Source organism: Nuphar pumila, chromosome 3 (assembly GCF_984573655.1).
Source record: "Nuphar pumila chromosome 3, dmNupPumi1.hap1.1, whole genome shotgun sequence".
Classification (NCBI taxonomy): domain Eukaryota; kingdom Viridiplantae; phylum Streptophyta; class Magnoliopsida; order Nymphaeales; family Nymphaeaceae; genus Nuphar; species Nuphar pumila.
The window spans coordinates 58295817-58584174 of record NC_143251.1 but is presented as its reverse complement, the minus strand read 5'-3'; the positions used below and the strand labels follow the sequence as shown (position 1 = coordinate 58584174).

General features: G+C 37.8%; 1 protein-coding gene, 1 long non-coding RNA gene and 2 pseudogenes across 4 annotated transcripts; 1 reads left to right on the top strand and 3 right to left on the bottom strand.

The window, feature by feature from the left end:
* Positions 1 to 72878: 72878 nt before the first annotated feature.
* LOC149842947 (uncharacterized) lies at positions 72879 to 73294 on the bottom strand. The gene is made up of 2 exons (XR_016430837.1): positions 73261 to 73294; positions 72879 to 73183 (listed from the first exon to the last, which is right to left on the bottom strand). It is a non-coding gene; the product is annotated as an uncharacterized LOC149842947 (long non-coding RNA).
* Positions 73295 to 78881: 5587 nt separating this feature from the next.
* On the bottom strand, positions 78882 to 262655 carry HEMG2 (Flavin containing amine oxidoreductase family). 3 transcript variants are annotated; one of them, XM_089999520.1, is made up of 18 exons: positions 262432 to 262651; positions 260228 to 260267; positions 258835 to 259039; positions 258490 to 258555; positions 230731 to 230781; positions 230543 to 230599; positions 224562 to 224650; positions 223762 to 223798; positions 223546 to 223611; positions 210387 to 210427; positions 141646 to 141778; positions 116743 to 116931; positions 115908 to 115982; positions 81564 to 81687; positions 81296 to 81404; positions 81110 to 81184; positions 80908 to 81014; positions 78882 to 79229 (listed from the first exon to the last, which is right to left on the bottom strand). In XM_089999520.1, exons 3-18 carry the CDS (start codon positions 258979 to 258981, stop codon positions 79102 to 79104), a joined length of 1494 nt encoding a protein of 497 aa, XP_089855646.1. In that variant the 5' UTR covers positions 258982 to 259039; positions 260228 to 260267; positions 262432 to 262651; the 3' UTR covers positions 78882 to 79101. The 3 variants fall into 3 exon arrangements, with proteins under 3 accessions (XP_089855646.1, XP_089855644.1, XP_089855647.1); XM_089999518.1 differs by having other exon boundaries at positions 258835 to 258970; XM_089999521.1 differs by lacking the exon at positions 78882 to 79229 and adding an exon at positions 79386 to 79521 and having other exon boundaries at positions 258835 to 258970; positions 262432 to 262655.
* On the top strand, positions 108590 to 111797 carry LOC149842946 (uncharacterized; annotated as a pseudogene).
* On the bottom strand, positions 155555 to 158486 carry LOC149842945 (uncharacterized; annotated as a pseudogene).
* Positions 262656 to 288358: the final 25703 nt, after the last annotated feature.

Genomic DNA, 288358 nt, shown 5'->3' with positions numbered 1-288358 from the left:
GGTTCGGGTTGTGTCCCACCACTTTTGAGCATCTTCCGTCAAGCGATAGGTACCAAAGTTCGTTTGTTTATTCTCGAGAACAGGCAAAACCCGAAATGCTCGCTCTGTTTCTGCAATCCAATTCTCGACTACTTCTGGATCAGCCTTTTCTGAAAACGTTGGCGGATTTAATTTCAGCAATTTCTCATATGTGATCGTGTTGGTATTTTGACTCCTGCTTATGGCCGCAGCTAGCTCCGTCTGGTGGCGCGTTTGAGTGTCCATTGCCTGAGCCAGATTACCGAGAGTTTCCATCACGAAACCCCTTTGCTTCTGCCATTCATTGGTTGTGCTCGAACTGGCTTGGGATCGGCGATACATCTATTAACCATTCTAATACACAATTTTACTATTTTTGAATTGTAGTGTTTCAAAAATCATTACATGTATATATTTATACTTATATAGGAGAAACAATGTAATTATCATGCCTAATAAAAAAAATAAAAATATACTCACAGAGCGATCTCAGGATGTGGCATGACCGTGATCTTTGATTTATTGTTCCCAGGCTCTGATACCATAACTGTAACGCCCCGAAATTTTTAACCCAGATTTTTGAGGATTTTTTTTTTGAAGCGGAAACAACAAATGATTCCAGGGTTAAGCATTTCAGAATGATACAGGAAGGTAAAAGCAAACCACACCATTTATTTTTATTTCAATAATAATAGAATCCAACATCAGAGTTTATTACATTATGAGTCTCAAGACAAAAATTTCAATCTGAAGGAAATTAGGACCGTCACGGAACAAATAGATCAAGTCTTGGTCAGCGCCTCATCCCGCATTGCTCATAGAACTACTCTGTGCCTGAAAATGATAAAAATTATAGGAATTAGACTACCACGTCTAAGTAGGAAAACTATAATTTTTCTAGCAAGTAGATCATGTGTCAAGTATGTGATGTGGGTGTCGTGTGTGAATTTCAGCCTATACAAAAGCACATAAAGAAGTCGATGCAATAACAATAACAGACATATAACTAAGTAGAGAAGTGGATTATGCAACAATTATAAATAAGCAAGAAAAACATTTTATGCAATTACTATAATTAAGCAAGTCAGGTATTAAGCAATTAAAGCATATTCTGTAACAACACTAACAGGAACGTGCAAAACAACTATGTAATATCCACAGTATGTATTCAATTATCTCATATCTGCACATTTTAGGATGTTGTTTCATCACAAGCACTGAATATAAAGTATGCTGAAAAATATGCAAATGTCTCTTTAATGACTCCATCACAGTGATACCTAACTGTTCTAATTGATGTTTATCTTTTCTTATCCAACGGGTACACACGGGCCAAGGCAACCATCTCAGAAGAAAACGTTCGGGGGTTTATTATTCAAGGGTATTTTATTAACCCGAACATTCTAACTGAGACTGAAATCCCAAGGGAGCGGCCAGTGACAAAGAGAAACTCTCAAAGGCTGAGACCAAAACAGGATGCATCCCTAACTTTTGCAGAAGAACAAAGAGCTACCACCTAGGACATATTGGTAGTCTGGGTCCTCCAACTCTAAGGACTGGGACCAATGAGTCGCTTTACGCTCGAAACCAAAACACGTGTCCCCAGAGTTTTGTACCACCTACCCTCTCTAAGGTAAGCCCAAAACTGAGTGAGTTGGTTTCATTATTTGATTTTCTTCCCGAAGTACAAGGCATTTCCCCAACTTTCTTCTACTGCCTTAGCAGTAGATCCCAACCTTAGTCATTTTTCCAAGGTAAATAAACCATCCAAATCTTTTTTTCCATATTGATTGCTTAATTTCACTCAGAGTGCTCTGGTGCCATTAAATCCGTCAAGCACACAAGCCTCGGTACCTTTAAACCAGTCAGGCCATAGAAATTAAATTTAAGTTTCTCATTAGTGTTATGGTTGTTATTCATAATGCTTTGGTACCTTTAAACTAGTCAGGCAAAATTCTTTATATCTGTTCATTTTGAATTTTCACATGTATTCCTCTTATGATTTCAAGGTTAGTGTGTGACCCACACACGGTGCATACATTCGTAACTTTCATGACATGTTTTTCAAATATGGGCAAATTACACATATGGCCATTTCTGTATCAGAATGCAAATCATTCTATCCCTAAAGTTTAAAACACCATGTTTCACAAATGTGCATCATCACATATTTCCCACTACATGTACAATGCCCATACAAAATTTCATAGGGAATCACCGTTCTTAATGGCAATAAATTTTAAAAACAGTTTTTCACAAATGTGTAACATCACCCATTTCCAACTATAAGCATACTGCCCATACGTAGATAGCAAAGGACTGTCTTTCGTGTGCTTGGATCGACTCTCTGGTCTTCCCACTAAGTCGTTAAATGAGCAATTGAACCTCGTCTTAATATGCAACTGACTAAGCATTTAAACATAAAGTGAATACGAAATTAAATACTAAATTGAATCTCAACCTAATATGCAACTAAATCGACATTGAGCAACAATTTAATATGTTATTTCATATAAACCGAATATTATCGTAGTATGCAGCTAACTAGGCATCTAGCAGCTTCATATAACATAGAAGACCATTATAACAGGCAGCTAACTAGTCATTGTACCATCTGGAATACATGCAACTAACTTTGATTAATCAGATAACAATCATTATCACTAGACATATACAAGACTCAAACATGGGCAGCACCTTGGTTTATCATAAGTAATTCAAACTAAAAACACATAATTTAAACATGCATTTACATTGATTAATCATATGAAAAACAAATGTCCAGACCCTTACAACACTCAAGCATGGTCATACGTGCACAGACTCTGTGTCAGTCTACTAGAATGCATCAATTCTGTTACAGGAAATTTTCCAGAAACATAATACACCAACCCTCTTGATCCCCATTCATCTAACATAGACAACTTAGACAGACTGCATATTACATGTCATATACTAATGTAAAAACTTAAAACTTCCTACCTTTTACTTCAGTTACACATAACCAAAAGAATTTGTAACAATTTAATAGAATACAAATGGACATTCAAAATTATCATACCAAGGGCGTGGCTAACCTATTTATGTATATTTTCTTTTCTTTTCCTTTTTATTTTCTCTCTTATTATTTTTTTTCCAATGAACGAATATAGACTTTCACTTATTGGATCCATCCACCCGGAGTTGGGTCGGTTCCACATATGACAACATGAATCTAGTTAGATAAAGTCGCAACTTGATGTACCTTTCTCATAGTTAAGATACAGGAAGGAAAAGAATCGAGCCAGGATTGGATATTTTAGAGGCAAGTAATCCGTTGGGCATAGACGACAACAACTCAGGAAAAATAAAATCGGGGCTTCACGGTTTTCACGAACACAGGCATCTGTCCCTATTCGAAAATTCATAAAACCCCCAAATCAGAAATTTGGGGTTTTTTTTTTTAGTATAAGCCCTTTTTACCAAAGGCCCGAAAATCCCCTTCTCAAACATCCAAAGGTCATCCCCTTATCAGAAATCAGGAACTCCCCCCCCCTTCAAATCAGTCGATTTGGGTTTTAGACAACCCACACCCCACCAAGCCCATGATCAACCTGAAAAACAATTCACAGAGACCCTACCTTGACCGACGGTTGGACAGCTGTGGTTGCGGGAAGGAGGTCGCCGACGTCGGTGCACTGTTGCCGCTCACGCAAACCCGAGGATGAAGACTGAAAGAGGGTGAGACGAAATGCAAGAGAGAGAGAGAGAGAGAGAGAGAGAGAGAGAGAGAGAGGTTCGGGGGTCCCCATTTATAGAAGGGTGGCCACCCGAAAAGGAAGGAAGCCCCCACCCAACTCCGTCGGCTGCAGTTCCCCTCCCCCTCCTAACTCATCTCCCTCACACTCAACGTGTTAGGGTTCCAATGAACCCTAACAGGCGAGTTATCGGGGGAGAGGGTTTTCTCCCCCCCCCCTTATATTTATCGGGCAACCCATATTGGGTTGCCCCCTTTTAAATCCTTTCTTTCGTTTTACAGGGTGTGGGCCGGGTCCGGGTCCGAACCGCGACCCGCGACGCTGGATCCGGTATAGATTTGGATCTGGGTCGCATGCATAGCAGTGGATCTAGGGGTTGGATCCACTTGGGTCCAACAGGGGATTTGAAAAGTTTATTATTAGTTATTTATTTATATAGTATTACTAAAATACTTTAATATGCACACATTTTTCTTTTGGATCCGGTAACAGATCCCAGGCCCAATTCACGTTAATTAAATAAATATATATATTTATAATTTCTTTATACTGTATAAAATTTGCGGTTTTTACATACACACCACCTCCAAGTAAAGTGGCGGATTCTCTCTAAAACTGTGGTTAGGAGAAATAATCTCAATATCGGGTTTAGGGGTAGCAATAATTGCACACAGAGTTTTTGTATCCTCACGGTTCTCCAAAACCATAACTCTAAGAGTCTCATTGTAAAGACGGGATATCTCAGAACGTATATTATACAATTCTCTTTTTTTTATTATTATTAATGACCAATGCATTAATTTGCAATTCAGCATGCAAGATCAATAACATCAGTTCTCATATCCCTATGCAAGACTCTTTACGAGATCACAACCCACGGGAAAATATAGAACAATGCAATACAGTGAAACAATATCAATGTGACTTTTGCGATATATTAAAATAAGTAAAGAAGGAGTCAATCTAGGCTCAAGACTCACCGGGCCAATGATGATCCATTTTGATCATCGATGCATTACATGAAAAAAATCATACAACATGTGATATATGCAGTGATGTCAATATGATTCCATATGCACATTCATATATACCAATTTAACCATGTGCATGAACAATAATAATCATATGCATGTGCTTGAGTTCACATTATCATGTTAAATGCATGCCTTCATTTAATTCGTATGTTCATATCAAATACATGCTTTCATACATGAATCATCTTACATAAAACATGTGAATACTCATGCAAGCAGGTTCACACAATGGCACATCAACTCCATATATGCCCTTGCTCGTGAAAGCAAACATGCAATGGTGATAGGATTGAGCATGCTATACCGATTACCAACTTATAAAATACCATTTTTTTGCATACATAAGCCAAGTCCAGTGCAAATAACAAATATGAAAATTTTAATTACATAGCTGCACAGATTCATTTTATATATGCACATGCATTAGAAACAAACTTGAAATAACATTTGCGTAAGCATGTCATAATAAGTCAAAGCATATGAACAATTCTAATCTTAACATATATCAAAATATATTCACAAACATATTCTGGAAATTAACATGCATTACTGAATGTTTTTTTTTCTTTTGTAAAACCCACTTACTCAACCGAGCCCACTCAGCTGGGCCTATATGACCCGATAGGCCTAGTAACCGGGCCTGTCAACCCTGTATGGATGCTGTCTAGGTCTGACATAAGTTTTGTTTAAATTTTTTTTTAATATATATATATATATATATTTCCCAAAGGACCTGATAGGCCTGGTAAACAGGTTTGTCAGCACCTGCTTGGGTGCTGCCTAGGTCTGGCCAGACAACCAACAAAAGAATTTTTTTTAAAGGCACCAGCCAACCAGGTCGGCTGGGCTCAGCTCCAGCTCAGCCGAATTCAATCGGCTGGGCCTGGCAGCCAACACACAGGCCTATACTAGGCATGCAGTCAGCCCCCCCCAAAAAGGATTTTTTTTAAAGCAACATGATGCCTAGCCGAGCCCACTCGATTGGGCCCTGCATGCCTAGGTCAAGCTTGTCAAAAACAGGCCTGACGAGGCATGAATACACTAGGGTAGGTTTGTCCACCTACCGGGCAGACCACAATGCCCATGAAAACCCATCAACCACATTTTTTTTTGAACAAAAACTCAGTAGCCACCCTGCACAGGCTATACCCATGCATGACTGCCTTGCCATGATAGGCCAGCCGAGCATGATGCGACTGGGTTGTCGAGGAGCCCAATAACGACAAAAAAAAATACGTATGGGCTAGGAAAACTCCATAGTACAAAAATTTAAAGATGAACATGTATGCATATACAAATTTAGAATTCTAAGCATGCATTAGTTTGGACATAATCCGTGTAACACATGTGCTATACATATTCAACCACAATAATGCATGTATGAGCATACAACAACTCCAAAAATATTTAGATTCACCATTTTTTTTCTTTTTATGATGAACACATGCATAGGAATGAATCTACCATAAGTTTACATACATCTAATAGTCCATGACATGGACCATCCATGGAAATTGATATCCATCATAAACAAGCTCTGCATAAACACTTTTATCATAAATAAAAATCCTGTTTTAGCCTATACAGAAATTTATTATTTTGAGAAGGTGAATAAAAAAAAAGAATTCATGGAAGAGGATCCACAAACCCTCTTTCATATATTTTAGAGTAAACATATAGATATACGCTTTTTCCATGAATTTCCAACAAAATCATGCATGAAAAATCCATCTACATTCAATTTCTCACTTGATTCAAGAGAGAAAACCCATACATTTACGTGAATCAAAATGAAACAAGGAAAATAATGGTGGAAAAACTGGATTGGTGGATAAGAAGCCTCCTTCTTCCTCCTCTACCTCTCTTTTCGTCTATCTTTTCTCTTTTTCTCTCCTTTTTCTTTTTCCACTTTCTCTTTTCTTTCTTTCCTTTCTCTTTTTTTTTTTTGAGGCTTAAATATCTAAAGAGGGGGTGACGCCCCCCCCCCCTTCTCCAACCCTTTCTAGATGGGCTGTAGAAGGAGAGTTTCTTCGTTTGAGAACTCTCTCACTCCATTTTCCAAAATTTTAAAACTCTCTTCTTTTTTACTTTTTCAAAGTTTCTAATTTTAAAAGTCTTTTCTCAACCCTTCTTAAGTCTTCTTGGGTATGTATGAGGACTCTATTTAGAAGACCTAGACAACCAAAAAAACAAAATTTGGAATTAAATAAAATTAATTAATTAATTAATAATTATCCAAAAGTTTCCAAATCAACTTGCGAGACTTCTTAACCTTAATTAACTCTAATTTAAAGTTTTTTATTGAATTTAAAGCTAGAAAATCGTTGGGCATGGATTTAGATCAGGATTCAAGTCTAAGATCCAAATCCATCTCCAAAAATCCAAATGGGTTTTGGACTGTACCAAATCCTGATTAATATGGGTCTTGGATAGAGCCCAGATCCATATTAATTTGGATTAAATCCAATAGATCCAATCCGATACAAATCTGGATCTGAATCTGAATCGACAAACTGCTTCCTTTTAAAAAAAATGCGATTTTTGAGCCAACCGGAACTCGAATTCTGAAAAGTAACATATTGTTGCACTCAGCATTCCAAGACACATCCAATGATATATCACATGATTACAAATTCTGAATTTTGCCCCAAAAAATTCAAATCTTGCTCGAATTTCACTTGAATTTAAAAGTAAAAAATAAAACTCTTTCCTACATTTTAAATGGCTCGTTTAGACCTAGTTGATGAGACCTGGGCCAAGCCCAGACTCAAAAGCATCGGTCTAATATCGAGGTTTAAATGATTTTTCTTCTATATTAGACAAATTTTCAACAAAATCATAAAATGACAAAGTGCAAAAATAAGCAATATTACATTAGCTCCGGTGGTAAAAACTCTGGCCAAGATATCCTTCATGTTCCTTAGCTCAAACAGCCCATGGATGGACCAAAAAGGAGGTTGACCTTCGATCGTTCTTCCCAAGGGTAGTCCACGCACTATCGAAGACTCCCATGAGGTGAATCGAAAGGAGTGACACACCACACCTTCAGATTCAAGAAAATTTATGTTCAACAGCAAGTCAAAGATCCCCTTTCACGCTTCGTTGATATAGGAAAGAAAGGGAGGCTTCAACGTCTCTTTCTTTTGGGATTAAGGCATGCCGATTGGGTCTCCCAATAGAATTTTGGGTCCAGCAACTAGAAATCAATTCAGTCAACTCATTTTTTGATCCAATGGCGAATTTGGGTCGACCAATGGGTCCAATCAAAGTTCTGCTTAATATTTTAATAAAATAAAAATAAATAAAGATAAAAAACTACACAAAAAACTAGATTTGGATCCACAAGAAAAATCTGAAAAAATAAAAATGTTGGAACTTTTTATTACAAGAATTCTCAAAATTTAATAATATTATCTTGATGCTCAAAAACTAATTTTCAGAGCAAAATATTTCCTAACATGAACAAAATAAATTCTTAAAAGTGGGAAAATATCCATAATTGATGATTGGTCCTTGTAAGCCTGTTTCAAGTTGGGCGTGAGCTTGGCTTGTGTGCTTTAGCTTTGTTGTATTTCTTTTCCGACCAGGTTCATATCAAATCCTTCTCTAGATGCACTCTCAGGCTTCATCATCAGTTGAATCACCATAGTTCATGAAAAGATGTTTAACATTGAATACATCAGAAGTGTTAAAATAAAATGGAAAATTCAACTTGTAAGCATTTTTATTAATTTGTTCAATAATTTCAAAGGGACCAATACAACAACTTGCTGATTTACCGTGCATATCATGGGGCATTCTTTCCTTAGTTAAAATAAACCACACAAAATCACAGGGTTCAAAGATTACATGTCTCCACTTTTTGTCCACAACCTCCTTGTATTTGATTGTATTTTTAGTAATGTTTTTATTTACCTGTTTGTGAATTTCTTAGAGAGCATCAGCACGACCTTGAACTGTTTCATGGATAGTATTTGAACATGTGTTAAATCAATTGCATGCGACGGATTAGCTATATACAAAATTTCAAAAGGGTTAAAACCTGTAGTATGATTAACAGACCTATTGAATGCAACTTCAGCAACTTGTGATAATATGCTCGACCATGTTGGTTTATCTCATATGAGTGCACAAAGCAAATTATCAAATGATCTATTAACTATTTGAGTTTGTCCAATTGTTTATGGATGATAAACAATGCTAAAATGAAGTGATGCATGTAATTTCTTCCACAATTGTCTCTAAAAATGCCCTACAAATCATAATAGTCTTAAGAATGTCATGCAATTTATATCTTTGAAAAATAAATCCCCTATATGAGATGCATTTATAGTTTTTCTACGTGGTATGAAATGTGTCATTTTTAGTACCTCTTGACAACAACAAACACACAATCCAAACCACGTGCAGATTTAGGCAATCCTAACATAAAATACATATTGATGTTCTGCCATGGTTTATCAGGGATGTGCAATGGTAAATATAATCCAACATTAGAAGCATTACCTTTTGTAGTATGGCATATCCTACACCTATCCACAAAGCTGATAGTGTCCCTACTCATGTAAGGCCAAAAGTATGATGTTGCAACAAGTTGGAGGGATTTGTTATTCATTGTGTAAATTTGTAATAAGTCTAGCATGCAAAGAACAATATGGTATACACAATAGATTTTCTTTGAATAAAAATCCATCTATAAGAGAATACTCATCATGCTTACCTTTGGACAGTTAAAAAATAATATTAGAAAAATATGAATCATTAGCCTACAAGAAAGAAAACTCATAAAATCCCCATACAAAAGCTCTCATGGTAGATAAGAGGGATCTGCAATTACATTACCCTTATATGCTTTGTGCTTTAAGACAAAAAAATTCTTGCAGATATTCAACCCATTTGGCTCTATAAAAATTCAACTTATGTTGTCCATCGATATATTTTAATACTTCATTATTAGTATGCACAATGAATTTATAATGAATGAGATAGTGACCCTAATGCATGAAAAAATTAATGATGACATAAAATTCCTTATCATAGGTGTTGTACTTTAATTTTACATCTTTCAATTTTTTACTAAAATAAGCTACAAGCCTACCTTCTTAAGTATTGCATCTATACCTACTCCATATGCATCAAAAGATAATTCAAACATAAAATCAAAACTAGAAAGAGCTAAAATTGAAATAGAACACAATTTAGATTTCCACAATTCAAATGATTTATTCGCTTCAAGTGTCCACTGAAATGTTTTCCCCTTTATACAATCAGTAAGAAGGGCTGCTACACTACTAAAATAAGAAATAAATCTATAAAAAAAACTAAACCATCAAAACTATAAGCAACAATAACTGAATTAGGAGTAGGCCAATCTCTAATAGATTTGACCATCACAAGATCCATAGAAATGCCTCTACCTGATAAAAAATGTCATAAAAATAAAACTTCTTCTACCAAAAATATATATTTATTTGGGGCAGCAAAAACATGTTCTTTACACAATAGAAAACATGAATTGTAGATATGATAAATGATCTACAATATTTTTGCTATAAATTAAAATATCATCAAAATAGATAACAAAAAAATTTCTGATGTAAGGTCTCAAAACTTGATTCATAATGCACATAAATGTATAAAGTGCATTTGATAACCCAAAGGGCATGATGAGCCACTCGTATAATCCATCTCTAGTCTTAAATGCAGTCTTTCACTAATCTCCAGGCCTAATCCTAATATGATGGTATCCACTAGGAAGATCTAATTTGGAGAATACATATGCTCTCAAAAGCTGGTCAAGGAGATAATCTATTCTAGGAATAAGAAAGTTATACTTGAGAGTTATTTTGTTGATGGCCCTACAATCTATACACATGTGCCAAGTGCCATTCTTTTTGGAAACAAGTAATGCAGGGATTGTGCAAGGACTGAGGCATTCACTCACATATCATTTTTGTAGTAACTCTTCCACCTGGGTACACAATTTCTCGTACTCAGTGAAACTCATACGATCATGAGGTAAATGAGGTAAATATGCTCCATGCCAGAGATCTAGCTAACGTTGAACCTCACGCAGAGGAGGTAATCCTGGGGGTAAGTCCTTAGAAAAAATATCTCTATATTGATCTAAGAGGGGCTATATTCGAGGACCGACCTCAGGTTTTTTTTGGTTGGTTCTAACACTAGGAGAAAGTAGAAGGTATTGACTCTAGTTAAGAACTCTCAATTCATGCCTAGCTAAGAGTGCAGTGGATGGTTCAGGTGGGTTAGATATAGGTGTTGGGGTTAAGTAGGGAGGTCTTTAGATGGGGTAGGGTTGATATTCCTCCCTTCGAACATGAAGGAGTACATATTGGTTCGACCATTATGCATAACCGACGAATCGTACTACCAAGGCTTCTCAAAATGAGGTGACTAGCATCCATAGGGAGCACCTTACACCAAACCTGATCAAAATATGTATTGACCATAGAAAAGTTTACCATACATTGGCATGTAACCTTAACATCAACACTTTTTTGCAACAAAGACATTTGATACGGTCTATGATGTTTTTGGGTAGGCTTCACAATGAGACAAACTCGGCTCATCTAAACCTGACTTGGACTCGTTCGAGTAAATAAATGAAATGAGCTTGATCAGGGTTTGAGCTTGATTAAGTTTGATTAGCCCGATTAAGTTCAATTAATAATGTCATATGGGGACCACTTTTAGGATATGTATAATTTTTGTTAGCTAGTTAAACATATAATTTTCCTTTAGCCAAGTGGTTAATGTCTTTGCGTGCATGTATGAGGTCCTGGATTCAAATCCCACCCTCAAAGCAATTGAATTCTTTTTTTTTATGTAATTTAATGCGACTCGAGCTTGAACTCAGGTTGAGTTCGTACACAGTTTTTTTAAGCTTGGCTTGAGTCGAGCAGAGCTTTTTTTGCCTGAGCCTAACTCGTGTGAACTCCTAACTTTGAAACAACTTCAACAAATATAGCATTCTCACAACATCTAGAGTATGATAAATCAACATACTTTTCCACCTATAGTGTAGGCAAACTAAAAAATGTTGCTTCTAAATCAATGGTCTCTTGAATCCAGTCGGGCAACCAAATAAATGCAGCGAGTGATCAAAGCTTTACCCTGATATGCATAGAGTGTCTCCTCTATGAGATCATCCTCAACCTCTTCATTGTAAATTGCTTGACCTTCACACTCGTGCAAGGGTTTTTCTTGCACCTCATCCATAAAAGAGCCTTGAACCGGCATTTTGATGCCCTATGTCCCATGACTCTATGGACATAACACTTCATAGTGTTGTTGTTGCCTGCTTGCCTCAACTGAGAAGGGAAATTGGTTGTACCTTTACCCGAACTAGGTCCGGGTAGAGGTCAGCTAGAAGGAGTTGACTAGGGGTGTTAGCTGTCTGGGTTGTCCGACTCATGGATCTTCGTTAGAGGGCCCTCTCCTAATGTTTGGAACAATGATGTGCCTCAGACTCTGTCTAACATTTGTACAACCCGATATTTTTCTTTGACAATTAAAATAAACAAATAATGAATTATTGGTGCATTTATGAGTATAGTGCGAATTATTGATTTTCTTGATTTTGATTAATTATGAATTCTTGTCTCAAGTTATGAAGAATATTGCAAGAATATTTGTAAAAGTTAAAGCATGTGGACTAAATGAGAAAAAGTGATTTTAGATTTGGATTTCGATCCAAATCCTAGCATTTGGATCCAATATGGATATAAGGTGACATTTGGATTGGATCTAATGGAAATGGATTGGACCCTCATATGGGACATCTTATATAAAAGCTCAATTGGATCCAAGAGTCCATGTGGGTTAAAATCTTATTTAGTCTTAATTAAAAAAAATAAATCAATCAATCAATAAAAGATATAATTAAGATTTTAATTAGGAAATTAAATTAAAGTATTATATTAAAGATAATAAAGAGGGTGGTGTGATCATCGCAAAATTTTTCCTCTCGTAATATTCTCTCTCTTCCTTCTCTTTTCCTTTCCAACCTCTTATTTTCCTCCTTTTTGAAGGGAGAAAAAATAAAAGATGGAAAGAAAGAGGGAAGAGAAAAGAAGAGAAAAGGAGAGAAGAAAAACTCTTTTGCAGGGTCTCACTTGACCTTAATTTTGAAAGTATTTTTAAGAAAATAACTCGCCTCCGTTTTGAAATATTTGCGGGAAAAATGGGAGACGAGATTCGCTCGTCGGTACGAGGTTCGACCGTTCCTGGCGCCTTTACCAGGGGTAATCGAACCAAGGGTCGAATTCATGCCTTTTGCTAAGAAATTATCTAAGAATTTATCCTAAGTCTAAATGCACAAAGAATCATGCTTGTGAAAATGCAAGGATGTATGCTCTTTTGAAAATGATTTTGGAAATTTTTCCAAGTGTTTCTGAGATGAAAATAGAGTGAAGAAATGGTTTTTTAACTCAGAACTTAAGATTTAAAGTTCTAAGTTTTTGGAGTAATCAAGAGCTTGGGGAAATAAATCTGAACTTCGAAAGAGATGATTTTGAAGTTTGAGATAAAAGGGGAAGAAAAGAAATTTCAAAGTCATAAATGGACTTTGAATCAGAATAGAGATGAATTGGAATTGAATTCTAGCTTTTGAAATTTGAAATGAGAATGAAAATGTGGGAAAAATAGAATTTGAGAGATAGAATTGATTTGAAAGTTGGAATTCAAGATGAAATCGGAATCCAAAGTTTGGATTCTGAATAGAGTTCAAAATTGAATTTTGGATTTAGAATCCAAAAATAGGAATTGGATTTGAAATCTGAGATGAAAATGGAATTAGATTTGGAATTGAGAATGGAAGTTGATTTGAAATCTGGAACTTTTAGAATGGAATTTGAATCCAAAGTATAGATTCTAAATAGAGTTGAGATTTTGAATTTGAATTCTGGATTTAGAATATGAAAATGGGAATTGGATTTGAACTCTAGGATCCAAGATGAAATTGGATTCTGAATTTTAAATAGAATTGGATCTAAGTTTTGGAATCCAAGATGGATTTTGGATCTGAAGTTTGAGATCCAAAGTAGAATTGGGTTCTAGATCCTAAAATGGATTTGGATCTGAAGTCTGAGATCCAGAGTAGAATTGGGTTCTGGATCCTAGAATGGAATTTGGATCTATAATCTGAGATCCAATGTAGAATTGAGATCTAGATCCTAAGTGGAATTTGGATCTGTAATCTGAGATCCAATGTAGAATGGGGATCTGGATCCTAGAATGGATTTTGGATCTGAAGTCTAAGATCCAAGGTGAAGTTGGATTCATACTTGGAAATCTGGATCCAAGTTGAGATTAGGATCTAACTTTGTTTTTTGGAATTTTCAAAAATTGATTTGAGGATGAATTTCAAAGTCAGATTGGACTTTGAATTTGAATCTTGAATTTGGAATTTAGAAAAATGAATCCAGTTGAATTTTGAACCTTGAATTTGATTTCGAGGTTTTGGAAATAAGATACAATTGAAATAGGAATTTGAAGAAAAGATATTCACAATCACTTGGATTTTAAAAGGAATTTTTGAAAATATGATGCAATTTTATCCTAAATGATGAAATGAATTTAAAGAATTTGAATTTGGAATTTGAAAAGCTATTCCATTCTTTAAATGAATTAAAAATGAGGTTGAAGACATAATACATCCCTGACTATGGTCATTGAATGTATTATGTAATAACTACATTTGAATTCAAGTGAAGAATAAAATACATTTTGGTGCTTTTATAGAATTTAAAATGAAATTAACTCTCAATATACCCTGACTATGGCCATTGGTATATATATTGAATTAATTTTAGATTAAATTCTGATAAAAGAGAAAAAATATTTAAAGAAGATATGATGGTTTTGAAAAGGATCCAGTGTGGATTCAGTGTTATTTTGTAAAAGATAAAAATTCTAAGTCTTGTTTACATCCTGACTATGGCCATTGATGTAAATCATCAACTTAGAATTAATTGCCTCTTACGAAATGGTGCATGTGCCATTCATGTTTCCATTTGTGAAATTTTGAGAAATAAAGAAAAAAAATGCATGAAAACAAATAATTCATGATGTTTACAATGCTCATTCATTCTAATCTAATGCTTGAAAATAAAGAATTTTCATTATGATCTAATTTATTACAAAATGAATTTACAACTCCCAAGTAATGATATTTCTCACATATTCCCTGCACAACACTTGGTTAGCATGAAAATAGAAAAATGGCATATATCATATGGGTATCTAAGAAAGTATTCATATACCAAGATATAAATAATGGAAAGGATGGAAAATGATAATACATACCTATATGCCTATATGTACATACGAGCATGTACATATATATGTACATATATGCACGTATATATATATATATATATATATATATATATATATATATATATATATATTCATATATATATATATATATATATATATATATGTATATATATAGACATCTTACATGTGACATACATTCAATATAGGTGGATGAGGGATAATCTGGTAGATGCAGTAGGAAGATACAACAATAAATGTTGTATGGATTATAGCAAATGATGCATTTTTGGATTTACAATCAGTAAACAACATACCTTTGTGGGGTAGCTTTCAGCAAATGTTAACAAAGTGTTAAGGCAAATTTTCACTGATTACTAACAGAATACAGTGGTAGCAGAAAGCTACTGTAGGGGCAGGCTATGCAGGTGGAGACAGATATGATGCTAGTTTGGTAACAGCATACAGGTGTTCAAAATTGATGTATACACTATGTTGACTATGTGGTAATGGATTTGCTGAAGTTAAAGAAGTGGGGGTACATGTATTGCACAATGCTAAGCAAGTACAGGAGATGGTGTATGAGGAGAGACCTGTAACACTCAATAGTGAGGAGTTTAGGGTACCCAGTTTGAGAAGGTAGGCAGCAAAGACTGGGGGAATGTACTGCTGCTGCAAAAGGGTGACAACAATGATGTGTTGTTGTAGTTTCAACAGGCCATAGGTGCAATAGTGGAGAATAGGTGCAGGGTTAATAGTGCGGTGATGTGAAGTATGGAGAACTGGCAATCTACAGCAGTGAGTTGGGATGGTGAGGAACTGCTAAATGGAGCCGCAATGGATGTGCCATATGAGTGAGTAGTGCATGCTATGAAAACACAAGATGAAGTACTAATGTGGCACAAGATGCTAGTGTAATGGGAGTTTTGCAGGAAAAATAAGATGCTGAATATAACAGGTAACATGTGAAGAAGATTTTGTGCTAGATGCTGGTGTAATACTGTTGTAAGTGAAGAAATGATGCCGCATGAGTGAAAGTGGGCAATAGCATTAAATGGATGCCGAAGCATTGTGTTTGCAGTGATAAATGGAGGAAGTGGATATATATTCTAATGAAATGAGTACAACGATGGAGAACATACCTCTTCAGCAGCCTTGATTAATATGCAATAACATCATGAATCTTAGCTAGAATGTCCATCTCATACGTATGAATATAGAAATCATCAGCAGCAATAGGCTAATTCCTGCAGGCTTGAGAGCCCCTTTTTAGCTTGATGAAGGTCCGGTTATGGCCACGCTCAAAGTTTCCACCAGTTGTAGTGAATCATGCTTTGTAGCTGCTTTCTTTGTCAACGATTTGCTAAAAACATCTATTGTCCTTCTTGAGCCTTCAAGGCTCCTGATGATTATCCTTTAGTACTAGCATGACAGAATAATTAGGGTGACTCCTACCAATGGTGCATCCAGCTCCATCCTTTCACTGTGGTACCAAAAATCCATCTAAGTGTGGTGATTTCCTGGGAGTAAAGTAAATCCTTGGGATTTTTAATCTTCATGAGTATATGCCAAAGAAAGAAAATTAATGAGATAATTACAGTCGGAGAACCGATTGCCTAGGAGAGGCTGATAATCTCCGGACTTTATGCAAGAAACAGAGGTGATGATAGATTTACCCAATTAGCAGATTTGAGCGTTTTGTAAAAAGAAGCAAGACAAATTGCCACAGACCCTAATTAAACCTGTTACTATTCAAACAATATGAAAATTTTGCAGGGGCCGAAAATATTGCACAAAGAAATAAAGGAATGATACATGCTTTCATGATATGCAAAGACTACTATAGAACTGATATTACCTCATGAGCTGAAACATCTCCCGTGTGATCGAGGAGACGAGAGCTTCTATCAATTTTATGAGAATACCGAATATATCTCCCGTGTTTCCAACAAGTGCATTACTGATATCAAAGCTCTTCACCCCATATTTGACATCTTCATTACCTATTAGCCGATAACTGAAACATCTCTGGCATTTTTTTTATAGTGATTCAGAGTAAACCTCATAGTAAACAGAATAGAATCTTGCAGTGAGTCAAAACAGGAAATGAATCACATAAGTGATTCCCATCAGATCATGCCAAGTTTTGTAGGATTAAAACACGGTAGCAGGGATATACAGGTCATGGCACAGAATGGGTCCGAATTATCTAAAAGGATGCTGACACTCACACAATGAACCAACAATCAAGATATGTAAAACAAATTTTTGGCTGCTGTCGGATTGGTGGACTTCAACGTTTTCCCTTGATAACAGTAGAAGGGATTTCTTCATTGATTTGCAGGAGGGACCCCAGAGGTGGAGAAGGGTTGATTATAATGAAGTAAATGCAGATAAAGCAAACAAACACAATAAGCATTGATGGATGGGATATAATCCTATGCTATTAAGACAGAAAATCAAAAATAGAAGAGTCATAAAAATGCCAAAACAACTATTTAGGAGGTGAACAGAGATCGAATGAAAAACAGGAAAAATCGAGAACAGAAAATCACTAAAACAAATTTTGGATGAGGATAAAATGTAATAAAAAAAATGAAGAATTATGTTGGAAGGAGATCTTCCAGTTGATATAGCAAGGGGTTGGTTGACATTGCTACATGCAAGTCAATCTCACCATTATGCCATTGGATAAAAGAAAGAAAGGAGAAATAAAATCCAAGTCAGTAAACGATTTGATGAGGAATGTAAAAGCTAAAAGAAAATTTTACAGAGAAACTAAAACTAAAAAAAAAGGGGGAGGATGACAGCTACCTACCTGATTGTTGCAGGGATCGGCTTCTTTTCAACTGAGGGAGAAGAAAACCAAGGGGAGGAGATCAGTTTGCAGAAGAGGGAGAGCAGGATGATCGTTCAGAAGCCGATCGTTGATGCTCTGAGATGGGAACTCCTAAAAAGAAAAAAAAAGAAGACGAGAAAAAGATAAAAGGGGGAGAAAAAAATGCGTGAAGCAATGAATGGGTGAAGCGTGGATGATCTCAATGGGGCTTCATGCATGCCCTTTTAAGGAGGAAGAGAAGGTTCGAGAGGTTCGTTTAGGGTTTGTGGCTGTTAGAGATGGATGGAGGAGGAAGACGTGCGATCGAGAGTGGAGAAGAGAGGAATCAGTGCGATGAAAAGAGAGGTGAGAGTGGAGAAGGCGCCAGCCAACCGAGATGGAAGGTTTGGGAGATGTAGGGTTTTGGTGGAGAGAATCAGGAGAGAGATAGAGTGGAAAAAGGGTTTCGGTCCCCCCCCCTTCTGTGAAGGGTTCTCAAAACCCTACAAGCCTTCCGATGACCCCCCCCTCTTAAAAAAAAATATTTTATAAAAAGGGGCGCCTTTAAAAGTTTTCCATAAAAAGTGCTTTTAAAATTATTTTAGCAAAATTGATTTAAACTCATTTGTTTTCCTCATAATCTTCCCAAATTTTTTTGGTTGTTGCGTTATTTTTCATTTTTTTGTATTTTTAGGATAAAATTCTAAAGTTTATGAGAAAACAAAGATTTAAAACTACTTTTTTTTTGTGTTTTTGCAAAAATATTTACAAAAGGGAATTTTTCTGAGAATTTAAAAGCTATTTTGAGAAAATTTCTTCAGAAATGGGTTTGGATCCGGATTTTGAGGAAATATGGATTTAAAACATTGGATTCGGATCCGGAATTGAATTTGAATATATCAATATGGAATTTAATTCAGAAAATCCGAAGAATGACTGAAATTTAGCTTTGAAATTGCTTTGATTTTCTCAGAAAACGGGGTTGGGGGCAAAAGGGTCATTTTACAAAATTTTGAAAAATTTGGGGTGTTCACAGGTGGGATGTCCCACACCTCTTGAATAAGATTAAATTAGATTTGTTAGTGGTTAGCTTTAGAATAGTCAAACTTAAGAATCCTAAGCAAATAAAATTTTAAGAAAAACAAATAACCTATTGAGGAAGGAGTTTAAGAGATAGTTTTTTAACTGAGAGAGGACTCCTCTCCCCCTCCACGCGATTTTGGAGTAGAGAGTTCTTAACCTCTTAGGACTAGGGTTAGGTGCGAGGATTATTTAAAACCCCTCCCACACACCCCTCTCATTTTTTAGAAAAAAAAGATAGAAAAATTCACTCTCTCTCTCTTTTCTCTTTTTCTTATTGTTCTTCATCTTCCACTTTCCCTAAAAACATCTAGGAGGTCTGGAGTAGTAGTGAGCAGCCATTAAACATGAAAAAGAACCTTTGGTAGTGGTGGTGGTGTAGAGATTAGACTACTGATTTCCTTTTAGTTTAGCGGATCTATCGATTTTTCAAGTAAGATTTACATAGTAGATGCTTTGCACATACACCAAGCATGCATATATGTATACTATATTAATCTAGAGGTGTATTTTCATATTTAGATCAGTTATACATGTTTTCTTTATGAAAAAATTGCTATTTGGATTTACAAAGCACAAATAATGAGTTTTTCATCAAAATGATTTTGAAAGGCATGTCTAAATATGGTTTCTTTGTTGATTCGGGTTAGATTCAGTCATAACGTGTTTTATTTTTTATGATATTTATAAGTTTACCCTTATTAGATCTGATTAAATCTAAAATACTGAGGTTTCAAAGGCTTTATGGTCTCAAGAAGATTTTTAGCAAAAATGTTTTCTAAGAAACCTTAATTTGAGATGAATGATATATTACTGCTGACCAGTTTTAGAAATAATTTTGTATCTCCTAGAATATTAGTCCAAAAAATCTAAATAAAAATAGTGAGTTACACATCTTGGGCATGATTTTAGCATCTTGTTTTACCTAATTTAGATTAGTATTGAGGAAGAAACATTCATTCTAACATAGCTCTAGTTTCAGGCTCTCGTTACAAGACTGTTTCAACCTATCTTTTTAAATTGTATAAAAGCTCAAGCAAAATCACTCCAAATATTTTATTAAAATTTTGGATGAAGTCTAACATATAATAAAAGACTGTGTAAAAAAGTTTTTTCAAAATAAAATCTATAAATTTGAAGAAAATCATCAATCTGATAAAAATTTTGCAGTTTACAAATTCTAAATTGAAACTCTGTCAAAATATAGTTTAGTAAAAGTTTTTTAATTATTTTTCTACTCATTATTTTTAATATGGGTTTATTGAGTTGTATTTGTGATAGGTAAAGGCAGCCACAGTAAAAATGTGATGATTGTATATGTGATATGCAAGTTTTGGTAGATTTTGTAAAAAGGGGTTATCAGGGATTGAATTTTTCCTGACGACTTGTACCTGTGATTAGATAGTACCGTATTTGGATCTTATTGTTTTACTATTTTTCTGTCATATTCTGCATATTATCAGTGTTAAGACACCTTATTGAATCATAAACAAATAACCAAACACTGAGAAAGAATTGATTTCAAAATTGTGCAAGTTATAATTGAAAGATATTGCCAAAGCTTGACTATGATCCAAATTAACTATTTTGATTAATTCCAAAAAAGAGTATTTTCATTTATATTATTGGGTTCAACATGTGTAGATTGTTAAATAACTGAAATCATTCTTGACTTAATGATAATTGAATGGTTTGTAATTAAGAGAATCAAAACCCTAATTTCTCATAAATCGATTTAGGATTTTGATCCCTTTCTTGAAATTCAATTCTTATAACTGTATATGCTATTAGATTTGATTTTTCTAAGTTATGTGCAGCATGAATGAAATTAAATTATGTGTTTTTACCATGGGTGAACATGTCTACAACTGAACATAATTAAAAACATATGAGCCTTTTGATTCGGGCTTATAGGGGCCGAGAGTGGAAAATTCAACTTGTGTGTTTTTTGTTATGGGAAAGTTGTAATAAAACCATTGATTCAATCTGTTATCATGGATATTTTAATCAGGCCTGATATGATTTGAAGTTCTAAAAATCAATCCATTAATTAGAGTCATGTTGATTTACTCGATAAGGGTTTATGAGAGTTTTTATCGGAAAAGTCAAGTTTTGTGACTCTAATTATGTTTTTCTTCAAAAAATTTCACAAATTAAATTTTGAATTATATATGATCTGATATAAATATTTATGATAAAGATAGAGGTGAGTTAGATCATGATCGATAAGTTATGGTTTTGGTGTAAGGATGCCTAAATATGATTCATAGAATGATTTATATTTGTGATAATGATGCATGCTAATTTTTATTCATTGAAATTATGTGATACTACGTGAATGAATTATTGAATAACATGTTTATATGATTCATTGTTTACGAGAATGCACATAATGCTTTGAGATGCAGTATTTGTGAAATACATGCAGGGTGATTTGCATGAGCATTTGGGTGCTCAATAAAATGTTGATTTAAGGTTTCAAAGAAGGAACATTAAGATGACAATGCACTTGCCTAAATGGTAGATTCATTTACCCATGGCCAAATTAACAAAGATAACCCTGAGCTGAAGTTTGGGTATGCCTTTATCGAGGTATACTAAACCGGAATGGTCTTTGGTCTACCTTAGAGAGGGTATGCAATATGAAACTCTCTAGACTCTTTTTCTTGTTATGCTGCGAGGGGCAATGCCTCGACGGCCCCTCAGCCTAGAGAATTTAGGGAGGTCAAAATTGTCTCTTTTATCCTAGGTGGGCACATCCCTGGGTCTTCTACAGAAGTGAGTGATCATGATCACCGTATGACACAAAGCCATTCTCCTAGACAGATTCTCTCAAAGTATGCCGCTACATCTCACGACCTGACTCCGATCTTAGGGGTATGACTCAGTCAGTTACTCGAAAAATTAAAATACATAGCACAATAAACACCAGAGTAGACTAGTCTATTTCGTAGATGGCCTACGCATACCCGATAGGCTTTTTGGTAATCAAGGGAAACTTAATGTAAAACTGGTAAATTTTTAGGAAAAAAATAAATAAAAAAATTGCCTGATTGCGAGTTAAAAATGTGTTTTTATCTTTTATTGTAAGTTTTATGTGTTTTATACGCTTAAATCTATTATTCTAACAAACAAGGGTAAAATAGTAATTTCAATAAATTTAGTAAATAAAATACCATGAAAATATTCAATTTAAATATTTTAATGAGTCCCAAAAATCATCTAGACAATTTTATAGGGTTTTTGAACTTAACGGGGCATGTTTTAATGACTCTCGGGATAATTTTGTAAAAAAGGTATTTTAGTCATAAAACTAACTACAGGAAATGTTTTAATTAAATAAAATATTGTTTAGAACCAAACTTGCGTCTAAAATAAGATTTTTATATAGATTCTTTTTGGTTTATTATTATTATCATTATTTTTATTTTATTTTATTGCTTTTATAAAGTTCTTTTTAGTTCCTCAGGTCGAGCCGAATCGGGTCTGATCCGGACCCAATAAACCTCCTCCCCCGTAAAACCCTAAGCACCTTATTCTCCCTCCCCTTTCACTTTTCGCAGCCTCTCTCTCCCCCCCCCTCCGAGTTTTCTTCTTCTCCTTTTTCCTCCCTCGTTCGCAGGTCGCTGGAACCGCGCCGTCACCAACACCCCCAGCCGACCACCACCGTCGTCCTCCTCTGGTACATCGGGGATCAACCGCCTTCTCTCCTCTGTTCTCCTTTTCCTCTCTCCACAGTTTTCTTGAGGGATCGTCTCGACCGAAAGCCACCAGCGGAGTCTCTCTCTCTTCGAGGTGTTCTCGGGTTCGAGAACCACCAACAACCACCCATCCGGTCAACAGTGGTTGTATTCCTAACCGTTCAGGCGCTCATCGAAGACCCAGTAAGACTATCACCGCCGTGACTTTCTTGATCGGATAGTGTCCCTATGGTAGGGTTTCACTATGATCACCCATGCATTTATAGGACCAACTCATGTTACATGAGTTGCCATCGTTGGTTATATTCTCACAAAATTGGTCTATCATACATAATTCTTGCATACATATTAATGATTGACTTTTATGCATCAATTGCTTGTTGTATGGGGACCCTTATGCACGAATGCTTAGAGTTGTTTTATTGTTTGTGTTTGAGTATGTTTTAAAGGGGTATATGATTGTTTATTTTACTAGGTTGCAATATGCATGTTTTATCTACATTTTTAAACCTCTGCAACTAGGTTGCTTTACGTATGTTTCAGCTGTCTTTAAGCCTCTACATCTAGGCTATTGTTTATGCATTTCATTTATGCCTTCAAGCATCTGTAACTGGACTATCAAGTGTGGGTTTTATTCACATGATTTTAGATTTTTACACATCGATTACTTGGTACATGTGGACTCTTATACATGAGTGGTTTGGAGTTGTTTTGAAATTTAAGTTGTTTATGTTATTGCTTGGATTTACTAGGAACCATAGGCTGCTGTTGTGATCGTTGAAAAAAATTTCCTTTCTGTTTAGGAAGGGAAAATTCTCGCAAGGTCCACTTGACCTTTTGAAAAGAGATTTTAGAAATAACTTGCCTTCGTTTTTTAAAATGTGGGAAAATAGGGAGACGGGGCTCACTCGTCGGTACAAGGTTCAACCATTCCTGGAAACTTTACCAGAGGTAATTGAACCAAGGATCGAATTTATACCTTTTGCTTTGCACAAATTTATCTAAGGAATTATTCTTAGTCCTAAAATGCACAGATAATCATGTTTGTGCTATAATTTTTGAGGAAGATACGATGCATGCTTTTGAATAAGTTGCTTTGATTTGAAAAATACTTAAAAATATTTCAAGAACTGAATTTCCTAGTGATTTCGAAACTTGATTTGAGAATATGTTGGAAAAAATAGACTTGAAATGATTTCAAAAATTACTTAGAATTATTAAACATGAAATTGATTTGATTTTGAGATTGAAAATGAAATTTGAACTTGAAATTTGAAAAGTTGGAATTACAAATGAAATTGAAAGTTGAAATCGAATTTAAACTTAATTTGAAAATTGAAATCTGAATTAGAAACTGACATTGAAATCGAAAGTGAAATTGAAAAAAGATGAAAAAAATAAAATTAAAAATGAAAAAAATTTGAAATTGAAGTTTGAAATTGAAAGTTAAACTGAAATTTAAATTGAATTTATTTTAAAATTTGAAAATTGAAACTTGAGTCCAGAATTTCAATTGAAATTGAAACTTGAAATTGAAACTTGAAATTGAAATTTGGAATTGAAATTGGATTTCAAAAATATTTTTAAAATAACTTGAAAATTACTTAGAAAATGTTTTGAGTTTGAAAATGGGAATTGAAGTTGAGATTGCATTTAAGATTAAAATAAAAAAATGGAAATTTAAAATTGAATTTGTCTTGAAATTTTAAATTAAAAATTGAAATTGAATTTGAAAATTGAAATTGAAGTGGAAATTGAAGTTAAAATCAAAATTGTTTTGGAGTTTGAAAATAATTTTGAAAATACATTGAATTTGCAAATGATTTTAACTTTGAAATTGAAATTCATTTTTGAAAATAGTTTTGAATTTGCTTTTGAAAATAAAACAAAAAATGGAAGATAAATTTCAAAAATCACTTGGAAAATATTTTGAAATTGAAAATATTTTGAATAATTTTGAAAATAGAAATTATTGAAATGATGCAATTCTATCCTAAGTGATGAATGCATTATAAACAAAATTGAAGTAATTTGATTGAAATTTATATCAAAAGAGAACTTTGTGCCTTTATAGAATTAAAACAAGATTAAATGTTCATATATTCATGACTATAGCCACAAACATCCTTTGATTTAATCTTTATTTGAATTCTAATAAAGAAAGAAAGAAAATAAATTTTGTACCTTTATAGAATTAAAACAAGATTAATTTTTATATATTAATGACTATGACCACAAATATATTTTGATTTAATTTTTATTTGAATTATAATGACTATGACCACAAACATCCTTTGATTTTGGTGTTGTGTCAATTTTTAAATTATGATTTCTTTAGTAGGTTAACAGTAGGTTACCTAAGTTATTTTTACAGCTTAAAGTCAATTTTAGTTGTGGTTTAAGGTAAATAGAAAATTAGTTTTTGAGTGTTTCAAATTTTGCTTATTTAAAAAATCAATTTTTTTAGTGTAGGCAAAATCGGGTTTTGGAATTCAAGGGCTGTCGTCTTCTCCAAGGAGAACGACAGCCATTGATGATTCAATGAGGTCTTAAGAATTTTTAGTAAGTGTTAGATTATTTAGAAAATGTATGGGTGTTGACCGGATTCAATGCATTTATATTTTTGGTAAATCTTATTTCTTAGCTAGCGAATTTGACTTTTCAATCTTATTTTTTTAGCAAGGATTCACGAGTTTCATTGCATTCCTAGGCTACCCTTGCATCTACTAAATCAGACATTAGATACATTAGGTTAGTTAGAATTTAGCCTAATTAGTTTTTAATTGTTGAAATTCGAATGAAGGGCATATGTGTCAATGCACAAGGGTGGCGATTTTTGGTAAGGGTGTGGGTTTTCTAAAATGCGTGAAATTCAATTGAGGTAAGTCTTTGACCTCCTTTATGAGTCCAGCCAAGAGGATCCTTCCCTCTTTTTAATTTAGGAAATAGATTGGAATTTCAAATCTATTCTTAAATTCATATTGTATTGCTTTGGGAAGGATTTCGAATTGGCATTCAATCTTTAACAAAATCGTGTGGGCCCAATAGAGCTGGCGATTTTTGGACTTTGGAGAAGTCAAGACTCCTCCTTAAGGTAAGAGATATAGGGCCCAACTAATTCCAAATTAGTCATTTGTATTATTTCCCTCTTTCAATTAACTATTTAGATTAATATAATTGCTGACTTCTTTTCTAATTTAGGAAAGTTTAACATAGATGATTTTTTAGCTTTGCACATTAGTTAGGTTAGTAGTTAATTGCATTTCATTGCATTTTGACATTTAGTTAGTTTCTAAATAGGGTCCACCTAGGGGGGCGTGAGCCTCTAAGTCTTAATCCAAGTCAAACCATCCCCCTTGTACGGTAATTAGATAGGTTAACCCTAGTTGGTTTTAGTTCATTTCATTTTTTTTAGGAAGCAAGTTAAAGTAATTTTAATTTTAAGTGAAGTAGTAGTTTATCTTAAAGTACATTAGCTCAGTATTTTCATTAGTTTAGATAGTCTACTTCATAGTTGTATTTTAGTTTAACTTAGTTTAGCGATTGTGTGCATTTCAAATTTGATTTAGAATTAATTTGTTCAAGTTATTGATTAGGTTTGATTAATTAGTTTAATTTGAATTTTATTCAATGAAGTTAGTAGCAATTACGTTTGATTAGTCTGTTTTTGTATGTGCTTAAAGCTAACAGTGCATGAATTCAATTATTGAAAGTGAATAGTGCATTGAACTTTTGACCCGAAATTTGCCACATATTGCACCCATCATTTTATGCGCATTTTTTTTCAAGTTTTTCTAAAAAATTTAATCTATTCTATTCATCTATGTGTTTTCTGTCAGCAGACTAAAAATCAGATCAATTGTAATTGATTTGGTCTGATTTTAAGCATTTTTCAAAAATAGGTTTTTCGGGTTTTTAAATTTCGGGACAAGCGATTTCCAAAATTTTATCGGATTTGAAACACTTATATCCGGAGCTTTCGAATGAATTTTTCAACTCTGTAAAATTTGAGAGATTTTTGAATCTGTCAGAAATAGAACAAAATAAATTTTAGACATCTTTTGCCCCTCCAAACAGTCTGTTTTTGAAAACCTATCAGAATTTAATTTTACACTACATTGAGGGCAAAACAGACATTTTGATAATTAGTTGATTTTTTATAGTTTCTCTTATTTTTCTACATAATAATTAGTGAATTTACAGTAGTTAGCTTAGTTAGATTTAATATAATTAGTTAGTTTAATTAGATATTGCATTTTAGTCATTTTTTATTTTATTCATAATTTAGTTTTAGTATTTAATTATAGAATTAGAATTAATTGTAATTTTGATATTATTTATAGTTATTTCCATTATTGACTTTTTATTCTATTTTGTTTAGGTTGATATGCTTATGACAGGTCAAAAGGTGTATTCAAACTGAGAGCGTGAATGCAGATGTGGTGAAAAGATGAAAATGCCCTTGTGATCTGGAGAAGGCTTTAGCAACTTAATTTAGGATTGTTTTTAGTTAATTTTTGTTTCTAGTCTGTAATTTAATTTTAGTTGTAGTGTTTGATTTCATTGTAAACATTTGTTCTATTAATAAATTGAATTTTTTAGATTTAAATTGAATATCATCCTATTCCCTGAGGATTCGACCCGTACTCGCTACGAAAGTGGAAAGTCGGTTTTTATATCTTTGGTTGATGATTTTCCAAATCTTTTATTGAAAAATATGTTTTAAAAATACCACTGCAAAAAGATCAACCACTAGTCATGGTTGTAGTTAACAGGATATTGGAGTGTGTTTGCTGCAGGTACATGTTTGACATTGTTATGGTATGAATGATTGAATGTATTGCCATGTTTGATGTGATTGTATCCATGCTTGCATGAAGTTATTTTCGAATTAATTATGCCTTTCATGTAAAATTGTATCATGAAAACAAGCTTAAAATAAATGTATCGTGTTTATGAATGTGATTTCATCTTTCTAAATATCCTTATAATGAGTGCAAACATGATGGGATGGCTTTACACAAGAAAATATTGAGTTATCTTTGCATGTATAATAGTTCATGTGATTGTATTTTATGTTAAGAATGATTGAGATTAAACCATGTATACAATCATGTTAAAAAATTAAATCATGCATGCAAGCATGTATAATAAATCATAACATGATAGGGTCATGAATGAAAGTGAATATAATTTGTTATGAACATGCATGAGAGCATGTAAATTTGAATTATGCAAGTGGCATAGATTTTGATATCATGCATGAGAGCATGTGAATTTGAATTATGCAAGTGGCATCAACATTGATATCATGCATGAGAGCATGTAAGTTTAAGTTATGCAAGTGGCATAGACTTTTGAATTTATGCATGAGGGCATGAGATGGTTATCTTATCAGAATATAATGCTTGGCTATGACCTATTACTTAATAATAAAGATAACCCCTGACCATGGGTCCATTTGAGGCGCTGACAAGGCTGGGCCCTCTGAGATGGCTGGATCCGTTCCGATCTCATGTACTTTCGGGAGAGGGAAGGGTAGTACAAGCCTTGTAGGACATGTTGTGTTTCGAGGGCTGAAGGCGCCTCTTGTCCCCGTCCCACGGAGGTTAGGGAACAAGTCTACCAGTGAGTCCTAGGTGATAGTACCACAGCTCTGCAGAGTTAGGGATGCATGTCCAATTTTTTTCGCCGGCAATTTTGGTTTGGCATAGGCCAAGACCTGGGACCATGGGTCCGTTCTCTCAACCACTTCACTGCAGGGTTGAATCACTCAAAAAAGACCCAGTTAAGCCATAGAAGGGCAATAAAAAATACATAGAATAATGAGTACTCCTATGGTTGTTTCTCGATGTCTATACCCTCTTTTTGTACCAGATGGGTTTGAATAACAAGAGAAACAATTAAATAAATTTCTAGGATAACTGCTTCCTTATGCATAATCATATATTGTAAACTTGTAGAGACTTTTAAGTTTGCATGATTATTACATATGAATTTTGTTACATGTGAATGAAAAAGATATGTTTATGCTTGGTCATATGATTTGACATTTTGTTACAAGCCAAGGGCTTGATTGATGCACGTGAGGTGCTTGTGTGTGTGAGGCACACGGTAAGGGTCAAGATAAGACTTGTTTCCTTTTGATATTTGAATTGAAAAGTTTATAAATTTTCTGCTAAATGACATGTGAATATGTATTTGAAATAATGCATGCCTTAGTCATAAGTTGGACATGAGCATATTTTCTTTTGAGTATAAAGAAAGTGAATAATGGTATTGCATGATAAATTGCATTCTTACTTCACTTTGGAGTATGCTATAAACTGTTAGTTTCATTCATTTATGCAAATGGTTATCATGTATATGAATGATTATGAAATTGAATACCATGATTTAAAGTGAGAATGATTTTGAGTTTTCATACATACAAGTGATGTGATTATGAATGCCATGCAATGAATGTTGGTTTATGTGATTAAATATCATGTTCTTATTATGATGTGGATTCCCTTGACTTTCATTTCTAAACTAATGGGAAGTTCACTTGATTGCATCATTTCAACTTGAATTGCATTCTTCAAGTTTAGTTTTGTTTTCCTACGGGCATGTGGTTGATGCCCTACAATATTTACAGATAACCTTGTGGGAGATTAAAGCAAAGCGCAGGTTGCTGCGTGGCTGAAGGCTCCACTCTTACCTAGTACAATTCCTGGAGGGATCCGACAAAAGTTTTAAGAGAGTTAAAACTTGCGTAAATTTTACTTTTTGTCTGAATCCTTACATTTAAAGAAGTATAATACTTTGGAATGAGAATATTTTTAAATTCTGTCATTTCATTCCTGTTATGTTCTTGTATATGGTTTAGAACTTTAATTTTTTATGTAACTCCTCAATTATCTTGAATCTTGATACATTTTGTCTTCCACATTTCCTTTTTTTTATGGGAGAAGTCTTTAGAGTAATAGTCTCAATCAAGATGTGTTTATAGATGATTCTATACTAGATCTGATACTGGGAGGCTAATATACACTCGTGCTTGCGCTCAGGTGGGTCGTCTAGTATTTGAAACGGTTAAAATGTAGCCATATATGAACTTGTTGGCATATTACTTTCGAGAACCATGCGAATTGTTTATATAAATAAAAAGTTTTAATTTTTTCTTAAAATTTGAGGTTTGAAAAAGTTTTAAAAGATTGGATTTTTTGAGGGACGTTACAGTTGGTATCAAAGCAAGGGTAAGAGTGACTTCAAGTCGCAAGCAAGACCGCCTTCGCAGGTATGATATCTGTTATGTAATTGTTGTTGAGATGCACTTGCATATTATGTTGTTATATATGTTGTGAAAATATATGATGTTTGCTGGAAAACCTAGAAATATGCTATGACTCATTATTATGTTGTGTGTGGTTACTTGCCTGTCCAAATTGCTTGGGCAGAGCAAGTTAACAACCTCATGGACACTTTGGCCACCGTGGTTGGGGTGGTATAGAGGCAGTCAACAACTATGGATGCCATGAGAGCCAATTTACAAAATTTGGCAGATCATCGACAGGGCACAAATGAAGAGGTTGGATATAAGAAGTTTATGGACATGGATCCTCCAGAGTTCAGAGGTAGGGTAGATCCTATTGCAGCCGAGAACTAGATTAGGGAGATAGAAAGGATCTTCCGTGTTATTCGTGTTCTCGGGGATCGGAAGGTGAATTTTGCCACCTATCGATTGAAGGAACACGCCTTGCAGTGGTGGGAGACAGTCCACCAAGTGAAGTTTGAGAGCGGACCCATCACTTGGGTGCAGTTCCCAGAAGTATTTTCTGAGGCCTACTTTTTAAAGCATGAGAATAAGATGCAAGAATTTCTGGAGCTCCAGCAGGGAGCTATGTCCTTGCCAGATTACATCTCCAAATTTCGGGAGTTAGAGCATTTTTGCCCTCACATGTATGTCATTGATAAGGAGAGAGCAACGAAGTTTACACAAGGTTTGAAGTCTGCACTTCGAACCAAGATACTTATCAGAGGACCAGAGACCCTCGCTAAGGCCATTGAGGTGGCTACTGTGCTTGAGGCGTATTGGGTGGCCAATTTGAAGGTCTAGAATAGAGCAGTTGGGCAACAGTCTGGAGGTGGGTATCAGAAGAGAATTTTATGGTAAGCTGAGATTCACACCACCTATAAAGACGCCATTTAAGGAAGCTAGAGGACAACAACATCAGCAGACTCAGAGGCAGCCTGTTAGTGATGAGAGGTGTGGTAGGTGCTCTTGTATTCATGTGGGCAAGCCGTGCCCCGCAGCTTCAACTACTTGCCATTACTGTGGCAAGGGTAGACATTTCATTCAGAACTATTTTAAGAAGCAGAATGATGAGAAGAGAGCAGTTGAGCAGATAACAAAAGGGATGCAACCTTAGTATTAGGGAGAGCAGCAGAAGGCAACATACCATGTTTATGCAGCATCTGGGAGTGCCCAATAAGACAATGATTTGATCCAAGGTAGTATTTTGGTTGCGGATCAAGCCGCTCTGGTATTATTCGATAGTGGAGCTACACAATCTTTTATTGCTGCTCATTTTGCTAGTCAGTTACAATTGCATGTAGAATATTTGAAGCATGTGCTTGATGTGAGTAATCCTTTAGACGATGATTGTATTTATGCTTATTATTTACCTTATTTCTCAGTTGAGTTGGGTGGGCAAAACATTTGTCTGTCAATCTTATTGTGCTTGACATGATTGTATTTGATGTTATCCTTGGCATGGGTTGGCTCCACGAGCACTACACCATTACTCGTTGTCGTGAGGGCATAATGGTCCTATCATGACCTGATTGTCTCGAGATTGTTTATCATGTGTTTAGACCTTCGCTGGGATATAATGTTGTTTCATTTCTTAAGGCTCAGAAGTAAGTGAGTAGAAGAGGTCACTATAGATTTTGTTGTGAGTCTACCCAAGACTCATCGTTAGCACGATGCAATTTGGGTAATCGTTGATAGATTGACCAATTCAGCACATTTCTTACCTATTCGTGTGACTCAGACTCCTTAGAGTGTTGCAGATCTATATATTAAGGAGGTAGTTCGTTTGCATGGCGTGCCTAAATCGACTATATCTGATCATGATACTCGTTTTACCTCACATTTTTTAGGTCAATTTCAACAAGCTTTGGGTACGAGATTGAAGTTTAGCACGACATTCTCAGACTGATGCTCAGTCTGAGAGGATCATTCATACCCTCGAGGATATGCCTCGAGCATGCACTTTAGATTAGAGAGGCGATTGGGATAGTCACATGATTCTCGCAGAGTTCGCATATAACAATAGTTATCATGTGAGCATTGGCATGACACCATACGAGGCACTCCATGGGAGGCCATGTAGTTACCACCGTAGTATTCACATATTCACGATGTTTTGCATGTGTCCATGCTCAGTAAGTATGTTCATGACCCTTCTCACGTCATTCAGTACGAGGATGTGGATATTCAAAAGAAGCTATCTATTATCGAGAGGCATGTTCGCATTGTTGACAGGAAGGAGCAGGTTCTACGGACTAAGACCATCCCCTTTGTCAAGGTTCTTTGGCAACATCATGGTACCGAGGAGTGCACTTGGGAACCCAAAGCGAGAATGAGAGAGAAGTATCCTCAGTTATTTATATCCGAGTAAAATTTTGATGACGAAATTTCTTTTAAGGGGGGTAGGATGTAAAACCTTTAAATTTTTAGGAAAAAAATAAATAAATTTTTTTGCCTTATTGCGAGTTTAAAATGTGTTTTTATCTTTTATTATAAGTTTTATGTGTTTTATATGCTTAATTCTATTATTCTAACAAACAAGGGTAAAATAGTAATTTTAATAAATTTAGTAAATAAAATATCATAAAAATATTCAATTTAAACATTTTAATGAGTCCCAAAAACCATCTAGACAATTTTCTAGAGTTTTCAAACTTAATAGATTATGTTTTAATGACTCTTGGGATAATTTTATAAAAAGGGTATTTTAGTCATAAAACTAACTACGGGAAATATTTTAATTAAATAAAATATTGTTTAGAACCAAACTTTTGTCTAAAATAAGATTGTTATTCGCTAAATAGACTTAATTTTAGTTTAGCTTTTTATTTATTTTTGCTTTGATTTTTATATAGATTCTTTTTGGTTTATTATTATTATCATTAATTTTTTTATTTTATTGTTTTTATAAAGTTCTTTTTAGTTCCTCGGGTCGAGCTGAACCATACCTGAATCGGGTCCCATCTGGACCCGATGAACCCCCTCCCCCGTAAAACCCTAAGCACCTTATTCTCCCTCCCCTTTCACTTTTCGCAGTCGCTCCCCCCCCCCCCCCCTGAGTTTTCTTCTCCTTTTGCCTCCCCCGTCTGCAGGTCGCTGGAACTGCACCGTCGTCGACACCCCCAGCCGACCACCACTGTTGTCATCCTCCGGTACATCGGGGATCAGCCACCTTCTCCCCTCTGTTCTCCTTTTGCTCTCTCCCTGGTTTTCTAGAGAGATTGTCTCAGCCAAAAGCCACCAGCGGAGCCTCTCTCCCTTCTAGGTGTTCTTGGGTTCGAGAACCACCAGCAACCACCCATCCGGTCAACAGTGGCCGTATTCCTCGCCGTTTGAGCACTCGTCGAAGACCCATTAAGACTACTACCGCCGTGACTTTCTCCCCCCTCTTTTCTCTTTCCCCTTCTTTTTTCTTTCCCCTCTTTCATTTTCTCCTACTTTTCTCCCTTGTCTGAGCACAAATCCGAGGCTAGCCAACTTCTGTTGCAACCCAACACCGCTACCTCACCGTTGGGAGCCCCAACTATCGACAGGTAACTGGTTCTCTCTCTCTCTATATATATATGCATTTCGGATGGAGTACCTTAAACGTCTGATAGGGTTTGCACTTTGGGAGAAATGTCGCCTTCTTGGTTTATTTCGAATATTTTTTTAGAACCAGGGTGGGTTTCGGAAACCCTAAATGCTTTCCATTTTCGATCAAATAGTTCCCCTATGGTAGGGTTTCACAACGACCACCCATGTGTTTGCAGGACCAACTCATGTTACATGCGTTGCCATGGTTGGTTGTATTCTCATGTAGTTGGTCTATCATACAGAGTTCTTGCATACATATTAATGATGGACTTTTATGCATCAATTGCTTGTTGTATGGGGATCCTTATGCACGAATGATTAGAGTTGTTTTATTGTTTGTGTTTAAGTATGTTTTAAAGGGGTATATGATTGTTCATTTTATTAGGTTTCGATATGCATGTTTCATCTACATTTTTAAACCTCTGCAACTAGACTGCTTTACGTATGTTTCAGCTGTGTCTTTAAGCCTCTACATCTATGCTACTGTCTATGCATTTCATTTATGCTTTCAAGCATCTGCAACTGGACTATCAAGTGTGGGTTTTATTCACATGATTTTAGACCTTTACAAATTGATTACTAGGTACATGTGGACTCTTATACGTGAGTGGTTTGGAGTTGTTTTGCCATTTAAGTTGTTTATGTTATTGCTTGGGTTTTACCAGGAACCATAGGGTGCTGTCCAAACTTACTTTGAACTTGTTAGTGTGTCACCTTGAGGTTTTTACAAATTGGGTTACCGATTTATGTTATGATTCTTATCACTCGTGAGTGAAAGCATATTTAGAATTTATCATTGTGTGTGCAGTTGTAGCATTGTCTCCTTGTGAGAGAGACGAGTAGATTGTGTCGTGTAGCACTTGCACTGGACTTTTAGGACTCTGAGCTTTGTTTTACTTTTCGTCGCATCGAAAAGGTAGGATTCCTAAACTAAAGTTTTAGAATGTTATTCATGTTGTATGATAGAAATCTAAATGTTAGAATTGTATTATATTGCCTATATAAATATGTATTGTAGGTACGTAGTAGAGCAAAATACGTGATACTTAATGCTAAGCATCGCATGCGGCTTAAAATGCCATGTGAAAATAAAAAAAAAGCAAATGCAAAAGCATGCAAATCAGGTAAATACCCGTGGTAAGTAAGTGGTACAAGCGCACCACATGTTAATTACTTCTTGAATGCAACACTCTCCTGCTCACACACTCACTTAGTTGTGGATATCTAAGACTGTTTTGCTAGAATTTGGAGATCATGCTGAGCATGATTTGAATGTATGAGAATATAAGTGCTCTTATTTTTGTAGTTCGAAGACCATGCTAGTCATGGTTATAGTTAGCGGGATATTGGAGTGTATTTGTTGTAGGTACATGTTTGACATTGTTATGATATGAGTGATTGAATGTATTGCCATATTTGACGTGACTGTATCCATGCTTGCATGAAGTTATTTTTGAATTGATTATGCCTTCCAAGTGAAATTGTATCATAAAAACATGCTTAAAATGAATGTATCATGTTTATAAATGTGATTTCATCTTTCTAAATATCCTTGTAATGGGTGAAAACATGATGTGATGGCTTTACATAAGAAAATTTTGAGTTATCTATGCATGCATAATAGTTCATGTGATTGCATTTTATGTTAAGCATGATTGAGATTAAACCATGCATGCAATCATGTTAAAAATTGAATCATGCATGTGAGCATGTATAATAAATCATAACATGATAGGGTCATGCATGAAAGTGAATACAATTTGTTATGAACATGCATGAGAGCATGTAAATTTGAATTATACAAGTGACATAGATTTTGATACCATGCATGAGAGCATGTGAATTTGAATTATGCAAGTGACATAGACATTGATATCATGCATGCAAGCATGAAAGTTTAAGTTATGCAAGTGGCATAGACTTTTGAATTCATGCATGAGGGCATAAGTGGGTTATCTTGTGAGAATATAATGCTTGGCTATGACCTATGACTTAATAATAAGATAACCCCTGACCATGGGTCCATTTGAGGTGCTGGCAAGGCTGGGCCCTCTAAGATGGCTGGATCCGTTTCGATCTCGTGTACTCTCGGGAGAGAAAAGGGTAATATAAGCCTCATGGGACATGTTGTGTTTCAAGGGCTGAAGGCGCCTCTTGTCCCCATCCCACGGAAGTTAGGGAACAAGTCTACCAGTGAGTCCTAGGTGATAGTATCACAGCTCTGCAGAGTTAGGGATGCATGCCCAATTTTTTTTGCCGGCGATTTTTGTTTGACGTAGGTTGGGTCCGTTCTCCCAACCACTGCACTGCAGGGTTGAATCGCTCAGGAAAGACCCAGTTAAGCCATAGGAGGGCAATAAAAATATACACAATAATGAATAATTTTATGGTTGTTTCTGGATATCTATACCCTTTTTTTATACCAGATGGGTTTGAATAACAAGAGAAACAATTAATTAGATTTCTAAGATAACTGTTTTTATATGCATAATTATATATTGTGAACATGTAGAGACTTTTAAGTTTGCATGATTACTGCATATGAATTTTGTTACATGTGAATGAAAAAGACATGTTTATGCTTGGTCATATGATTTAACTTGTTGTTACAAGCCAAGGGCTTGATTGATGCACATGAGGTGCTTGTGTGTGTGAGGCACACAGGAAGGGTCAAGATAGAACCTGTTCTCTTTTGATATTTGAATTGCAAAGTTCATAAATATTCTGATAAATGACATGTGAATATGTATTTGAAATAATGCATGCCTTAGTCATAAGTTGGACATGAGCATATTTTTTTTTAGCATAAAGAAAGTGAATAATGGTATTGCATGATAAATTGCGCTCTTACTTCACTTTGGAGTATGCTATAAATTGTTAGTTTCATTCATTTATGCAAATGATTATCATATATATGAATGATTATGAAATTGAATACCATGAATTAAAGTAAGAATGATTTTGAGTTTCCATACATACAAGTGATCGTAGAATGCCATTGCGGTTGAAGACAAAGTTTTTTAGAACGACTATTAGGCATGCTTTACTATATGGTACAGAATGTTGGGCTGCCAAGAGACATCATATTCAAAAAATGAGTGTAGCTGAGATGCGTATGCTTAGATGGATGTGTGGAAATACAATAAAAGATAAGATTCAGAACGAGGAGATACGTAAGAAGGTAGGTGTTGCACCCATTGAAAATAAGATGAGAGAGAATTGTCTACAGTGGTTTGGACATATTCGGAGAAGGCCTAATGATGCTCCAGTTAGAAGGATGGAGAAATGAGAAAAATATATTAGTTAAAAGAGGTCGGGGTAGGCCTAGGAAGACCTGTATGGAGATGATAGAAAAGGATATGAATGCTTTGAACCTCATCGAGTACATGGCATTGGATAGAAATGATTGGAGGAGAAGAATTCATGTGGAAGACCCAAAATGATTTTCCTTTTTGGTTCATATCGTCGACCCCAATTGTGTTGGGATGAAGGCGTAGTAGTGGTTGTTGTTGTATACATACAAGTGATGTGATTATGAATGCCATGCAATGAATGTTGGTTTATGTGATTAAATATCATGTTCTTATTATGATGTGGATTCCCTTTACTCTCATTTCTAAACTGATAGAAAGTTCACTTGATTTCATCATTTCAACTTGAATTGCATTCTTCAAGTTTAGTTTTGGTTTTCTACGGGCATGTGGTTGATGCCCTACAATATTTACAAATAACTTTGTGGGGGATTCAAGCGAAGCACGGGTTGCTGCGTGGCTGAAGGCTCCACTCTTACCTAGTATGATTCCTGGACGGATCAACCAAAAGTTTTGAGAGAATTAAAACTTGTGTAAATTGTACTTTTTATCTGAATCCTTACATTTAAAGAAGTGTAATACTTTGGAATGAGAATATTTTTAAATTCTAGGTTCCCTCACTTTGTTGGACGGGTGGGGGTAAAGAAGTTAGTCCAAGACCATAAAATTAAGTTAGCCACTTGGAACATCGAGTCTTTAGCTGATAAGTTGGTAGAGTTAGTAGATGTTATGTGTAGGAGAAAGATTAATATTTTATATCTACAAGAGACCAAACGGGTAGGTGAGAAAGCAAAAGTGATAGAACCTTGGGGATATAAGATTTGGTATACAGGAATAAATAGGAATAGGAATGGAGTATGGATTGTTTTGAGTCGTGAGTTTATAGATAATGTAGTTGAGGTCTGTAGGAAGGGTGATAGGATTTTACTTATTAAATTAGTATTAGGTACATATATTATTAATATTATTAGTGTTTATGCACCTCAAGTAGGTTTAGATGATTCCATTAAGCGTCAATTTTGGGAAGATTTAGATGGAATAGTACAAGGGATATCTTATGGAGAAAAGTTTTTTGTCGGCGGTGACCTTAATGGACATGTAGGCATTAGTATGGATGGATTTGAGAGTATCCATGGAGGCTATGGTATAGGAGAAAGAAACGAAAGTGGAGAAAGGATTTTAGATTTTGGTTTGTCCTATGATATGATCTTAGCAAACACTTGGTTTAGGAAGAGGGGGTCTCACCTAGTAACATTTAAAAGTGGGGTTAATACGAGTGAGATAGATTTTTTCCTACTTAGAAAGAGAGATAGGGGTTGTTGCATCGATTGTAAGGTTATACCGGGAGAAAGTGTAGCTACACAACATAGAGTCTTAATTTTAGATCTTAGAATTAGACAATGCCGCAAAAGGGATAGACATAGGATAGATCCTAGAATTAAGTGGTGGGCACTGAAAGGAGCTAAACAAGGAATGTTTGTAGAGCAGGTAGTTAAGAAAGTTGATTGGTGTCTCGAGGAGGATTCAAAATCAATGTGGAATAAGATAGCGGGTGGCATGAGAAAGGTGGCTAAGGAGATTTTGGGTGAGTCTAAAGGCGGTGCACCGCTAGGTAAGGATACATCATGGTGGAACGAGGATGTCAAATTAGCTATTAAGGTTAAAAGAGAGTGTTATAAAAATCTAAGTAAGAGTCGTGATAATGAGAATTTGGAGAAATATATGATAGCAAAGAAGGAAGCTAAAAAAGTAGTTCGAAACGCGAGGGATAAGGTATATAAGGAGGTTTATGACAAGTTGGATACCAAAGAGGGCGAGAAGGATATTTATAGGCTTGCAAAGATGAGAGATAGGAAATCGAGGGATCTGGGTATGGTTAGATGTATCAAAGATGAAACACAAAGGGTTTTAGTCAAAGATGAGGAGATTAAGGAGAGATGAAAAGATTATTTTGATAAGCTATTTAATGGAAGTCATGCTCAGGATCTTGGAGACTTCTCCATTGCTTTTCATGAGATGAATCGTGACTTCATACGCAAGATTCAAAAGAAAGAAATTGCAGAGGCTTTGAAGAAAATGAAATCAAGAAGGGTAGTTGGCCCAGATGGTATACCTATCGAGGCTTGAAAATACTTGGGAGAGAAATGTTTAGAATGGTTGACAAATCTTTTTAACAAGATTTGGCGGACAAATAAGATGCCTAATGAGTGAAGGAAGAATACTTTGATGCCTCTATATAAGAATAAGGGTGATATATAAGATTGCACAAACTATCATAGCATAAAACTCATGAGTCATACTATGAAACTTTGGGAGACAGTGATTGAGTCTAGGTTTAGGAAGGTTGTCATGATATCGGAGAATCAATTTGGTTTTATGCCTGAAAGATCAACTATGAAAGTTATACATCTTCTTAGACAACTTATTGAGAGATATAGAGAGAGGAACAAAGATTTGCATATGGTTTTTATTGATTTGGAGAAGGCATATGATAGAGTACCTAGGGACGTTCTCTGGTGGACAATGATGAAGAAAGGTGTTTCTCTCAAATACATTAGTATAATTAAAGATATGTATGAAGGAGCAGTAACCAATGTCCGCACTTGTGGAGGGGTGACAACCAATTTTCCTGTAACAGTTGGGTTACATCACAGATCTGCTTTAAGCCCTTTCCTATTTGCTATAGTGATGGATGAGCTTACGAGATCAATTCAAGAAAATGTGTCGTGGTGTATGTTGTTTGCTGATGATATTGTTTTGATTGATGAGTCTAGAGCTGGGGTTAATGCTAAGTTAGAATTATGGAGACAGACATTGAAAGCAAGAGGTTTTAAGTTGAGTAAGAGTAAAACAGAATATATGGAATGTCAGTTTAGTAAGCAACGAAGTAGTGATGAGAGTATAGTGAAGCTTGGTGAGCAAGAAATACCGGTGGATGACTGTTTCAAATATTTGGGATCTATCATTCAAAAGTATAAAGAAATTGATGTAGATGTAAATCATAGGATAAAGGTTGGGTGGATGAAATGAAAAAGTGCAACTGGAGTGTTGTGCGATCGTAGAATGCCATTGCGGTTGAAGGGAAAGTTTTATAGGACGACTATTAGGCCCGCTTTACTATATAGTACAGAATGTTGGGCTGCCAAGAGACATCATATTCAAAAAATGAGTGTAGCTGAGATGCGTATGCTTAGATGAATGTGTGGAAATACAATAAAAGATAAGATTCAGAACGAGGAGATACGTAAGAAGGTAGGTGTTGCACCCATTGAAAATAAGACGAGAGAGAAGCGTTTATGGTGGTTTGGACATATTCGGCGAACGCCTAATGATGCTCCAGTTAGAAGGATGGAGAAATGGGAAAACATATTAGTTAAAAGAGGTCGGGGTAGGCCTAAGAACACTTAAATGGAGATGATAGGAAATGATATGAATGCTTTGAACCTCACCGAGGACATGGCATTGGATAGAAATGATTGGAGGAGAAGGATTCATGTAGAAGACTCAGAATGATTTTCTTTTTTGGTTCATATCGCCGACCCCAATTGTTTTGGGATGAAGGCGTAGTTGTTGTTGTTGTTGTTTGTTGTTGTTCATTCTTGTTATGTTCTTGCATATGGTTTAAAACTTTAAATTTTTATGTAACTCCTCAATTATCTTAAATCTTGATATATTTTATCTTCAGCATTTCCTTTTTCTCATGGGAGAAGCCCTTAGAGTAATAGTCTCAATCAAGTTGTGGCTATGGATGATTCCGTACTCGATCTGATACTGGGAGGCTAATATACACTCGCGCCTGCGCTCAGGTGGGTCGTCTAGTATTTGGAATGTGGCCATAGATGAACTTGTTGGCATATTACTTTCGGGAACCATGTGAATTGTTTATATAAATAAAAAGTTTTAAATTTTTCTCAAAATTTGGGGGTTAAAAAAATTTAAAAGATTGAATTTTTGAGGGATGTTACACTTAAAATACTTGCTCACTTTAGTTTTATGTATTTTTATTTATGCTCATATGATTATGTGGATTCATGCATGTAATTAAATGTCTTGATTTAAATTATATTGCAGTTGTGCATGCCTAAAATTGTAATATCATGCTTATGCATATTTTGAGAATTATGAATGCATGAACTTTACTATTTAATCGTTTATCTGTATATTAAATATTGAATTTTTGTAATGTGATTGATACATGTTATGCAAGCTTAGTGTGTTGTATACTTGTGTTATCTATGTGAATCTTACTGAGACTCTTTAAAGTCTCATGCTTTCAAAATAAAATGTTTTTTCAGGTAACATGTGATTCGTGGAGCAAATTAATGATGTTGTGAGTGTGTTGTGAGAGACTGATAATTTTGAGATCTTGGGAGCTATTTGTCAAACTTTAATTTGATAATTATCTGACTATTTAATTATCTATTTTTTGACAGATGCTTGAATGGTTTGTTAATTGGTTGGACTGTTTAATATTTCAATTAATTTCTTTTATGCATGGTTGAATGAAAGTGGTTTTAAATATAATGTTTCTGAGAGGTTTAACCAAAAATCCAATCTATTAAATTGATTTTAAATCAATATTTTTCATTGTGTTTTACTCACGTAAATAAAAATAATTGGATTTTTGTCATTTGGATACATTTTTTTGAACTTTATTCTAAGGAGCTATTAAATGTTGGTGCATGCGCAGGCTAACTCTTTAGAGCTTAATTTGGTTAAGGCAATGCCAATGATGAAATACTTTAATTAATGATTTTTTTATGTAATGGTTCAATAGAATTTGTTAACGATGGTTTTGTACTGGATCTGGTACTAGGAGGCTAAGACGCACTTGTGCTTACACTTAGGCAGGATGTCTAGTACTTGGTACGGTTAGAACGTGTCCGTTGGTGAGACCGTTGCATTATTATATATTAGAAAAAAAAAGCAACAAAGTTTTACCTTTAAAAAAAAAAATTCTGGTATTTTTGGGTTGAAATCTGTCAGGTCGTTACAGCATTCAAAAAATTAAGCTGCTCCTCGTCTTCCATGAGATGGTTTTGCAACTACCTCATGAAACTCATCAGTGTATTGATCTACACTGCATGTATCCTGTTTGAGATTTTTGATATCTCTAGTATCATTTCCTATTATAATTGTAGGGCAAAAACTCTGCACATGTAGAGATTGAGAACTTGCCTTGGTTGCGCTGAGTTTGCTTAACCTGATGCCACCGAGCAGCTGCCTTGCCTATTTTAAAGGATGTCCAATACATAGTGATCAATATCGTTCTTGACAATAATTCAATGAAGGTATTTCTTGAACTTTAATGGGAATTTTCTATTAAATCTTAAGAAAATATGAAAAAGCTCTTGGTATTTAGCTATATATTAGAATAACCTAAAGTAGAAAATGTTGTCAAAACAAAAGAACAAACAAAATATTTAAGTTATAAATTATTAGACCGAGTATATAAAAACGCCAAGTTTTCCTACATTGGTTTTAGAAATTGAAAAGTACTTGCTAATTCTGGTAAGAAAGAAAAGAACAAATATTTTAAGCATTTGATTATGAAGGCTATTATTATGATTTGATTATGATTTAACTTGATTTAATACACAATAATAAAGGTAGGTATTTTGTTTGGCAAATTTGGGGGAAAATAAAGCTCATTTCAAGAAATTCAGAAACCTGAGGCTTATTTTTGTAATTAAGAGCAAAAAGTCTGGCCGCTACATGTAATTTTTTCTTTTTCCTTCTAAAATTTTGAATGTGAATCCATAATTTCTTACTTCATTCAGATCTACCCCAACTAGCTGAATAAAATGCTAGAGCTTGCAATATCCACTTTATCTTCCTCGAAGAGACAAATGCATATTTGTAAACTTTTCGATGAAGAAAAATTTACATATATGCATGCTTATCTTTTTGACCTATTTACAAATATCCCACTTAACATTTGAAAATTTACAAAATACATGCCTAATTAGCAAAATAATTCTCAAACACCCGCTTCTCTCTACTTAGGTGAGTTTACCATGGTTAAACCGTGGTAAGTCTGAGTTAATTTACTAAATGGCTTCTACAAGCAAGTGGTTTTACAAAATCCCACAACGGTCAAAATCGAGGGTTTCTCTAAACCCTCCTGAAAGTTGACCCCTGACGATCTTTGGAACTTGTCTTGCGGTCGTTTAGTGGAGCCCGTCACCGGAGCACCTGAAGGTCGTTCTTCTTAGGTGTGTTGTGCTCTCTCTCTCTCTCTCTCTCTCTCTCTCTCTCTCTCTCTCTCTCTATATATATATATATATATATATATATATATATATATATATATATATATATATATATATATATATAGTGATGCTGCTCAAAAGCTCACTTACATTGAGCGTCCATCGTGCGGCGTGATAAACGCTCAGCATCCATTTTGCACAAAAATCCTTTTACTGATGCACTAAAAGCATCAGTATAAAGTTTAAAAGTATCCTGTTGAGATTTTTACTGCTATTTTAGCGCCAGTAAAAGTGTTTTTGCCTAAAATAACGCTAAGCGTCTATTACTCTGTGCAATAGACGCTCAACTTTTTTTTTGTGCAAAATTGCTTTTACTGGCCCACTAAAAGCATCAATAAAAGTATGAAAGTGTCTCACTGTGACTTTTACTGGTGACACTGAGCGTTCGTTACGCCGTACGATGGACACTCAGTATGAGTGATTTAGTTTTTACCACATAATGAGTAATATATATATATATATATATATATATATATATATATATATATATATATATATATATATTCTTCTTAGGCATGGTAAGAATGTTAAAGGCCTTTGACTGGATAAAGGATAGATTGTTTTAGGTTTTGAAGAGAGAACATTATACCAAGAGAAATTGGGGGCCTAGGGTTTAACATGAGTAGATGATTTAGATTTTTAGGGTTCTTAGATGATTTAGTTAGGGGGGGGGGGTATTTGTAAAATTTTAAATGAAAATCCATCATCCTCTTTCTGAACATTTGACAAATCATACATGAATTCTGCACATGCAAAATGTCAGTCACCTTGGATTCTTCCTGACATTGCTCTTCTTTCATTTCAATCAGTGGGACCCCCACATTCTTTACTCAGTGGGTCCCAGACTTATGTACCATCCACACAAAAGTGGACCAAAAACCAATCCTCAAACAATGATTTTTATATAGTTGGCCCAACAATCCGATCATGAACTTAGGGCCATACCACTATCTCCTCAAGACAAGAGTGAAGACTGTGAGGTAAAGCATGCTTTTGGAACAGAAGAAGAGGTGGGACCCTACATGCCAACTAATTCATTCATAAACAATGGTTTGACCCTACAACTAAATGATGCAGCTTCATCATCAATGCAATAATTCAAACCGAATTTGCTGTTTTTTGTTATGTAGTGGAAGACAAGCATCATTGTGGTGCAGTGAAGACCTTAAAATGGCACATGTAAAGGCATTTTTTTATAGCTTGGATAATTGCTACATTTCCTACTAAAGCTGTTGGAGCCGTACTGCAAGCAATTTTTTTTTTGTATTTTTAAAGGCAAGCTGGGGTTAGGCATATCCCCCACCAGTTATACAACATACCATTGGGTTTTGAACTTGCAACGTCCCAACACATGGTGACCTGCACTATCAGCTCCTACCAAACAAGAAGAGCCCAAGGTACTCACCACACGTCTTTATTTTTATCCTTGGAGAGAGCTTTACACCGAACTCTCATGAGTAATCCTTGCTACCTTGTCCACAAGGGCTCATCTGGTAAGAGCGACTTCTCAACGTTACCAAGTTGACGACACATCATAAGTTCAAAACCCACGGGTGACATCCCTTGCGGCAAGGTCTCAAAGTTGGGTATACAATGTGTGCTCCCTAATAGGCAAGGGGGACCTCAAGGGTTTTGCTAACTAGAGACAAGCCAATATGCGGATGGTGATGGGTTTTTTCCCTTGAATTAAAAAAAATGCCATCTTTTTTCATTTTCTGCCTCTCTCTCTCTCTCTGGGATAATTTACATATGGTGTAGTGTGGTAAATTCAAGAGAAATTTCATTTAGGAAACCAACCTTTTGTGCGTAATTCAGAAAACAGCCTCTCTTTTTTGAATTTTCTGATATTAGGTTAACCTCCATCAGCAAGGTGTTCTTTTAGTTTTTCATATTACCCTTTGGTTGAAAAATATTTACCCACATATACAAGAAAGAGAAAGATACTTTTGTCATTGATTATAAAGGGTATAATTGTCATTTGATTCAATTTGACTGAGATGTAACCTGGGTTATTGGATAGTGGTAAGGGTATGTCTTTGTTTAGCAGTTTTCAGAAAACTTGAGGCCCATATCTGGAAATTCAGGATTGTGAGGGCCATGTTGAAATTATAGGAGCCAAAGGTTGGTCCCTAGATGAAAGTTTCTTTAAATTGAAGTTTAAACGCCTCAAATTTTCCAAATATTTTAACATAAATGTTCAGCTTGACTTACTTTTTTTTTGCATAGGTGACAAAAAAACAGAGCCGCTGTTGGTAGCTTGAAGTACTTTTTATATAGCGTAACTCTAGTTAACTCTTTTTTTAGACAACTCTAGTTAACTCTATAAAATGAAACTTTTTGCCTTCATCTTTCTTTAAGGGTTGAAGGCCATTATCGTACATTCCTTTTTATAGTCATATTTAAGGACAAAATAAGTAATTTCAAGCAGTAAAAAAGATCTACTGTAAGCAATTTCTTAAAAAGGGTAGTTTCATCTTAAATATCTGAAAATTAAAATGGCTAAATGTAAATTCAGCATATATAGGCACCAAACTACCCGTCTGTGCATGCTTGTTCAGTCATCTTTCTGAATCTGCACAATAAATAGGGATTAGAGAGAGAGAGAGGATCATGTCAGAGCTGCCTTGGATGTCGTTCATCGTAAAAATGAACAGCACCCATCAAAACAGTGAACAAGCTAATTTGAGCTGTTCATATTAAACAAGATCAACATCAACGGCATCCAAAAATGCACATCCAAAAGTGCTGTGATAGAATACCAGTCAGAGAACACTCTGACCTGATCCCATCCCCCATAAATATACAAACAAGCAGTAATAGTTGGTGACAGTATCTAGCCTGACCCTGTAAGCCTAGAGAACCTATAGGCCGGTCCAGACCATTCTTTAATTTGGCAAGGCAGCATGCAATTCAGTCCAATGAAGGCATGTTTTTTTTTTTTTTTGAATAACTGGGAAAACCACCTCACTCACTCTCCAGTTAATTTAGTGTAAAAACCCTAGGTCCCTCTTACCTGCCAGGAAGTACACGACCACATGACAAGAAAGGCATGTCCATAGGTTTCAAATTGGCGAGAAGCCTTCAGCTTGGTGATTTTCACGAGTTGCCCCTACCAAATGAGGAGAGCGGGGTGAGCCGTCGGTGCACGTCTTCCTGTAGTGGGACGTTGCAGGTTCAAAACCCCAGTGGTACGATTGAATAGTAACTGGTGGGAGTATGCCTAACCCCAGCTTGCCTTTCAAAAAAAACAAACAAAAAACTGAGAGCCCTTGTGTGCCAAAGAACAAAGAAATGAACAGCTCGAGATTGATTAAAAAATTATAAGATAAGAGGAAAGAACTCTTTGAAATGTCTCTCAAATTTTCCATGATTCTGTTGTTACTGCAGGAAGGACAGGGAACCCCATCATGGCTCATCTCCATTTTTCTTCCCTCTCCATCATAGGGTTGGAACTCAAAAAGGTTGAACCTGCCAAACTCTTCAATTTACCACAATAATCAAGAGTAGTACTAAGCCTTTGTGCATCTAACTGTAGTAGCTCTTCTACCATCCTTTATAGCGCTTGCATTGCATTAATGAGCCGCTGAAATGACATCCATCCAAGTTCCTATCAGCTTGGTCTGTCCCCACATGCATCATAACCTAATTTCCATGGAATTCAATGATCTTCAACTCCCACATATCCCAAATCAATGAAGGAGCAATATCTACTCCATATATATCAATGTATTATGTTCAAGTATTTTGATGGACATCATATTTATTGTTTTTCAATCTCAATTCCAATTCAACTTCTTTGTCACTGATCATTTGGTGCCAACATTCTATAATTGGATATGTTTTGTGTCATCATATGCTTTATACATCTTTAGGGCCGTGGGGGCTAGGGCTTCGCCTGGACCCAGCTGTTTGATTTCTTTGTCCCATCCTTGTCAGTAGGTCGGTTCTCTCTTTGGTATTCGACTGGACCCAGCCGAACCTGTTGACAGCCCTAGTTGACCGATCCATACTCGGTACTCGGTCAGGGAGTTCTACGTCCAACCTTGTCTGGCATGACTGAATTCAGGTTCAGTCGCATAGAACCAAGTCTGCATCCTTTTGGCCCTTGTACGAAAAGGACCAGGACCTGTGCTGGCTTATGGTCGAACCACGTATGGGATAAAAGTACATAAACCAGGCTTGCAATTGTCACTTGGTCAAAGGCAAAATGGTCAAGATGGGCTTCCTGGAAGTGGTCAAAGAATTTTTTTTCACATTTATAGTATTTTGGATGCACAATGAAATTGCAGGAAAAATGAAATGTCTATTGACTACATTTTAGGCACACTTCCAAAACGTGCTTGTAAATATAGTTTTTTTTTTTAAATTTGCTGGTTAAGCATATGAGTGAACTTTAGTGTAGCTTATGAAATAAATTGCAGCTATCAATTTGCTTTTGTGGAAGGACTAGAGTGATGAAAGTCTAATCAAAATTAGTTGGAAAATTACTGCTTTTGTCTTTATAGTTAGCTACAAAATTTTAATAATCACCACAATGATATATATATCAATTAAGATAGTGTTTTGGTCCTAAACATCTTCAACTAAACAGTCTTAAACTGATTATATATATATAGTGAGTGGTAGCTGCCTGACCACTTTTGAGCCTTACCAAAATAGACGCGCGCTGCTGTGGCAATAAAAAAGCCTTTACCGGCATTTAAAAAAAAAGACCCTTTACACACATCCAAAAGCATGTTTAAAGAGCTTTGAAGCACCGCGCTAACGACGTCCATTTCGGTCAGGCTTACAAGTGGTTAGGCAGCTCTCTCTCTCTCTCTCTCTCTCTCTCTCTATATATATATATATATATATATATATATATATATATATATATATATATATATATATAACATATAACATCGTGTTCCACATTAAGTTGGACAAGCGCGCGATCAGCGGTGCAAGTTAACTCTGAGTTAAAACAGCCTTTAGCGGCGGTGACTAAGGGTGTTTTTTTTTGCCCAGGAAATTATCGATACTTTTTTTTCACACATCAGCGAACAAACGTTGTTCGACGATTGTCCATTCACTGTTACAGGCAATTATATATATATATATATATATATATATATATATATATATGGGTAGGTGCTTAATGCATAGGTGCTGAACCCATGCTTAATCACGTTCACGTGCTGATGGACAGTCAGCATGCAAAAACAAAAATGCTAAACAGCGCCAAAACGCGGAACCAACCCCTTTAACGGCACTTTTGGTCCCAGTTCTGCTGGAACCTTTAGCAGCGCAAAACCGCCACTAAAGGGTCGCAGGGACTCGTGCAATATTATAAATTTCTAATACCACGCACATCCGTGTGACCGTTTAGCGGCGGTTTTGAGCACCACTAAAGGGTTTTTTGTGTGTTTTGTCATAATTTTTTTGCCCATTTTGGTGCTGTTAGTGTTTTTTGACTCAAATTTTTTTTGTGCGCTTACCATCCATCAACGAGCGATGAACGGTCAGCGCGGTTAAGCATGGGTTCAGCACCTATGCTTTAAGTACCCACCCATCACTATATATATATATATATATATATATATATATATATATATATATATATATATATATATATATATATCTGTGTGTGCGGGCAGAACCAGAAAATTTATAGCCACAAACGCATATGCAGATTCACCAAATATATTTTATTAGTGTCCACTTCGATATAAGCGAAGAAAGAAAATAAATATGACACATATAGCATTTTCTGACCTGAACCCTTTAAATATTTGGATAATTTAAGTGAGATCATTTATTTGAGCTTCCAAAGTAGAAAGCCATAGACCTAACTCCTAAGCTAGTACTAGGGTTATCCATGCATCCAAAATATGTGAATACTTTAAAGACGCTAATTTTAAAAGGGCTAATATGATTACTTAAAAATTAGTTGAAAATCAATCATTAATTTCTTTGAGATACCTCGGTATGCAAATGGGTTGTGTCCTATCAGACCTGCAATTCAAATCCAATACCTTATTCTCAGATTTGGATCTTAAATAAGATCCAAATGTGTATTTGCTTGGGTCAGATGTAGACTTTCATAAGCTTTTCTTTTAACGGCTGGGACGATTTCAAACAAAAAATCGCAGAAAATTTTTTATAAGGTTGAATATATTCTTTTCTTTTTTCTAAAATGTAATAATGTAACGATCTCATCAACGGACCCGTTCCAACCATACAAAGTACTAGACGGCCTGCCTGAGCACAAGCGCGAGCGTGTCTTAGCCTCCTAGTACGAGATCTAGTATGGAACCATCCATTAACGAATTCAATTGAACCATTACATAAAAAAATTTATTAATATATCAAGTTTTTCACCATTGGATTTGCCTTAATCGAATCAAGCTCTAGGGAGTCAACTTGCGCATGCACTGGCGTTTAATAGCTTTATAGAACAAGGTTTGAAGTTAAAGCATCCAACTGATAAAATCCTTATGTTATTATTAGGTGAGTAAAGACAGCGAAAAATATTTTTTTTTTTAAATCAATTTTATAAACTAATTTCTTGGTTAAATCTTCGGACATATTACATTTAGAGACTACTACCATCACATATCTGAATAGACATTGACTATGCACAAAGTAACTAAAATTTAGAATTAAACTAATAATCAAATATCCAATTAAATAGTTCTTTAACAATTCAAAAAGTATTAAAAATTCAAATAAAATAAGCTCTTGGGATCATCGAAAACATTAGTGTGCACAACCCCTTCCAGCTTCCTGCACTCGCTCTGGCCATCACATGTCTCCTGAAAAATATTTTATTTTGAAAGAATGAGACTTTAAAAAGTCCCAATAAAACTCACATAGTTAATGCAATGTACAATACATAAAGCTTGCATGATATATGTATCTTAGAATTTGCATCAACTACCAACAAGGCAGATATAAATTTTTTCAAGCTATTCATGAATTCAAAATTTATAAGCAAGTATGAAATAACAAATTTTAAATATGCTAACATCAAACTTCAGATGAGAACAAGACATATATCACTGAACATGAATTCACCAACTTTCAGGAACAAGAATAATTTGCAGTAATATAAAATAAAGTAAAGCAAAGTGCAATAAAGTAATGTGAGCAAGTAATTTATGTTTCATCTTAAATTTATCAGTCTACCTGGGTATGACGTAGACCAACCCAAAACATGCTGACTAGCTCGGTTGTTTAATATGTTATGTATTTTTTTATGCCCTAGTAGCCCCCTGATTTGTATCCCCCAAGGACGGAGCCCAAAAACTATGAGAGGAAACAACTGCTCTCAGAGATCTCTACTTGGGGGCGTGACACCAGCATTACAACAATGATCATGATCATTCACTTCTGCTCTCACACATTCAAATCATTGCATCATTTTTATATGCATTCATAATTCTTATAAACAATAGGTCGAATCATATTTGGTCATTCAAGCGTGAAACACATACACATACCTTCTAAGTAAATTGGTTAAATATTCATGATACACAATAATTATGATACATACGTGTGATATATTTGAATCAGACAATCATAATATAATTATTTACAACAAAACTATGTAGGCGTGATACATCATTTACCTAATAAGTCAACCTAGTCATTTGTAGGCATGATGTGTCATTCACATATATACTAATATAAGTGTCATAATCACAACCTCATATCAAGATCTAAAATCAATAAGGATCTGATTATCATATATGAGTTCAATATATAATCATGCTACAACAGAAAAGTCAAATCTATAGATTCATAATTAGCGATCTCAATCATCTCAGAAGATCATCACCATTTATCATAACATTTCATTTATTCATAATAAAGATTTATAAGATCCATGCTGGATCACCTAGTTTGAGAAATGTATGACCTCACAAGGAGTTACTGCTCTAGACGGATGGCCTGTCTAGTCTTGGATAATGCACTTTCTCAAAAGAATATACCTTCTTCGCGGGCTACTCGCTCTTGGACAATGCACTTCCTCACAATGACTTACCGCTCTAGCGTATTACCTGATCTGGTCATACACACCCTCACAAAGAGTCCTTTAAGAACAGTTCCTCAATGGGTACCATATTCAGTAAAAACTATTGTCATACATGCATCAATAGAAATGACTACTCTCAGGGTCTATAGTCACCAACACGGGCACAATCATGTATACAATCAATAAGCATCACATCATACATTACTTCGTATGGTATTAAAATAATAAAATTCTACATCTAACCAAATAAGGTTCCATAAACTATAGTTCACTATTGAACTTAAACATTTATCGCATGCATTCATAATTTCACATCACCTGACATTTAAATCATATCATACAAAAGAATATTATCCTATACATCAATCATCGTCACAAGAAACATTGTATTTTCATAAATTTAAACTCAAAGCATGCATAAACAAAACACAAGTTCTATGCATGCATACGTGAACATGAATATTTCATAATATGAAGCAACTAAACCTCAACATACATAACTCCTACGTTATTCAAGTTATGCACCCAGGTTGAAAGTCATATATACATTATTTTACCACATAAATCAATATATCACCTTAGATATAATTGCATAAGGTACATCAAAATCTTATTGACCATCTCAATGTACATTATACGCACATGTTTCTCAAGCAAACAAGATATACGAGTCCAAAAAATTTATATCTTATTTAAGTATGCCTTTAGAATCAGTTAGAATAATATATTTGTAGGACAATGCAAAAAGAGTCATGTATTACACATATGATTTACATAAATATCACAATCAGGTCTTATCAAATTTCTAATTCATTAATTCTGCTATAATATGATATATAATCACTGATAATATTCAATACATGTCAAAAATATTTTAAAATCATAAGTCTCTAACACGTTGCTAATTAAAAACAAGTATAAGTTACTAAAACAAATTTAGATATCTGGTAACCTGATCTTATAAAATATGTCAAGAATAGCAGAATATTGATAAAATCATGATAATTTTATCATTGTTACCTGTACCTGTTAAGAATACAACCCAACAAATTGTTCAAAAAATAATAAATACATAATTAATGAAGTTTTTTTTATGAAACCCTATTCTGACATAGTTTCGGTCTAAAATCTATAATCTACAGGATTTTATTCAGATTAAGGTATTTATTGATTTTTTTTCAAAATATTTTTGACAAAACCCTTTTTACACAGTCTGATATTAGGTATTAAGATTTTTTTAAATTTTTTATAAAATATTTTGAGTTATTTTTCATAGGCGTTTATAATGTTTATCAAAGATGGGTCAAAATCATCCTGTAATCAGAGCCATAAATTGGGGCTCTATTAAAATAGGCATATCTACATCAATACAGATCCAAAATGAGCAAAACAAGATTCTAAAGATGTGTAGATGATCGTAGTATTTTTATTTGAATTTTTCAGACTTGTATTCATAAAGTTATTGATTTTATTCTGAAACTGGTTTGAAAGAGTTTATTAGACATCATAACTTTAGGTTTCTCAGAAAATGATTTTGTAAAAGCCCTTTTTAAGACTATAAAACCTTTAAAATTTGATTAATTTTGATTTAATCTAACTTAATACAAGTTAATACATGAATAATACCATAAAGAATCATAATATGATTAGATCTAATATAAAATAATAATAAAGCTCTAATTTTGCCTATTTCTTAAAATTGTTTTTGAAAAAAAAACATAATATTTATATTTTCTTATTCAAGAAACAATTTCTTTTACCAAGAAAATATATAGAATAGATCAAGAACATATTAAAAGTTACTGAAAATCAAAATACTTCAATCATATATGCTCTAAGGGTGTAAAAACATCAGCTATGTAAATCTTACCTGTCTACGATCGATTTTCATAGTTGGAACGAAGAAACGAACAATCTAACTCTTATTCCACTGCCACCAAATGACTAAGTGCAAGTCTAATGGCTGCACAAGGGTTCTTTAAAGCTTCTACACATTTTGGAGGAGAGAGAAAACCCGAAACAAAAAGAAAAAAAGAAGAGAAAGAAAAAGAGAGAATTAACCTTGTTAATCCTTCTTATAAGGGCCTCTATTTATAGATGAGCTTAGAAAAGAGTCACATCTCTAATATAAAAAATCAATATTATTATTTTTTTTATTAATAAAATAAAAAAATAAATTATAAAACTTAATTAATTAAATTTTGAAATTACTTAAACTAAAAAAGAAAAGTAGGGACTTTTTACCTTGGCTTGGGCTTTAGTGACATGATAACCTTCAAGGAGGCTTACAGACCCAAAGACTCATTAGAATTTGATGTTTAAATAGTTGATTTGATAGCTCTCAAAATGTAAATCATCGTAGTGGTCTTAAATTTAATCATATGCATACAGATTGACTAAAAAATTTAGTTGATGTTGAAAAATGTTAACTTTTAACTTATAATTTTGTTTGAATTTTGGTCGATGATAAAATGCTCAAATCAATACCAATTTGGGCATGTAAATAGTAAATTTTTATGCCCTCGTAATGAGAAACATCAAGATTGAATTCGATTTAATAGATGAGTTAGTGATCGGCCAAATTTTTTGTCAAAACAATAATGGCGTTTGATACTATTGGTCTAATCCAATGAGATTAGATCTAAATCCAAAACCCATAGTATGAAATCATTTACTTTCTTGTATAGTCCACATATTTTAGCTTTTTCAATTATTCGTGAAGTAATCTTCATAACTTGAGAAGAAGGTTCATAATTAATCGAAATCAATAAAATCAAGAATTCACGATTACAGTCATGAATACACTGATAATTCATCATTTTTTTATTTTAATTATCAAGGAAAAATCTCATGTTTTACATCCTAACCCCCTTAAAAAGAATTTCATCCCTGAAATTCGATATAAGTATAAAAGAAAAGAACTGCCGAAATATAGTGTCACGCTTTCACTGCACTCTCTGATTAAATAATTTAACTTCAAAAATAAAATTTATATGAGTTTTTGAAAGTGTTGTAGGATCGATGCAACAAGCACTAGAGGGGGGGGGGGGGGTGAATAGTGCTTTTAATCTTCATCTTTGAAATTTGAAGGAATTTGAATACTGTAAAGGAATCACACATAAAGAACACAAGAATTTTATCCTGGTTCGGTCTTCCAGACCTACATCCAGTTCCCAAGCAAAATCCGCTTGAGATTTCTACTATCATATTTGTGTCACCACAAGATTAAACAGACCAAAACCAGTTCCACTTTCAGCAACAACCCTGCTGAAAGCAAACTTCTCCTTTAAACCAAGGAGACTTTGTCTTTTTATAGAAAATTGAAATAACCAACTTACAATCAACCAAAGAGCCTTTCTTATGAATGCAAATGGAGTGGAATAGGCTTCTAAGGCTGCTGAAATACTCAACTCACAATTTCACTAACTCACAGAAAGAATTGGAGTGAAAAACTAAAGTGAAAATACTCAGTGAGTGAGAAAACAAATACTTGAATGAATAGGAGTGAAAAACAAAGAATTTGATCTTTCAAATCAATGTAATTCGATTCAATTCGATTGATTTGAGTGTAGATCATACTCTTATTTATAGTTGAGAAATTCTATACGTTGGTGGTATGAAAGGGTGTCAAAACAGTCAATTTTGAACGGTCAAATCATTTGAAAAATTGAAAAGATGAACCTTTTAAAAGTTTCAAAAAATGGCTATATTAGTTGAATGGAATAGTTATTAGTCGACTCAAATCAATATTAGCGGACTGATAGTTAAAGTCAGTCGACTACTATGTTTAGCCGAACATATTTAAATTCTATTTTTTTTAAAGCTAGTCGACTAAATAAAAGTTAGTCGATTGATGAAAATCATCAGTAGACTAAAAAAAACTTTTAGCCGACCCCTGCTAAATTTTCCAGAAATCGAACATTCTGGCCGGTCGACTGTGAACACCCTAAATTTTCAAAATTTTAAAAATTCCCTTTTTGCCCCAATACTCACCTTCCGAGCAATTAGGATAATTTCTATTCATTTCTTGGATTCATTTCCTTGTTGAAGATATGAAATCCAATTTTATTTTCCATAATTGACCCAATCTCGGATCCAGCTCAGATATCCAAATCCAATTCTGAGTCTGGATCTTCTATTTTTCAAAAAAAAATTAATTCTTTGTGTTGGCTCAGGTATTTTGCCCAGATCCAATCTCATTTCATTTTCTCAGTTCGGGATCCAAACTCGATATTTTTCCCCAAATTTCAAATCCAAATTCATTTTGAAACCCAATTTTTAAAAATCAATTTCGCTTTTTCATAAAACCCTTCTTTTTGTAAAATCCTCAAAATTTCAAAATAAAATATTTTTACAAAACCTCTTAAAAACTTCATCTGGAACCCCCCCTTTTATATTCTGGATTTTTCTTTCAAAAAAATAGAAAAGGGGGAAATTTAAGAAAAATTATTTTAGGGTTTTGAAGTTTTTACAAATTAAAACCCTCTTTTTGAAAATTTTGAAAAACTCAAGGGGCTCCTCTTGAAATTTTTGTAACGGTCTCCCCCGTTATAAACCAACGCAGGGGGGAGACCTTCTTATCGGGCATCTTCTCTTTTGCATCTCGCCTCATCCATCTTCTCATCTCCCACCTCTCGCATCCCATCGACCGATCCACCTTCTTCCTTCCTTCCCCTCTTCTTCTTCCTCATTCTTCCTCTCCTCCCTCTTCTTCATCAAAGGCTTTGGAGCCATTCAATGAAGGATATCAGAGAATCCATTCTGCGTACATCCATTCCACATTAGCTGGTTCTCTAAGATGCTCTCTCTCTCTCTCTCTCTCTCTCTCTCTCTCTCTCTCTCTCTCTCTCCCTCTCTCCCCTCATTCTTCTCGTTTTAGGGGTTATTTCGATTATTTTGTCCAGATATCTCATTAGAATTGTTAATCGATCCATTTTTTTTAGATTGGCTGGTATCTGTTTACTTTGTTTTCTTTTCTTTTACTGCATTCTTTGTATGTTTTGCTCCTCTTACTCATTGAAATCTTGCTCAAATAACATCGATTTGCATCACGTCATCAACATTCATCTGCCATGCATTTTGATTTGAGAAGCTGCTCCACCGATTCATATTGCATTTGCACTCATCGATATCATGTGACTAACATCAAATCTGCAAGCTCTCTAGCTTCAGATCTATGTCACAATTTCGTTCCATCAACATTTACCCATCTGGATTTTGATTCCATTCTTCCTCTGACTGCAGCTCTGCTCATCATACACATCATTTTTCTTCTCTTTCATTTCCTATCATGCATCATCTTAAGATTTTTGTTCACCATAATAGCATCTGATCCATTAGGCGTTATATTTCTTGCTCCGTCCTAGGCATCTATGTGCATTTCAAATTGGTTCAATATCATTGTCATGTTTGCCTCAGTAGGTGTATGTGCTTTCATTCTTTAAACCTCGTTACAACACATGTTTATGATTTGTTGTAGCATAAACAGGTGTTTTCACTCCTCGAACCTCATTACAACATATGCTTATGCTTTGTTATAGCATAAACATGTGTCTTCATCCCTTGAATATCGTTTTAGCCTATGATTGTGCATTGCTGTAGCATAAACATGCGCAATCTGAATCCTATTTCCCTACTATCACATGAGTATTTACATACCTATCCTCTGCATTTCATTCCACCCGCAGCACAACATTACCTTCACTTCCATTTTCACATCCTCTTAATGTAGAGACTAAAGTCAATTGACTACTAGCATTTTATTCCATATTTCTTTCTTTGATGATTCAAATAAAACCATGATAATATTGCAAACATAGTCATTAAGATAATTGCAAGTTTAGACATAATTGACAAAATTGACCACAAGCAGTTGCCTGAGATGTTGAGTTGGTTGATGTTAATTCTGCTTATACAACTGTTTGAATAAATGGGTATTATTTTAGTTCTCAAGATGACTGATATATACTGGGAGTCTATAAAAGTAGGATCTTTGTAGTTCATACTGTAATGCCCCAGAATCCCAACTTGGAAAATCCTTAGATTTTTAGAGTAATTTTTTTTTTGGAAACATTGCGCAAAGCGAAAAATTAAAAGGGGAAAGGAGTTGGAAATTCTAAGCGGGTTATAGGAGGAAACAACAAGTAGAAGCAACATATTTCAATTAATTTACAAAAATGAGACCGACAGATATACATTCATTTCTTTACAAAATATCTCTAAAAAAGAAATGGGACACATCCCCCAAAATGACTGCTAGAATCGTGAGAAGTTTAGAAGTGTGGGATCCAAGCCTCGCAGCACATCGAGCCCCATCGCACAACCTGTCAATCACCTGTATCCTCATAAAATGGGGTCAGACCTCTTGCAAGGTGGTGAGATAAACCATTCACAATATACCATTTTCAGGAAAGCATGAACATGATAGCAATATGGCATGAATCAAAAGTACATAACAGAACTATGACCAACATGATGGAACTGTTAGAAACATGCAACCAAACTATATATGCATGTGAGCATACATGTGCATCGTGCGACAAGTACGTGAACTAGTAAAAGTAGCAATACAAAGCTATTTGCATCATGATGAGACATTTAGAAGCATCTAACTAAGGTAAGGTGTCTCTATAAATGTATCACAAGGTATGTAATAATATTCTCTTGCTCACTCCTTTGGTACACGAAGGAAACTCGCATATGTAACAGATTCAATCTATATTCTTTAAGGCAAACCGTTTCGTGAAATGGGCAACCAGGCAGTTATCATAATTATGCTTATCTAGCAACATTCCCTCCTTCCGAGGTACTTAGGCTCATCTGGCCTTGTGTTCCCCGCAAGGCAACATGAACAACGTACAAAGATTTAGCCCGCCCAATCATGTACTTTAAAACAACAATTGTCGAGATGATCATTTCACCGGTGGATGCGACATAACACCATTTAATGTCTTGAGGGTATTACTACACATGATGCTAAGCATGCGGCCATTTGTGTTCAGTGACATGAATTGCCATAGTGTGTATGAAAAGACTTCTAATTTACACAATAATCTTCAATCATTCTTTTATGCACGTGATAAGATGTGATTTGCAACTACGTATATTGCATGCATTATATCTCACAATTGTGTTAATATGTGCAAGTAAGCACAAGCAACTTAGCAATATAATTCAATACTCAAGACAACGCCAAATTGTCACATATTACACCTTGCGATTATTTTGCAACATGCATTTGCATTTGCCAATATAAGGCATACGAGGAAAAGCCCATACTTACGCATTTATTGCAAGGTTGTCAAGACACGTATCATGACGTGCCAAAGTGCAAGTGTAAAGGCATACAACATATTTTTCATAATCTTTGCACACATACAATTATGTAAATTTATAGCATCTATGCATGTCGCATACAATTTGTAATTGCATTCGTAAAAATATGTGCGAGTGTGAAGTGTCATTCATCAACAGCTAACAATACGTAAGCAAATACACACTTTCACAAGTTACGACAATATAAGCATTTATGTTTTACGTGCCATATCACACGCCGTTACGCATCTCATTAGGTGCCCTTAAGCGAAAAAGGCGATTCACATAATCCCAACATATAGCGCCATCATTCATACGCAATTTAATGAAGGATTCTCATGCACGTGTCATGATGTGAAAGTGTTGTGCGATAATAATAACATTGCGGAAATATGTTGGCACGCTATATTTTGCAACAATTTGAACAAGGCATTTTCAGTTAGACAAACATGCTAGCTTCGACGTAAAAGACTACTTGTCACGGCCACGGTGGCTAGAAAATAACGCAATCAGCTACTGCCACCTATGAGGCGGTTGCGTGAGATGCCACTGCCAAAATGGGGCTAGCATATACACAGCCTGGTCAGCTTGCTTACCGGCTGGTCCGGGCTCACCCAGTCAGCCAAAAATGAGAGGGATCTAAAACAGAATATTTACACCAGCTAAAACAAAATCCATAATTTCCTACAACAGCCTAAAGATCGACATTTTTAAGATGCTTAGACAAAGATTCAGCCATGATGCTGAACATGAAAGTTGTAGAGTTACCTCTTAACTTTCTACAAAATCAAACAAATCAAATTTTCATGGAAGGATTCAAGAGGAATCTCAAAAATATGGGACATTGTCCCAGACGCTCTGGACTGAACAAGGCCTGACAAAAATCAAACTGTCTGACATAGATTTTTAAGGACCCTACAGACTGAATCAGGCTAAGTCTTTAACTACAAAGTTGGAGAACTATGTCTAAGCTTTCCAGAATGTTCACAAATACTGAAAACCGACCTGTATCCTGGGAGATACAATTGATTTATCAAAGTTGTCTCTGACAACTCAGAAAATCAGGAAGAACCAGTGCATGCAAAAACTATATTTTTGACAGGGATTTTAGAGGACCCTGCAGACCAAATCAGGCCAAGCCTTTAACTACAAAGTTAGAGGTTTGTGTCTTGGCTTTCCATAATGACCAAAAACCAACCTGTATCCAAGGAGATACAGTCGATTTATCAGAGTTGTCTCTGACAACTCAGAAAATTGGAAAGAACCAGTGCATGCAAAAACTATATTTTTGACAGGGATTTTAGAGGATCTTGCGGACCAAATCAGGCTAAGCCTTTATCTACAAAGTTAGAGGCCTGTGTCTGAGCTTTTCTGAATGTATAAGAACACAAAAAATTGACCAGTATCTAGTGAGATACAGTCAATTTATCAGAGGTGTCTTTGACAACTCAGAAAATCAGAAAGAACCAGTGCAAGCAAAAACTATATTTTTGACAGGGATTTTAGAGGACCCTACAGACCAAATCAGGCCAAGCCTTTAACAATAAAGTTAGAAGTCTGTGTCGAAGCCTTTCAGAATGTATAAGAACACCAAAAACTGACTAGTATCTAGTGAGATACAATCAATTTATCAGAGGTGTCTTTGACAACTCAGAAAATCGGGAAGAACCAGTGCATGCAAAAACTATATTTTTGACAGGGATTTTAGAGGACCCCAAGGACCGAATTAGGCCAAGGCTTTAACTACAAAGTTAAAGGCCTGTGTCATGGTTTTCCAGAATTACCAAGAACACTGAAAACCGACCTGTATCTAGGGAGATACAATCAATTTATTAGAGTTGTCTCTGACAACTCAGAAAATTGGGAAGAACCAGTGCATGCAAAAACTATATTTTTGACAAGGATTTTAGAGGACCCTGCAAACCGAATCAAGCCAAGCCTTTAACTACAACGTTATAGTCATGTGTCTGAGATTTTCATAATGTATAAGAACACCAAAAACCGACCAGTATCTAGTGATATACATTCGATTTATTAGAGGTGTCTCTGACAACTCAGAAACTTGGGAAGAACCAGTGCATGCAAAAACTATATTTTTGACAGAGATTTTAGAGGACCTTGCAGATCGAATCAGGCTAAGACTTTAACTACTAAGTTAGAGGATTGTGTCTTGGATTTCCAGAATAACCAAGAACAACGAAAACCGACCTGCATCCAAGGAGATACAGTCGATTTATCAAAGGTGTCTCTGACAACTCAGAAAATAAAAAAAACCAGTGCATGCAAAAACTATATTTTTGATAGAGATTTTAGAGGATCCTGAAAACCGAATCAGGCCAAGCCCTTAACTACAAAGTTAGAGGCCTGTGTCTTGGCTTTCCAGAATGACCAAGAACACCAAAAATTGACCTATATCCAGAGAGATACAATTGATTTATCAGAGTTGTCTCTGAAAACTCAGAAAATCGGGAAGAACCAATGCATGCAAAAACTATATTTTTGACAGGGATTTTAGAGGACCCTGCGAACCAAATCAGGCCAAACCTTTAACCATAAAGTTAGAGGCATGTGTCTTGGCTTTCCGGAATGACCAAGAACACCAAAAACCTACCCGTATCCAGGGAGATACAGTCGATTTATCAGAGTTGTCTCTGACAACTCAGAAAATCAGGAAGAACCGGTGCATGCAAGAGATACATGGTTCGTGTGTGAGCATAGAAGTGAAAAGTGAAGTAGAATAATTTTAAGAAATGTTAAAACATCAACTAATCTGCCTTCCCTATGCATTTTATCAAATGCATGTAGGGTGGAAGGCTTCATGCTTTAAATGCATTCAATATTTCATCTAACTTGAAAATGGAAAAAGGAATGGAACGTCTCACCATCAATGTGTGCCAATGGAGGAAACAGTTCCTCCTACGTTTAGAAGGTACAGGGGAGTCTCAATCGGTACCCACCCCACACCAAAACGTTGAGAAAGGAGGAGGTGCCCACGGTTTGGGAGAAAGGGAGAGAAAAAGAGAAGGGAAGAAAAAGAGGAGAGAAATGAGGTTTCTCTCTCTTTCTCAAGGTTTTATAAGTTAGGGTTTTGATCCAACGGTGGTCTTTTAATCTTGAAAATGGAGGGTTGTGGTTCATTCACTTAAGTGTCACACCCTTCTAGGCGGGGGCACTTTTGTAAATAAACCATCTAGGCTAAAAATGCCCCAATAGGCTTATTTCATTTGAATTAATTTGAAAATCTTTCAATAGTGCCCCTCCAAGGCACTATTCACGCACTATTCATGAAGGGTTCCACTAACCTTCATTATTTTATTCATTTCATCATTTTTTTTGGAATTACACTTAGGTTTTGAAAACATCTTTCTAAATTCTCAAAAAAACTCAAGCTTTTAAAAAAAAAACACTTCTCTTGTCCAAAATATCTAAAATGAAATGGGTTTAAAATTATTCTCGTCTCATACGAACATATGTATTCATTACAAGGTTTTGTATATATATATATATAAGCATTTCTAAAATTTCATCATGTATTAAATTTTTCTAAAACTTCAATTCTTGTCAGAATTTCTTAAAATACCTTGGGTTTAGGCATTTAAAATTCTCGATGGAGCAATTCAAGTAATTCTATGCATTTTGAATAAAATGTAGGAACTCAATGTAATATCCATACGATGTACACACACACACACACACACACACACACACACACACACACACACACACACATATATATATATATATATATATATATATATATATATATACGAATGTGCACACACAAATATACATATTTACATACAAATTTATAGATAATTGCATTATGAAATTTCATCTTCTATTGGATAATTTCTCAAAAAATTCTCGGGTCTTACACCTACGATTGTGCAAAGTTAATATAATCATGATACTGTATGCCACAACACAACAGAGCAATGTTCAGTGAGGGGCATTCAGATGGAGTTACCAACCTGTGCTTCTCAAGTGTAAAGTTAAGCTCTAAGTTCATCGTGGCATAATATTCAGTGTGGGCCACTATTTGAAACTTTTTGTTATATGTTAAAAAGACTAATGACTATAGGACACACATTGGCCTTGTCTAAAGGGCAATGGATAAAGAAATTTTGTTTGCATCAAGTCACGGATTGCTAACGCAATATGGCTTTCAACTGGTATAAAATTGAGTTGAAGATCATTTCTGTAGCCAATTGGAGTGAACGGATTGGGTTTTTGATGATTTCACTTTTCTTTTAGAGCCATATTTGTTGATAGTGTATGTTATCTCTGCATCTGCTGATCTTGGTATGCTAAAGAAAAAAAGAGGAGATGGTTGCTTTTTTTACTTTTACAACTTGATTTTGATATTTGGGTCTACAAGCTTCACTTTATATTTTGATTGTTAGGTGTTGGAACACTTGCTGCTCTTGGTGTTTGTGTTGGGGTGATTTTTTTTCTTTTTTTGGTCTTTGTTTTCCTACGGTTGGACATGGAATGAGATTTTTTCTGTTATTTCTGTTTCATGAACTGGGCTAATGACTGGTGAGGAAAATTTTGAAAGGGACCTCGAATGAAGAAAACTGTAGGAAGCATATGCAACCTTGATATTTTTTTTTTGTTTTCTTTCTCTTCAATCAACTTGCAGATGAGCATATCTCCAGTTTTAAACTTAAGTTACCAACTCCTGAGCTAGAGAGAGCACTGAATATAAAAGATAATTTAGAAAAATGATCTTCCCTGAAGACCCTTCCATTGCTATTAGTGCAGACAGGAACTTCCATGATTGTCGGAGATGGTATCCTGACTCCTGCAATGTCAATAATGTCTGTTGTGAGTGGCCTGCAAGGTGAAGTTAATGGTTTTGGTGAAGTTGCTATGGTGATTATTTCAATTGTAATCCTTGTGGGTTTGTTTAGCAGACAAAGGTTTGGTACTAGAAAGGTAGCTTTCTCATTTTCACCAGCGTTGGCAATATGGTTCTTCTGTCTGGGATCAATTGGATTGTATAATATTATCAAACATGATAGTAGTATCCTGAGAGCATTTAATCCATTATACATTTATTACTTCTTCAAGAAGAACAACAAAAAAGCATGGTCGGCTCTTGGAGGCTGTGTATTGTGCATACCAGGTGATTCATCGAGCTGCTGTGCTGAGATGAATCAATCTGAAAATTTGAATTGCTATGAGAATTTACCTTGCTGAGGTTGATTGGTTGTATAAAGTTGAAAGATCGATTTGCTGTGTACTCACTCTATTCCCTGCACTACCAAAATTCGCTGCATATCATTCTTTTATTGCATTCACTACATATTCTCATTGTATTCCCACTACATCTCATGAACATGTTGTGGCTTTTATTTACTTTTCACAGCAGTTCAATGAAGTGTTGTGACTTCATGCTTTTCACAGCAGTTCAATGAACTGTTTTGACCTCTTGCATTCATGGCATGTTGTCATAGGCATTCACAACAGCCTATTGACTGCTGTGAGCTCATGCATTCATAGCATATCATCATGAGCATTTCACAACAGCCCACGAGCTGTTGTGACCTCCAATGCATTCATAAAACCTTGTTATAAGCATTCACAACAGCGCACGAGTTGTTGTGACCTTATATGCATTTATAAAGCCTTGTTATGATGATTCACAGCAGCCCATTGGCTGCTGTGATCTCATATGCATCTATAGCACAACATCCCATTGGCTGCTGTGATCTCATGTGCATTCTCATATATATTTTCTCATTAGCATAATGCATTGCATATGCATTCTTATATATATTTTCTTATATATATTTTCTCATTAGCATAATGCATTGCATATGCATTCTCATATATATTTTCTCATTAGCATAAGGCATTGCATGTGCATTCTCATATATATTCTCCCATTAACACATGCATCTTTATGTGCATTTTCTCATTTGATATAGCATTGCTCTTAGGCAAATGCATTTGCATTTAGGTGTCAGATTCTACAGATTCAGATAGTTCTAGTACCTTGTAGGATCTTTTTGTGGTACTAGAGGGTGTATGGGGGGATTCATGGTAGTTTTTTTTTTTTAAATTTAGAAATCCAACTTCGTGTAGGGTTTTCGGATCAAAAGAGTTATTTGGATCTTGGATTTTATCCAAGATCCAATTCAACCCAATCCATAGATGGCACCCCCTTGGTTGGACAACAATAACCTTCATTTGAATTTAGTTGACCGTAGAAAGTCAAGTTGGTTGTTGGAGTGTAATGATTCTCATTTTTCAAATGATGTCCTCTAAGTGGTGGAGAGGAGTGGAAATCTTGGAGAGACCCTTCTTCATGATGAGGGTCTCCCTTAAGTTCTTGAAAAGCCCTAAGGGAGGAGGTCGACCGACAATTTTTTGATTAATTTCTTGAAAGGAAAAAGAAACATGGAAGTGGAGTAGTTGTGTGTGTTGGTTTGTTCAAAGAGAAAGGAGTTTCAAAAAAGAAAAGAGCTTGAAACATCAATGATCTATAGTTTCACTCGTGCTGGTAGTGGAGGACGTGTGTTTGTCACCTGTTGTTGCGGACATGCTTGCCATTACACAGCTGAAATCATAGGGAAGGTGACTTGTTGGTTTGTGGTTGTAATATCTCAAGGAACTTCACTCAATCAGAGTCCTCGTTGCTAAAAATAGTTGGAGACATCAAAATCACCGTTCGAGATTTGTCTACTGCCCCTTGTTGTTGATTTACTTCTATTTTATGTTTGAACTCTGTTGAACATCTCTGAGTTTCTGAACTTATGAATTGTTATTTGTTTACTACCTGAATTATAGTTTGAACTTTACTTGTTATTGAGTCGTTAGCCACTGTGTTACCATTGATGATTTCAAATCTGATTTTAAAAGAGGAAAAGAGGTTTGATTTCTTGTATGAGAAATAGTTTGTGTTGTTGATTATCATTCGTGTGATTTTTTTTTTTAATCGTATACAGTTGGATCTTAAGAGAAAATTTCATTTTCATAGTTTTGGGATTGTCCTTCACGAAATTGAGTGACTGGAACCCCTAATAGGGTTCTGTATTTCAGTCAGTTCTCTCATTTCGCTGAACGGAATTTCATGAGCCATAGCTTGTTGAAAAGCTATCTGTCTGCTCTACATTTCTTTTGTTTACCACATTTTCTGAATATGCTGTTTTGATAACTTAAATTGGCTGTTAATCTCTATTACATGTTTACTGTTCTGACGTCTGAATTACATCTTATGTTTCTGAGAGCATTTGGGTGTTTTAGTCATATCTTGATCAATTTTGACTCAATTTAAAAATATGTTATTTGGTATGGAACGTTAACATCTTGAGTGATCAACTATGTGTTGAAGATTTTCTCAAAATCGTCCATTTAATCTGTCAAAAACAAGTATGTTCCTGACTTATAAAATTCCTAAAACGTTATTCTGTTTAGAGTGTGTAGAACGATAGTCTCACATGTTTTAAGGATAACATTTCACAAACTGACCCAAAATTTTCAAACTTTAGCTCATTTGAAAGGTAAGAGATTTTTGCATAAACTTCGTGTTAAGCACGTTTCAAGATTCGTTCATTTAGATGGACCAAACTGAGTTTGTTTCTCACATGTAAAAGGCCCAAACTCGTTTTCTGCTAGCCCGTTTTAGAAAAAAACAGACCAGCGTGTGTTAGTGATATCTTTTCGTGTAATAAACCAAAAAATTTGATTTTTGGCTCGTTAGAAAGATAACAGATACATGAATAACTTTTGTGTTTTGGTAAATTTGGTCGTCTGAGGGTTCAAAACTTTCCCCCAAGTCAGACCGCCTGTTTGGTTAGAAACAGAAGGTCGTCCTGTCTTGTCTGGACCATTTTGAACAGACATGTTCCATCCGTCCTCAGACCGGGGTGTCTCAACTGTCCGCATCTATGGGGAAATCCATTTCCACTGATGTGTGTTGAGTTAATATCTCAGAATAGAATCCCCTTGAGTCTGATCCGGACTCTTCCAGTTCGGTAAAGTCTTTTATGCTTTGAGATCCGTTTGGATCTCAAATTATGGATCAGACCCGTATTGTATCCACCATCAACAGTACTTGGAGATCTTCAATGCTGAGACTATCTTCACCTCACTAGGTGGTCTAGTTGTCTGTAATAACAATACAGACAAATTGAGGTGCTCCAAAAGGACTTTCTTCCCCCGACACTGGAGAGTAGCATTGTGTCTAGACAACCAGTCCATACCCATAATGACATCATAAAAAGTCATATCTAGTATGACCAGGTCGACAGACAACTCATGCCCCTCAATCACCGTACACATGGCAAAAAAGTATTTTTTGCATGAAGAGGATGCACCCATAGGTGACATCACATCAAGAGCCTTATCAAGGCTAAAAGAAACTAAATCAAACACATTCGAAAATGATGAGGATATAAAGTTGTAGGTAGCACCTAAATTAAACATTACACGAGCATAATGATCAGCAACTAAGGAGATACCTTCGATAAGATTAGTCTGTATGATTGTTGTAACAACATAAACTCTCTCGTTCATCCTTCGTTGTCCCTGTTGTTGTTGTTGTCCTCCCTGAGCCATGGGAAGGTTTGGACAGTGGGTCGCAATGTGCCCAAGTTGTTGGCACTTGTAGCAGACTCCCCTGAATAATGAACAAGAGCCCTGAGGATAACTCTTGTTGCACCTGCGATACACATATGGGGCCTTCCCCTGCTGTTTCCTTTGCTGGGGTCAACCTTGCTGGCGTCTGTGCTGAGACTGTTGCCTCTTACCCCCCTGCGCCTTGCCGCCCGCAGGTGGATTCTTCCTCGCTCTGTCTATAGCACCACCTCCATTGTCGCCTCTCTTCTACGACCCATACTTATACATCTCCCACTCCTCATTTAGAACCATCACAGACTCAATTGCATCACTGAGGGTGGTAGGTTGGCTCATCATCACACAGACTCGAAGTCCGTCCTTTAGCCCGTCAACATATTTGGTTGCCCTTGCCTTGTCATCAATGAACATGTTCAGGCAATACCGCTCCAAGCTATTGAATTTGGTGGTATAGTTCACTAAAGACACCCTGTGAAGGGTGAAGTATGACAGAGTGGAAGTAATTTATTGGGAGGTTTTCATGAAAGTGTTCTTAGACATGTATTTTTCCTCATATACACGAGAAAAGATGTAGCAGGGTGCCAAAAGCAGTCATCCTATCCTCGAGAACAGGTAGGATGTCGAAATCCCGCTTGATCTCCTCAACCCAGCTCTCAGCAGCCTCTGGGTCGGCCTTCCCTATGAAAGTTGGTGGGTCCAACTTCAAAAATTTCTCATTTGTGATTGTGTCGGGGTTCAGAGCAACCTCGACAGGATCGACGCAAGTAGATGTCAGCACCACCTGCATCTGCACATGGGTAGCCATAGTCTTAGTTAAGGTATGTAGGGCATTCATCACGAAGTCCCTCTGCTCCTGCCTGTCAGCGGAAGCGGCAGTGGCTGAAGTCGAATCTCTCGTACGCTGATACATCTACAACATGAAAAAGAAATTTTTCTTTGAAGGTCATACCCTGATCAATCCTACCCTCTTAGGATTGATCCCAAGTACAATTAATATAATCACATCACCATTCATAACGTACACAAAAAGGAATTTACATTCAGTTATGCTAGCATGTTTTAAAAGCATCAAATAACGTTACTAGTGATGAAAATTGCTCTAGAGCACGAGGCACAACTTGTTGATATCTTTGAACAATGCTCAATTACCAAAAAGAGACTTTTGGTACAAAAAAAATGGTAAAACATAAGATTTTATGGTGTACTCTAATACCAAAGTTGTAACGACCCCAACTCGTACCCATTAAAAAGTGGCATATTTTTTTTAACAATTGCGGAAACATTCTCAAAGACTCGGGGCCTTTATAGTTATAACACATCTACAACCACAAGAGATCTTATACTACCATCAACCAAACCAAACCAACTTTATTAATTGAATTCATATAGTCTGAAAGCATGTGTAAAGAAATATAAATAAAGCATAAAATAGAGCCATGTTATCCCAAAAAAAATCTGTCAAATAGTTGTGTAGGTCCTTGCAAAAGCAGGTCCCCTCACTGGGCCTTAGAGACTGTGAAAAACACAAAAGTAGGGATGTCAGAATCAAAGATCATGTGTACAGGTCTCTCTAATGAATCAAATAAGAAAAAAGAATATAAATGAAAATCATGCAACATTTTAGAGAGATGCAAGTATGACAAATTTATAATCCAATTAACCATTCATACAATAGAGAACAATTGTTAAGCAAGAAAAAATAATTATTATCAATAAAAAATTTAATTAAACAATAAAGAATATTTATCATGCAACCATTAATTTAGCACAAGAGAACAAATAAATATGCATGATCTAATGCATAACAAGAATATGCATGATTTCAGTGCATATGCATGAATAAATTATTATCTTTTATCAGAGTTTTCTTTTATATGCATATCCCTATTAAATACACATAAACTTTTAGTTTCTCTTTTTATTACTGTTACTCGCGGATACTAAAAACGGGTAAAAATTTCTGAGGTCAAGTTAGGTCCTCAGTTGTAGCTTAACACACAATTTGTATTTTATTACCGGGTTCCACACTCAACCATCGATCGATATCAGGAATCAACACCTTTCATCGAAACATTAGAAATCAACATCTAATACCAAAATGTTATAGAAATCAACATCCACTAATGTCACTTTCTTGGTATACTAAAAACAACAGTTGTGTCTACACACTATCCTCAGGCAAAGTCACAGAATCTTTCTAAAACTGTGGTCGGGAGGTAAACTACCTAGTTGGGTTCAAGGGCACAAACACATACAGAGTTTTAGTATCCTCACGGTTTCCCAAAACCGCAAGTCCAAGATTTTCACACTAAAGAAGGGACATCCAAAAAACATAAATTAACTATTCTCTTCTTTTATCTTTTTATTATTTTAATTTATTTATTTTGCAAATCAACATGCAAAACTAACAACATACGTTTTGCAAATCAACATGCAAAACTCATCACGGGACCACAACCCGTGGCAATATGGAATAATGCAATTAGAGTAATAATATCAAGTTTTATTTTTATGATGCATAGAGACAACTAAAACAAGGAGCAACACATTCTTAAAGCTCACACGACCTATGATGATCTGCTTTTGATCATCGATGCATCAATATGCAAAAATCATGAATAACATGCCACTTTTGCAATCATTTCACATACTTTACAATGCATATTCACATATGCTAAACAAGGAGGTATATAAACAATAAAACTATTATGCATGTGTTCATATAATCATGTCATTTACATGCTTTAATTCATAAATCATCACAACTAAACATGGAATCACTTATGCAATTATACACGTGCCAAAACACAAATTTCAAATTTGCACATGCACATAAAGTAGCTTTGCATTAACACATTGATCATGCATAACATATCAAGTCTAAGCATGTAAAAAATTTTATTCTTTTGCATGCATAAGGCTAAGTCCAATACAAATAGCAAATGTAGAAATTAACATGCATAACTGATTTTTTTTCTAGACTGATATAAGCACATAGAAGAGCATAAACTCAAAATTTACATATACTAATTTGACCCTCACTTATGCATAAACTGAGCATACAACCACATACGAAATCTGAATGTTTTTTGCAAAAGCAACTCAAACATTCTGTTCAAAAACACATGACAATATATATGTATATATATATATATATATATGTGTGTGTGTGTGTGTGGCCAACCGAACCCAGCTGACCCATTCGGTAGGGCTTGACAGACCCATCACCTACCCAACCAAACTTGGTTCGGTTGGGCTTGGCAGGTCAAGTTGTTGCCCAACTGAACCTGATTTGGCTCGGTCGGCAACATCTTGTCTGCACACTAATAATAAGAAAAAGCTTTTATACTTTTCTATTTTTTTTATATAGGTCATCTACACCCAACCGACACAGTTGGCTGGGGTTCAACTTCAGTCCAGTCGAGCTCAGTCGGCTGGGTTTGGCAGACACTACACCAGCCCAATTCGGGCCTATGCAAGTCTGTCGGGGCCTGGCAGACCAGCCGAATCTAATTCGGCTGGGGTGCCAGTCAACCCAACAAAACCTTAAAAAAAAATTCTCTCTTTTTTTTTAAGTGTCTGCCTAGCCGACTGCTCGACTGGGCTAGGTGGCCTGCCAGGTCAAGCCAGCCAAACAAGGTTTGGCTAGTCTGACAACTAGCCCCCTCTACAAAACTTTTTTTTTCCCGATCAAATAGGGTTAAGTATGCAGATTCAAAATCAAACATGTATATGCATATCCACATTCAAGAATATATGCATGATCAGATTTGCACAGACTCATAAACCAATAAACATGCTTATGCAGATTTTCAGTTAGGTATGCATGTATAAAAAAATTCATTTACAAGAATACATGCATATAATTATTATTATTTTTTCATTTAGTTTTCACATCAACCTAATATGAAATAGTTTTCCATGGAGCATGCATCTAAGCATATTGTTTTAGCAAAACAAAATTTCCGTTTTCAAGATTTTAAATGCACAAAATCTAGGCCAGATTTGTGCATGTTTGAGACATGACAAATATGTCCTAATTTAGGGATTCATGATACATAATAAAGTACATATACGAATATATGTGTTAATATATGCATTTTTCCCAAAATAAACCCTGAAAAGGGGAAATCGTTAATCCCAATCCATGCATATTAGAGTAAATATCAAGATTTACTTTTTTCCCATAGATTTTCACTAAAACCTTGCATGAAAATCCAATTCATGCTCTTTTTCTCATTCACATCAAGAGAGCGAACCCATACCTTTTTTTTGTAGTTAGAGAAAAACATGAAAATCAATGGAGGATGGATCATGCTCTCCTTCCTCTTCCTCCTCCCCTTTCTCCTCTTTCTCTTTCTTATTCTCTTTTTTTTTAGCTATAAATAGGTGAAAAAAGGGAGTGATGCCCCCTCTTATCTATCCAACCCTTTTAGAGAGGGTTGAAGGCTAATCCCTAATTGGGACTCTCTCACTCACTCTTCTTTCCAAAAATTTTAAAACTCTTTTATGTTGACTTTTCAAATCTTCTTTCCTAATTCAATTAAACTTTCTTGAACCTTCTTTAGCCTAATACACATATATTAGGTCTCCTCTAAAGAGTCCTAAACAACTTAACAAAATAAATTTCAGTTTTAATTAAAATTAATTTATTAATTATTTATTAATAATTAAATATCTAGATACTTCTAGAAGGTACCTTATTCCTCAAAGATTCTTTTTAACTCTAGTTAACTTCAATTTAAATATAAAAAGTGAATTTATAGTTGTATTTTTATTGGGTATGAGTTTTAGATCTCGATCTAGATCTCAAATCCAAATCCATATTCAAACTCCAATTAAATTTTGAGTTGAATAAATTCTTAATTAATATGAGTCTTGGACAGAGTCCAGATCTATATTAATTTGGATCAAATGCATTGAATTTAGTCTGATCCAAATCCGGACCCGACCTGTTGAGGTGGTCCTTTTTTGAAAAATTATAATTTTTGAGTTAATCGTAGCCTGAATTCAGAAAAATAAAATATCATTACGCTCAAAATTTTGAAATGCATCCAATGATATATAACTCAAATTTTGCCTGAATTTAACCCAAATTGCACTCAAATTTTGCTTGAATTTAAAGATTGAAAATAAATTTTTTTATCACCTTTCGATTGGCTCATCTCGACCTTATCGATGAGACCTGAGCCAAGCCCATACTCAAAAAACATCAGCCTAAAATCAAGATTTTATCAATTTTCTTTTATACTTGCCAAATTTTCGAAAATCCCAAATTTAACTAAGTGTGAAAATACACGATCTTACAGCCATTGCTTTTTCTAGAATGATCACACCCATTAACCACTTTTTTGCAGTGCATGTCACCCATTTTGGAATGGATGGTTCAATACAGTGCTGGTTTATATGCTTACATTAACTAAGAATCAGAGTCATTCCTTTCCCAGTCAATATTAAGGGCTGTCTAAAATGAGAATTAAATGGGAAAAGGAGAAAACACTGTCCTGCCCTTTGGGAGTCAGAATGACCACTCAACCGATGGTGACTCTTTAAAAAGAAAGGAACTCTTGGGGATCCTTACTCTTCTCCGCTCAAATAATGTGAGAAAAAATCAGATTTACTCTCCAATCTGAGCAACTATAGAGAGTAAATTGAAAAGACACCCAACTTAATAACTATTTATATGAAGCTGAGCAACTTTTCAGTTATTACATTCAAGTATCTTTGTCTGAGTCCACACTTGGTTATACAATCAGTCAGCTGACCAATGTTTACAAAATGCCTTGCTTCTAATATTTAGTTTTCAAATAGTACATAAGGTGAATTATTTTATCAACAAAAGGATAAAATATAGTTTTATACCATGGATGGGATTGTGAAATACATTGAGAAAAGTAGGTATTAAATTAATAACCTAAAAATTGGACAGATTTCTGTAAATAACTGAGTAATTGGGCATTTTGTATTTAGGAGACACCAATCTTCTAGAAAAACTGGGAACACTTGAGATACACAGGATATTGCATCATGGAACAGAATGCATGATTCTAGCTTATCCCAAATATATCGACAAGTGTGTGTGCCTCCAAGCATCATTCAGGAGAACTCTTGATTTCTTGTCTCAGTAAATCTCTGACAAAAGAAAAGAATGAAGAATGAGACTCAAGTTAATCCCTATCATCCTCTGAAGGCACAAAAGGTTAACTCACGGGAAAAACTTGATTTCTTGTCTCATTTAGTCCCTGACAAAAGAAAAGAATGAAGAATGAGACTCAAATTCAGGCAAATTTGATTGTCTTTAAAGTACTTTGCAGCTAAGACTAACAAAATCCCTAACAGATGCAACCACAATTGAGAGCGACAAATGCTAGAACTAAGGTAGGTTGTGTTAATGTGGCTTTGCATTCATTGCCATGGATAAGTTTACATGTAACACCCCAAATTTTTAACCCCAAATTTAAGAGGATTTTTTTTTTAACAGCGGAAACAAGAAATAATATAGGGTTAAGCATTTCGAGACATTACGGTGGAGAGAAACCCCAACACATTTATTTCATTTTAATATCAATGAAAATTAACATTAGAGTTATAAATTATATGAACAGTTAAAAATTACAATAACCCAAGCAATTCCTGGAACAATAAATCCAAAAACCTCAATCCGATGCCTCATCCCGCAGCCGCTCATAAACCATATTCTTTACATGAAAAATAGTAAATTGATTGGAATTAGACTACCACGTCTAAGTAGGAATTACTGTAAATTTGACAAATATACTAAGTAACAAGTATGCAAGGGATTTGTTTAATTACGGACAATAAAACATAGCATGAGAATATGAACATTACTAAACTACTGCACATTGTTAATTTAAGTTTCTAGCTAGAATATATGAACACTACTAAGACCAAATCAACCATTGCAGAAGTATGAAATTCATTTCATGATAAAGTAATATCATTTGCAGCATTTAAATATATCATGGCCACCGATTCCATTGAATGCTTAAAAGCAAGTGAAGCAGACTATGCAACAACTATAACAAACATATACATAAGCAAGTAAAGCGGATTGTGCAACAACAACAACATGCATATCAGTCATGTAACAATCACAATATGAATTCAATTATCTCATATCTACACCTTTCAGTATTTCATTTCATCACAAGCTCAGAACATGCTGGAAGAATATAAACATGTCTCCCTAGTAATTTCAATCACTGTGATACTTAAAATATTCTAATTGATGTTTATATTTTCTTATCCCGCGGGTACACACGAACCAATGCAACCATCACAGAAGAGAACGTTCAGGGGTATATTATTCAAAGTTATTTTATTAACCCGAACATTCTAACTGTGATTGAAATCCCAAGGGAGCGGCCAGTGACCGAGAGAAACTCCCAAAGGCCAAAACCAAAACAAGATGCATCCCTAATTTCTGCAGAAGAACATGAAACTACCACCTAAGACACATTTGGTAGTCTGGGTCCCCAACTCTGAGGACTGGGACCAACGAGTCGTTTTACGCTCGAATCTAAACACATGTCCCCAGAGTTTTGTATCACCTACCCTCTCCAAGGTAAGCCCGAATCTGAGTGGATTAATCTTTTCATTTAATTATTTTCCCGAAGTATGAGGCATTTCCCCAACTTCTTTCTACTATCATAGTAGTAAAATTTTCAACCTTAGTCATTTTACCAAGGTGCATAGAACAGTCCCAATCCTTTGTCATATTAATTGCATAACCCACCCAAAGTGCTCCAGTGCCTTTAAACCAGTCAAGCACAAAAGTTATTATTTAATTTTCTTACCAATATACTTGAACCAGACCACGTACCTACATTAGGTACTTAACCCGTATCGCCCCTTGGGCAAGGTTTTCCCCAAACAATTAAACTTAAGTTTCTTATCAGTATTATGATCATTATTCTAAATGCTTCGGTACCTTTAAACTGTAAAGTACCAAGACCTGGGTACCTTTAAACCAGTCGGTCGCACAACCTTTATGATTAAGTTTTCATCATTTTTCTTGCTATAACACACAGGCTGATAGCCCAAATACTCGTATCGGGTATTCAACCCATATTGCCCATTAGGCAGGGTTTCCCAAACAACTCAAGACATATACTTATACCAACCCTGAAATGGAAATATATTCAGAGATATTTATTTACATGTTGATCACTAATCAAGGTTAAACATAATGAGCATGAACTATGGCATAATCAGAACCCCTGTATATGCAGGACATAATGTAACTTGTAACTAGAAACATTTGCATGCATGTATAAGTACCATTTGTTACAACATGATTTTGGTACAATATAAAAGCATGTATTATGCAAAAGAAAATCTATAAGAAATCCATACTCATAGCTCTAGTTTTTGTTGGGTATTCCCACTTTTCAGGACTAGAAATTCAGCAATTTACATAATATTGATAAACATCCTACAACTTTAAAGATATAGCATCACATAAAAATCAACATATGAGTTTAATGAATACAATAATAAACCGATACATGAATATATTTTTATGCAATAGTTTATATGGCAGTATACAGTTCAGACGCAGTGTATCATGAATCCTCCATGCTTATTATGAAGTATGCATAGGTATCCTCAATGTACTAATAGTTGTGACTTAACTCAAACAAAACTTAATACTCATCAACTGTTAAACAAAAGAACCACCGCAGGTAAATCTCAAAAACCTAACATAGGGTCAGAACCTCTAAGCATAAATTCAGAGTTTTGAATCTAAGTCAAACAAAGAAAAATTTGGAATGAAAGAAAAGATAAATTTCATCTTACCACAGGATTTCACATCTATTTCCATTTAGTATAGGACCAACATAGAATGTGAAATGACTAAACACACTAATTGGCCCTCTGTTATGAAAGATCAGGTTCAAAAAAGTTCACAAATCATGTTTTCGGAGGATATACAATTCACTGATTTTAACCATTAGATTATCACACCGAAAACCATTAAAACAACGTGTTATGTGAACCTTCCGGTGAGTGATGTTTTTTTTTCTTTTCTTTTCTTTTGAATTTACACAGAAGATACTGGCTACTTGTAACATGAAAATTCTGTTATACATATATATATATATGTTTTCCTTGAATGTAATATAGAAGACACTGACTGCAACAACTGTTTTTTTTCTTTGTCAGGGGATTTAACACCGAAAACAGGAAGTATTTGTAAAAGAACACAAGCATGCATTGTTGTTATCGATACTTCACAAAAACTTTTAACAATGTATGCACACAGACCCTGTTTTAGGAGCATACACAACAGTCGGTTTTATTGCCATAAATCTCAATACTGAAAATCAACAAATACAAAAATGTAACCATCTGTTCTTGTTGTCAGTTAACACAAAACAACAAAAAAATTTTCACAATAACGATAGGGGTTCATCGATGTTAACCTAAGGGAATTTTTTTTTTCACTGAGTGCACGAATGTAACAATTACACAGGAGTCATACATAATACAACCCGTCCGCTATATTTATATATTTTATAGCAGCCTCAACATTTTAAAACACTATAACATCTATGCAAGCTCAATCCATGTTGCTGGGCTATTACAATATAGAAATGCAATTCAAATGATCATTAAAAGAAATAAAAACAGCCGGTAGACGACCGATAATCATGCAAAACATGGAAAACTTGCCTCCTAATCGAAAATCCTCAAAATAAACGTTGATAGCTTTAACAGTAACACATGTCATGCTTGAAAACAGGATACTCCTATGAAGATCATAAGAAAACCTACTTTCAGAAATCCGAAATCCACAAATCGAAGATCTGGGATTTTCGGCAAACCTAACCCCATTTTTTTTTTGATTTGGGGCTCACGGCAAGCCCACTACATACCTGGAATTTAGGGCATCCACTAAAATCACAGTGAAACCCACATTGCATGTTTGAAACGTAGTACCCATGCAAAAACACAGTAAAACCCTACCCTAAATCCCAAATTTTTGATTTGGGGATTCACGGCAACCCAAAACCCCAATTTTTCGAGTTAGGAGTTACGACAAATCCAAAACATGCTTGAAAACTCAGTAGATATGTGAAATCACAGTAAAACCTACCTTGTTTGCTGATTTCCCCTTTCGATCTGCCGTGAATCTGGGTGCAGCCGAACTCCTGCTCACCGACGAATGTGAGAATGGAATGTAACGAGAGGAGGGTTATCGTTGGGTGGTGCTGCCGGAAAAAGGAGAAGCGAAGGTGGCGGCGATGTTACCCGAGCTCGAATAGGGGAGAATGTTGCAGGGAGGTCGCTGGCGGTGACAGCGATGACGAGAGAGGAAGAGTGCGGGAGGTAGAGAGGAGCGAGAGAGAGAAAAGAGATAGCGAGAGAGGGATGGAAGAGGGGTTCGGCTAAATGGGAGAGGAAGGAGGCGAGATATGGAAGGGTGCCACAAAAATCGGAAGGGGATCCACTATCCTCCCCTTCACACAGCGGTTGCGCATTGCCCCCTCCCCTCCTCTTTTGATTTGGCCTGTGTTAGGGTTCTGAACCCTAACACTCATTTTATCGGGCCTGCATAGTGCCCCCATACTTAACTTCATTTTTTTTTTCTTTTTACTTAACGCACGGTGTGATGCGGGGCATGGATCAACTGGATCCATGACCCGCGATCTCGCCACGGTTTGGATCTACGGCCCATCGATGGTTTGGGTCCGATATTTGGACCCATACGGATCCAACTACAGATCCATATATATATATATATATATATATATATATATATATATATATATATATATATATATATATATATATATATATATATATATATTACACCCCAATTGGGTACGGTTTCGGTTTGGCCACCACTGAGACCCGCAACCCAAATCTTTAATGAAACCACTCAGTTGGGCAATTTGGATCTGTCTAAGGATTCAAAATATTACAAGCTTTAAAAATATTATTTTCTTAATACATTTGGTTTATTCTTCGATTTGATCTTGTGGGTCTTTCATAGGTTAATATGGATCCATTTACGTTATCCAAAATTAACATAAATTAATATGGATCCAAGATCCATTGTGCTTCGCCAATCCTTTTAATAAAATTCGGATCCAGAAATCCAAAGTTTTGATCCTACTCTGATTTAGAACTATGGATCCAAATGAATTATTATGGATTCAGCTAAATGTACATTGATCTTTATGGTTTCAATACAAGGATCCAGATTAATATTAAAATTTTGATATCGAAGATCCAAATGCAATATTGTGGATCCGAACATCGCCTTAAGCTATACCAATTCCCACTAAAGTGTTGTAGAAATTTTCCCATTAAAATCCGATTTACTTCAAGGATCCAAATAGGTTATCCAAGATCCAATTACGAATAAATAATTAAAACAATAAAATATTCGTGTATCACCTTAATGACTTAAAATCTAAATTTATTTATCTGATAAAAATCGTGGGTATTACATTACATCTCTAGTTCATAGTGAAGTCTGACAAGCTGCATTCCCATCTGACTTGTGAGAGATTCCACACAGGTGATTTGGAAGCTAAAACGACCTGATTCAAGCGAGTGATAACATACTTCTAGCTCTGATTAGCATGTAGATTTGCTAAGTTCATCTGATAGATGAAAACATAAATGGAATCCATATAACACATTGGATATTTCATGGTCCTGAGTTCATTCTAAATATTTGTAAGATAGCAAATGGGTCATGCTATGCTCAAAACTTTGGTCGGCATGCATGAAGATTGCACTGATAAGAGTTCCTGTCATTTAATCATAGCATACCAAACATAAAACAGGAGAAAGAAATTGAAAATATTATGACAGTGAAGATTGGACAAATGTACCAGTGGTTAAAAAATAATGCAGATTTCAGGAACAGAGTAATATAATGGTTGACTATAACATACAACAGAAGGAAAACAAAGAAGGCAAAAAGGATCAAATGACAACATATCCTTGTAATAGTAGAAATTACATAGCTGCAATATATAACACTAATCGAAAGCAAACAATCCATAAGGTTTTCACTTTTCAGATGCAAAATCACCATGGCTTCTGCTATCTAGAGAGTTCAGATATGATATGACAAAGTCTGATGCCTTCAATCCGGAACAGATAGCCTTACCAACAGAAAGCCCGCCCCTGTGATTACCTGAAAGGATAATGCAGAAAAGTTAAAGTTCAAGAGAGTAGGCCAGCATTAAGTACCATAACTGAAGCATGCACTCCCCTCGTTCACTTGTATAACCATCCTTTCTGGTGAGCTGGCAAAACATTTTAGTTTTGTTTTTTTTGACTTTTTCTTTTTTGAGCAGAGAAATTTTAGGCCCAGAGATGTGCACCCAGGTGAAAGACTCTTTTAGTTCTCCAGGCAGAGAGCAATATAGATTCTCAAAGGTCAAAAGCTTTTCCACTTATTGAATTAGAAAACTGAATCTGCTTTCCTGAAACAACCAGCAGGTCAAAAGATTTTCCACATTGAATTGACAAACTGATTGAGTCAGTATTTACATCTCATCTGCGGGTCTTCCCTTTTTTCTTTTGGTGAAAGCTAAACATGTTACATCCATAGTGACAAACGTTAAAAACGGCAAAATATCAGCAGCCAAAAACACCCGAGAAATTGATTTTTTTTTAAATCTTGCATTTTTTCGGCAACAACTTGGCAATAAAAAAAAATTACAAGGAAATATAAATAAAAAACACAGTTTTCCACGATAATTAGCCGATAAAAACACAAATATCATGTTTAAAATGCGATATTTATGTTTTTTGACGAAAACCTTACGAGAAATTGAAAATACAGCGAGAAATTACCGTTTTTAACTTTTGGGTAATTTCTCACGATATTTTCATAAATCCAACAAGATTTGTCACTATGATTATATCTAAGTTGGAACCAATCATCATCTGAAGGATCCACTCCATCCATGAGAACCATTTTTCATTTTTTTTGAGTGTTCAAAGTGATACTTTCACCATTAGTCCTCCAAATGCAATTTTGGTAACCGTGGAAGGTGTTACTGTGATTTTGGTACTTTCTGAAAAGTGTTGAATTGCTTACAGTCTCTATAGCCATAACAATTACTAGTAGCCAAATATTGCTAAAAAACAATAACATATAGGTTTTTGATTAATATTTCAAGTGGGGAATGATGTGGAATGTTGCTTTTGTTTCTGATGAATTTACACAATAAGCATGAAGCAAACATGCAAGGAAATAACACTGAGGGAGACTGTGTAGACTCATTATGGATCTCTGAAAGCTAGTGAAAAAATGCTTCCACTATAAATGTCATGCCAGTTTCCTGATTGAACATCTCCATTTACACAGAACTATATAAATAAGTGAAAAAGTAATCAACTCAAACCAGAAGATCAGTTATAAAGAAATTTGCTCTAATGCTTCAAAGTCATTTATCAATCATGGGCTTCATTGCTTTATTTGGCCAATGTTGCATATAAGGATCTTCTTTCATCTGTTATTTGATGATTGATTATGAAGCAATAAAACATATGTCAAGTATTCCTTCTAAATTCACATGATCAATGAACTCAGCATCTGATACACACCTCCAAGTTGACCAATAATTGTCATGGATTTTGTAGATAATCAGGGATGCAAATGCATCAGTGGATCTAACATAATGAAGTACAACCTAATCATATCCAATGAGAGCCCAACTCATACTTAGATGAGAGACTCCCAACAACGTATGAATACAATTAGGCTTCACTCATCAAACCTCAATTAGGTGTCCACATTTATTGAGGCTCTTTTCATCTTCTCCAAACAGAAATCATACTGGTTCATTGTGTATCTAGATTACCTGCATAGAAAAATCCTGGAAGACTTTCTTCCATCTTCTTTATAGCTTCAATAACTCGACCGTAATCATGACCATACAAGGGAAAAGCATCCTTCCAGCAGACATGCCTGCACACACGTGCGCATAATTCAGTAACCAAATAATAAAGGAAGCTGTCCCTTTATATAACTAAGGAATCACTGTGAGTATACAAATTTCTTACTTTATTGAAGTAGGCTGACCCTCTATGCCCAATAATTTTTTAAGATCAGAAGAAACTACACGTTGTAAGTCGTCCCTGTACATAAAATAGAACATATAAATGAAGCCATCAGCTCCTTAAATGTGATACAAACTGTAAATTAGAATGTGATATGAAAAAGAAAGAGGCAGTTGGTGTTTCCCACACAGTGAAGCTCCTGCAAGGTCTCTATTTCGAGTCCCACCAATAAAAGTAGTATAGAGATATTGATTGCTAGGGGCCCTATCAGGAAACATCATGGAAGAAAAGAGTGTACCTAGAATGAGAAGAGAATAGGCATTAGAATCTTTGAAATATAAACAAAAGAAAATTCATAAATTATACATTTCATGAATACCATTCAATTGTCAACAAAGAAAAACACAAAGATGAATTAAGGGGAAGTGGAAAATTCATTTTCACAGCTGAGGCCTACCAAGTGTTTTTAAACCATTCTCCTGCTCCTTGGAAGGAATAAGGACCCCAAATCCTTCGAGAGGCCATTTCACTTTCTCCTTCTTAAAGGTGGTAATGATCACTGATAGTGGAACATAATCTACCTGGAACATAAAGAACACTAGTGTCTATACAGGCTGTTTATCTGGTTAAACAGGAAAAAGATACAACTAAACATGTCACTCTCACAACCATCACCACCACCACCACCATCATTATCATCAGACATTTGACCGTGCACACAAGAAATAAAGGTCATAATAAAGAAATAAGTCAGTGGGAGGCACATGCATTAAGAAATTTCTGTAATTTTGGGCCCAATTGTATGTATTTGGGTATTATTAATGTTAAAACATCTACAATTTTTTCACATTCAACTAAGATTATCTAACCACGAATTTCATTCTTAGACATTGGTTTAAAGTGGCTGAAAAAGGGCTGCCCGCTGGCTATCACTACCAAAACCATCGACACTAAGGCTGTCAATGGATTTGATCTAAAGTCAGGCACCCAACTTACCCAGATCTGAAACCTCAAGTTTGGCGAAAAAAGAGAGGATTGACGAATAACGTTGAGGTATGAGATTGTACAGTCAAAACCTGACTGGGTTCATTAAGGCAATGGGTGTTGGATACTTGAAGCACCGGATTTTAAGATTTGGGTGGGATATTCAATATAACATCCAACCTTATTTCCCCCAGCTATAAGCCTTAATTTTACTCCAAATGTAAGAACTCAAAAAAAAAAAAAATGTTTGGATCCGGGCTGGATCCGGACCCGGATCCGACCCGGGTAAATCAGTCGGCTGCGTGCTTTTAAAAGCACGCAGTGACTGAGGGAGGAGGTTCTTGAAACCTCCTTCCCCCTCTCGTCTCTCGGTCTCTCTCCCCCGACTGACTCTCTCGTCTCTGCACCCTCTGGAGACTGTAATAAAATGGTGGTCTTCAACAAATGCACAAATAACTCACAAACAAGTGTCTATTGGAGACACTACAAGAATGACCCTTGAAAGGGTATAAAGGGAAGAACACTTGAAAAATAAATAATACTTTATTCATGAACAAAATGCTTAAGAAGCATGGTAATTTACATTGAAGGGGTTCACCCCTATATATACAAAAAAATGGGAGAGAGAGGAGAGCTCATTTTGAGCTCTCCAAAAAGAGACGTTGGATTCCAACGTCTCTTAATATAGCTGTTGGACTACAGTCCAACAACATTTATTATTATAGTTGTTGGACTATAGTCCAACAACATTTATTATAGCTGTTGGACTAAAGTCCAACACCTACTTGCACAGTCAAGTTCCAACAGGAACTTGACTGGATCAAAATATCTAGTTTCTATTGAACTAGATGCTAAAAAAAGAAAATAAGAAAATAGAAAAAGAAAATAATAAAAGAAAATATAATAATATTAAATAATATATATATATATATATATATATTGCAGTTTACATTTTAACACTCCCCTTCAAACTTACGGTACAATGAGCGAAAGTTTGTCTAAGAGGAAGTGAAATCTGAGAGCAACGAGAGGCTTGGTGAAGAAGTCTGCTAATTGATATTCTGATGTAACATATGGCAGATCAATGGTTCCATGTAAGTATTCCTCTCTGACATGGTGACAGTCCATCTCAATGTGTTTAGTGCGCTCATGGAATGTCCGGTTGCTTGCAATGTAGATCGCACTTTTGTTGTCACAGCACATCTTTGAAGCTTGCGTTGCTTTAGCTCCCATATCCGCTAGCAATCGTCTGAGCCAAACAACCTCCATAGTGGTGGTTGCCATGGCTCTGTATTCAGCTTCGGTGGAGGAAAGAGAGACTTTCTGCTGCTTCTTGCACCTCTACGAAATTAAGGTTTCACCTAGGAACACACAAAAACCAGTAGTTGAGTGTCTATTATTGGGATCACCTCCCCAGTCAGCATCAGTATATGCAATTAAATTTAATGAAGATGAAGCAGACAAGAAGAGTCCTCGTGAAAGAGAGGATTTTAAGTATCTAATAATACGCAAAATCGCTCCCATGTGCACGGAGGTGGGAGCATGCTGAAACTGACTGACTGTATGAACCACATGAGTTATATCTGGCTAGTAATGGAAAGATAAGAAAGAGCTCCAACAAGTTGTCTATAAGGAGTAGGATCATCAAGAAGTTCTTCATCATCAATTTTCATTTTAACATTGACAACTTCTGGAGTGTCTACTTTCTTATCATCTGTAATTTCAGACCTGAAAATGATATCAAGAGCAAATTTAAATTGAGATATCAAATACCCCCGAGGGGAATAAGCAACTTCAATGCCTAAAAAATATCTTAATAAACCTAAGTCAGTCATTTCAAAGTGAGTTTTAAGAAGAGATTTGATATTTGCAACTCCATGTTTGTCGCCTCCGGTGATGATCATATCGTCCACATAGAGAAGAAGAATAATGATGCTTGCATTAGATTTCTTAACAAACAAAGCAGTGTCAGTTAAACAAGGTTGAAAACCAATATCAAGCATAACATGACTAAATCGCTCATACCAGGCTTTTGGAGCCTGTTTAAGACCATAAAGAGCTTTTTCTAGACGAAGAGCTTTACCCTTAGGGATACTAATACCAAGTGGGGCTTCTATGTATACTTCTTCAACGAGATTCCCATTCAGGAAAGCATTTTTGACATCTAATTGAAAGATAGACCATGTTCTAATGGAGGCTAAGGCTATTAAAGTTCTAACAGTGGTCATACGGGCCACAGGAGCAAATGTTTCTTCATAATCGATGCCATACTCTTGGGCATATCCTTTTGCTACTAAACGGGCCTTATATCTTTCCAGGGTCCCATCACTTTTGGTTTTGACTTTGTATACCCACCTACAACCTATAGGTTTCTTACCCGGAGGAATATCTTGTATCGTCCAAGTATTGGCCTTTTCTAGTGCATCCAATTCTATTTTCATGGCTTCTATCCATTCTATATGATTTTTTGCTTGAGAATAGGATGATGGTTCAACATATGATTGTATTAATGTAATGGCGGCCCTATACGTGGGTGAAAAAGATTCATAAGACACAATTTTTTCTGGAGGTTTAGAGATTCTAGACGTTCTTCTAGGTGAGACTTCAAAGTATTTTTGTAATGCACATGGAAGATTTTGCTCTCTACGTCTTGAATATTGTAGACTAACATCCCTATGGATTTGCTCTTCATTATCATCATTTTCAACAACAATAGGACTTTGATCATTGTCAAGGTCACATCCAACATCACATTCATTGGATTTTGAAGTTGGATCAATTAAAAACGAGTATTCATTGACATCCTTGGATTTTTCAAATTCAAAGAAGCTTTCTTTTTCCAAAAAAGATACATTTCTTGACACATATAATTTGTCATTTTGAAAATCGAAACACCTGTAGCCTTTTTGATTATCAGCATATCCTAAAAAGGCACATGGGATTACACGAGGAGAGAGTTTATCATTTCTGTTGGTGAAAACAAAACATTTGCATCCAAAGACTCTTAATCTAGAATAATCTGGAGTTAAATTAACAAGTTTTTCTATTGGAGTTGTATTCTTTAATGAGGAAGATGGCATCCTATTAATGAGGTAGGTGGCCGTTAGGACCGCTTCAGCCCAAAAACTTTTTGGAACTTGATTTGCAATTAGCAATGTCCTAGTAGTTTCCATAATGTGCCGATGTTTGTGTTCGGCTAGGCCATTCTGTTGTGGAGTGTGTGGACATGATCTTTGATGTGTAATACCATGTAAATTGAGATAGTCTTTGAATTCGTTGGACATAAATTCTCCCCCTGAATCAGTGCGAAAAACAGAAATATCATTTTGAAACTTATTTTTAACCATTTTATGAAATATTTGGAAGTTAGCAAAGACATCAGATTTATGTTTAAGAAAATAAATCCAAGTATGTCTAGAAAAGTCATCAACAAAGATGACATAATATGTATAACCACCTTTGGAAATAACCGGTGCGGGGCCCCAAACATCCGAATGTATTAACTCAAGTGGTCGTGAGGAAACAAAAGTTCTACTAAGAAATGGTAACCTTTTCATTTTGCCAAGAATGCAGTCTTTACAAGAAAAATTTTCAGAATTACAAAATTTTTCCAAACTTGGAAAATATTGAATTTTAGACATATGAGGATGGCCAAGCCTTTTGTGCCATAAATCCAATTCTAATTTCTGAATATTATAACAAAATGCATTCTTGGGTAATTCCAAAAAGTCCATGTAATAAAGTCCTCCTTCTCTATGGCCTTCCCCAATCAGCTTCCCTGACTGGCGATCCTGTACCCAACAACCATGAGAAGAGAAGGAGATATTACATCCATAATCAGATATTTGCGAGACAGATAAGAGATTCAAATTAAGTTTAGGGATATATCTAACTTCTGGGATAAAAAATCTTTTGGATTTTTGAAGATTTTCAAAACATCCTATTCCTTTTACTTCGAGAGATGTGCCATCGGCTGTAAAAACCTTTGACACACTTGAGTTATTTTTAAGACATTCGGATAGACTATTAACATTTGGGGTCATATGAAAAGAAGCACCAGAATCTAAAAGCCAAGGAAAGTTACCTGGACCGGAGAAAGATGCAACTGCCGCTCCAGCTGAGGCTTCGGTTGAGGAGGATACCCCTTTGAGAAGAGGTTGAAGGATTTCCATCAGTTGAGCCATAGACACAGGTGCATCTTGATCTTTTGACTCAGATTCAACAGATGCAACTCTTTTTTCTTCTCTTCTTTTTAACTTTGGACATTGAGGCCTATAGTGCCCCGGTTCATGACAATGATGACAAATAACTTTTCTTTTATCAAAGTCGTCGTTTTGCCTTCCAAAATGAGGCGGCTTGTAAGTACGAGTATGATTCCCCGGTCTAGATACAGCTAAAACGGAGTCATCATCAACTTTTGGAGTACTTTTTCTAAGTCTATTTTCCTCTATAGTGAGCTCTTCTATAGTATCAACAATAGAAGGAATTTTTCCACGATGTAAAAGGGCCGATTTGGTGGATTCAAACTCCGGCCTTAGACCATTCACAAATTGATAGAAATGTTCCATATCGAGTTGCTTTTGGCGAAGCTCGATGTCTTCGGCACAATGCCATTTGGGCTCAAGAAGAGCCAACTCTTCCCAAAGTTCGGACAACTCATTATAATATTCTCGAATAGTTTTTTTCTTTTTGAGTCATTGTCCGAACTTTATCTTGTAAATTGCATACATATGCAATATCTTTAAGGGAATACATGTTTTTGAGGTATTCCCAAGCCTTATCGGCATGCTCAAACTTAGCTAGACTAGAGCATTTTTTAATGTCTATGCTATTGATGAGCCATGACATAATTTTTGCATGCCCTATCCTCCATTCTTTCCATTTCTTTTCATAAGTGGCTAATGCCTTACTCTTCTCTTCTTCCGTTAGAGAAACCTCTTTATCACCCTCTTTCTTGGTAAGAGATAGTTTAGGTTCCAAATCGGAACCATCCACTATACCCCATAAACCTTTTCCCCAAATGTGGTTCTTCATAATCGAAGCCCACATTACATAGTTAGTATCATTTAGCTTCATAGGAATGATGGTGATCTTATCATTGTCATCCATCTTTTACAAGGGTAAGAGAGGAATAAACAGGAGGAGAGAGAGAGAAAAATAAAAAGAAAAGAAAAAGAGTAGACAAAGGAATAAGAGAGGATACAAAACCAATTTTTTTTGTAGCACAAGTTCGCCTTTCTTCAAACAAATCTTCTTGAGCCAAGAACAAGGTGATGAAACACCTTTTGTAAATGTGGCACGGAAATCGAGGCGGAAGCACTTCAAGATCTAAGGATTTCGTAGCTCTGATACCATATAATAAAATGGTGGTCTTCAACAAATGCACAAATAACTCACAAACAAGTGTCTATTGGAGACACTACAAGCATGACCCTTGAAAGGGTATAAAGGGAAGAACACTTGAAAAATAAATAATACTTTATTCATGAACAAAATGCTTAAGAAGCATGGTAATTTACATTGAAGGGGTTCACCCCTATATATACAAAAAAATGGGAGAGAGAGGTTGAGCTCTCCAAAAAGAGACGATGGATTCCAACGTCTCTTAATATAGTTGTTGGACTACAGTCCAACAACATTTATTATTATAGCTGTTGGACTATAGTCCAACAACATTTATTATAGCTGTTGGACTAAAGTCCAACAGCTACTTGCACAGTCAAGTTCCAACAGGAACTTGACTGGATCAAAATATCTAGTTTCTATTGAACTAGATGCTAAAAAAAGAAAATAAGAAAATAGAAAAAGAAAATAATAAAAGAAAATATAATAATATTAAATAATATATATATATATGTATATATATATATATATTGCAGTTTACATTTTAACAGAGACCCCTGTCAACCCGACGTCGACGCTGCCGCCACCTGCAACCTCCCTCTGACGCCGACGATGCCGCCGCCGGCGACCACCAGGTACGCACCTCCCCCTCTTTCGTTCGCCTCTCTCTCTCTCTCTCCTCTCTACCTCTCCCGTCTCTTCTCCCCCTCACCTCTCTGTCAGGGGAGGGGTCAAACCCGTGCCCCTTTTATATATATATATATATATATATATATATATATATATATATATATATATATATATATATATATATATATATATATATATATATATATATATATATATATATATATATATATATATATTGCAGTTTACATTTTAACAGAGACCCCTGTCAACCCGACGTCGACGCTGCCAACACCTGCAACCTCCCTCCGACGCCGACGATGCCGCCGCCGGCGACCACCAGGTACGCACCTCCCCCTCTTTCGTTCGCCTCTCTCTCTCTCCTCTCTACCTCTCCCGTCTCTTCTCCCCCTCACCTCTCTGTCAGGGGAGGGGTCAAACCCGTGCCCCTTTTAGCAGGGGAGGGGCACGACCCCTCCCTGCTCTCTGCTACGGCAGGGGAGGGGCCGAGCCCCTCCTCCCTGCTTCAGGTTCCTCTAAGAAACCAGCCCCTGTCTCGTTTCCCTGTTTATCACGCCGACCGGGGGCCTTTGGCCCCTGCCTCCGCTTCCAAGAGCCGTAGGGGGGCTGTTGGCCCCTGCGCCTCTTTCCTTTTCTTCATTTCCATGGCAGGGGCCATAGGGCCCTGCCCCTTTTTGATGTTCCGGCAGGGGCCATCGGCCCTTGCCCTATTTATTTTAGCAGGGGCTGAAGGCCCCTGCCCCTTTTTCTGTTCTAGCAGGGGCCATCGGCCCCTGCCCCTTTTTTTTCCGATTCCCCTAATTAGGTGCGCAGGGGAGGGTTCGACCCTCCCTGCTTCTGTCTATCGTAGGGAGAGGCTCGAACCCTCCCTGCCTTCGATCTTCGCAGGGGAGGGCTCGACCCTCCCTGCCTTCGTACCATGCAGGAGGGGTCGAGCCCCTCCCTGCCTTCGTACCATGCAGGAGGGGTCGATCCCCTCCCTGCTTACTGTTACGGTAGGGGAGGGGGCCGACCCTCTCCCTGCTACCTGTTGTGGCAGGGGAGGGGGCGAGCGCCTCCCTGCTCCCTCTTCTCGGGCGTCAGGCAAGGGCTTTGCCCCCTGCTTGTTTACGTGCTCGACCGGCAGGGGCCAAGCCCCTGCCTCTTGGTGTATTCGGCAGGCAGGGGCGAAGCCTCCTGCCTCCTCCTTTGTGCTAATGGGTGGGGGCTTGGCCCCATGTCTCTTTGCTCTTCTGGCAAGCAGGGCGACACCTCAGCCTCCCTCGTTGCCTTCATAAGGCAGGGGCACAACCCTGTCTCCCCGTTGTTTGCTGACAACATGGGCTCGTGGCCTTGCCCCTGCTCTTTGCGCTTATAGCAGGTGCGCATGTGCACAATGCCCCTACCTCTGCTTCCCTTACGTCAGGACGATGACAGTGCCCCTGACTTCCTATTTTGGTATTAGCTTGCTAAGATCGTTACTTTTGTAGCTCGTACGACGGATCCTGCTCGCGCTCCGCGACCCAAGCTGCCAATCACGTACATCTGCAGACGACAGCAAGCTTGCAACTCTCAAAGATAGGGCAAGATTGCACAGAAGACTTGGACAATTGAATTAAGTTCAATTAACTAAAAATAGACCATTAAATAAATAAATATATATATATATATATAAAAATATATATATTTATACGAATACGCATTTAACTCCAAGACGCGGTTTCGCGATCCTTGTCCTTTACTTGCCGTTGTGCATCACGCAAAGGTTTTGCGTTGCACCCCTGCTTACAGTCTTTACTTGCCGTTGCGCATCACACAAAGGTTTTGCGTTGCACCCGAGCTTACAGTCTTTACTTGCCGTTGCGGGTTGTGCTGAGGGTTTGCGTTGCACTTTTGCTTACCGCCTTTACTTTGCCGTCGCGCTTTGCGCCTAGGCTCTTGCTTTTGCATATATGTTGGTATGGCCTTGCTATTGCAGATGATGTGCTGGTTCTTGCTCTTTGCGTATGCCTTAAGGGCATCCTCGTGGAGGATGCAAGGGGCATTTACCACTCTCCCTCTTGCAACAAGAGTTCAGTCGGAAGCGAGCGACACATCCTCGTCTAAGGAGAGGGATACCTCGCAAGGATCCTGGCTATTCGTGTGCGCAGTCCTGCAGAGTCGACTTGAGATTTTAGGGAGCTGCGCAAAAGCATCTAAGACTGCTCCAAATCGAAGCATTTGAAAGGATGTGATTGGCTGGTTCTGCTCGCCTTTTTGGCATATCTCGGGTGATCCCGAATTGGGGGTTCGAGTGAACTTCTTAGCGGGTGTTCTGTTGAGAAACCCGTATCCTGTCTATCGAGGCCGGTATTGAGTCATGCGAGATATGTAGATACCCCGATAGCGGATGTAATTCGAGATAATCACATGCATAATGTTGGCACAAGGTACTGCTGTTTCAAAAGATAAAGTAAAGTTGATAAACTTTACATCTTTGTGAAACACTCTTGTTGATGCTTCTATTGAGGAGCTATACCCCCTTCATCCTAGAGTATTTCTAGTCGTGCACGACACGTCTATTACTGCGATGATCGGATGAGACGGTCGTGCGACCTCGAACAACGCTAAATGCAAAATGCTATAATCACATAAATGGCCTCACATTCGCCTTCACAGGCAAGATGCTATAGTGGTTTAAAGATCACAACATAGGATGGGTCGTTAGTTAAGCAACCCCTAACGTACCTATTCGCTTCTATGTGTCTGTCAAGGGAGAGGACAGAGCAGTACAAACTCCAATGGACAGGTTGTTAACAACCACCCTAAAGGCAATGATCCGGCCTTCCCAGTCATTGGAGTTAGAGGAAAGGGGCTACATTAGTTAGCTCAACACTTCTGCAGAAGTTGGATGCATCCGTGGCATAGCCTCCTTTGGGGAATCCTCTCTCGGCTAAAACCGTCCCTTTGGAGCGAACTCAACTAGATATTCGAGTTATTGAAAATACATAGAATAATAGATGCCCGAACTAGTCTCAGTTGGTTCTACGTTTTGCCTGCGCGTACTCGTAGGTTCGTAATTATCGAAACATAAGGTCTGTTCACACTGGTCGTTGGGTCGTGAGATTCCCTTGCACTACTGACTCACTTACACTACTGAATCGCTTGCTTGCTCGGTAGTTCAGTATGCCACTCGTTGAGTTGTGCACGCCTGTCAAGGCGTTACTCTAGTTGTTAAACTGCTTACGCAGTTCTTTGCGGAGTAATAAGGATCTTCTTATGCTAATTAAATGCTTATAATAATAGCATTATGCTAGTTGCTACATATTAGCATGTGACTTGCTTTATTCCTTGGTCGAACTATTTTGGTGCTTATTGTAGCGTAGCACCTGTTGGCTTGCATCTCTTATGATTGATGTGATTGCATACAACTCGTACTCTACAAACTGGTGGCAACTAGGATTGATGTGGCCGCTTGTCTTATAAGCCGCTTACATATTGTGATAAAACTATTGTCGTATGATTGCTTATGAATGACTTGTGATGCAATGGTTTATGCCTTACGATTAATTTAATTACTTGTTGATGGACTGAACCATTTGATGATAATTATATGTTTTACGAGCATTGTTATGAGTGCTCGTCTTATTCAGTTGTTTTGTTTGGCTGACGAGTAGAGTTAGTTACTCTTCGCCCATAGAATCAACTGGATTGCCATATCTGCGTGTTCTCATGTGCCGTTTATGCACACTTTGAGGTCCTATTTGAGGATTGTAACGTTCCTCATGGCAATCACACGATGCGTAGGATTATATGCTTCTATGTGAAGTGATACGATGTATAACGTTGATATACATGCTTGTGCCCATATTGTGGATACTGACCTCGAGGCGGTCAATGGTTCGGAGCAGTCAATTATTGATGCATGTATCACTGAGTGGGGTGTCTGTCGAGCACCTGATCTCCAAAGAATTATCTGCGAGGGCATGTATGATCAAAACCAGGTACCCGACTAGAGTGGTAGATTCTCTGTGAGGATGTACACTGTCCACGAACGGGTAGCCGCAAAGGCGGTGAACTCCTGTGAGGAAGTGTATGGTCCAAGACCAGGTATACCATCTAGGGCGGAATTCCTTGTGAGGTTATACATTTCCCAGACCAGGTGATCCGGCATTGATCTTATCGTTTGTATTAGTGGCTATCGACCCTGAGAGCGGTCATTCGTGTTGATGCGTGTATCACAATGATTTTTATTGGATATGGCATTTGTTGGGGACCGGCTTCCCAAAGGTTTCGCTGTGGGGGTATGTATGATCAAGATCAGGTGACCCGGCTAGAGTGGGAGATTCTCTATGAGGACGTACACTATCCACGAACGGGTAGCCGCAAAGACGGTGAACTCTTGTGAGGAAGTGTATGGTCCAAGACCAAGTATACCCTCTAGGGCGGTAATTCCTTGTCAGGTCGTATATCTCCCGGACCGAGCGATCCGATGTGGATCTTGTGTTTTTGCTTACCACAAAAAGTTATGGTGAGCTGTGATGATCTTCTCAGATTGTTTGTGATAACCAACTATGAATTCAGAGTTTCGACTTTCTGTTTTAGCATGATTACATGCAGGACTCAGATGTGAGAGTCAGATCGTTAGCGATTTGACTTAGTGTTTATGTTTTGGACCTTCTACGGAAGGGTGAGCTTTTCTGAGAAAGTATGATGCCTTAGTGAGTCATAACAGGTGGCAGTTGGCTGCGTAAGGTTTTGAGAGATGAGAATAGATTAAGGTTTTTCAGGACAACGCGTTTGTTAGAAGTAGTGAGCGACAAACGATGTCCTGATGGTAATTAGATGTTGTGACCTCGTTCTAGGAACGAGAACAAGCTAGTCGCGTGGTGGTTCACAGCCTACGATCAATTGAATCGTATGTTGTGTTTGTCAGTTGCACTGCTTACTTGCTTTGAAATGCTTACTTGCTTTGAACTGCTTACTGTTTGCACTACTTACGCATTTGCACTGCTTACGTGCTTGCACTGCTGACTCGCTTGCACGCCTTACTCGCTTGCACTACTTATTCGCTTGTACTACTTACGCGTTTGCACTATTCACCTGCTTGCATTGCTTACCTGTTTAACTGCATATCTGCTTTAAACTGCATAGCCTACTGAAATAAATGTACTTAATTCACTTTCCTGTTAGTCTCTCTTGTGCACCTACTAGTTTTTCGCGAAACTAACCCATTCTATGGGTACAGGTGATGATCAGGTACACTACGGGCGATGGCGCGATTGCAAGATGACTTCAAGACTTCTTCTTCCTGCTCTTAGCTCGCGTCCTGGACGCTTGAGTTTGTATCGGATTTTCCTTAGGATATCCGAATCTTGTGAATTTTGGTTCTTTTAGCTAACGTGCCCAAAGTGTTCAGCTTGCCTTATGATTTATCAAAAGAAAAAATCTTCCGCTGATTTCATAAACAAACTCTAAAGGAAAGAGATTTCTAATCTCTTGCCCGTTTTTCTGAAAAGGTTCGCAAGTTTGAAATTTGGGGCGTTACACAAAATATAACAATAAGTCAAACCTAGGTCCTTATCTGTCCAAGTGCTGTGAAAGGAACCCATAACAGAAAAATATTTTTAATAATTAAATTATAAAAGATTTTCTCTCACACTTCTAACACAAAGTAATTATATGTAAAGACATAATTTTTAAAAATATATGACCAAAGAAATACTTGAGATTTCAAGAGACGCAACTTTGGACCCATGAGGAAAATTTTGAATTTTTTACTAAAATCCTTTTTTATTCCTTGGAAATTTGAATTTTTAGATATTTTTAGTGGATTCAAATAAGGGGGTATTTGCTTATTCACATATCATATCTTAAGTAAAATTTTCAATTACTTAAACAATATTATATGTAAATAAGTAGGAAAGCCAAGGACAAAATAATGTTTTTTTCCCAAGCATCCCAACTCCCTGTTTCTTTTACTTCCTTAGGCCATTTATACATACCCATACGAGTATGCAAAGAGGAGAGGGAGGGGCTAAGGAGCGAGAGCACATGTCGACCTAAGGAGCTTCACATCAGGTAAGTAATTAAATATAGTTTTAATAATTAGGCTTTTTTAAATTAGTTTTATATGTAGTTAATTATAGTTTTGATAGTTAGATAACAGAATTTTTGTTTGTTAATTCAGTTTTATAAATAGATAGTATGCCTCAGAGTTGCCAGTCAAGGAAGCGAGAGTGGGAAGCGATTCAGGAAGTAGAAGCGGGAAGTGCAAGACAACTTAGAAGCGAACCGAGAATCGTCTTGAAATCGAGAAGGGAAGTGAACCGGAAGATAAGACGAAACAAAGAGGGAAGCAACCTAGGATTCGAGTGGGAAGCAAATAGAAATAGAGTTTTTCCGATATTGGGCAAAAAAAAAAAATTTAAAGGCTCCAAGGCCCCCCCAAAAAACTCACTTCCTGATATTGTGAAGCAAGCTGGAAACAAGTGAGAAGCGAGTGAGAAACGAAATAGGAAGCGTGCTTCCCATTTAAAAGGGTCACTTCCCCCATGTGTTTCGGAGAAGAGCGCTTCCCCAAGTCCTATAGCGTTTCCGGTAACCCTGGTATGCCTTTCTATAGGTAGAACTGTTTTCTTAAATTAGTTTCTATAAGCACTAATGGGCTTGATAATTTAAGATGTAGTTATCATAATTACAGTTTTGATAGTTAGATGTCAGAATTTTTGTTTGTTAATTCAGTTTTATAAATAGGTAGTATGTCTTTCTATAAGTAGAAAAGTTTTCTTAAATTAGTTTCTATAAGCACTAATGGGCTTGATAATTTAAGATGTAGTTATCATAAATTGTTTCCTTATAGATTAGTAGTCATAGTTTCTCCTGATTAAAGCTAGCAACAAACAACAACAACTACGCCTTCATCCCAAAACAATTGGGGTCAGTGATATGAACCAAAAAAGAAATTCATTTTGGGTCTTCCACATGAATCCTTTTCCTCCAATCATTTCTATCCAATGCCATGTCCTCGGTGAGGTTCAAAGCATTCATATCCTTTCCTATCATCTCCATCCAAGTCTTCCTAGACCTACCCCGACCTCTTTTAACTAATATATTTTCCCATTTCTCCAACCTTTTAACTGGAGCATCATTAGGCCTTCGCCGAATATGTCCAAACCACCATAAACGATTCTCTCGCATCTTATTTTCAATGGGTGCAACACCTACCTTCTTACGTATCTCCTCGTTCCGAATCTTATCTTTTATTGTATTTTCACACATCCATCTAAGCATCCGCATCTCAGCTACACTCATTTTTTGAATATGATGTCTCTTGGCAGCCCAACATTCCGTACCATATAGTAAAGCGGGCCTAATAGTCGTCCTATAAAACTGTCCCTTCAACCGCAATGGCATTCTACGATCGCACAGCACTCCAGTTGCACTTTTCCATTTCATCCACCCAACCTTTATCCTATGATTTACATCTCCATCAATTTCTCCATACTTTTGAATGATGGATCCCAAATATTTGAAATAATCATTCACCGATATTTCTTGCTCACCAAGCTTCACTACACTCCCATCACTACTTCGTTGCTTACTAAACCGACATTTCATATACTCTTACTCAACTTAAAACCTCTAGATTCCAATGTCTGTCTCCATAATTCTAACTTAGCATTAACCCCAGCTCTAGACTCATCAATCAAAACAATATCATCAGCAAACAACATACACCACGGTACATTTTCTTGAATTGATCTCGTAAGCTCATCCATCACTATCGCAAATAGAAAAGGGCTTAAAGCAGATCCTTGATGTAACCCAACCGTTATCGGAAAATCGGTTGTCACCCCTCCACAAGTGCGGACATTGGTTACTACTCCTTCATACATATCTTTAATTATACTAATGTACTTGAGAGAAACACCTTTCTTCATCATTGTCCACCAAAGAACGTCCCTAGGTACTCTATCGTATGCCTTCTCTAAATCAATAAAAACCATATGCAAATCTTTGTTCCTCTCTCTATATCTTTCAATAAGTTGTCTAAGAAGATGTATAGCTTCCATAGTTGATCTTCCAGGCATAAAACCAAATTGATTCTCCGATATCATGACAACCTTCCTCAACCTAGACTCAATCACCCTCTCCCAAAGTTTCATAGTATGACTCATGAGTTTTATACCACGATAGTTTGTGCAATCTTGTATATCACCCTTATTCTTATATAAAGGCACCAAAGTACTCTTCCTTCACTCATTAGGCATCTTATTTGTTCGCCAAATCAAGTTAAAAAGATTTGTCAACCATTCTAAACATTTCTCTCCCAAGCATTTCCAAGCCTCGATAGGTATACCATCTGGGCCAACTGCCCTTCTTGATTTCATTTTCTTCAAAGCATCTGCAATTTCTTTCTTTTGAATCTTGCGCATGAAGTCACGATTTATCTCATGAAAAGGAATGGAGAAGTCTCCAAGATCTTGAGCATGACTATCATTAAATAGCTTATCAAAATAATCTTTCTATCTCTCCTTAATCTCCTCATATTTGACTAAAACCCTTTGCGTTTCATCTTTGATACATCTAACCATACCCAAATCCCTCGATTTCCTATCTCTCATCTTTGCAAGCCTATAAATATCCTTCTCGCCTTCTTTGGTATCCAACTTGTCATAAACCTCCTTATATACCTTAACCCTCGCGTTTCGAACTACTTTTTTAGCTTCCTTCTTTGCTATCATATACTTCTCCAAATTCTCATTATCACGACTCTTAGATTTCTATAACACTCTCTTTTAACCTTAATAGCTAATTTGACATCCTCGTTCCACCATGATGTATCCTTACCTAGTGGTGCACTGCCTTTAGACTCAGCCAATACCTCCTTAGCCACTTTTCTCATGCCACCCGCTATCTTATTCCACATTGATTCTGAATCCTCCTCGAGACACCAATCAACTTCCTTAACTACCTGCTCTACAAACATTCCTTGTTTAGCTCCTTTCAGTGCCCACCACTTAATTCTAGGATCTATCCTATGTCTATCCCTTGTGCGGCATTGTCTAATTCTAAGATCTAAAATTAAGACTCTATCTTGTGTAGCTACACTTTCTCCCGGTATAACCTTACAATCGATGCAACAACCCCTATCTCTCTTTCTAAGTAGGAAAAAATCTATCTGACTCGTATTAACCCCACTTTTAAATGTTACTAGGTGAGACTCCCTCTTCCTAAACCAAGTGTTTGCTAAGATCATATCATAGGACAAACAAAAATCTAAAATTCTTTCTCCACTTTCATTTCTTTCTCCTATACCATAGCCTCCATGGATACTCTCAAATCCATCCCTACTAATGCCTACATGTCCATTAAGGTCACTGCCGATGAAAAGCTTTTCTCCATAAGATATCCCTTGTACTACTCCATCTAAATCTTCCCAAAATTGATGCTTAATGGAATCATCTAAACCTACTTGAGGTGCATAAACACTAATAATATTAATAATATCCGTACCTAATACTAATTTAATAAGTAAAATTCTATCACCCTTCCTACGGACCTCAATTATATTATCTATAAACTGACGACTCATAACAATCCCTACTCCATTCCTATTCCTATTTATTCCTGTATACCAAATCTTATATCCCCAAGGTTCTATCACTTTTGCTTTCTCACCTACCCATTTGGTCTCTTGTAGACATAAAATATCAATCTTTCTCCTACACATAACATCTACTAACTCTACCAACTTACCAGTTAAAGACCCTATGTTCCAAGTGGCTAACCTAATTTTATGGTCTTGGACTAACTTCTTTACCCCCACCCGTCCAACAAAGTGAGGGAACCCTTGCCTATTTGACACCACACCCGGGCGCCGGTGTGACACGTCGCTTCTGGGCGACGACCTAGCAACCCTTGCCCATTTATCACTGCCTCTGGGCCTAGAGAGTACAGCGCGTCGATCAGTAGGGAATGCCCCAACGAAATTCTCATATTGGTTCATTTTCATAGGGTATGACTAAGTTTTTATGCTGGCTGTCACAGGCCTACCGCAACCCTCCTCCTTTATCCGGGCTTGGGACCGGCAGTGTATAACTAAACAGTTATACACAGGCGGAGTTCTCCTGATTAAAGCTAGATTATTATAAAATGAGTTTCTTAATAGTTTTAGTTCTAATAAATACAATTAAGTCTATTACATGCCAATTTTCTTGTAATTAATTTTAGCTGAAGCTTCTGAATTTAGATTACGCCTATTTCAAATGTTTTAAAGGTTAGTCTCCTTCTTAAGTAGCTGTTTAGTAACTAATTTGATAAGACCAATCAATGATTTTCAGCTTCCATATCCTTCTTAAATTACTGATTTTCATAAACCACAAAGTTTTACTGTTACTAAATGTGGATTAACAACTCCTTTCAAGTTAAACTGGTTTTCTAAATTGTTTGAAAAGTCATTAGATTTTCCTCAATGGCTTTATAAGTAATTAACTACAACAACCCTTATGGATTTGATTATCCTTTTTAATTGCACATAAATGTCTCTGGTGGTTTGATATTTCCCACTTTGAGTTTATTTGGAAGTGTTATTCGGAAAATCAAAATTAGCATTGAAAATCAAATGAAAGTTTTATTTCAAATGATTGGAAAATCTTTGGTTTTGAAAGAATATTACCTATTCAATTGAAATATTTGTATTTTAAAATGTTTGTTTACATAAGTGTAAGTGGACTACGGGCTGGATGGTATATGGACCCGGACAACCTTATCGGAGTACAGGCCCCTTTCTGAACAAGAGTATTCGGCATATGGGGATTTTGTTGGGAATTTTTGGCCTAGTCAACTTAGTCCTGGGAAACCAAGAGGCCTTTCGATGTAGCTGATAGGAAAGGTAGAATTCTCCACTAGACGTTTGACCCATTGGAGTGTTAAAATGTAGTCTCTTTTATATATATATATATATATATATATATATATATATATATATATATATATATATATATATATATCAAACCCGATAAGGGTATTTATGTAAATTCACGTATTTTACGCATATTCTCACCTTTTTTCATTTTCATTTTCTTTTTTGTATTTTTCTTTTACTTTGTTTCTTATTTTTTACTTTTTGGACTGATGTGACATGAGGGGGCCCTCAATACACATGTTGGAGCTCCCTCCAACGGTTACATTTCTAACCGTTGGAGCGGCGCCAACGTATGTATTGGAGCCCCCCCATGCCTCCAATGCATTATAAATATGGGTGATCCCCTTTAGCTTTGTTATGCTTTTGTAAAGCCCCTTTTGGGACCCAATATATTGAAGTTGATATTTTTTATGCGTTTGTGCATGTTTATCCGTGCCTTTGTGCACTTGTGAGAATTCTCCTTTGTGCCTTTGTGCACACTTCGTGTTTCTAGCATTGTATTTATACACAAAGTCTCTTTTTATAGAGATTTTCACATGGTATCAGAGCAAGATCGCTTGGAGAAAGAAATTTGTGTCGTTCTTCACAATATCGAGTACCTCGAAAAGCATGCCTTCAACTTTTTGGTTGTAAAATCCCATAAAAAAAAAAAAATCTGTTTGGACCCGGGCCGGGCCGGGTCGGGTCCGGACCCGACCCGGGCCCCTTTTTATGTTAGGGTTTTAAGAAAAACCCGAGCATTCGAGCGCCGCTACCCACCCCCCTTCTCCCCCTTCTCTTGCGGGAAGATTTGGGAAACCCACCAGGGGTTTCCCCTTCCGGTGCCCCCCTTCGCCTTTAAGAGAGACGTTGGAGGGCGAGGGGAGTCTCGCCCCCCTCTCGCAGCCCTCTCGAGCTTTCCCCCCTCCGCGCCGGTCACCTCCCTTGCTGCGCCCTGTCGCCGACGCCGGCCACCGCTCCCAGGTACGCTCCTCCCTCTTCTCTTCTCCTCCCTTTTCCCTCCTTTCCCCCCCCCCCCCCCCTCTGTCTCCTCGCCGGGAGGCCGACAGGCGGCGCATGGTCCCTGCCGTGCCCTCCCACGTCCCCTGTGCCCTTCGGAGGGTCGACAGGGTGCCCTCAGGCCCCTGTCACCTTTCTTCACCTTTTTTTTTCTTGTAGGGCTGTCGAAGGGCCGGCGGGGGTCCAGTCACCCCCTGCGGCACCTCTTTGCCTGCCGTCTCGTGTCAGTCGGCAGGGGCTCAGCCCCTGCCGATTCGATGATTCCGGCAGGGGCTCAGCCCCTGCCACTTGACGTTTCTGGCAGGGGCTCAACCCCTGCCACTTTCATTCGCGCAGGCAGGGGCCCAGCCCCTGCCACCTAATCGGTTCTGGCAGGGGCTGAGCCCCTGCCACTTTCATTTGCGCAGGCAGGGGCTCAGCCCCTGCCACCTAATCGGTTCTGGCAGGGGCTCAGCCCCTGCCACTTTCATTGTTGCTGGCAGGGGCTGAGCCCCTGCCACTTTCATTTTCGCAGGCAGGGGCTCAGCCCCTGCCACTTTCATTGTTGATGGCAGGGGCTGAGCCCCTGCCACTTTCATTGTTGCTGGCAGGGGTTGAGCCCCTGCCACTTTCATTTTCGCAGGCAGGGGCTCAACCCCTGCCACTTTCATTATTTCAGGCAGGGGCTCAGCCCCTGCCACTTGGCTGTTGCTGGCAGGGGCTCAGCCCCTGTCACTTGTTTGTTTCTGGCAGGGGCTCAGCCCCTGCCACATTTATTTTGCCGGCAGGGGCTCAGCTCCTGCCGCTTCTTTGCGATTGGCAGGGGCTGACCCCCCTGCCGCCTCTGTAGTTGTCGACAGGGGCTCATTCCCTGTCGCCCCGTTGCTGTCTGCAAGCAAGGGCCCGCCCCTTGTCATTTTTCGGTTTTCGGCCAGTAGGGGCACACCCCGGATGCCTCTCTTTTTCCTATAGGCAGGTTTGTCTTTCTTTTGCTCCGCATTATTATTAACATAGCACTGTTGCAGACCTCACATCGGACCCTCGTTCTGGCTCCGCGGCCCGAGCCTCGTATCATCTACACGCGTAGGCACACGCAGCTGCAAGACATCCCGAGGTAGGGGAAAGTCGCACGAATAGTATGTATGAACAAAATAAAATAAGACTTCTGAGGTAGAATAGTTAATTTGCATACTTGTGTATCTGAAGAAATATTGACTGGTCAAAGTTTACTCTTTGTGATTCATTTGAAATTGCATAATGTAAATTCTTTTAGTAGACTCATCAAGTAGTTTAATTGGCATGCCTGTTTACGTGCAAGATTACTTAACTGATGATTGTCTATCTTGCATGATTACTCCTCTGGAACTGCATACTTAAGGTAGACTTTGTGAATAGATTCCGAATGCACTGCAATTGCTATTGTAATCGAACCTTAAGGCAAGTACGGTATGAATTTTATGTAAGATCATGGAGTGTATTGAAGTGTGAAATTTACACTTTATTGTTTTGGATGTAATAATATCGGCCTTCACGGGCCAAATTGCTCAGAAAAGCAAAACATGTCATGTAGGAAACAAAAGAAATCATAAAACCTTATCGTAGTTGTACCTCTAGGAAGGTATGATCGTACTTTTGGACAAGTACGTCCCATGTGGGTTACGATGGTAGGTTAAGGAGGTTGTAGCAACCTCGATGAGTGCAATTAGCATATTGCTGAGATCACATAAATGATGACCATTTTCGCCTTCACAGGCAAGATGCTCGAGTGGGTCTAAGGGACCAGAGCATGTAGGATGGGGCGGCGGTTAAGAAACCCCCATCGTACCCATCCGATCTTCACGGTTCATCAAGGGAGAGGATGGATGGTACAAAGACTCCGATGGACAGGTTGTTAACAACCATTCCACGAGCAAAGGACTCGGTTTTCCCCAGTCATCGGAGTTAGGGGAATTGGGATTACCATAAATTATCCTAGGTGGAAATTCCCAGGCACTTCTGCAGAAGTTGGATGCATCCATGGGCCACGAATGCCTTTGGGGATTTACTCTCTTGGTCACTGACCGTCCCCTTAGGAGCGGACTCAGTCAGCCATCCGGGTTAATGAAAACACCTGACATAATAAACCCCCGGATCGGTCTCGGCTGTTTCTACGTTTCGCGTCTGTGCGTACCCACAGGCCAGTTAATATCAGAACTTAAATAATATATTCATGAATAAATATAGATGACTGAGACTCACACTGCTTCTCTTTGCACTTATTACATTTGTTAGAATAGACTACAATTGTTTTAATTGCTTAAATATCATAACTGCTTATCTCATGAATATCTTGTTTTATTTTCATTCTACTTATCTGTTCGTGCACCTACTGGTTTGTTGTAAAACTGACCCATTTCATGGGCAGGTGAGGAGTAGGACCTTACGGGCAGCCGATGGCGTGGTGCAACATGGATCAAGATTCATCTTCTTTCTGCTGACGGCTTAGCTTTGGGACTTTTTGGAGTTTTTCTTAGATTTATTAAACCTTGGAATAAAATGCTCATTTTGTAATAAACTGCAGATTTTAATCGATTGTCTTACTTCTTAAATTCCTTTAAGATGTTGTACATGTGAATGATGATTTTTCAGCTAACGTACCCAGGATTGTTGACTCGTGTTCCTTTCTAAATGTCTTCCGCTGTTGTTTTTAAATATTAAACTTTAAATCTTTGAAAGGTTTTCGATAAGGTTTCGAAAATCACAAGTCGAAATTTTGGGGCGTTACATTGGTGATTGGCATAAAGACTCCTCTTCATCTAATATTTTAGAAGATTACTACAAGTAAGATTTAAAATCTTATTGTGGTACGTCCCGTTTTCTCTCATCTTACCTCTTTAATGGGTGAAAAAGACTCATTTTTCTCTTGGTTTCAAGCTAAATGTCTCCAATTATCACGTATGGGCCGAAAATATGAAAGCCCACATTAAAAGAAAAGGGCTTTGGGGTTACGTTCAAGGCTCGATTCCGGAACCGGAATCTAAAATTACGTTGATTAAAGAAGGCGAAATCAAAATTCTTGAGAGAGATGAAATAACTAAGGCTCTTGAATAATATAGTAGAAAACATGAGTAGGAAATGAAGAACTTCAAGTTCTTGTCATGAATTTTTTCCTCCGTTGAGACACGAATTAATGCCAATATTATAAAGTTTAAAAAGGTTTCTCAAGCGTGAGAGTATCTTGAGAAGATGTACACTTCTAGGGACTTGTCCCATAAGTACTACCTCCAAAAGAAGGTGCTAACCCTTCTTCAAGGGGAGATTACTATAAGAGAGTATTTTGCTGAATTCTCTTCCATTTGGGATGAGCTTGCTATGCTCGAACCCAAGTGGAGTGGAGAAGCCATAGAGCTTCGTCATAAACAACTAGAAGAAGATCGATTTTTCGACTTTTTGAATGGGCTAAGGCCCGAGTTTGAGCAAATTAGATCTTGTCTTCTATCCTCCTTCATCTCTCCCTCTCTTGAAGGCGTCATTACAAAATTAATTGGAGAGGAAACTCGTATGGGCATTAGCAAGCAAAATCCAAGTGTTCTTACAATGCCCACAAATCAAGAAGAGTGTGATGGAGCAAATGTCGTTTCTAGGCCCAGGAACAACTTGAGGACATATAAACCTCCTCATTTTAAAAACCAAAATCAAGGAACCAATGGTGGTCAAGGAGAAAGAAGGGACTATAGCAAAATTGTGTGTCACTTTTACAAAGAGCTGGGTCATATGAAACCGGTTTGTGCCAAATGAAAGAAATTACTAGCAATGACCACCACATCTCAACCATAAAAAGAGGAATCTACAAATGGAGCTCTCTCTCTAAATCAAATTATGGAAGCTCTTCAACCTCTTCTTAAGAGAGCTATTTCCAATGCCGCCGTGTCTACTCCTTCTCCTCCAGGTAAAACTATTTGGTTTTTAGATTCGGGTGCTTCATTTCATATGTCTCCAAACATTTCCTCTCTTTCTGAATATTCTGAAAGTTCGTCACCATCTTTTGTTTCAACCGCGGATGACACTTCTCTTAAAATTAAGGGAATTGGAAATTTTAAAACCCAAAACTTCTTTATTCCTAAAATTAGATTTATACCAAAATTGAATTTAAACTTACTTTTCGTCTCTCAACTCTTAGACCTTGGGTGTGACATTCAATTCTCAGCTAATAAATGTTTAATACAGAATCACCGGTCTGGGAGGTTGATTGGGGAAGGCTCTAGAAAGGGAGACTTATACTATATGGACTCTCTTCAAATTCCTAAAACCCCCTTTTGTAATGTGGCCCAACATAAAGACAAATGTTTGGCATAAAAGACATGGTCATCCCAACATTACCAAGTTATCCTATTTGAACTTTATTAAAAATCTTTGTAAAAGTACTTTCTCTTGTAATGATTGCATTCTTAGAAAAATGAGAAGTATGCCTTTTGAACAAAGATCTATGTTTACCACTTAACCATTTGAAATTATTCATTCGGATGTTTAGGGACCGGCACCCATCATATCCAAGGGAGATTTTGCCTATTATGTGATTTTTGTGGATGATTTTTCACGATATTGTTGAATATATTTTCTCAAACATAAACATGAAGTATTTTCATGTTTTAAATCATATCATATAATGATAAAAAATCAATTTAATAGTAATTTAAAGATATTTAGGACCGATTTCAGAGGTGAATATCTCTCTAATGAATTTAAGAAATATCTTGAAGACTATGGTATTGTTCATCAAAGATCGTGTCCTAAGACCCCACAACAAAATGGTTTGGCCGAAAGGAAGCATAGGCATATCATTGAAACCACTAGAACCCTTCTTATTTCCCAAAGTACTCCAAAAAAAAAATTAGGCCGAGGCGGCTCTTGCTTCCGTTTATCTTATTAATCGTCTTCCATCCAGAAATTTAGATAAAATCTCTCCTTTTGAGACTCTATATGAAAAAGAACCCAATTATAATAGATTGAGAGTTTTTTGTTGTAAGTGCTTTGTCCTTACAGATAAAAATGATAAACTTTCACCAAAAGCCATTCCTTGTGCTTTTCTTGGCTATTCCGAAACCCAAAAAGGGTTTCGATGTTATGATACTAAAAATGATAAGTTATATGTCTCAAAGAATGTAACGTTTTTGGAAAGTGATAGTGGTTTTGTAAAGAATGAATCTCATTTAGAAAATGCCGACTATTTCTTTCTTTTCGATCTATTATCTAAAAATGATGATATCTCTAGTGATGATGAATCAACATATAACAATGACAATGAAGTGGTTGAAATCAACAATAATTCTAACCCTACTACCTCTCAAGAAGAAAATATAATTAGAGACCCTATCACCTATACTCATAGAGATAGACACACCTTTAGAAGTGCTATTGAGCAATATAGTGAACCTAGTGAATCTATCTCCATAGAACCGAAAGACCTAGAAGAACTCCCTCTATATTTGCATCCTTTGATTCTTTCTCTCCTAAATATCAGGCTTGCTTAAGTGCCATTCACTCATATTTTGAACCAAAACTTTTTGAAGATGTCAAACGATGTATTGAATGGAGAGAAGCCATGGAGAGTGAACTCAAAGCGCTTACGAAAGCCAATACTTGGAAATTTCAAATGATTTCTAGTGGAAAGAAAACTATAGTATGCCGATGAGTGTTTAAAGTCAAAACCAAGAGTGATGGATCTCTTGAGAGGTATAAAGCTCGTCTAATAGCTAAATGGTATAGTCAAGAATACAGGATTGACTATAAAGAGACATTTGCTCTAGTAGCTCGTATGGTTACTGTCAAATGTCTCATCATCATTGCTTGTATTAGAAAATGGAATATTTATCAAATGGATATAAAAAATGCTTTTTTAAATAGTAATCTTAATGAAGAAGTCTACATGGATGCTCCACCTGGTATGCAAATTTTTAAAAATAAAGTTTTTTATCTTCATAAAGCTCTTTATGGCTTGAAACAAGCTCTCAAAGCTTGGCACGATAGGTTTAACAATGTAATGACTGAAAATGGTTTCTCTTCATGCTATACTGACACTACATTGTTTGTTAAGAAATCTGATGCAAGAATTGTTATATTACTATTATATGTTGATGATATGTTGATAACAGGAGATGATACTAAAGGAATCAAAAGTATTAAATCTATCTTGACTTCAAAATTTGAAATGTCAAACTTATGAGTTTTTATATATTTTTTGGGAATTGAAATTGCTTATTCTCACAGAGATAATTTCTTTCTCAAACTAAACTTGCTTGTGAGATTCTTGATAGATCAGGAATCACAGATGACAAGGTCTATGAAACTCCTAAAATAGTGGGTTCGAAGATGAAGATTGATGATGGGATTCTTCTAAAAGATTTCACACCTTACAGACAATTAGTTGGATCCCTAACGTATCTCAGCATTACTAGGCCTGATATTTCTCATGCAGTACATGTTGTCAGTCAATATCAACATGCACATACTATAGTTCATATGCGCGTCATTCTTTGTATCATCAGAAACATAAAGGGTACAGTAAACAAGGGAGTATTTATATCTTCTTCTTTTAAATTAAGTTTAATTGCTTATACTGACTCTGATTGGGGAGGTGGCCCAAATAACCGTCACTCCACCACTGTTTTTTGTATTTTTTAGGGGAATCGTTAATTTCTTAGAGATGCAAGAAGCAACAAAGTATCCGTTCATCCACCGAAGCTGAGTATAGAGTCATGGCATCTACCACTATGGAGATTGTTTGGATTCGCAGCTTGTTAGAAGATATGAATATTCAAGTTCTAGGGCCCACAAAATTATGTTGTGATCAACGTTTAAAAACTCGTCGAGTCAACTCGTTGACTCATCTGACTCGGCTCGGCTCGGCCCTCCAGCGAGTCAACCCGGCTAGGCATATTCGGATTGCCAAGACTCGGGCCTGACTCGGGATGACTCGGCCGAGTCACGAGTCATGGCGTACTCGGGCGAGTTCTGCCACCTTTGCCTTGACAAAACTCGCTGGAAGGATCGCTCTGACTCGGGCGACTCGGACCGAGTCACTGAAGACCTGCTGGTTTAGTGAAAATAGCAATTTTGAAATTAAAAAAACTATACCTTTTAACGAAAACCCTTAAAGGGTCTTTAGGGTTCGACTCTTCAGTTTTCAAGCAATCTCGAGACTCTCGACTGAAGAGAGGAGAAGTCGAGGTCTTCGACTCTTCAGTTTTCATCCATCCGACGATAGCTTTGGCATGAACAGCGACGCCGACAAGGATTTTCTGGCGTGAACAGTAACAGCGACGCCATGCGTTTTTCCGGTACGATTTTCCGACACGATTTTTCAACGAGATTTGTGAAGGTATGTATCGTTATTTTTTTTGGGAACGAAGCAAGCACATCGATTAAATACATTAAGGCGTCGTTGCAAATCCGACGCATCTTCTCCAGCAAAAACAGTGTGTCGCCGCGCGATATTCCGACGAGATTTTCCAGCACGATTTTTCGACGAGATTTGTGAAGGTATATATCGTTATTTTTTTTTGGAACGAAGCAAACACATCGACGGTGAACAGTAAGGCGTCGTTGCAAATCCGACACATCTTCTCCAGCAAAAACAGTGTGTCGCCGCGCGATATTCCGACGAGATTTTCCGGTGAGTGCAGATTTTCCGGCGAGTTTTTTCGGAGAGATTTGTGAAGGTATGTATGTTGTATCCACACTGAGGCGAAGCGAGGCGTTGAGTCTTATGTTGTGAGACAGTACCTGAGGCGTACGCCTCAGTACCATGCATTACATGGTGAGTTGCACAACATTCGTCTAAGTTTTCATTTTCGCATGTCATTTCTGTTGCTTTGTATTTTCATTTTTATCCGCATTTTCCCTCCATTAATTGCTTTCTGTTTAATCTCATTGTTGAATCATTTGTTCATCCTGTATTAGAGCAGTTTCTCATATCTGCAAATTTTTTTTACTTGCATTTCAAATTTGGTGGTTTTATTTTTTATTTCAGTTCATTATTTGTCGTATGTTCATTTTTGTGTATCATTAGTCTCAATCTCATTGCATTTGTTGTTTTAGTTTCGGTAATTTCATATTTTGGTTTTTTTTTTATTTGCAGTTTGTTTTCCAGAATTTCTGTTTGTTTTCATTTTACTAATTTTATTTTTTTGTTTTGTTATTTTACTGAGTTTTGCTCTTCATTTTGCTAAGTATCATTTTTTTTTTTACTGAACTTCTTGTCTTTCATTACATGCATTGTCTGTTTTTCAATACATTTCAATTTCTGTTTTGTTAATTCTTTGTTTTGTTTTTACTGATTTTTCTGTTTTGTAATTTCTTTTTAATTTCCTATGTGTTAATTTCTTGAATTTCCTGTATTCTTCCTCCATAATTTCCTGTTTTGTATTTTTCTCTGATCTCGCCGGAATATCATCTAAATGTCACATGTAACCCTTTGTTCTTCTAGCAGTTCTTCTTGTCTATCTTAAAAGTACATGATTTCTGCAATGTGTCAGGGGAAACATGGCATGACAAGGAGTCAAGGACCCTGTGTGGAATCATAACTTTGTACATAATCTACTAACCGTATCATTGTTTTTAGCTTTTCAAATTTAACAGTTTAGATTTATCAAATCATCAAAGAAATGTCAGAAGAAGGATCTTCAAGGACTCCAACAACATTCACCAAAGGAAAGGACCCTGTGTGGGATTTTGGTTTACCATTTGATAAAAAAAAGAAGAGTGTACAATGTACTTGGTGTACAAAACAAATAAGTGGTGACATTAACAGACTTAAGTATCATCTTGCTGGTATTAAAGGAGAGGTGGAACCATGCGACAAAGTCGAAGAATCTGTAAGAAAACAAATTCGTAAGGATTTGGAGTCATTTAAGGAACACAAATTATATAAGAGAAATATTGTAAATGAGATTGGTTCCTTTGTTGAAGTAAATGATAATGATATGGACTTGTCAGATGAAAGTGATGAGTCTACTGAGAAAAGATATATAAAAGGGAAAAAATTGATGAATGATGCCCAAAAGTCTAATCTTGATGCTTTTGTTCAAGTGAAGGCAGGGTCTCCATCAATGAAACAACTTGGAATAAAAGCAACTTGGATAGAAAAGCTAGAGATAGTTTATGTTAAGCTATTGCGAGATTTTTTTATCATTCAGCCATTCCTTTCAACGCAGCCAATTCTCCTTATTTTACGAAGATGATTGAAGTTTGTTCCTCAGTAGGAATGGGATTGAAGCCACCTTCTTCATCTGAGATTTCTGGAAGATTATTACAAGAAGAAATTAAAAAAATTGATGATTATTTCAAAGAATACAAGGAGTCTTGGACTGAAATGGGTTGTTCTATTATGGCTGATGGTTGGAAAGATGCAACACAAAGGACATTGATAAATTTTTTGGTTCATTGTCCAAGGGGTATTTACTTCTTGAAATCAGTTGATGCAACAAGTATCGTGAAGAATTGAGAAAATTTATTAAAATTATTTGATGAAGTGGTGGAAACAGTAGGTGCAGAGAATGTTGTTCAGGTATATCATTTTGTTCTTTTTGTAATTTTCTATTGAACATTGCTATTTATAATTTGTCTAGTATGTTAATAATGTTTTGAAATTAAAAAATGGCAGATAATCACAGATAATGCAGCCAACTATCAAGCAGCTGGAAAGATGTTGGAGGATAGGAGGAAAACCATATTTTGGACTCCTTGTGCAGCTCATTGCATAGATCTCATGCTTAAAGATTTGTCTAAGATAAAAAGCATAGCTGGCTGTGTGGAAAAAGGAAAAAGGATCACGAAATTCATCTACAATCATACTTTTGTTTTGAACCTAATGAGGACTCAATTTTCTAATAAGAAAGAAATTCTAAGACCGGTTACTACAAGATTTGCCACTAACTATGTCACATGGGTGCGGGTGCGGCACAATTTTAAATTTTTTGGACACGAGGACTCGGCAATATATATATATATATATATATATATATATATATATAATTTTATATATATATATATATATATAATTTTATTTTATTTTTAAAATGCCACAGCACAGTCACATGACTGTGCACAGTCACAGACTGTGGACTGTGCACTGTGCACACTGCACAGACTGTGCACAGTCTGTGACTGCAGCACAGTCACAGTCTGTGACTGCAGCACTGTCACTCTTTTTATATATATATATATTTTTTAAATAAAAAAATATAAAAAAATGGTTTTTTAGGGACATTTTTGGACTCGGTCAAAGTTGACCGAGTCCAAAAAATGGATGGACTCGGCCTGGACTCGTTGACCGAGTCCGACTCGGCGTTGACCGAGTCCGGGCCGAGTCCGAAGCCGCACCCGAGTCCGCACCCGTGTCGGGGCGTGTCGACTCGGGTGCGGCACCTCCTTAGCCGAGTCCGTGCGACATAGGCCACTAATTTTATCATGCTTCAGTCTTTGCTAGAACATCGAAGTGGTCTTAGAAAAATGATGGCATCAAATGAATGGAACAATTCTAAATATTCATTATTTGCTGAGGGGAAAGAGATGGAGGATATTATATTGAATAGTAATTTTTGGAGAGTCGTAGAATCAACTGTTAAAACTATAGAACCTCTGGTCAAAGTTTTGAGAATGGTTGATGAAGAACAAAATCCTACAATGGGTTATCTTTATGAAGCTATGGATAGAGCCAAAGAGGCTATAAAAGAAATTCATGACAATGAGGAGAAAAAGTATAAACCTTATTGGAAAATAATTGACAATCGTTGGGAAAATCAACTTCATCACCCTCTTCATGCAACAACATACTATCTCAATCCCAAATACCACTATAGTCCACAATTTTCTAAGGTATGTATTTGTTTATATCTTTTTATTAATTATTTTAAATTTTGAATATGAACTTTCTTTTATCAATTATCAATTTAATGTATTTGACTATTTGCACTATTTCATGTAATTCACAAAGCATCCTGAAGTAAGGCGTGGTTTAATTAAATGTATTGAGAAGTTGGAGCCAAATATTTCAGCTAGAGTAAGAGCATGCATGCAACTTGAGTTATTTGAAGACGCAAGTGCAGATTTTGGTACTTCTATAGCTGTTATGACTAGAGATGAGCATAAGCCAGGTGATTTATCTTTAACATTATTGTTGTGTTGTGCAAAAGAATATTTCTTTAATCAACTTTTCATTTTTGTGTGTTTTGGCTTTATGCAGCAATGTGGTGGAAAATGCATGAAATATGTGCCCCCGATCTTCAAAAAATTGCTATTCGTATACTTGGTCAAACATGTTCTTCATCTAGATGTGAACGAAATTGGAGTACCTTTGATCAAATTCACACTAAGAGAAGAAATAGATTAGCTCAAAAGAAACTTAATGACTTAGTGTTTGTCCATTATAATTTACGTCTGAGAGAAAAACAATTAAAGAGAACACGTTTTGACCCAATTTCTTTGGACAATAAATATTTGCAAACACCAATGGATGAATGGGTCATGCAAGAAGGAGTTTTAGATGTAGATGAGGTAAAAGTTTGTTTGATATTTTAACTTGATTAAATTTTTTTTTAATTTAGTTTTTTGTCTTTCTCTATTGGATGTTAACTCAAATGTGTCATATTTTATTGAATGAAGGATTTCTTAAGAGACTTGGAGATGGAAGTTGAAAACATTGAAGAAGCTAATCTTATTGATGATAAAGGTGGTGTTGGAGTTGAAGATGAAGATGCAAGGGAAAATGCAACCACTAGTACTTCAATTCTGCCATTAATTTCTACTTCCAACTCAAGAATTGATTCAAATGAAGTTCCAAATAATAGCACTTCGCCTGTATTTGACATATGAGTCATTGACTCTTGACTTGAGAATTGAGATATCATATTTTGTAAAAGTGGATCAATTTTGGATGTTTGAAATTTGATTTTGTCATTGTGTTATGATAATTAACTTTATACTTGTGAACTTTGTAATTTTGTTATATGGCCATGGGTCTAGTATGGTTATTGCTGAGATGCAAAAGCTGATTGCTGACATGCATTGGCAGATTGCTCAAGTATGATTATCTTTACTTTAGTTTTTACTCTTACTCTTGTAAGTTTTTAACTTAACTTTACTTTAGAGCTTGTTTCTATTGAAATATTGAATTATTGTTTTGCTTGGTTGTTCGATTTCTTGCTATTAGATGAGTAATTATAAGTTAGATATAGTTTTACTTGATGTTTTTTTACTTATTAATCAATTACACTAGTAATTAAGTCATTCTACAAACTTTTATATGTTTAAATGATAATTTATATAGTGTTTTCTTTTAAAATCAAAATTTAACAAAACCCGGTCCGAGTCACCGAGTTGACCCGCCGAGTCACGAATCAATAAAGAACGAGTCGAGTTCCGAGTCACGGGTTTTAAAACCTTGGTTGTTATAATAAAAGTGCAATCTACATTGCCAAAAAGTCACACATTTCATGAGCGCACGAAGCATATCGAGATGGACTGCCACTATGTTCGTGAAGAATATTTAAGAAGAATCATTGACCTTCCTTATGTTGCATCAGAATATCAATTGACAGACTTCTTCACCAAGGTGTTGTGATCTCCAAGATTTAACTTCCTTCTTGGCAAACTTTCGGTTGTGACACCCTAAGTTTGAGAGGGGTGTTAAAACGTAGTCTCTTATATATATATATATTAGTTAAAAGAGGTCGGGGTAGGCCTAGGAAGACTTGGATGGAGATGATAGGAAAGGATATGAATGCTTTGAACCTCACCGAGAACATGGCATTGGATAGAAATGATTGGAGGAGAAGGATTCATGTGGAAGACCCAGAATGATTTTCTTTGTTGGTTCATATCGTCGACCCCAATTGTTTTGGGATGAAGGCGTAGTTGTTGTTTTGTTGTCGTATATATATATATATATATATATATATATATATATATATATATATATATATATATATATATATATATATATATATATATATCAAACCCGATAAGGGTATTTATGTAAATTCATGTATTTTACGCATATTCTCACTTTAGAATATGATTGTACTTTTTTCATTTTCAATTTCTTTTTTGTATTTTTCTTTTACTTTTTGGACTGATGTGACATGAGGGGGCCCTCAATACACATGTTGGAGCCCCCTCCAACGGTTACATTTCTAACCGTTCGAAGGGCTCTAACGTATGTATTGGAGCCCCCCCATGTCTCGAATGTATTATAAATAGGGGTGATCCCCTTTAGCTTTTTTATGCTTTTGTAAAGCCGCTTTTGGGACCCAATATATTAAAGTTGATATTTTTTATGCTTTTGTGCATGTGCATCCGTGCCTTTGTGCACTTGTGAGAGTTCTCCTTTGTGCCTTTGTGCACACTTCGTGTTTCTAGCATTGTGTTTATACACAAAGTCTCTTTTTATAGAGATTTTCATATGGAGTTTCTGAGAGGGATACAAGATCTTTAGCTCAATCGGATATCCAATGGGTGGTGGAACCTTCCACTGCTAGTGTAATTGGCCCATTTGGAGTACGAAGGGATTTTATTGGCTCCTCGAATCTTCAATGGGATAGTGAACCAGACCTAAAAGAAAGTGCCTTTTTAAAAGTTTAATGAAAGAAATAGAGCATATAATTGTACTACATTTGAAAAACAAGTTGCCTGAAATTGCACAATGATTTCTAAAGTGTTTTAAGATCTATTTTAGGTTCTTTTACATGTACTCATTTGAAAAGCAAGTTTTGTCATCCACTTGTATTTCTAAACTGACTTGTAGAGTGTTTTAAGATATATCCTACCGTCCTATCATAAATATCTTTTCAACTGTCTTTTGAAATCTTAAGTATTTTTTTGGTCTTATATTTTTAAAATTGTCTTTATGTATTATTACTTGTGTCAAAAGTCAGGGAGAAAACCTTTCACAATTTAATTATTAAAAATATTTTCCTGTTATGGACACCTTTCACAACACTTGGATAAATAAGGACCTAGGTTTGAACTTTATATAAATCGTTATGGAGTAAAATTAAGGCCTAAAGCTGGGGGAAATAGGGTTGGATATTACATCTGAAAAAACATGCATATCCAATCCAAATATATATCTTTACCTTAAAGTTAAAAGGGGGGGCATGGGTTTCAATCCAAGGACTTGATTAAAGACAAATGTAGACATCCATAGCATGAACCTTTCTTTGGTGATGACATTACAAAAAAATTAAATTAAGTACACTTTCCACTGGAGAATAGGTCCCATCCAACCCAACACCAATCTTACCTGTTGGTAAGTTAACTACTGGGTTGGGATCTTAAAAAGATATTTGGTGTCAGATATGACTTTTATATCCAACACAACCGCTGCCTGAACCAGGCTACTGTCTAAATGGGCAGATAAGGGTCAACCCAACCTGACCTTGATCCGATGCATTGACAGACCTAATTGGCACCATCACCATCACTATGTTAGTTGTTTAATGCCTTGATCCGACGCATTGACAGCTCTAATTGGCACCATAACCATCACTATGTTAATTTAAGTTGTTTAATTCCTATTTAATTTTTTCATTTTCCTTCTACATGCATCAAGTTAATGATCAGAAGGGGGTTCCCTAACTAAGCATTCTTCCTTTTATTGGGCTGAAGAAGACCTCTCAGCTTAATTAGCAAATGATACAAATGATGAAGCATGCATCATTTCTAAGGGAGATAGGAGATTGGACAAACAATTTTCTCTGATTTTCTAAAGGAGTATTTCTCTGACTTTCTCACAGCAAGAAGAGGACAGGATCATAAGAGGCACCACAAGATGACATGCATATAGTTTATCCTCATATTATTGTCCTGAAATACTAATGACAGAAATTCGTATACTTTCTAAATGTATAAACCATAGAAATGATATATATATATATATATATATATATATATATATATATATATATATATATATATATATATATATGCAATGCAATGCTGTTTTTGAGTTAGCCAAGTATTAGTATCCTCTTCTCAACTACCAAAAATAAGATTTAGTTAATCAGTCTTCTCTTCCTATAAATGACATAGCCAAGACACAGTTGAATGTGATAGCTAGATAGGCAGAGTTGTACTATCTTATCCAACAGGTCTGAAGTTCCGATCCTACTGACGGCTACACCCCAGCTTGTCCATCATGAAGACAACATATTAAAACAAACCGAACAAGCATCTTGTCATTTCTTCTATAAGTGAAAGGTACAGATCATTCTTCAATCTCCCTCTTTGAGCTTTCTTTTCTTTCCTTAGAAATTTTTATTCAATACATTTATTTTCCTTTTACCCTTAAGGTACTTGGGTTTGAGAGAGAGAGAGAGATTCCTAGGAATTACTCAAGCTATATCTGGCATACAAGTCAAAGGATAAGAAGCCTTTATCAATTCTGGGGAAAATATGACACTGCAAGTTAGCTACAATATACTACAACCAAATAATAATAAAATAGGCACTAGTATACAAACTGGAAAGTACAAAAAGAAAGAAGCATAAGAACTGGGTTTTATATCTTGAACAAAATTCACCATGGAAAAACAAGAAAAAAAAACAAAGTTGATATTTTGAATCAAGATTACCAAGTACAAAGATGCTTCATATTTGACATGATAGATATAATATACATGCATACCTACATATATATGCACACTCACACATACACACACATGCATGTGTACTGACAAATGAGGATGATTAGTTGCCATTATTTCATCTATACCACAGAACTCCTAAGAAATTTATTTTAAGAATCATGTAATGAAGTTACACATTAACCTTAATGCCTCACATGCAGGTTAAAGGACATCAGAAAATCAGAACCATTTAGATCCAATATAAGACAGTAAAAGGTGATAAAGAAGAACTCAAAAAGAAAAACTGATGCATTCGGTAAGATATGAAATTTCAACTTTACAGACATAGAACACTTACCTTTGGAAAAAAGTCTAGCAAAAAGGGCCTCCCCATCTTTTTAATTTGCATTTGTTGCACATTACAAAGTGGAGCCTGAATAAAATAAAGGTAAATAGATACAAATGGAAATATAAAATGCTGGACAATGAAAACTTTGTCCATAGAAGTTAATAGCTAAAGTTAGGATGCATTTGGATTCATACATTGCAATATCAAGAAATATTGAATGATCATGAAATAATTCTCCACCTTCTCACATTTGGCAAGATAGGTCATACTTTAATATGTTGCATAATATAAAAGGCAACTTTTTTGTTAGGTGAAAAGATTTAGCTATAGGAACGTAATGCAACAATATGGAGAGCCTAATAGAATAGGAAAACTAGGAAACAATCAGTGCTTCCCTCCATGCTCTTTCTTTGGAAATAAGAAATTACTTATCCTTTTTCATATCCATAAAAATAAGAAACTACCTCCTATCATTTCTCTCTCCTTCCAAACATATCCTGACATTGTAATACACAAAAATTACAAGGTTTTTATTTCGAAAGCAACAAAAAACATAAATAATGATATAGTCTAGCCCATATAGCGTCCAAATGCATCCTTACCAACACATCTAACTTCCACCTCATCCTATCCTGTTGTAACAACTTTTACACAGAATTTTTGGGAGTCATAAATCCCATTTACAGATATATTACTTCCTAACTCATTAATCACATTAAATTAATGTAAAAGAGAAATAAGTTACGACTTCTCACTAAACCATATAGTTGTAATGGAACTATTTTCATAATGAAAGTGAGAATAGATAAAATAAACCAGAGATACATCCAAGAGGAAAACTTACAGTCATTATGACAGCATCAAATGTTTGCTCCATCAGTCGAAGTTCATTGATGGTAGGATAACTGGTATAAGAAACTGACCAGCTATTATGCGGAGAGCTTTCTTCATGGTTGTAAGATAATGATAAGACTTTTGAGTGGAGTTGCAAGCTATCATTTGTCAGCTCATTGCACAGTTTGTCAGTCAAGACCTGTCACAGCCAACAGCCAACAGCATGCAAACCCTTTAGGTAATGCACTATGCAGAAATAGAAACACCCATGTATAGGGATATTTCAATGACGAGAAATCTCTGTCCTTTTATTTATATTCTCGCTTTGTGGATGTATGTATACATGTTGCATTGTTTGGAGGGAAGGACTTCTGTGGCTTCACAAGCTACAATGATATATTAAGATATTGAACAGTTTAAATTTAGATATACAACCAAACTCTAAAATGAAAATCACACAACCAACCATTTTAACAAGATAAACAAGGCTGAAAAAACATTGTTCAAGGAAGTGGATGCTTAATCATTTATCTGTAGGCCTCCCCACAAAGCTGCATTACTAGCTTTATAGGCAATAGAGTAGGAATAGGTAAACTAGAATGTTGTGTTCTACTAGCAGTACACTGAATTATTAACGATTATGCCAATAAGAAAATATTAACATGACAGTGAAAAGGAGCAAAACAGATTATAAGTGGAAGAAGAAGATTACTTGATCCATGTGGAAACTTATTTTGAATTGTCTTCTTTTAGATGTTTTGGAGACTATGACTTACTTTTTCAGTATTAGTAAATGATAATGATGGGAGAACAAATACTTTGGTTTTGGATTAACTTTTTCCATGTAAATTTTGAGATGCTATGCATTTATTTTCTTATTGTTTCACAAGTTTCCTTTTAATGAAATGGTCTTTTAGATGTTTCATTTTTCAAGATACGATACGGGTAATAATATTGAATGAAACTATTACTTTTATGCTGGCCAGTAGCATGAGACAATTAACCATCTTGCTTCTGTTAATTTTTGTTTCTTCCTTTTCCCTGATTGCTGCTTGTAATTGGTGCCTTCCATTTATACATGTACCAATTCATACCAATGATGAATTACACATTCACACACAAATAAGCAAAACAAAACCACAAGACAAGCTGTCACATGGGTACGGGTACGGCGACACTATATATATATATATATATATATATATATATATATATAGAGAGAGAGAGAGAGAGAGGTATGTGGATCCAATATTAAGGACCATCTTAAAAATTTTTTAAAAAAGTCTGTGAGTGCAATTTTTGAAAAGGGGGAGGGAAATGAAAATTTTATTATAAAAGGGGAAAGGGTATCTTGTAATCCCCTTTCCCCACCTCTCTCTCTCTCTCTCTCTCTCTCTCTCTCTCTCTCTCTCTCTACACGAAGGAGAACGAGAAAGAGAAGACCAAAAAGGAGGGGCCAAGTGAGGACCCCAACCCCACCGTCTCTCTCTGTAAAACCCAGTTAAAAAAAAAAAAATCGAACACGGGTCGGGTCCAGACCCGACCCGGATCCAACCCGTGCCCAGCCCCGACCCGGATCCAACCCGTGCCCAGCCCCTCGAAAAAGGCTTTCGGAGGGGCTGGCAGCCCACGGAGGGGGGGGGGGGGGATCACCAGCGACACAGGGGGCGGGCCCTGTGTGCGCCCCTCCTTTTAAAAGGGCGAGAGGGGAAGGCTTACGAGCCTCTCCCCCGACTCTCTCGTCTATCCCCCTGTCTCTGCTCTCCCCCCCCCGACTCCATCTCTCCCTCGTTCCCTCACTCTCCTCCCCAGCGAGCCCCACCGACGACATTCTTCCTCTCCGGCGAGCTCCCATCTCGACAACCACTGCCCGAAGACCTCCCTTCTCTCTGGCAGCCTCAAGTGAGTCCCCTCCCTCTCGTTGTCTGCTCTCCCGATAACGACAGGCAGGGGCCAAAGGCCCTGCGACTCTCTCTCTCTCTCTCTCTGTTTACCTTCCGGCAAGGGCCATTGGCCCCTGCCCCTCTCCTTTTCAAAGTCCAGCAGGGGCCGATGGCCCCTGCCCTTTTTCTCCATGAACGACAAGGGCCATTGGACCCTGCCTCCTCTTTGAAAGCCGCAGGGGGCCTTTGGCCCCTGCGCTCTCTCTCTCTCTGCTCATTTTTTTCCGGCAGGGGCCATCGGCCCCTGCCCTTCTCTTTCTGGTAGGGGCCAATGGCCCCTGCCCTTCCCCTAAAAGAGAAGCAGGAGCCTTTGGCTCCTGCCTCCCTTTTTTGGAAACCCAACAGGGGCCGATGGCCCCTGCCCCTCTCTAAACCGACAGGGGCCTCTGGCCCCTATCCCATTTTCTGTCGAGCAAAGCTCGGCAGGGGCCATTTAGCCCCTGCCACATCTTCCGAGGGCCGCAGGTGGGCATTTGGCCCCTTGCGACCCCCTCTCTCTCGTTTTGCCTTCCGACAGGCCAACGAAAGGGGGTGGGAAGCCCCCTTCCATTCGAGGTAGAGCTACCGGCAAGGGCCTTTGGCCCTTGCCCCATGATTCTTGAGGACTCGACAGGGGCCCTTGGCCCCTGCCTCATTTTTTTTTAGAAAGCCGACAGGGGCCAAAGGCCCCTGTCTCGTCTTTTGGGAAGCTAGCAGGGGCCTTTGGCCCCTGCCGCCCGAATATGTCCGATTGGCAGTGGAAATAAGCCCCTCCCCGGCCTTTGTTCTGTTTTCAATTAAGATTCATGCTAATATCGTACTCTTGCAGTGTTACGCAACGGAGCCCGTTCGTGCCCCGCGAACTAAACCAATGATCACCTACGCTCGTAGACGACTTCTTCCTCGCAATACTCCAAGGTAGGGGAATTTGCACAAGGACTTAAATAATTAAATCAAGCTTAAATAATTAAAGATCGAAAGGACTTAATTACATATTTATATACATATACGTATATAAGTACGTTTTTAAATCAACGATCCCCTTTGCTTTTCGCATTTCCTGTTTCTGTTTGCCGTCGCGTTTTAAGCCCAGGCATTTGCTTTCGTATTTACTACTTACTGTCTTTTGCTCAAGGACGCGGTTTCACGATCCTTGTCCTTTGCTTTCGCATTTCCTGTTTTTGTTTGCCGTTGCGCTTTGCGCCTAAGTTTTTGCTTTCATATTTACTACTCACTGTCTTTTGCTCAAGGACGCGGTTTTGCGATCCTTGTCCTTTGCTTTCGCATTTCCTGTTTCAGTTTGCCGTCGCGCTTTGCGCCCAGGCTTTTGCTTTCGTATTTACTACTTAATGTCTTGTGATCAAGAACGCGGTTTTGCGATCCTTGTCTTTTGCTCTCGCACTTCCTATTTCTGTCATTTCGCTTTGCCATCGCGCTTTGAGCCCAGGCTCTTGCTTTTCGCATTTTTGTCTTTAGTTTTTGCCTTGCCATCGCACATGTTTTTTTTCTGTTGCATTCTTCATGTGGAATTCCATGATTTCGACCTCATGAAATGTGCTTCGGCCTCCACCACTCTCGCTCTCGCAACTATGGTGGTTTTGAGGCTTAAACGACGCAACCTCGAAGTTAATTGGGTCCTTAACGAGGTTCCCCGTTCTTCGATTGCACAGTTCGGCTGGTCAAGTTGCCCCCCCCCCTTTTTTTTCTTTTCGGGGTAATGTGCAATTGCATCTAAGCCCCCGACTCAGCGTATTCAGGAGGAATACCTTTTCCACTATTTTACCTGATATATTTTGGGAAAATCCTTGATTTGGGACAAGATTAAGTTGTTGGAAGATGGGTTCTTTTGCGAAGCCCATTTACCAAGACCAGTGTCGAGACTTGCGTAGCACCCATACACTGCGTCATCGAATGCAAGATTCGAGAAAATCACATGCCATATGTAGGCAAGTTGTTGATTGTTTCGAAAGATTTAGAATGTTAAGATAACTTTTTAAAACATTATATCTTTGCGAAACACACTCCTGAGGCTCCTATTGAGGACCTATATCCCTTTCCTCGTAGTGTACTATTGAACATGCGAGGCATGTTAGTACTACGACGATTGGATGAGATGGTTTTATGACCTCGATTAGTGCTTTATGCACATTGTTAAAAACGCATATAAAAATGGGATCGACTTCATAGGCAAGATGCTCGTTTGGTCTAATGGACCAGAGCATGAAGAATGAGGCAACGGCTAAGAAACCCCGTCGCGCTCGATTCAACCTGGCTTCGTCAAGAGAGAGGACGAAGGGTACCAACTCCGATAGACAGACCATTTATGGCTTTTTACGAGCAAAAGACCCGTCTTCCCCAGTCATCGGAGGTTAGGGGGATAGGGGCTACATAAGTTAGCCTAACACTTCTGCAGAAGTTTGATGCATCCCTATCAGGCCTTGGGGACTTACTCTCTCGACCATCGGTCGTCTCCATAGGAATAGGATTCAGTCAGACAACCGAGGTATATTAAAATACTTAACATAATGAGCACTCGGCTTGGACTCGACTGTCTCGACTCACGTGCCATGTATGTACCCGCATGGCCGGTTATCAAGTAATAACTAAAATGAGCATGCACACCCTTTTCAGTTTGTTGTACTTAGCTTATTCCTCCAGTCTATCTGCTTAGCTTGCTTGCGTAAATTGCTTGTTTAAGCCTTCTTGGTTAGCTTATTTGCTTAGTTTGCTCGTTACTACCTACTCCATAAATTATTTATGCCTAATTTAGTTCTTTCTGTTTGTGTGCTCACCTACTAGTTTTTCACAAAACTAACCCATTTCATGGGTACAGGTGACGAATAGGTGCATCACAGGCGATGACGCGACTGCGAGATGACTTCAGGATCCACTGTTTCTGCTCGTAGTTCTTCTCCTGGACATTTTGGTTTTTGTTACAGTTTCCCTGGAGGAAATCCAAATTTTGTACAAACCTGACACTCTCTTTTAATAGAAGAAATGGTTTCCTAAGTATTATTGCAGATCGTCCATGGAAAATCTTTGTTCTCTCGCTAACGTGCCCAAAGTTATCAAATTTGTCCTTTTTCTTTTAAAGAAATCGTTTCCGCTGATTTTAAAAATTAACTCTGTAAAGAAAAGGAATTTTTCAACTATTTTAAAGGAATTATAAAGTTCGAAATTTTGGGGCGTTACACTCTCTCCACGAAGGAGGACCCAGCCCCACCGCCTCTCTCTCTCTCTCTGGCAGATTGGAAGAAGAAGAAGGTTGAAGAGAACAACAGTCTTCGATATGCTCTCCCTCCTATTCTACTTCCTCCTCTTCCTCTTTCATCCTCTTCTTCTTTCTTCTCCTCCTCTTCCTCTTTAATCTTCTTCTTCCTTCTCCTCTTTCTTTTTCTTCTTCCTCCACTTCCTCTTCGTCTTTCTTCTTCTTCATCTTCATCCTTTTTCTTCTTCCTCCCCTCCTTTAATCGACATAAAAAAAATTGGTTTGGGTTAAGGTTGGAGCCGACCCAATCCAGACCAGCACATACCTGAGCTGAGGCCGGTACCTGTACCTGTGTCGGGTCGTGTCGACACAGGTACTGTTGCTCAATAACCATGTCTATGTGACATATAAGACACATTTTTAGTAGAAAACCTTCTAAATGAAGGGGAAAAACAAAGTGCATGTTGATAAATATCCATTAAGAAAAATATATTCCAACATAATATTTTGCATCAAGCCAATTACAAAAGGAAAGGGGAAACAATAAAAACAGAGTCAACCAAAATGAGACCATGCATTTCTAACGAACATTGTCGAAGATCATTGCCAATTCAAAAGTCAAATTAGTAATAGAAAAAGAACTTATTAAAATAGCGCCTCTTAAAACCCTAAAGAGCATCCGAAAAACTCTCAATCACTCTGATGTTCTCTTTAAATCAATCCATTGGTTTCTTTATTTTCTCTCTCTTGCCTTCTTTTGTTAGATTCCTTTTTCTTTTCGGTCAGAAACAAACATCATCTATTAATAAAAGGTGATGGAGAATCACCAAATTTCAGATAATTGCATAATATTTTTCATTGTCTATCATTAATTTTATGAAGCCTGATCGAATACAAATTGGCACTGGGTCATTTCTTGCAAGCCAGGTGTAATATCGCGTATTTTGATACTTAGTCATTTTATAATTTTGTCTTTGAGTCTGGGAGAAAAATCGTTTGAGGCTCCGTTTTTAGACTGATGTCTTTTAGTCTGGGCTTGACCCAAGTCTCATCGACAAGGTCGAGGCGAGTTAATCGAAGCGTGAGAAAGAGCTTTAATTTCGACCTTTAAATTCAAGCGAAATTCGGATTATTTTTTAGCAAAATCCAGAATTTGATATTAGTGTAATATGTCGTTGGATGCGTATCAGAATTCTGAGTGCGACGATATTTTATTTTCCTCGATTCGGGCTACGGTTGGTCTAAAAATTGCATTTTTCTAAAAATTGAGCAGTTTGTCGAAACAGATTCGAAGTTGGATCGGGTTGGATCCAATGCATATGATCTCAATTATTATGGATTTTGATCTTATTTAAGACCTACTTAAATCTGGATTTAATCCAGATCTTGATCCATTTTCGTTTTGGGTATGGGTTTAAATTTTGGATCCAGATTCAAATCGAAGCCCAACATTTTTCTAGCTTTGAATTCAATAAAAAGCTTTAATTTGGAGTTTAATAAGGTTAAAAAGCCTTTTGGGTTAATTTGGTTATTTTTTGAAGCTTTTAGATCATTTTAATTAATTAATATTTAATAATTAATTAATTAAATAATATTAATTTTGAATTTTGTTTTAGGGCTGAGTAGGACTTCTTAAAAGAGTCCTTATTCTTCCTTAAGAGAGGTTAAGAGAGAGTTTTAAAAGAATTGGAAAGTTAGAAAAAAATACCAAATATAGAAAAGTCAACTTTTGAGGAGTTTCAAAAAAATTGGAAATAGGGAGGGTTTCAATTTTGGAAACTCCCTTCTCCAACCATCTAAAGAAGAGGAAAGAAGGGAAGACGAGAGAGGAAAGAAGGGAAAGAGAAAGAAAGAAGGAAAGAAGGGAAGACGAGAGAGGTGTCACCCCTCTCACCCTCTTTATATATTTAAACAAAAACAAAGAGGAAAGAAGGAAAGACGAGAGAGAGAGAGAGAAAGGAAAGGAGAGGAAAGAGAGGAAGGAGGAGGAAGGAGGACCTTCTTCTCCATCCATCAACTCCTTTCCACCATCATTTTCCTTGATTTTCTCTGATTCTAGCACAAGGTACGGGTCCCTTCTTTTGAAATAAGTGAGAAATCAATTACCGATTTGATTCTCATGCTATACCTTGGTGTAAACCATGGTAGAAGAGTAGATCCATGGGGTCACTCTAAAATACACGGAAGAAAATTCGTGGATCCTCTTCCATGTATGCGTTCTTGATTTTTTTTCATCCTTCCAAAACTAATTTTTTTTTATATAGTTATGTTTAGGTTAAAACAAAATTTATTTCATGACAAGAGATAGTTTATTTATGTGTTTACATACTAATATTTTTTATGCATTGTAATGACCCCAATTCATAGCCCTTGAAAATACGGATTTTTTTTTTTACAAGTGCGGAAACAATCTCAGAGACCCGGGGCCTTATAGTTAAACACAACAACCACCACAAGGGATCTTATACTCATCTTTCATATCAAACCAACCCAAACTTTATTTATTAAAATGCAAAGAGTCTGAGACATAATTAAATGAAAATAAAGCAAAAGAAAGACAAGGGAAAAAGTCACGCCGTCCAAAGAATCTGTCATGCAGTCGTGTAGTCCTCTCGTGACCCTTTTCAGAAGTAAGTCACCCCACTAGGCATTTGAGGATGCAAAAAACACAAAAAATAGGTGTTAGAATCCAAAGAATCTTACGTACAGGTCTCTCTAATGAATCAAATAAGTAAAAAGAACATAAATAAGATTCATGCAATATTTTAAGACATAAATATAACACATTTATAATTCAATTAATCATTCATGCAATAGGGAACAATTATTAGGCATGAGCGAACATTTAAATACAACAGAGATTACAATCTAGGCATTTAAGACATTTAACATACATTAAGGAACAACATCATGCATTCATCAATATATCACAATTAAGGAAACAAGTAAAACATGCATAATCTAATGCATAGCAGGAATATACATGATTTCAATGCGATATATGAGTACCTCTTATTAAAATTTTCTTTTCGTATGTATGCCCCTATTAAATGCACACAATTTAAGTTCCTCTTTTTAATTACCGTTGCCCGCAGACATACCAAACGGGAAAAATTTTCCGAGGTCAAGTTAGGTTACCAGGGTAACTTAACACACAATTTGTATTTTATTATTGAGTTTCAAACTTAGCCCTCGACCGATATCAGGAAACAACACCATCTATCGGAATATTAGAAATCAACATTTAATGTCGGGGACACCAGGGAAAATAGCATCAACAAGTGTCACTTTCTTGGTATACTAAAACAATTGTTGTGTCTACACACCACCTTCAGGCAAAGTAGCGGATTCTCCCTAAAACCGTGGCCAGGAGAAAGTACCTCAATATTGAGTTCATGAGTAACAATAGTGCACACGGAGTTTTTGTATCCTCACGATTTTCTCAAAACCGCAATATCCAAGATTCGCACACTAAAGAAGAGACATCAAGGAAACATCACTTACATTGTTCTTCAATTTCTTTTATCTTGTTATTAATTCATCGCTTTTACATTTGCAAATCAACATGCAGAATTAATAACATAAGCTTGCAAATCAGCATGTCAAGCTCTTCACAGGACCAAAACCCGTGGCATCATAGAACAGTGCAATAAAGATAATAATATCACATTTGATTTTTCTGCAATGCATATAACACCTAAAACAAAGCAACGCATGCTCGAGGCTCATATAACCCAGAATGATTTGTTTGATCATCGATGCATCTGTATGCAAAAATCATGAATAACATGCCAATATGCATTCTTTCCACATGCTTTTCAATGACATTCATGTATAAAAATTTAAAAATGTGCATGAAATATTACTACACATATGCACATGCATGAGTTCCCATCTACGCAATCTACAAATGGGATAAAATAAACTACAAAAATTAGGACATAAACATTCACAAGCTTAGAAACTTACACATAACCCAGTCAACATTATGTCATCAACTTTATCTATTTTCTTTATGATCTTATTTGCTCATTTTGTATTCACTTGAGTTCATTTTTTTTTTTAATTTGTCATCAATTACATTAAGTTTTGATTTCAACTTAGTTTTATTATTTGATGTACATAACTATAGTGCTTTAGAATTAATGTTTTACACACACACACACCTATTTGTTTTTGTTTTTTTTGTATCATACCAAGCATATCACCATAGTGTTTCAAATATCAGCTTGAGCTTAGAAGTTATCAGTAAATTCTCTGATATATGACAGAGGTAGGAATAATACATGGAATAATTTTCTAAAACCTAGTAGAATGATCTAATTTATCAACACGAGAGTGTCTCAAACTCTTAGATTAGTTTTTGCGGTATTGGAATGGTTTTTATTTTTTTCCACGTGTGGTGGTTAAAGCTTACTCTTACAATTTATTCACTCTTATGCATTCTAGCTTGTCACCTCCGACTTCTATATTGTTTCATCTTTTAAGTAATGTTTGATTTTGCACCTTGCAGATGGGATTGAAAAAGAATTAACTCTGAGACTTTGAAGTGCAAACCAATAACTAGATGATTCAAGGATTGCAAATGCATGATTCTACTCATAGAACAGTTTCAAAATGCAGTTATTAGAAGTTTGGTTACATAAATCCCTTCAAAGCACTCTAGAAGGACAAGGTAAGTGGGAAAGGGAACAAAAGGCTGAACAACATGAACACTCAGATACGGAGTCCCTAGTAAGGCAAGTAGCAGTAAACACAGTTACTGAATAACTGCAATATCATAAAAAGGATGAAGAAAAGTAACTAATTAGAAAGGTTAGTTTCACAGGACCACAGAGAAATTTAAATTGTGGTTACAGTTGCATATTGTAAAATTTCCTCATTTAGTTGTCAAAACTGCCACCAGAATTTATTACTAATGCCAGTGCATAATCTGCCAAGGAATATTTCTATGTGCAAGATAACACCAAATCATACAAGTCTTTCTGGATCTCACGGTTCTTATCCGTATACCCCGAAAAAGTGAAAATGTGTGATATTGTTAACCATCAAACCCATGGTTTAGGACTCCAGTAACTTAATCCTCCCCACAATACAAAGAGAGAGAGAGAGTTGAAAGTGCATGATATAGTTAATCACCAAATCCATGGGAACAAAGGTTAAGACTGCTATAACCTAATCCTCAATAAGAGGAACTTAGTGTTAGTGATTCATGAAAAACAAGATTTAGATAAACTTTAGTATTGATTAAATAGTGTACCCAATATCCAAAGGAAGAGATCCAAGCAACATGCAAATTAATAATTGATAAGGTAAGATGATGGCGAGACCACATTGTAACGGCGCAAATCAGAACACTACCCCCCGGCATCCTTATGTCATGGAATATTCATACACAATATTCAAAAACTAAAAATTACAATAGAAAATAACAGATAGCTTATGTACAAATAGAGAAAAAGAAGGGAATGTGGAAGTTCGCAGCACCCAACTCTGACTTGGCAACGAATGGGACACACTAGGCATGTTAATGTTTATCAGAAACTGAACAACCCTCGCACCAACTTCTGCCAATCTCATCATGCATTCATGGTAGGCACAGAAAATTGAAATCCAAGCAGAAGAGGGGATCATTATGGGAAATTGAGGATCATACAAATGAAATTCAGTGAACAACAAATGTGGCACCCCGACATACAGCAATACCACCGTCGATCAAAACACGGCATGCACATGCATTAATAAACCGAACCCTCCCGCAAATTCAGAGAAAAAGTTATAACTGAAAAACAACAGGAAGAACCCACTACACCCACACTATAGAAGATACTGTTTTCTCATAACTCAAGCATAGGAAACAAATATTCAGATTTTTTTTAGGGATTCCTTAAAACAGTACCTAAATCAAATTTAGGTTCTTTTTTTTCCTATTCAAGCCAAAAGAAAATGTAAAACCCGCATTAAAAAAAAAAATATTTCGGACCCGGGCTGGGTCGGGTCCGGACCCGACCCGAGCCCATCGTCGTTAGGGTTTTAAAACCCGACACAGGAGGTCTTTCTCCTGTGCGCCGCACCCCCCAATGCGCATTCGACCCAATAAGGGAAACCCATCGGGGTTTCGCCTTTTGTCACCCCTCCCCGAGCACTTTAAGAGCGTTGCGGGAGGGGAGGATCGATGCCCTGCCCCCCTTCTTGTTCCCTGCGGAAGACAACCTCGCCGGCAACCCCGACCGACGCCTCCTCCTTCCCTGCGCACGCCGCCGACCGCCAGCCACCTCGCCTCCTCTCCTTCCAGGTACGCCGTCTCCACCTTCTTCTCCTCCTCCCCCTCCCATCTCTCTCTGTCACCTCGCCAGGACGCCGGCAGGCGGCGCACGGCCTCTGCCGCGCCCTCCCACCTCCCTCCTTGCCCATTGGAGACCCGACAGGGGGCCTACAGGGCCCCTGTCGTCGCCTTCTCTCTTTTGGGGTGCGCCGGAGTGTCGGCAGCGGCCAATGGCCCCTACGACACCCCCTCGCCTCTCTCTCTCTCTCTCTCTCTCTCTCTCTCTCTCTCTCTCTCTCTCTCTCTCTCTCTCTTCGGCAGGGGTTTGTCCCCCTGCCATCGTCCTTTCGCCGGACGGCAGGGGCTCGGCCCCAGCCGATTCGCTGTCGTCGGCAGAGGCTTGACCCCTGCCGATTCATTGTCGTCGGCAGGGGTGCGACCCCTGTCGCTTCAGTGCTGTCGGCAGGGGCGTGACCCCTGCCGCTTCAGTGTTGTCGGTAGGGGCTAGCCCCCTGCCGATTCGTTGTTGTCGGCAGGGACTAGCCCCCTGCCACTTCGCTGTCGTCGGCAGGGGTGCGACCCCTGTCGCTTCAGTGCTGTCGGTAGGGGCTAGCCCCCTGCCGATTCGTTGTTGTCGGCAGGGGCTCGCCTCCTGCCACTTCGCTGTCGTCGGCAGGGGTGCGACCCCTGCCGCTTCAGTGCTGTCTGTGGGGGGGCTCGCCCCCTGCCGCCTCGCTGTTTTTTACAGTGGCTCATTCCCTGTCGCCCTGTTGTCGTCGAAGGATCACTCTGTGCCGCCTAATCCTACCCTTGCGCCCGTCTCACCATTAATTATATTAGCATAATTGAATATTTCACACTCTTGCAGATTTACGCAACGAGTCCAGTTCGCGCTCTGCGGCCCGACCCTCGTATCATCCACACCCGTAGACGTACGCAGCTGCACGACATCCCGAGGTAGGGTAAAGTCGCACAAAGGGTAATAAATGAACTTAATTAAGTTGAAATAATTAAGATGCCCATGCTAGACATGCTTAGAGTTATATTGCTTCTGCAGTTCATATTTTCTTGTTTCCATGCTCATGGGTCGAGGTACAATTTCATTCTTCGATTATTATTTTGTGTAGTTGTTTATGAATTTGAGGTGTGGTTTCGTACTTCTTGCAATACCTATGCCATTGTTTGATTGCATACATTTTTTGCCTGCACGTTTCCTTTAAGTGAGGTACGACTTCGGGTCTCATGTATTACTTATGACCTTATGTGTTTGTCTATCTAAGTGGCTAAGCTATGGTTTTGGTACCTTGTGTGTTACTTATGTGCTTTTTGCTCGAGGTGCGGCATCGCAAGTCGAGAGTTGTTTGTCGTCATGTTATAACCTGCATATGTTGACACTTATGGTAAATATGTACCTACATAAATGTAGTCTTGTGCCCATCTTGATTTCACTTGTTTTCAAAACACTAGAAGTTGTGCTTGTGCATTTCAGTTCTCTAAAAACGAGTTTCCTTCTGCGAACCCGGTGCTCTTCAAAATGCACAACTTTTGCAAAGTATGATTAAGTCTTGCAGGATTGCGAAGTCACATTTGGGCCCTCCCAAGTCTACACACTTGGGAGAAATGGTTTATGACCTCCATTCAAGTTGTGGCTCAATTTGAATAACCCCGATTGGGGGCAGGAGCCTATGATCGAGTGAGGTTCTGTTGAAGGACCCATTCTTTATTTATTAAACCTAGTGTTGCGTGTCGTGCGAATCATGTCGATATTAAGATAAATTTTGGATGCAAGATTGATAGTGATGTGCCTTGTGTGAATTACTCAATGTGGCATTATGGCTTTTAAGGAGGAATCGTGTCAAATGAGCACTCCTTTATTCTTTGGATCATTATGAAGTTGTGTGTTGGGTGTTTCTTTTGAGAAGCCCACACACCTCCCTGGTTCAGTATAGCGTACTTTTAGACATGTGCAACATGTTAAGTACTTTGTTGATCGGACGAGAGATCCGAGATGACCTTGAATCATGAAATATGAAAAATGTTGAAGTGAATTCAAGACTTATCTTGCCAGGATGTGTTGTATTAATTCTTTTGCAGATAATATCTGTTGGGGTTTCTTTTGTGGAACCATTTCCCTTTCATCGTAGTTGTACTTTTGACAAGTACGACCGTACTTTTTGACAAGTACGTCTTCTTACGTTGCGATGATTGGATGAGTAGGTTGTGGCAACCTCGATGAGTGCAAATAACAAAATGTTATGATCACCAAAATAAGTTATGTTTTCGCCTTCACCGGCAAGATACTCGAGTTGGTCGAAAGACCAAAGTATGTAGAATGGGTCTTCAGTTAACTACCCCTGATGTACTCATTCGAATCGCTGACTCCTGTCAGGAGAGAGGACAGGAAGGTACAAAACTTCGATGGACAGGCCATTAATGGCAGTTACGAGCAAAAGACTCGGCTTCCCCAATCATCGGAGTTAGGAGAATGGTACTACCATAATTATCCTAGGTGGTAGCTCTCCATGTTTGGGATGCATCCATTGTTTATGCTGCTTTGGGGATTTCTCTCTTGGTCACCGACCGTCCCCTTAGGTGCGGACTTAGTCAGCTATCCGGGTTATCATAAAATACATAGCATAATAAACCCCTGGATCAGTCTAGGCTGTTTCTAGAGTTGTGCCTTGTGCGTACCCGCTTGGCCAGTTAATATCGAAACATAATTTAAATTCGATTACACGATGTGTTCAGTTATACACGTATGAAAGTTATAGGGTACAACAGGTTCAATACTTATGGAAATGGGTGTGTGGTTGATGAAGCATTGTATTTGGCTAGTTAACTTTCTTGTGCAGTGCTTTGCTTATAATAGTTAGCCTACTTGTGCCAGTAAAATGCTTGTAATAATTTTAGCATTGTGCTCATGATAGTTGCTCTGTGAATCTGTTGAAATTAAATTGCTATTGCCTGTCTATTTGACATATTAAATTATTCTGCTTAATTATGTTCTATATTGTCCTGTCTGTGCACCTACCAGTTTTTAGTGAAACTGACCCATTTTATGGGCAGGTGATGTATAGGTGATACAGTCTGCGATGGCACGATGACGTGATGAGATCAAGATAGAGCTCTTTCCCTGACGTTTCGCTCCTGAGGATATGTTGGTAAATTTGGTATAAAGTGTGTTTCAAAATTTCTCTTTTATTAAACCGTGAGTTAATAAAACTGTTTTAGTAAGCTTCTTCTTGGTTTCAACAAACGAAATCTCAATTATTGAAACTCCGTTTCTAAACCATTTGATTTCAATGGTTGTGCGGGATTTAACAAAAGGAAAGTTTACGCTGTAATGTGCTCAAGGTCCATTGACTTGTGGTTTTAAAAATATCATTTTTCGTTGAAGTATTATTTAAACTCTGATTATTGTATGATTTCAAAGCTTTCTAAACTTTTCTAAAAAAGTTACAAGTCCTGGATTTTTGGGGCGTTACAGAAAAACCCATACCTCAAAAATCCAACGCTTGGGGGTTGCGGCTGTTGCGAGAAGGAGAGTGGTTCCACCGTCCTCGACTGCTCCAGTGCCGTGAAGGGGATTCCGAGAGGAAGAGAGAGAGAAGCCAAGAGATAGAGGGACAGCGAGAGTCGAGGTCGACATAGAGAGAGGGAGGAAGAGAGTAGAGCGAGGGGAACCAACTCGGGATCCCCCTTTTGAAAGGGGAAAGCCTGGAAAGGGAGGAGACGACCTACCTCCCAGCGGCTGCGCTCTGACCCCCCTCCCCATTGTGATTTCTTTTTTGCGGGGTTAGGGTTCACTCTGAACCCTAACCCTCTCTTTTTATCGGGCAACCTGTATCGGGTTGCCTTTACCTACCTTCTTTTATTTTTATTATTTTTTAAGCGGGGCGCGGTCCGAGTCGTGACCCGAGACCCGAAAACCAATATATAGTTGGGTTCGAGCCTCACCCATACGATGAGGATCCACAAGTTGGATCCGAATGGATCCAACAGTGGATCCTTGAGTTATACATATATTTCCTATGTTTATTATATTATATTATATATATTATTATTTATTTAAATATTTCTTTTTTTTCTAATAGGTTTACATGATATTATATGTATTTCTATCTATGGATTCTTTTATGGGTCCTAGACCAAAACTTGGATCTCAGGCCCAAATCAAATAATTTACGCATTATAATAAAAACAAATTCAAACAAATAACAAAATTACGATTATTACATGCATGAAATCACATATGAAAGCCATGGTGTATGCATGTATTGCTCAGAAAATGTGTAAGTAAAAGCATGCTAGTACAAATCTAATATTGTTTAATACCTATTTTTCATGCATATAATCATTTAAGGGTGACGAAGAACGGAGGGTCAAGGGCAAGAACGGAGGAGACAGCGAGGAGGGGTGCTCGGCACCACCGTCCTGGTGGACCCAGAGCCACCCACGATGGTGGCTCTGGTCCACCACCACCAAACGAGAAAAAGGGGTGGGGTAAAAAAGGAGGTCAGGGACCTCCTGCCGGCGTCTCCAACGAGAAAAAAGAGAGTGGAGAGAGAGTTACCAGAGGGGAGTCGCCAGCGTCGGGGTTCCGACAAGGCGTAGCCAACGTCGAGGCTGATCTAACGCAGTCGACGGTCGAACAGGAGGTCGTCGAAGATATCGCAAGTGCCGCCGGGGAAACGAGGTCGTCGGGTTGTCTGCTGAGGCCACCGTCATGAGAGAAGAGGCGGTGACAGGGGAGGAGACTGGAAGCTGAGAGAGAAGGGGAACCGAGGATAGGGTTCTGGCAAGGCGTAGCCAGCGTCGAGGTTGCTCCGATGTTGGGTGGTGTCGGCCCAACACGAGAGAAAAAGGGGGAGGACCGACGAGGCTGTTGCCGACGACAGGTTGTCGGAGGTGGCAGTGCTCGCCGACGATGGCGAGTTGGGAAAGGCGACGAGAAGGAGACTCTGACGTCGGGGGCTCTGGCACAGCTGACAGTCAGACAAGAGGAGACAGGGAAGTCGGCGACACGAGGGCGGCTCTGGTCGTCGGTGGCCGCAGAGGAAGGAGTGATGACCGGCGGCGGGTGGTCGCCTACGACAACGGTCGTCGGCGACAACAGTCGCGGGGGACGAGAGGAGACGAGAGAGATGAAGTGGAGAGAGAAGGGGCAAGGGCTTTTGCCCCTCGCCCGAGGCGCTTGTGTCTTTTAAAAGACACAGGCTTCTCGATCGTTCGAGAAGCCCGATCGGGCTCGGACTCGGGTCCGGGTCCAGCTCGGATCCGACATGACGGGCAAACCGCAACACGTGTTCGATTTTTTTTTTTAAACGAGCTTTACAATACTGCCCTACACAGAGGGCTTAAACGAAATAATAAAATGGCTTATTACAGACCCCAAATGAATTGAATTGAATAAAATAAAATATAAAAACCTAATCTAAAACTAAAAGAAAGGTCTTCAGTGCTTGAGTCCTTGTCCCCTTGTGTTCCCTTCTTCTGAATTGATTTGCTTCCCTTTTGTCCTTCCTTCTTTAGGTAATGTTTGTTTTCTTGAACTTTTGATTTTCTGAGGGCTCCCTGAGGGCACTTCTGAGGGCTTGAGGGGACCTCAGAGGGTACTTTTAGGCCATGAAAAGGGCTCTACCGCACTCTCCAAACGCTTCCCTGCAAGAATAAAAAACACAAAACACAGCAGAACGAAGAAAACTAAACTAATTCTAGACTTGAAAATCAGGAAGAACATGATTTATACTAACTACAACACTAAAGACAAAATAGCATAACAACCTAACAACTGTGTAACTAAGCATATAAGAAAGAAAGTTGCACATGAAAAACAGTCTCAGAAACAAATAAATCAATACTATATGAACTAAATGGCTAATGAAACATTAATAAATTCATGTAATACTTGAAATCACAATAGATGGAATAACTAATAAAGTAAATAGCCGATGTATAACAAATAAATTGCAGCTAGATATACTATAGACAACGAATGCAAGACGTGAATTTCAAACAACCACTAAAACGACTTCAAACCAGCCTAACCTAAAACACATTAAACCATCTAACTATTTAACTAAAAAAACCCGTGAATAAACACTATCGACTAACCAAATTTATCATCACATGAACTTAAAATAGTGGCATGTAGCAAACTGACTATAGCTAGTTAAATAAAAAAAAACACAACTGAATACATGATTAGTTGACTGGCACACAAGACGTTAATTCCCTACGCTGGTACTTATCTAATAGCCCCTAAGAGCATTATAACCATAGACATATAACTAACTATGAGATGAATAACTAATAAAGTAAATAACTATGAACTGCAGCCAAATATGAAATAAACTACCTGCAAAATAAAACACGTTAACAAAACTAATGAAATATGCACACCTAAAAGAAAAACGTTAATGTTAAGACTACAACAATCTAAGTCAACTCAATCAAATATACACTCAGCAAAAAAAAGAACTATCAACGATGCAGCCTCAAGCTTACTGGTGTTTTGACAGCGTCAAACACGCGATAGCATGTTTGACGTTGTCTTGCTAAAAACAATCCTTCATAGCGTGAACCGCTGTGTTGGATATAAAAAAAATAAAATAAAAAAAGTAATAAGAACTAGTTAACCAATAAGACTAATAAAGACAATGACGTTGCAGGTTGAATGATCTAAACAATAGAGAACTTAATAACATCATACGCGATGCTTACCAATAAAAAAAAATGTTAGTTGTTAACCTATTTATAACATGTAAATCGACTTTAGTAAAAATCACTATCAACATCAAATGCCTTAATCAATGAACTACAAGTTTAATACAAAAATGCATGCAGATCTAATAAAAACTATATGTTGAAAATAAAACAAGATCAAATCATGCAATATGTGATGAAAATAAAAACAAAAACTAACTATGATGCATGTGATGCCATGATCCTAAGCTATGGAGATGGGGGAAAAGAAACAAACCATACGATCTGCTTCTGATGGAGGGGTTGAGAAGAGAAGGTGGTCAATCCAGCTGCATTCACGCTGCCCCGACGAAGAGGAAGAGGTTTCCGATGACAAAAGGGTTCGAAGCTTGAAGAAAAAGAAGAAGGGAAGAACAAGGAGAGAAAGAAATTGGTAAAAGAGATGGGAGAAGCAAGGGAGAGAGAGAAAAGGGAGGCAAGAAGAAGGGGAGGCAAGAGACTGCTGGAAAAACGTTTTTCCCGGCCCTCTAAACTACTATTTATAAGCCTAATTAGGTTAAAACAATGTTTTCAAAAGAGTCTGAATATTTTCGATAATTTCCAAAACAAGGTTTCTTATGAAAACATGTTTTTCTAAAAATCGAAACTTACTAAAGTAATTAAATATTAGCTAATACCAACCTAAGCTAACTAAACTACAATTAAGAAATTCTAAATCTAATAAAAACACTAAAAATACAGGGAAAGCTTTGAAAAATATGATTTTCTGATAAAATTCAATTGAATGCGGTTTCTCGAAACTAACGATAAAACTGGGTTTTTTAAAGCGATTTTAACATGAATCATGCATAAATAATGATTAATAAAATGTGAATATTATGCATGATCACTAAGCTACCCTAGGAACCTAACTTGACCTCGGAGATTTTACCCATTTGGTATATCCGCGAGCAACGGTAATTAAAAAAATGAACTTAAATTGTGTGCATTTAATAGACATATGCATATGAAAAGAAAATTCTAATAAGAGGTAATAATTTACTAATGCATTGAACTGAAGTCATGCATATTCCTGCTATACATTAGATCATGCATGTTTACTTGTTCTCTTAACTGTTAAATGTTGGTGAATACATAATGTTGATCTATAATGCATGTTAAATGATTTTATTGCTTAAGTCGTGATCCCTGTTATTTATTAAATGTCTCCTCATGCTTAATAATTGTTTCTATTGCATGAATGCTTAATCAAATTATTAATTTGTCATAATTGCTTACCTCTAAGTTATTGCATGAATTCTTATTTGTATTCGTTATGCTCATTTATTTCATTAAAGGGATTCGTACGCAGAATTCCTTGGATTTCTGACACCCCTACTTTTGTGGTTTTCGCAGTCGCAGGTGATCAGTGAAGCGACTTGCTTCTGAGAGAGCTATGAGTGTTACACGTTTGCTAGACAGTTTCACAGATAGACAGTGTGGCTTTGTTTTTCCTTACTTTTAATTTACATTTAATTATTCATGCACTTTGAATTTCCTTATGCAAATTGTCTCGAGACTATCATTAATTATTCAATAAAAGTTTGGTTTGGATGATAAATGTAAGGTCTCTTGTGGTTGGTTGTTTTATCCAATTGAGAGTAGAACTGTAAAGGCCCCGGTCTTTGGGAATATTTCTACAATGGTTTTAAAAAAAAAATCCGCATTTTCAAGGGATATGAGTTGGGGTCGTTACAGTCAGTCTACATATGTCTCTTGTTTTTTTTTAAAGTACCCGGCCCAACCAACCCAGTTGACTGGGCCCTGTTAGGGCCAGTTGCCCAGCCAACAGTAAGTTGGCTGGGGCTCTTTCAAAACCAGATTTTATAACAAAATCTTGTATATATATATACATATATATTATCAGTTAGCCTTTTAAACATTATGCCCAGCCAACAAATGGTTGGGCCAGGATGAAGTGTCAAGGTCTGACAGGCCAGCCAAACCTAGTTCGGCTGGGCTGCCAGCCAGCCCTTTAAATGGATATACATACCTAGACACACCCGTATTAACAGATTTCGCTGTCATAAACAATGCATATGCTGATTCAAGTTCATGCCAGATCTGTTAGTGGCGACATTGACAATAGTAGCTTTAGCACAGGAGCGGAATGTTTGCGAGAATTAAAAGGCAATCTAGAAGTACTCATGTTTGTTTATGGGAATGTTAGTCAAATCTTAGAAATTGAAGTTGTTAAAAATTAAAATTTCTAGAGATAAAATTGCCTTTATAAAGTGCTTTTATCCATCTCTCTATCATTATAAAGTATTTAAGTCTTCGTGACAAGGTCTTTTGGGAGTTGAGAACACTCTCCCATGGACACAGTCATATTTATATGTAGCAACACAACATTGCACCTGGTGACTGGATATAACATGCACTTCTGTACACGATCAAACATGTGATGGACATAGTCAATACCATGCTTGTCACTTCATTTATCTTGTCAATTACTACTTTTGTTTTCATATTCTGTCATTAGAATGAACTGATGATATTTGTGAATATGGGCCTTACATTGCTATATCCGAAGATATACTCTTACATTGTACAATATTTTCTATTTTCCTATAATTCCATTGTAAGCATGTTCATGTCTTTTATTTTCAGAACATGTCTCTGTCTATACTCCATATTTGTGTAGTATCCCATGACTCGACATGTCTCTATGTGACTTGTTGTTGTGGTACACTGAAGTAGTTGAGGTGCTATATATGCTATCATTTCCATGAAATAAATTCTGCTTTAGGATGAAAGAGGCATACACAGAAATTTATTATTTATTTATTTTTAAGGATGTATGAAATAAAAAAAAATGAATCCATGGAAAAGGATCCATAGATCCTCTTTCATGTATTATAGAGTAGACATATAGATCTACTCATTTTTTTAAAGGATTTACATCTAAATCTTGCATAGAATCGAACCGGCATTCGATTTCTCATTTGGATTCAAAAGAGAAGACCCGTACCTTATAGGAATCGAGGAAAACCCCTTAATGGATGGTTGGATCCTCCTCTTCTTCTACCTCCTCCTTCCTCTTATTCTCTTCCTTTTTCCTTCTCTCTTTCCCTCTTTCTTTCTCTTTCTCTTTCTCTCTCCTTTCCTCTCTTTCTCTCTTCCTTTCCTTTTCTTTCTTTCTTCTCTTTTTTTTTCTTTTGTTTAAGAGTCAAGAGGGGGTGACGCCCCCTCTTCTCCAGCCCTTTTTAGATGGACTGGAGAATGTGGGTTTCCCTCTTGGACCCTCTTCTTTCTTGCCCTTTTTCAAAAACATCCATTTCCTAAAACTTGACTTCTTTGAAAAATTCTATATATTTTATTTTCAAACCTTATTTCTTAAAAACTCTCAAGACCTCTTAGGTAAGCACGAGGTCCCATTTTAGGAAACCCTAGTCAGCCCCCATTACCAACTCGGAATTAATAAAATTAATTAATTAAATAAATAATTATTAAGTATTTATTAATTATTAATTGTTCAAAAGCTTTCAAAAATAGTCAAATTGACTAGGAAGACTTTTTATACTTAATTAACTCTAATTTAAAGCTGTAAATATGTTGGGCATGGATTTGGATCTGGATCCAGATCTAATATCCAAATCCAACTCCACAAATCCAAGTGGATTTCGGATTGGACCAAATCCAGATTAATATGGGTCTTGGCTATAGAGCTTGATTGTCCATATTAATTTGGGTCAAACCCATCGGGTACGATCCGATCCAAATCCGGATCCAGTTTAACAAACTGCTCCCTTTTTGTAAAAACGGGATTTTCGGGTCAACCGAAACTCGAAATCAGCAAAGTAACATATCGTTGCGCTCAGCATTTCGAGACGAATCCAACGACATATTACACTGCTATCAAATTCCAAATTTTGCCCAAAAATAATCCAAATTTCACTCAAATTTCACTTGAATTTAAAGGTTGAAAATAAAACTCTTTCTTACGCTTCAATTGGCTCGTCTCGACCTTGTAAATGAGACCTGAGTCAGGCTCACACTCAAAAACATCGGTCTAAATAATGGGGTCCAACCAATTTTTCTCTCAGACTTAGCCAAATTTTCGAAAAATCATAATTTGGCTAAGCGTGAAAAAACACGATATTACATACCCAAACTTGCCAACTTTGGGTTCGATGCAGGTTGAAATGAACCAGACCCGATATCTGGTTTGAACCGAAGATAGAGCGATGCAGACTCCATAGGATCGATCCGTACGGGATTCAGATCGACCGGGGATCCAAAAAACCCATTTGATCGAAGCGGGTCGAGTACGTATGCAGGGTTTAGATGGAGATCTAAATGACCCGAGCCCAGAGGGGCATTTACGAAAGAAACTTAGGAATGAGGAGTAAAAATGGAAGAAATTTAAGAATTGTGGAGGGGTAGGTTAGGGTTTTCCAATGGAGGGGACCCCAATCTATGGGGAGCTGCCACGTGGCAACTTCCTCTCTCTCTCTCTCTCTCTCTCTCTCTCTCTCTTTACATGACACCCCTCTCCCTTATCCTCTCACTCTCTCTTCTCATTATCTCACTCTCTCTGTTCTCTCTCTTCCCTCCCTTCATAAATCACCCTCCCCCCCTCTCTCTTGTTTGCTGACACCATAGCCCCACTCGTCGGAACCACCCTCCCGTCGTCTCACGCCGTCGCTAGGGAGCCTCTCCCGCCGGCCACACATCACAACCCCCCTACCGCCATTGTCATCCCTCTCACCCTTGGTTTTCCCTTCACTCGGCACCACCACCACCTCAAACCGCACGTCACCGCCACTGCATCCCTGTCCCCGTGCCACCACCAGCTACAACCCACCGCTAGCCACCCCCCTTCTCTCTCCCCTATTCACGAGAACCCACACCTCTGTCTCTCTCCCCTCTGTTTTTTTTTTGTTACATGGGACCCAACAAGGCCACCTCTGGCCGATGTTTGCCCGTCACCGGCACAGGCCGTCGCTAATGCTCTATCACCCCTTGTTTTGTGTCTCCGCTTTCCCCCTTCTTCGGCTATCAGCCATGAGGAAGAGAGGAAGAAGAATGTAAGAGGAAAAGAAAGAGAGAAGAAAAAAGAAGAAAAAGTCATTCAAGTTGAAATATGCATGTGTGTCGAATATGATGTGATGCATGAAATGCATGAATGAATGATATGAATTTATGGGTGTTGAGTCATAGTATAAAATTTATGGGTATTAACCTGAGTGCAACTGTTGACGGGATATTGCCTAGCATGTACATTTACTATGTGAAATGACATGCATTGAGAAGTTCTTGAAAATTAAGAAAATTGCACTATATGTCATTTTGAAAGATGAGGTAACATTGGCTCATACTATTGAGGTCGAGCAAGTAGGTCAAAAGTGAAAATGCGTCTACACTAACCCTATGAGAATTGTGGTCCAGTCGAACGTGAACTAAGGCAGTCCCGTTGGGTCAAATGTGAACCCTTCCCCTACCACGGCAAATTAAGGGGACTTTGTGCTCTGATACACATGGTGGAGTTTGAGCTACAACTGTATGTGAATAGTAGTGTGCCTACGATGTTCTAATCCGAGTGACAACGTAACGATGACTCTGGTGCTAGTCTCTTGTTCTCATGAGGATTAAAATGTAAACATTACCAATTGTGTGAATGAACACCCCAGAGAGGCTTGAGTACCCATAGTTGACCAAGCGTGGTGCCCGGGGGTAAGATGATGAAATTTAAGTTTTATGTTTGTAAGCGTTGCATGAATTGTAAAAGAAAGGTAATGGAAAGAAAGAAAAATACTTATGCATGAGGTACGTCATGGCATGTCTATATAATTGTATCCATAAACTGTTTATGAGTATGCTCATACATTTAAATTGATATCTACATGATTGCATGCTTAATTGCATGCACGGATTGCATGTGAGTGTAAGTGTATGCTCGAATGACCAGTGCACATAAATGCGTGAATATAGGTACATATGATTATATGTTTGAATTATATATGTACTTACACATAAAGATATACGTAAGTTGTATGCTTTATTTATGCATAGATATTTGCATAAGATTGTATGCTTAAGTATGCAAAAATGTATGCGTGTATGGTATGTTTGAGAGTGCATGAATGGTTTGCTTGTTAAGACCTAGTAAGGGTTTATAGAATTGTCACGCTTCGTTTCTTTTCTCTTTTCAGCTCCACGGGAATAGACGAACGGATATCGAGGGACACGAGGACTGCTGTGTTGGACTAGACTGTACTACTGTTTTTTTTTTTTGGTGTTTTGTGTACAAACTTTGAAATTTCATTTATGAAATAATGAAATCTTTTTGTAATATTCAAATTGTTATGGTATGGTTTGATTTTAACTCTGTAACGTGCCCGAGTTTGGGGATGGTTTTGAATTGGTTTGAAAAAGTCTTCCATCGTATTCTAAAAAAAATCCCCTCGAGTCGAGTTGGGGTGTTACATTAATAGACTGGAGTTGTTAACTTCCCCAATGCTTTAGGGACTTGAGCTAATAAAAGAAGGTTAGATGCACATTTGAAATAGTAATAACATACTTGTAGCAATGTCTAAATGCAAGGTAAAACAACCATGACACATGCACATTGCTAATAGGTCTCTATAATGGCAAAATGTATTTTTGTGCAAGAATAATGATTAACCGCCAAGTACAACATATATCCAATCAATGGAATTTCAATGGTTGAATATAGATCAACAATGCATAAATACTGATCAGCTAGATGAATAATATATGTGCCAATCTAATGGAGAACAACCAAATATCATTACTCATGATCAAACTTACCTGCATACCACCTTGAAATGAAAAAGAGCCCTGTGGATGTTTTCTTTTTCCTGTTAAAACACTCTGATCACCTTTTCTTTCATTTCTTTTTGAGATTTTCGATTTAATAAATCCAAGTATGATGGAGCCATACCTAATCAGAAAAGAAACCAATTCTTTCTCAAACTAAACATAACGAACAATGATTCTTAATGCAATCCACAAATTCAAATGTTTTAGCTGGAATAATCAAAATCATTTATGATCCATCACAATGACAATTTCCCCATTTTTATATAAACTAATTTCCACAAGTACTATTTGAGCATCCCACTAAAGTATAGATGCAAACATTCACTTAATATTCTACATACAAAATTTATGTTATTGTAGTCTAATTCACGTTAAGGCAGTAAGACATGGCTCTCAAAATCGATTAGGGGTGAGAGGAAAGAAAGATAGAAGAAATAAGTCTATTTGTGGCTTGAGTTGAATGTATCTCATTCGAGAATAAAAAATATACAATAGAATGCTCTGTTTTAGGGTTACCATAAGAAGAATAAGATAAAACAAGAAAATACCCACACTAATAATAAATTATAGATATGTAGACAAGAAACACAGTGACAATCATGCCTCTACTACAAGTTTTCACATTCCCTCTCAAGCTTGAGATGGTTGGAAACAAGTGTAAAACTGTGCAGTAGGTTGTGCTTTAGTAAAGAAGTTGGCAAGCTGATGAATAGATTGAACATAAGGTAATGAGATGATCCCATTAAGGTATTTGTCTCACATAATGATAATTGATCTTTATGTACTTTGTGTGCTCATGAAACTTAGGATTCTTAACAATATGAATGGCACTTTATTATAATACATTGTTGTGCAAAGAAAAGTTCTACTTCCATGTCTTTGATAAGCCAACATGGTCATACAGTGTCTGCTATGGTCTGATCCATAATTCTATACTCTGCTTTTCTTAGTTGACAAAGTGATCCTTTATGCAAAACCCTACCATAGAGCATTGACTACTAGGACATCCCTCAAAGTTGTAACTATAATAACAAGTGAGCTTAAGAGAAGACATTAATGAAAAGAATAAAGCATACTGCATGATATCTCGAAAATATTTAATAACCTTCAATATTGCTACCAATATAAACTAACCACATGAACTACATAAGCAGCATCTATCCTGGAAATAATCAGATAAATCAAGCTACCAAATAACAATAAATAGTAGGGTCACCAAGCAGCTTTCTATCAATAGCTTGAAGCTTCATATGAATTGTGTAAGCGATATCTGTAAGACCCGTGTCTTTAAAAAAAATTGGATCCAGGTTGGATCCAACCCGGATCCGAGTCAACACTCCCTCCCCCCCCCCCTCGTGTTCTATTTAAACCCCCCATAGGGGGGGGTTCTTTTCAAAACACCCGAAACGAGACCCCCCCCCCCCCGACGTCTTCCCTGCTCACCTCGAGTCCCACACAATGCCTCACCCCTCCTGACTCTCACCCAAGGTTGCCAAACTAGGAAGCGAAAGCAGGAAACGATACGGGAAGCGAGGCATTTTAAAATTTATATTCGGGAAGCGAAGTTTCAATTTAAAAGCAAAACATTAAAAAAATGAAGCAATATGGTAATTGAATAGGAATCGAACAAGAAATAAATAAAAACTAAAATAAAATTGATCATTCTTATATTTCATGATTTTTCAGTAAAAGAGTTAAATTTTTGTTAAAATCTAACAATACAACAACAACAACTACGCCTTCATCCCAAAACAATTGGGGTCGGCGATATGAACCAACAAAGAAAATCATTCTGTGTCTTCCACATGAATCCTTCTCCTCCAATCATTTCTATTCAATGCCATGTCCTCGGTGAGGTTCAAAGCATTCATATCCTTTCCTATCATCTCCATCCAAGTCTTCCTAGGCCTACCCCGACCTCTTTTAACTAATATATTTTCCCATTTCTACATCCTTCTAACTGGAGCATCATTAGGCCTTTGCCGAATATGTCCAAACCACCGTAAACGATTCTCTCTCATCTTATTTTCAATGGGTGCAACGCCTACCTTCTTACGTATCTCCTCGTTCCGAATCTTATCTTTTATTGTATTTCCACACATCCATCTAAGCATACGCATCTCAGCTACACTCATTTTTTTAATATGATGTCTCTTGGCAGCCCAACATTCCGTACCATATAGTAAAGCGGGCCTAATAGTCGTCCTATAAAACTGTCCCTTCAACCGCAATGGCATTCTACGATCGCACAACACTCCAGTTGCACTTTTCCATTTCATCCACCCAACCTTTATCCTATGATTTACATCTCCATCAATTTCTCCATACTTTTGAATGATAGATCCCAAATATTTGAAACAGTCATCCACCGGTATTTTTTGCTCACCAAGCTTCACTACACTCCCATCACTACTTCGTTGCGTACTAAGCCGACATTTCATATATTTTGTCTTACTCTTACTCAACTTAAAACCTCTTGCTTCCAATGTCTGTCTCCATAATTCTAACTTAGCATTAACCCCAGCTCTAGACTCATCAATCAAAACAATATTATAAGCAAACAACATACACCATGACACATTTTCTTGAATTGATCTCGTAAGCTCATCCATCACTATAGCAAATAGGAAAGGGCTTAAAGCAGATCCTTGATGTAACCCAACCGTTATCGGAAAATCGGTTGTCACCCCTCCACAAGTGCGGACATTGGTTACTACTCCTTCATACATATCTTTAATTATACTAATGTACTTGAGAGAAACACCTTTCTTCATCATTGTCCACCAGAGAACGTCCCTAGGTACTCTATCATATGCCTTCTCTAAATCAATAAAAACCATATGCAAATCTTTGTTCCTCTCTCTATATCTTTCAATAAGTTGTCTAAGAAGATGTATAGCTTCCATAGTTGATCTTCCAGGCATAAAACCAAATTGATTCTCCGATATCATGACAACCTTCCTCAACCTAGACTCAATCACCCTCTTCCAAAGTTTCATAGTATGACTCATGAGTTTTATACCACGATAGTTTGTGTAATCTTGTATATCACCCTTATTCTTATATAAAGGCACCAAAGTACTCTTTCTCTACTCATTAGGCATCTTATTTGTCCGCCAAATCTTGTTAAAAAGATTTGTCAACCATTCTAAACATTTCTCTCCCAAGCATTTCCGAGCCTCGATAGGTATACCATCTGGGCCAACTGCCCTTCTTGATTTCATTTTCTTCAAAGCCTCTGCAATTTCTTTCTTTTGAATCTTGCGCATGAAGTCACGATTCATCTCATGAAAAGGAATTGAAAAGTCTCCAAGATCCTGAGAATGACTTTCATTAAATAGTTTATCAAAATAATTTTTCCATCTCTCCTTAATCTCCTCATCTTTGACTAAAACCCTTTGTGTTTCATCTTTGATACATCTAACCATACCCAGATCCCTCGATTTCCTATCTCTCATCTTTGCAAGCCTATAAATATCCTTCTCACCCTCTTTGGTATCCAACTTGTCATAAACCTCCTTATATACCTTATCCCTCGCGTTCCGAACTACTTTTTTAGCTTCCTTCTTTGTTATCATATACTTCTCCAAATTCTCATTATCATGATTTCTACTTAGATTTCTATAACACTCTCTTTTAACCTTAATAGCTAATTTGACATCCTCGTTCCACCACGATGTATCCTTACCTAGCGGTGCACCGCCTTTAGACTCACCCAATACCTCCTTAGCCACCTTTCTCATGCCACCCGCTATCTTATTCCACATAGATTCTGAATCCTCCTCGAAACACCAATCAACTTCCTTAACTACCCGCTCTACAAACATTCCTTGTTTAGCTTCTTTCAGTGCCTACCACTTAATTCTAGGATCTATCCTATGTCTATCCCTTTTGCGGTATTGTCTAATTCTAAGATCTAAAATTAAGACTCTATGTTGTGTAGCTACACTTTCTCCCGGTACAACCTTACAATCGATGCAACAACCCCTATCTCTCTTTCTAAGTACGAAAAAATCTATCTGACTCGTATTAACCCCACTTTTAAATGTTACTAGGTGAGACTCCCTCTTCCTAAACCAAGTGTTTGCTATGATCATATCATAGGACAAACCAAAATCTAAAATTCTTTCTCCACTTTCGTTTCTTTCTCCTATACCATAGCCTCCATGGATACTCTCCAATTCATCCCTACTAATGCCTACATGCCCATTAAGGTCACCGCCGATGAAAAGCCTTTCTCCATAAGATATCCCTTGTACTACTCCATCTAAATCTTTCCAAAATTGACGCTTAATGGAATCATCTAAACCTACTTGAGGTGCATAAACACTAATAATATTAATAATATTCGTACCTAATACTAATTTAATAAGTAAAATCCTATCACCCTTCCTACGGACCTCAACTACATTATCTATAAACTCACGACTCATACCAATACCTACTCCATTCCTATTCCAATTTATTCTTGTATACCAAATCTTATATCCCCAAGGTTCTATCACTTTTGCTTTCTCACCTACCCATTTGGTCTCTTGTAGACATAAAATATCAATCTTTCTCCTACACATAACATCTACTAACTCTACCAACTTACCAGTTAAAGATCCTATGTTCCAAGTGGCTAACCTAATTTTATGGTCTTGGACTAACTTCTTTACCCCCACCCGTCCAACAAAGTGAGGGAACCCTTGCCTATTTGACACCACACCCGGGCGCCGGTGTGACGCGTCGCTTCCGGGCGACAACCTAGCAACCCTTGCCCATTTATCACTGCCTCCGGGCCTATAGAGTATAGCGCGTCGCTCAGTAGGGAACACCCCAACGAAATTCTCATATTGGTTCATATTCATAGGGTATGACTAAGTTTTTATGTTGGCTGTCAGAGGCCTACCGCAACCCTCCTCCTTTATCCGGGCTTGGGACCGGCAGTGTATAACTAAACAGTTATACACAGGCGGAGAGAAAATACATAGGGTATGACTAAGTTTATAACTGTTTATAACTAAACAGTTATAAACAATTTAAAATCTAACAATGATGGTTATTAATTTAAAGAAAGTACATGGAAAGTGAGTGAAAGCGTAAGAGAAAATACATGAAAAACATAAAACGAAACGTGAGAAAAACATATAGGAAGCATAGACCATGTGTGTGGGAAGCATAAAAGAAGTGTAGGGGAATCGAGATTCCCATAAAGTTTCGGAAGCGAGAAGTATCGCGCTTCCGAAGCGAGAAGTATCGCGCTTCCGAAGCGAGTTTCTGGGAAGCGAGCTTCCCACCTACCTAAGAAGCTTTCGGTAACTATGCCCTCGCCTGAGTCACGTCGACACAACCCGAGCCCCCTCTCGAAACCCTCGTCGGGATCCCTGCTCGCCAAAGATCCCCGACCCTCTTGTATCCCTCTCTCACATTGACTCTCTTTTCCTCCCATCCCTCTCTCCTGTTCACGTCGGAGCCCCCCTTTTCATGCCGAAAACCCGATGCCCCGCCTCTCTCTCTCTATGTAAGCCCTTCATACCCCTTGAAAATGTAGAATTTTTTTTTTAAACTATTGCGGCAATCTTCCCAGAGACTCGGGCCTTTACAGTTCCAATCAGAGTTAGATAACCAATCAAACCACCAGAGATCTTATATTTATCATTCACACCATAGCAAGCCAAATTTTATTAATTAAGTAATAATGGTCTCGAGACAATTGCATAAGAAAATCAGAGTGCAGAGACAATTAAATGTAAAGAAAAAGTAAGAAAAAGCCAAGTCACGTTGTCCATCTGTGAAGCTGGCTAGCAAACGTGTAGCACTCGTAACTCTCTCAGAAGCAAGTCGTTTCACTGATCCCCTGCAGCTCTTAAAACCACAAAAGTAGGGGTGTCAAAAATTTAAGGAATTCTGTGTACGAATCCCTCTAATGAAACAAGTAAGCAAAAAGAATACAGATAAGAGTTCATGCAATAGCTTAGAAAAATATTATTGTAATAAGAACATGGTTCAGATAAGCATTTAGAACATTTAGCATATAACAAGATATACTACCATGCATTCAATCAAACAAGGCAAGTAGAGAAGCAAGTAAATATGCATGATCTAATGCATAACAGGAAAATGCATGATATTTGTGCACATGCATGAATACTTTATTATCTTTGAGCAAATTCTCTTATTATATGCGTACCCCTATTAGCATACACACAATTTAAGTTTCTCTTTTTATTATCGTTGCGCGCGGATACACCAAACAGGTAAAAATTCCCGATATCAAGTAGGGTTCTCAGGATAACTTAGCACACAAGTAATATTTTATTACTAGATTCCAAACTTAGCCCCCGACCGAATCTGTAACGACCCCAACTCATACCACTTTAACATATGGATTTTTTTTTTTTGAAACCGGTGCGGAAAAATTCTCAAAGACCCAGGGTCCTTATAGTTTCAATTCCAACTGGATAGCTAAACACCACAAAGAGACTTACAATTATCATCCAAAAGAACCAAAGCAAACCTCTTTATTTATTAATCAAGAATCAATTCCAGAGACAATGTTCTACTCAACAGAAATTAAAGTAGCAACTGACTGAAACAAAAGAACTGAAAAGGATAATAAAACTAAAAGACAAGAAGAAAGAGTGACTCTATCCACTAATGAAGTTGTCAAGAACCAAATGTAGCTCTCGTAACCTCCTAGTAGTTGCCGATTTCACTGATCATCTGTTCCTATGAAAAACCAAGAAAGCAAGGTGTGAGAATCGAAATCCTGAGCACAACTACTTTTTAGTGAAACAGGAGAGACAAAGGGTTAAGATAAGATATCATGCAACATTTGAGAAAAATACACATATGACAATTTATAGCATTTAAGAAATTTTTCATGCAACAATTATAAGTGCTAAGCATGCAGAAACCTTAAATTAGTAGCAAATCACAAACCCTTAACATGCAATAAGAAGTACACATCATATACTTACCATCATGAAATAATTGAGGGAATAATTAAAATATGCATGATCTAATGCATAGCAGGAAAATGCATGATTTTTGTGCAATGCATGAATCCTTTTGTTATCTTTCATTTAAGTTTTTCTTTTTCCATATGCATGCCCAATTAAATGTATACAACTTTAAGTTCCTCTTTTTAATTATCATTGTCCGCGGATACACCAAACGGGTACAATCTCCGAGGTCAAGTTAGGTTCTCAGGGTAGCTTAGCACACAATTTGTATTTTATTACTGGGTCCCCAACTTAGACCTCGACCGAATCACCTTCGGATCATTAGACCTCCACATCTAGTGTCGGAGACACAAGGGACACCCCACGCCCATTAGTGTCACTTTCTTGATACCAAAACAACAGTTGTGTCAAAACACCCTACCCCCAAGTAAAGTGGAGGACTCTCCTTAAAACCGTGGCAAAGAGAAGGAACCTCAATATCGGGTTCAAGGGACAAAATAAAGCACACAGTTTTTGTATCCTCATACTCTCCCCAAGACCGAAACTCTAAGATCCTCATTCTCTAGATGGGAGATCCTAGAATGTATATTACACTGTTCTAAATTATTATCTTTTATTAAGAGACAATTCTTTATGTTTTGCAAGACCATATGCAAAAATAAAAGTAAAAGCTCGCATCCACCCTTACGAGACTCCAGCCCGTGAGGACAACAAGAACAGTGTAGTAGTGTGCAATACCAATATGTGTGGTTTAAGTGATGCATTTAAATATATATAAAAAACAACCAAGTCCACGGCTCTCCAGGCCGGTGATGATCCATTAGGCCATCGATGCATCACATATCAAAACCAAAGTAATGTGTTATTTATAACATCAAACCAATGTGTCAAATGCACGTGCATCCATGCGAAACAAAGTCAATCATAGGCATGTAATTTCTCAAATCATATGTGTCCTTGCCATGTGTATTTCCTACTTCAATATACACGTGTTCGTGCCAATGCATACTCCCTTGAGTGTGTGTGCACGTGAACAAACCCCTTCATTATGCATGTTCATGTTAAGTGAAACATAGGGTTTGCATAACATAATTTTCATGATATTTTCATGATTTGTTGCATAATCATAGCACTACTCATGTCAAATTAAATTCTGCATGTGGCAAATTTGCACTCCACCTACCCAACCAATCCATCTCACATGAGAATACTCAATTGCAATTACAATAGAAATAAAAATTTGGATTTACATGCATTCATCTATATACTCATAAATCTTTTTTTTTTCTTTTTCCTTGGGATAACACACGCTCACCCAGCCAATCATTCAGTTGGGCCTGTTCAGCCCACATCCCGTAAGCATAAAAACAATCAGGTTTCATCACACACGGTTCATTGCATAGCCATATATCAACCTATGCCCAGCCAACCCCTATTGGCTGGGCCTAACAGCGGTTACACAGGCCCGATTCGGGCTTGTGTATGCTGTCAAACCAAACAACATAGCACATAGGAACAGAGAAACATATGTATAACCCTATATACATATTTTTTTTTCTATTGAACAGCCTAGCCCAGCCGACCCTGTCGGCTGGGTCTGACAACATATACACAGGCCCAGTTTGGGCCTGTGCATGCTGTCAGGAAACAAACAGTAAGCGATAAAAATTATAAACAACTTATTTAAATTTTTGGTTTTTGTTAATCTTTCCTTTGAGTCACCTTTTTTTTTGTCTTTTGTATTACCTGTGCTACATCTTCTTAGGCATCAATTTGGTTTTATGCTCGGAAGATCAACTATGGAAGCTATATATCTTCTTAGACAACTTATTGAGAGAAATAGAGAGAGGAACAAAGATTTGCATATGTTTTTATTGATTTTGAGAAGGCATACGATAGAGTACCTAGGGACGTTCTCTGGTGGACATTGATGAAGAAAGGTGTTTCTCTCAAGTACATTAGTATAATTAAAGATATGTATGAAGGAGTAGTAACCAATGTCCGCACTTGTGGAGGGGTGACAACCAATTTTCCTATAACGGTTGGGTTACATCAAGGATCTGCTTTAAGCCCTTTCCTATTTGCTATAGTGATGGATGAGCTTACGAGATCAATTCAAGAAAATATGTCATGGTGTATGTTGTTTGCTTATAATATTGTTTTGATTGATGAGTCTAGAGCTGGGGTTAATGCTAAGTTAGAATTATGGAGACAGACATTGGAAGCAAGAGGTTTTAAGTTGAGTAAGAGTAAGACAAAATATATGAAATGTCGGTTTAGTACGCAACGAAGTAGTGATGGGAGTGTAGTGAAGCTTGGTGAGCAAAAAATACCGGTGGATGACTGTTTCAAATATTTGGGATCTATCATTCAAAAGTATGGAGAAATTGATGGATATGTAAATCATAGGATAAAGGTTGGGTGGATGAAATGGAAAAATGCAACTGGAGTGTTGTGCGATCGTAGAATGCCATTGCGGTTGAAGGAAAAGTTTTATAGGACGACTATTAGGCCCGCTTTACTATATGGTACGGAATGTTGGGCTGCCAAGAGACATCATATTAAAAAAAAGAGTGTAGCTGAGATGCGTATGCTTAGATGGATGTGTGGAAATACAATAAAAGATAAGATTCGGAACGAGGAGATACGTAAGAAGGTAGGCGTTGCACCCATTGAAAATAAGATGAGAGAGAATCGTTTACGGTGGTTTGGACATATTCGGCAAAGGCCTAATGATGCTCCAGTTAGAAGGATGGAGAAATGGGAAAATATATTAGTTAAAAGAGGTCGGGGTAGGCCTAGGAAGACTTGGATGGAGATGATAGGAAAGGATATGAATGCTTTGAACCTCACCGAGGACATGGCATTGGATAGAAATGATTGGAGGAGAAGGATTCATGTGGAAGACACAGAATGATTTTCTTTGTTGGTTCATATCGCCGACCCCAATTGTTTTGGGATGAAGGCGTAGTTGTTGTTGTTGTATTACCTGTGCTACAGGCCCGCACCCAGCCGACTGGGTCGGCTGGGCCTGCCGCACACGGCCAGCAGGTTGGCAGTCAACCGAGTAGCACTCGGTTGGCTGCCAGCCAGCTGATCATACCCACCTGTATAGAAACAGGTTCTTCTTTCTATGTTTCTATATTTTCTTTGTTTTTGTTTTTTTTAAACAGCCCAGCCCAGCCGACCCTGTCGGCTGGGTCTAACAGCATGTACACAGGCCCAGTTTGGGCTTGTGCATGCTATCAAGAACAACATAAGTATTAAGCCAAAAAGACTATTTATCTTTATTATTATAAACTCTCTTTTTTTATTCCATTAACTGTACAGCCCAGCAGATGCATAGGCCTGATCCGGCCTGTGTATGCTTGTTAGGAACAGCCAGCATGAATAAAAAATTTTGGTACCTATATTATCTTGAAAAAAAAGAAGGGTATATGCCCAGCCGATCGCACGGCTGGGCCCACTACCATGAGGATGGCCTGATCGGCCAACCGAACTGGGTTCGGTTGGTCTGTCAGCCATCACGCACGCAAATCCGAAAGGTCACCTATATTTTTTTTTTTTTGAGAAACAATAACATACAGAAAATACATATGGGTATTAAGGGAAATCGAAAACCCACTGCCCCACCATGGATTTCCATCAAAAAGATGCATGAAAATCCATCTTCACCCTATTTCTCACTCGTTTCAAGAAAAAGTATCCGTACCTTTGATGAAAAATACGAAGAAGAGCTGTGGAAGGAGCTTGGGTTGAGGATCAATGGCCTCCAAAACCTCCTCTTCCTCCTCTCTTTCTCTCTCTTTCCCTCTTTTTCTTCTTTTCTTTTTTCCCCTTCTCTTTTTTTCTTTACTTGAAGGTGAGGGAGAGGGGGTCACGTTACCCCTTCTCCCGCCCTCTCTCTTGAGTGGAAACTCTCCCTCTCTCTCTCTCTCTTAGTTTCCAAAAATTTTGGAACTCCTTAATTTAACTTTTTTTTAAAACAATTCTAACTTTCCTAAACTCTTTTAGGTAAGCATAGGGACTCTTTTGGAGAGTCTCACTCAGCCCAAAAATTAAATTTCGGAATTGATATTAATTAAATAATTATTTAATTAAGTTTTAATTTTTAATTATTAAAAATTATTTACAACTTTCCAAAAATAACCAAATTAACCCTAGAGGCTTTATAAACATAATTAACCCCAAAATAAAACTTTAAATTGAATTTAAAGCTAGGAAAGACATTGGGCATGGATTTGGATTTGGATCTGGATCCAAGATCCAAACTCATACCCATAACGAAAATGGATCCAGATTTGGACCCAAACCAGATTTAAGTAGGACCCAAATAGGACCCCAAACCATAAAAATTCAGATCATAGGCCTTGGATCTAGTCTGATCCAATCCCGGATCCATTTCGACAAACTGCTAAATTTTTAAAAAAATATGATTTTCGGGCCAACCGAAACTCAAATTTAGAAAAGTAAAATAGCATCGCGCTTAGAATTCCGAGACGCATCCAACAATATATTACACGAATACCAAATTCTGAATTTCGCCCGAAAATAACCCAAATTTCACTAGAATTTCGCTTGAATTTAAAAGTCGAAAGTACAACTCTTTACTACGTTTCGATTGGCTCGCCTCGACCTTGTCGATGAGACTTGGGTTAAACCCAAACTCTAAGACATTGGTCTAAAAATCGAGCCTTAAACTATTTTTCTACCAGACAGCCGAATTTCGAAAATTTCATGAATTGACTAAGGACCAAAAATACGCGATCTTACAGAATCACCTTCGGAACATTAGACCTTCATATCTAATGTCGAGACACTAAGGGCTTCTACATCCAATAGTGTCACTTTCTTGATATACCAAAACAACAGTTGTGTCTACACACCACCCCCAGGTAAAGTGGCGTACTCTCCCTAAAACCGTGGTCAGGAGAAAGAACCTCAATATCGGGTTCAGGGGTAGTCAATAATGCACACAGAGTTTTTGTATCCTCGTGATCCCCCAAAACCGAAACTCTAAGATTTTCATTCTAACGACGGGAGATCTCAGAATGTATATTACACTATTCTTTTTCTTTATCTTTTTATTAAAGGCCAATTATTTAGTTGCAATTCAGCATGCAAAAGCAAAGGCACAAGCTCGCATATTCCCCTGCAAGAACCATCACGAGATCACCGCCCGCAAAAAAACATAGAATAGTGCAATACAGTGCAACAACATTAATGTGATTTTTGTTATGCATTTGAAATAAATAAAAGAGGAGCAAAACCAAAGCAGTAAAACCCGAAAATTTTAGTTACAAAATATTTTAAAATATGCGAATTGGGCCTAGATCCAAATTGCAGATCCAGGACCCATAAAGGGGTTTTCCGAATAAATTTACCTCGTAAATTTGATATGTACGTATAAGTATAATAATTTTTAATTAATTAAATAATTCAGAGAATAATTATTTAATAGGGGTGCATAGATGGGTATGGGATCCATATACCAGATCCATATACATATATATATATATATATATTTTAATATATCTATATATATATGTATAATCATAAATAAATTGTAACGCCCCAAAAATCCAGGACTTGTAACTTTTAGAATAGTTTAGAAAGCTTTAAAATCATACAATAATAAGAGTTTAAATAGTACTTCAGCGGAAAATGATATTTCTAAAACCACAAGTCAATGGACTTTGAGCGCATTACAGCGTAAACTTTCCTTTGCTGAATTCCGCACAACTACTGAAATCAAATGGTTTAGAAATGCAATTTCAATGATGGAGAATTTGTTTGTTGAAACCGAAAAGAAGTTTACTAAAACAGCTTTAGTAACTCAAGGTTTAATAAAAAGAGAAATTTTGGAATACCCTTTATACCAAATTTACCAACATGTCCTCAGGAGCGAAACGTCAGGGAAAGAGCTCTATCTTGATCTCATCACGCCATCGTGTCATCGCAGACTGTAATACCTATCCAAAACCTGCCCATAAAATGGGTCAGTTTCGCTAAAAACTGGTAGGTGCACAGACATGACAATATTGAACATAATTAAGCAGAATAATTTAATATTTCAAGTAGACAGACAATTATATAGCAATTTAATTTCAACAGATTCACAGAGCAACTATCATGAGCACAATGTTAAAATTATTACAATCATTTTACTAGCACAAGTAGGCTAATTATTACAAGCAAAACACTGCACAAGAAAGTTAACTAGCAAAATACAATTCTTCATCAACCACACACACAATTCCATAAGTATTGAACCTGTTGTACCCTATAAGTTTCATACGTGCATAACTAAACACATTTTGTGATCGGATTTAAATTATGTTTCGATATTAACTGGCCAAGCAGGTACGCACAAGGCACCAAGGTTTTAAAACCCGTGACTCGGAACTTGACTCGTTCTTTATTGACTCGGGACTCGGCGGGTCAACTCGGTAACTCGGACCGGGTTTTGTTAAATTTTGATTTTAAAAGAAAACAGTATATAAATTATCATTTAAACATATAAAAGTTTATAGAATAACTTAATTACTAGTATAATTGATTAATAAGTAAAATAACATCAAGTAAAACTATATCTAACTTATAATTACTCATCTAATAGCAAGAAATCGAACAACCAAGCAAAACAATAATTCAATATTTCAATAGAAACAAGCTCTAAAGTAAAGTTAAGTTAAAAACTTACAAGAGAGAGTAAAAACTAAAGTAAAGATAATCATACTTGAGCAATCTGCCAATGCATGTCAGCAATCAACTTTCGCATCTCAGCAATAATCATACTAGACCCATGGCCATATAACAAAATTACAAAGTTCACAAGTATAAAGTTAATTATCATAACACAATGACAAAATCAAATTTCAAACATCCAAAATTGATCCACTTTTACAAAATATAATATCTCAATTCTCAAGTCAAGAGTCAATGGCTCAAATCTCAAATACAGACGAAGTGCTATTATTTGGAACTTCATTTGAATCAATTCTTGAGTTGGAAGTAGAAATTAATGGCAGAATTGAAGTACTAGTGGTTGCATTTTCCCTTGCATCTTCATCTTCAACTCCAACACCACCTTCATCATCAATACGATTAGCTTCTTCAATGTTTTCAACTTCCATCTCCAAGTCTCTTAAGAAATCCTTCATTCAATAAAATATGACACATTTGAGTTAACATCCAATAGAGAAAGACAAAAAACTAAATTAAAAAAAAATTTAATCAAGTTAAAATATCAAACAAACTTTTACCTCATCTACATCTAAAACTCCTTCTTGCATGACCCATTCATCCATTGGTGTTTGCAAATATATATTGTCCAAAGAAATTGGGTCAAAACGTGTTCTCTTTAATTGTTTTTCTCTCAAACGTAAATTATAATGGACAAACACTAAGTCATTAAGTTTCTTTTGAGCTAATCTATTTCTTCTCTTAGTGTGAATTTGATCAAAGGTACTCCAATTTCGTTCACATCTAGATGAAGAACATGTTTGACCAAGTATACGAATAGCAATTTTTTGAAGATCGGGGGCACATATTTCATGCATTTTCCACCACATTGCTGCATAAAGCCAAAACACACAAAAATGAAAAGTTGATTAAAGAAATATTCTTTTGCACAACACAACAATAATGTTAAAGATAAATCACCTGGCTTATGCTCATCTCTAGTCATAACAGCTATAGAAGTACCAAAATTTGCACTTGCGTCTTCAAATAACTCAAGTTGCATGCATGCTCTTACTCTAGCTTAAATATTTGGCTCCAACTTCTCAATACATTTAATTAAATCACGCCTTACTTCAGGATGCTTTGTGAATTACATGAAATAGTGCAAATAGTCAAATACATTAAATTGATAATTGATAAAAGAAAGTTCATATTCAAAATTTAAAATAATTAATAAAAAGATATAAACAAATACATACCTTAGAAAATTGTGGACTATAGTGGTATTTGGGATTGAGATAGTATGTTGTTGCATGAAGAGGGTGATGAAGTTGATTTTCCCAACGATTGTCAATTATTTTCCAATAAGGTTTATACTTTTTCTCCTCATTGTCATGAATTTCTTTTATAGCCTCTTTGGCTCTATCCATAGCTTCATAAAGATAACTCATTGTAGGATTTTGTTCTTCATCAACCATTCTCAAAACTTTGACCAGAGGTTCTATAGTTTTAACAGTTGATTCTACGACTCTCCAAAAATTACTATTCAATATAATATCCTCCATCTCTTTCCCCTCAGCAAATAATGAATATTTAGAATTGTTCCATTCATTTGATGCCATCATTTTTCTAGGACCACTTCGATGTTCTAGCAAAGACTGAAGCATGATAAAATTAATGGCAAATCTTGTAGTAACCGGTCTTAGAATTTCTTTCTTATTAGAAAATTGAGTCCACATTAGGTTCAAAACAAAAGTATGATTGTAGATGAACTTCGTGATCCTTTTTCCTTTTTCCACACATCCAGCTATGCTTTTTATCTTAGACAAATCTTCAAGCATGAGATCTATGCAATGAGCTGCACAAGGAGTCCAAAATATGGTTTTCCTCCTATCCTCCAACATCTTTCCAGCTGCTTGATAGTTGGCTGCATTATCTGTGATTATCTGCCATTTTTTAATTTCAAAACATTATTAACATACTAGACAAATTATAAATAGCAATGTTCAATAGAAAATTACAAAAAGAACAAAATGATATACCTAAACAACATTCACTGCACCTACTGTTTCCACCACTTCATCAAATAATTTTAATAAATTTTCTCGATTCTTCACGATACTTGTTGCATCAACTGATTTCAAGAAGTAAATACCCCTTGGACAATAAACCAAAAAATTTATCAATGTCCTTTGTGTTGCATCTTTCCAACCATCAGCCATAATAGAACAACCCATTTCAGCCCAAGACTCCTTGTATTCTTTGAAATAATCACCAATTTTTTTAATTTCTTCTTGTAATAATCTTCTAGAAATCTCAGATGAAGAAGGCGGCTTCAATCCCATTCCTACTGAGGAACAAACTTCAATCATCTTCGTAAAATAAGGAGAATTGGCTGCGTTGAAAGGAATGGTTGAATGATAAAAAAATCTCGCAATAGCTGAACATAACCTATCTCTAGCTTTTCTATCCAAAGTTGTTTTTATTCCAAGTTGTTTCATTAATGGAGACCCTGCCTTCACTTGAACAAAAGCATCAAGATTAGACTTTTGGGCATCATTCATCAATTTTTTCCCTTTTATATATCTTTTCTCAGTAGACTCATCACTTTCATCTGACAAGTCCATATCATTATCATTTACTTCAACAAAGGAACCAATCTCATTTACAATATTTCTCTTATATAATTTGTGTTCCTTAAATAACTCCAAATCCTTACGAATTTTTTTTCTTACAGATTCTTCGACTTTGTCGCATTGTACCACCTCTCCTTTAATACCAGCAAGATGATACTTAAGTCTATTAATGCCACCACTCATTTGTTTTGTACACCAAGTACATTGTACCCTCTTCTTTTTCTTATCAAGTGGTAAACCAAAATCCCACACAGGGTCCTTTCCTTTGGTGAATGTTGTTGGAGTCCTTGAAGATCCTTCTTCTGACATTTCTTTGATGATTTGATAAATCTAAACTGTTAAATTTGAAAAGTTAAAAACAATGATACGGTTAGTAGATTATGTACAAAGTTATGATTCCACACAGGGTCCTTGACTCCTTGTCATGCCATGTTTCCCCTGACACGTTGCAGAAATCATGTACTTTTAAGATAGACAAGAAGAACTGCTAGAAGAACAAAGGGTTACATGTGACATTTAGATGATATTCCAGCGAGATCAGAGAAAAATACAAAACAGGAAATTATAGAGGAAGAATACAGGAAATTCAAGAAATTAACACATAGGAAATTAAAAAGAAATTACAAAACAGAAAAATCAGTAAAAACAAAACAAAGAATTAACAAAACAGAAATTGAAATGTATTGAAAAACAGACAATGCATGTAATGAAAGGCAGGAAGTTCAGAAAAATAAAAAAAAAATGATACTTAGCAAAATGAAGAGCAAAACTCAGTAAAATAACAAAACAAAAAAATAAAATTAGTAAAATGAAAACAAACAGAAATTCTGGAAAACAAACTGCAAATAAATAAAAAAACAAAATATGAAATTACCGAAACTAAAACAACAAATGCAATGAGATTGAGACTAATGATACACAGAAATGAACATACGACAAATAATGAACTGAAATAAAAAAAAAACCACCAAATTTGAAATGCAGGTAAAAAAAATTTGCAGATATGAGAAACTGCTCTAATATAGGATGAACAAATGATTCAACAATGAGATTAAACAGAGAGCAATTAATGCAGGGCAAATGTGCATAAAAATGAAAATACAAAGCAACAGAAATGACATGCGAAAATGAAAACTTAGACGAATGTTGTGCAACTCACCATGTAATGCATGAAATCGGGAAACCCCGATTTCCATCCTTATCGGGTTGAAAAAAAAAAAAGGGGGGGGGGGGGGGGGGGGTTGCGGCGCACAGGTGAACGCCGCTGCTGCAACCCCCCGCTGACGCCGATCGACGACGACGGCCATCGTCGTCGGCCTCTTCCCAGGTACGTCGCCTCCTTCCTCTTCTCCTCCCTCTTCGCCTCTCTCTCTATCACCTCGTCGGGAGGCCGACAGGCGACGCACGACCCCTGCCGCGCCTCCCACCTCCCCTGCGCCCATCGGAGGCCCGACAGGTGGCCTACGTGTAACACCCCAATTTTTATAACCCAAAATTGGTGGAATTTTTTTTTGAAATACATTTAAATCTTTTAGCAGTTAACAGCGGAAAAACACATTGGGCATAAAACTTGGCGTGCTACTTCAGATGAATGCTTGCAAACATATGTTTATGGAATTTAAACTTTCACAACTAATTAACTATGCATGGAATAAAATTCAAGTTTCACAATATCCAAAATTAATCACATTTGTCCTTAAATTGAATTAAAGTAAAATAAGAGTTCAGAATTCATAAAGCAGAGGAAAGGTAGGCTCAGTCCCCGTCGCAACCTTCCGCCTTCGCACGTAAGTACCTACTCATTACCTGAAAAATTTTAAACCATATAGGGTCAGACAACATGTCTCAGTAGAGTAATTATGCTAAACTTGTAAGACAGAATAACAAGACAAAGATTTCAATAGAAATTTCATAGTTTAACATTTAATTTAACTTAAACAATCATACAACAACTCATGCATGTTTAGAATTTTCATATATAACAGAAAAACATAAATCCATACATTCAAAATACAAAATGCATGAACCATTAAAATGCATGACTTACCATATGCATAAGCTCTTTCAATGCATGCATATTTTCTTATCTTTAGTTACATTTTCTTAATTAGATGATGCATGCGATGCCAAATTAATGCACACACCATTTAAGTTATCACTTCTTAGCCCTGCTGATACGACACAGGCAGACATTCTCAGATCAGGACATGACACAGGACGTGTTTTACATACAGGGGTGGCTTTAGCCTGGCCAGGTCCATTCACTAAGACGGGGTGAGGGACGTTAATACGAGAGAGATTCCCAACACCTTTCAACCCGATGCATCAGTTTTTTTTCCTCATGAGTACTATAACCTCTACGCTGCAGTCTAATGCAGAGGTTTTCCCCCTAAAATCGTGGGAGGGGAGGAGCAACCTTCCGTGCCCGTAACAGAACTTGCCCCACGAAGTTTTGTATCACCTGCTACTCTCCAAGCAAGTATCATGAGTTTAATGTCACATGATTACTTGATTACAGTCATACTTTTTATGCAACATCAGACTTAAACCACTTTATGGTCATGGATGCATTCTTATAAAGCATTGAACAAAGGCATATAATTAAACTTGTAACAGACATTTGAGCATATGCGTAGCATAAACATCTTATTCATTTTCACACATCATAATGCATATGCATGTACATGGTCAATGCAACAAGGAGAATATATATGAACATCCATATCAATGAAACAATCATATCATCACGATATCATGGACATACATGTAGTCAACACATTTTTAGAATTTAAAACATAAACTTGTATTCATTGGACCTTTTGATCCTAAATCTTAAATGTGTAACCTTCTATTTACAATTCATGCCATAATCATATAAGATTGCATAAAATCAGACATGCATAAATCATTCACATAATGCATACTAATTCTAAAGAAATTGAATAAAAACATATATACTATGCACCCTTTGAGCCTTGATTTATGAATTTGCCCTAATTTTTTCCAATTTCATAACTATGTCTGACTGGTACAAAGCTCACAGAAAATTTTTGGCTCCATGAACAGAGCTGAAATTTTTACAGTATATAGGAATTGTTGTCAGCTATCCATAGCCGCAAACCGTTCGTAAAAACTCCTCCGTATGAGAGAGTTATGCATGTTTTACTACAGACCTATTGTTTTTGTTTCGACTGTCACAGAGACGTGCTCGGCCCATGAACAGAGCCCAAATTTCTACAGTAGATGCACAATGGAGTTAGCTTTCCAACGCAACAATCCGTTCATCAAAACTCCTTCGGACGAGGGAGAAACGACCATTTTACTGAACGGAGGTCTAGTGGAAAACCTGGAATTCTGAGAGTTGCATTTGGTGAATCAAACCGAGTCACCTGAATCCCAAGAAAAATTAAAAGAAATAGGGAATACGCCTGAAATAAAATTTCAAAAATTCTAAAATATTCACAGTAGATGGAACACTTCATAATCTATCAATCCAAACTAATATTTGCATAAAAATCATGGAATAAATCAAATACAAATATATTTTACGAATATATTTCTAAGAACCCGATTTTTATGATAAACCTGATTTCAAAAATGGTTTTCTTTAGAGGAAAACGTGTTTTTGCCATGGATCATTAGATCTGAGTCAAACCCACGGTTAGGAGGGTTTGATCATGATCTAAACTCATGAAAAAGCATCAAAATCCATGCCAAGAACTCCGTTCTTGCAAGAAAAGCATAGAAACCCTACCTTTTGTTGAAAAAAATGTATTTCTTGATGGATGAATGGCCCTTTTTGCTCGATCCACCGATCAGCCCTTTCTTCCAGCAAGGTGAGGACCTCAGATCTCCTCTTCACACCCCTTGAGGTCTGGATCTTGCACTCAAGAACCAAAAGAAACCCTAAAAGAAGAGAATAGGGAAGGGAAAGAGAGGAGAGAGAGAAGAGGGTTTTGGGGGGAGAGAGAAGCTCTCCTTTTTTTTCCAACACAAATGAGGAGGGCAAGGGCTATGAGAGGGTTTTATAACCTTTCTTAAACTAGGTTATGTGCTGGAATTAATTACATCCCTTGATCTCATTAATGAAATTCATTTGTAGCCCTTGATCTCCACTTTGACTTTTCAAACTTTAAATAACCTTGAAAATCACTATACCTTTATTTTCAATTTGAATTTGAAGTAAGATGCCACATAGGATGGGACGGCCCACCTATGGGCTCCTACTAAACTAATAAAAATGGATTTTAATTTATAAAAAAGAAAACTATTATATTAAACTATTATTGAATAATCATAAAATTCCAATTAAAAATCGTTTTTGTTTTATATAACCACAACTCATGTGAAAATGTAAAGGAATTGAATATAAGTTAATTCCATCTTATTAAGCATATTAATATGTATATTTTTAAAATCAACTTTTGTTAATTTACTTTATTTAAATAATTTTACTTAGAAGAAAAATCAACATTTTCTTTTTAAGTAAAGACGTTTTCAATTAGACATCACTTAGAATTTTCTCAGATATCCAAACCATGTAGGGTTTATATTTACTAGAATTCAATATAATTAGTTACAAAATATTTTAAAATATGCAAATTGGGCCTAGATCCAAATTGCAGATCCAGGACCCATAAAGGGGTTTTCCAAATAAATTTACCTCGTAAATTTGATATGTACGTATAAGTATAATAATTTTTAATTAATTAAATACATCGGAGAATAATTATTTAATAGGGGTGCATAGATGGGTATGGGATCCATATACCGGATCCATATACATATATATATATATATATATATATATATTAATATATCTATATATATATATGTGTATAATCATAAATAAATAATATTTTAATTTTTTTTTAACTTATTCGAGGATCCACAGTTGGATCCATTCGGATCCAACTTGTGGATCCATATGGTTCGGAGTCGGGTTACGGGTCTCGGGTCCGGACCCGAGCCCCACCCCGTGTAACAACCTTTTAAAGAAAAAAAGGGCAACCCAATAAGGGTTGCCCGATAAAGCTGGAGCCGAAAATGAAAGGGGGGCAAGGGGGGTTACGCAGGGCGTAACCGACCCTGCACCTCTCGGTAGAGGAGGGGGCTTGGGGCCGATAAAGGGGGGAGTGGAGAGGGGTCTCGCCCTCTTCACTCAGCCTCTTCTCTCGGGCTCTCTCTTTTCCCCGTCTCTCTCTCTGTCTCTCTGTCTGTGTACGCGCGTCGGTGGATTTGGAAGTCGCCGGTGAACTGCGGCAACCCACAGGCCACGACGAGCTCCCGTGTCACGGCAACAGCAAGAAGCGACGCCAGTCGGTCCTGTTTCGTGTCCCCAACCTCCGATCACCGGAAGGATCGCCGGATAAGGTACGGCTCTTCTTGGATTTGGGTGAGGAATCGAACCTGAGTTCGATTTTGGGTAGTGATTTGAGAGGTGGGGTTCGTAACGCCCGGAAAATTATGAGAAATTTGGGGTTTTCGGTAGGGATTTCAGTTTCTTTTCTTTTGTTGTATTCAAGCAGTGATGGGGTTTCGGTGAGGCCCTAAATAGATAAAAAAAAGGGGGGGTTCCGATTTAGGATAAAGGGTTTGCTAACAATGAATGGGGAATTTGGGGGTTTTCGTTGTAGACCTCATCTAGTAAACCTATTGAACGATTTTAGGTCTAAAATTTTTCCTTAAGGGTTCCTAATGTGGGGTTCTCAGTTTTAGATTTTTAAGGGGGAAAAGTTTTGGTAAATCCCACAATGGAAACCCCAAAATCTTTGATTTGGGGTTTTGGTTGTCACGAAGGAGGGATTTGGGGATGATTGACGAAAACCCCAATTCAGCCGATTTGGGTTTTCTTGATTAGGAATCGACGTATATGCTTATGATAAAAAAAAAAACTGTCTAATATATACTTGTTTAATATATCTGAGATGCCAGCCATTCTTTGTTATAAGAATACACAGTGTAATGAGTGTAAATTTCAGTATATTAGCACATCTAGATATACTTGTTTATGTCGATAACATGTAATACTTACATTCTCTTGATATGAGGAAATGGCATTAGTACCCATTTTGGATTTTTTTTATTGTTGCATCACAACATTGACGGTCAGATGTATGGGTTGTACACAACCTAATGAAGAAAGAGTTCAATGACAGTTAACGGGATTCTTCAGAATACATTGATTATCAGTGTTAAGCATAAAGATGTTCAAAGTAATTACATACTGTACATTAACTTCTGTTTATAGTTTTAAGTCCATTGATAATGTTTGAATTTTTTGGGTATTAACTAAAATCAATTGTTGCTATATACTCACGGATATGGAGACTTTTCTGTAAGTATATGACAACCAAATTGGGTTTAATAACATAGAATTGTGACTCGGTATGGATCTTGTACATGGAAAATAGAAAATTTTCCAGTAAGTGTAAATGACATTGCATATCGAAACCATGTATTGTATATTTGCCTGAAATTTTATATCCAAATTATAGCATGATGAATACTGTGGATTAGTGCACCTCTGTACACGAAGATTTCTTGAATGAGAATGCATTCTAGCTGCATAATTCTAATGCTAAATACATATTGGGCTAACGTTCAAATGTATATTAAGCTGCACTTTTTCTGAAGTTTAAAGACATATTAAACTACATATTTCCGGATATTCAAATGTCTATTAGAATGCATATTTCTTAAAATGTTTGAATGCCTGTTATTTCTAAGAAGGTTATGTAACTGCTATTGTTATGATTTTGGTACTCGTGAGTGTGAGCATGACTCGGGTACTAGTTTTCTTCTTGAACATGTACGCTTGATTAATATGTGAAATTGCACATGTACACTCACATTCAAAGGAATGTGCATTGGTTAATACATGTATAGGAAGTAGCTACCAAACATAGTGAAAGTGCATATGGTTGAGTAATTACATGTACATGTTTGGGTTTATATTTATATGAATATACATGCATTTGACACTTTGGCTTAGTGTATCAATAAATACTATTTTGGTTTTATTATGTGATGCACTGATGGCCTAAATGGACCATTATCGGCCTAGAGAGCCGTGGGTTTGGTTTGCTTTCACATATGTTTTAACTGCATCACTTGAACCACATAAGATGGTTTGGCACATTACTACACTGTTCTAGTGGGATATACGGGCTGGAGTCCCGAATGGGTCCCTGCAAGGGAGGATGCGGGGTTTTCACTTTACTTTTGCATATGGTGTTGCAAACTTAAAGAATTAACTTTAATAAAAAGAATAAGAACAGTGTAATATACATTCTGGGATATCTTATCTGGAGTATGAGAATCTTGGATATCCAGTCTTGGAGAGACTGTGAGGATACAAAAACTCTGTGTGCTATAATTTGGTCCCATTAACCCGATATTGAGGTTCTTTCTCCTGACCACGGTTTTAGGGAGAGTCCGCCACTTTACCCGGGAGTGGTGTGTTGGACACAGCTGTTATTATGGTACCAAGGAAGTGGCACTTGTGGGCGTGGGGTGTCCCTTGTGTCCCCGACATTAGATGTGGAGGTCTAATGTTCCGAAGGTGATTTGGTCGAGGGTTAAGTTGGAACCCAGTAATAAAATACAAATTGTGTGTTAAGCTACCCTTAGAACCTACTTGACCTCGCGGTTTGTACTCGTTTGGTGTATCCGCGGGCCACGGTAATTAAAAAGAGGAACTTAAAGATGTGTGCATTTAATAGGGCATGCATATGGAAAGATGGAACATAAATGAAAGATAACAGAAGAAATCATGCATTGCATATAATAATGCATTTTTCTGTTATGCATTAGATCATGCATGTTTGAATCATTCGTGATATCATGACATTATTTGGTGGTAGCATATGATCTACTTTGTGAAATCATGCTGCAAGGTTTGATTATTTAGTTATTGATATATGACACTGCTTTACTGTTCTTGACTGGTGAGTATATGCAATTATTGGTAGTTATGGATATTTGAATGTTATAAATTTTATATCTGCACTCACTCAAATCATTGCATGAAATCTTATCCATGTTCTTTCTCTCACTTGGTTTCTTTAGAAGTAGCTGTGCTCAGAATTTCGGTTCTGACACCCTACTTTGTTGGTTTTCACAGGATATGGTGAACAGTGGAGTTGGACATGCATCTCGGAATGGATAAGAGTCATACTTGGGCTTGTCAGCTTCAGCAGAGGACATAGTGGCTCTTTCTTAAATTCTTCTTGCTTCTTTCCAGTTGTCGCTTTATTTTCAGTTGAATAAAACCTTGTCTTTGAAATTTTCTCTTACTCATTAATAAAAGAGTTTTAGTTGGTTGATATGGATGATGATTGCAACTTCGTTTGAAAGTCGAACTGTGAGGACCCCAGATCTCTGGGAAGGTTTCCGCAACTCTTAGAAAAAAAAACATTCCGCATTTTCAAAGGGTATGGATTGGGGTCGTTAAAAATGCTGGAGGCTCTCTAGGCCCATAATGAATCATTTTGATCATTGATGCATCATATGCAAAAACCATAACAATATGTCATACATGAAATAAATCACATGCTTGCCAAATGCACATTCATATGTGCAAATTTAAACTATATGCATGAAACAGAAACTTTCATGAGCATGTTTCATTCAATTCTGATGCTAGAGACAAGTGCATGCTTTCATTTAATGCACATAATCGAGTCAACTGCGTGATTCTATTCATTATGCATAATTATGTCAATTGCATTCATTGTGTACACAAATTCACATCAATGCATGCTTTTTTTTAGTATACATATTCATTGCATGCTTTCACTTAATACTCAAATTCATGTCAGTGCATGATTCCATTTAATACATGTATTCATGTCAAATGCATGCTTTAATTCACATGTTCACGTCACATATGCAACATAATCTAAAATTCAAGATTTGCACATGCTCACAAGATACACATGTAAATACCATTGCGTTTGAATATTGATCACGCAAAATTTATCAATCATAAGCATGCAAAAATCACTTTCAAGCATGCACACAACCGAAGCCTTCACAACGGATCGAAATCTGGAAATTTAAAAACATACACAGCACATGATAAAAAAAAATATTTTTGTAAAACAAGAATCCAGCACCCAGATTTTTTTTTATACATGACCCTGCCGACCCAATCGGTTGGGTCTGGCACGCAACAAAACCCACCCAGCCGACGCAATCGGCTGGGGCTAACAGCCCACGGCTCAGCCGACTGCAGGTTGGCTGGGCCCAAAACTTTAACCAAAATTTTAAAAAAAAAAACATACAGTCGGCTGCACTGAGCCGACCCAGTCGGTTGGGTCAACCCTAGCCCATCCGACTCAATCGGCTTGGGTTGGCTGCCCCACAACAACAAATATATGTGTGCTTTTTATTTTATATATATATATTTTTTGAGCTATGCGTGATTACATGAATAAAAAAAACTGTTGTGAACATGATCACGTTCACATATGTTCACAAAACAAACTAAAACCTATGCATGTTCAGAAATATCACATGAGCAATAAGCTTATTTGAGAATACATATTCAAGAAAGTATGCATATTCATCTTTCTCCATAAGCATACCATTATATACACTTTTCTGGAAAATACATGCATATTAAATAGATTCAACATATATTTTCATGCATCTATCCCATCCATATCATGATCCATCCATAGAAATCAATAGTTTTCAACGAGAGTCCTAAAAGAAGCACTCTTACACCAATAAAAATTTTGTTATAACATGCACAAAAATTTCTTCTTTCATTGAAAGGATAAAAGAACTCAAGAATACAAACATGGAGGAAGATCCGTGAATCATCCTCCATGTATTGTTGAGAAAATAATCCTATAAACGTTTTTCCATAGATTTCCATCCAAGATAATGCATAAAAATCAAATCGACATTCGATTTTTCACTTGAATCCAAAAGAGGAGACCTGTACCTTGGTGTGAATCGAGAAAAAGAACAAAATCAATGGTGAAAAACATGAATAATCGAAGAAGAAAGCCCACTTCAACTTCCTCTTATTTTCCCTCTCTCTCTCTCTTTCTCTCGTTCCCCTTTTTCTTTCTCTTTCTTTCTCTTTCTTTCTTTTTCTCTTTTTTTTTTTTGACTATTTATAGGCAAATAGGGGGGACGCCCCCCTGAAATAACCATAATTTTAGGCATTTATTTAAATATATTATAATATATATTTCATAATAGAGTGATTTGGGCCTGGGATCCAAATTTCAGATCCAGGACCCATAAAGGGATTTTTCGAATAAATTTACCTCGTAAATTTGATATGTATGTATAAGTACAATAATTTTTATTAATTAAATAATTCGTGGGATAACTATTTACGATGGTGCGTAGATGGGTCTGGGATCCACCTTCCGGATCCATATACTCGTATATATATATTGTAACGCCCCAAAATCGTGGACTTGAAACCTTTTATTAAAAAGGTTGAAAGCTTTGAAATCAATCATTTATCAGAGTTTAAAACAGAAGTTCAGCGGAAGATCAGGTTCAAAACAACAAGTCCCTAGACCTTGGGCACATTACAACCAAAAGCAAATTCCCCCTTACAAACCGATTTGCAATTCAAATATATATTTTATTGAAATGAAAAGAAGAACCACATTTTGGTAATACAGTTTTAGAAATCCAGAGTTCTAATCAAAAGAGATGCTTTCAAGAAAACCTTATACCACATCTATCAAAAGAATCCCCAGAAGCACAACGTCAGGAAAGGGCATTGCCTTAAGTGCATCGCGTCATCGTGTCATCGCAAGTTGTCTCAACCTGTTCACCACCTGCCCATGAAAATGGGTCAGTCTCACAACAGACTAGTAGGGGTGCAAAGGATAAGAAAGAGCAAAAGTTGTAATAAGATAAACGTTAGCTAAAGCAGGAACAAGCAAGACTAGCAGATCTAACCAAATGTGTTGTGGAGTAAGCAAAGCTCTAGTAAGGCAAACAGCTACGTACAAGAGCACGGAGGATTAAAGTGCTAAACAAACAACTATAGCAATCCCACAGATGTAATAGGTGAAGAGTAACTAACTCTATTCATCAGTCAAGCAAAGCAATTTCATAAGACAGGTATTCATGACAATACTCGTAATACATACAAGTACCATTATATGGCTCAATCCATTGACAAGTGATTACATTAATCGTGAGGCACAAGCTATTATATCACAAGCAATACATAAGCTACACAGGATAAACAATCAACTAGTATAAGAAGCTAGTTATTACTAAGCAAGGAACTGCATAAGCAGTTCAACCAACAAGGGTAACGCCTCGCCAGGCGTACCTAGCTCAAAGAGTAGCATACCGAACTACCGAGCTAACAAGCAAACAAGCAACGCACGTCACAACATGCATATCTCATGATCATGTGTATAAGTTATATCTTGTCTCATTACTGAGCAGGCCGTTGTGGGTACGCACAAGGCAAAACGTAGAAACAACCGAGATCGATTCGGGGGTCCATTATGCTATGTATTTTATTATACCCCGAATGACTGACTGAGTCCGCTTCCTAAGGGGACGGTCTGTGACCAAGAGAGTAAATCCCCAAAGGCAAACAAAGGCCCAATGGATGCGCATCCGTACTTCTGCAGAAGTGGCCCAAAGGATTTCCCCTAACCTCCGATGACTGGGGAAGGTCGGATCTTTGCCCGAGATTGCCATATATGACTGTCCATCGGAGTTTTGTACCATCCATCTTCTTTCTTGATGAACCGTTCCGAATGAGCACGACGGAGGGTTTCTTGACCGTCGTCCCATTCTTATGCTCTGGTCTTTCAACCCAATCAAGCATCTTGCCTGTGAAGGCGCATGATTATTATTTAGGTGAGTTATACGCGCCATTGGGCGTTCGAGGCAATCACACAATTCACATCTTACTCACCGTAGTACACATCGTATCTATTCAAATGTATAATCACGATGAAAGGGGGGTCAATCCCCAGTGAGGATAGAAACATCACTCTTGTGATCTCAAACACATGTCATTGCATGTTCGAGGCAGACATAGGCCTCTCATCCTACTCATCGTAGTACGCAACGTACCTGTTCAAAAGTACAACCACGATGAGAGGGGTATGGATCTCTCGCAGGAAATCCCAATGCTTCTACTTTATAGAAGCCTACAGTGAACTCATTCCAGTTCCAACTGATCGTGCTCGGGTCCTTTAGACAATCACGAGCAAACTGCCTATTAGGCGAAATCAACATAACAGGATTAGCTTCATGTGTCAATGCACGTTTAGAGGTTACTATAGACCTTTTGTCTTGCTCTTCGTAGTCCAAACATATCGTACGTGACTAAGGGTACAACTACTAGAGGAGGAACATGGATCCCTCGTAAGAGATCCAACATTACCTTCACGAAGGAAGGCGCCACAATCATGGTTGAACCAGAAAGCCTGGAAACTAGGTCTCGCATCAGAAGTGAGGTAACGCCGATCTAGTGATGGCGCAAGTACCTTGCTAAGATCCCCGCCCCATTCGTGCACAGGATCCTAAACAAGATTATCTAAGTCGTATCGAATAGGCAAACCAAGGTCGTACACATTTATCCCAAATTCATCGATTTGGGAGGTTCGGCCACTACCTCTGCTTTACAAGCTATACATCTTAAAAATTGGTTTGCACCTGAGACGATGTCTTTGGAGAACCGAAGTGCATAAGTGTGTGTCGAGACCTTTAAGACAAGTGAAACGACATACACTATACACTCGAAGCTGCACTCAGGGAGTGCAAGCTGACAATAGGCAAACTCGTGCACATACTAATACAAAGGCAAAACGAGGGACAAGATTCGGTGGGTGAAGCCGTACCGCGAGGGTAGAACGCTAAAGCTTCACACGAGGTATGAGATCATACCTCGATCATCGTAACGCACAAGCAGGCAACTACGTAAGCAACTCGTGAGGTAAGAGATCTTATACAGACCACGCGAGTGTAAAGGATGACTCACGAGGCATGGGGTTGCACCTCGATAGATCAATAAGCGCAAGTAGGAAAAGGAGCATGCGACAGAGATAGGATACATGCACGAACAAGGCATATGCACGAAGCGCAGCAACAAGGTAAAGACGAATACATACAAAAGGTAAGTGCAAGAGCAAGCACGACAACACAGGAAAGTAAAGCACGAAAAGTAAAGCAGAAGCAAGGCCATGGCGCATAAAGCGCGGGGCAACAAGTAAAAGCAGGAAGTAAAGTGCAAGAACGTAAAGGAGGACCAGGACTACATCCTGGAGAACAAGGCAGACATAAGCAAGTAAATGCCAAAGCGCAAAGCGCGGGGCAGCAGGAAAGTAAAGTGCGGGAAAGTAAAGAGGACAAGGATCGCGAAACCGCGTCCTTAAGTTAAAAGACATGAAATGTAAAGACAGAATGGAAAGCCTAGGCGCATATACCGCGGCGGCGACAGAAAGGAAAGTGCAGGAAAGTAAAGAGGACAAGGATCGCGAAACCGCGTCCTTGAAGGTAAAGACATACGTATATATATTATACGTATACATATATCGTCCTCTTTTAGTTATCTTTCTTAATTTAGCATTTATCAGTTCATTGTCCTTTCACGCAAGAATCCCCTACCTTAAGGGGTTGCGGGTCCTCGTACGCATGCAGCGTAGGCAAAGAAGAGTTCGAGCCACAGAGGGCGAGCTGGATCCACCGTTCAACCTGGAGATCTTAGAACGTTAGTATACGCCATATAAGAAAAAGAGAAGCAAACACAGCAAGGTCTCCAGCCTGCAGAAGGCAGAGGCAGGAGCTCTACATCCTGCAGACAAGGGTGCCAGAGGCAGGGGCCTCAGCCCTGCTTGGCAACAGTAGCAGAGGCAGGGAGCAGGAGCTCCCTGTCTGCTAGCACAAGGAAAGGCAGGGGAGGGAGCAGGGATTCCCTGCCACAACAAGGCAGGGGGGAAACACCCCCTGTCAGAACATGAGACAGGGGCGCAGCCCCCTGCCGGCAGCAAGAACAAGGCAAGGGGGCAAGGCCCCGTGACGGAGAACAAACATAGAGATGCAGGGGGCAAGCCCAGGGGGGCTTCGCCCCCTGCTCGCACAACGCAGGAGGCAGGGGGACAGAACCCCCCTGCCGAGAAGGAACAAGAGAGCAGGGGGGCTCCGCCCCCTGCTGGGCCACAAATGCAGGGGGAATTCCATCCCCTGCAGGCAGGCACAAGGACAGGAGGACAGAGCCCCCTGCCGATGAGCAACAAGCGAGCAGGGGGGGGCTCCGCCCCCTGTCGGGAGAACAACATAAGGCAGGGGGCGAAGCCCCCTGCCGAAAAAACAAGAGCAAGGGCAGGGGGGCCTCGCCCCCAGCCGGCAAGCACAACAGAGTGCAGGGGGAGCTCGCCCCCTGACGGGGAAGCAAACAAAGGCAAAGGCAGGGGGACGAAGGCCCCCTACCAAAACAACAAGAAGGGCAGGGGGGGAGCGAAACCCCCTGCCGACAAAGCTAATGGCAAGGGGACGTAGAGCCCCCTGCCGGCAAAGCGAAAAGGCAGAGGAGGCTGAACCCCCTGCCGGGAAAGCAACGACGACAGGGGGCGCAGTCCCCCTGTCGACCGATACAAAGAGGAAGGGAGGGGGTTTAACCCCCTGACGACAGGGGCTCATCCCCCCCCCCCCATCAGGCTGCTCCTCACGAACAGCAAGGAAGGGAGGGTCACAGGGCTCGATCGAGCCCTGCCGAAAAACATGCTAGAGCCAGGGGAGCGGAGCCCCCTTGCCGGAAAGCTAAGCTGACACAAGGAGCGAGGTTCCCTGTCGGCGCTAGGAAAGTAGAAAAAAAAAAGAAGGGGAGAAGGGTTTATACCTCCGAAATCAGGGGAGTCGAAGGGGGTGGTGGCGGTGCTCGAAGGTCGCCGGACAGAGAGGGAAGGAGGTCGGCGGCGAGGATGCCGGCTGTCAAAGGTCGGCGGCTGAAGGGGAGACAGCAAGGGAAAAAGGGTGGCCGGCAAGGCTCGAAGGTCGCCGGCGCACGGGGGCCGCTGTCGGCCTCGATCGCCGGCTATCGGAGGCCACCACGAGGAAAACTGGGTCGCCGAAACTCGGAAGGGAGGCGGCCAGACGGAACCGCTCGCATCGTCAGGGGGCCACAGGGAGGATCGCCGGTCGGAGCTGCTCGTCGACGTCTCTGATCGTCGGCGGCATCAAGAGGATGACGGAGCAGAGGAGAGAGAAGGGTCGATCGAGGGGCTCACCGAAGCTCGAAGGGGGAGAATCGTCGATCGTCAGGGAGGCCGGCCGAACGGAATCGCTCGCCGGCGTCTCCGATCGCCGGCGGCAGCGGCGTGAGGTGGGGCGGAGCAGATGAGAGAGAAGGGGTGAGGGGTTCTGCCCCTCACCCGAGACGCCTGTGACTTTTTAAAGTCACAGGCTTCTCGATCGTTCGAGAAGCCGGGTCCGAGTTCGGGCTCGGGTCCGGGTCCAGCTCGGACCCAGGTCCGACACGACGAACCAACCTTGACACGTGTCCGACACGTGCAGGGCACGTGTCCGACGCGATTTTTTTTTTCCACGGGCTTTACATATATATATATATATATATATATATATATATATATATATATATATATATATATATATATATATATATATATATATATATATATATATATATATATATATATATATAAATCATAATAAAATAAAGAATGCAGTAAATAGTGGGGGCGGATCCACTCTTTATCCAGCCCGGATCCAAATTGGGATTTGGATCCTGAGTCGTAGAGTTCGGATCCATTACCCGAATCCGTAAATAAACCACAAATGGGGGTTAAATTATATATATAATGTTAAATTCAAATTAAATAAATAATTAATATTAATTATAAGAAAAAAATAAATAAACAACTGTGGTACAGGGGTCGGACCCACAGTTGGACCCGCAAGGATCCAACTGAGGATCCGCTAGCTTTTGGCAACCCGGATCCAGTTGCAAACTGGATTTGGTATCGCGGGTCACGGGTTCTGACCCGGACCCGGGGCATGCCTTATAAAACCTGTAAAAGAGAATCGTGCCTAGGGCACAATTCTTTCTATTAAGGAAAGGGGCAGGGGGGGTTACGCAGGGCGTAACCGATCTCCCCCCCATCTCGGCATGGAGGGGGGAGGGGGTCTTGGCCGATAAAAGGGAGTGGAGAGGGGCCCCTCTTCACTCGTCTCTCTATCTTCCCTTGTTTCTCTCTCTCCCTGTCTCTCTCTCTGTCTGTGTGCGCGCGTCAGAGAAGAAGAGGTCGCCGGCGAGCTGCGGCAACTAGCAGCCATCGCCGACCTCCAGCGAGCTCCCTGTCACGGCAGCAGCAAGGAGCAACCCCACCCGATCGCTGGAAAACCAGCGAAACAGGTACGGTGCTTCTTGGATTTCGGGTGAGGGATCGAACATGGGTTTGATTCCATGCGTGGGTTTGAGGGGAGAATACCTTTGATTCGTGAAAATCCAAATACGCTATGGGGTGTTTGGATTTGTTATTGGAAAGGGGGTTTGGGTAATAACCATACCCAGGTTTCGGATTTCTGTCTTTCTATGTATTAGATGCTTTGGCTCTGTTAGAATAGGCGTGAACAAATCCTTTTTGAACTGATGTTGTCGATGTGTAGTGTGCTAATGAGATACGTAAATTTCTGGTAATAAGTCTCTGTTGAATGTGCATGTTTTGTGGGACAAAAGAAATTCGTGGTTCTATAACTAAAAGCTAATGGATGCATACTTCATTTGATACTTTTGGTTTAATATTGCTACCTGTGAGCAGGAACTGTACAACAATTCTCATTCGGGTGTACTGAGTTTTTAGAAATAATCTAGAGGTGTGCCCTAAGACAAGCTGATATGGTTGCTCATGTATATAATACTTAATCTGTATTATATACATACTTTTAAATTTGTAGATTTGGCATTGGAAATACATTTTAAAATTTTTGCTCAGCGTTAGCACGATCTTAACATTTACTGTTGGTGGTATGAGTTTTGACAGAAGCTGGTATGGATTGAGTTCAATGACAGTGAAATTTTTATGCACTGATTGTAAGCAAGTTCTGTTTTGAACTTAAGAAAATGCAGGGAGTCTTGTTCTGTTGAGTACAGGGGAGAAATCATTCGGTTGCTTTCCTCTTTCCTTGATAATATTAAATAGCATTATTAATGTAAATAGCCAGAAAGATGTTGATACGGCTGCAAATCCCATTCTATTCCTTAGCCTCCTGCAGGATTGTGAGGATCAGTAGCACATACTGCTACTGCTATCATGCTTTGGCCTTATGTTTACATGCAGTTTTCTGGTTGTACTGGATTTGGGTTTCCCATGAGTAGTCGGTTTTGGAAAAAAAAACATTCTTGAGGGAAAAAGGATCTAACATTATTAGGGATCTTTACTATTGATAGCTGAAATGTCTATTTTGACTAGCGTTAGAACCAATTATCATGACCATTGTGCAGTTTTTGACAATCTTAGTCTTGTTATTTTGTTATAAGTATTAAGTGGAAGGAGAGCATAAGATCATGGGTTGTGTGGAACCCTGCCAAGCCCAGCCGAATGGTGTTGGACTATATTTTTACAAAGTAAAATATGATAAATGCCATTTCCTTAACTGTCCATGCTTGTGGACAAATGACAGGTCGATTGAATCCTTGTTCATGTATAGTATGACTCATATGGAAGCTTAGCTTAGCACTTTAATTTTTCAGAATGCTAGCTAATCGTGTAAGACCTGGCTCTTTGCATACAGGTGAATGAAAATGCTAATATGCTTAGACTTGATTTGTTATGCTTGATTTGGATATTGTTGTCTAGTTGTTTTCATGGGCATGAGCAATCATGAAACTAATGCTTTATTGCTTGAATTTACATGCATGGGTGTTCACATGATATAATAAAATTAATCAAGGAATGACAACATACATTTGGTATAAATATGTGAGTCCTTGCGCATGAATCTTTGAAACCATGCTTGTGAGTGTTGTTGTTTCATGTCCATGGTTATATTGGCATATATGGATGTGCATTTGGAAACACTTGTCGTGGAGGTTTATGCTTTCATTTGACTGTTATGGTTATGGTACTCATGAGTGTGAGCATGATTCAGTTATTATTAATTCTTCTTGAACCTGTACGCTTGATTATTGAGTGAATTGGTACATGTACACTCACACTTAAAGAAACCATGGATTTGGTTAAAGCCCATATGTGATGTAGGTAACATACATATTGAAAATGCATATGAATGAATTATGACATGCATATGTTTGGGTTTATATTTGCATGAATATATATGCTTTTGGCATTTTGGCTTAGTGTTATAAATGAAACACTATTTTTGGTTTTGTTATGTGATGCACCGATGGCCTAAATAGACCATTATCGGCCTGGAGAGCTGTGGGTTTAGTTTGCTTTCACATATGCATTTAACTGCATCACTTAAACCACATAAGATGGTTTGGCACATTATTACATTGTTCTAGTGGTTTATACGAGCTGGAGTCCTGAATGGGTCCCCGCAAGGGAGAATGCGGGTTTTTCACTTTACTTTTGCATATGGTGTTGCAAACTTAAAGAATGGACTTAAATAAAAATATAATGAATAAGAACAGTGTAATATACATTCTGGGATATCTCATCTGGAGTATGAAAATCTTGGATATCCGGTCTTGGGGAGACTGTGAGGATACAAAAACTCCGTGTACTGTAAAATTGTCCCCCGAACCCGATATTGAGATTCTTTCTCCTGGTCACGGTTTTAGGGAGAGTCCGCCACTTTACCCGAGAGTGGTATGTTTTGACACAGCTGTTGTTTATGGTACCAAGGAAGAGGCACTTGTGGGCGTGGGGTGTCCCTTGTGTCCCCGACAGTAGGTGTGGAGGTCTAATGTTCCGATGGAAGGTGTTGTTTCCTGATATCGGTCGAGGGCTAAGTTGGAACCTAGTAATAAAATACAAATTTGTGTGTTAAGCTACCCTGGGAACCTACTTGACCTCGGGGTTTGTACCCGTTTGGTGTATCCGCGGGCAACGGTAATTAAAAAGAGGAACTTAAGGTTGTGTGCATTTAATAGGGCATGCATATGGAAAGATGAAACCTAAATGAAAGATAACAGAAGAAATCATGCATTGCACATAATCATGCATTTTTCTATTGTGCATTAAATCATGCATGTTTGAATCATTCTCTATATCATGACATGATTTGGTGGTAGTATAAGATTTACTTATTGAAATCATACTGCAAGGTTTGGTTATTTAGTTCTTGATATATGGTATTGTTTTACTGTTCTTGACTGGTGAGCATATGTAAATGTTGGTAGGTACGGATATTTGAATGTTGTAAATTTTATATCTGCACTCACTCAAATCATTGCATGAAATCGTATCCATGTTCTTTGTCTCACCTGGTTTCTTTAGAAGTAGATGTGCTCAGAATTTCGGTTCTGACACCCTACTTTGTTGGTTTTTCACAGGTCATGGTGAACAGTGAGGCTGGACTGGCTACTGGGGATGAATGAGAGTCATACTTGGGCTTGTCATCTTCAGTAGAGGACTTAGTGGCTCTTTCTTTTGTCTTAGTTCTTCTTGCTTCTTTTCAGTTGTTGCTTTATTTTCAGTTGAATAAAATCTTATTTTTGAAATTTACTCTTTCTTATAAATAAAGGAATTTGTTTGGTTCTTATGGATGATGATTGCAACTTCGTTTGTGGTGGTTGGGCTATCCAATGGAGATTGGAACTGTGAGGACCCCAGATCTCTGGGAAGGTTTCCGCAACTCTTAAAAAAAAAAATATTCTGCATTTTTAAAGGGTATGGATTGGGGTCGTTACAGGTTTGGTATCAGAGTCACCACAAAGACTTACACTTTTATCATCTTTCTTGTGTTAAATTTCTAATTTTTGGTATATGAGCCCTGTCCTGAAGCGTCGACAAGTGTGACTCGTCCTCCAGAGCAGTTTTCTTCACTGGTATGGCTATTTAATACTTTTACTTAAAGTATGTGAATTTTGTGTGATTGATTGAAATTATAGTTTAATATTCTTTGTTGTGAATTTAAAAGTCTTGGTGTGATTTCATGAACGATTATTGTTTGTGATCAACCCTAAGTAAATCCATGTACTTAAGAAGTAAATCCATGTAAATCAAGTGAAGTCATCAATAAAGACCATATAGTACGAAAAACCTCCTTTGGATAAAATAGGGGAAGGTCCCCATACATCGGAATGAACAAGTTCAAAAGGCCGAGTGGTGAAGTAATTTCTTTGAAGAAATGCAGTAGCTTTAGATTTCCCAAAAATGCAATCTTTACAAGTCATGTGATTGTCTTTACAAGTATTGTTCAAAAAAGGAAAAAGAGACATTTTTATAAAATTTGGATGACCAAGTCTCTCATGCCAAATACCAATACATTTGTCTTTTACAAGATTGCAAGATGACTTAGATGGAAGAGTCAAAAGTCCATAAAATAGAGATCACCCCTTCTATGGCCTTGCCCAATCAGCTTCCCTGATTGGAGATCCTGCGCGGTGCAATCTTTAGGTGAGAAGGAAACTTGGCATCCATGATCGGTGATTTGGGAAACGGAAAAAAGATTTAGATTAATTTTTGGAACGACTCTTACTTTAGGAACAAAGAAGGTTTGAGAAGTTTTAAAATCAAGTGTTCCAATACTCTCAATTTTTAAAGATGTCCCATCGGCCATTGAAACATAAGAAGATATGGGTTCGGAAAGCACATTAGAAAGCGAGTTTTTATATGATGTCATGTGAAAAGAAGCACCAAAGTCTAGTATCCACATACCTGGAGGTGATGAAGAGTAGGCGATGGTGGCTCCGGATGTTGAAGATGAAGAAGTCTTGAGAAGATGTTGGAGAACTTCGGAGATATGATTAAGAGTTTCTTTGATATCTCCTTCTTTGACACTTTCTTCTTCCTTCTTTGGAGAATTTTTTCCAACCGCGGCCACTTTTCCTTTAAGCTTTGGGCAAACCGGTTTAATGTGACTCGGTTCATTACAATAGTGACAAATCACTCCCTTTCTATATCCATTATTTTTGTTAAAGTGGGGAGGTCTATATGCTTTTACATTTGATCCGGGCCTAGTAACGGCCAAAACTTCATCACTCTTGATACTTAGGCCAAGTCGAGTTTCTTCTTGGCATACTTCGGCAAGGGCGTCTTCAATGGATAAGGCTTTACTTCTATGGAGAAGGGATGCCCTAACTTGTTCATATTCCGGTCGTAGACCATGAAGAAATTGGAAAAAGTGCTCATTTTCAATTTGTTCTCTTCTTAGCTCAATATCTTTCGGAGCCACCCATTTAGGCTCAAGAAGAGCGAGCTCATCCCAAAGAGGGGTTAAAGAGCTAAAGTAGTCACGGACACTCATATCTGCTTGTCTAGTGGAACGAATTTTCTCTTGACAAAAAAATTGTCTAGCAAGATCCTTTTTGGTATACATACCCTTAAGAAAGAACCATGCATCATTGGCTCTTCTAAATTTTGCAATATTTGCACAATTTTTTAGGTTCACATTGTTCATAAACCATGCCAAAATTTTGGCATGATTATTTTCTCAATCCTCAAATTTGGATTGATGGTCATTGATAGCTTTGATGCGTTCATCGCCATCCAAAGCTTTTTCAACCTCATTTTCAATTTTAGTGAGAACAAGAGAGGGTTCGGGAGTAGTTCCCATAACAAACCCCCAAAGTTTCTTACCTCTTAGATGATTTTCCATGGCGGAGGCCCACATAAGATAATTGGATTCATTGAGCTTGAAAGAAAGCTCAACTTTAGAATCACGTTCCATAGGAGCCGAATGGTCTTCTTTCTTTCTTCAAAAGCTTGAGAGGCATGCGTCCCAAGACAACAAAGAAAAAGGTAGAAGCCCGATCACCAATTTTGCTCTGATACCATGTAATGAAAAGCGGGGCTGCGGAAGCACCAATAAAGCAAATCACTCTTTAAGAGTGATTCCAAGAGCCAAGAACACAAACACTAAAAGTGTATACAAAAAAACACAAGGGAAAAATGACCAAAAGTCATAAGTTGGATATTATTGAAGAAATTAAGAAGAGGGTGAAGAACCCTTACCATACAAGAGGAAACCTCCTCTATTTATAGAGGAGGAAGCCTTGAAGAGGGGACCACAAGGGGCTCCCAAGTAGTCGTTGGGAGCCCCAACGACTACATGAGTGGGGCCCTTGTGGTCTTACAAAAAGGTAAAAAGAAAAAGAAAAAAAGAAAAGGGAAAAAAGAAAAAGAGAAGAAAAGAAAAATAAAAAAGGAAAAAGGGTTTACATGGGGATTTACTAAAATACCCCTATCGGGTATTTTGAGAATAAAAGGAAAAACTGTATATATATACATATATGTATATATATACTTATATATATACGTATGTATATATATAAGTATATGTATATATATATAAGTATATGTATATATATATACATAATTTAACACCCCTCTCCAGCCCATTCCAAATGGGCTGGAGAAGAGAGAGTTCTCTCTTCTAAGAACTCCTCTCCTATAGGTTTTCCAAAAATTTTGGAACTCTTAAGTTGACTTTTCAAAAATTTATTTTATTTGAAACTCCTTGATTCTTAAACCTTCTTAGATCCTTCTACAAGTGTTCAAGGGCTCTTTTAAGAGTCCTAAACAAACCTCAAAACAAACTTTTGAAATTACATTAAATTAATTAATTAATTAATTAATATTAATTATTAAATAAATTTCAAAAAGCTTTCAAAAATTACCAAATTAACTTAGGAGGCTTCTTAACATTAATAAACCCCAATTTGAAGGTTTTTGATGAATTTAAAGTTGGAAAATTTGTTGTGCATAGATTTGGATCTGGATACAGATCCAAGATCCAAATCTATCTAAAAAATCCAAATGTATCTTGAGCTGGATCAAATCCAGATTAATATGGGTCCTGGATAGAGTCCAAATTGATATTAATTTAGATTAAATCCATTAAATCTGGTCCGATCCAAATCCGGATATAAATCGACAAACTGCTCAATTTTTAAAAAAATATGATTTTTGGGCCAACTAGCCCGAATTCAGAAAATTAAAATATCGTTGTGCTTAAAATTCCGAGACGCATCGAACGACATATTACACAAATATCAAATTCTGAATTTTGCCCGAATTTTGCCCCAAATTTGCTTGAATTTAAAGGTAAAAAATAAAACTCTTTCTTACACTTCAATTGGCTCGCCTCAACCTTATCGATGAGACCTAAGCCCAGCCCAGACTCAAAAACATCGGTCTAAAATCGAGGCTCAAACGATTTTCTCCCAAACTTAGCTAAATTTTCGAAAATCTAAAATTTAACTGTCTGAAAATGTGCGATATTACAAGCACGACATGTTAGTACTACGATGATTGGATGAAAGGTTTGTAGTAAGCCCAAAACGTGTGAATGGCACATTATTGAAATCATATAATGGTGATGATCGCCTTCACGGGCAAAATGCTCGAGCTGGTTTGAAAGACTAGACCATGTAGAATGAGTCGTCAGTTAAATAAGACCTGACGCGCTCATTCACCTCTTGTTTCCGTCAAGAGAGATGACGGATTGGTACAAAAACTCCGATATACAGGTTGTTAACAACTACCCCTCGAGCAAATGACATGGTATCCCTAATAATCGGAGTTAGGGGATGGGATTAATAGAGATTATCCTAGGTGGTAGATCCCATATACTTCTGCAGAAGTTGGATGCATCTGTTGCCATGTATGCCTTTGGAGGAATCCTCTCTCGGTCATCGACCGCCCCCTTAAGAGCGGACTCCGCTAGCTACCCGAGGTATCGAAAATACATGGGATAATAAATGTAACGACCCCAATTCATACCACTTGAAAATGCGATTTTTTTTTAAATCAATTGCGGAAATCTTCCCCAAAACCCAGGGCCTTTACAGTTTCACTCCCAATTGGATAAAACAACCAACCACAATAGAACTTACATTTATCATCCATACCAAACCAAACATTTATTGAAAGAATAAGTGATAAGTCTCGAGACAATTGCATAAATGAAATTCAGAGTGCAATAACTAAATGAAACGAAAAGGAAATAAAGAAGAGTCACGTTGTCCATCGGTGATCTGCCTAGCAAGTGCGTGACACCCGTAACTTTCCCTAGAAGCCACTCGCTTCACTGATCACCTGCGGCTGCGAAAAACCATAGAAGTAGGGTGTAAGAACCAAAATCCTGAGCACAGGTACTTCTATTGAAACAAGTGAGCTAAAAAACACAGATAAGATTTCATGCAATTGTTCAGAGGAATACAATTATAACATTTACATTATTCAATTAAACATTCCTGCAACAGGGAGCATTTATTAAGCATGAAAGAACATTAATCAATAACAGGGATCACAATTTAAGTAAGCAAGTCATTTAACATGCATTAGAAATTAAACATCAAGCATCCATCAACATGTAACAATTAAGGGAACAGGTAAAATATGAATGTTCTAATACATAGCAGGAATATGCATGACTTATGTGCAATGCATGAACACTTTATTATCTTTCCTTAAGGTTTTTTTTTCATATGCATGCCCTATTAAATGCATACGAATTTAAGGCAACAGGGAGCATTTATTAAGCATGAAAGAACATTAATCAATAACAGGGATCACAATTTAAGTAAGCAAGTCATTTAACATGCATTAAAAATTAAACATCAAGCATCCATCAACATGTAACAATTAAGGGAACAGGTAAAATATGCATGTTCTAATACATACCAGGAATATGCATGACTTATGTGCAATGCATGAACACTTTATTATCTTTCCTTAAGGTTTTTTTTTATATGCATGCCCTATTAAATGCATACGAATTTAAGTTCCTCTTTTTAATTTTCGTTGCTCGCGGATACACCGAATGGGTACAACTTTCCGAGGTTAAGTAGGGTTCCCAGGGTAACTTAGCACACAAGTTGTATTTTATTACTGAGTTTCAAACTTAGCCATCGACCGATTCACCTTCAGAATATTAGACATCCACATCTAATGTGGAGACACTAAGGACCTCTACATCCAATAGTGTCACTTTCTTGGTATACCAAAATAACAACCGTGTCGAACACACCACCCCCAGGTAAAGTGGCGGACTCTCCCTAAAACCGTGGTAGGAGAAAGAACTTCAATATCGAATTCAGGGGTCAAAAGTAAAGTACACGGAGTTTTTGTATTCTCATGGTCCCCCAAAACTGAATCTCTAAGATGCTCGTTCTTTCGATGCAAGATCTTAGATCGTACATTACACTACTCTTGTTCATATCTTTTGATTTAAAGGTCATTTATTAAGTTTTGCAATTCAGCAGACAACAGCAAAAGTAAAAACTCGGCGAGAGTCATCACGGGACCACCGCCCGCGGAAAAGCATAGAACAGTGCAATACAATGCAATAAAAAATATGATTTTTGTGATGCATTTAAAGTAAAAAAAAAGGAGCAAACCATAGCTCGAGGCCTACCAGGCCCATGATGATTCGTTTTGATCATCGAGGCACCATATGCAAAAACCATAATCGCATGCCATATATGAAATAACTCACCTGTCGTCTGAATGCACATTCGTATAAGCAAATCGTTGACTATGCACATGACACAAAAATATTCATGCACATGTATTATTCCATTTCATATACTAGTGACAAATACAATCTTTCATTATATGCTCAACTTTAAAATCAATTGCATACTTGCATTGCAGACATAATCACATCAAGCATAATTTTCTTAAGTGTGCATACACCTGTCAATGCATGAGTCTCTTTGAATGTGTGTGCTCATGTAAACATTACATATGCATAGCTAATGCAAGTACAAAATCAAGTTTTGCATAAACAGAGCAGTGTATGTTATGATTAAATTCTGCATATACTTAGTAAATGCATCTTTCTTTTTATCAAGTGTGTAGGTACCTGTCAATACACTATCCCACAAATACATACCTCAATGCACACTCACTTTAATGATCTATCTTACTAAAATGAACATTAATATATACACAACACTTGCAAGAGAGGAAAATTTGTAACAAAACACCAAATCACTAGTAGACATGAATATATATATTATTTATTTATTTATTTTTAACACATGCCCAACCGACTACTCGGCTAGGCTAGGCTAGGCCTGTCAAGCCAGCTGAATTCGGCTGGTCTGACAACCAGCCTACACAAAAAAAAACAGAACTTTATTAAATTCTTTCTTTTTTGACAGCTTACACCCAACCGACCTAGTCGGCAGGGGTCCCAAACAGGCCCAGCCGACGGTCCCAAACAGGCCCAGCCGACCAGGGTCGGTTTGGTCTGGTCTGGGCAGACTCTGGCCGGACCTGGCAATGTGCTGCCAGACCTATCCCAATCCGGCCCAAGGGTTGGACTGGGTCCATCCTGTAACGCCCCAAAATTTTGATCTTTATAAACCTTTTGAAATAGTTGGAAAACTCCTTTTCTTTACAAAGTTTATTTTTAAAATCACCGGAAACGATTTCTTTAAAAAAAAGGGCAAGTTTGACAATTTTGGGCACGTTAGCGAGAGAACAAAGATTTACCATGGACGATCTGCAATTATAGTTAGGAAACCATTTCTTCTATTAAAAGAAAGTGTCAAGTTATACAAAATTCGGATTCCTCTAGGGAAACCGTAATAAAAACCCAAAATGTTCAGGAGAAGAACTATGAGCAGAAACAGTGGATCCTGAGGCCATCTCGCAGTCGCGTCATCGCTTGTTACGTACTTATTCATCACCTGTACCCATGAAATGGGTTAGTTTCGCGAAAAACTAGTAGGTGAGCACATGAACAGAAAGAACTGAATAAGGCATAAATAATTAATGCAACAAGTAGTAACTAAGCAATTAACTATCTGAGACTAACATAGACATTATACATGTCAGGTGAAGAACTAGCAAGAATATGCAGGAATGATCATAATCAGGTAGTAAGCTGAAAACTACTGAACACCTAGCAAGTCTTGTGCTAAAATTAACACAACACAATTTATCAAGAAGTGTGAACATATTAATTTAAGTTTTGATATTAGCTAGCCTGCAGTACGCGCAGACGCGAATCGTAGAAACAACTGAGACTAGTTTGGGTGTTTGTTATTCCATGTATTTTGAATAACTCGAATAGCTAGTTGAGTCCGCTCCAAAGGGGATGACTTTCAGCCGAGATAGGATTCCCCAAAGGTTGGAAAGTGGCAACGGATGCATCCTACTTCGGTAGAACTCCATGTGATCAACCACCTAGGATAATGTCAGGTAGTCCCATCTCCTAACTCCAAAGATTGGGGAAGTCGGATCTTTGCCCGTGGTTGGTTGTTAACAACCTGTCCATTGGAGTGTGTCTACTGATCCGTCCTCTCCCTTGACAGACTATAAGAAGCGAATGAGTGTGTCAGGGGTAAATTAACTGATGACCCATTCTATATGATCTGGCATTTGACCAAATGAGCATCTTGCTTGTGAAGGCGATCACATTTTATATGTTTTTAGCAATGTGCGTAAAGCACTAATCGAGGTCATAAGATCATCTCCTCCAATCGTCGTAGTACTAACATGCCTCGCATGTCCAAGTGTACGCTACGAGGAAAGGGATATAGGTCCTCAATAGGTGCCTCAGCAGTGTGTTTCGCAAAGATATAATGTTTTAAAAACTTATTTTAAAATTCTAAATCTTTCGAAATGATCAACTTGCCTACATATGGCATGCGATTTTCTCGAATCTCGCATCTGATAACCCAGTGTCTGCATGCTACGCAAGTCTCGACACTGTCCTCGGTAAACGGGTTTCGCAAAAAAACTCCCCGCCCATCAGCTTGATCTTGCCCCAGATCAAGGATTTCCTGAAACATATCGGGTATGTGAACAAGTAAAAAAGGTACTCCTCCTGAATACGCTGAGTCAGGGAGGCTTAGATGCAATAGTGCATCACTCAAAAGGGGGCACAAACTTTACCGGCATAATTGTGCAATCAAGGAACTGGGAACATCGTAAAGGACCCAATTAACTTCGAGGTTGCGTCGTTTAATCCTCAAATCCACCATGGTTGCGAGAGCGAGAGTGGTGGACACCAAAGTACATTCCATGAGGTCATAACCATGAAATTTTACGTGAAGAATGCAACAGGAAAAGCATGTGCGATGGCAAGGCGAAAACGAAAGACAGTAATGCAAAAAGCAAGAGCCTAGGCGCGAAGCGCGATGGCAAAACAAAATGACAGAGACAGGAAATGTGAAAACAAAGGACAAGGATTGTGAAACCGCGTCCTTAAGCAAAAGCTTGGGCGCAAAGCATGGCGGCAAACAAGAAACAGGAAATGTGAAATCAAAGGACAAGGATCGCGAAACTGCGTCCTTGAGCAAAAGACAGAAAGCAGTAAATGTGAAAGCAAAAGCCTGGACCCAAAGCACGGCGGCAAACAGGAAACAGGAAATGCGAAAGCAAAGGACAAAAATCGTGAAACCGCATCCTTGAATTAAATGCATACTTATATACGTATATGTATATAAATACATAATTAAGTCCTTTCGATCTTTAATTATTTAAGCTCGATTCAATTATTTAAGTTCTTATGCAACTTCCCCTACCTTAGGGTATCGCGAGAAAGAAGACGTCTGCGAGCGTAAGTGATCGTCGGTTCGGGGCGCGGGGCGCGAACGGGCTTCATTGCACAACTGCAAATGCGCGAAGATTAGCAATCTAGGAAACAAAGAACAGAGAGCTGGGAGAAGGCTCGACCTCTCAAAAAATACAAGGTAGGGGCCAATGGTCCCCACCGACTTTGAACAAGAACAGGGCAGGGGCCGATGGCCCCCTGCCAGTTTTTGAAAAGGTACGGGGGCAGGAGCCCATGGCTCCTGCCAGTTTGTAAAAGAGGGGGCAGGGTCGATGGCCCCTGCCATTTTTTTAAAAAAAAGAGGGGCAGGGGCTGGCCTCTGCCGGATTGTAAAGAGGGGCACAGGCAGGGGCATCGGCCCCTGCCGGAAATAAAAAGAGGACAGGGGCATCGACCCCTACCGAAAATAAAAGAGGGGCAGGGGGTGATGGCCCCTGTCATCCTTGAAAGGAATCGGGGCAGGGGCCAATGGCCCCTACCGACTTCAAAAATATCGGGTTGGGGCCATTGGCCCCTGCCAGATTCTGAAAAACGAAGCAGGGGCCAAAGGCCCCTACCGGAAACTCCAAGACAGACGTAAGGGGGGTGGGGGGGGTTCCTGACCCCTTCCACCAACCCGCTGAGATATATTAGATTCGTTCACAGGAAATAAGGAGAGAGAGAGAGAGAGAGAGAAATTCACAATGGCTGGGGCGGCACTGCAATACACGACCTCCAAAACCCTAAACATTATAAAGTAAAAACATATACATATTACAAGAATGCCATTAATGAGATCCTATTTAACATGTGTTTCATATAATATGCGTATGGATCTGGATCCAGATCCATACGCATATGCAAACTGTATTCTAACACCCTCCCTCAAGTTGTACGTGATTTTGGAGCATGTACAACTTGCTCTTCAATAGCCAAAATTGACATCTTGTTAATCCCTTGGTAAACAGGTCTGCCACTTGATCTTCTGTTCGAACATGACGTAGTTCTATCTCCTTCATCTCGATTTTCTGCCGTATGAAATGCTGATCAATCTCAATGTGCTTCGTTCTGCTATGCTGGATAGGATTACATGCAATGTTTATTGCGCTTTGATTGTCACATAAAAGAGATGATCGAATAATTGTCTCCCCAAGATCACTCAATAAGTGTCTAATCCATGTGGCTTCTGTCGTGCCTGCAGCCATCGATCTGTATTCAGCCTCTGTACTCGATCGTGCCACTGCCTTTTGTTTTCTGCTGCTCCAGGACACTAAATTGTGCCCAATATAAACACAATATCCAGAGACAGATCGTCTCTCATCTGGATCCCCTGCCCAATCTGCGTCTGTATAAGTGATGAGTGCATGTCCTCTATGAAAATTATCGTTCTTGCGATAAACAAGTCTGTCTCCTATAGTTCCTTTTAAATAGCGTAGAATGCGCTTCACAGCTTCCATATGACCCTCCGTTGAAGCATGCATAAACTGGGATACCTGATTGACACAATAACTATATCAGGTCTGGTAAAGGTCAAGTACTGTAACATCCTCACGAGACTTCTATACGTTGTAGGGTTGACACAAAGAAGACAATCTTCAGAGCTCAGCCTTTGATATAATACACTAGGAGTGCTGACTGGTTTGCAATTCATCATCCCGGCTCTTTCCAGAAGGTCAAGAGTGTATTTTTGTTGCATGAGTGTCAATGTGTCTTGTTGTCTGTCAACTTTCACACCAAGAAAATACCGCAACTCCCCTAAATTTTCATCTTGAAAGTTTTCATTAAAAACTGTTTCACGTCTTGCACATGACTATCTGAGCTCCCAATGATCACAATGTCATCAACATATATAAGAAGTATAACAATGTTCGCGTTTTGGTAAATAAATAGTGAGTGATCCAGAGAGCATCTTCTAAAACCATAACTCTGAATCTGCATAGAGAAACTTTCAAACCAAGAACGGGACGCCTGTTTCAACCCATACAGAGATTTCCTTAGTTTGCACACCCAGGCAATAAGATCCTTCTCGGCATAACCAGGTGGTTGCTCCATATACACTTCTTCCTTTAAAGTTCCATGCAAAAATGCATTTTTAACATCCATTTGGCTAAGGCTCCAACCTTGATCGACTGCTAGGGATATGATGATACGAATAGTACCCATTTTGACTACGGGACTAAAAGTTTCATCGTAGTCTTCACCATATTGTTGTGTGAATCCTCGAGCAACAAGTCGCGCCTTATATCTGTCAATACTTCCTTCAGGCTTATATTTTATTTTATAAACCCATTTTGAGCCAACTACATTCTTTCTTTCTGGCCGAGGGACTATTTCCCAAGTCTGGCATTCATGAAGAGCTTCCATCTCTTCATTCATAGCTTCAGTCCAATGACGGGATTGAAGAGCTTGATTAAAACAAGTGGGTTCATCCTGTTTTGTGAGCTGAGACATAAACAACTGGAAATCAAGGGAGAAGGTCTCATAACTCACCCATCGTTGAATAGGATGCTTAATGCGTGACGGCCTTTGAGCCGAATCATTGGCGACGCTTTCCTCCACATTCCTCGGCTCTGTATTTTTGTCCCGTCTAGTGTATATCTGTCCAAAGAAACGTTCTACTGGGGGTGGCTCAACTGGAGATAATTCACCATGCATTTGTGAGTCATTTAACTCCCTACTCAAGCCGAAGGAAGGACAATTTGTTTGACATGTTTCTCCTGTATTAGCAAAAAGATTTGCGCTCATCCATGGATCATATACTTCTAATTCTCGAGATGGCAACACTGCATAGTCATTGACCTGAAAATTTTGTTCATCAAAAACAACATTTCTGGAGGTCCTAATACGTTTTGTAGTAGGGTCATAGCATCGATAACCTTTGTATTCATCTGAATACCCAACAAATCTGTACTTGACAGCCTTGTCCTGAAACTTATTTCGCAGAGAGAATAAATATGTACATAACATACACAACCAAAAACACGCAGTTTATCGTAAGAGTGATGTTGGGCAAATAAAGTATAATAGGGAGATTTCCGATCCAAGAGTGTCATAGGAAGACGATTTATGATATGAACAGATGTGTGAAAAACTTTTGTCCAGAGACTAACGGGCACATTGCTATCATGTAACATGCTCATCGCGCTCTCGACAATATGCCTGTGTTTCCTCTCCGCAACCCCATTTTGTTGAGGAGTATGAGGGCAAGAAACTTGTCGGCTAATTCCTTTATCTCGAAGAAAGGCAATAAACTCGTTCGATGAATACTCTCCTCCACCATCACATTGTAAATGCACAATATCAGAAGCAAACTTTGTTTTGACCATCGAATGGAATTCCCGAAAAATTTGAAAAACTTCATGCTTGTGTTTTAAGAAATATATCCAAGTATAACGGGAATAGGAATCAATAAAGACAACATAGTAACGACTGCCGGAAAGAGAAGGAATAGGTGCGGGTCCCCAAACATCGAAACAAATAATCTCAAATGGCTTTGAAGCTCTTTTATTTATAATATGAAAAGGAAGAACATGGCTTTTGCAGAGTTCGCATGAAGAACATTTATTATTATTATCAAAAAATGAACTTAAACTAGACTCTGGAAGGAGACCATCAGATACAAGATTTTCAACGAAACCTCGACTACAATGTCCCAAACGACTATGCCAAATATCAGGCTTATTACAATGAGATGAATTAAAAACTTCCAATGAAGGAAAAAAACAAATACTCTGAAGGCGAAGACACTGAAGAATGCTTGGACGACTTCAACTGGAGGACTGGGACTGAGGGCGAAGACACTGGAGGAATCTCCTTGAAGACGTACATGTTTCCTTGTCGCTCCCCCTTAGCGAACGTCTCCTTCGTTCGTAGATCCTTAACATAAACAAAAGAGGGAGTAAATTCGACGGAAGAATTCATATCGTCAACAAGTTTAGCTACAAAAACAATGTTCTTTTTAATATTAGGAGCAAGAAGGACATTTGACAAATGAAGTGAGGACTTTGACATAGGGATATGTGCATTGCCAGTATGACTAATGGAGTGATAAGTTCCATCTCCCGTAACTATACTACCTTTTTCAAAATAAGACAATAAGTGAGATAACTTACCCGTATTACCCGTAACATGTGTGGCGGCACCTGAATCAACATACCATTCACCTTGTTCATTTTGCTTGATCGTCATCTGTGACAATGTTGATAACAAAAGTTGTTGCACATCTGTGGATGGCACTTTTGTGTCCACAACAGTAGTTGATTTATTCTCAATTTTGTTTAGTTTTCCTCTATTCTGTGGATTGGACCAACAATCAGCTTTCACATGTCCTCTTTTGTTACATAAGAAACAAGTGGGCACTCTCTTCTAATTCCCTGTATTAAAAGCCCCCGAAATATTAGGTGTAGGTAAGATACCATGTCCTCCCTGCTCGAAACGTTTGCGGCCTCTGCCTCCTTGATACCCTCCATTCCCTCGTCCAAAACCTACAGAAGTGTCCATGGCCAAAACTGAATGAGGACGAGCTGACTCATTTCCTTTTGCCCTTTGCTTCATAATCATCTCATGCTGAAGAAGTTTCGCTTGGAGGTCGTCAAAAGTGGGCAAGTGAGGAAGGCAGGATAAAGCTGTGGTAAACATGTCAAAATCAGGACCCAATCCATTGAGAAGTTGTTGAACTTTATCTTTATCTGCAATAGCACTTCCAACAACAGCCAATTGATCAGTAATACTCTTCAAGCGGCCTACGTATTCCATGACGATCATGGAGCCTTTCTTCAAACATTAAAATTCATTTTTTAAGTACATAACTCGGGCTTCTGATATCTGAGAGTATGTCTGAGACAGCTTACTCCACAGATCTGCCGCAGTGTAATCATCTGAAAGAGTAACCAACACTTCTTGAGAGAGTGTTGACGTAATATAAGCAACCAAAGACTGATCCCGCTTCCTCCAAGTTGTATACTCTGGATTCTTAATAGAAATGGTAATTAGGTCACCCTTCTCATCCTTGGTTTCCTGCAAAATAAGCCGTGGTGGCATAGGAACTAAACCACCCAAATGTTCATCGAGATCCTGACTCCGTATAAAAGGAAGGATTTGCCTCTTCCATGTCAAAAAATTAGAATGAGTAAGTTTTTCAGTAACGAGCTGACTCAAGAAATTGGCAGAGGGACCAGATGACGAAGAGAAATCCAAGTGAAACGATGAATAAGCAAACAAGATGAATAGAGGAAAAATACATGTACTACCAAAAGTGTTGCACAAAGAACACTAAAACAACAATAAAGGAAAGGAGAAATGGAACCAACACAGGTCTAAAAAAAAACAGTCGTTGATGTTGAGGAAAAGATGGAATCAACACAGACGATGGAATGAAGAAGATAAACAAATGCCAATGAACGAGAATAATAAAAATGGGTAACAGAAAAGAAAAGGCCAGATGAGCACGCTGAAAGGAAAAGGGGGAAAAAAAAAGGGACCACCTTTCAGAAGATGAGATTTCAGATTCAGAAGATGAGATTTTAGATAAAGAGAAGATGATCACGCTGAAACAGTCCACGCTGGGTGTTGTTCACGCTGAAGAATCACGATCTGGGGTTGCTGTTCACGCTGAAGAATCATGATTTGGGTTGTTGTTCACGCTGGGTTTGCTGTTCACGCTGAAGAATCACGATCTGGGGTTGCTGTTCACGCTGAAGAATCACGATCTGGGTTATTGTTCACGCTAGGGTTGTTGTTCACGCACAGGATTAACCTAAGCTCTGATACCATATCAGATTCGTTCACAGGAAATAAGGAGAGAGAGAAATTCACAATAGTTGGGGCGGCACTGCAATACACGACCTCCAAAACCCTAAACATTATAAAGTAAAAACATATACATATTACAAGAATGCCATTAATGAGATCCTATTTAACATGTGTTTCATATAATATGCGTATGGATCTGGATCCAGATCCAAACGCATATGCAAACTGTATTCTAACAAGATAGAGGGCAGAGCGAGAGAAGGAGATGGGGGGAAAGAAGAAGGGAAGGGAGGAGACGTACGTGGGGGAGGAGGTCATCGGACGATGGTCGTCGGCGTCGTCAGACGAGCAAGAGGGAAGGAGAGGGAGACGGGAGATGGAGAGAAAAGAGGGGGGGGGGGGGGAGAGGCTCGTCGGGAAGGAGGAGAAGGGGAGGGAAAAAGGGTGAGAGGGGGAGTCGGGGGAGCCGAGCGGGAAAGAGAGAGAAGACGAGGGGAGAAGCTTCGAATGCTTCCCCCTTTCCCCTTGCGTCTTTTTAAAGACGAAGGGGGCGGGCGCCTCCCGATAGGCCCCGGGCGGCCCACCGTCAGCCCATGAAGGGCTTGGATCTGAGTCGAATCCGGATCCAACCCGGGTCAAGATTTTTTTTTAACTGGGTTTACATCCTACCCTCCTTAAAATAATTTCGTCCTCGAAATTTGATTAAATTCTTTGCTCAAATTACAAGTCAGGGTCTTTTTCCTTATATCAGAATCAGGCTCCCAAGTACATTCCTTTATCCCATGGTGCTTTCAACGCACATTTACAAGAGATATCGTCTTTGATCTAAGCACTTGATCTCAACGATCAACTATCTCGACTGGTCTTTCCTCGAAAGTCAAATCCTTTTGAATGTCCACATCATCATAATTGATGATGTGCGACGGGTCGTGAACGTATCTCCTCAGCATGGATACGTGAAAAACATTATGGATTTGAGCGTATTGAGGAGGTAAAGCCACACGGTAAGCTGCTTCACCAATCCGATCCAGGATCTCGAAAGCTCTGACAAATCTAGGGCTTAGCTTTTCCTTTTTCCCGAACCAAAAAATGCTCTTCGACGGAGATACTTTTACAAAAACCATATCCCCAGTCGAGAAAGTGAGTTCTCGACGACGCCGATCAGCATAACACTTCTGCCGACTCTGGGCAAAACAAAGACGCTCCCTAATCATCTGTACTTGCTGAGTATAGTGCTGAAGCACTATCGGCGAATCCAGCTTTCGCTCACCAACCTCGTCGCAATAAACTGGTGATCGGCAAGGTCTCTCGTATAAGGCCTCGTAAGGAACCATCTCGATGTTAGCATGATAACTGTTATTATACGCGAATTCCACAAGACTGCTATGAGAATCTCATTCTCCCTTCTAGTCCATCATGCAAGCCCACAACATGTCCTCTAGGGTCTGAATGGTGCGTTCAGACTGCCCGTCAGTCTGAGGGTGAAAAGCAGTGTTGAACTTTAACTTCGTGCCTAAAGCCAATTGAAGTTGTCCCCAAAATCTCGAAGTGAATCTTGGGTCGCGGTCAAAAATAATCGAGACTGGAACACCATGTAGTCTCACGATTTCCTTGACATAAAGGTCTGCCAAACTGTCTAGTGACTGACTGAGTCGAATGGGAAGAAAATGAGCCGTCTTGGTGAGTCTATTGATGATCACCCAAATCGCATCGTGTTTTCTCCACGTCCTTGGCAAACCAACTATGAAGTCCATAGTGATGTCCTCCAATTTCCATTGTGGGATTTTCATCCGCTACATTACTCCACCTGGCCTTTGGTGTTCGATCTTGATTTGTTGGCAGGTCAAACACTTTGAAATGTACTCGGATACGTCTCGCTTCATTCCGCTCCACCAGTATTTCTGTTGCAAATCCTTGAACATTTTTGTCATTCCTGGGTGAATCGTGCATCTTGACTTGTGAGCTTCTGCGAGTATTTCCTCTTTCAAAACCGGATCGTCTGGAACCCAGAGGTGATCCTTAAGCCATATGTTTCCTTCTTCTTTTAGATGGAAGGGGGTATCGGCTAGCAATGCTTGAGCCTTCAGCTCCTAATGCGCATCCGTCTTTTGTCTAACAATGATCCTAGCTAGTAGCTCAGGTTGAGCTACCAGGTTAGAAAGACTGATTGAACCTTGCGTGATTACAAATGGTTCCCATGAAACCAGATCTTCAATCAGCTTCCATCCAGCGTATAATAGATTGATCGAAACACCAAAAGTTTTACGGTTGGGGGCGTCAGCCACCACGTTCACCTTTCCTGGGTGGTAGGAAAGGGTGAAGTCATAATCCTTGAGAAATTCTAACCAATGTCATTGGCTTATATTCAGCTCTTTCTGCGAGAATAAGTACTTGAGGCTCTTGTGATCTGTAAAAGCCTCAAAGTGTTCTCCGTATAAGTAGTGTCATCATATCTTCAATGCGAAGACTACCGTCGCCAACTCCAAATCATGAGTCGGATAATTATTCTCATGAACTTTAAGTTGACGCAAGGCATAGGCAATCACCTTTCTGTTTTGCATTAGGACACAACCTAAGCCTGTCCCAGAAGCGTCAGTGTAGATTACAAAACTGCCTTGACCCGATGGTAGGACTAAGATAGGAGCAGTGGTGAGTCGCTCCTTCAGCATCTGAAAACTTTTCTCGCACTTATCATCCCATACAAACTTTGCCTCTTTCTTCAACAGCTTTGTCATAGGTAGAGAGATCTTAGAAAAGTCCTAGATAAACCTTCGGTAATATCCAGCTAATCCGAGAAAACTTCGGATGTCACAAATATTCTTCGGTTGTTTCCAGTTCAGTACAGCCTCAACCTTAGCGGGGTCTACGAACACTCCTTCCTTAGAAATTACGTGTCTAAGGAACATAACCTCCTCGAGCCAAAACTCGCATTTGGAGAACTTAGCGAACAGGTGTTCCTTTCGCAAGTTTTTTAAGATGATGCCCAAATGTTCGCGATGTTGCTCCCGACTTTCGGAATAAACCAGGATGTCGTTGATGAATACTATTACGAAGGTGTCCAAAAATGGCTTGAACACTCAATTCATGAGATCCATGAAAGTTGCGGGCGCGTTGGTGAGTCCGAAAGGCATGATGATAAACTCATAGTGCCCGTATCTGGTCTGGAAGGCCGTCTTAGAGATATTGTCTCCCTTAGTTCTAAGTTGATGGTACCTAGATCTAAGGTTGATCTTAGAAAAGATCTTAGCCTTCCGTAGCTGGTCTAACAGATCCTCGATGCGTGGCAACGAAGACTTATTCTTCATCGTGGTCTGGTTGAGCATTCGATAGTCGATGCACAACCACAACGATCTGTCCTTTTTAACGAATAAAACAGAAGCTCTCCAGGGCGAAACATTGGGGCGAATGAATCTTTGATCCATTAACTCTTGTAACTGCTTCTTGAGCTCCTCGAGCTTGGCTAGCGCCATCCTATAGGGTGCTTTGAAAATCGATGCGGTACTCGGTAGCAATTCAATGTTGAATTCTACCTCTCGGGGCAGGAGAAGTCCTGGCAACTCCTCCGGGAAAACATCTGGAAACTCACGAACCACGTCCAGATCTCTGATAGGGACTCGCACTGGTTCAGACTGGACGACACTAACCAAGAAGCCAGTGCATCCCTTCATTAAGTAGTTATACGCCTTTAGCGATGAAATAATTTGGCTCGCACGGAGAGGCTTTACAAGCTTGAAAACTACCCTAGGCAATCCTAGTGGAGACAAAACGATTTTCCCATCACGCAAAAGACCTTTGCGTGATATTTGTGCAACCAATCCATGCCTATGATGACATCAAATTCGGTCATACTAAGCAACATTGCACAGGCAGGCAGATGTTGGTCTGCCAAGACTACATCCAACTCTGGTACGTAGGTAGCACAAACCGTGTTTTTTCCAATCGGGTTATACACGTCCAGGGCATTATTCAGCGAACTTACAGGTATATGCAAGAGTTCAACAAATTTTACAGAAATAAAAGAATGAGTGACACCACAATCAAAAAGTACGAAAGTTGCTTGGTTAGCAATCAAGATTTTACCTTGCACGAGCTCGCCCTTGGTCAGTTTTGTTGACCGTGGCGGCATAGACGCGTCCTGGCGCCTTCTTTTGGCCGCTAGATTGTGGTTGTTGCGACTGGTAGGAATGTTGCTTTTGTTGCGGCTGCGGCGGTGGTCGGGGGAGCAAAGGTGCTCCGCCATTTCGTCTGAGGTCGTCGGTCGCCTTCTTGTGGCACTCGCGTGCGAAGTGGGCCATTTTGCCACAGTACAGGCACCCACCTGTATCAAGAGGGCATGCCTGCCCAAGGTGAGATCGTCCGCATTTGGGGCAGACATCTCCCGCCTACTGCCTGGCGGGAGGGTTGCCCTTCGACCACTGACGTTTTGAAGGAGGATATTGCTTCTTTCCTCCTTCACGAAAAAGGGCGGCCGCTTGACTTGGTCGCCAGAGGGATTTTTCTTTTGATCGCCACCCGTAGAAGGTGGCTTCTTGCTTTGGGTGCTCTTGGAACGCTCCCAGTTCTCACTCAGGAGAGTGGCTGCAGCAACGGCTGCGGAGAGTCAATGGCATGCTGGTAAGGACCCTTGGTCAGAGTCCTTTCAATCCGCGAACGAATTTTCCCGCCTGCACGCGATCATCCTCGAATAAGTTGGGGCAATATCGCTCCAACTTCTGGAATTTAGCGATGTAATTCGCCAAACTTGATGTGCCTTGACAGAATTCCAAAAACTCCACCTTCTTCTCCCTCGCATGAGGAGGATAATAGTTCCCCAAGAAAGCCCTTTTAAAGGTCTATAACGACCCCAACTATACCCCTTGAAAATGCAAAAAAAAAAAACAAATTTAAAACTATTGCGGAAGTATTCCCAGAAACACAAGGCCTTTACAGTTTCACTCTCAATTGGATAAAACAATCAACCACAATAGAGCTTACAATTATCATTCATACCAAACCAAACATTTATTGAACTAATAAGTAATAAGTCTATAGACAATTGCATAAATGAAGAATTCAGAGTGCAATAACAACTAAATGAAACAAAAAGGAAATAAAAAAAAGCCACGTTGTTCATCTGTGATCTGTCTAGCAAAAACGTGACACCCGTAATTCTCTCATAAGCTAGTCACTTTACGGGTCTCCTGCGGCTGCGAAAAACCACAAATTGAGGGTGCCAGAAATTCGAAGAATTCTGCGTATGAATTCATCTAATGAAATAAATGAACATAAAGAACACATATAAGATTTCATGCAATAATTCAGAGAAATGCAATTATGATAATTACATAATTCAATTAAGCATTCATACAACAGGGAGCATTTATTAAGCATGGAGGAACATTAATCAATAACAGATATCACAATTTAAGTAAGCAAGACATTTAACATGCTTCAGGGAACAAATTATACATTCACCAACATTTAACAATTAAGAAAACAGGTAAAATGTGCATGATTTAATGCATAGCAGGAATATGCATAATTTATGTGCAATGCATGAACACTTTATTATTTTTTCTTAAGGTTTTTCTTTCTAGATGCATGCCCTATTAAATGCATAAATTTAAGTTCTTTTTTTTAATTATCGTTGTCCGCGGATACACCAAACGGGTAAAAATTCTCGAGGTCAAGTAGGGTTCTCAGGGTAACTTAGCACACAAGTTGTATTTTATTATTGGGTTTCAAACTTAGTCCTCGACCGAATCATCTTCGGAACATTAGACCTCCACATCTAATGTCGGGACACCAAGGACCCTCCACGCCCACAAGTGTCACTTTCTTGGTATACCAAAATAACAACTGTGTCGAACACACCACCCGTAGGTAATGTGGCGGACTCTCCCTAAAACCGTGGTCAGGAAAAAGAACATCAATATCGGGTTAGGGGTAAACATTAATGCACACGGAGTTTTTATATCCTCGTGGTCCCCCAAAATCGAATCTCTAAGATTCTTATTCTTCCGAGAGGAGATCCCAGAACGTATATTACACTGTTCTTATTTATTATCGTTTTAATAAAAGTCAATTATTGAGTTTTGCAATTCAGCATGGAAAAGCAAAGACAAAAGCTCGCATCTACCCCTACGAGAACCATCACTGTAACGCCCCAAAATTTCAAACTTGCGAACCTTTCAGAAAACAGGCAAGAGACTAGGAAAAATCTCTTTCCTTCAGAGTTTCTTTATGAAATCAGCAGAAGACTATTCTTCTGTTAATTCAGAAAGGAAGCTGACAATTTTAGGTACGTTAGCTAAAAGAACCAAAACTTACAAAATTCGAGTATCCTAAGGAAAATCCGTTACAAACCCAAAGCGTCTAGGACGCGAGCTAAGAGCAGGAAGAAGAAGTCTTGAAGCCATCTTGCAATCGCGTCATCGCCCGTAGTGTACCTAATCATCACTTGTACCCATAGAATGGGTTAGTTTCGCGAAAAACTAGTAGGTGCACAAGAGAGACTACAGGAAACCGAATTAAGTACATTTAATTCAACAGGTTATGCAGTTAAACAGGTAAGCAGTACAAACGGGTAAGTAGTGCAAGCGAGTAAGTAGTACAAGCGCGTAAGTAGTTCAAAACAAGTAAGCAGCGCAACTGTCAAAACGTAACAAGACGATTCATTTAATCGTAAGCTGTGAACTACCACGCAACAAGCTTGTTCTCGTTCCTAGAACGAGGCCTCTTTATCTAATCCAGGTCATCATTTATCGCTCTCACTACTTCCAACAAACGCTTTGTCCGAAACAACCTTAAACTATTCCCATCTCTCAAGGCCTTACATGGCCAATTGTCACCTGTTATGACTCACTAAGGCGTCATGCTTTCTCAGAAAAGCCCACCCTTCAGTAGAAGATCGAAAACACGATCACTATCTAAAATCGCTAACGATCTGATTCTCACATCAGGGATCAGCATGTAATCATGCTAAAGCATAAAGCCAAACTATAGATTTAAAACTGGTTATCTCAAACAATCTCAAAAGATCATCACAGCTCACCATAACTTTTTATGGTAAGCAAAAACACAAGATCCATGTCGGATCGCTCGGTCCAGGAGATATACAACCTGATAAGGAATCACCGCCCTAGAGGGTATACCTGGTCTTGGACCATACACTTCCTCACAGGAGTTCACCGTCTTTGCGGCTACCCGTTCGTGGACAGTGTACATCCTCACAGAGAATCTACCGCTCTAGTCGGATTACCCGATCTGGGAAATGTACAACCTCACAAGGAATTATCGCCCTAAATGGTATACCTAGTCTTGGACCATACACTTCCTCACAGGAATTCACCGTCTTTGCGGCTACCTGTTCGTGGACAGTGTACATCCTCACAGAGAATCTACCACTCTAGTCGGTTACCTGATCTTGATCATAAACGCCATCGCAAATAATCCTTTGAAGATCCGGTCCTCAACAGACATCCTACTCGGTGATACATGCATCCATACAGTCGACTGCTCCAAACAATTGACCGCTCTTGGGTCAGTAGCCACCAATATGGGCACAAGCATGAATATCAGCAATATGTAGCGTATCACTGCACATGGTAAAACACAACACACGATCACCCATTCCTCCAATAAGGCTTCATGAACCATGAACATATTATCGCATACTTCCAACATTTCTTATCACGTGGCATATTAATTACATCACACAGAAACATATAATACTACGCATCGTGTTATTGCCACAAGGAACATTGCAATCCTCAAATAGGACCTCAAAGCATACGTGAACGACACATGAGAACACGCAGATATGGCAATCCAGCTGATTCTATAGGCGAAGACTAACTAACTCTATCCGACAGCCAAACAAAACAATTGAATAAGACAAGCACTCATAGCAATGCTCGTAAGACATACAATTACCATCAAATGGGTTAGTCCATCAGCAAGTAATTAAATTAATCGTAAGGCATAAACCATTGTATCACAAGCCATTCATAAGCAATCATACGGCAGCAGTTATATCACAATATGTAAGCAGCTTATAAGACAAGCGGCCACATCAATCCTAGTTGTCACCAGTTCGTAGATTACAAGTTGTATGCAATCACATCAATCATAAGAGACACAAGCCAACAAGTGCTACAATAAGCACCAAACAGTTCGACCAAGGGGTAAAGCAAGTCACATGCTAATATGTAGCAGCTGGCATAATGCTATTATTATAAGCATTTAACTAGTATGAGAAGCTAGATGTTACTTAGCAAAGAACTGCGTAAGCAGTTTAACAAACTAGAGTAATGCCTCGACAGGCGGGTACAGCTCAACGAGTAACATACTGAACTACCGAGAAAGTACGCAATCGACCAGTGTAAACAGGCTTTATGTTTCGATATTACTGGTCTGCGGGTATGCGCAGGCAAAACGTAGAAACAACCGAGACTAGTTCGGGCGTCTGTTATTCTATGTATTTTCAATAACCCGAATAGCTAGTTGAGTCTGCTCAAAAGGAGACGGCTTTAGCCGAGAGAGGATTCCCCAGAGGCTGATAAGCAGTGTCATGGATGCATCCAACTTCTGCAGAAGTGTTGAGCTAACTATTGTAGCCCCTTTTCCCTTAACTCCAATGATTGGGGAGGCCGGATCATTGCCCGTGGGGTGGTTGTTAACAACCTGTCCATTGGAGTTTTGTACCGCTCTGTCATCTCCCTTGACAGAACAACCAGAAGCGAATGGGTGCGTTAGGGGTTGCTTAACTAACGACTCATCCTATGTTATAGTCTTTAAACCACTCGAGCATCTTGCCTGTGAAGGCGAATGTGAGGCCATTTATGTGATTGCAGCATTGTGCATTTAGCACTATTCGAGGTCGCACGACCATCTCATCCGATCATCGCAGTACTAGACGTGTCGTGCACTACTACAAGTACTCTAGGATGAAGGGGGTATAGCTCCTCAATAGAAGCCTCAACAGGAGTGTTTCACAAAGATGTAATGTTTATTAACTTTACTTTATCTTTTGAAACAACCAGCAGCTTGTGCCAACAATTGGCATGTGATTATCTCGAATCTCATCCGCTATTGGGGTATCTACAAGTCTCGCATGACTCGATATCGGCCTCGATAGACGGAATACTGGTTTCTCAACAAAACCAGTCAATCACATCCTTCCATATGCTTCGATTTGGGCAGTCTTTGATGCTTGTGCGCAGCTCCCTAGAATCTCAAGTCGACTGTGTAAGACTGCGTACACGAAGAGCCAAGATCCTTGCGAGGTATTCCTCTCCTTAGATGAAGGTGTATCGCCAGCTCCCGACTGAACTCTTGTCGCAAAAGGGAGAGTGGTAGATGTCTTTTGCATCCTCCACAAGGATCCCTCAAACGCGTATGCAATGAGCGAAAACTTGAGCGTCATCTGCAATAGCAAGGTAGTAACAACACATATGCAAAAGCAAAAGCCTGGGCGCAAAGCGCGACGGCAAGGTAAAGACTGTAAGCAGGAGAGCAATGCAGAACCTTTGCGCGATGCGCGATGGCAAAGTAAAGACTGTAAGCAAGAGTGCAACGCAGAACCTTTGCGCGATGCGCGACGGCAAAGTGAATGACTGTAAGCAGAAGTGCAACGCAGAACCTTTGCGCGATGCGCGACGGCAAAGTAAAGGGCAAGGATCGCGAAACTGCATTCTTGAGTTAAATGTGTACTCGTATAAATATATATATTTCTATATATATTTATTTAATAGCCCCTTTTTAGTTAATTGAACTTAATTCAATTGTCCAAGTCTTCCGTGCAATCTTCCCCTACATTTGGGAGTTGCAAGCTTGCTGGCGTCTGCGAGTGTAAGCAATGGACGGCTCAGGTCGCGGAGCGCGAGCGGGATCCGTCGTACGAGCTGCAAAAATGATGATTTTAGCAAGCTAACACCAAAAATAGAAGGTCAGGGGCACTGTCGTCGTCCTGACGTAAGGGAAGCAAAGGCAAGGGCATCGTGCCCTTGCACTGTAACGACCCCAACTCATCCCCTTTGAAAAAACGGAATTTTTTTTTTTTTCTAAGACAGTGCGGAAAACTTCCCAGAGACCCGGGGTCCTCACAGTTCCAATTCCAACTGGATAGCCACCAACCACAAATCAACTTGCAATTAACATCCATAACTAACCATTACCTTTATTCATGAATTAAAAACAAATCTCGAAATAAAGTGTATGTCTCAAGTAACCACTGATGACAATAAGGAAATAACAAGAACACTAGACTGAAAAACCAAAATAAAGAGCCACTCTATCCACAAAGAAGACTGTCAAAACTCGTTGTGACTCCTGCGCCCTCCCAGTAGCTGTCGACTTCACTGATCACCTGTTCCTGCGAAAAACCAATGAAGTAGGGTGTCAGAATCGAAATCCTGTGCACAGCTACTTCTTAATGAAACAAGTGAGATAAAGAGTCAAGATGAGATATCATGCAACAATTAATGGAAATACATAAAAGACAGTTTATAGCAATTGAGAATTTATTCATGCAACAATCATAATTACTAAGCATCCACAGACAGTAAAGCAGTAGCATCTACTAAAATTTCAGCATGCAACAGGAATTAAACATTCAACACTTACCCTCATGTACTGAGTAAGGAAACCATTAAAGTATGCATGATCTAATGCATAACAGGAAAAATGCATGTCTTTTATGCAATGCATGAATCATTTTATTATCTTCCATTTAAGTCTTTTGTTTCCTTATGCATTAGATCATGCATACTTTAATGGTTGTGAGCCCCTGCTGTCAGCGAGAAGCAGGGGCAGGGGTTGTGAGCCCCTGCTGTCAGCGAGAAACAGGGAGGCAGGGGGTTGCACCCCTGCCTGAAGAAGACAACGAGGGAGGCTTCACCCTGCCTGCCAAGAGAGCAAGGAGGCGAGGCCCTTCCCTGCAAGCCACTAAGGGGGAGGTAGGGGGGTAGGGGGCTTCGCCCCTGCCTGCCGAATATGCAAAGACGGCTAGGGGACTCGGTCATCTGCCATCTCTGCAAAAGGGCAGCGGCGACGACCCTATTCCGTCCTGCAAAAAGAAACAAAGACAGAGGATGAGCCCATGTTTGCCAAGCAGAAACAGAACACAGGGAGGGCTCGGCCCTCCCCTAAACAATAGAGGGAGGAAGGGGGGTCTCGGCCCCTTCCCAGCGAAACACAAACACAGGGAGGGGGTTGACCAATTTCCTGCGCAATAAACAAGCAGGGAGGGGCTCGACCCCTCCCCTGTATAAAAGACAAGCAGGGAGGGGCTCAACCCCTCCCCCAGCATCAAGGGACCGAGGAGGGGGCTCAACCCCTCCTCCTGCATATTACGAAAGCAGAGGGGGGTGGAACCCTCCCCTGCATAGCACGTAGGCAGGGAGGGCTCGAACACTCCCTACCAACCAAAACGCAGGGACTAGCCCCTGCCGACCCGTCCGAACACTGGGAGGTGGAAGGGGCTCTACCCCTGTCCACCAAACAAGAAAAGAAGGGGAGACGACGACAGGGCTCGGCCCCTGTCGTTGTTCCCAGACTCAGGGAGGTGGCAAGGGCTCGACCCCTGCCGACGACCTGCCTGAACAAGAGGCAGGCAGAAGGCCTTGCCACCCTACCGACCAAGGCACAAGGGCCACCTAGGGGCCCTCCCCTGAGAGCCCTCTGCCAGACAGAGGAGGTGATGCAGGCGGCAGCCCTGCCGTCTGCCAAAAGGGAAAAACAACCGAGGGGAGGTGCTCAGCACCCCCCTCCCTAGCAGATCCAGAGCCACCACGATGGTGGCTCTGGTCCACCGACCCGAGAGCAGGAGGGTCGAGGGAGACGAAGAAGAGAGGAGACTGCGAGGGGTGCTCGGCACCACCCTCTGGGGAGACCTAGAGCGAGAGGCAAGGGGGGAGTCCCCCTGCCGACGACAGGGGGCTCTGCCCCCCTGTCAGTCGACCCAAAGAGAGAGGCAAGGGGGGGGGGGAATCACCCTGCCAACGATAGGCGACGACAGGGGGGGGGGAATCACCCTGCCAACGATAGGCGACGACAGGGGGGTCAGCCCACCCCACCCCCCCTATCGATCGATCCCAAGAGAAGGGCAGGGGGTAACCCCCTGCCGATGAGAGGCGACGACAGGGGGCTCTGCCCCCTGTCGGTCGACCCCCTTACGGAGAAGAGGAAGAGGAGGCGGAAGGAAAAGAAAAGAGGGGAGGTGGATGCGTACTTGGGGTCGCCGGAAGGTGCTCGTCGAAAGGGAGCTCGCCGGAAGGAGGGTTGTCGGCGTGCGAGCGTCGTCGGCGCCTTCGCTGCAAAAAGAAGGAAGGTGGTAGTCGGCGGTGGATGGGGTCTCCAGCGATCCGACGAGGGAGAGACGGTGAGGTGGGTTTCATAGTTGAAACCCCCTACCTCGCTGTCTATAGAAGACCCGAGGGAGGCGGTAAGGCTGTGCCTGATTGCCTCTCCTTTTGGATCCGGGTCGGGTCCAAATCTGAATCCAATCCGGTTCCAACAAAATTTTTTTTTCGGCTATTACAATCATATGACTCCCTCCAGTTGAAACACATAGAATAGTGCAATATAGTGCAATCAAAATAAATGTGTTTTTTGTGATGCATTTAAAATAAATAAATGAGCAAACCACAGCTCGAGGCCCACCTGACCCACGATGATTCATTCTGATCATCAATGCACCTTATGCAAAAAATCACAACGATATGCAATACATACAATGATGTTAACATGTTTCCAAATGCACAATCATTCATACCAATTTGATAATGTGCATGAGCCACCGTAATCATATGCATGTGTTCACCATCCACGTGCAAGTATTTAAGTGTGGTCAATTTTGCATATGCTTTTATGCAATTCATATACTTATGACAAGTGCACGCTTTCACTTAGTGCACATATTCATGTTAATGCATTCTTCCACCTATGAACATTCATGCAACTATATACATGTAAACCCACATAATTTCATGTATACTCAAACATTGGAAACCAGCTTCATATTAACTTGATACGTATGTCATATCCCATCAAGGCAAATGAAAATTCACATTCACAATATAAATAAGATTCAAAGTGCATATTTACAACATAAGCTGAAAGTCTTATGACGAAGCCAAACCCATTCACTCTAGGTTTGCACATGTATTGATAACAACCTGTAAGTAACATACTAATAAACCATGTCATGTCAAGCTAGAACATGTGAATAAGGCGTTTCCATTTTCGGCATGTGCTCAACTCAAAATGCACACACTCAGTTAAATCTGAAAAATTTTAGATACATCACAAGGCATATATATATATATATATATACTCTCTTTTTTTTTAGGAAATAAATTGCAGCCCAAGCCGAGCCCCACTCAGCTGGGACCTGTAGGCCCAAGGCAGGGAGCGGGTGGCCCGGACATACCCCTATACCAGTCCAGCCACTTGGCTGGACTGAACCCAACAGGGCCCGACCTGCTCCAGTGATATAAAATTATTTTTTTTGTAGCATACTCAGGCCAGCACCCACATTATATTTATCAACCTAAATTAGATTTACTAAGTAAAAACTTCAATTTGTAATCAATTTTGGATCCAGATTTAAGTAATTAAACTCCATATTTAAATCTATAATTAAATTAAACTTGAAGTCACTTAATTAAATTCAGATTTAACCAATTAAATAAAAATTCAGATTTTCACTTAATTTAAAACCAGATTTGATAAATCAAGAAAAACTCTGGTTTATTTAAATCCAAAACCAGATGTAGATTATTCAACAAAAAACTCAGGTTTTATTAACTCTAACTCCAGATTTATTTATCAAATAAAAACTCATTTTTTTTTTAAATTTAATATTAGACTTAACTAATCCAAAAACTCAGATTTTATTAAATCTTCAAAACACAAAGAAAGTAAATCAAGAATACTCTTTAACTAAACCAAAACTCGGTTTTTAACAAATCAGATAAAAACTCAGATTTTTATAATCAAATACAAACGTAAATCATGTTTTAAGCAAGATTTCAGGTACATGTATTAAATTCAGATTTTAAGCCTTAAAATATATTTCTGATTTAAAGCCTATTCAATTTAAATCTAAAATCAAAAATACAAATTTAAGATCAACCTAAAAATCAGATTTAACTTAATCAATTAAAAACTCAAATTTCTAATTAATTCCAAAACCAGATTTAACAAATCAACCTAAAAATCAGATTTTCTTAATTAACCACAATAAAAATAATCAACACGCATAGGCTGAGAGGGTTCTCTATATTTTTCCTTTTTTGTTCTCAATCAGTCCAAGATCCACTTGAAATTGGGTTTGAGCAGATCTTCGAGTTCAATCCTAAACCCAACATCAACATACCCAAACCGATGAGGCTATCAATCCATCCAGAAACAGTACATAAACATGAGAGAAAATAGGTACAGAATAAATCCAGAAAAAAAATCTGTACTTAACCTGAACAATAAAGATCTGTGTGTGCAACATTAAACCTACACATGAATAACTAATAATCTGTGCATGCATTATCAAACTAATACATGAACAACTAATAATTTGTGCATGCATTGTCAAAAAAACAAAAAGATCGACAGCGCACACTTGAGAATCTGTACATAAACATAGATTTGCAAAAATCAGTACAGGCTAAATCTGTACCAAAACATAACCTAGCAGAGATCGGCACAAAAAAAAATGGCTGAACATGGACATATACCATCAATAAAAATCTGTACATGTTCTAAAGAAAAATCCAAAATGCATAAACCAGACCCATTTTTTTGAAAGGATGTATAAAATAAAAAAAATACGAATCCATGGAAGAGGATCCATAGATCCTCTTTCATGTATTATAGAGTAGACATATAGATCTATTCTTTTTTTTTCAAGGATTTACATCTAAATCTTGCATAGAATCGAACCGGCATTTGATTTCTTACTTGGATTCAAAAGAGGAGACTCGTACCTTGTACTTGAACCGGAGAGAATAAAAAAAATGACGGTGAAAAGGGGTTGATGGCTGGAGAAGAAGGCTTCTCCTTCTTCTTCCTCCTCTCTCTCTCTCTCTCTCTCTCTCTCTCTCTCTCTCTCTCTCTTTCCCTTTTTTTTTTAAAAAGTGACGGAGAGGGGGGGACGTTCCCCTCTTCTCCAGCCCTTACAAAAAGGGCTGGAGAGTTCCCAATATGAGAACTCTCTCCAAAGTTGCCAAACTTGTTTTAAAAAAAAAAAAATCTTTGTTGACTTTTTCCTAAAACTTCCCATTCTTTTAAAACTTTTTTTCAAATCTTTTTAAACCTTCTTAGGTAAGTAAAAAGACTCTTTTAAGAAGTCCTACTCAGCCCTAAAATAAAAATTCGGAATTGATATTATTTAATATATTAATTCTTAATTATTAATTAGTAATTAATTAAAAATATCTAAAACTTCCAAAAATAACCAAATTAACCCAAAAGGCTTCTCAACCTTATTAAACTCCAAATTAAGGCTTTATATTGAATTTAAAGCTGGAAAAAACGTTGGGCTTGGATTCGGATCCGGATCCAAGATCCAAACCCATACCCAAAACAAAAATAGATCAAGATCTGGATCAAATCCAGATTTAAGTAGGACCTAAATAGAACCCAAATCCATAACAATTTGGATCCAATCCTATCCAACTCTAGATCCATTTCGACAAACTGCTCAATTTTCAGAAAAAACGCGATTTTCGGGCAAACCAGGACTCGAATTCAGAAAAACAAAAAATCCTTTCGCTCAGAATTTTGAGACGCATCAAATGATATATTACACTAATACCAAATTCTGAATTTCGCCTTAAAATAACGCGAATTTCAATTGAATTTCGCTTGAATTTAAAGGTCGAAAACAAAACTTTTTATCTCTCTTCGATTGGCTCATTACGACCTTGTCGTTCGGACCTAGGCCAAGCCCGGTCTCAAAGACATCAGTCTAAAAATCGAGCCTCAAACAATTTTTCTCCCAGACTTGGCCAAATTTTTGACAAAAATCAAATTTAACTAAGTATGAAAATACACGATGTTATAAGGTCTCTAAATGATTTGCGAAGATACAATGTATTGTGAAATTGAGGTTTTACGCTAATGCGCCCAAGGTTGTCAACTTATCTCTTTTCTTTTTAAAAAATCGTTTTCGCTGATTCACAAAAAAAAACTCTGAAAAACAAAGGATTTTCTACTCTTTCAAGTTTATTTTAAAGGTTTACAAGTTCGAAATTTTGGGGCATTACGACCCCCCCCCCTTGCCAGTCTTTCGAGAAGGGGCAGTTGAAGGGAGGGCTTGATGCCTCTCCCTCCTGCCCCTCTAACAAAATGAAGGCCTCTCCCTCCCATAACACTTTTGCAATAATATGAGATTTAATCCATACAGACCAAAATGGTCCCAATCAAATATCAATAGAGCCATCACTTAACAAAAACTGATATGATCATCCAATAAAGACCAAATAAATAATTGAATGATACAACTCACTCACAAAACCGAACATCAAATAACCTTCAGTTGGAGCCAAACACTGGCAATCTAAACAGACAAAAAAACTGAGGTGCACATAACTCACCCTAACAAATATCTCTGGTTCAAACAAAAAGTAACATGGATCCAGAGGCCAATCACCTATCAATCAAACCCAAGACAAGTGTCAACACGATATTAAAAAATAAGATGACTTGAGGTGCACACACAACTCACCGCAACAGCTAATTCTGGCTCCATAACATTGAGGTGCACAAGAAATAAATGAGTTACACACCACACTCATAGAACCTGAGGTCAATCAAACATATATTAAATAAAACGAGTTCGAAAAACTAAGATTTAAACTAGATCTCATAAAAGCTTACACATATATAATTTGACAAGATCAAACAAATATTATATAAACCTTATAAAACATTTAATAAAAATAAATCCAACAATAGTTTAAAAAAATTAAAGATTTTAATTTTTAACAAAAATAACAAATAATTTTTTAAAGATAAGAAAAATGAGTGTTTCCTCATGCATAATGAATGAGATAAATAACTCAAGTAACACTAAAGATATATGATACATACCAGGTCAAGATTTCCCTTGAATCCAAGCCACACAATGGTCACAAATCTTTTACGAAGCACGAACTTGAACCAAAGAATCCCAAGATCCAAAAAAGGCAAAATACCAAGAAAGATTTCTCCGCTCTAATACAATGTAATAAAATATACGAAAATACAAAATGAGGGCCTCTAAGATCTTATAAGATCATAAACACAAAGTGCACATACACATACACAAGTCCAACTAAGGGACAATACAAGAGCACAAAGGCACTACACGAGCACTAAGTGCATTTAAGACATCAAAGAACTAAAGAGAGGAACACAAAAATACAAAAAATATCCATCTTATTGAGCATGAATGCTTAAGAGAAGGATTATCTTACAAAGAGGAGAAAGGCACTATATATGGAGCCAAGATGGGCATTTAAGAGAGGCAGTCTCTATTCCAACAGTCATATTTTCATATAGACACCCTACACTATACAATAAAGACAAAAATAAAATAAAGAAAAAAAATACAATGCTGTCCCTAGTGGACAGTCATAATTTACAGGAGAGCATTACCTATTACATAACATACAATATATATATATATATATATATGATTATGATTATATATACACATGGATATATATACATGGATATATATATATACATACATATATATATATATATTAACAGTAGCTGAGATAGTTCTTAAGCGACTTAATGTTCTGCATGGTGCTATTGGGGTATCAAAAGTTCAAGTTGCGTTATGTGTGCCTGTTTGTCACATGGTTTTGAAGAAAAAAATGCTAGGCAAGGCAGTAACTAAAACCAAAACCAAGGAGAAGAAGCCAAGAACAAAATCTGAAAATGCCATTTAAAATGAATCTAAACATAAACTATATAATGTGAATGTCACATGAAAGAAAATCACTGAAGGAATCGAGACTCCAGGAAGAACCTATTTGCTTTATGAGATATATACACTGGTAAACATGAAAAAGAGGAATTAAATAGAACTTACATTTTCTCCAGGTCAAATATCTCAGGAAATGCAAGATGCATCTGTTTAAAAAAACAAAAATATATGTTAAAATTATACATAAACTTGCAATTAGATCCAGATAATATCTTGTTATTTCCAGTTGATGTGTTGGGAATGATGATAAAAAAGTTCTAATAGAACTAAAACCTTTTTTGTTATTCAACTCAAACTATTCTGGTTTCATGCATCTTAATCTTGATAAATTTCTCCCAGCTATTTGATATGTGTAGCATGTGTACCTCAATATGCCTTTCACGCCCATGTCACTGCAGGTGCTTTGAAAAATAGTGCCAAGTGCTGGGTGCTTCTCAGTGCTGCCATATATAATTATTGCATACTACATGTATGCGTACCTCTGTAATTTTATGCATGCTGTGTAAATATGTTTTTATTTTCTGTATTTTTATTACATTCTCATATCGCCGAACACAATTATTTTAGGATGAAGGCGTAGTTGTTGTTGTTGTTGTATTTTTATTACATTCTCTGTAATGTTATCTATTTTCACAGCCTTAACATGTATAGACTTTACTTTAGAAACCTCAAAAGTAGAACTCTCTAGTATAAAGTCATGGTTGCAGCTATTATTTAGTCAATTAGACCTTATTGATGTGTTTGTCGTAGTTTACTTATCTACTTATTCTGATAAAAGATTGACTTTTTTTATTTTTTGTAAAGTGTTGATGCATTGCGAACCATTGTCTCTTAGATTCCTTTGAAAACCTGTACACACATAAAAACCTCTTAGTGTAGATTATGTTTTCCACCCAAGTCCCATAGGTATGAATGCTGGTACATATTACAAGATGGGTACAGCTGCCACGACACAGTTGTTTCCCAAAAGGAGGCATGGCGTTGCGGCTGGGTCGTGTATGTAATACATAAGAATAAAATAATATACCTAATATATATACAGCAGACGGACAGTTTTACATATAAATAAAAAAAAATTGTAGAGAGCCTAAAATATCTATGGAACATATAACATACCCTATATAAAATATAGTAAATGTCAATGTGTGACCGCACTCAAAAGCAACCTGTCCCAGCACCTAACATCAACATGGGTATGCTCGGCATTTTTAAGTAACCATGCTACATGGTTCTCCACTAAAAAGACTCTGACGATTACGCCTATGCAATCAGATCCACAAAACATTCAATGAAAACATTTGAAACTCAATGGGACTATTATAGAGTGTATTACCCTCAAGGGTACCAAATTAACCCACTGAATGTAGGTACGTCTTTATGCATGCATGTTCGTATCAATGAGTGTATGTATCACGTGTGTATGCAGATACAAACATACCCAGCCATGCCAAAGCTCCCATTTTATGAAAAGAACCCATGTCATACTTGTAACGCCCGTTAAAAAAAAATAAAATAAAATCGCGTCCGACTCGTGTCAGACACGTGCCCTGCACGTGTCAGACACGTGCCCTGCACGTGTCAGACACGTGCCCTGCACGTGTCGGACACGTGTCGGGGGTTTGGTCCGTTGTGTCGGGCCCGGATCCAGGTCCGAACCAGACCCGAGCCTAACCCGGACCCGGGTTCTCGAAGCCTCGAGAACCTACGTCTTTTAAAAGACGCAGACGTCTCGGGCGAGGGTCCAAAACCCTCGCCCCTTCTCTCTCCTCGCCTGTTCTCCTCTCGCTCCTCCCTGTGGCCACCGGGCGTCGGCGACTCGCCGCCGGCCACCTGTTCGCCTCCTCTCTCAGTCCGGCAGGCCTCCCGACGACGCGATGAACCCCCTCTCCGTCCCTTGTGTCGCAGGACGTCGGCGATCGAAGCCGACGGCAACCTCCAAGCTCTGGTGGGCCCCCAATCTCCTTTTTCTGCTCCCGTCAGCGATCGAAGCCAACAGCGGCCTCCGAGCATCGTTGACTCTCCTGTCGACGACCATCTCCACCTCCCGACTGGCGGTCGGCTGCGCTAGGGATCCCGACGCCGGCGACTCGCCGTCGGCCACCGCCTTCGTCCTGGGTGCTGCAGCAGCCGGCAATCGTGCCTCAACCACCTGCTGCCCCCGAGTTTGGGCGACATCCATCTCTCGGCGATTGTCGCCACTCTCAGCCTCTCTCCCTGTTATATCGGCGGTCTCGTTTCTTCCAGCCACCTGACGTCTACAGCTGTCGGCGACAACACCGTCATTGTCCCCTCTCTGCTGTGGTTGTCGTGGTTCCCGATGATCGTCATCTTCAGCAAGCAACCCCGACGGCCCCGTTGTTGCGGCCTTTCAAGGTGAAAAACCCTCCCCTCCTTTTCTTCTCCTTTGTGAGGAGTTGGTCGACAGGGGGCTGAGCCCCCTGTCGTCACCTCTTGTCGGCAGGGGGTTACCCCCCTTGCCTTTTTGCAGTCGGTCGACAGGGGGGCTGAGCCCCCTATCGTTGCCTCTTGTCGGCAGGGGGCTCCACCCCCTGTCGCTTTATTGTTTTTTGGCAGGGGTTTCGCCCCCTACCTCTTGGGGTCCTTTGTCAGGGGGCTTTGCCTCCCTACCCCATCCTGTGTTCGGTACGAGACAAGCCCCGTGCCTTCTTTTGTTTCCCGGTAGGGGGCGAGGCCCCCCTGTCGTTGCTCTTTTTTTCGGCAGAGGGTTTCGCCCCCCTGCCTTATATTGTTGTCTCGGTAGGGGGCGGAGCCCCCCTGCTCTCCTGTTGTTTCTCGGTAGGGGGCGAGGTCCCCCTGCCTTTGTGTTGCTTCTCGGCAGGGGGCTTCGCCCCCCTGCCTTCTTTTGTTTGTCAGCAGGGGGCAAGGCCCCCAGCCTTCAGTCGTTTTCCCTGCAGAGGCGGAGCCCCCATGCACCCTTTGTTGCTCCTCGACAAGGGGGTTCTATCCCACTGCCTCCTGCGTTTTACCGACAGGGGGCGAAGCCTCCCTGCTTTCCTATTTTCAAGCAGAGGCTTTCCCCCTGCTTTCATTTGTTCTCCGGCAAGGGGCTTTGCCCCCTTGCCTTGTTCTTGCTGTCGGCAGCCCCTGCCTGTTTCGTTCCCAGCAGGGCGGTGCCCCTGTCTGAGATCCTGTTCTGACAAGGGGTGTTTCCCCCCGTCTTGTTGTGGCATGTCTCGTTGTGGCGGGTGTGGCAGGGAGCTTCTGCTCCCTCCCGTGCCTTTCTCTGTGCTGGCAGACAGGGAGCTCCGGCTCCCTGCCTCTGCTGCTGTTGCCGAGCAGGGCTGAGGCCCCTGCCTCTGGCACTATATCCTGCGAGAGGCCTTGTTGTGTTTGTTGCTTCTCGTTTATATTACGACATATACTAATGTTCTAAGCTTTCCAGGTTGAACGGTGGATCCAGCTCGCCCTTGTGGCTCGAGCTTGCGCTTGCCTACGCTGTTGGCGTATGAGGACCCGCAACCCCTTAAGGTAGGAGATTCTTGCGTGAAAGGATAATGAACGGATAAATGCTAAAATAATAAAAGATAACTAAAAGAGGATGATATATGTATACGTATAATATATATACGTATGTCTTTACCTTCAAGGACGCGATTTCGTGATCCTTGTCCTCTTTACTTTCTAGCACTTTCTTTTCTGTTGTCGCTGCGCTATATGTGCCTAGGCTTTTCGTTCTTGTCTTTACATTTCATATCTTTTAACTCAAGGATGCGGTTTCGCGATCCTTATCATCTTTACTTTTCCGTACTTTACTTTCTTGTTGCCCCGCGCTTTGCGCCATGGCATTTACTTGTATGTCTTTTTACTCCAGGACATCCTGGTCCTCTTTTACGTTCTCGCACCTTGCTTTTTGCATTTACTTTTATTGCCTTGCGCTTTATGCGCCATGGCCTTGCTACTTGCTTTACTCTTCGTACCTTACTTTTTTATTGTTGTGATGCTGGTTGTCACACTTACTTTTGTATGTGTTCGTCTTTGCCTTGTTGCTGCACTTTGTGTATATGTTTTGCTCGTGCATGTATTCTTATCTCTGTCATATGCTCCTTTACTTGCTTACGCTTATCGTTTAATCGAGGTGCAACCCCATGCCTCATGAGTTGTCCTTTACCCTTGTTAGTCAGTATAGGATCTCATATCTCGTGAGTTGCTTACGTAGTTGGCTACTTGTGTGTTTCGATGGTCGAGGTATGATTTCATACCTCGTGTGTAGCTCTAGCGTTCGACCCTCGCGGTGTAGCTTCGCCCATCGAGTCTTGCCCCTCGATTTACCATTGCATTAGTATGTGCACGGGTTTGCCCTTTGTCAGCTTGCACTCCTTGAGTGCAGTTTCGAGTGTATAGTGTATATCGTTTCACTTGTCTTAAAAGCCACGACACACACTTATGCAGTTTCGAGTGTAGAGGTGAGGGAGAAAGAGAGACGGAAGGAAAAGGAGAAAAAGAGGGGAGAAGAGGCGTACCTGGGGGTCGCCAGAGGAGCTCGCCAGAGGGGGTCACCGATGGCGGCTACTTGGCAGACGCGAGGAGAGTGGGAGAGGTGATCGGGGGAGAGAGAGACGAGGGAGCGAGAGGGGAAAAGGGGGGTTTCGAGAACCTCCCCCCTTTGCCTCGTTATCTTTAAAAGGCACGAAAGAGGCAGTCCCTCCGCTGGTTTCGGGTCTGGATCCGACCCGAATCCAAGTTTATTTTTTTTTTCTTTTTTTCAGGGTTTTACATGCAATCTGATCAAGTTTACGATTGTTTGTACATGTGAAATCTAATCAGACTGCTAATGTGTATGAATGTGCAATTTGATCAGACTATCTATGTGAGTGTTTGCGTATTCTGATCAAATTTGCCAACGTCTTGTGCTTATGCGATCTGATCAGATTTGGCAATATAGGAAACTTGTGTATTCTACCCAGATTTGCCAAAGTTTTCTACTTATGCAATCTGATCAAATTTCGCAGTTTGTGTGCATGTGCAATATGGTCAGGTTGTTGATGGGTGTGTGCATGAGCAATTTGATCAACTGCCTGTAATACCCGACAATTTTTTAGAGATTTTTGTTGAATATTAATATCTAAGGTAATGAATATTTTTGGCAACCTATTTTATGATTTTTTAATACACGATTGCAATCACATCGAAATTTTGAAAAGAACGCAAGTGATTTTGTCTAAATCGGAGCTCGTAAGCTCGCAAAACATGTCCGACAACCTCAAGGGCAAAATCATAATTTTGAAGGTCAATTTTATGAGTTTTGGAAACTTGGTTGCATTCGTATCGAAAAACCAAGAAGAACGGTTTTGATTTCATCAAAATCGGAGTTAAAACGCATTCGGAACATGCTCGGCATGTTCACATTACGTGTATTTGGATCTATTTGCTATGTTCACATTGACAACTCACTGAGACATAAGTTTCAAGATAAAGCCTTAAAGTGCAGGTTTGTGGGATATGCTGAAGACTACAAAGGATATAGGTGCTATGATCCTTTGACTAAGCGCGTCAAAATATCGAGAAATGTAGTTTTTGATGAAATGAATTTTGATGATTAGCCGCCTAATTCAAACCTCCACGTTGCTCATTCCAGTCCTAACATTGAGGTATATCATCCATGGTTAAATTCAGAACTCTTCTCCAATGATAAAGAATACTGCCCAGTAAACTGCAGTCGGAAGGAGATACATGAAAAATCAGCAAGTGAAGTTCAAACGGAAGAGATTGTTACTCAAGACTTGGAGCCAACAAGGTATAAGGGCATTGTATATACCCGGCGAGAGAAAGAGCTCTCATCCATTCCTCATACAGGTTCGGATTCCCCTGATCCTGCTTCTCAGATGATGGATATCAGAAGATCCTCACGGATTCGACATTCGCTCGACAGGTGGGTAAGTTATAAAAAAATTTCATTGGATTTTCAGTTATTTTTTACATCCATAAGTAAAGAAGATGAGCCTCTCATGTTCTATCAAGCTGCAAGTTCTAAAAGATGGGTTGAAGCAATGAATGAAGAAATGGAAGCCTTACATGAATGTGGGACATGGGAGATTGTGCCTAGACCACCAAACAGAAATGTCGTTGGGTCAAAATGGGTATACAAGATAAAATATAAACCAGATGGAAGCATCGAAAGATACAAAGCCAGATTAGTAGCCAAGGGATTCACACAAGAACAAGGACAAGACTTTGATGAAACCTTCAGTCTTGTAGTAAAGATGGGAACTATTCGCATTGTGTTGAGTCTAGCCAATGAACATGGATGGACATTGAGCCAGTTGGACGTTAAAAATGCCTTTTTACACGGGGACTTAAAAGAGGAAGTCTACATGGAACAACCCACTGGGTATGCACAACGAGACGCCAAGAAGTATGTATGCAAGTTGAAGAGGGCACTATATGGATTAAAACAGGCTTCTCGTTCCTGGTTCGAGAGTTTTTCCCTAGAGATACAAAAGCATGGCTTCTCTCAATCTTTTCTTGATCACTCGTTATTCATTCACAGTGAACAAGACGTCACTACTCTTTTATTAATATATGTAGATGACATTATCATCACAGGAAACTGCGTCACTACTCTTTTATTAATATATGTAGATGACATTATCATCACAGGAAACTGCAAAGATCACATTGAGAAGGTGAAGAAGTTACTAAATCAGAGATTTAAAATGAAATATTTGGGAGAGCTGCGGTATTTCCTTGGGGTGGAAGTTGATAAAAGATGTGATACACTTACGCTTACTCAACACAAATACACGTTGGACATTCTCAGCAGGGCAGGCATGACAGATTGTAAGCCATTAGCAACTCCAAGTGTCATTCAAGAAACTGAGTTCTAGAGAAGGGGATATATATGGAGATCCCACTAAGTATCGTAGCATAGTTGGCATGCTGCAATATCTGACTTTTACTAGACCTGACATAGTGTATTCGGTTAATCAGGTGTCTCAGTTTATGCATGAACCTCATACGTCGCATATGGAGGCAGTCAAAAGGATACTTCGTTATCTGAAAGGTACAGTTGGTGATGGCCTGGTATATAAGAAAAGAGAATTAGATTCAAGCGGGGGGCATGATATCATCATTTATGCTGATGCAGATTGGGCGGGTGATCCAGATGAACGACGATCAGTATCTGGTTATTGTAGCTTCATTGGACCGAACCTGATATCTTGGAGCAGTAGAAAACAAAAGGCGATTGCTAGGTCAAGCACTGAGGCTGAATACAGATCGATGGTTGCTGCCACTGCTGAGGCTACATGGATAAGACATCTTCTAACAAAAATGGGAGAACCGATTGCTCGATCATTGTTACTGTGTGACAATCAAAGTGCCATCAATATGTCTTTCAATCCTATCCATCATAGTCGAGCAAAGCATATTGAGATAGATCAACACTTCATTAGGAAAAAGGTTGAAGAAAAGGAGATTGAGCCCATGTTTGTGCGAACTGAATAACAAGTTGTTGATATTTTCACCAAAGGGTTGACAAAGGACAAATTTTGGTTTTTGAAAGACAAGTTGTTCATGGTCCAGGACCATACACAACTTGAGGGAGGCTGAAAAGAAGCCATCGTTGGGTTTTGGACCCAAACCCGACCCGATTCATGTATCGGATCGGGTCAAGATCCAAACTTTGTATAGTGTATTTTAAAACTTATTAGAGGGTATTTTCGTACCCTAGAATTGTACACTAAACATATATATTATTGAATGAGAGACGCAGAGACGGGTGGTTCTTCTTTTCTACAGACTCTTCTCTCGTCTCTTCTTTTCTCTCTTTTGCAGAAGACTGCGTGAAGGCCCCTTTTCTGACAGGTAAGTGGTACAAAACTCTGGGGACATGTGTTTTGGTTTCGAGCGTAAAGCGACTCGTTGGTCCCAGTCCTCAGAGTTGGGGGACCCGGACTACCAATATGTCCTAGGTGGTAGCTCTTTGTTCTTCTGCAGAACTTACAGATGCATCCTGTTTTGGTTTTGGCCTTTGGGAGTTTCTCTCGGTCATTGGCCGCTCCCTTGGGATTTCAGTCTCAGTTAGAATGTTCGGGTTAATAAAATACCCTTGAATAATATATCCCCGAACGTTCCCTTCTGTGATGGTTGTCTTGGCCCGTGTGTACCCGCGGGATAAGATAATATAAACACTATTTAGAACAGTTAGGTATCATAGTGAGTGGAGTTATTAAAGGGACATTTGCATATTCTTTCAGCATGATTTATATTTTGAAATTGTAATGAACTGAAATCCTGAAATGGGTAAATATGAGATGATTGAACTATTACATGAAAGTTATGCATGTTATTGTTATTGTTGTTGCATAACCTACCTCACTTGCTTATTAATGTTGCATACCATGTTTTACTTGCTCATGTATATGACTGTTGATTACTGTTGTTGCTTTACGTGCTATTGTATATGCTAAAGATTTACACTTGACACCCACATCACATACTAGACTCATGATGTACCTGCATTAAGAGTTACAGTTTTCCTACTTAGACGTGGCAGTCTAATTCCAATCAATTTACTATTTTTCAGGTAAAGAATAGGGTTTAGGAGCTGCTGCGGGATGAGGCATCAGATCGAGATTTTTGAATTTATTGTTCCAGGGATCGCTTGGGTTTATGAAAATTTTTAATTGTTCATATCATTTAAAATCCTAATGTTAATTTTCATTGATATTGAAATGAAATAAATGTGTTGGGTTTTCTCTCCACCGTAATGTTCCGAAATGCTTAACCCTATATTATTTCTTGTTTTCTCTTTCCAAAAAAAAAAAAGTTTTCAAATTTTGGGTTAAAGTTCCGGGGCGTTACAGGCCCAGCCCAACTCTCGGTTGGACTGGTGCAGACCTGGCAGGCCTGGTTTGCATATTGTAAAAAAAAAAAAAATAATAAGTTTTTTGTTCATCTGTTCGCGGTGGACAGCATGACCTGTCAGGCCCTGTTGAACCAGGTCCGGCTGGGCTAGTGGTGGGCCATGTGCCAGATGAAATTGTTTTTAAAAGAAAACTACGTGGCTTGTCAAATTTTAACTGTCACCACATATACAGATTTTTATTAGATGACGTGCAAAATTCGATACATGATCAATTCTTGTAATTTATGCATATGTTTATGCCTATTTGAGCTTGAATGGAAACGCAAAATTTGCATGTTAATTTCCAGATTTGTTATTTGCATTAGACTTGGCTTATGTATGCAAAAGAATGGAAGTTTCATATGTTGGCACTTGGTATATCAAGTATTATTGCATGTTTGCTTTCACAGGCATGAGCATTCATAAAATTGACGTGCTATTGCGTGAACCTACTTGCATAAGTATTCACATGTTTTAAGTGAAGTGATTCATGAATGAAAGCATGCATTTGATATGAACATATGAATTAGATGAAAACATCCATTTAACATGAATATGTGAACTCATGCGCATGCATATGAATATTGTTGTTTCATACGCATCTCTATATTGGCATACATGATTGTGCATTGAAAGGCATGCGAAACGAATGCATAGTGGTATGTGATTCATGATTTTTGCATATGGATGCATTGATGGTCAAAATGAATTATCGTAGGCCGTGCAAGCCTTGAGCATGTGTTGCTCTTTGTTCGAGATGTTATGCATTGCAAAAATCAAATGTGATATGATTGTTCTAATTGCACCGTTTAATGTTGTCACAGACTGTGGTCCCGTGAAGAGCTTTGCATGTTGATTTGCAAGCTTGTATTATTAATTATGTATGTTGAATTGCAAATTAAAGAAGATGAATTAATAACAAGATAAAAGAAATTAAAAGAACAGTGTAATCTAGGTTTTCTTGATGTCTCTTCTATAGTATGAAAATCTTGGACATTGCGGTTTTGGGAAACCATGAGCATACTAAAACTCTGTATGCGTTGTTGTTACCCATAAACCTGATACTGAGGTTCTTCTCCTGGCCACAGTTTTAGAGAGAATCTGTCACTTTACCTGGGGGTGAAGTGGAATCATGGTTGTTGATTTTCAAAGCGTCCCGACATTAGATGTTGATTTCTAATGTTCTGAAGGTTGTTTCAGTCGAGGGCTTTTGGAACCCAGTAATAAAATACAAATTGTGTAATAAGCTGCAAATGGGAACCTAACTTGACCTCGGAAACTTTTACCCGTTTGGAGTACCAGCGGACAACAGTAATAAAAAGAGGAACTTAAATTGTGTGCATTTAATAAGGACATACATATGAAAAGAAAACTCTGATAAAAGATAATAATTTACTCATGCATGGGTATAAAAATCATGCATATTCCTGCTATGCATTAGATCATGCATATTTACTTGTTACCTTAATTGTGATATATTTGTGAATGCATGATGTTGTTCCCTAAGTCATGTTAAATGTTTGTATTGCTTAATTTGTGGTCTCCGTTGTTTATTAAATTGTTCCCTATTGCATGAATAGTTAATTAAGTTATAAATTTGTTATAATTGCATCCCTCTAAAATATTGTATGAATCTTATTTATATTTTTTTTATTTATTTGTTTCATTAGAGGGATTCGTAAACAAAATTCTTTGGATTCTGACACCCTTACTTTTGTATTTTTAATCATTCTCAATGCTGCCAAATGAGTTATTCTACTATTGTTAAATGTGTTCTATCTATTATTTCAGTGGGTTGTTATAGCGCAGAACAATGCTGCATATTTATGTGCAACATTGTCTGTTGTCCACTGTTTGTGGTTGCAGGTTTCTGCAAGAGAAACATACTGCCAATAGCATACTAATGTTGTCATGTGCATGTGTTGCAGCATAGTTATGACTCGGTGATTATGTTATGCTTCCCGAACAATGTAGATATGACCATAATTGTTTTGTATAACGGCAAAGTATTTATTGGATATGTTATGCATTGGATTTTCATATTTGCAATTGCTTATCTCATACGTATGGAAAATTGTGAAGATTATTGTATGCATGAGTATGATCATGTGCATATTTGAGAGTTTATACATAAAATAAATCACGAGAAAAAAGTATGTTGCAAGCATTTGTTCATATGCATATGCAAATTGTTTTATATGTACAATCTTTTTGTGTGATTGAATGTGCATTGTAAGCATGTTTTGAACAACTGTGTGTGTGCATGTTCACTAAGGATTTTGCATGAGATGCATTGGTAGTCAGACGTGAACCATTGTAGGTCAGGAGCATGTGTTGCTCTAAGACTTGTTTTATGCATTGCAAAATTCATTCTGAAATTTATTGGCTTTCTAATTTAATTGCACTACTACATTATAGCAGGTCAGGTCCCGTGTTGGGTTTTGCATGTTGATTTGCAAAACGGTTCTTATATAAAGAACTTGACTTTCGTTAGAAAGATAAAACAGATAAACATTTAATTAATTTTCTTCCTGAATGTTTCTTCCACAAAGTGGGAATCCTCGATGACAGTTTTGGGAAAACAGTGAGGATATTAAAACTTTGTGTGTGTTTGTGCCCCTGAATCCGATATGATGGTTCGTCTCCCGACCACGGTTTTAGAGAGTTTCCAACCACTTTGCCTGGAGGTAGTATTGTGGCACAGCTGTTATTATTGGTATACCAAGAAAGTGGCATGAGTGGATGCTGATTTTCCGGATGTCCCGACATTAGATGTTAATTTCTTATGTTCCGATAGATGGTGTTGATTCGTGATATTGGTCGAAGAACAAGTATAAAACTCAATAATAAAATACAAATTGTGTGTTAAGCTACAACTAGAAACCTATCTTGCACTTCGGAAATTGTTGTGCCCGTTTTGAGTATCCACGGGTTTAATGAAAAGTGAAACTAAAATTGTGTGTATTTAATAAGGACATGCATGCAAAAGAGAACTCTGATAATAACTTAATAATTTATTCATGCATGTGCATTGAATCATGCATCTTTACTGTTCTAAATTAGTTCATGCATTTTTACTTATTTTTGTCTTATGTGAGAAAACGTTAGTGCATGACACTTGTTTTTAGATGCTTGAATGGTAAATGGTTTATGAGGTGGTTGTTATTATATTCCTATGAATATTTGCATGAATTTGATTTATGATCTTTTTTTTTTTGGATTTTTAGAGGAATTCGTACAAAGAATTTCTAGTTCTTATCCGGTGTTTCAAATATTTTTCTCAGGACTTGGAGCTCAGTGATGGGGGTAACTGCCACATGGAGCCTGCAAGATCGCGTGACTTATTTATGTTATTCTTGACAGTGTGGCTCTGGATTGCATACATTATTTTATTTATGTTCTATGACATTTATTTATTGATTAATAAAGTTGGTTATTCATTGGTTGATTCAATGTAAAGATCACTTGTGGTTTGGTAGTTGTTAAGTTTGTGAGGCCCTAGATCCTTGGGTTTGGTTTTCGCAATTGTTTTAAAAAATAAATAAATAAATTTCACTTTTCACGAGGATAAGTTGGGTCGTTATATTTCACATGTTTGTTGATGGCAGATTTTTAATTTATTTTATATTATAATATTTGGTAGGCCATCCACCAATTATGCTTCATATATATATATATATATATATATCAGCTTTGAATGATCTCCATTAGACTCTCTTCTTCCTCTCTAAAGCACGTCTCTAAAAGGGTTTTTTTTTCTGCTAAGCTACAACTGAACACTAAGAATCCAGGCAGCCCGAAGGCTACAGAAAACCTATTTGTTAGCAAGAGTAGACACATAGATTGAAGATATTCCATAAATCCATACAAAAGATGATAACAGATTCAAACCAATGTGTAAGCATCATCTACTAATCTATAGATTCTACACCATCCTATAGAATATCCTTTTGTGGCCATTAGAAATCATCAACCAAGATGGCATTGTAGGGAGCCGGATTTGCCAACTGAATGGCCATCATCAATCTAACAATGTGCTCAAAGAATCACTAAATTGCAGGACATGCAATTTTCAATATAGACCATAGTCATTAAAGATGTACAGAAACTTTGTTATCATGGCCGAATATGCTAAGGTAAATAAAACCATGTCCTGGAGAAGTTAGAACATAAACACAAGAGCCTGACTAAATGGTTAGAATTGTATAAAAAAATCCTTTAAGAAAACAAAAGCCAACTTTAACCATCACTCAAAGTCCATAAAACACATTCTACCAGATGGTTTTCATCATAACTATAACACATTCCTCCCTCATAACTAAGATCACAATACTAACATATAAAATCAATCACAACATAAAAATAAAAAGAACATTAATAGGGCAAGATATTACTCACTGATAGTGATTCAGGATCTCCGCCACTGGTGCCAGCTATGAAAGGGTCAATCAGGTAATCAACAACCTTAAACACAACAGACATCAGTTAGAGCCTTACTACCACGTGTCAATTTCTCAAAGTAAAAGGCCGATAATAAGCCCTTAAGAAATATTACTAGGGGAACACAATTCAACAAGCAGCACAACATTGTGAGACTATATACTCAATCCACACCTCCTGTCCGAAGTGGCGTGTAAAGAACATCCCAACACTGCAGACATAAAGAGCACATAGGCATTTCATATTAATGTACAAAAACTATCAATAAACACCTCAGATTATGTTATTTCCCAAAAAAATTTACAAGAAAATGCAAAGTTATGAGATCAATAATCCTAATCATCATATGAGGATCCAGAATAACTTTCTAAATACTCGAGAGTAGAATGACAAAGACCAAATAAGAACAGAAATGCTGGAAACAAACTTATGGTGAATTTATGTTTAGCTGCTACAGGTTTATATATTTAAGATAAACATGTAAGCTTTTCAGAAATTGATTGAATGTCATCCGGGCTACTTTTTGTTCACATAACTCTAAAGTTGATAGATTTAGCCCCTTTAAATTATAGAATGCTTTGCGGGTAAGAGAGAGAGAGAGAGTAAATAAGAGATTTCAAAAGATAAAATTATAATTTTAGAGTGAAAATAGATAAAAGGTAAGAGAAGCAGCTATCTGATCTTTTTCTTAAAAAATTAGGCATTTATCATAAATATTTGACACCGAGGGCAGCTAAACATAAATATGCCATAAGTTGTGCCTAAGGCAACTTAAAAGAACAATTGAAAACATCACAAAATACAGGAAAATGACTACGATGGGAAACCTAATCTAATATTAGTTCATTTGAGGGTTGAAATTTCACCACCTCATTTTCAGTATGATGTAAATGAAAATCATGCAAAGAAGCAGAAAACTATCCGCAGAAAATAACATAAAGCTTATAGAAAGGAGGCATTTTTTACTCAATCACCTTTCTGATGACTCTTGATCAGGCGCCTCAGTGACATTCGTTTTCCTGCCTGAGTGTCCCAAAAGTAATGGCTCCATAATTATCTGTAACTGCATAAATTGAAAAAGAAAAGTGTAAAAGCATGATAGTCCATTAAGGAAAGTACTCTTTCACTCCAGCTGGTGCAATTTCATTGAACTTAAACTTTAGATACCACCAGAAAAGGAAGTTAGAAACCTAAAACTAGGTCTATCAATGTGAAAAACACAGTAAAGGCCATGATCTATTGTAATACTCGATAATTTTTGGGCATTTTGCTCAAAACATAAATATCGAATGAAATGGATGTTTTTGATGACCTATTTTGTAATTTTAGACTGCATGATTGTGACCACATCAAAATTTTAAAAAGAACGCAAGTGATTTCATCAAAAACAGAACTCGTATGCTCTCATAACATACCCGACAACCCCAAGGGCACAATCATAATTTTTAAGATCTATTTTATAAGCTTGTATGCGCTCGTAACATACCCGGCAACCCCAAGGGAAAAATCGTTTGTATCAAAAATCTAAGAAAGTCGATCTTGATTTCGTTGAAATCGGAGTTGTAATGCATTTAGAACATACTCGACAAGTTCTAAGGGTAAAATGGTCATTTTATAAACAAAGACCTTTTGAATCACAAACTGAAATGAAAATATGCCCTAATTATGCAAACAGTTATGTTTTGTATCATGTATTACTTTTCAATGAAAATGCTCTATCTGAATTGTTTGAATATGTTTAATATTCTGAATTACCGAAATTGGTATAGACTATCAGAAGTCTAATGTTAAAACCCAGGATTTCAAAATATATATGGGTTGGACCCGAGTCGGGTCTAGACCCGAACCCAAACTGGATACCCCCCCCCCCCCGTGTTTTTATAAAGCAACAGAGGGGGTTAGGGTTTTCTCATTCGAGAAAACCCTCTCCACCTCTGTCGCCTGCCCCCTCTCCTCCCCCGTCCAAGCTCCGACAACCCACAGGCCGGCAGGGCCTCCCCTTCCCTGCGACCCAGTCTGCCCGACCCTCGCCCCGCATCCGACCACCTGCCGCCGGCAGCCCAGTTGTCATCCCCCTTTCCAGAGCACCCCCGACTGTCGCTCACCTCCTTCCCTCGTCCTCTTTTGTTCGTCGGAGGGGCCCCCACGTCGGCTCCCTCACCAGACACTGATGGCCTCGCCCGATACCCCGCGTCGCCCTCTCCCTTTGTCACCCTCTTTCTCCCTATGTCCGGCAGACACCCCCCCTGGGCCTTTGGTTTGAGAAAACCCTCTCTGCCTTTCTTTTTCCCCCTTCTGTCCTCCATCCCCTGACGTCGGCGACACCCCTGAGACCCCCAGGTAGCCCCCGAACCCTTCCTCGAGTCTTCTTCTTATTCTCGTTCTTCCTCTTCTTCGTCTTTTTCGGCGGACCGGCGGGGGCGACGCCCCTGCCGCCTGTCGTTTTTTCGGCAGGCAGGGGCGAGGTTCCCCCTGCCTCTTTCCTCTCTGTCAGGCAGGGGCCGCCTTGTTTTCCGGCAGGCAAGGGCGGAGCCCCCTGCCTCTCCCACCCTCTCTTTTGTCAAGCAGATGCCTTGCCCCTGCCTCTATTGTTCTCTGGTAGGACCCTGCCTCCCTCCTCGCTCCCTTGTCAGGCTGAGGTCGGGCTCGACTTAACTGCAAGCCCACCCTTTGACCTTAGTAGCTCGAGCCAGGTTCAGGCTCGGCCTGTCTGGAGAACCTCACCCTTGCCCCGCCCCTTGTATTTGTCTTTTCAAAGTTTTTGCATGTGTACTCACGATTCTCTTTTTGCAACTCGTGAAACGGATTTCACTCGCACCTCGTGCCTCGAGCCATTCGTTACTTGAAGACGAGCGCAACCTCAAAACTCTCCAAGGTAGGAAAAAGTTGCGCAAAGAACAATGAATGAACTTAAATTAAGAAATTAAAACTTAAAATGAGAAAATGAAGGACTAAGGACAATATATATACGTATATCTATATATGTACGCATTTAACTCAAGGACACAATTTCGCAATCCTTGTCATTTTTCTTTCTTGTCTTTATTGCTTTTTGTTGCCGTCGTGCTTTACGTGCCCAAGTTTTTTCGCATTTACTTTTTGTCTTTATTTTCTTGTCTTTACCTTGCCGTCACGCTTTATGTACCCAGGCTTTTACTTTCGCTTTTATTTTTTGTCTTTTCTTTCATGTATTTACTTTGTTGTCGCGCTTAATGTGCCTAGACTTTTTTCTGTCTTTTCTTGTTTTTACTTTGCCGACGTTGTTCAGTGCATTGCCTTATGCATTTACTTGCTTGCATGTTTGTTTAGCCGAGGTACGGTTTTGTCCTAGTGCACTGCCTTATGCATTTACTTGTATGTTTGTTTAGCCGAGGTGCGGTTCCGTATCTCGTGCACTGCCTTATGCATTTACTTGCTTGCATGTTTGTTTACCGAGGTGTGGTTTCGTATCTTGTGCACTCCCTTGCGTATTCACTTGCTTGCATGTTTATTTAGCCGAAGTACGGTTTCGTGCCTTGTGCATTGCTTACAAGGTTTTTCGCTCGACACGCAGTTTTGCACTTTGGGGATCAATTGCATCTTACCGTCGCACCGTATTGTACACGAGCTCGCTTTTTGTTGACTTTCACTTAAGTGCAGCATTGAGCGTATTCCATTTTGTTTGATTATTTTAAAAGACACGATGCATACTTATGCACTTCGGTTCTCCAAAAAAAGATGATTTTTAGGTGCAAACCTATTTTCGAAATGTAAAGTTTTGTAAAGCAGATTTTGAAAGTCTTTTGCAAGATAGCGGTTGGATCTCCCAAATCAATGTATTTGGGAGAAGTGTTTTACAATTTCGGTTCGTGTATCCAATGCAACTCGGATATTTTTCGATTATGGACACGAACTTGAGCTTTGGGGTGATTTCTTTGAAAAACCCTTATCTCGTTTATCGAAACTAGTATCGCGAGGTATGTGTAGCATATGGATACTGCGATAAACGAATGAGAGATCCGTGGAGATCTTGCTTCATGCAAGTTGCCCAGTGTCATGATTAGTTTGAAAGACAAAAATCATGATCCAAAGTAAGGCATTTGGTTTAGCACATTCCAAGTATGCTCTTTTTCAAAAGATACGGGTTTGTGCCTGAGCACTAAAATCCTTAAAAAGGATTTCTTTTCGTGAGTCTAGCTTTCCAAATAAGCAGTTTTGCAAAGTAAAGTTTTAGAGTCTTTTTTATTGCGAAATAATAGCCAAGTCTCCCAAATCGATGCATTTGGGAATAGGGTTTTTGCTACTTCTGTTTGCGGTTCCGATACAACTCGAATAACCCTGTTTAGAGGCATGGGCATGGGTTGGGCAAGGGTTCTACTGAGGAACCTGCACCATCACTAGATATTTGCTGCATCATTTCCATTGTGAGACTTTGTTGGGTTGTCTTGTCACTTCTTTTGTGAAACCTTTTTGTTGGGTCTTTTCTTGTCAAACTAGATATTTGTTGCATCACTTCCTTTGCGAGTATATGTTGTTGGGTTTTCTTTTGAAAAATTCATGCCCCTCTCTTCATATCCATACTTTTAGATATATACGATATGTTTGGACTACGAGGAGTAGGATGAGAGGTCTGTAGTAATGTGTTTTGGCACATTATTGTAATCATGTAATGTTGATGTTCTCCTAACAAGCAAGAAGCTCGGGTCGGTCTTAAGGACCAGAGTATGTCAAATTTGAACTTGAATGATTACACCATGTTGTGGGGATTTCCTTTGAGAAATCCATGCCCCTATTTTCATAGACGTACTTTTAGACAGGTACATTGCGTACTACGATGAGTGAGATGAGAGGTCTATGTTAACCTCGAACGTGCAATGGAACGTGTTTGAGACCACAAAATGGTGATGTTTTCACCCTCATAATAAGTTGGCATCTCTCATCGTGGTTGTACTTTTGAATAGGTACATTGTGTACTGCAGTGAGTAGGATGAGAGGTGTGTGGTTGCCTCGAATGTGCAGTGGCATGTTTAAATCACCTAATGGTGATGGTTTTCGCCTTCATAGGCAAGATGCTCGAGTGGGTCGAAAGACCAGAGCATATAGAATGGGTCTTCAGTTAAGTAACACCTGACGTACCCATTAGACCTGCAGACTTCATCAAGAGAGAGGATGGATGGTACAAAAACTCCGATAGACAAGTCATTAATGGCTATTTCGGGCAAAAGACTTGGTTTTCCCAGTCATCGAAGTTAGGGGAAATTGGCTATAAAAAGTAGCTTCAGGTACTTCGGCAGAAGTTGAATGCATTCATAGGCCACGAATGCCTTTGGGGATTTTCTCTCTTGGTCATTGGTCCTACCCTTAAGAGCGAACCCAGCTAGCTACCCGCAATATCTAAAATACATGGCATAATAAACCCCTGGATTAGTCTCAGTTGCTTCTACGTATCGTGCCTTGTGCATACCTGCAAGACCAGCTAATATCGAAATAATAAATATCATGTTCACAACACTTGTTGGCTCGAGTCTCTTATGACTAATGTAACTGGTTATAAATCGTAATCTACGAACTGTCTATAACTAGGACTAATGTAACTGCTTGTCTTATAAGTTATTTATATCTCGTGATTAAATGAACTGTTTGTTGTGCAATTGTTTGCACCTTATGATTAATTTAATTGTTTGTCGTGAAATCGTGTGTCTTGTGATGAATGAACTCTTACCTTGTCATAGTTGATAGCTCACTTGATTCTATAATTAATTGCTCACATTGAGAACCTTTATTTGTTTGCATACTCAAGTATTCATGTTAGAAATACTTATTCATTTGCATAGTCTATTGCTCATGCTAGAGGTAGCTTATTTATCGGAATAAGTCAATTAATCATGCTAGGCATAAATCATTACTTGTTATAATTATTTATTTCAGTTTCATATTATCTCACTTGTATACCTACCAGTTTTTCATGAAACTAACCCATTTTACGGGCATAGGTGATAATTGGATCTGTAGGGACTGCGATGACATGATGGTTTGATGAGATCAAGATGAGACTCTTTTCTTGACATTTCGCTCCTTAGGATATTTCGGTAAATTTGCATAAAGGTTTTTCTTGAAAATCTTTCATTTGTACAAGTCTTAAACTAATAAAAATTGTATTTTTATAATCTATTTGAATTCTTAAATGTATGGAACTTCAAATCTGTTTGTGAAAAAATGTTTGTGTTGTAATGCACCTAAGGTTCATTGTGAATTACTATTTAAAAACTCTGCTAAATTAATGATTACAAAGCTTTCAAACTTTTCATAAAAAGTTAAAGTCCTTAATGGGTTTTTGTTCAGGTACAGGTTAGTGAATGAAACGGGGCAAGAGAAGCATCGAGGATTGCACTCTCCGGAGGATCTAGAACTCAGCTCGGGACTTTTTGGTTCATAATATTTTGTGTTCCCAAGTTTTAAACTTTCTATACATTTTGTCGTACATTTTGTCAAAAATGATGTAAATAATATTGTGGTTATACTATGATAAACGCTTTGTGTTACTTCACCCCTGTGGCTTGCTCGAAATTATCAAAACCAGACTCAACATTAAATCGTTTTTTGCTGTCAATTTTCAAAAAGAAAAATTTTCAAAATTTTCGGTAAAGTTTCGTGTTTTAGATTTCTGGGCATCACATCTATTGTCATTTAGGATATTCATCAACAAAAACGACAAAGACTATATGAAGGCATATAATCATGCTTGTTGGTTGGTTAAATGTAATGGCTGGAATTAAACATATCTGGAAAGTGATAGACTTCATTAGAACATGTGATAGCTTGGACCAATAAATTTTAAAAAGCACCCGACAAGTTTCTAGTGCCATTAAATTAAAACATGTTCACATGTACAGACCAATAATGGATCGAAAATACATTTCTTAAGAATTTAATACACAGTTGAGGTTTAAAATGATCAACAAGGAGCCTGCCAAACCTTTGACTTTGAAGAAAGGAGCTTGCTCTGAATCAGTGCCAAAGGGTTCGATGGAACCTGTTGCACAGATTTATTAAATGAAAATCAACTATATCAGACATTGAGAAACCTCTATGAAAACTAAAGCATGTAAAATAACAAAAAATACAGCAAATATCTTCACACCTAACCAAGTGCAAGTGAATTACCAGTTGAGGTTTTCCACTTCTTACAATGTAACGTTTGTTTTGAGAGATTGGCTGAAAAGGAAAACAGCAGGCAAGTCAGACTACTAAATTTTCATTGAAGAATTGATCTCTTTTAAAAGTGAAAGGACTAAACTATTAACTTCAAACTTGTGGCATAAACAAAGACTGCCCCAGAACTCCTCTGATAGAAGACTATTGACTTTTCAGACATTATTGGTTACCCAATCCAATTTAATGCACCTCTCATGAGAAAAAACAGAAGGGAGTTAAATGGGACACAAGAAGAAATGTAACAAAAGTAGCTTGACAATACATAAAACACAGAAAAGAGGAGGCACCATGTAGAAGAAGCTATAGCTTCTAGATATGTGACATAAATATGATAGACCCAGACTAATGAAAATAGCAGGTATTTTATTACTCAATTGAGCAGATCTAATGATTGAATCTGCTTATAAACCTTTAACAACATCAAAGCCTAAAAAAATCATTATCATACTAATACACCTCAAGTGTTTTTTTTCTTTTTAGAAGAGAAACTTTGACATGACCACCATAAGATGGATAAAAAATGCAGAAATGGACGAGATGAGTATTCGCACCTTACCTTACAAGCTTGGATTTTTTAGGTAGAAAAAGAACATCATTTAAGCAATGTAGTTATGATTTCTATAACCTATATAAAACAGACACATAACTAAAAAGATCATCAATACCTAGCACTGGAGAGCCAATATATGTATGTGCTTGTGTGCCCACGGTTTATATATATAATTTTTTAATATATATATATATATATATATATATATATATAACAATAAATTAATAATAAGATTGTAAATTTTAAAGCAAAAATAAAAAAGTAATTCTTAACAACACAACTTCCAAAATATAACACAATAACACATAAAGAAGCATGTGAGTATGATAAACAACAAACTTATCATAAATCTGCCCCATCGTCAGAATTAGAGGGAAGAACAGGATCGAGGTAGTCCATGTTGAGAGTATGCAAATCATGTTCTCCCTCCAAGTCAAAATCTTCTGGATTTACATCCCAATACTTGGATAGTCCACAACTGCATCAAAAAATGACTAACTTAGTATCTAACTTCAAACTTTGAATACAAATATTTAAATACGAACTTTGAATACAAAAGAAAGAAAAAAATACCTATACTCATCTTTGGTGCAGTGAAAATTTAATCGTAGATTAGAGTGAACATAAACCAAATCATCTGCTCTTTTACTAGTGAGTTTGTTTCTTTTAATGTTGTGAATTTGAGCATATGTACTCCAATTTCTTTTACAACATGATGATGTAGCAGGTTGGGATAACAACTTCATTACAAGACGTTGCAGATTTGGTGTCTCTGATCCATATGTTTCCCATCAATTAAAGGGATCTTCCTCGTCCTTTGCCATGAGTGCTGCTAAAGAATCAAATTTCCAAGTAGAGAACTTTCCAAGCTCACTATTTACAACCTTAAACATGTGAGGATCATTAAAAAGTTTTCCCAAACATATCATTTTATTCCCTGATATCTCAGGATCTTCATTTGGTGAAACACGACCAACACCTACTGTCAACCATTGTTTTTCATAATATTTTGGATTGAGAGAATGTGTCATGCAAAGCAAAGGTGTATTGCTTTTATCTCATCTTCTTACTAAAACTGAATGTACATGATTGTAAAATTCTGAATCATCAAGTGCAACATCTTACTTCTCATGTTTAAAAATGATACTTTGAACTTTTTTAATCATATTGTGTTATATTTCATAAATTCTATGAAGCATGGGTACATCTCTGTTAACTTCTCTCAACATTTCTCAAATAGGCTCTATAAATTCAACAAAATATGTAATTTTATTCCACCAAAAATCATCACATATGTATTTTTTGATAGCTTGAGCCTTAACATCATCTTTAGTACGATAAAAATCTCAATCTTGATCAGCCACCATCATCATCAATGCATTCTTGAGTTGCTTAATTCTTTTTATTATATCAATGAGAAAAGCAAAACGAGTTTCAACAACTTTCAGTAACTTGAGATCAAAATGCCTATTAAGTATAGAAAGGGCATGATGATGGTTTACAACAAAATTTCTAATATTTCGAACATCATGCTCTATTTCCTCAATCCATAAACACATTTCACGTGCATGTGCATCATCTTTTGATGGATTGTATACACTCTTAAGTGCCAAATTTAAACTGTGTGTTGCACGAGTCCAAAAAATATGTAAATATGTATCTTCACTTGCCAAATTCATTCCTACACGACTGCAAACTAGAGCATTGTCAGTAATGATTTGCACCATACTTTTTTCACCCGCTTCTTTTATCACTTCGACAAATAATCTCTTTAAATATTCAGCATCTTTATACTCCCTAGATGTGTCAATAGTCTTCAAAAAGATTGGTCCATTAAGTAAGCAATGAAGTTTATCAGTGGCCGCCTTTGTATATCAGTCCACCCATCAGAAACAATAGACACTCCATGTCGTTTCCATGCAAATTTTTTGGTCTCTAACAAGTCTTCAATTCTATTTTTTTTCTCTGCAAGAACGACTGTTCTTAGTTTTTCTGAACTAGGAAGCACATTATCACTCAAATTACAATTAGCCAAAGATGTAATCATATCTTTTCAGTATGGACTTCTAGCTACATTAAAAGAACTTGAGTTTGAGTAAAAGAATCGACCAATCATTTTATCAATTTCTGCTCTTGCCATGTTTTTGAATGACGCTTGTATTGTTTTATTGTCTTCCATCTTTCTTTTCTTCAAAAGTTCTTCTTGTACATCACTAGCAATAGGAAAAGGCAGATTAATCGAATCACTTCTCATCTCTGCAATTTTCTTCTTTTCAGCTTCCTCTTGTTATTTCTTTAATTGCTTTAACAAGTCTTTGTCAACCCCAGAACATGCTCTAATTCCTTGACCACGAATATGCAAAAGATGTGCTTTCACACGCGTATAAGAACCCGTGAAAACAGTCTTACATAGATTACAATGAAACTGCACATTCCCACCACCACCACCACTAGCTTTTATCCCTTTTGTCACAAGCCTCCAAAGTGGTTGAGAAACTTCTAATTCAAGGTTAGAACTTGAACCAACTATATTGACAATGTCACTAGAACTCGCCATTATATCTAAAAAGTGAAAACTGAAAAGAAAAGTGAAACTGAAAACTAAACACAAAATCAAAAAAGTAAGAAGGGGCAGGGGCCCTTTGCACCTGCCTGCGCTACAGGAGAGAGAGCGACTAGCAGGGGCATCGCACCTGCCTAGGGGTGGCAATTGTGTCGGGTTGGCGGGACGACCTGACGGGTTGGCGGGTCAGCATACCCGAACCCGAACCCAACCCGTTTATTAAACGGGTCGGCTGTGGCAAACACGAACCCGGCCCGTTTAATAAACGGGTAACCCGACACGACCCGCCAACCCATTTAATAAATGGGTTGGGTCGGGTAAACGGGTTCTCAGGTCGGGTTGGCGGGTTGACCCACCCGCCTAACCCGTTTATTAAACGGGTAAGTCGGGTTGGCGGGTTGGCATACTCCTAACACGAACCTAACCCGTTTAATAAACGGGTTAGGCGAGTCGACCCGTTTAATAAACGGGTTCATTTTTTCCAAACCCGAACCCGCCTAAGAACCGGGTTGGCGGGTCGTGTCAGGTTGTGCCACCCCTACACCTGCCAATGCTGGAAAAATTGAGCAGCAGGGGCGAAGCCCCTATCGGATGAGATGCAAGGAGGCAGGGCCTTGCCCTGCATGCCTGTGATAGGGAGAAGAGGCAGGGGCGAGGCCCCTGCCTACCTAAGGGTGCGCAAGGGTAGGGGCATCGCCCCTGCTGAAAAACCCCAATCGGCAGAGGGCATCGCCCATGCAGAAGACCCACGTGTGGCAGGAGCGATGCCCTTGCCGTGTTGGGCAAACGAGCAGCAAGGGGAGGCAAAGCCCCTTACCGAACACGAGGAGGGGTCGAGCCCCTCCTCTGCGGAATAAGAGGCATAGGGAGGGGCTGAGCCCCTCCTCTACGAGCGAAGGGTGCAAGAAAGAGGGGATCGAGCCCCTACCTATCCTGCAATAAGGAGGGCCGGCAAGCCCTGCCTGACTGCAATGAAGGAGAGGACGAAGAGGGGAGGGGGAAGAGACACAAAGGAGAGGTCGCGGCCCCTCCCCTGCGTACAGAAGGAACGGGGAGGCAGAGGGGCTCGACCCCTCCCCTATGGAAACAGAGCAACAAGGAGGGGCTCAGTCTCTCCCCTACGAAAATGGGGCACCGGGGAGGGGCTCGACCCCACCCCTGCGAAAACGGGATGGCAGGGAAGGGCTCAGCCCCTCCTCTGCGTAAACAGGGAGAAGAAGAAGAAGACAACGAGGGAGAAAGAGAGATATTACCTGAGAGGTGGCCAGAAAAAGGGGAGCCACCGACGTTGGGAGATGGCGCAGGGGGGGTGTTGGCGGCGACTGTCGGAATACGATGAGCGAGAGGGAGAGTGGAGCGTCGGGTGGCCGGGAAACGGGAGAGAAAAGAGAGGATCGAGGGTCGGTGGCAGAGGGTCATCGGTGGTCTGCCAGAGCTCGGATGAGAGAGGACCTAACCCTAGAGTTTTGTAAAATGAATTCAGAGGTATTCTCCTCCCCCTGCCCCTCTTAAGGGTTGGGCCCCGACCACTCGATTGTTTTGGATCTGGGTCAGATCCGGACCTGACCCGAGTCTAAATTAATTTTTAAAAATGAACGAATATAGACTCGATCAATGTTGACCGAGTCCAAAATGTGGATGGACTCGGCCCCGATGCATTGACCGAGTTTGACTCCTTGTTGACCGTGTTTGCCCCGTGTCCGAAGTCGCACCCGTGTCGGGGCGTGTTGACGCGGGTGCGTCGACCTTCAAGCCGAGTTTGTGTGACTTAGCTTGAATCATGTGTACATAACTTGAAATACGTAAGAGTTACGTATGTTGAGGTTTAGTTGCTTCATATTATGAATTGTGCATGTTTACGTACACATTCACAAAATTACAAGTCTTATTTACGCATGCTTCGAGGTTCAATTTATGAAATATATTGTTACTTGTTGCGATGTTATGATGCGTATGATGATATGCTTCTGCATTATAGGATTAAAATGCAGAGTTACCAGAAGCTTCTTAGGTAGATGGGAAGCTCGCTTCGGAAGCGCGATAATCCTCGCTTCTGAAACTTCATGGGAAGCTCGATTCCCCCACGCTTCTTCTATGCTTCTCATACACATGGTCTATGCATACTATATACTTTTCTCATGTTTCTTTTCATCTTTTTCATGTATTTTCTCTCACGCTTTCACTCACTTTCCATGTATTTTCTTTAAATTGATAACCATCATTGTTAGATTTTAACAAAAATTTAACTCTTTTACAGAAAAATCATGAAATATAAGAATGATCAATTTTATTTTAGTTTTTATTTGTTTATTGTTTGATTCCATATTGCTTCATTTTTTATCCATATTTCGCTTTTAAATTGAAACTTCGCTTCCCACTTCGTATAAATTTTAAAATGCCTTGCTTCTCGCTTCCGCTTCCCATATCGTTTCCCGCTTCCGCTTCCTAGTTTGGCAACTTTGTTAAAATGTCACATGATGTGAAATTATGAATGCATGCGATAAATGTATAAGTTCAATAGTGAACTATGGTTTTTGAAACCTGTTAGCGATATCATGCATGTGATGATATGATTGAAATGTCATGATATAAGCTGTGACATATGGTATGTTATCTGATATGATGCATGAAATATGATATGCATAGATCTTTTTTAGATTAATTGAATGTTCAAGCTCGGATAGTGGCTCACGACCTTGTGTTCGGTCGATTGAATTGATATGTGTTGGCGCCCCGAAGTGGTAACCTAAAATCTTGTAATATGCCAAATGATTATATACATGCTTGTGCCCGTGTTGGTATCCCTGAACCCAGTAAGCGATCAAGTGTATTGATGCATGTATGCTAATAATATTCACTGGATAAAGTACTTGTTAAAGAACTATTTCAGAGAGATTCTCTATGAGGATGTGCATCATCAGATCAGGTGATCTAGCTAGAGTGGTAAGTCTCTGTGAAGAAGTGCATTATCCAAGAGCAGGTAGCCCGCGAAGATGGTATATCTTTATGAGAAAGTGCATTGTCCAAGACCAAGCAGGCCATCTATTTAGGGCGGTAACTCTTTGTGAGGTTGTACATTTCCCAGACCAGGTGATCTAGCATGGATCTTGTAAATCTTTGTTATGATTAAACAAAATGCTATGATGAATTGTGATGATCTTGAGAGTTGGTTGAAATCGTCAGTTATGAATTTATAGATTTGGCTTTTCTGTTATAGCATAATTATATTATGAACTTAGATATGAGAATCAGACCTTTTGTCGATTTTAGATCTTGATAAGAGGTTATAATTGAGACGCTTATGTTAGTATATAGGTGAATGATAAATCACGCCAACAAGTGACTAGGATGACTTATTAGGTGAATAACACATCATGCCTATATAGTTTTGTTGCAAATGATTGCATTATGATTGTAACGCCCCAAAATCGTGGACTTGAAACCTTTTATGAAAAAGGTTGAAAGCATTGAAATCAATCATTTATCAGAGTTTAAAACAGAAGTTCAGCGGAAGATCAAGTTCAAAACAGCAAGTCCCTAGACCTTGGGCGCATTACAACCAAAAGCAGATTCTCCCTTACAAACTGATTTGCAGTTCAAGTATATATTTTATTGAAATGAAAAGAAGAACCACGTTTTGGTAATACAGTTTTAGAAAATCCAGAGTTTAAATCAGAAGAGATGCTTTCAAGAAACTTCATACCACATCTATCAAAAGTATCCCTAAGAGAGCAACGTCAGGAAAGGGCATTGTCTTGAATGCATCGCGTCATCGTGCCTTCGCAAGCTGTATATCCTGTTCACCACTTGCCCATGAAATGGGTCAGTCTCACAACAGACTAGTAGGGGTGCAAAGGACAAGAAAGAACAAAAGCTGCAATAAGTAGCATAAACGCCAAGCAGGAACAAGCAAGACTAGCAGATCTAACCAAATATACTGTGAATTGAGCAAAGCTCTGGTAAAGCAAACAGGTACACACAAGAGCCGGAAGGATCAGAGTGCTAAACAAACAACTATAGCAATCTCACAGATATAATAGGTGAAGAGTAACTAACTATATCCACCAGTCAAGCAAAGCAATTGCATAAGACAAGTATTCATAACAATACTCGTAATACATACAAGTACCATTATATGGTTTTGTCTATCGGACAGTAGCTATGATAAGCAATCATGCGGTAGCAGCTATATCACAAAAGGTGATAACTAGCATAACGCTACTAGTATAAGTAATTGACTAGTATGAGAAGCTAGTCATTCCTTAGCAGAACTGCGCAAACAGTTTAACCAACAAGGGTAATGCCTCGACAGGCGTACCTAGCTCAACGAGTAGCATACCGAACTACCGAGATAACAAGCAAGCAAGCAATGCACGTCACATCATGCATATCCCATGATCATGTGTATAAGTTATATCTTGTCTCATTACTGAGCAGGCCGTTGTGGGTACGCACAAGGCAAAACGTAGAAACAGCCGAGATCGTTTCAGGGGTCCATTATGCTATGTATTTTATTATACCCCGAATGACTGACTGAGTCTGCTTCCTAAGGGGACGGTCTGTGACCAAGAGAGTAAATCCCCAAAGGCCAAAACAAAGGCCCAATGGATGCGCATCCGAACTTCTGCAGAAGTGGCCTGAAGGATTTCCCCTAACCTCCGATGACTGGGGAAGGTCGGATCTTTGCCCAAGATTGCCATTAATGACTGTCCATCGGAGTTTTGTACCATCCATCCTCTCTCTTGATGAACCATCCCGAATGAGCACGACGGAGGGTTTCTTAAAAGTTGTCTCATTCTACATGCTTTGGTCTTTCAACCCAATCGACCATCTTGCCTGTGAAGGCGCATGATTATTATTTAGGTGAGTTATACGCGTCACTGCGCGTTCGAGGCAATCACACACTTCTCATCCTACTCACCGCAGTACGCATTGTACTTATTCAAATGTACAACTACGATAAAAGGGGGTCAATTCATAGTGAGGGTAGAAACATCACTCTTGTGATCTCAAACACATGCCATTGTATGTTCGAGGCAGACATAGACCTCTCATCCTAGTCATCGTAGTACGCAATGTACCTGTTCAAAGGTACAACCACGATGAGAGGGGTATGGATCTCTCGCAGGAAATCCCAATACTACTGCTTTACAGAAGTCCACAGTGAACTCATTCCAGTTCCAACTGATCGTGCTCGGGTCCTTTAGACAATCGCAAGCAATTTGCCTATTACGCGAAATCAACATAACAGGATTAGCTTAATGTGTCAATACACGCTTAGAGGTTACTATAGACCTTTCGTCCTGCTCTTCGTAGTCCAAAAATATCGTACATGACTAAGGATACAATTATAAGAGGAGGAACATGGATCCCTCGTAAGAGATCCAACAATACCTTCACGGAGGAAGGAAGGCGCTACATTCTTGGTTGAACCAGAAAGCCTAGAAACTAGGTCTTGCATCATAAGTGATGCAACGCTGATCTAGCGATGGCGCAAGTACCTCACTAGGATCCCCGCCCTACTCATGCAAGGGCTTCTAAACAAGGCTATCTGAGTCGTATCAGATAGGTGAACTAAGGTTGTAACACACATATCCCAAATACATCGATTTGGGAGATCCGATCGCTATCTCTGCTATACAAGCTATACATTCTTGAAAATAGGATCGCACCTAAGACCATCATCTTTGGAGAACCGAAGTGCATAAGTGTATCTCGTGACTTGTAAGACAAGTGAAACGATATACACTATACACTCGAAGCTGCACTCAGGGAGTGCAAGCTGACAAGGGACAAACCCGTGCACATACTAATATAATGGCAAATTGAGGGACAAGACTCGATGGGCAAAGCTGCACCGCGAGAGTAGAACGCTAGAGTTGCGCACTAGGTATGAGATCATACCTCGATCATCGTAACGCACAAGCAGGCAACTACGTAAGCAACTCGTGAGGTATGAGATCCTATACTGACTACGCAAGTGTAAAGGACGACTCGCGAGGTATAGGGTTGCACCTCGATAACGATAAGCGTAAGCAAGTAAAGAAGCATATGACAGAGACCAAAATACATACACGAGCAAAGCATATGCACGAAGTGCGGCAACAAGGTAAAGACAAACACATACAAAAGGTAAGTGCAGGAGCAAGCACGACAGCACAAGAAAGTAAAGTACGAAAAGTAAAGCAGAAGCAAGGCCATGGAGCATAAAGCGCGGTGCAACAAGTAAATGCAGGAAGTAAAGTGCAAGAACGTAAAGGAGGACCAGGGTTTGCATCCTGAAGAACAAAGCAGACATAAGCAAGTAAATGCCAGGGCGCGAAGCTCGGGGCAGCAGGAAAGTAAAGTGCGAGAAAGTAAAGAGGACAAGGATCGCGAAACCGCGTCCTTGAGTTAAAAGACATGGAATGTAAAGACAGAAATGGAAAGCCTAGGCACATATAGCGCGGCAGCGACAAAAAGGAAAGTGTGAAAAAGTAAAGAGGACAAGGATCGTGAAACCGCGTCCTTGAAGGTAAAGACATACGTATATATATTATACGTATACATATATCGTCCTCTTTTAGTTATCTTTCTTATTTTAGCATTTATCAGGTCATTGTCCTTTCACGCAAGAATCCCCTACCTTAAGGGGTTGCGGGTCCTCGTACGCATGCAGCGTAGGCAAACAAGAGCTCGAGCCACAGAGGGCGAGCTAGATCCACTGTTCAACGTGGAGAGCTTAGAATGTTAGTATATGTCATACTAGAAACGAGAAGCAAACACAGCGAGGCCTCCTGCCTGTAGGAGGCAGATGCAGAAATTCTGCATCCTGCGGACGGGTGCCAGAGGCAGGGGCCTCAGCCCTGCCTGGCAACAACAACAAAGGCAAGGAGCAGAAGCTCCCTGAAAAAAAAAATTAAAAAAAAGATCGGACCCGGGTCGGGTCCAGACCCGACCCGGATCCAACCCGGGCCAGCCCCTCGAAAACCCTTTTCGAGGGGACTGGCAGCCCACGTCAGGGGGCTTCTCCGGCGACACAGGGGGCGGGCCCTATGTGCGCCCCTTCCCTATTAAAAGACGAGAGGGGAGAGGGGAGGGCCTACGAGCCTCCCCCGACCCCCGACTCTCTCTCTCATCTCTCGTCTCTCTCCCCTCTGATCTCTCTTCCCCCGACTCTATCTCTCTCTCTCTCTTTGCCGACGTCGGCCAACCCCCTTCACGGCGCCACCCTCTCCGGCAAACCCCCCCCCCCCCCCCCTTCACGGTAGCCCAGGTAGCCCCCTCTTTTCCCCCCCTCTTTTTCCCCCTTTTTCCTCCCCCTGATTCGTCGGAAGGCCGGCAAGTGGCCGGCGGCCCCTATCGAGCCTTCCTCCTCCTTTTCTCGACAGGCAAGGGGCTCTGCCCCCTTGCCTTCCTCTTATCTCGACAGGCAAGGGGCTCCGCCCCCTTGCCTTCCTCTTTTTCGACAAGCAAGGGGGCTCCGCCCCCCTTGCTTTCCTCTTCTTAGCAGGCAGGGGGCCGCCCCCTGCCCTTTTAATTTTCTGGCAGGGGCCATGGCCCCTGCCCTTCCCTTTCCACGTAGGGGCCGATGGCCCCTACCCTTCTTCTTAAGAGAGGAGGCAGGAGCCGAAGGCTCCTACCCCACCCCTCGGAAACCAAGCAGGGGCCATTTGGCCCCTGCCCCTCTTTTAACCGACAGGGGCCAAAGGCCCTTGTCTCTTTTTCTGGCGAGCTTTTCTCCCCCTATGCATTCCCTTGGCAGGGGCCTTCGGCCCATGCCCCTTTCTTTAAGAAGGCTGGCAGGAGCCGACAGCTCCTGGCCCTCCTTTTAAAAACCCAGCAAGGGCCTTGAAGGCCCTTGCCCCCTCCTTTTGAAGACTTAGCAGGGGCCAAAGGCCCCTGCCCCTCTTACTATTATCACGGCAGGGGCCGATGGCCCCTGCCCTCCTTTAGATATCCGGCAGGGTCCGATGGCCCCTGCACCCATCTCCTTTTAATGGCATGGGTCATTGGACCCTACCCCGTTCTCTTTCGTAATGGTAGGGGTCGATGACTCGTGCATTGAGTTGCGGAGAAACCGAGCTTTCTCCCTACCTATATTCATTTTATACATGCTAAACTACGTATTTTTGCAGTGTTACGCAATGGAGCCCGTTCGCGCCCCGCGAACTAAACCGACGATCACTTACGTTCGTAGACGACTTCATTCTCGCAATACTCCAAGGTAGGAGAAGTTGCACAAGGACTTAAATAATTAAATCAAGCTTAAATAATTGATGATCGAAAGGACTTAATGATATATTTATATACTTATATGTATATAAGTACACTTTTAAATCAAGGACGCGGTTTCGCGATCCTTGTCCTTTGCTTTCGCATTTCAGTTTGCCGTCGCGCTTTGCGCCCAGGCTTTTACTTTCGTATTTACTGCTTATTGTCTTTTAATTCAAGGACGCGGTTTCGCGGTCCTTATCCTTTGCTTACGCACTTTCTGTTTTTGTTGTTGTCGCGCTTTGCGCCCAGGCTTTTGTTTTCATAGTTACTACTTACTGTCTTTTAATTCAAGGACGCGGTTTCGCGATCCTTGTCCCTTGCTTTCGCAGTTCCTGTTTGCCGTCGCGCTTCGCGCCCAGGCACTTCTTTTTTTCGCATTATTGTCTTTTGTTTTTGCCTTGCCATAGACTCAGTGTACTCGGGAGGAATACATATTCCTCTTTCTACCCGATATGTTTTGGGAGAACCCTTGATCTAGGGGCAAGATCAAGTTCTTAGGTGATGGGTTCATTTGTGAAGCCCATTACCAAAACCAGTGTCGTGACTTACATAGCACCCAGACACTGCGTCATCAGATATCAGATTCGAGAAAATCAGATGCCTTATGTTGGCAAGTTGTGTGTGGTTTCGAAAGATTTGATATGTTAAAATAGTTTTTTTAAAAACATTATATCTTTGCGAAACACACTCCCGAGGCTCCTATTAAGGACCTGTATCCCTTTTCTCGTAAGTGTACTTCTTAAACATGCGAGAGATGTTAGTACTACGACGATTGGATGAGAGAGTCTTATGACCTCGATTAATGCTTAGTGCAGGTTGTTGAAAACACATATAAGAGTGGGATCGCCTTCATAGGCAAGATGCTCGTTTCGGTCTAATAGACCAGAGCATGAAGAATGAGGCAACGGCTAAGAAACCCCGTCGCGCTCAATTCAACCTGGCTTCGTCAAGAGAGAGGACGAAGGGTACCAACTCCGATAGACAGTCCATTTATGGCTTTCAAGAAGGGCAAAAGACCCGTTTTTCCCCAGTCATCGGAGGTTAGGAGGATAGGGGCTACATAAGTTAGTCTAACACTTCTGCAGAAGTTGGATGCATCCCTATCAGGCCTTGGGGACTTACTCTCTCGACCATCGGTCGTCTCCATAGGAATAGGATTCAGTCAGACAACCGAGGTATATTAAAATACTTAACATAATGAACACTCGGCTTGGACTCGACTGTTTCGACTCACGTGTCATGTATGTACTCGCATGGTCGGTTATCAAGTAATAACTAAATTGAGAATGCACACCCTTTTCAGTTTGTTATACTTAGCTTATTCCTCCAGTCTATCTGCTTAGTTTGCTCGTTAATACCTGCTGCATAAATTATCTATGCCTAATTTAGTTCTTTCTGTCTTTGTACTCTCCTGCTAGTTTTTCGCAAAACTAACCCATTTGATGGGTACAGGTGACGATTAGGTGCATCAGGCGATGGCGTAACTGCGAGATGATTTAAGGATCCACTGTTTCTGCTCGTAGTTCTTCTCCTGGACATTTTGGTTTTTGATACGGTTTTCCCTTGAGAAACCCCAAATTTTGTACAAACTTGATACTCTCTTTAAATAGAAGAAATGGTTTCCTAAGTATTATTGCAGATCGTCCATGGTAAATCTTTGTTTTCTCGCTAACGTGCCCAAGGTTGTCAAACTTGTCCTCTTTATTTTAAAAGAAATCGTTTCCGCTGATTTTAAAAATAAACTCTGTAAAGAAAAAGAATTTCCCAACTATTTCAAAGAAATTATAAGGTTCGAAATTTTGGGGCGTTACACTGTCTGCCAAGACAAAGAAAGGCAGGGGAGGGAGCATAGGCTCCCTGCCACACCTGCCACAACAAGGCAAGGTGAACAACCTCTGTCAGAACACAATCACGGACAAGGGCACCGCCCTGCTAGGAACGCAAACAGGCCCCTGCCGGCAGCAAGAACAAGGCAAGGGGGCAAAGCCCCTTGCCGGAAAACAAACACCGAGATGCAGGGGGCAAGCCCCTGCTCGAAAACAGGAAAGGAGGGGGGCTTCGCCCCCTGCCAGCAAAACGCAGAAGGCAGGGGGATAGAACACCCTGCCGAGGAGCAACAGAGGGCAGGGGGGAGCTCAGCCCCCTCTCGGGACAAAAAAAGAAGGGAGGTGACAGGGCTCGATCGGTCCCTGACGACACACCCCGAAAGCCCAAGGTGGTGGCAGGGACTCGGTCCCTGCCGACCCACCAGCATGCCAGGTGGCAAGGAGGGGACAATGAGGAGGGGTGCTCGGCACCCCTCCCCTCCTGGTGGACCCAGAGCCACCCACGATGGTGGCTCTGGTCCACCACCACCAAACAAGAACCAAAAGGGGTGGGGTAGGGGGGCAGAGCCCCCTAACAGAGGATTCAGGAGGAAGGGGGCAGAACCCCTGCCAAAAACAACAAAAAGCGACAGGGAGGTGGAACCCCCCTGCCGATGAGAGGCGATGACAGGGGCACAGCCCCCCTGTCGATCGACCCCTCACAGAGAAGAAAAGAAGCAAAGAAGAAGGGAGGGTTTACCTCCGAAGACGGTAGCAACAGGGGAGTCGCCGGCGGTTGAGGTTGCCGAAAAGGCTCAGAGGGAGCAGCGACAATGCTGTTGCCGACCGCCGACAGCAGCAGACATCAGGTGGCCAGAGGCGGCAGCAGCAGGTCAACGGCCAAGGGAAACGGGAGGCGATGAGGAGAGAAGGGAAGCCGGGGATAGGGTGTCGTCAGAACACGAAGGTCGGCGGCGGCTTCTGCCGCAACCGGGACAAGGGCGGTGGTCGGCGCAGTCGACAGCAGACAGGGGGAGTCCTGGAGCGAAGCTCGGAGGCACGATCGGCAGCTGCTCTGGTCGTTGTTGGCCCCAGGGGAAGCGGCAGAAGCGAAGAGGTGGTGGTGGTGCTCGAATGTCGCCGGACTGAGAGGTGGCGGGACGAAGCTGCTCAGAGGTCGATGTCGGCCTTGATCGTTGGCGTCCTGCGACACAGGGAACAAAGAGGGGAGGATCGCTGGTGTGAGGCGATCGTCGGTGGTTGCAGAGGTGGTTGCCGAAACTCTGAGGTACAACACCGAGGACGAAGAGGGGAGTGCTCGCACCGTCGGGAGGATCGCCGGTCGGAGCTGCTCGTCGGCGTCTCCGATCGCCGGCGGCAGCAAGAGGGGGGCGGAGTAGAGGAGAGAAGAGGGGCGAGGGGTTCTGCCCCTCGCCCTAGACGCCTGTGACTTTTTAAAGTCACAGGCTTCTCGAACGATCGAGAAGTCGGGTCCGAGTTCAGGCTCGGGTCCAGCTCGGATCTGGGTCCAACACAACGGACCGACTTTGACACGTGTCTGATACGTGCAAGGCACGTGTCCGACACGTGTCCGACACGTTTTTTTTTTCACAGGATTTACAATGATTGTCTGATTTGAATATATCACACCTATGTATCATGATTGATGTGTATCATGAATATCTAACTGATTTACTTAGAAAGTATATGTGTGTTTCACATTAGAATGATCAAAATATGATTTGACCTATTGTTTATAAAAATTATAAATGCATATGAAAATGATGCAATGACCTGAATGTTATATATATATATATATATATATATATATATATATATATATATATATATATATATATATATATATATTTGTAAGATGACTTGTATGTCTTAAATGCATATGGATTATGATTTATGAAGTGAGTTAAGGTTGAATGAAATATTAAATGATGGGATGCTTTTAAATGCCTTATGTTTGAATGCTTAAATGGATGACTTATAGGACGTTATCCCCTTGTCTATTACTTGATGATTGATGAATAATACGTGATGTCTTTACTTTTGAATGCCTGATACGTTTTCTTCAAGTTTGGGATTTGTTGCCCTATCAGGCTTTAGCAAGTCTGACCCCGTTTTATGGGAGACATGTAATGCAGGTAAAATATGATGAGTAGTTGAAGTGAAAGATTGGTCGAGCTGCATCCTCGAGGGTTCGCTCTTACCTTACGATCTTAGTAGACATGATCTTTTTGTTTTAAGTACTTGATCATGTAGAGATTGAATCGTTGTCTACTCTTATTTGAAATAGAATTAAAACTCTTCATATTTCAGTCTTATATAGTATGGGGTTTGAAATGTGTATATCATGTACGTCTTGATTTAATTTTTATCTCTTGTGTGACCCCGCCCAAAGTCTTAACTGTTTGAAAAAACCATTTTCGCATTATAAGATTTGACTTATACTGTAACGCCCCAAAATTTTAACCCAGATTTTTCAGGATTTTTTTTTTTTTATGAAACCAACAAATGATTCTAGGATTAAGCATTTCAGAACGATACAGGAAGGTAAAAGCAACCTCACCATTTATTTGTATTCCAATAATAATAGAGTCCAAACAGAGTTTATCACATCATCAGTCTTAAAACAAAAATTGCAATCAAAAAGCAATTAGGACCGCCAGGGAACAAATAGATCCAGTCCTGGTCAGCGCCTCATCCCGCTTCGCTCATGGACTACTCTGTGCCTGAAAATGATAAAAGTTATAGGAATTAGACTACCACGTCTAAGTAGGAAAACTGCAATTATTCTTGCAAGTAGATCATGTGTCAGGTGTGATGTGGGTGTCGTGTTTGAATTTCAGTCTAAACATAAACACATAAGGAATTCGATGCAATAGCAATAATAGACATATATCTGAATAGAAAGGTAGATTATGTAACAGTTATACTTAAGCACAAAAAGCATTTTATACAACTACAACAATTAAGCAAGGTATTAAGCAATTAAAGCAGAACTTACACTAACACGAATAACATCCATAATATGAATTCAATTAACTAATATATACACAGTTTAGGATGTCGTTTCATCATAAGCACCGAACATAATGCATGATGAAAGAGTATGCAATTGTCTCTTTAATGACTCTAACACAGTGATACCTAACTGTTCTAGTTGATGTTTATCTTTTCTTATCCCGCGGGTACACACGGGCCAAGGCAACCATCACAGAAAAGAACGTTCGGGGGTATATTATTCAAAGTTGTTTTATTAAGTCGAACATTCTAACTGTGACTGAAAATCCCAAGGAAGCGGCGAGTGACCGAGAGAAACTCCCAAAGGCCAAAACCAAAACAGGATGCATCCCTAACTTCTGCAGAAGAACATAGAACTACCGCCTAGGACACATTTGGTAGTCCGGGTCCCCCGACTCTGAGGACTGGGACCAACGAGTCGCTTTACGCTCGAAACCAAACACATGTCCTCAGAGTTTTGTACCACTTACCCTCTCCAAGGTAAGCCCGAATCTGAGTGGGTTAATCTTTTCATTTAGTTATTTTCCCGAAGTATGGGGCATTTTTCCAACTTCTTTCTACTATCATAGTAGTAGGATTCTCAACCTTAGTCATTTTACCCAGGTGCATAGAACAGTCCCAGTCATTTGTCATTTTAATTGCATAACCCACCCAAAGTGCTTCGGTGCCTTTAAACCAGTCAAGCACAAAAGTTATTATTTAATTTCCTTACCAATATACTTGAATCAAACCACGTACCTTCATTAGGTACTTAACCCGTATCGCCCCTTGGGCAAGGTTTCCCTAAACCATTTAATTTAAGTTTCTTATCAGTATTACGATCATTATTCTAAATGCTTGGGTACCTTTAAATTGTAAAGTACCACGACCCCGGTACCTTTAAACCAGTCGGTCGCACAAACTCTATGATTAAGTTTTCATCATTTTTTTTCCATAACACACAGGCTAATAGCCCAAATACCCGTATCGGGTAGTCCAATCTGTCTTACCCATTAGGCAAGGCACATGTCTAAAGATTGCAGCGTGCACCAGGTTATGTGTTGAATCAACATCTAATATGTAACAGCTTCTATGTATGCTCAGCATAGTTTTTTTATCATGTAGGGTCTCAATATTGAAATAAAAATTTCCCACAAACATGGTAACTACCAGTATCTTTAATAGTTAACATGAGTTATCATAAGCATGCCATATCTCCCAGCATAATACATAGAGAAAAATAGGCTAACAGGAATTTACCTAGACAAGTTAGGGTTTATATAATAAAATAGTGTCAATCGGCCAGCATAAACATGCTATATTTTACAGGATGAAACTATTAGCATCTGTCAACATAAATTATGTTATGTTTAACATAGGTTTACAGAATAATTTAATCAACATCGGCTGATTATAAACTATGCTAAGTTCAGCATAACTTTACAGAATAAAGTAATCAACATCGGACAATCATAAACTATGATGGTTCAGCATAGCTTTACAGGATAAAACATTCAATCTCGGCTAATCATAAACTATGATAGTTCAGCGTAGCTTTACAGACTAAACCATCAACATTGAGCAATAATGAGAATATCAAGTGGGTGGTCAGAATTAACATGGAAAACTTATAATCACAAAGCAACAGCTGTACCAATCGGCCAGAACTACGGTCTCCTTTCACATTAGTTGATTTTGGAATTTGAGATTTGTACATAGTAGTGTTTCATTAGTTTATGATGACAGTACTTTATTAGTTTATTGTGATGTTTGCATTGACTCATAAATATGATGAATCTAAGTTCCGTACTTCTTAGCTTTTGTACTTCAATTCTAGTTATATCACTAAATGTTATGAAATTATGAAATGTATATATTTTTGTAATATATATAGTATATTTTTACTATATTGAATATAAAATAGAAGTTAACAAAACCTGTAAGTCACTTGACCCGGCTGAGTCCCACTCCCACATTAAAACTGAACAAGTGGAGTCATGACTCAATGGGTTATAGATTGGAACGGATGCAATCGGCCAACGTAAATCAACACAAGCGTGATATATGTTTCAGAATAAGAAAGATATGATCTGTTAACAAGATTTTTCATAAGCCTAATTTGTATTACAACATTACTTATAAAAAAATCAGCATGCGTCATCACAAGCCTGGAAGAAAACCCCTCCAAATTTGGGTTTATCCACTGCTACCTCTAAAGTCATCTTTTTACGAAACTGTGAAACACGGACAGTCCCCTCTTTATTTTTATATATTTTTTTTTCCATAATAATCTGAAACCCCCAAATCGCAGATTTGGGGATTTCGGTTTGGGGTCGACAGCCAACCCCCAAATTGGGGGATCCCCTTGAATAACAAGGAACAGATACAACTGTTTAGGGATTCGAGAATCCCATGACAGAACTAAGCCAAAAATTTATCCCATTCGCATTCCCTCTCTCTTTATTATACGCACCCCCATTTAAATCATTCGGTTTTGGTTTTAGACAACCCGCACCCCACCAAAACCCATGATGAACCTGAAAAAAACAATCACAGAAATCCTACCGTTATCCGGCGAGGGTGTTGCGGCATCCACGAGAGGGGGGTCGATCGGCCTGGACAGCACCACCACCGGCGAGGTTGGCTCTTCACTGCAAGGCCTCGAGCTGCAGCCCGAGATCGGAGGGTGATTCGAAGTTTAGAGAGGTAGAAGAGAGTGAGAGAGAGAATGGGACAGCGAAAGAAGGAGAAGAAAGGGTTCGGGGTCCCCCTTTGTAGGTAGGTGACCTTCCAAAAAGGAAGGAAGCCCGGCGGCTTCGGCTTCCCCCCTCCCCCATTCTCAAAAAAAAATGTTAGGGTTCTGCGGCTTATCGGGGAAGAGGGTTTCCTCCCTCTTCAATTTCATCGGGCGGCCCTCCTATCGCCCCCCCCCCCCTCTTTATCCCTCCCTGTAATAAAAGTTTATTACAGGGAGTGGGTCGGGTCCGGGTCCGACCCTCGACCCGCGATGCTGGATCCTATTTCTATGTGGATCCGGGTAGCGTGAACCACAGTGGATCCGGGTAGCGTGAACCACAGTGGATCCAGGGGTTGGATCCACTAGGGTCCAATAGTGGAAAAAAAAAATCTATTATTACTAGATATTTATTTACATAGTATTACTAAAATACTCAACTATGCCCATATTTTTCTTTTGGATCCGCTAACGGATCCCAGATCCAATTCACGTTAATTAACTAAATATATATATATAGATAATTTCGTTATGCTGCATAAATTTTTGCGGTTATTACATATACTTATCATAAAAAAATTAGTCTCAAAATTTCAATATTGGAAAAATAATGAAGGTTAAAATTTTGGGGGCATTACATTGCCAATGTCTAAATCAGGTTAAGCTCTCATTTTTCAATAATATGGTAACAAAGAAGCAAAAGTCCGTAAAGCCAACTAGAGATGCCACCTTTAGACTCAATCTAACCTCGTAGATGTATTCAGCATGCTTGAATTAGTGAGAAACCACCCTCGGATCATGTTTTTTCGATGAAAAAACATGTTTTTTAGAGTCTGAAAAAATCAGTGCATTTACAACCATTGATTTTTGAATTCCTGGAAAAACCTGTACATAGGTCAGATTCCCAACAAAAACATGTAGATCATATTCATGGGTTATTTGGACCAAAAAATATATAAAAACTAAAAAAATTTGGAGGTTGCTATGTCATTTGCACATACAAACGATTGTAGCAACTATTAATGTTGAAGAGATTATTTACTTTCTAAATGGCATAGTTGTCCTCTTCTTAACTTTTGTATAGTTATGACATTACTTTTGTTGATAAGGGCATTTTGGTCACACTTATTCTTTGTAAAAATGTGTATAAGGTCCGCAAAGAATTAATGAGAAATACTTTTTTTTGCTGCCCTAATACCCTCTCTCTCTCCTTCGACTCTTCTTCTCTCTATCTTCCTATTTTGTTTCTTCTCTATTTTTTACCTCATAAGGACATCTTGGTGGTTCAGAGAGGCCACAATGATGATATGAGGAAGTTGGAATACCATCAGACTGCAAGATGATATCAGAGAAGGTTTATGAAGATCGACCCTTTTCTTTCCATCAAGCCCTCAACATATAAGAACGTCAACATAGTCGGACGACTGGTAAGTATTGAAGGTGTTTGAAGTTGGGTTTTGGACAGTGAACTGTTAACATACATATATATATATATATATATATATATATATATATATATATATATATATATTATGCATGTAATATGAAATACCCATCAGGGTATTTTGGTCATTTACTATTTGTAATAGGGATTGCCTAGTAGGGGCTCTTTTGTAAATTTATCCGTTTATATTTTTTGTTTTTTGTATTAAGTTTTAAAATGTATTCTATATACATATATATATAGAGAGAGAGAGAGATACATATACATATATATTATATATATATATATATGTCTATGTATCTATTTATATATATATATATATATATATATATATATATATATATATATATATATATTTCTTGTAAAACCCTATAAGGGTAAAACTGTCATTTCCTATTTTACGCATATTCCCTTTGGAATATTTTTGTAATTTTTTCCTTTTATTTTTTTCCTTTTTCTTTTCTTTTTCTTTTTGAGCCATTGGGGGGCCCACCATATAGACGTTGGGCCCCTCCAACGATCACAATCGTGACTGTTGGAGGGGCTCGAACGTGTATATGGAGCCCCTCCAAGGTCTCCTCTCTTTTTGTATTATAAATAGGGGTTAACCCCCTTTGTATTCTTTAAGTTTTTGGGAAAAGCTCTTCATTATTCAATAAACATTTTATTTCATTTTATGCTTTCATGCATTTGTGATCTATTCTATGTGTTGTGCCTTTGAGCACACTTATTTCAAGTATTCTTCTTGTGCCTTTGTGCACACGTTACACCTAGTACTTTTTGTGTACTTTGTCTTTTTGAAGACATTTTTACATGGTATCAGAGCTTGGTCTCTAAAAGAATAGATCATGTATTGCCTCATCTCGGTGGTTGTCTCAAAAAGCGTGCTCATACTTCATTCTTGTATTTGGGCTTGGAAAGCTCTTGCAATCCACTTCTAGTGCGACACACTACATCAAGTGAGCTTAAAAGACCCGTTGTGGTAAGCTTCTATTCTTGAAGTCTTGTTTTTTCTCTCATAAGCTTCTCAATGGCAGAAAAAGATTCTCATTTTTCCCTTGGTTTCAAACTTAATGGGTTAAACTATTATGTATGGGCAGGCAATATGAAACCTCACATCAAAGGAAAAAGGACATTGAGGTTACATCCAAGGTACGATCCCAGAGCCCGAACCAAATATCACTATAGTGGAAAAGGGAGAAATAAAAGCTCTTGATGGAGAGGAAAGAACAAAAGCATTTGAAGAATATAGCAAAAAGCATGATGGGAGATAAAAAATTATAAAATTCTCTCATGGGTTTTCTCTTCGGTCGTGACTGTGGATTATTCATTTTTGTTTGAGTTGTTATATAGAAATGAGGATATTTTTAGTGATAATGAATTAACATATAATGATCTTAGTGATAATAAAAATATAGAAGAAAATAACAACTCTTATTATCAATCTATTAATCACCCCATCGAAGAAAGAACCTCTAGTTATCTTATCACCTACACACATAGAGATAAAGATATTTTTAAAAGTGCAATTGAAAAATATAGTGAATCCAATGAGCCTTCCTCCATAAATAATCTAAAACTTAGAAGAACTGAAAGAGTTAGAAGAATTCCTTCTAAATTTATATCTTAAGAATCATTTTCACCTAAATATAGAGCATGTCTTAGTGCTATCCATTCGTATGTTGAACCCAAAAACTTTGAAGAAGCCAAAAAAATTATCGAATGGAGGGAAGCCATGGATAATAAATTTAGAGCTCTTAGAAAAGCTAAAACTTGAGAATTCCAAGATCTTCCCAATGGTAACAAGACAATAGGATGTACATGGGTTTTTAAAGTCAAAACCAAGAGTGATAAATCTCTTGAAAGATATAAAGCTCGCCTAATTGCCAAAGGGTATAGTCAAGAAAATGGAATAGACTACGATAAAACCTTTGCCAACGTTGCGTGTATGGTTATTGTCAGGTGTCTTATTACAATTGCTTCTATTAAAAAGTGAAACATATATAAAATGGATGTCAAAAATGTTTTTTTAAATGGTGATCTAAACGAAAAAGTTTATATTGATGCTCCTCCAAGAATGGATGTTCTTAAAGGTAAAGTTCTTCGATTACGAAAAAACCTCTATGGACTAAAACAAGATCCCAAGGCTTGGTATGATCCAGAGTTACCGGAAGCTTCTTAGGTAAGTGGGAAGCTCGCTTCCCGAAAACTCGCTTCGGAAGCGCGATACTCCTCGCTTTCGAAACTTCATGGGAAGCTTGATTCCCCCACGCTTCTTTTATGCTTCTCATACACATGGTCTATGCATAGTATATACTTTTCTCACGTTTCTTTTCATCTTTTTCATGTATTTTCTCTCACGCTTTTACTCACTTTCCATATATTTCCTTTAAATTGGTAACCATCATTGTTAGATTTTAACAAAAATTTAACTCTTTTACAGAAAAATCATAAAATATAAGAATGATCAATTTTATTTTAGTTTTTATTTGTTTATTGTTTGATTCCATATTGCTTCATTTTTTATTCATATTTCGCTTTTAAATTGAAACTTCGCTTCTCGTTTATCGCTTCTCGCTTCTCGCTTCTCGCTTCTCGCTTCTCGCTTCTCGCTTCTCGCTTCTCGCTTCTCGCTTCCGCTTCCCATATCGTTTCCCGCTTCCGCTTCCTAGTTTGGCAACCTTGGTACGATCGTTTTAACAATTTAATGGTAGAAAATGGATTTACCACATGTTATACTGACACTGCTTTGTTTGTCAAGAAATCTGATGCAGAAATTGTGATCTTGCTATTATATGTAGATGATATGATGATTACAGGTGAAGATGTCAAAGGAATTAAGAGTATTAAATATACATTAAAAGAAAAAATTGAAATGTTAGACTTAAGATTTCTGACATATTTTTGGGGCATTGAAGTTGCTTATTCTCACAGGGGTTATTTTTTGTCTTAGGTCATTGACTGGTCAGAAATTACATATGACAAAATTTGTGAAACTCTTAAAGTAGTAGGATCAAAGATGAAGATTGATGATGGGATTCCTCTAGAAGATCCTACTCCCTACAGGCAACTCATTGGTTGATTGATGTATCTTAGCATTACCAGACTAGATATCTCTCATGCAGTGCATGTTGCGAGTCAATTTCAACATACCCCTACATTAGTTCATATGAGTGTTGTTTTTCGAATTATCAGATATATAAAGGGGTCCATAAATAAGGGAGTATTTCTATCTTTATCTTTTAAGTTAAATTTAATTGCTTGTACTGACTCTGATTGGGGAGGTGACCGAAATAATCGTCACTCCACTAATGGTTTTTGTATCTTTTTATGTGAATCTTTGGTGCCTTAGAGATGCAAGAAACAACAAAAGGTGTCATTGTGTTCTACGGAGGCTGATTACCGAGCCATAGCAACTACAACTATGAAAATTGTTTGGATTCGGCAGTTATTGAAAGATATGGGAGTTTGTGTCCAAGGACCTACAAAGCTATGCTGTGACAACAAAAGTGCAATTTATATGGCAAAGAACCACACTTTTCATGAGTGCACGAAGCATATCAAGATGGACTGCCACTATGTTAAAGAAAAATATCTAAAGAATATCATTAATCTACCTTATGCGACATCAAAATACCAACTGGCAGATTTTTTCACTAAAGCGCTTTGTTCCCCTAGATTCAATTTTCTTCTTGGCAAACTTTCGGTCATCACACCGTAAGTTTGGGGGGGGATGTTAAAATGTATTCTATATGTATATATAGAATACATTTTAACATCCCCCCTCAAATACATATATATATACATATATTATATATATATATATATGTCTATGTATATATAAATATATATTTCTTGTATATTCCCTTTAGAATATGTTTGTAATTTTCCTTTTTCTTTTCTTTTTTTTTCTTTTTCTTTTTCTTTTTCCATTGGAGGGCCCACCATATAGATGTTGGGACCCTCCAACAGTCACAATTATGACCGTTGGAGGGCTCCAACGTCTATATGGAGCCCCTCCAAGGCCTCCTGTCTTTTTGTATTATAAATAGGGGTTAACCCCCTTTGTATTCTTTAAGCTTTTGGGAAAAGCTCTTCATTATTCAATAAACATTTTATTTCATTTTATGCTTTTGTGTATTTGTGATCTATTCTATGTGTTGTGCCTCTAGCCATTGGGCTAGTTCCAACGGCTAGATTTCTAGCCGTTGGGGCTAATCCAATGACTAGCTGGACTAGCCCCTTTTGCTCCTTCTTGTGTCTATTTAAGGGGATCTTCCCCATTGTAAATCTATGCTTTTCTAAGCATATTTGTTCTAATACAACATATATTTTTTACTTGTTGCTCTCTAAGTGTGTGTTTGTGTATCTCCTTTGTGAGATTGTATTAGGCCCATAAATGGCCCTTTGTTTGTTCTTGTGTATCTCCTTTGAGAAATTGTATTTGGCCCATAAGAGGTTCTTTTGCATTTGTGCACTCTTGCAGCCCTTAGAGGCAATCCTTGTATTCTTTTTGGCCTCATTACATGGTATCATATGCTTGGGCGTTTGGAACTTGTGGATTCAAGACTGTATTCACGTGAAGATTTGGGTGCTCATGTGCAAGCCTCTTCATGGATCTTGAGAGCTTATGTATTCAAGATCGTGTTCATGTGAAGGTTCGGGTGATTTTGTGCAAGTCTCTTTGTGGATCTTCATCAACTTCTCTCTCTCTCTCTCTTCCGCTTCTTCTCCAATAGCCAATAAAGAAGTTGTCACCGTTGTTCCTATCAAATTTGATGGGAGAAACTAGAATATGTGGGTCACCGCAATGAAGAGGATTCTTATAGGCAAGAAATTGTGGCAATATGTTGATGGTTCAGCCTCAGAACCTCAACCTATTCTCACTAAAAACACTATAAGAGAGAACGGGGAACCTAAGGAAAAAAATCTCAAGGGAGTTGAGAGAGAAAAAACTTTGCTTGAATACAAGAAAGCCTATAAAGAAAGGGAAGTGGGTCATGCTAAGGTCTTTTCTCCATTTATGGGAAGCATGCATGAAGAACCAGAGTTACTGAAAGCTTCTGAGGTAGGTAGGAAGCGTGCTTCCCAGAAACTCGCTTCGGAAGCGCGATACTCCTCGCTTCTGAAACTTCATGAGAATCTCGATTGTATAATTACTAAATTTAGCACATGGCATCAATGACACTTATATAAGTATTCAACTATACATAATTGCTAATATTTATGATTAAAAACATATGATTCTTTATAACAAGTATTCCTTTATGAGAATTACACATTAAAACCACAACATACACAACAAAAAACACATAAGAAGCATGTGGATCGGTGGTCCTGAACCGGTGACCTAGTTAGGGTCTGATCTGGGTTGACTTGGGCGATTCCCGAGTCGACTTGCCAGGTTTGCCAAATATGGGAAGAACCCCGGTTGGGTGCAAGTGGGTGTACACACTCAAATATAAGGTAGATGGATCCATTGAGAGGTACAAGGCACGTTTGGTGGCTAAGGGATACAATCAATCCTATGGTGTAGACTATTAAGAAACATTTGCTCATGTAGTTAAATTGACATATATTAGAATTCTAATTAGCTTGGCAGCTCATAAAGGATGGGAGCTACACCAACTTAACATAAAAAATGCATTCCTTCAAGGCAATTTGAATGAGGAGATATATATGAGCTTTCCTCTAGGGTTCAATTTATCCAACAAAAAGGATGAAATGTGCAAGCTAAAGAAATTCATATATGGATTAAAGTAGTCATCTAGAGCTTGGTTTGAGAAATTTAGTACAACTATCACTTAGTTTGGCTATATAAAAAATACTTGTGATCATACTTGTTTCATGAAAGGAGAAGAGAAACTATCAATCTTAATTATTTATGTTGATGATATTGTGATTGCAGGAGACAATGAAGAGGAAATTCAGAAACTCAAAAGGTACTTGCATGAGGTGTTTGATATCAAGGACCTTGGCCCCTTGCATTATTTATGGGAAATTGAAGTGTTGAGATCCAAGAACGGTATATTATTCTCACAGAGAAAATATGTGCTTGATGTGTTGGATGAAGAAGGGATGCTTGGGTGTAAAGTTGAGGATACACCTATAAAACCAAATCACAAGGTGGGATTATATAATTGAAGATGTAGGGAGATATCAAAGATTGGTGGGAAAATTTATATATCTCACCATCAAGAGACCAAACATTGCTTATTTTGTGAGTAGGTTTATGCATGCCCCTATAAAAGCTCATATGGATATTGTGTATCGTATGTTTAGATATTTGAAACAGAATCTAGGAAAGGGAATTTTGTATGCCAATTATGGTCACTTTGGTATTCAGATGTATGTAGATACTGATTGGGCGGAAGCTATTGATGATAGAAGATCTACTTTAGGCTATTGTGCTTTGGTAGGTGAAAATCTAGTTTCATGAAAAAGAAAGAAACAAACTGTTGTAGCCAGATCAAGTGCAGAAGTTGAATATAGGGCCATGACACAAGGTATTTGTGAAGGATTATGGTTAAGATTATTGCATTTGGAGTTGAAATTTGAGTTGAATTCACCTATCTCTTTATTCTGTGACAATAAGGCTGCCATTCAAATAGCATCAAATCCAGTTTACAATGAAAGAACCTAACACATTGAGATGGATTGTCATTTTATAACGGAGAAAGTTGGGGCAAAGTTCTTCTCTCTTTGTCACATTCGCACTCAACTTCAACTAGCACATATTTTCACTAAGGGTGTAAATGAATCAAGATTGTAGGATATTAATTGAAAGTTGGGGATGTTTGATAGATTTTCCCCAACTTGAGGGGGAGTGTTGAAGAAATTTTTTACTTTGCAAAGGGCATAGTTGTCCTCCTCTTAACTTTTGTATAATGATGACCTTCCTTTTGTTTATAAGGGCATTCTGGTAACAACACTTATTGTTTGTAAAAATGTGTACAATGAGTACTTTTTTCTTGCTGCCCTAATATATCTCTCTATTGTTCGACTCTTCTTCTTCTCTCCTCTATCTTCCTATTCCATTTTTCTTCTTCTATTTTTTACCTCAACAGGACATCACGGTGGTTAAGGGAGGCCACAATGGTGATGTGAGGAATACCATCAGATTGCAAGAATTAACCCATTGGAAAAAGTTCTTATTTATGAGAAAATACATATGCAAACTAAAGCATAATGCACAGAAACATGTTACAACATTTTGCAATCAGGCATGTGCAAATACACAACACACTTCCCACTATTAAAATCAGTGTCCACAATTATGCAATGTAAGTGTCAGCTGCACACAACAAAGCATGGTAATCAAAATTGCATGTAATCTCATACAAATTGTTGCTTTTCTCGTAGGCCTAGATCATCAATCAATCTTCCGACTCCAGGATCACTCTCTGTCTGCACAAGAATCAAACAAAACAAACACCAATGAAAGAACCATCTAGCACGTTTAAGATCATTTTGACTTGAGACTTTGAATGCCAGAAAGGTAGCATGAAAAACTGTTAAATCCTGCACTACTATTTCTTAGGAGGGAACGGAGCATCAGTTATGGCTTGTAAACAATAAACCACAGTGTAGAAAAGTTAAACTCTAAAACCCCATTTCTCATGGGGAGAAAGAAAAGATAATAAATGAAATAGTATAATGCATCAGTTATGGCTTCCAAAAACTAACCATGGTATTTGCTCCCTCCTCCCAAATAATAGTCTCCTCTGAATTGGTTTTGATTTTACCTCCAGCTCGCTGATCAGATTCAAACAGAGTCACCCTCAAGCCTTGTGACTTAAGTCGATATGCAGCCACAAGCCCGCTTGGAGACATTCACAAAGTTGAAGAGTTATTTCACACACAGAGAGAGAGAGAGAGAGCAAGTCAACCCCTAAAGCATTGCAAGTTACAACAAACACTTTTAGACAAAAGCAATTTGTACAAAAGAAGAAAAACTAAGCACTATGATAGTATTATGGATCAATTGATTAAGAATAATCATAAATGGAAAGGTGGTATCTATCAAATAGCTATTTTATGCATCTTTAACAGCCTTTTCCCCTTCTTTTTAGGAGCTCGGAAACAAAAAGTTTCAGTGCAAGAAGAGAAATAGAAGAATGGGGAGTAAGAAGTCACACTGAGCAAATAAACAAATTCAAAAGAAACAAAACAGGGAAAAGAACATGGGCATGGTGCAAGAGGATCAATCTACAGTAGGTACTAAACCAGAAATCCACAAAGTAGAATCAAGGAAACTAACTCTCCATAATGGAGTCCTAAACTGAATTTGGTAATTCAATCAGAAATTAAACTAGCATGAGATGAATAATTGAACATTAAGTGATTCAATGTCTGCAAACCTAAGAGACATTGAACTAAGGCACCACAGAATCACCCAAGACTTTCATTCCTACTATTTACCAGTTTTACCTATAATTCTTGTTCACCATCCTTACTGTAAAAATTGTTGTGAATCTACATGCAAGGGAGGATCCCACAATTTGGTAATGCCTCTGCAATCACCCAGTAGACCATGCATTATCACTCAAAGATGATAAGGATTTAACATACTCCACAATAAAGCTTCTATTGCTAATTGCCTGCAACGGTGGACACTCATTGGACATCTTTGATATAGGAAGAGGCACGCAAAAAAAGTGTACTTAAAACTGGGGGTTCAACATAATGAATGCTGTTGAAATTATTTGTCATTCAAGTAATATTGTGTGGGCTGTTTGACAGTTGCTTGAGCTGCAAAGGAGACTGCCAGAATATAAAGCAATTTAGAGAAGGTGGGACCCAATAGATTGTATTCACTTTTTACCTAATATTTCAACTAATGATGCGATCTGATTACTTTTTGTGGTGGCTATGACATATAGCAACGTGAAACATCTAAAGAAGCAGGATCAAGAGTATGAAGATGCTAATCATCCAAAATGCCTTAAAATGAACTGAAAGATGTTCCATTGAGATCCCATTGCTTTTCAATGTCCCTTCATAGATTTGTTTATTTCAATCAGAAAATGTCAAAGTATAGAAGTAGATAGGCCTCACCAAGAATTAGTGTTTCACATACCTAATGCCAGCTCCAACAACAGCTACAGATTTTGCTGAACCTGCAAATCAAACAAACAAAGATTGCCTTGAAGTTCAAGGATTCCATGGAAGATTTTAAATTTTGTTATTTCTGGTCAAAGCCAGCGTTGCGTGCAAATGCGGATTCAAGAAAGAAATGTAAATGAATCTGTGTGAAGGCAACACAAAAAAAAATCTCAAAATACAGAAGGCTCATTGACCATCATACTCATAATTTAGACACATGTTATGATTTCCAGCATAAAAGTGATAAATGTAAAAGATAACCAAGGTGCACTACAAATTATGACCTTGTGCAGGCCATCTTAACACGATTTTAACACCCTGTCAAAATAATCTGCATATTACTCTGTTCGCAATTAAATTAGATGAAGAGATTGGACACCAAAATCACAAGATTTTGAGCACCATATGCATCGGCTCAACTCTGAAGTGCAGTTTATATGGATTTTTACAGAGAAAACATTATGTAACTAATTTCTTTATTTTTGATAGCTACTGCATTATTGCTTGAATATTCTTATGAAGTAATATGTGTTTGCTCTATGTTCAAAATGTCAATGTATGATTGACATGTACAGTGTGAAGCATACCAACTACCATCACTAAACAAACCAAGAGAATGTATAGGATGTCCTAACAAATAAATGTCAAACCCAAAAAACTAGGGAAGGCAAATTAAAGTACTTAGTTGAACTTCCAAGATATACAATGAATAATGCTAGAGACTGTACAAGCAATTTCATATTGCCCACCCATGATTTGCAAACCAAAATCTAGTCATACAACATAGGTTGTAAACATAGTGACAGCAATTTCTCATACGGTTTCTATCAAGAAAAACTCTAAAAATACAATATCTAGAAGAAAAAAAGGTGTAATAGCTACAAAACTAAAACGATTTATGAAAACGTTGAAAAAATGCTATATTATACACAATGGTCTTTCTATGTTCACAATATCATGCCTTGAGTAGACTTGAGATCTTGATGATGTTTTCAAAAGAAAATCTAGTTATACAACATAGGTTGTAAACATCATGACAACAGTTTCTCATATGGTTTTTATCAAGAAAAACTCTAAAACTACAATATCTAGGGGAAAAAAAGGTGTAATAGCTATAAATTTAAAACGATTTATGAAAATGTTGTCATATTAGAAAAAATGCTGTATTAGACACAATGGTCTTTCTATGCTCAAAATATCATGCCTTGAGTAAAGCCAATTTTCAGAAAAGACTTGAAGATCTTGATGATGTGTTCCCCCATGGTGGTAGAATTGGCCACTATTTTTTTTTACCTATTCAGCCAGAAATCATATGAAACTACAAATATGTACGAGTATTTAAATTATTTCAAGTACAACATCCTCGCCAACAAAGGTTTGAGCGAGTTTTTGCATAAGAATTTCAAGTCGCTGTGAATTGCAACCAATGCTCACATTCTCTTCTAGGGGATTATATGCCATTTGTTCGGAGCTGCATCTCCCAACTTCTTCAAACTCCTTTCCGAAAGTACAATTCCAACATATCAAACATTCCTACAAACTTGGCCATCAGCATTTTTATCAAATAAACTCTCTCAATTAGAAATTTGTCTATGGCCCAATATGATACCCACATTTCCACATATCATTAAAACAAATTCACCCTAAAATTTGAAAAACCATAGAAAGATGACCCTCCGATGGTCTAACTAAATTCAAGCAATATCTCAGTGCATTTAACTTGCCATAAGATGACAATCTATTAATTCTCCTGTATGAAACACCTACCCAAACCCCAACCTTTCCCACACTAAAACAAAGTCAGACTACGCACACCAGTGCAGAAAAAGCATTCCGACGGTAACGAAGTAAACTCAATGACCCAGAAAGAAAAAAAAATCAGAATCGTGAGATCCAATCTCATCATGAAGTGAATGCGTAATCGAATATTTACTCTATGGGATTCCTCAAGCAACCAAGTATAAATTATCACTCAAAAACAAGTCAAGAACCGAAAAAACTTATTATTTTACAAACGAGATTTTGAATACAAAGATATCAATGATTCGACGTTCCGTGTTTGCGATCGAACATGTTCGAGATTCCCAAACGGAGAACAGAACAGGTTGGGATTCTAACGAGAATGCAACTGTATCCAGTTGGGGAACTTTTCATGAAGGAGAGAGAGAGAGAGATTACGGTGAGTTCCGTCAGTAGGATTCGCGCTCGACGCCATTGCCGGAGGGAATTTGCTTCCTTCTGCTTCCGATTGGCTCGCTCTTTTCCCTTTCTATCAGGTTCAGACTTCAGAGGATAACGAGGGAAAACAAAGGGAGCAAAGTCAGCTTTTTAACCTTGATAAGTACTCAAAGATCAAGCTCTGGCTGGTATGCTGCCATTTGTGTATGAAGGTTATGTTCCGAGTCAACGTCATGGTTGGTGGGGTTTTCCTAAAAAAAAAAATATTGGGTACAATCTAGACTACTCTAGTCTCTAGCTAAATGTCATGATTTTCATAGCGGGTAGAAGGTGTGGATCGGTGAGATCATGCAAAAAGATGCGTCGAATCCTACGAAAAATGTTTTTTCAATATAAGGTAGGTGGTTTATGTTTTTCTTGCAAGAACGGAATTCTTGGCATGAATTTCAATAATTTTTCATGAGTTTAGGCCATGACCAGACCCTCATAATCGTGGGTTTGAACTAGATCTAAAGATCCATAATAAAAGAATGATTTCTCCAAAGAAAAACCCTCTTGAAAATTGGCTTTTTCATAAAAAACGATTTCTCAGAAAAGAAATTTATAAAATTTGTAAATACTTGAATTGTGTTATGATTTTCTAGCAAGTATCAATTTGTATTGGTAGGATATGTTGTTGTAGACCTTCTGTAATTTTTTTGTGAATTTCTATAGTCAAAATCTTGAGATATTATGATTTTGGCAATATCGGGTTTTTCAGAAAAGAATTTGGTAAATTTAGAAAGAATATGGATTTTGTGGTTAGATTCTTGCAATATTTGATGGTTTTTTATAGATTATGATTAGGTAGATATTTTATGTTTTTTGTAATTTTTTAAATATTATTTCATGTATATTACCTGTTTTAGTTAATTTATTGTGTATTTTGCCAAAAATATTCTTGAAAAAATAAAGCATATGCGAGATGGGCATACTTTTTCGGCCAAAAGGCTGAAGAAAAATATAATTTATCTCAGATAGAATATGTTAGGTCTACCTATGTATTTTATGGTATTTTTTTTTTAAATATGCAAGAAAAATTATGGGTGTACGGATTCGGGTGACTCAGTTTGGTCCAACCCAAATGCTTAGATCCGGAATTTCAGGTTTTTGGCCTGCCCTCCGACCAGTAAAGCGTTTATATCTCTCTCATTCAAAAAAGTTTTGATGAGCGGTTTATTGCTTTGGAAAACTAACAAAATTTTGCATCTATTGTGAAATTTTGAGCTATATTTATGGATTGAGCACGAACCTATGATAGTCAAAATAGAATATGGCATGTATGTAGTAAAACATTCATAACTCCCTCATAGGGAGGAATTTTTATAAACTATTTGTGGCTACGGAAATCTGCAAAAAAAATCTATATACTGTGAAAATATGAGCTTTGTTAACCGAATATACAATTTTTTGTAAGCTCTGTAACAGTCCAACAGAGTTATTGGTTTCATAAATCAAGACCGATCTTTAGACCGAGGGTCGACCTATGCATAGTTTGCATATTTTTATGTAAATTTTTTCATTTTGAATAGCATGAAAAATATGAATAAGTTTGTAAGTCTGATCATATGAAAAAACTTATATGAATATGCCTATGACCTGAATATTTAATAAAGCCTATACATTAAGATCAAGGATCAAAGGGTCCAATGAATGCAACTTTATGTTTTAAATTTTGAATATGTGTTGGTTGCAAGTATGTTTATGTTATGATGATGATATGAATGTTTTACTGAGATGGATGCTCATATTCATATTCGTATTCTTTATTGCATTGGCCATGTACATGCAAATGTGTTAGTTGAAGTATAAAAATGAATAAGATTTTCGTTTACAGAGATGCTGAAAGTTTACGTTACAAGTATGAGTAAGTAAAATTTTCAGTGCTTTATAAGAATGCATCCATGGCCCATAAAGTGGCTCAAGTTTTGATGTTGCATAAAAAAACTAAGTATGTAATCAAGTAATCATGTGATATTAAAACTCAAGATACTTGTTGAGAGAGTGACAGGTGGTATAAAACTTCATGGGGTAAATTTGTTTCGATCACAAAGGGTTGCTTCTCTCCTCCCATGATTTTATGAGAAACCCTTTGTATTAGACTGTAACGTAAAGGATATAAGGTACTCATGAGAAAAACTGGTGAATCGGGTTGAAAGGTGTTGTGAATCTCTCTCGTATTAACGTCCTTCACTCCGTCCTGGTGAATGGACTTGGCCAAGCTAAAGTCACCCCTATATGTAAAACACATCCTGAGTCATGGTTCTAATCTGGGAATATAAGCCCGTGTCTTATCAGCAAGGCTAAAAAATGATAACTTAAAATGTATGTAAATTAGTTAGGCATTGTATGCATTATTTAACAAAGAAAATATAATTAAAGATAAGAATATATGCACATATTGAAGGGCTTCTGCATATGATAAGTCATGCATATTAACTGCTCATGCATTTTATTTCTTGAATGTATGAATTGATGCTCTCTTGTTAAATTTATAAATTTTGAACATGCAGGATTAGTTGTGTAATATTTTGAGTTAATTCCAAATACTAAACTAAGAATTTTTTATTAAAATTTATGCTTTGAATTTCTGTCTTACAAGCTTAGCATATTTCACTCTACTCAGACATGTTTTGTCTGACCCTATATAGTTCAATATTTTTTTAGGTTATGAAGAATAGCTTAAATGCGAAGGCGGAAAGTTGCGACAGGAACCGAGTTTGTCTTTTCTTTGGATTTACAAGATTTTCTAGACTCTAATTTATTATTTGATTATTATGTCAATGAATAAAAGTAATTAATATTTTAAATGATTATGGACCTTGATTTTATGCATGGCGAGATTTATTTATTTTAAGTTCCCACAACCATATGGTTATGCATAAATACGAAAAGTAGCATGCCAACTTTTAGACCCGATGAGTTTTTTCCGCTGTTATTTGCTAAAATATTTAAAGGTTTTAAAAATAAAAAAAATTCCACCATTTTTTGGGTTATAAAAATTTGGGTGTTACAAACTTGGTATCAGATCATAAGAAAATAATGGCTCGAAGCTCATCCATCCGACCACCATCGTTGTAAGTATGTTTTATTTTAGTTTAGTTTGATGATATGTTATGCTGAAAAACTTGTTTCCTTTGTTGATGGTTGTAAGATTTACGTAGCCGTTGTTCTTTACATACTTGAAGCATGCATGATTTGATTATTTTGATTTCCAGTAACTTTAAACATATTCTTGATCTGTTATTTATGTTTTTATGGTTGAAGAACCCATTTCTTGAATAAAAAAAACCTAAATAATGAGTTTTTCTTAAAAATGATTTTGAGAAACATACACAATTAGGGATTTGTAATTATTTCATATTAGATCTAATCATAATACGATTCTTTATGATATTATTTATGTATAAACCTGTATTAAGTTAGATTAAACAAAAAATAATTAGATTCTAAAGGTTTTATAATCTTAAAAAGGGGTTTTACAAAATCATTTTATGAGAAACCTAAAACTATGATGTGTGATGATTTTTTCCCAACCAGTTTCAGAAAAAAATTGATAACTCTATGAATACCTGTCTGAAAAATCCAAATAAAAATACTAAGATCATCTACACATCTTGATCAATTTAGAATCTTATTTTGCTCATTTTGGATCTGTATAGATGCTAATATGTATGTTTTAACATAGCCCCAATTTCTGGATCTATTTAAAGGATGATTTCAACCCATCCTTGATAAACATTATAAATGCCTATGAAAAACAACTATAAATATTTATTAAAAATTTTGGATGAATCTTAATACCTAATATCAGTTTGTGTAAAAAAGGGTTTTATAAAAAACATTCTCCATAAATTTTAAGAAATACATTAATCTGATTAAAATCCTGTAGATTACAGATTCTGGACCAAAACTCTATCAGAATAGGGTTTCATAAAAGAATTTTAATTATTTATATATTTAATATTTTTTTGAATGATTTATTGGGTTATATTCTTGACAGGTACAGGTAACCACGATAAAATTACCATGATTTTTATCATTGTTCTACTATTCTTGGTAGATTTCATAAAATCGGGTTATCAAATATCCAAATTTGTTTTAGCAACTTATACTTGTTTTTAATTAACAACATGTTAGAGACTTGTGATTTTAAAATATTTTGGACATGTATTGAATATTGTCAGTGACTATATATCATATTACGCCAAGAGTAATGAGTTAAACATATGATAAGATCTGATTATGATGTTTATGTGAATCATATGTGTAATACATGACTCATTTTGCATTGTCTTGCAAATTTATTATTCCAATTGATTCTAAAGGCGTACTTAAATGAGATATAAATTGTTTGGACTTATATGTCTTGTTTGCTTGAGAAATATATGCGTATAATGTATGCTGAGATTGTCAATAAGATTTTGATGTACCTTTTTTTATACAATTATATCTAAGGTGATATATTGATTTATATTGTAAAATAACATATATATGACATTCATCTTGTGTGCATAACTCGAACAATGTAGGAGTTACGTATGTTGAGGTTTAGTTGTTTCGTATTATGACATATGCATGTTTACGTATACATGCATAGAACTCGTGTTTTGTTTACGCATGCTTCGAGGTTTAATTTACGAAAATACAATATTTTTTTATGACGATGATTGATTTGTAGGATAGTATTCTTCTTTATGATATGATTTAAATGTCGCATGATGTGAAATTATGAATGCATGCGATAAATGTTTAAATTCAATAGTGAACTATGGTTTATGGGAACTTATTTTGTTAAATGTATGATTTTATGATTTTAATACCATATGAAGTGATGTATGATGTGATGCATATTGATTGTACACATGATTGTGCTTGTGTTGGTGGCTATCGATCTTGAGAGTGGTCAATTGTATTGATGCATGTATCACAATAGTTTTTACTATATATGGTACATGTTGAGAAATTGTTTAAAGTGGATTCTCTGTGAGAGTGTGTATGACCTGATCAGGTAATACGCTAGAGCAGTAAGTCCTTGTGAGGTCATACATTTCTCAAACTAGGTGATCCGACGTGGATATTGCAAATCTTTATTGTGAATAAATGAAATATTATGATAAATGGTGATGATCTTCTGAGCTGTTTGAGATAGCTAGTTATGAATCTATAGATTTGTCTTTTTTGTTATAGCATGATTATATGTTGAACTCATATTTGATAATCAGATCCTTATTAATTTTAGATCTTGATATGAGGTTATGATTGTGACACTTATATTAGCGTATAGGTGAATGACACATCACGCCTACAAATGACTAGGTTGACTTATTAGGTGAATGACATATCACGCCTACAAATGACTAGGTTGACTTATTAGGTGAACGACACATCAAACCTATATAGTTTTGTTGTAAATAATTGCATTATGATTGTCTAATTTGAATATATCACAACCACTCAGGAATCAGGATATCATTGTAAGTATTTTCTATTTAAATTATTTACTTTTGATGGTTGCATTAAAAAAAAGTAATTGAATTATATTGTGATAATTAAAAACCTAGAAATAAAGAGCTAGGTACATCATACAATAGTCTTGACTGTAAGGCATGAGAACTCATATAAATTTTATTTTGAAGTTAAATTATATAATCAGAGTGCGCAGTGGAAGCGTAATGAACTATATTTGGGTATTTCTTTTGTTTAATGCTTATATCGAATTTTGGGGACAAAATTCTTTTTAAAGAGGGTAGGATATAAAACCCAAGATTTTTTCTTGACAATTAAAGTGAATAATTGATGAATTATCGGTGCATTTATGTCTATAATCGTGAATTCTTGATTTTCCTAAAATTCTTGATTTTCTTAAAATTATTGATTTTCTTTTTTTTCTTGATTTCGATTAAGAATGAACCTTTGTCTCAAGTTATGAAGATTATTTCAATAATAATTAAAAAAGCTAAAATATGTGGATTAAACAAGAAAGTAAATGATTTGTATATTTTTAGATTATGGATTTTGTAATTTAATTCAAATTTAATAAATATGTCTAAAATGTTATAATTAGATTTGAGTTTGATTTAAATTTAAATTAAGAGTTAATTGAGTATTAAATTAAGGTTGAAAAAAATATAATAAATTATATTTTTGTTGAAATTAAATATATGATTTTAAATTTAGTTCAAAAGTCACACATGTGATTCTTTAGGGTATTTTTAATAAATAAATAATAATTTTTACAAGAAAGAAACTTAAAAATATAAATTAGCTAGTGAATTTAACTAATGATATTTAAATCAAACCCAATTAATTTGAATATAATCCATAACACTTAGATTAATTAAATGATAGATTATATGGGATATAACTCAGGATATCTTGAATCATATATCATTGGATTTGACCCATAGAGTTGGATGCTCCAAAAAAATATTATTATTGTGTTGACCAAAAGTTTTAGCTGACAAGTGGGTCATCTATTAAATCGCAGTTGACCTTGATATTTCTCATTTTAAGGGCATCAAAATCGACTATTTATATGCCCAAATTGGTATTGATTTGAGCATTTTATCAGTCACTAAAGTTTATGCCTAATTATAGGTCAAAAATTAATATTTTTCGATATCGACTAAATTTTCTTATAAATTCATATAGGTAATATTAAATCTAAGACCACCACAATGATCTACATTTTGGTAGCTATCAAATTGACTATTTAAACACTCAATTTTGATGAGTCTTTGGGTCTGTAGGCCTCCCGAAAGGTTACCTTGTTAGTAGAGCCCAAGACAAGGTAAAAAGTCCTTACTTTCCTTTTATAGCTTAAGTAGTTTTAAAATTTATTGAATTAGGTCTTATAATTTATTATCTTATTTTACTAATAAAATAAATTAATAAATATTAACATCTTATATTAAAGATGAGACTCTTGTCTATGCCCATTTATAAATAGAGACCCTCGTGAGAATGATTAATAAGGTTAGTTTTTTCTTCTTTCTTCTTCTCTTTCTCACGCCCCTTATGGCTTTTCATCTTATTTATTTGGTTCAATAAAGGCCTTTACATGATTTTAGAGGGTGTCTAAGGCCCTTTTCTAGGTAGTAGAAGGTGTAGATTGGTCAGATCATGCAAAAAGAAAGGTCGGATTCTACGAAAAATGTTTTTTTAACACAAGATAGGTTATTTATGCCTTTCTTGCAAGAACGGAATTATTGGCATGAATTTCAATAATTTTTCATGAGTTTGGGCCAAGATCAGACCCTCCTAACCATGAATCTGAAGTAGATCTAAATATCTATGAAAAAAGAACAATTTCTTCAAAGGAAAACCCTTTTAGAAATCAGGTTTTTCATAAAAATCAGTTTCTCAGAAAAGAAATTTATAAAATTTATAAATACTTAAATTATGCTATGATTTTCTAGCAAGTATAAATTTATATTGGTAGGATATATTGTTGTAGACCTTCTATAATTTTTTTGTGAATTTCTATAGTCGAAATCTTGAGATATTGCAATTTTGGCAATATCGGGTTTTTTAGAAAAGAAATAAGTAAATTTAGAATGAATACAGATTTTGTGGTTAGATTCATGTAATATTTGATGGTTTTTGATAGATTATGATTAGGTAGATATTCTGTGTTTTTTATAGATTTTTTTACATATTATTTCATGTATATTAGATGTTTTAGTTAATTTATTGTGTATTTTACAAAAAAATATTCTTGAGAAAATAAAGCATATGCGAGATGGGGATATTTTTCTCACCAAAAGGTTGAGAAAAAATAGAATATATCTCAAATAGAATATGTCAGATGTACCTGTATATTTTATGGTGGTTTTTATTTTAAAACATGCAAGAAAAATTACGGGTGTACGGATTCGGGTGACTCGGTTTGGTCCAGCCCAAATGCTTAGATCCAAAATTTTAGGTTTTTGGCCTGATCTTCAACCAGTAAAATATTAGTAGCTCTCTCATCTAGAATTATTTTGATAAACAATTTATTTTGTTGGAAAACTAACAAAATTTTACATCTATTGTGAAATTGTGGGCTCTGTTCATGGAATGAGCACGACCCTGTGACAGTCAGAACAAAATATATAATGTCTATAGTAAAACGTTCATAACTCTTTTATATGGTGAAATTTTCATAAACTGTTTGTGGCTACAGAAAGCTGCAAAAATTTTCTACATACTGTGAAAATATCATCTTTGTTTATAGAACATTAAATTTTTTGAGAGCTATATAACTGTTTGACAGAGTTATTGGTTTCATAAATCAAGACTGGTCTTTGGACCAAGGGTCGACCTATGCATAGTTCGCATATTTTTGTATAAATTTTTTCGTTTTGAATAGCATGCAATATGTGAATAAGTATGCAGGTCTGATCTTTTGCAAAAGCTTATATGAATATGCCTATGACCTGAATAGTTAATAAAGCCTACACATTGAGATCAATGATCAAAGGGTCCAATGAATGCAAGTTTAGGTTTTAAATTTTGAATATGTGTTGGCTGCAAGTATGCTTATGTTATGATGATGATATGAATGTTTCATTGAGACAGATGCTCATATTCATATTCTTTATTGCATTGGCCATGTACATGCATATGTGTTAGCTGAAGTATGAAAATGAATAAGATTTTCATTTACGCAGATGCTCAAGTTTATGTTACAAGTATGATTAAGGAAATTGTTCAATGCTTTATAAGAATGCATTCATAGCCTATAAAGTGGATCAAGTTTGATATTGCATGGAAAAAAATTAAGTATGTAATCAAGTAATCATGTGGCATTAAAACCTAAGATACTTGCTGGGAGAGTGGTAGGTGATACAAAACTTCGTAGGATAAGTCTGTTTTGAGCATGAAGGGTTACTCCTTCCCTCTCATGATTTTATAAGAAAATCTCTACATTAGTCTGCAGTGTAGAGGATATAATGTACTTATAAGAAAACTGGTGCATCAGGTTGAAAGGTATTGAGAATCTCTCTCATATTAATGTCCCTCACCCCGTCCTGGTGAATGGACCTGACCAGGCTAAAGCCACCCCTGTATGTAAAACACATTCTGAGCCATGGTTCTAATATTAGAATATAAGTCTTTGTCGTATTAGCAGGGTTAAGAAGTAATAACTTAAGATGTATATACATTAGTTAGGCATTACATGCATCATTTAAGAAAAAAAATATAATTAAAGATAAGAATATATATATGCATTGAAGGGCTTCTGCATATGGTAAGTCATGCATATTAACTGCTCATGCATTTTATTTCTTGAATGTATGAATTGATGTTCTCTTGTTAAATTTGTAAATTTTGAACATACGAAATTAGTTGTGTAATTGTTTGAGTTAATTCCAAATGCTAAACTATGAAATTTCTATTAAAATTTCTTCTTTGAATTTCTGTCTTACAAGCTTAGCATATTCCACTCTACTGAGACATGTTTTGCCTGACCCTATATGATTTACTATTTTTTTAGGTTATGAGGAATAGCTTACATGCAAAGGCAGAAGGTTGCGATGGGAACTGAGTCTACCTTTCCTTTGCATTTACAAGATTTTCTAGACTCTGATTTATTATTTGACTATTATGTCAATGGACAAAAGTAATTAATATTTTGAATGATTGTGGTCTTTGATTCATTTTATGTATGACGAGATCTATTTCTTTTAAGTTCCCACAATCATATGGTTATGCATGAATATGAAAAGTAGCATGCTAATGTTTAGACCCGATGAATTTTTCAGCTATCATTTGCTAAAATATTTAAAGATTAAAAAAAAAAATCCACCATTTTTTGGGTTTTAAAAATTGGGGTGTTACACTCCCTATTTTCGCACGGAAGGGGCCGAGCCCCTCCCTGCTTCCTTGTGTTTGCAGAGGAGAGTTGCCTCCCTACTTACTTTTTTTTGTAGAGGAGGGGTTGAGCCCTCCCTGCCTTCCTGTTTTTGCAGAGGAGGGGTCGAGCCCCTCCTTGCTTTCTTGTGTTCCTTTGTTGCAGGGGAGGGGACGAGCCCCACCCTGCCTCCCTATGTTCCTCTATTGCAGGGAGGGTCGGAGCCCCTCTTTGCTTCCTCTGTACATAATGGAGGGGTGGGGTCCCTCCCTGTTCCCTCTGCATTTTTAGGCAGGCAGGGCGAAACCCCTACCTCCCTCCTTGTCGGGGCAGGGTCGGGCTCGGTCTGACAGCTGAGCCCACCCCTCGTCCCTTTGCTTTGGCAAGCTGGGGTAGGGCTTGGTCTGACAGCCGAGCCTACCCCTCTTCTGCTGCGAGCCAGAGTTGGGCTCGGCCTAACAACCGAGCCCACCCTTGGTTCTTGGCTGCTGAAGCCCAGGTCGGGCTCGGCCTGATAGCCGAGCCCACCCTTGCCTCCCCCTGCTTGCTTTTGGGCTAGGGTCGGGCCCAGCTTGACAGTCGAGCCCACCCCCTATTTACTCTTCCTTGGTTCGACCCTAAATGCGGGTCGATATTTCTTTTATTTATTTTAAGCTCCCACTTTTGTTTTTCGCAGCTTGCACAATGAAGTCTGCTTGCGCCCCACGGGCCAAGACATTCATCACATACACTTGAAGACATGTGTAACCTTGTGACTCCCCATGGTAGGGAAAAGTTGAGCAAAGGACAATGAACGAACTAAAATAAAGCAATTAAAATTTTTAAATGAAAAAAAGGATAAAGTATAGTAAATATGTATACGTATATCTATCTATGTATGCCTTTAACTCAAGGACGCAGTTTCATGATCTTTGTCATTTTTTATTTCATGTCTTTACTACTTCATATTGTTGTTGTGCTTTTTGTGCACATGCTTTTACTTTCGCATTTATTTTGTCTTTAATGATTTCTGTTGCCGCCGCGCTTTCTATGCACATGCTTTTACTTTCGCGTTTACTTTCTTTCTTTACTGCTTTCTGTCTTTGATGTTCTTGTCTTTACTTGCCACCAGGCTTTTTGTTCACAAGCTTTTACTTTCATAGTTATTTTCTGTTCTTTACTGCTTTCTGTCTTTCCTGCTTACTACCTTTACTTTGCAGCCATGCTTCAATGCACATACTTGCTTTTGCATTTACTATTTCTGTATTTGCTTTGCCGGCATGCTTTGGTGCATAGGTTGTTGCTTTCATATTACTGCTCTTTGTCTTTTCTTACTGCTACACTTAGCATACAGACTTACATTTTGGCACTTATAACTCCTTAAATGCAAGTCTCGCAGGATATGCAGAAGCGCGTACCATTTTTGCTCTTTTTTAAAAGATGTGAATTTATATACATGCGCTATAGTCTTGAGAAGAGAATTCTTTGCATGGATCCTGGCTTCTTGAGTACACAGTCTTGCAAAGCAAAGCTAGAGAATGTTGTGAGTTGCAAATTAGCAACTAGCTTTCCCCCAAGTCGATACACTTGGGAGAAGCATTTCAAATCCATGGAGATTCTAAATCATAAAAGTTGTTTCCTGTTTCGCAAGACTAAGCATGTCTAATTTTGAATTACTTACATTATGTACTTGTGAAACTTTGTGTTGGGTTATCCTTTGAGAAACCCATGCACCTATCATCATAGTCGTACCTTTAGACATACATTTTGCGTCTGTGAGTACTCACAGGCCAACTAATATCGAAACAAATATTATCCTATTCACAATATTTACTTGATTGTGTATTTAGAGATTGATGAACTACTTATTGTGCATGCTTATATCAGGTGTTAGTTAATTGCTTTAGTTAACTGCTCTCCGCTTGAGGAATCAATTAGTCATGCTAGAAATAGATTATTTCCTGCATAGTATATATATATATATATACATATATATATATATATATATATATATATATATATATATACATGTCTTTTGTCACACACACACACACACACACACACACACACACACACACATATATATATATATATATATATATTGTAAAAGATATGGCAGATTCTCATGAACCGAGTATTGTATGGTATGTATACATATCCATACATATATATACATGTGTTTTGATGCATATGTATATATATATATATACACATCTACATCTACATATGTGCATAGTCATATGTAGGCTATGCTCTTATTTCAAAATCAAAATTTAAATCAGAAATACAAATCACTAAACAGGCACATAACAATTTTCATGGGTTGAACATGCACAACAAAGAATCAGATTCATGGCTTCTTTCAAAACCCCCATCTAAATCTGATTTAAGCTATTCCCTCCCATTGGAATCAAGAGAGAGGAACCCGTACTTTAAATTTAAAACTTTAATTTTGCTAGATCTGGATTTTGGATATAGATCCAAGATCCAAATCTATATCCAAAATCTATATAGATCTTGAACTGGATTAGATCCTAATTAACATGGGTCTTGGACTGAGTCCAAATCCATATTAAGTTGGACCATATAGATCGAATCCGGTCAATCGAATCCAGACCCGGTCCCATTAAGATGAGATTTTTTTGAAAAAATATGATTTTTAGGCCAACTGTTGCCCGAATTTAGGAAAATAAAATATCATTGAACTCAGAATTTTAAGGCGCATCTAATAATATATAACTTGAATTTTGCCTGAATTTAACCCAAATTTCGTTTGGTTTTAAATGTCAAAAATGAAATTTTATATCATGTTTCATTTAGCTCATTTACGTCTTGTCGATGAGACCTCGGCGAAGCCCAGACTCAAATATCATCACCTAACATTGGGTATTTTATCGATGTCTCTGCAACACTTAGCCAAAATTTCAAAAAGCCAGAGTGGTGCACCTTCCATGCGGCAACTGCTCAACGGCTAGGACATGTCCGGGTTTGACCCCAAATGAGGTCAGACCAGGGTTATGTCGGTCTGGTCAGATCGACCTGGTCTGAACCACATGGTTCAGACCTTGGTCTGGGTCTGTAAACACCCTATTTTTTGCAGGTCCATTCCGAACACCCTCCTTTCACATATGCCACCCCCCTGCAGTACAATACAGAAGCCTTACCCCTAGGTCTACCCGAGTTTAGAGGTTATTTTACCCCATTTCGTTAGAGAAATTAGCATTTTACCCCTAAACCTTGGTCAATTCGACCCAGCCAAGCTTATCTTAAGTTCAGAAGAGTTAGAATGTTAGTCATTTCTAGCACCCCTGAGTTCATGATGAGTAGTGTCAGTTCATTCTGGCTAAATTTAGTTTATTTCAGGCAAAATGAGCGCATTTTTAGCTCGAATCCCATCCAATTGTCTCCAACTCAGTCAATTTCAGTCGATCCTATTCCCAAGTATCTAATTTCAGCTCATCAGAAGTTTGAATGGTCCAGTTCCAGTTCAAAGTCACTTCCCACATTCTTGGACCTTCATTTTAGCTTATTTCAGTCAAAATTGAGCTAACCTCAGTCAGCCAAGCTAGTGTTTTAGATCAAGATTTAGTTCAACTCGGTATAACTAACCTTCAATTTAGTTCAATTTAGTTCTATCCAGTTTAAATCAGTTTAAACCAGTCGAGTCCAGTAACACTCTATACCCTGCAGGGCAAAAAGCAAAAAAAAAAATTCTTGGCCATCTTATTTAGAGCATCAATTCTATCAATTTTCAAGCTGGGACAATCCCCAATCTGGACTTAGATCAATTCATTTATCTGATATTTTATCTATATCCAAAATCCAATACATATTTCAATTTGAATATTAGATCCAATGTTGGATCTGATATTCATTTTCTATCTTGGACCTGGATCTTTCATCCAATTCACTCTATTATCTATATCCAGAGTCCAATTTACTTTCTAAACCTGGATTTTCTCATTAGATATCCAAGATCCAATCAATCATTTCTGAATCCATTCCTTAATTGCCAGGATCCAGGATCCAGGATCCAGTTCTATCTTGATCTAGATCCAACTTCCATTTCTATCTTCATATCCATGATCCAATTTATTCTTTTTATCATCTAGAATCCATTTTAAATGTTTTTATCTTTGATCCAGGATTTCTTCAATATTTTCAAACCTAAATTCTGACTCATGATTCGAGATCCAGATCCATTTGTCATTTCAAACTTCAAATCAAGATCTGAATTCAAACTGTCTTCTGATTTCAAACTCGAGTTTAAAACAAATCTTTTAAATCCAAAACCCAGTGCTTTACATTGAATGTTTTGAAATGTTTTTTAAAAAGATATCTTTTTCAATATATCAGATCTGGATCCGAATCGAATTTTCGATTTAGATTTCGATTGAATTTTCGAATTTTCGATTTGTATTCCAACCATCATAAAGATGGAACTCAATTTTTTCATAAAATCGAGTTTCTCTTCAATCAGCTATAGCAATTGCTCCATGCCTTTTGTTGTTTTGATTTTGGTTTTGTTGATTATGCAGTAATTGCATTTTAATCTTAGATTACTGTTTTCTTTCATGCAAAATCAAAAAATTATTGCATCTATGTTTCTATTTTCATTTAGTGCATTATTAGATTAAATGCTTTATCTTTTACAATTCTGCATGTATTTTGATTCTGGCATCATAATAACATCATCATTTCAGAAATTTTTCTTGTCTTTTTGATCTAATTTTTTTATGAAAGATTCATGATTGTGTCTCCATGAATCTTTGAAATTTTCAAGATTTTTGGGGGTATGATGACCCACTTTAAAAATCAAGAGTCAGAACCTGCTATTTTGCACCGTCAGGATTTTAGCAGAACCAGGACCAACTTGCGGGAGTAATATCTCCCTAACCGAAGATGATATCTCCGATCCATAAAATATGGTGTCTCCATTATTGAATCTAGTTTATTTATGCCAATATTTAGCAATTTCCAATTTTATTTTGATAAAAAACCAGAACCCTATCATTCTGCATTATCTGAGTTGGTCACACCTTAGTTCATTTTTCCGAAATGATATCTCCCTAACCAAAGATAATTTTACAAATCTGTAAAAAAAAATTTCATCATTTGCATGTCTGATTTATTCTTGTCAATATTTAGCAATTTTCATGGTCATTTTATATTTTATTTTAATAAAAAACCAAAACCTTGTCATTCTGCATCATCTGAGTTTGCTCAGACCTTAGTTCATTTTTCTGGAATCATATCTCCCTAACCGAAGATCATTTTTAAGATATGTAAAAAATGCTTTCCTTATTTACATGTCTATTTTATTTTTGACAATTTTTAAATTTTTTTATGAATATTTGCTATTTCATTTCTGTTGAAAACCGTGACTGGTTACAAAACACCGTTCTATAACAGATTCATTTCCTGAGATAAAATAGTGAATTTGCAAAGTCACCATGCCCAAACCAAAATAAATTTTCAATTTTTATAAATTGAAGTAGTTTTTTTTATCTTTTCAAGCAACTTCTCTCATAAATTTGGGAGAAATTGAGTCGGTTTAGCCTCTCAAACACCCCAATTACATAAACATGTCTGTTAAATTCAATCTCTTGTTTATAAAATTTAATTCTCTAATATTTCATTAATATCTCAATTTTCAAATATCCACATTCTGTAAAAAAGAGATGTTTCTCGGATGTGTTCTGAATCCGTGGACTCAAGTTGGGCTTGAATTGAGTTCTTTTAGACCTTATTTCACCCAAAACACTCTGACATATTTTCCTGTAAATTTTAATTTTGCAAATTCTTGTTTCAATTTTCTAAAGTTTGATAGAAGACCCTAATTCAGTTTTTTTCTTCAATGATTTTCCAAAATTTTCAATTATATATTGTTCCTAGGGTTGTTAGAGGTCTCCATACCAGTTTTCAAAAATTTTCATGTCCATTTAGCATCTCATTCATTCAATTTTTTAAATTTGGTTTTCTAAAAAGTCATAATTTTGTTAAAATAAGGGAAAAATAGGTATTTTCTCATTTAATTTCTCAATTTTGAATACTATTTTCATGATTTAATATTTTGATAATGTTTTCAATCACATTAACAAGCTTTTCAATGAATTTCATAAACTTTTGAGCTTCCATGTGATGCATATTTCAAAATTTCTTTTAGAAAACCCTAATTTTAAGGCCATAGTCTTAATTTTAGGGGTATTTTGGTCATTTTGCCCCTGCTTTTGAAATTTATTTTGCAAAGTAGATCTATTTTGATGGTTTATCAAATCATGCATTCATCCTTTACTTCATTTATGATTTTGATTTTATAAAAAGCATGGAAAAAGCTTATTTATGGAAAACATTCTTTAATTTCTGGATATTATTAGATAAATCCAGAAAAGCCTACATTTTTTCACTAATATATTTAATAATTTTGCAAGAAAAGCTCAAGATGTTATTTTCCTTTATTTTTTCTTTTATTTTTCTTATTTCATTATTCAATTATTCGATATAAATTATAATCAAATATTAGAAATAGTGAAAAATTTCCTTTCTGCATTAGATAGATTGCATTTGCATATAGTTTATTTTTCCGATATTAAATACTATGGTTTGTCATACGCATATTCCAAATTCTACAATGGTCAACATGAATGCACGTACACATTCTTCTAAGAAGTTGACAAACTTAATGTAATTCGTATTTTTGGCCATAGTTAGAATACAAATGAAATTCATATTTATTAATTTCTTTTATGTTACAAAATGCCTACACTCTTAGGTTATTTAAAAAAATCATTGCATATTTCAAAAGATTTTTCAAGATTTCTTAAATTTAATAAGATACATTTAAAATATATTTGTTGCCATAGTCATGGATATATGGCAAATTCATCTTTATTAAATTCATGTAAAGGCACAAAAATCAATTTTAAAGAAATAAAAGAAATTTATAGAGGCCTTGATTTTCTCAAATCTTTCAAAACAAAGAAATTTGCAAAGGTTTTCCTTTTCTCAAAAACAAAATTCAAAACAATCATCTCCTTTTCCAAGCATTTTTCAAAATTTCGAACTTTCCAAAAGATCTGCATTTTTAAAACAATTTCTAAGTAATTCCAAAGTATTTTTCAAAATTTTGAATTTTCCAAAGTCTTCTTTTCTAAATAATTTCAAATCAATTTCGACTTCAATTTCAAATCAATTTTGATTTCAATTTCAATTTTAATTTCAATCACCTGGATTTTCCTTCTTCAAGGTTAATTTTCTCAAAATCATATGGATTTTCCCTTTTAAAAAATCGATTTTATCAAAATATCTCCTTTTTCAAAACAATTTTCAAGTGATTCCAAGCAGGCATCACGGTTTTCCAATGGATCTCTTTTCAAAACAATTTCCAAAGTCATTTTAAAGCAAATTCAAAATAAATCTCAAAATAATTTTAGAGCAATCCCAAAACCATTCTAAGCATGCATCAGGATTTTCCTTGAAAATTTTCTCAAAATCACATGATTGATTTTCTTTTCTGCATTTTAGGACTTAGAATAATTACTTAGGCATTTAAGCAAAGCAAGGCATTCAGTTTAATCCTTCGTTCAATTATCCCTGGTAAAAGCGCGAGAAACGGTTGGACCTCTTACCGATAGGCAGATCCCATTTCCTGATTTTTCCTGTATTTTTAAAACACAGGCGAGTTTTTCAAAATCTTTTTCAAAAGGTCAAGCAGAATCGCAAAAGTAAAATTTTGCAATGATCACAGGGTCTCCCAGGTCGACGCCCAAAGTCTGGAACAAAAGGAAAAAATAGATGTGCATTTTTTTGCAAGATAGGGTACCGAAAATGGCATCACTTGCTCTCAAAGTAGCAAGGGTGCGCTCCAGCCACCCCCATGTGATTTGTTCCATGTGATTGAGGTCCACATGACCACAGAGAGGTCATGGGGCACCCAGCCATGGTGTGGGTCGAAAAAGAACTAAAACAAAATGCTAAAGGAAAAAAAATGAAAATGCATTGAAATAAAAACCTTGTGCATGTGTATTCTTATAACATGCACTGCATACATGAAACAAGAACAAAACTCAGCTACAAAGAGTTCTAATACACCTATCTTTCATGCATTTCATAAAATGCCATGGAAGATTGGTATCATGCTATAGCATTGCATTAATTTTCTTTTAAACAATGGAAGTTCGAATAGGCATCTCACCTTGAAACTGTATGGTGTTCTTTTCGAAAGGAGGAAAACCACGATTCCCCTTTGCTTAGAGTGTGGAAGAAAGAAGATGGAACTCATGGTTTTGGGAGAGAGAGACACCAAAATCGCCACTTTCTTCTCTCTCTTCCTCTCAAGAGGGTATTTAAAAAGTTAAGGTTTAGATCTAAGGGCTGTGTTTTAATCTTGAAAATGGATGGCTAGGGGGTGTGTCACACCCCTCTAAGCAATGGCACACTTAAAATAAGCCATTTCAACCCCCCAGACGCCTTACTAGGCTTCTTTCTTTTGAAATTTCTTAAAAATTCTTTCAAAAATGCCCCGTCTAGAGCCCTACACGCCCTCTAGGGTTTGAATTTTTTTCAAAAATACCCCCACACGTCTCCCTTGAGTGGAATTATTGTATTTAATTCATTTTATTCAAAAATTACACTTAGGTTTTTGAAATGATCTTTCTAAATTTTGATAAAACTTAAAAATTTCTTAAACTGCGATTCTTGTCCAAATTTCTTAGAATACATTGAGTTTAGGCATTTAATTTTTTTTAACTCACACGAATATGCATTTACTTCAAGAAGTAACATATGTATACTAAGAATTTCATCGTAGCATTAAAATTTTCTCAAAAAATTCATGGGTCTTACAGTTTTAGAGATTGGTCCGACTGCTGAGCTGCAAAGCAAAGTAGACATGCTTTCTCAGAAGTTGGATCAACTTTTTGCAGGTCCATCCCAACCACATCAGGTGTATGCTCTGTGTGCCAGTCTAGCATATTTTGTCACTGAGTGCCCTTCGGTAACTCAGTACTCTGAATTTTTTCATGAACAAGTTCAGGCTGCTTAGGGGTTCACCAAACTGATGAATGACCCATATTCTTCTATATATAATCAGGGTTGGCAAAACCATCCTAATTTTTTATGAAGGAACCAACACGCCTCAGTTCCAACCCCTCTGTCTCAATTGGTTAAGCCCAACACATTCACTCAGTCATATCAGAAGCCGAATTACCCCCAACCTTCTACGTTTTCCGCGGTTAACCTTCAAGAGACCACCTCACAGTTGTCTTTTAAGAAAAAAAATTTCCAAGCATTGCAAAAGGTAAAAACTTTAAGTCATAATGCTTTGGAGAAATGTAACCAAGTACTAAACTCCCATACCCATTCCATAGCCAAGCTTGAAACACAGATGAGACAATTAACAGATGCATTAACGAGGAGAACCGAGGGTAGTCTGCCAAGTTAGTCTGTTATGAATCCCAAGGGCAAGGAACTTATGGCTTCTTGTCTGAATATGCCAGATCTCCACCGAGGAACAAAGTAGGATTTGAGCAGAAAGTGTGTATCATATGTACATAGTTGGAATATAATTTTATCTTTCATTGTTTTCATTATTTGTTTTGCTTTATTTTTACTTTGATCATTTTGTCATGCATATATGCTTTAATATTTGATACTTCAATGTAAGAGTTGCAGGTTACCAGACACATGGCACTGCTACAAGAGCATGCCATTTGCCAGACCAACATAAAATTATGCATTTGTATATGCATAGTAGTGGTGCAAAGTCAAGGCAACTATCAACTCAAGAGGCCCTGCACATAAACATGTTGTATCTTTTTTCTCTCCCATTATTTACTTATTTTATGTTCTTAAGTGTGCATCTTCATTGCATGTTTGCATTCTGATATGCCACTAGGGACAATGTCATTCAAGCATGGGGGGAGGGTATGACATGCACATTCAATGTTTTTTTGTTATGGTAGTTTTTCTTGATAAAAAGTCATAAAATTAGGCTTTTAAGAAACAAGTTTTAAGCATCGATGAATGTTTTTACACAATCTGACATTTTAGAATTTTTTAAGCCTCATGTGAAAAATATTTTTCTGAAACTAATCTAGAAAGAGTGGTTATTTATGTGGATTTTAAAGAAAATATCATATTTGAATGTTAGAGTTTGTTTTAAATCATAAGTATGAATATGCATAGTCTGTTTTTGAACTACTAAGCAAATAAAAAATATAAAATAAGAAGATTTCAATAGAAAAAAAAACATACATTTAGTTGTTGATGTTTTCGTATTCCCTAGTAGCTGGGCTTAGACACAAGTTAAAGTATTTGAGTCCCATGATGAAAAGGATAATGAAGGAAATCACTTCTTTGTCTAGTCAATATCTGTGGCCTATTTGGTTCAAGCAAGTAGAGCCTGAAGGGTATTTACACCTAGTGCCTTAAAGCTATCTGGTTTGGGAGCCACCGACTTGAAAGTCTGTTATATGAACTTAATAGAAAGCCTAAGAGATGTAGACATTGTATATGATAGGAAGAAGACTATACATAGCTATAAAAATAAAAGGTCTAGTGACTCAAGCAATTAAGTCCAAGGGATACTTGGTTTCTGGTGCCCCAAGGTCGTCTGGCTTGGGAGTCACTGACTCAAAGCTCGCTACATGAGTCACAAAAACTGAAAATTTGAAATAGTGCTCAAGTGAAAATTGAAAGAGAGAAAAATATGAAAATTGAAAATCAAAAGAAAAAGAATGAGAGCTTAATGAAAAATTTATTGCTTAAAAATAATTATGAAAAACTATGCAAAAAATATACAAGTGAGGATAAATAAGAAATAACATGATTATACTTGATTTTCTAAGAAAAAGCATGGATGATTGCAAATTTTTAGAAAAGTGAAAGAAAAAAGTTTTTATTGTGGAGGCATGTAAATTCTAAATCTATTGTGATAATATAATTGCATGAAATAAGGGCTTAAACTAATTTTTTAATCGCCTAGTGCTTTTTGAAAAAGAAAATTCATTTATGCATGATAGAGATGTTTATGGGCAGCATAACTGCAAACCCTCACAAGACCTTACTCGTCCATTGGGGTAACCCAGGGGTTTAAATGGCTTGTTGCATATGTCAAATGCAACCGTTAAGCCTACAAAAGTGAGTTAGGAGTTGTATATTACTTGTTTCATTGCATGCATTGTTTATTTCTAGTTCTTAACATATTAGTTTTTTTATTATTAGTTTGCTCATGGATTAACAAACATTCAAGTATGAGGGTATTTGATGGTGCATGAAATGCATATCATTTTTATGTATTTTGAAGGATAAGAACCCATGTACATGTGTATTTAAGTACAAAGAAGCCACAATTCAAATTTCACTCGAATCCGAGCTAAAATGAAAGAATTAGAGCATTTTCAGAGTAATTGGAGTGAACTGCAAGGTAAATCAGATTTAGATCTGACCCAAGGGTGAAATATTGGATCATGGACTAGATCCAAACCCAAAATATCCATAAACTTACATGATCCAAGGTGCACTCCATGAACTTTTTCAAGAAACCCCCTCTTTATCAAGCATTTAGGTAATTAGTTGCAATATTAAATAATTTTAACCTATAGTTAGAATTTATTTTATTTTTAGGTAGCTTTTAGAATTAGGAAATATTTTAGTAACTTAAATAGTTTAGAAAACCCTAGGCTACAGTTTTTTTTGGGAGTCTTGGAAAAGCCACCCCTCCTATTCCACTTCTCTCTCCCCCTTCCATGATTTTTATTTTATTTTTTATCTTCTTAATTCCCTTCTCCCTCTTTCCTTTTCTTTCCTCCATTTGGTTTGTTCTTTCTTGTGTGTGTGCTGCTATTTATTTTGCAGGTTCTAATTTTTTTCGGAGAGTTTTCAACTCAGATTCAGCGTGTCATCTACTACTATTGAGGAATCGACTATGTTCTCTCTTCAACTGACCCTCGTTCTATGCTTCCAACATCAATTTCTCCCTCCGCAATTCGGCTCCCAAAAGATTGCAGCCCTTGAAGATGAGTTGCAGACCTCCAAGACGTGAAGGGTGTGCTTCCCAAACCCCCTTAACCAACTGTGTTCTCTCCCAACTTATCGGACAAGCCAAGAGGTAAGTCTTCACACCCCTTTTCTTCTAGTTAGAAGTGTGTTAGGTCGTGTCTTAGGTCTGGTCGTGGGTCAGTATTTAGGTCATTTTGTCAGTCTCATTTCCATTTTATTTACAGTATCCATTGTTACTTTGATCGAGTTCTTGCATGAGCAAGAACCGATCTTGAGTCTTCTATTCAACCGATCGAATCAAATCACATGATTTTAAGTTTTAAGATACAATCGGTTGAATAGTGTACATAGTTGTGTTTTCGAATTTTATTTTTTTGTTCTCAGTTAATGAATTTATGTTTGTACAATCATTTGAGAGGAATGGTGGGATCTAGCTGCAGCTAGATCCAACCATTAACAACCGGTGTCATAGTGTTAGCCAATTAGATTAGTGTGTAAACACCCCAAAATTTCACCCTCATCCAGTGTTTATATTTCATATGTCATTGTATATCATTGCATGCATTTGGCATATCACCTCATTGCATTGCATAGCATTGCATGCCATTTCACATCATTATCGAGATCCATCACTCCTGTTTTCAAAATATTTCAATCCAGATTCAGTTTTAAAACTTTTCTTATAAGATCAATTTCACAAACCTGAGTTTTTGCATCAACATTTTCTATTTGTTAACCCCAGGATCTTGTTTTCTTCAGAAAAACAATCTGGATTTGTTTTTAACTCAATTTCAATTGATTTCAATCCTCAGATGAGACCCATTTAGGTGGTGTCGCTTCTGAATTCCTTCATTTATCAAAATTTCTCAAAAATCTCAGAGTCCTAGTTGAATCAGGACTCTGTCTTTTCATCTTTTTGAATCTTTTCAAAACTACGTTTTGATTCTAAACCAGATGTAGTCATATTTCTTGCCCATTCTTTTTATTTTGGCCAAAATCTCAGAATCCCAGTCCAATCAAGACTCTTTTTCCAACATCTTAGTTGGATCAGGACACTTTTTCCAGAGTCCCAATCGGATCAGAACTCTACCTTTTACTACCATTTTACCTATTTTTGAGAAAATCTTTCAAAATCCTTCGTTTTGGGCCAAAATTCTAGAGTCCCAGTCGAATTAGGACTCTTTCTCAGAGTCTTAATTGATTCAGGACTTTATCCTGATTTCATCCTTCACTCCTATCCTTCACTTGTTTTCAAAACCTTCTCATCTGATTTTCAAAATCTTCCATTTTAGCCAAAATTCTAGAGTTCTAATCGGATTAGGACTCTTTCTCGGAGTCCTAATCGAATCAGGACTCTATCTTTCATTGGTATTGTGCCTGTCTTTAATCAAATCTTTCAAAATCTGTCAAAATGAGTCAAAAACTCAGAGTTTTAGTTGAACCGGGACTCTATTTAAAGAGTCCCAGTTGGATCAGAACTCTGACCCTGATTTCAATTTTGAGAGAATCTTTCCAAAATCTCTTTATTTATCTTTCCAAATTCCAAAATTGCTACACCTTTATCATAGAATTTCAAATTTTTGGGATTTTATCCTAGAGTCCTGATTGAATCAGGACTCTATCCTGAGTTCATTTTCTCACTTCATTTTCACTGATTTTCAAAAGTTCCTTTTAAAGTCTCATCATTTGTTTTCTAGAAAACCAAAATTTTTCAGAAACCTAGTCGAATTAGGACTCTTCCTCAGAGTCCTAGTTGGATCAGGACTTTGAACCAGACTTCAATTTTATCTTATTTTCACCTATTTTTTAAGATCCACTCATTTATTTTCTTAGAAAATCCAAAATTCTGAGAGTCCTAGTTCAATTAGGACTCTGTCTCCAGAGTCCCAGTTGGATCAGAACTCTGTTTTGATTTCAATGCTTGTTGCTATTTTCACTGTTTTCACAAGTTCTTTTATCTATTTTTCAGAAAATACAAAAAAAAAATCTAGAGTTTTAGTCCAATCAGGACTCTGTCCCAGAGTTCTAATCCAGTTAAGAGGCTATTCTGAAGTTTGTTTTACTTCCATTCTCATTCTTTTTTATTTATTTTTTAAAAATTAGGTCATTTACAGAGTCCCAGTTGATTCAGGACTCTATTTCGGAGTTTTGATTGAGTTAGGACTCTAATCCTGACTGTATTTTTTGACTTATCTTTACTAGTTCTGATGAAATCTTTAAAAAAACTTCTTCATTTGGCTTTCAAAATTCTAAAATCTCAGAGTCCTAATTGGTTCAGGACTCCGGTCCTGAGTTTCAGTTCGTTTAGAACTCTATTTTCAACCCTTGAATTCCATTTGTTGATTTTAACCCCTTTTTAAAAACATTTTGAGTCTTTATTTAATTTTTTTCAAAACCTTGATGTGGGTCCCACTTAGTTGGCGCCATATCCAGAGGAGTTCTGACCCAGTCAGGAATTTGTGTCATTTCAAATCTTTCAAATTTCAAGACTACTTTTGAATATCTTTTGAAAAACCTCTCATTTTCAAGTTTTAAAATCATTTTTGAAAAATCAAATGAGGCCCACTGGAGGTGGCGCCACATTTGCAAAAGTCAGGGTTAGACTAGGGTTAGTCAGTGTTCTAGTTATGTTAAGAGCTTAGTAGGATCCAAATTGATTTTAAAAATTCATTTTTACTTTGGTTTTAATTAATGATTTTTAAAGTTTTAAAATGAGGGTTTTAAAAAATCCAATGTGGACCCACACTCGGTGGCACCACATTTGGAAGTCTTTTAGGTTAGTTAGGAGTCTAATTAAGTTAGCTAGAGTCTACATTATGATAGGTAACTTCAAAAAAAAAATCGCCCCCCACTAATGGTTTTGGATAACTTTTAAAAGGGGCAAACTTGGGATTAATTAACTTTCTAGAAAAACCTAGTTTAACTCTATTTAAAGAAGCCCATAGGGGGGTCGACCCATACTCTTTCCTCTTGAGATTCTTGGAGCTTCTCTCTCCTTTCTATAGCCCTCTCCTTCCTCTTTGCAGCTGCATCCATCCAAGGTATAGTTTCTATAATTTTTTTTATGCTTTTATTAATTCTTTTTCATGTTTTACCATGGATTCCACCTTGGGCGCCTCTTATTTCATGAGTTTAAGCATGGTTCATCATCAAGAACCTTAAAATCGACCCAAGAAGATGATCTAACTCAGTTTGAGGAGGATTTCTAGGATTCTAATCCATTAGAATCATTTAGAGGTACATTTTCTACGTTCTTAACCAATGAAATATGCGATTTACCCGCTAAATGGGCTAAATCCATATTTTCAAAGGGTAAATCAATTTCAACCATGGATTCCCTGTATTTTTTTATTTTCTTGTCATATTAATGTTTATTTTATATATTTCAGTATTAAATTAAATTTCATTATGCTGTTTATGCAATTTTTTATCTTTTCCATGTTTAAATCATAGTTTTTAGTGTTTTCTTAGATTTTCGTGTGTTTTGATTTCAACTCTGTAGAAATCATGTTATTTTATGTTTAAATATTTATTGTAAAATTCTGATTTTTTATATTTAGTCTAAGAATTTGTCAGTAAGTTTTTTGTAAAAAAACCAGAGGTTTTTGGATTCGAGAACCCTGTTACAAAAATATAAAGTCGGATTGTGATTTCTTTTACTTAAAATCGCTATTGATGTTTAGGTATAAGTTGCAGATGTGATATTTCTGTCATCCGAAATCTGATTCATGATTTATAAATTGTAGTAGCTTTGTATTATAACTTGTTATTTACTGCAATTTTCTTAGATGTTTCTGTCGTTGTCTGCTATTTTTCCTCTATCAGAAAGTTAAATCAACTTTTTAGAATTCGTTATGCTTTATTAAAACCCTAATTCAACTTGTGTTGATTGTATCTCCCTAACCGAAGATCCGATCAATGATCTGTAAAAAGGATTTTTTTTTATTTTTATGTCTCTATTCACTGCTAAAATTTTAGAATTTTTTGATGTGGTTTGATATTTTCCTCTGAATTTGAAACCAGAAGCATCTGTTTTGATAAATTTTATATTTGTCATAATTGATCAAATAT

Coding starts and splice junctions, on each gene's coding strand:
- HEMG2 (XM_089999518.1), bottom strand. CDS start 262,468: ATGGCGTCGAGCGCGAATCCTACTGACGGAACTCACC. Junction 258,556..258,834: donor AGGAGGGAGCAAATACCATG/GTTAGTTTTTGG, acceptor ATTCTTGTGCAG/ACAGAGAGTGATCCTGGAGT. Junction 223,799..224,561: donor GATCAAGAGTCATCAGAAAG/GTGATTGAGTAA, acceptor TTATGTCTGCAG/TGTTGGGATGTTCTTTACAC.